Source organism: Canis aureus, chromosome 1 (assembly GCF_053574225.1).
Source record: "Canis aureus isolate CA01 chromosome 1, VMU_Caureus_v.1.0, whole genome shotgun sequence".
Lineage (NCBI taxonomy): Eukaryota > Metazoa > Chordata > Mammalia > Carnivora > Canidae > Canis > Canis aureus.
Window position 1 is genome coordinate 96,206,594 of NC_135611.1, and position 288,358 is coordinate 96,494,951.

The window sequence follows — 288,358 nt, forward strand, 5'->3', positions numbered from 1 at the left end:
TGGAGCTTTGACCTTGGACTTCTGGCCTCTAGAATGACGAAAAAGTAATTTTCTGTCTTTTAAGTAATAAGCCTGTGATATTTTGTGATGGCAGCTCAAGAAAACGAATACAATCTTTTTTTTTTTTTTTTGTATTTGGAATATAGGATAAATTTTTCTGTTCCTTGAAGGTTTGATAGAACTCATCTATAAAAGCATTTAAATAATATCTATTTTAGAAGATATTTGACTACCATTTCAAATTCTCTTTTGATTCATGATCTTTTTAGTTATACTATGCCTTTTAGAGCCAAGTTTGGCAAACTTGAGCATTTTAGAAAATTGTCAGTTTTCTTTAAGTTTTTTAATGTACTGGTATAAAGCTGTACATTTTGTTATCCTTAAATTTAAATCTCCTCTGTATCTATAATATATAATTACACCCCTTTTCCTATCCTGTTGTTCTTTCCTGTGCCTTATTTCTTCTTCTTCTTCTTCTTTCTTCTCCTTCTCCTTCTCCTTCTCTTCTCCTTCTCCTTCTCTTCTCCTTCTCCTTCTCCTTCTTCTTCCTTTTCTTGATCAGACTTGTCCAGGTTATGTCTATTTTATTACTTTTTTCAAACAATTACTGTACTGGTTTGAATGGTGACACCAAAAGATATGTTTATATTCTTATCCCCAGAATCTGTGAATGTTGTTTTTTGCAGATGCAATGAAGCATATTGGGGTGAGAAGCTCATCCTGGATTATCTGCATGGACCAAAATTCCAATCAGAAGCATCCTAAGAGAAAGGCAGATCGTGGTTTAAGACAGAAGAGGGGAAGACTCAGACACAGAAGAGAAGGCAAAATGAATGAAGCTGGCAAAGATAGATAGAGGTAGATGTTGCAGGGGTGTGATGACAAGCCCTGGAAGCGGAGGACTGCCTACAGTCCCCAGGAGCTGGAATAGGCAGGATGGATCCTCCCTTGGCGCCTCCAGAGGGAGCATAGTCCTGCCCACACCTTAATTTCAGATTTCTGGCCTCCAAAATTGAGGGAGGATAAATTTCTGTTGTCTAAACCACTATGTCCATGGTGATTTGCTATGAGAGTTCTAGGAAACCAACACAATTATCTTTCAATGTTCAATTATCAATTCAAGTTTTCCTCTGGTTTTATTACTTTCTGTGTTTTGTTTCATAATCTTTTGGATTTTTACCTATATTTCATTTTTAGTTTAAAAAGCTTAAAAGGTCATACCCAACCTCATTTTCCCAATGGTATGATTTTGTTTTTCTATATATTAATTGGAAAATGTAAAGCTGTGAAACTGACACAGTAATTGAATGCCTTTATCACTCGAAATACAACAAAGTCTAATAAGTTCTCCATCAGTATCACTAACTGAACGAATCTTCCACAAATCAATGACCAGGAGTAAGTTTTCACCCAAGATACACAAGAAACCACAAACATAGCATAGATTACAGGCTTGGAGGGCACAGAATGTAGACATTCCCAGGCTTCGGGAAAATGATGAAATCAGTTTACTCATTGCTCTTAAAGTTACACAGGAGGAACGGAATCGTAATGTAACATTTCATTTCCATTCTAAATCTTTCTATATTGCCCATATGCTTAGGATGGATGAGGTATTTTTGCAGTTTTCAGGATATAAGTAAAATAGTACTTTTGGATTTATGATGCTTTTCAGAGGGTGCCCAATGTACTCATACCATATGCCACGCATAATGAGCCAGATGCTCATTTTTTTTTACTTCTCTATTTCATAACTACAGAGTTGAGCAGTGTTTGCTAGGCTCTGGCACATGCACAGCACAGAAGCATGGAGTGATTCCTCCAGGGAAAGCCCCTGAACAATAAGGAGTAAGATTTGGTAGATAGACATTCCCATCTCCTGTCCTTTGGGTGAATAATTCTGGGTTCAGGAGGTGTCCACTAAGAATCAAGGTTCCTTGGGGCACCTGGGTGGCTCAGTCAGTTAAGAGTCTGCCTTCTGCTCAGGTCATGATGCTAGAGTCCTGGGATCGAGCCCCTCATCAGGCTTCCTGCTCAGTGGGGAGTCTGCTTCTCTCTCTTTCTCTCTCTCTCTCTCTCCCCGCTCCTCCCCACTGCTCATTTTCTCTCTCTCAAATAAATAAAATCTTAAAAAAAAAAAAAAAAAGAATCAAGCTTCCTTGTCCTTGCTTTGGCAGCACATATACTAAACAATCAAGCTTCCTTGCTTAAAAGTGGCAACCCCAATAAAGCACGTTGTATTGACTTTACCTTCTTTCCCACACAACTCACCCCAGCCCCTCATTCCCACTCTGGGGATTGCTTCTCAAACTATCAGCATGTAAGCGCATGCTTCAGACTTCACTGAGGGTGCCCTGGTTCAGTATTCTCTTTCTAAAATGTTTAGTGAACAAGGGAACATATAAAATCCCAATCTCTCTACTTTCTGCATCACCCTCACCAACGTCTTTCCATCCACACAAAAGCCTATATAAGAATGTTCATATCAGCTTGTCTATAGTAACCCAAACCAGGAAACATCTACATATTCATCAACAGGTGAATGGTTTAACACACAGTAGTATATCCATGCAGCGGGCTTCTACTCAGCAATAAAAAGGAATGAACAATTGATATGCACAACAGCATGGATAGATCTCAACTGTAATTATACTCATGAAGGAAGTTAGAAGGAAAGTCGACTGAGGCTCCCTGGTGTCCCTTCTTAGGGAACTTTTTAAAAGTCAAATTTGATGATCATTTCTGGAGTAATTCAATTATGGCTCAATCTATTAGAAAATGTATATTCTTATACGTAATCAAGATTGTGGTTATACGGTAGTATTTCTTCAGAGACAAAGACCCATATTTTGGTAAACAAACAAAAAAGTAAATGCTTTTGGGATTAAAAGCCTTTCTAAAAGATTATTTCCACGGAATAGAAATATTTTCTCTATTCCAACTGTCTTGTTTGTTTGTACTGAGGGAATATAAATTATGAGTTATTTTAGCTGTTTTATTCTTTAATTGTACTCCTCAAGGCTCATTCACTTGAAATCTCTTTTCCACATCACTAGCTAATGTTGAATTCCACATAATAAACAAAACAAGAAATGAGATATAATAAGCTAAAAGCATAAATCCCAAGTCAATATAGATTGTCCTCATGTTGTGACTACTTGTAATGTTTTAATTCTATCGTTTCTCTTAGTTAGAGAATATCTACCAATAAAAAATGTTCCTTATTCCTATGTTTTAATTTCAGAGAAAATTTTAAATCAATACATGTAGTAAATTATTGCTTTAGTGTAATGCTAGAAATATCTCTGCTCTAAAACACAGTTTCAGATTATCAAAAAGATCTATTAGTGTAACCACTTGAGGAAACTGCCAAGTTTCAAGGATTTAAGAATAATTTTTGAAATACCTAGGGAAAAAATGAGTTTTATATCTTTCAAAAATAACTTTAACATCTTGAAGTTTCCTTTTTAAATTATTTTTATTGATAATTCATTAAAAATAACAAGGTGGGGAGGTTATGCTATAAAACCTGATGAATGTTTGTATTCTGCTTTTCTTTATGGTGCTATTATGGGCAGAATTGTGGTCCTCCTCAAATTCATATGTCAGTGTCCTAACCCCCAGTACCTCAGAATGTGACCATATTTGGAGATAGCATCTTTACAGAGCTAATTAAGTTATAATGAGGTCATTAAGGTGGGCCCTATTCCAATATGATTGATGTCCTTATAAGAAGAAAGAATTTGGACACAGACATGTGCAGAGGAAGGATGATGTGAAGACACAGGGAGAAAGAAGATGGCCATCTGCAAGCCAAGGCGAGAGGCCTGAAACATATCTTTCCTCAAGCCTCAGAAGAAATCAAACCTTCCAACACCTTAATCTCAGATGTCTAGCCTCTAGAACTGCAGGAAAATAAATTTCTGTTGTGTAAGCCACCCAGTCTACAATGCTTTGTTAAGGCAGCCTTAGCAAACTAATACAGATGTCAATTCCAGTTCTTGTTCTTAGAGATAACTATACCTTGATTTTGTCAAGGGCAGTAAAGAGTCTAGGATTTTATTCTACTTGCAAGCTAACAAGTTAGCCTGTTGGCATTTTTGGATGCTAACAGAAGACATGAGATTCCTGGGTCAGAGACAAAAGACTTTGGTTATCGATGGAAAAAGCAGCAGATGTGCATGGGTTTCCTATGTTCCCCACCCTCAATCCCACAGGGCCAACACAAAACTTCCATAATGTATGCCTGTGTGTGTAATGAATTGTGTTACAAAACAGGAATACACAGAGCTTAGGAGAGTCATCACTATTACAGTAAGTGGAAAGAGACCTGCTCTTCATCTGGGAGGAGATACGACATCATATCTCGGGGTTACTCATCGCAAGTGGCTCAGATGAAGAGTGGTCAAGGCCTTGTATTCTCAGCATAACCAATAAGAACATGCAAAGATATTCATGGCCAACTGTGCCTTGGCTCTTCCAACAGAGCTATTACGTTCCAGGTACAATGCTAAAGGCTCCAGTGGTGTAGATCAACAAGCCAAAGAAAGAGTAATCCTGTTATGAGGTATTAAGTGCTATGATAAATGTCAAAGCACATGTAGAGGTGGAATTTAAAAAAAAAACAAAACAACAAAAAATGAGCACCTCATTTTGTATCAGGAAGTCATAGTTTGCTTCCTGGAGGATTTGATAGCTTAACTGACATGTAAATGGTCAACAAAAATTCTCTATATGAAGAGGTTGAGGTGCAGAGTGAGAGGCAGTTCTAGGTAGCATTAAAAAATTAAAGCAAAGGTCAGAAGGTTAGAGAAGGATTAATGCAATTGGAAACATGAAACATTCAATATATCTGAAATTAGAGTTAAAAAGGCAAATGGTAAGATGACAAAATTAGAGTCAAAGCCAAGTCACTTTGGGCTTTGAAATGACACTAAAGAATTTGAATTTTTTCTTGAGTACAATGGAGGCCTAGGAAAAATGGTTTTAGGGTTGTGAGATCGAGCCGAGTGGGGTACCATATTCAGCAGGGAAGTTTGCTTGAAATTCTCTCCCTCTGACTCTCTCTCTCTCTCTCTCTCTCTCTCTAAGAAACAAATCTTAAGAAAAGAAGAAGAAGAAGAAGAAGAAAGACCACTTTGGCTGTTGTGTGGAGAACAGATTTAACCAGAGTAAGGCAGAGGTCAGTTAAATGCCATTACAGTAGAACAGGAAAAAGTTTGTTGGCAAGGATAGATTCAAGAGATCTTTGGTATTGACAGAACTGAAGGGATAAATAGACAGTTCTACAATAATATTTGGAGACTTCCAAATATCTAGTTTTGGTAATGGATAGAATATTAAACAAAAGATCAATAACAATACAGAGACTGGAAGAACACAATAGGCCAGCTAAACTCAACCTCTATAAACTAACTAGTACACAGAACACTCCACCTAACAACAAAAATATACGTGTTCTTCTCAAATGCACATGAATACTCTCCAGGATAGGCTATATGACACTAATAGGGGCCAATAAATTTTAAAATGTTGAAATCATATAAAGTATCTTTAACAACAATGAAATGAAGCTAGAAATCAATGAGAAGGAAAATTGGAAAATTCACAAATATGGGGAAATTAAACAACACACTCTGATTACAACCAATGGGTCAAAGAAGAAATCACAAAGGAAATTGGATAGTTAGATGCAAACGAAATGAAAATACAACATACCCAAACCTATGGGTATTTGCATTATATACAGAGCTCAGGGGGAAATTCATAGCTGTCAAAAAGTTTAAGAATAAAAAAGATTTGGGCACCTGGCTGGCTCACTAAATAGGGCATGCAACTCTTGATCTCAGGGTTGTGAGTTCAAGTCCCACATTGGGTATGGAGATTACTTAAAAATAATTCTTTAAAAAAATTAGAAAGATCTCAAGACAATAGCCTAACTTATACCTTGAGGAAATGGGGGTGGGGTGGGGTAGAAAAGAGTGAATTAAACTCAAAGGTAACAGAAGGAAGGAAATACTAACATTATAGCAGAGACAAATAGAATAGAAAATACAATAATAGAGAAAAATCAATGAACCCCAAAATTGGTTCTCTGAAAAGACTAACAAAATTGGGGATCCCTGGGTGGCTCAGTGGTTTGGCGCCTGCCTTTGGCCCAGGGCACAATCCTGGAGTCCTGGGATCGAGTCCTGTGTTGGGCTCCCGGCATGGAGCCTGCTTCTCCCTCCTCCTGTGTCTCTGCCTCTCTCTCTCTCTCTGTCTCTCTCTCTCTCTCTCGTTATGTCTATCATAAATAAATCTTAAAAAGAAAAAAAGAAGACCAACAAAATTGACAAATTTTAGCTAGATTGACAAAGGGAAGGAGAGAGAAGATGCAAATAACTAAAATCAGAAATGCAAGTAGGGACATCACTACTGACCATAGAAAAAGAAAATGGATCATAAAAGAATTCTATGAGCAATTGTATAACAACAAATTGGATATTAGAGATAAAATGGACAAATACCCAGAAACACAAATTACTTAAACTGACTTAAAAGGAAATAGGAAATTTAGAGTCAACTGGGTGGCTCAGTTGGTTAAGCATCTGACTCTTGATTTCAGCTCGGGTCATGATCTTAGGGTCTTGGGATCGAGCCCCACATTGGGCTCTGCACTTAGCATGGAGTCTGCTTCTCCCTCTCTCTCTGCACCGTCCTCTGCTTTCCCTCCCTCTCTCTCTTTCTCTCTCTCTCTTTCTCTCTCTTTATTTCTCAAATAAATACATAACTAAAATCTTAAAAAAAAAAAAGGGAAATAGAAAAGCTCAACAGACCTACAATAACTAGAGACTGAATCAAAGAAAAGCCCCAAACAAGATGGTGTCACTGGTGAATTCCACTAATATTTAAAGAAGAATTAATACCAATTCTTCTGAAACTTTTCTTCTTTTTTAAAACAGATTTTATTTATTTATTTATTTATTTATTTATTTATTTATTTATTTAAGAGAGAGAGAGGGAGCACGAGTGGGGACAGGGACAGAGGGAGAAGGAGAAGCAGACTCCCCTGAACTAAGAGCCCAATGTGGGGGTTGATCCGAGGACTCTGAGATCATGACCTAAGCCAAAGGTGGATGCTTAGTTGACTGAGCCACTCAGGTGCCCCTTCTCAAACTTTTCAAATAAAAATGAGAGAAGACTTCTTAATTCATTCTATGAGGCCAGCATTATCCTGATTCCAAAGCCAGATAAAGACAGACCAATATCCTTTATGAATAGAAAAGCAAAATTCTTAGCAAAACATTAGCAAATGGAATCGAACAGCACACTGAAAGTATTATATTCTGTGACCAGTGGAATTTATGCCAGGAATGCAAGGGCAGTACACATAAGAAAATCAATAAATGTAATATATCATATTAATGCAATGAAAGAAAAAATCATATGATCATCTCAATTGATTCAGAAAAGGCATATGACAATATCCAATATACTTTCAAGGTTAAAAAAAACTCTCAGAAAGCTAGGAATAGAATAGAATTTCCTTGATATGATAATGAGCATTTATGAAAAACCCACAGCTAACATCATACTTAATGGTGAAAGACTTAAAACTGCTCCCTAAGATCAGGAATGAAGCAAGGATGTCCACTTTCACCACTGTTGAACTTAACATCATACTACCCAGAATAATTAGACAAGAAAAAGAAATAAAAGATATCCAAATTGGAAAACTAATATGAAATACCTCTATTTACAGATGGCATTATTCTACATACAGAAAATCCCAAAGAATATGCACACACACACACACACACACACAAGCTACTGGAGGTAATAAATGAATTCAATAAAGTTGCAGGAAGCAAGATCAACACATAAAAATTGGTTGTATTTTTATACGCCCACAATAAATAATCAGAAAAGGAAACTGAAAAAGAAAAGAAGGAACAATAGCATCTGAAAAATAAAATACCTGAAAATAAATATAACCTAGGATGTGAGATACTTGAACACTGAAAATTAAAGAACATTGCTGAAAGAAATTAAATCTATGTAAATGGAAAGTCATCCCATGCTCATAGATAGAAAGATTTAATAGTGTAAAAATGTTAATACCAACCAAGATCTACAGATTCAATGCAATTTCTATCAAAATTCCAATGGCCTCTTTTTGCCAAAATAAAAAAACCCAATATTCAGATTCATATGGAATTATAAGGGACCTCAAATAGGCAAGGAAATTTTGAAAATAGAAGATCAAAGTTATAGCACTCATATTTCCTGATTTTAAAACTTAATACAAAAGCTATAGTAATCAAAATAATGTGATACTGATGAGAATAGATGGAAGATCAGTAGGATAGAATTGACAGTTCAGAAATAAACTCACGCAACCCTGGCCAATTGGTTTCTGCAAGGGAAACAAGTGCATTTGATGGGGAAAAACACAGTTTTTAAACAGATGGTGCAAAAAAAAAATGGAATTAGATCACCTAATTCATACCATATACAAAATTAAACAAAAATTAACTCAAAATGGATCAATATTCTAAATATAAGAGCAAAAATTATAAAATTTTTAGAGAAAGCTTAGGGGTAAATCTTCAAGACCTTGGATTTGGCGATGAATTCCCAAATGTAACAAGAAGCACAAGTAACAATGATGAAAAAACTGACAAATTGTCCTTCACCATATTTTAAAATTTCTGTTCATCAAAGGATGCTATCAATAGAGTGAAAAAGCAACACACATATTAGAGAAAATTATTTGAAAACCATATATCTGATAAGGGTCCAATGTTCACAAAACATAAAGAACTCCTACAACTAAACAACAAAAAGACAACTCAATTTTTTAAATAGCAAAAGGACTTGAATGAAATATTTCTTCAAAGAATATATACACATGCATCTATACATGAAAAGATGCTCAATATCACTAATCATCAGGGAAACGCTAATCAAAACCACGATGCGATACCATTTCACATCTAATACGATGGCTATAACAAAAAGTGGAAAATAGGGGTGTTGGTGTGGCTCAGTTTGTTCTAAGCATCTGTTTTTGGCTCAGGTCATGATCTCAGGGTCCTGGGATCAAGCTCCCCATTGAGCAGGGAATGTGCTTCTCCCTTTCCTTCTGCTTCCCCCCTATAATCCCTACCCCCCCACACTCTCTCTCTCTCTCACAAATAAAATCTTTAAAAAATGGAAAATAACAAGTATTGGTAAGGATGTTGGAGAAATTGGAACCTTTGCACATTGCTGGTGAGAATATAAAATGATGGTTATGAGTTAAAAATATACCTGCCCTACGACCCAGCAATTGCACTGTTGGGGATTTACCCCAAAGATACAAATGCAATGAAACGCCGGGACACCTGCACCCCGATGTTTCTAGCAGCAATGGCCACGATAGCCAAACTGTGGAAGGAGCCTCGGTGTCCAACGAAAGATGAATGGATAAAGAAGATGTGGTTTATGTATACAATGGAATATTACTCAGCTATTAGAAATGACAAATACCCACCATTTGCTTCAACGTGGATGGAACTGGAGGGTATTATGCTGAGTGAAGTAAGTCAGTCGGAGAAGGACAAACATTATATGTTCTCATTCATTTGGGGAATATAAATAATAGTGAAAGGGAATATAAGGGAAGGGGGAAGAAATGTGTGGGAAATATCAGAAAGGGAGACAGAACGTAAAGACTGCTAACTCTGGGAAACGAACTAGGGGTGGTAGAAGGGGAGGAGGGCGGGGGGTGGGAGTGAATGGGTGACGGACACTGGGTGTTATTCTGTATGTTAGTAAATTGAACACAAATAAAAAAAAAAAAGAAAAAAATAAAAAGAAAAAAATAAAAAATAAAATGATGGTTATGATTACAGAGATTCTGTTCGGGATGATGGAAAGAGTTTTGGAAATAGTGGTGATCGTTGCACAACATTCTGAAAGTAATTCATGCTACTGAATTGTACACTTAAAACAGCAAATTTTATGTTATGTATTTTATCCCAATTTACAAACATTCATAATATAATATACCAATGACCATTGAATTATATACTTTAAATGGGTAAATTTTACCACGTGAATTCTATTTCAATAAAGCCGTTAAAGAGAGAGATTTCGGAGGTTGAGTTAGTAGGAATTTACTATAGATACTCTAATATGGGTAGAATGAGTAATTGAGTATATATGGGGGACATAGTGAGTGTTTGTCATTCTTTATGGCCACACTGCAGCTGAAGCTCTTCCCAGGTCTGGGAACAGAGTCTGCCTCCTAACACAGTAGTTAAAAAATCATGTATTCATTTGCTAGCCTCCTAGTAGCCAGGACCCTGCCAATCAAAACTACCTACCCTCTTTATGGCTCCTCATCTCCAGTGTTTAATCAGAAGATGGTGACATGAAGCAGTGAAGTCATGCAGATTCCTTCTGGGGGCGGGGGGGGGGGCAGTACATGTGAAAGCGGCTACATCCCCTCTGCAAGGGCACTGATTCTGGTGGCAACACTGAAAGAGCCAGCCATGTAAGCTGTCCAATGGTATAGACGGCGGTGCATTCATAACACCATCCCTGCAGTCTAATTTGGGAGATGACTACCAGTTCTGTGGTATCCAACCTTGATTTGCCACCCTTCCACAGATTCTTTGAAATGCCTGGTAATTTTGAAATAATAATTGTTCTGACTACATTAGCCAGAATTGGTCTCTGTTGCTTGCAGCAAAGTACCCTAAATAATATGAAACTTGGTCCCAGATCTTCAGGAAGTTGAGTGAAATATGGACTGGATTTTTCTGGACATGTTATTGAAGGAAGTCAAACTCCAGGTAGTATTAAGCACAGGAGTTCTGATGGCCCAAGGCCTGTGTAAGTGAGATGTGACCTGGATTATCAACCGTGGACACGTGGAGTAAAGTCCTCACTGAAGATTCACCAGGGGTCTAACTGGTCAGTGTCAGGAAATAGGATAATAAGCATGAAGACATGGCAAAGTCCTAGTCCTCACCCCACCAAGGCAGACCTAGTTACTGACACCGCTGAGACTCCAGTTCACCAGTGACCAAACAGACTGGTGCCAAACAGAGTGGCCATCCATCACTTTAGCACAGATGGTCGAGACGGGGTCAGTCCCCATAGAATTGGCACCCAGTGCCACCCCAATCCCCTTTGAGTAGCCCTTCCTGTGACACAGAGACCGAACTCCACATTTGCAAGTCTCTTGCAACTAGGGTTTCAGATGCAAATTGAGAGAAGATGTGATGGTGCAAGAGGGGTGAGGCACATCTTCCTGCTGATTTAGCAATCGCTACAGGCAAGAAGGTCACAGAGATGTTGGGTTTTTTCTGCAGCAGCATTTTCAGGAGCCTGACACTTGGACTACCAGCTGTGTCAAAGTCTTTCTCTCGATCCTCACAACTCTGTGCCTTGATCACTCAGACTTAATACCCAAGAGGAAGAAGAGGCTCCCACCAGCTGCTATAGCAAAGATGCCTTTAAACTAGAAGTTTAAGACTGCCAGCTGGCCATGTTAGGCTTCTTATGACCTTCAGGGAGCAGGTAATACAGGACGGGCTGTGCCATCAGATGGAGGGGCTAAATTAATTGCCTAAAGGATATAAGGACAGTTACAGGTGGGAGACTGGTAGACAATGTGCATGAACCTGAGGTGGGGCGGAGGTTCCCCAGGGACACTCTGATGCTCCTGACTCCCCTTTTCCAAGGATTAGTATTACTGGAAGTCTATAAAGGCAGGGCCACCTATGGCTCAGATCTTTCAGGGGTGACTATTTATATCAGCTCATAGTATAAAGGATTAACTGAGGGATGATAGGAGACAAGGAGACCAAGGCTTTAAGGAACTGCTTGCTAGATGTGCTTAGTAGAGGCACGGGGTGGTTACAAAACTATGGCCACAGAAGTTCCCTGTGTTTTCTTCCTCGCTGCTTCAAGTGTAAGGGAAATGGTTTGAAATCATCTGTCTTTCTTCTTCCACACCATTAAGAAGAATTTTTTTCTCTGAGTTTTATTGAGATATAACTGACACATAATCCTTCCACAACAAAACATGGAGATGGGATCATTTTAGAAATAAGGTAGAAATGGTCACTATCTAAGATCCTGGATTTGAAGCTGCATGCAGAAAAAAGATAAGGTTCCGGACAGATAACAAATGGGCTTTCTTTTATGAGGGCGAGTTGCATTATGTTGGGCAGGAGCATTTTTTTTTTTAAAGAAGTTTAAGTGTGTGAGGGGCACCTGGGTGGCTCAGTAGGTCAAGCTCTGCCTTTGGCTCAGGTCATGATCTCAGGGTCCTGGGATCAAGCTCAGCAGGAAATCTCTCCTTCTCTCTCTGGCCCTCTCCCTGTGCGTTCTCTCTCTCTCTCTCTTAAATAAATAAATAAAAATATTTTTTAAAAATGAAGTATAAGTGTGTGAAGAGTGTTTGTTGAGCAGTCAATAGGTGGACAGTAGACACTATCCATTCTTTGCAGCCACCTGGCATCAGAACCTCATTCCCGTGCTTGAGGATGCATTCCTACCATCGTGTGATGCAGAACCACTACTCCCACTCCCAAAGCAAAAAATGCGAGATACTCACTTCCCAACATTGCTTGCAGTGAAGCCACTGGCATGAAGCTGCTATACTTTGTCAGTCAAATTGCAGTGGCTTCCCTACCCCCAACCCCATCCTGCTTTCTTGGTTGTAAACCAATCATAAAAATAAGCCGGTACTACACAGACTCCATTCTGGTGAAGTTGGTAATGGTGGCATCTGTGTTAATTCTAGCAGTAGCGACTGAGGTCCAGGATCAGAATTGTTAGTGACACAAACAGTGGAGTCAGTGCCTAGGGGCAATGTCGGTTCTGTCGGTTGAGCAGGCATCATTGATTTTGGCTCCACTCAGATGAACTGTTGCTCAGCAGTCTTGCTGTAGCATCTGTGAGCTACTGAACATCCTTCCAGTTGCTTCCAGCTGGTTTTCTTGGCTTGCAGTTAAGAATCCTCATTGACATAGAAAGTGTGGTGAGGGAAGACTCAAGGATGACCGGTAGCTACCCATGGCTTGTCCAACTGGGTAGATACTGACCCCACTGTCTGAGATGGATACCCAGGAATTGCTGCGGGGTAAAGCAGGAGTAATGATGAGATTGATATTCAATGAGCTGAGCATGAGTTGCCTTGGGGGCATCCAGATGGGTTTGTCCAGGAGGAATTTGGATTGGAACAGAGATTAGAACTGGACAGAGACTTGTACTTACCAGCATAGATAGGACAAGTGGAGCCAGACAAGTGGATGAGCTCCCCGGGGTGAGTGTGTAAAGAGGGCCTAGGGATTTCATGATTAGGGGGATGGAGCCTGCAAGAAACCTGCAAAGGTTGACAGGAACTAAGACAGTATGAGGGCACAGAAGCCAAGGCTCACTTGTGTTGAGCATCACCAACTGAACATCCAAGGGGAATGATGATGGGATATGTACCTGGATATGAACCATTGACCCTGCCAAAAACCATCTCAAGGAAATGGTGGGTCTGGTAACAGTGTGTGGTGGAACGGAGGGAAAGGGGTCCTGCCCACGGCCCCGCAGAATGGGGAGCCCCCTGCAGCAGGGACAACAGGCAGATGCCCCAAGCTGCTCCTGCAGTCACGTGGTTCTGTTTCTTTTCTCCCTGGGAAGTGACTGGGAAGTAAACAACACCGCCCCTCACCCCAGATTACAAACATCTGCTTTAAGAATCTTGGGTGTGAAGGAGAGGAGAGATTTAGGGAAAGATGAAGATGAAGAAAGAGTAGGGTTGAAGGAGGATTAGTTCAGAATCTAGGAGAAAAATCGGGTGACAAATTCATTCTGGTTTTTGTGCTGAAAGTTTTCTGAGTCCAGGGAACCCCCTCATACACTGGAGGGAGGTGGTCACTGTAAGTTCAGATACTAATGAGAGCTGGTCAATACTAAATGCTGGAGAGAGGGGGGCCCAGCTAGGACCCTAGGGGAGGGAACTGAACCCGAGCTTCATAAAAGGACAATATCAGGCTCAGACAGGAGGGGGCACCTCCTTCATGGTGATGGAGTTGTGTGCACTGGGGTCACCTTGTCATGATGACAGGCCATGCGGGGAGGTTGTCTTTTCTCTGTGAAACTCTAGTGCATGGGGTCATTTCCTGAGTCTGAGCAGGGAGGTGATGAAGTAGGAGGTCTGAGCAAAGCAGGAAAAGGTTGCAGTCCTTTTCCGAAGGGAGAAGATTGAGCTTTCTAGGGACCCTCTTGAAGTTGGACGTGTTGGACTCCTCATTCTCCTTGAGGAGTCTCTTCTCCTTGCTCAAAAGCCAGGGGAACTGCAAGAAAGGGCCGGGCTTCCAAGGGTATCAATGCAGCGGGACGCAGGGGATGGGACAGGAGCCACCCACTCGGAGATGAGCGATTTCTGCAGACTGAGCGTGGAGAGGAGGCGGCCTTGCAGAGCGGAGGCGGCTGCTGCACAAGTGCCCGCGGGTGACAGATCCATGCAAGGGGCTCACTTGCCGGGTGCAGCTGCCAGGAGGCTCAGGCCAATAACAGGAAGGCGGGGCTAAGAGAGGAGCTCCTGAAAGTCTGGGTACAAGGTCACTTTTATTCCTCTGCCCATGTGGCCACCATGGCACTGTCTCCACCCCATCGCTGGGACCCCTGAGAGATTCTCCCCCGGGGAAGTGAGAAGGAAGACTTTCATAGCTCCTATTTGCTGGAGCTGGTGTGGCTTCCCCTGTGTCAACCCCCCGGAGTGTGGGAGGGACAATTCCACAGAGGGACCTGGGGGCATTGCTATCCCAAGCAATAGACATAGGAGTAGGTGCTGGGTGGACACACACCTGTCTCTCACAGGAGATGGTACTGAAGCCAGACCTAATGACAGAGCAGGAGGCCATACAAAACATTGGGTAGAATGTTCCAGGCACAGGAAACAGCACAGGCAAAGGCCATGAGAGGAGGGAAACAGTAACATAAGCAAAAAAAAACAAAAACAAAAAACAAAAAACAAAAACTGGAGGAAGATTAGTGCATCTGGGAACGAGAAGAGAGGTGTGAGGTGAAGGGAGGGCAGGGAGCAGGGTTCGCAGACCCTCACGGATGACAGTGGGAGGGGGGCTTATCCCCCGAGGGTGGCGGGAAGCCTCTGAGGTGCAGAAGCTGCGCGGAGCAGCTGGGCTGCCACTCGCTGTGCAGAGGGGAAGACGGCCGGGCCGAGGGCACGACTGTGAACGTGCAAAGGCGTGGCTGGCTACACGCGGGCCGGGCCTTGGGGGCCTCCCTGCTCCACCTTGGTCCCTCTGCCATCCGCTTGCTCCCCCCAACAGCGAGGAGGGAGAGATTTTCAAAAGAGGCTGGGTCGAAAACAAAGCTTCGCGTCTGACATTTCAAAGGAAATTTTTAAGCAATGTAACATCTCTGATTGTATTCAGGAAGTTACAGCAATAGGCCCGTTACGACAGCCTGCACAGGCAAGCGGCGAGCCACGATAAGGTGACTCAGTGTAAGCAATAAATAAATAAATAAATATAAAAATAATACGCAGATTGGGCAGGCAAGAGGCAGATAATAGTAACTGCAGGTGCCAATCAGGAGCCAAATCCTGCACACAGCCCCCCTCAGGGCTGCCTGGAAGATGCTGGTCTTGCAGACCAGGCAACCTGGGCAGGAAAGTTAATCACCATAAGCCAAAGCAGCAGCTCCTCTCAAGGAAGGTGCAAGTGCAACTCTAAAATGCCAAAGTGTTCTTTGCTTCTGGTTTTGGAATTTGGAAGTAACGGCCTCAGGAAATAATGCAATTCCTTCCATCTAGACTCCGGACCAATGAAGTGGGCGCCCTAATTTCTGTATCTATCGAGGGAGCTCCAAGCAACTTTTGATTTTAATAAAGGGGAGGGTTCAGTCACCCTCGATGCCGTGCTTATATGTTAAATGGCTAATTTGGGGTTTAATTCTTTATGGATCTTCTTTGTTAAAAAAGAAAATACAGGTCTTTTTGTGATGTGGAAACTTGAAGAAGCACACATAGTCAAAAGTGGAAGCTCTGCCCATGTTGAGCGCTACTCCTGTAGCCCAGGGTGAGCAACATCGGGTGTGCATCCCTCTGGATCCACCGCATGTATGATATACATTTTTGTCTTTAGAAACAAGTGGAGGGATCCCTGGGTGGCGCAGCAGTTTGGCGCCTGCCTTTGGCCCAGGGCACGATCCTGGAGACCCGGGATCGAATCCCACGTCAGGCTCCCGGTACACGGAGCCTGCTTCTCCCTCGGACTGTGTCTCTGCCTCTCTCTCTCTCTGTGTGACTATCATAAATAAATAAAAATTAAAAAAAAAAGAAAGAAAGAAACAAGTGGAATCAGGGCACCTGGGTGGCCCAGTGGGTTAAGCATCCATCCGACTCTTGATTGGCTCAGGTCATGATCCCTGAGTCCTGGGATCAAGCCCTGCATCGGGCTCCCTGCTCATCAAGGCGTCTGCTTCTCCCTCTGCCTCTGCCTCTCCCTCTGCCCATGCTCTCTCTGTCTCTCTTGTTTTGTCTCTCAAATAAATAAATAAAATGCTTTTCTTTTTAAAAAGAGACAAGTGGAATGATATGACCTGTGTACATCTACTTTCAACTCACTACATTATTGCCTTCTTCCAGCCAATAGAAATAGAGCTACTTTTTAACTGCTGTTTAGTATTCCATTGTATGGATGTATCATCATTTATTTAACTAACGGCCCCTTGACGGCCCCCATCGTTTCCAGTTTTCCCTCCTACAAACAACTCTATAGTCAAAATCCTTGTAGCGTGAGTCTTTGCTTACTTATGTGATTATTTCTGTGGGACAGATTCTGAGAAGTGTATTGCTAGTTCTGTGAGACAGATTCTAGGAAGCGTATTGCAGGTTAAAAGGCGGGGACATTTTAACATCTGACGCATATCGCCAGACTCACTTTCTTAAAGTTTGCATCCATTAGGCACTCGATTTCCATACCACTCCTGCCAACAATGGATATTATCACACACCCATGTTTGCCAGGTGGATAAGCAATGAATTCTCATTGTAATTTCATGTATTCATTATTAATGGAGTTACTCGTGTTTCCATATGCTTCAAAGTCATCTGCATCTGAGTTTCTCAAAAATCAGTTATTCCTGTCCATTGCCTATTTTACTGGCTTTCGATCTCATTTATGGGCTGTCGATCTTCTGTGGATTTGTAAGAACTCTTACATATTAAAAATATTAACCCTATATCTAGAATAAAAATTATAGATACTTCCCTTAACGTTTTGTCTCTGGTGCTTTGTTTGTTTTAAAGAGGTATTTATTTTATTTTAAGAGAGAGATCATGAGCAGGAGAAGCAGAGGCAGAGGGAGAGAGACTCTCAAGCAGACTCCATGCTGAGCGCAGAGCCCGATGTTGGGCTCAATCTCACAACCTTGAGATCACGACCTGAGCCGAGACCAAGACTCAGACAGACGCTTAACCAACTGCACCACCCAGGCGCCCCTAACTTTTTGTCTTTGAACTTGGTTTGGGGTATCCGTTATCAAACCCAAACTGCTTGATTTTTACTCAGTTAAAATCAAGGCTACACCCTACCCCACGATTATAGATCTGTTCTCCCATCTGTTTTTGAGTAATCTTATGCATAATTTCAACACTTAAATCTTGAATCCCATGAGAATATTTTTATGTTTGGAATGAAGTGAGGCTCTGACCAATGATCCCAATACAGTACTCTTTTCTGTTACCAGTAGGTACTTTGGATCAATTCTTTCAACCTCCATTTTATCTGGCTTCTACTTGGCAAAATCAGAAAGCCAGAGGAAACATTTTCTAGACTCCCTTGAAACTGAGGTTCTGTGAGGAAATTATCTTCCATCATTTAGATGCACTTGTGAGAGATTTTTTGAAGGCGGGGGTGAGCCATCTCTTCATGTCTCTTCGATGTTGCCACTGGGAAGGAAACTCAAAAACCGTGAAGCTTGCTTATATGGCACTCCTGTGTCCATCCTCCAGCTTCCTAGGAATCAAGAAGCTGTGGTGATGGGGACAACTTCTTCGTGTGACTTCCTGTTCCCAGACCACAGCTTTGGACACCATGGTCTGGTTTCCTGCATGTGAGAGGCAGTTGCTTCTTGTTTCTGGCATGGCTTCAGCGACAGTGTCTAAGGCTCCCCATTGGATCAGCTCTATTTATGCTGAGTCATTTCAGGAGATCCAGCCTAGAATATTCCCCTGTAGGACTTCCAGTGGTGTTGTAAATATCTAATTCCCTATATAAAATCTCTCTGTAATACCCAGAGCAACTTCTGTTTCCTGCACTCATCCCTGACTAATGCACTCTTCGGTTTAAACAGTCATATTTATTATAGATGGTTTTACGTTTATATGTGAATCTATTTCTAGAATCTCAATTCCATTCTATTGATCAATTTGTCTTTCCATGATGCCACATAGGTTTAATTAATATGGCTCTAACGTCCTATCGAACAAATTGAATAAATTTACCACATTTATTTATTTTCAAAGCCAATTCAGTTATTTTGGAATATGTATCCTTCCAGATGAAAATGAGAATCAACTTTTCAAGTTCCTCAAATTACTCATTGGAATTTTGACTAAGTGGGATCATCTTTATTGGTTAATTTGGTGATAACTGTCATTGTTATAATATTGACTCTTTTCAACCAGAAATGTGTTTAATCTCTTCACATATGTTCCTCCTTTTATGTCATTATTCCATGGTTAGTAGTTTTCTTTACACAGATCAGCTTGCACTTCTTTGCCAGATATATAGTAAGAATTATTTACCAGTTTTTTAATTACAAATCAGACATTTTTCCTAATTGTATTTTAAATATATTTAAATATAATATTTTAAAATATAATAACAAGAGCTGACATTTATCAAGCATTCCTTAGGCATGAGAAATGCTCTTCAGGTTATGCTTTACGTATTCTTCAGACACAGATGAGAATCTATAGGTCACAAAATCCTCACCCACAAGAGTTTATGCAAATCCAGGTCTGTTTTTCACACATTCAAAAGGCTCAGAGACATCATAAGAGGTTGCTGACATTGGTCCTTTCCCCCCTTGTCAGACAGGTGCCACTACTCCAGCATTACATCCATCTTTAAGCAGGACGAAAGGACAAATAGGAAATATCTGTGACTTTGTCCAGCTCTCTGGCCAGAATTGTGCCAAATCATCACGTGAGCTCCGAGGATGTCTGTGAAAGTGTGTGATGCTTGCAAACATCCCAAAGAACAGGGAGGCTACAAGAATAATCTTGGAATTAGGTGGTGAGTGAGTCAAGCTATAGTGACTCCCTGGAACCTCTGAGGGCAGTGGGGTCAGCACCCCAAGCTCACACTCGAGGAAGCAGGAGCACAGAGAGTTTGGGCAACATGCAATGGTCTCACAGCAGCGGGTGGCGAGCACAAAGCTTGCAACCACTCTGTTATACCTGCCTCCCATATGCAGAAAAGCCAATGTTTTTAAATATTGACATTTTGTCCAGCGACCTTGCTGAATTCTCGTGTTTTCCTGACTACGTTAGGCAGATAGATGAACATATTGGGTCACTTCTTCCCTGTCATAATGACAATTCTTTTTTTTTTTTTTTAAGATTTTATTCATGAGAGACACAGAGAGTGGCAGAGAAGCAGAGACACAGGCTGAGGGAGAAGCAGGCTCCATGCAAGGAGCCCGATGCGGGACTCGATCCCGGGACTCCAGGATCACGCCCTGGGCCAAAGGCAGGCGCTAAACCTCTAAGCCACCCAAGGATCCCTGACAATTTTTTTTCTCTCCCTCATTTCTCAGTTCTGATGTCAAAAATAATGGACGTTCCTGTTTATGTTCCTATTTAAATAGGAAGGCTTTACTGTTTTGCTGTTAAGCAAATGATTCAATTTGTCCTGGAAAAGAATGCTCTTCAGGCAGTTAGTGGTAAAAACAGATACTTTTCAGTAACAAGAAAGTCTTTCTTTCTAGTTGACACTTCAAAATGTTTCCCTTTATCACAAATGTCCATACATCTAACTCCTCTCCAGTCAAGTTGACAAATGCATATCATACCTCCCACCAAAAAAAAAAAAAAAGCGCTGGAGAGGGCTTCCCAGATGCTTTCCCAACAAACTTCTGTTTCACTTAGAAACTGAACAATGTTGCTGGAATGCATAAAAGGTGGCTCTCCTGGCTCAGGAGTGGTTTGCATGGTTTTGCTGGAGACGAAAATAGGCACCAGTTTCTCTAGAAGGCTCAAACACTCGTTTTCATCCCTTTGCTAATTTTAGTGAGGTATATAGTACCGGGAACCTATTTTGGGGGAATATTGCAGCATTTGATATCTTCTACAGATTCTAGAAGAAAGAAAAAAAAAAAAAAACCTAGCTATCTGGGATTCCTAGAAATTGGGGCCCGAGTCAAAGCTCATAGGCTGAGGCTTTTTTGGGAGGGACAGCTAAAGAACTGCATGATGAAAGGAACGGAAAGGCAGGCCGAGAGGTCAGGAACGTCTAGGAGGTGGTGTGTTGGTTACCAGGCTGACCACAGCTTCCCGAGCAATAGGCCCCTGCTCGGTGACAGGGAGCACAGCGCAGCTAGCACGGTGGTCTGCCCAGCTCCCACCTCAACCTGCTCAGAGTCCACCTTGGGCTGCACCAACTCCCTCCCCTGCACCCGGAGCCCCTGCTACCTACCCCATGGGCAGCCTCGGGGAAGGGCACTCCCCCACCCGCCCCTGCCGCCTTCTGGGTTTCTCAGTGATGGAGGCATTGGGGTGTCTGTAGGACCTGCTGGGTCTGACCTGGTGCAGGGAAGAAGCAGTGATGATGCCACCCACACAGGAAAGTGCCTGAGATGGCTGCTGGGGTGGGAGAGGGGAGGGTGCCCTGGACGGGGTCTCCCCCAGATCTCCCACCCCCCCAGGCAAGCAGTGGGGAGCCCACGGTAGCTGACCCCAAGGCAATTTGGGAGGAGGCCACACAGACACTCAGGGCAGCAGTCGCTTTCATCAAGGAAGAGGTTACCTTCTTGTACATCAGGGGAAAGGTCCCCTGTGGCACGGGTTTGGGGACAGCCCGAGTCCTGCATTGGGAACAACCACACAGATGGCTGTGAGCAAAAGGGTCAATGCCAGGAGGCCGCAGCCATGTGGGCCTCTGCTGGGGTCATACCCTTCAAGCTCTGTCCCCATGTGGGGTGACCGGCACTGCAGGGCACCATCCGGGAGGCACTAAGCTCAGCTTCCAGTGTGGGCAGCTGGGGTCTGACTCCTGTCCCAACACCCTTCACCTCTTAACAGGATGGCATGAGGGTGCAATGCCTCAAAACTACATGGGCACGTCAGATGCTCTGGAAGTACCTGTGACCACAGCCCTGAGTGGCGCAGAAGCCTGTGGATGGCACACAGAAAGCCTCCTGCTGGATCCTTGGCACTTACAGGTTCCCTCCTGCCCTAGGTGTTGGGACCTCTTTCAAGAATTTTCAGCCCTGGGAAAGTAAACCAATCTTGTACAGTTAAGATTTCCCCCTCGCATCTCTCGATGAGCTCAGGAAGCTCTGGGGAGGTGTAAGTCTCAGGTGCCCCCTCCCTGGGGAGCATGTGGCACCAGTACTCAGCATATAGGAGGCACTCAGCTTCCTCCCCTGGAGCAAATAAGGAACGTCTTGGGGATCTGGGCAGGGGCAGGGGGTGAGGTGGGGGGGCTCAAAATTCCAGAACCTGTGACGTCTATCACCACCTTGTCATTGGAGGTGACCACGCTCCCCTGGCCACACTGTGTGCCTCTGCCCCCTTCCTGCCCACTGGCAATAGCCTGGGGAGGCCTGCCTCCTGGGGGACCACCGTGTCATCCTCCGTGGCCCCACCTCTTCATGCTTCACTACCTTAGCCCTTCACACCTGTATGAAAATCCAGTCTCCTGTTTCCCTCCTTCCGGGCTGGTCCCAGAAGAAGTGGGTCACCACTCCCAGCTTGCTCCTTCTGGTGCCCAGCTCTGAGCAGACTGTCTGTTGTCCGTTTCCTCCAGGAGCACAGCCAGAGTGAGGAGGGGCTCCCGGGGACAGAGGCCACCAGACAGCAGTGAGGCGTGGGGGCCTCTACTGCTCCGCAGTCTGAAAGCCAGCACATGAGCGGGAACCCCGTGGCAGGCCCCTGTCTTGTCACGTCTCTGTGTCTGAAGTATGCCTTCTGTCCTAACTAGTGCCAGGAGCTCGTAGGCCAGGGGCTCGGGTGACTTCACTAGGGTCATCCAGAATGGGGCAGGACCTGGGGCCCCATCAAGCTGTGGAGTCTGGGCCTTCAATCCCTTTGCCACACGGATGCTTCCTGTGTGACGTTTTGGGTAGAAACATGTTTGAAACAGTATGTCGCTTTTGTAGACCTGTCGCCATCCCCAGCTACGATCCCCCCTGCCTGAAAGTGTGAAAGCCGTGCAGCGTCCTGTGGCCTGGCCAGCCTTCCCACCTGTTCTCTGGCTGCAGAACCTTGCATACATACCCCTGGCTTGGAAGCTCCTCGGGCCACCCCTGCTCACCAGCCTCCTACCTTTGTGTCTTTGGTGGCAGATCCTTCCATTGGGTGTCCTCTTCCATTGGGTCTTGTCTATGGAATGCCCACCCATGTTAAAATTCTGGTAAACTCCACCACTTTCAGGAAGTTATTCCCATCGCCCGCCCGTGGAAGCCGCGTCTTGTGGCACACGGGTGGGCTGGCATTCTGCATGATGGTTCCACACCGCGATCCGCATGTGGCATGGCATACTCCCGGGCCCCTGGTCAGTAAATGTGCGTCAGTGTAAGGAGTGAAGGAGTGAACCCATAATCTACGGCAGGAGCAGGGCTTGGACCAACCTTCCCAGGAATGTTCTAGTACGTGATGCTCAAAACCTGGAAGAATCAGCAAAACTTTTTCCACCCCCACCACCTCTAGAGTGCTCTCTGGTGGGAGCAAGCACTCCTTGGCTCAATTGCATTGAAGGGGAGACTGACACGGTCATGCAATTCCCTGTCTACATCACTTAATAGAGATACACACTCGTGCACACAAACAGCAACACACGAACACACCCACTTTTCTGGTGAATGATACCGTTTCCCTGGTGCAGGTTGATGTTGTATTGGGTTAAGCACAAGACCTACCATGCATCACTATCTCAGGTCAGGTATTTTCCTAAGCAGTTAGTTAGTTAGATCCCCGCTCATTTCCCACATAGAGAGAAGTTCGGGACGCTAACTTGTCCAGTCCATACCGCTTGTGGGAGGCGAGGCTGGGATGTGGACACCCCACCGTCTGCCCCTCCCTGCCAGCCTCTCTCCTGCCCACTTGCCTGGGACCGCCACCTGCGGGGTCCGCTGCCACATCCTCCTCCCCCACCATGGACACGCTTTACAGACATATGTGCCCTGCCTGGGAAGATCATAACCCACAGAAGCTCAAAGAAATCTTAAGCACTTTTGCGCGGTTTCTAAGAAGCCCAGAGATGTGGTCAAGCACCCAATTTCCGGGCCTCTTGGTGGCATTTACCAAACTGGTGGCATTCATTGGAATCTCTTGCTGAAACAAACCACACCTCCAGAAGACACTCTTGGTCTCTATGTCCCCCAGTGTGCATTTCACGGTGTAATTTCCTCTTGTGCGTGTTGTAATTGGGCAGAGTGAGGGTGGCGGGTGAGCCTGCATTAACCAGGATCTGCTTCTCCGTAAACGCTCCGTGTGCAGCTCTCCCTTTGGCCCGGGTGCGAGTGGCTCGTCCTGAAGATCTCACCCCACTGCATCCCCAGGAGGGATGCCACCAGGTCTCTGAGGAAGAACCGAGGTTCAGGGGAGATGAAATGATTCCCTTGGGGTGTCTGTGGTAGAAAATTCTGGAGAACCCCGCCTCCTGAGTCGTAGTCGTGGCTCTTGCCAGCGGATACCCTGCGCATGACTTCACAGAAGTGTTTAGATAAGGTTTGTCTTAGTGACTGGAGCTGCATTGCAGGGAGGATGTGTCACCTCTTATTCTTAGTAAGATGTTTTTTTTGTTAGAACACATTTCACAATTTTATATTTCACACTCTTGTGACTGTGCTGTGTCCCTGTCGCCGGCTAACTGCTGCCACAGCGCTTGCCTCACCATGCAGCGTTTTGCAATGAATGCAACTCGCTGCTTCCCAAGTCTTGACCATTTTTCACCAGTATTCCCCCTGCTTGTCACCTGCCTTTTCTGTGACTTTCCTTTTTTTTTTTTTTTTACACCTTAACTCACCTGGGCCATTTAATCCGAAGGAACACAGATGCTAAATGGAAACCTGTGTCATCTGCAGGGCCGAGTTTAGAGACCGGTTCAGTTTTTGTAATGCTGCACTTGTAACGTCTTCTTTTCTTTTTGCAAAACCACCCCTTTCTGGTCTTTTCCTGGGTCTTTTGGAAATGCTTTGAAATGTATTCAGGCCATCAGCTGCTTTTGTCTGGGGAAATCATGTAGTCGGTGTAGAGATCTAATTTCTGTCTTAGCTTGAGCAAGAGCCATTTAATATGAAACATTTCAACTTCTCACACTCTAAAGCCTGTGCTTCTTTGGGGAGTCTATTTGACCATCTTCTATTACCCAATTTCCCACAAAAACTGGTTTTTGAATAATAAGGCCGAGCATGCTAATGGAACTCCTGCAGATGGAACCCTGTGGCAGAAGCTGGGGAAGGCAGGGTGAAAATTTTAAACCCTCACAATGTCCAGGCAGTGGCTGGGATAGGCAGGGGGCAAGAATGGAAGGTGGAAGCTTGGTAGAGGAGAGAATCCAGAGGGAGGTGAGGATTTGATGGTTGGGGAGAGGCCAAAGGAAAAACTAGGAATGCATCAAATAATGGGTACCTGGGTATCTCAGTTGGTTAAGCATCCAGCTCTTGATCAATTCAGGTCATGATCTCAGGGTTGTGGGATCGAGCCCTGTGATGGGCTCTGAGCTGAGCATGGAGCCTGCTCTCTCTCCTCTCTCCCTCTCTTTCTCCCTCTCTGCTCCCACTTCCCTGCCACCCCCTCCACTCCTGCGTGCACGCTGAAAAAAAAAAGAGAATACATTGAATAAGTCAGGAGAAGAAAACATAAAAGAATAATAAAGGTCCACATAAGTAGAAGGTAGAAAGAAATTTTCTACCCATTCCAGGAAGTTTCTGCCTAAACATTCAATGACTCATTAGGTCAAAGCAAAATACCAGCATAAATTGCAAACTGACGGGTGCGGGCAGGCCTCCTGTGGGTGACAAGCCATGGCAATCGCTGCCACACTAGCTCACTGTTTAAAGCCTAACCTGAAAAACAAAACAAAACTATAACCTTGAATTCCTAGAAATTGTTTTACCTCGTGTTCATGAAGTTTACAGAACGGACACCAATAGGCACAGCACAGTAGGAAGATGGTGGTCCTGGCCTTGGGAGCCCCAAGGCTAGCTCTGGGGCCCCAGTGGTGGCCAAAAAGATTTTTAACGATGTAAGGTTTCCTACAAAGAAATACAGATTCCAATATCTAGAACAGATAAGGTGGAGCTGTCCAAGCTGGGTGACCATGCAGGATCCTACCCTTCACCCTCCGATGGCCTTTCTCCATGGGCATCTCTAGAGCTTCTTGGTCAGGGGGCACAGCCTGCCCAGTCTCCAGCTGGCCAAGCCACTGTGTCTTTTCTTTTTTTAACCAATTGCTTGCCAACACTGAAAACTCAGGATAGCTTACAAAAAAAAAAAAAAAAATTTTTTTTTTTTTTTTGTTGTTTACTCTTTTTTGAAAAACTGGAGCCTCAGCCCCTGGAATTCTGTCTCTTGCTACAACAACCCATGAGAGCCCAAGCATGGTGTGTGGCTCTCTCGCTGCCACAGCCCAACGCCACTAACCTATTCTCACCATGCATCCAAAATTGCAGCTACCTCTGCCTGACGGGGCCCCAGGGAAAGCCTTCTGGGGACAGGTGGCCTCTGGAGAATCTTCTAGCTTGAAATGTCCTACAGTGGTAAGGCACTCCCCAATCAGGAAAGAGAGGCTACATTTGTAGTCATTCTGCTCTCCTTATATTTGCTTAACCAAAAAGGATATTGGGAGTGTAATCAGATGTAGCTGAATGTGGGGTTGACTCTCTCCCGCCTGTAGTTCCGATCAGAGTCCTCACCTCCTCCTCCTCCTCCCTGGCATCCTCCACCCCACACACTGACAGGGACTGAGAGTCAGGAAGTTTGGACTTCATATTTCAACCAGAGCCCCCTTTCTCCTCCTCCTCCTCCTCCTCTTCCTCCTGGGGACCTGGTCACAGCCCTGCTGTACTGCCAGGCACACGCTGATGTCTTCCTAGAAGCCTCCCCACCCTGACTAATTTGTTTCCAATGTCTCAAGCTTCATGCTCCATTGACTTGTGTTAATCTGCAAGTGCTTGCCTATTCTGTGAATGTTCTAGCATATCCTACCGGACACAACACCTCTTGGGTAATGGGGACAGATCGTTCACTGTATTGCTCAGTGGTTTCCCAATCACCAGGAGGAGCTAAAGAGTTACTTTCTAAGTTGGTATCACAGACATCTCTTACCCTTCAACCGATTTCCAAGTAGGATGGCAAAAAAAAAAAAAAAAAAAAAAAAAATGCAGAAATATGATACAGGCACAATCTAGGACCCCCCCCCCACCACCACCAAAGTAAGAAAAAGAGCATCAGGTTTCAAAATTCGGCATAAAGAATTTTGAAAACCTCAGTTTCCGAGTTCAGAGAATCCCACTCCCCACTCCCTGCCCCAACCACTACCATCATTGTCTGGGGTGCCTCCAACCATGTTATCTACTTGTTTTTTCAACTTTAAGTTGTCTTTCTAGAAAGTCATTCACTACTCATTCTACAATAGCTTTGGAATTCTATAAAATCATTCGAAAAGCACAAAATTCTGGAGAACTCATTGTAGGTGTGGGGTAGGGGAGCTCTGTAGAGTGGCTTTGGATTTCTGGGGAACTCGCTGCATTTCTAACCCTGAAAAGGTAACCGACTCATGGATATCGTTTTAATTTCACCTAAAGGAGGTTTTCAAACTACAGTGGGCATTCTAAGGGCTTGAAAAAAAAAAAAAAAACACAATCCTAAAAACCGAGAGAGAAGTGGAAATCACAAGCCAAAATCAGACGCGTTTTCATCAACAGAGTCAACTCCTCGAATAAACGTCTTAATAGCAGGGACAGACTCAATAGCCATAGACAGAAGACAACTTCTTGAGTTGGTGAGCGCCTGAGACGTTAATTTGGGGGGAAGAAATTAAAAGCCGTATGGCATGTCTCAATGGTCAGGGCCTTGTTGGTAAATCCACCCTCTACCGGATGAACTGTGAACAAGTGCGTGTTCTGAACCACAGCACTGTCCTTGAAGAACAGCTTGGAGGGTGAGGCTTCCCAACAACCAAGTGACAAGGGATAAGCATCCTGAAACATCACCCTTTGGGCGCTTATTACTGCGTCACATGAGAACGGGGATGAGAGAAATGAGACAGACGGAGCAAGCAGATTTTTCTGTTGATGGTGGGCACCGGGGATGGTAGGTGGGGGGTCACTTTGGGGTTGGGTTCAAATTTTTCTTCCCCCCCCCCAAAAAAATAGAATTGTCTTAGGGGAAAGGCTGGAAAGGCACAGAAGGCAGGGGTCGCGGTCCCTGGTCACCGTCAGGACCGTGCCCCCCCCCGCCCGCTTTCATTCCCCAGGCTGCGCCGTGTGTGCGCCACGTGCCTCCCGGCCCGGCGCGCGACGCCCGAGGATGCCCGAGGATCGCGCCGCGAGCGGCCGTGGCTCCCACCTCTTTGCGCGTCTCACGCAGCCCGGGGGTGCAGGGGCAGCCGGCCGCGTCCGACGCCGGGCAGAGGGCCGCGGGCTCCGGGCGGGGGGACACCCGCGGGCCGGGCCGGGCCGGGCGCCAGGAGCGCGCGCAGGAGCCTCGGGCCGGGCGCACCGCGGCGGCCACCTCTCGGCCCCGGCCGGCTTACGCAACCACCTCGCCTCCGTCATCCGCGCCCTAATTGTGCAGGGGGCGGTGTCTGTGTGCGGCGCGTTCTCTGCCCGCCGCGGGCCGCCGCGCTCCCCGGGGAGACGCGCGAGGGCCTGGTCACCGCCGCCTACGCAGCCCCGCGGGGCTCGGCCGCAGCCGCTCCCCCCCCCCCGCGGGCGGCTCGCCAGCGCCCCCCTCGCGCCTGCCCGCGCCCGCCCCGAGGAGGAGGGGCCCCCGCCGGGGTCCGCGCCACGCCCGGGTCCTCGGTGGGCAACAGGTAGCCGCGCCGCTGCGTGCTCGGGGACACACAAAGCGCCTCCGGGAGTGCGCGCGGCGGCCGCGGGGGGGGCGGCGCTGGGAGAGCCGGCCGGGGGCTCGGGCCCCTCCGCCGCCCCCCGCCCGCCCGCGGGCCCGGCCGCTGCGCACCCCCGGAGCCGGGCGCGGGGCGCGGGGCGCGGGGCGCGGGGCGCGGGGCGGCGGCCGCGGAGGGAGGCGGGCGGGCGGGCGGGCGGCGGCGCGGCGCGGAGGGGGGCGGAGCGGGCGTGGGGAGGGGCGGGGAGGGGCGGGGAGGGGAGGGGAGCGGAGGGGAGCGGAGGGGGCGGGGAGGGGAGCGCAGGGGGCGGAGGAGGGGCGGGCCGGGGGCGGGGCCGCGGAGAGCCCGCCCCCGCCGGCCGCGGCCATTGGCGGCGGGCCGGGGGCGGGTGCGGGCGCGGCGATTGGGGCCCGGGCCGCCCGTCACGGCGAGGCTGGCGGGCGGCGACGTAGCGCGGCGCTCGGAACTGACCTACTAACACACATCTCCCGGCGCGGCCACGGCGCCCGCGGACCCGGCGCGCCGCCCGCCGCCCGCCGCCCGCCGCCCGCCGCCCGCCTCCCGCGCCGCGCCCTCGCCGCCGCCCTCGCCGCCGCCGCCGCCGCCGCCCCGGAGGCCCAGCCCGAGCCCCGCGCGCTCGGGGCCCCGGTGCCCGGCCGCCCGCGCGCCCTCCCGCCCTCCCGCCCTCCCGCCGCCCGGCTCGCCGTCCCGAGAGCAGGAACACGGTAAGCGCTCCGCCCACCGCCGGCCCGGCCCGGCCCGGCTCCCCGCGCCCCGCGCCCCGCGCCCCGCTCCCCGCCCGCTGCCGGGGGCGCGCGGCCGGCGGGGCGCGGGGTGCGGGGCGCGGGGCGCGGGGCGCGGGGCGGGCTGCGCGCGGGGCGGGCGGCGGCGGCGAGTGTGCGCGGGGCATTCATTACATAAACTTTTGCTGCCTTGTCAGGAGGGGACTCGCCACCTTAAGGTGGCTGCTTTGATTGCAGCGCCCTGGCGCCGGCACGTAGTCCGGGCTGGCTCGCGCTCCCCCGCCGCCCGCCCTCCCCCCGCCGCTGTTGCATAATGTCTCCTGATTTCAGGAAAATTGATGTTTTGGTGGAGGAGCGCGCCGGGGGAGGCCGAGCCACCTCGAGCGGGAAGGGCAGCGCTGCCTCCTTCCTCGTCCGCTCCGCGGGGCTGGCGGCGGGGGCGGAGGCTCGCGGGAGCGGAGGGGGCCGAGTCCGTGGGCCAGTCTGGGTCTCCGCGTCGGGAGCGCGAGCCGTGACGGCACTCGGGGAATGCGCGCGCGGCGTGTTGGTGTCGGGGGCTGCGTCCGTGCACGGGCGTCTTCCACCGCGCCTGTCGTCAGCGCGCGTTGCCAGCGCCCGGGAAGGTTGTGGGGATTTGTCCTTGCGCCGATTGCATAATCCGTCCACCGCGAAGGGGCGGCGAGGGTTCCGGGCAGATGTGGGGATGTGCGCGGACGTGTGCCACGGCTTGGAAATGTTCGCGCAGCGTCGGCGATCGCATCGTCATCTGCATCTCTGCTAGGTCCCCAATAAAATAAAATAAAATACATTTTTAAAAAAATGCATCTTTTTCTAAAACGCTCCTACGGAACGTGAAGGATTCCTGGGCTTGGATTCTGATCCTGGGGACTCCCGGGGCTCGCCCCTGAGGTGTCCCGAGCTCTTGTTTTTAAACCTGGGACGAACCATTGTGGTTGACCTCCCTATCTATACCTTCTCGATTTCCAAGCGCTCCATTCCCCCAGCCCCTTCCCTCACCTTATTGTCACTGCTTTTTCAGACACGACAAGACAGATCACATAATAGTTTCCTGGAAATGTTGCATTATGTAACTGCCGAATGTGCTGGCAGTCAGCATAGGAAGCGGGAGCTAATTACGTGATTTTATAATCTTGCTACAAAGAAAGTAGGACAATCTCAGCCTTTAAAATGTCACTGTAACAGTTTCTTTTTCTTTCTTTCTTTCTTTTTTTTTTTTTAAAGGGATATTTTAAACAGGAAAGTAGACAACTGGGTAAAGCATTGAGTTAGCTCACGCTGCCGAATGTGTGTCTTCTTGCCCTAAATGAAATGTGCGTTCTTCTAAATTTAGCCCTATCACATTTTAACAATTGTGGCCTCGCAGCGCTATTTCTGGTGTTTTCTCCAGGGCTCTGTGCAAATACAAGTTCAAGGCCATTTGCTGTAGTTTTAACTCCACGCCTTCGGAGACCTTTGATAAGATTGTATTTTTAGGAAGGCATTTCGCAGAGCCCGGTGATTTGCTGGATGCTGACTCCCATTTATCTCTATAAAGGACACTTTAGGAAAAGTGCTGTGTTCCCTGAGAACAGCAGGGGATGGCCAAGTGTCATCTTCTGGTCTCGGCTTTTGTAAATAACAACAGGGAATGAGGTCACAAGTATTTATTTCACATCGTGGGTATTTTTCCTCCCCCCATCCAGACCAGATATGATTTATGGGAAACAGATATAGGTTAGTGGATTGCGTTTTTGTCTAGATACCCTAGTTTTTTTATCCCTGTGAGGATGTATGAATATTTAATGTGCCGAGTTTTTAAATTCCTTCCGGCATTCTTAGGTAATGTAATTATGTGTGAATATATGTATATGACGGTGTGTATATGTCAGATTTTTTTTTTCCTGATGTAACATTTAAATAAAGAGGAGGGCTTGGGGTTTTTTTTTTGGGGGGGTGGGGGAGGGAGGTCATTTTATAGACATTCATCCCTGGAGCAAATTATATTCCCCCAAATAATTGCAGTTGCTTTCCAACAAGCTAATATTGCTCCCTCCACCCCCCACCCCCCTACCCCCGTGTCAGACCTCGTCCTACTTTGGAGATTGGGCAGGGAGCCCCGGGCCTGCTGGGGAACACGTAGCGCCACCTTCCGATCGCGATCTCCAGGGGCGCGCCCCTCCCGCCCGCGGGCCCCCGGGGGGCGGCGGCAGGGGCCCGGGGGGGGGGGGGCGGCGCAGGGGGGGCCTCGGGTCGGGGCCCCGGGAGCGCCCCGGGCTGCGCTCGGGCCGGAGCCGCTCGGCGGCCTGCGCGCGTCCTCGCCCCCTCCCCACATTCCTTTGTTCTGGCGAGGGGGTCCTGGCAGCGCCGAGGCCCCGCTGCGCCGCCCACCCGGCGGGGGCGGGTCCCGGCGAGGCGCCGCGCGGGGGGCGCAGAGGGACTGGGCCGGGCGGAGCGGCTGCGCGCGGGGTTCGCGGGGCCGGGGAGGAGCGCGGGGCGCCCGGGGCGAGGCGCGCGGGGGGCAGCGGGGCTGGGGCAGCTCCAGCGGCCTGCCTCCCGCCGTGGGCCCGGTGAGCTGCGGCGCGCCGCGGACACCTTTGTTCCTGGAGGCTCCGTTCTGTTTCGGAGCCAGGCGCTTCTGGGTTCGTGAAGTGAGAAGGACCGAGAAAGCCTCCAAATGTCAACAGACCGCAGACGTTGGGGGTGGGGGCGCTCCGGCATTGATGGTGATGGTGATGGTGAGGGAGAGGAGCGCCCCGGCTGGGCTCCAGCTCCACGGTGTGCTGGTCCACTGGATGTATTTTTTTGTTGTTTGTTTTTTGGTTTTTCTTTTGGATTTTCTTTTTCTTTTTTTCTTTTTTTTGGACCTTTACTTCATGCGGTCAAAGGCTAGGGTAGGAAGAACTTGAATCCCCCGAGTTCAAAATAAAACAAAAATCAAAACGCCCACGGAGACGCCGCCGTCCTACTGTAAGGCTACAGCACTTTCATCCTGGCATAAAGACTTCTGAGAGTGTGCTCAGCAACTGGTTCGCAGCATTCAGGGCGACATCACAGGTGTTCTCCGGCAGTCGGCTTTGTTGAAGAGCTGGTTTCTGTGGGGTCACATCCCACCTCCGTGCCCCTAAATCGGTTTCTCTCTTCAGCTCCAGGCCACTGTCAGTAGTTAGGGACCAGCTTTGGCCCAGTGCCAGGAGTGCAGGCTCAGAAGGGCTGGGTCCTTTCCCAGGAGCTGTTGTGATCCCCACTGGTGTCCAGGGTAAACTGAGAGAATTTGACCCGTCTGGCTGGGTAGTTGTGAGGAGTTCAGTAAACCGTTTGCATGTCATTCACCAGGAGCCAGATTTTTTTTTTTTTTTAATGTATTCACCTTCATTTTTCTCTGCCTACATGTCTGTCCAGTAATAGTAAGGACTGAAGTTTGAGTTAAGCCTATAATGAAAGATCCTTCTCAGGATACATTTTTGTTCTGATAATGATTCCTTCCTCCCACCCCCAAAACTGTGTGCCATGGCGTTCAGTGGTGATTTAAGTTTGAAGTGAATTCTTGACGGTATTGCAGAACCTCCCAAATCACTGAGTTAATGTTTTGGGGAAGTGTTAGAAGGAACACAGAGAGGTGAGACGGTGGTGGCTAGAATGATGTAACAAGTGCCACACAGCCTGGCTTTTTCCAGTTCCTTTGACCTCTCTGTGCCAGTTTTCCTTGGCCTGATCCATCCACATTGATACATCCATGGCCCGAGACCTGCCAAGGCTCCTTAGACCCCACAGATGAGCCACGGAGAGAGGAGCCTGTACGGGCTGCCTGGTTGAAAAGTAAGGCTATGTCCGTGAATCTGCTGATGGTCAGTTCTTTTGATTACACGAGGCTTCAGCTGGGTGACCCTTCCACCTTCGGCACAGGGCCGTACTTCTCTAAGAATCGTGAGAGGCTCAAAAGCCCTGGAACTCATCATCCTCCTTGCCTTGATGCTGCTCATTCTTCAGAAATGAAATTAAGAGCTAGTGCTTCTTAGCCCCTTCCTTACCCTGCTTGTGCCTGGCACTGTGTTCTATCACCGTCCTTATTTTATAGGTGAGGGAGTGCAGGTATGGAGAGATGGATTAGCAGCCCAGACCACCTGCCTGAAAAGGAGAAGTGGGGGGTGAACACTGTGCTAGTAACACCCACCCCACCCCCATCCGTCTCCTTCCCCAGAGTGTGAGTGCTAGCTCACTGTAGTCTTTGAAACAATTTCCTTTTCTGTGTTAAAGGCTTATCTTTGCGAAGTGCAATTATAACATCAGTGTGATGCAACCACCTGAAAATTAAAAACCCTTTGTTAGAGCGCTTTCCCGTGTTGAGCAACTGCCTGACTCACCCGTAGAGTGGATATTTCTAGTTGACCTTGCCTTGGTCCGGAGTCAGCTCCACGACGTGAATGTGATTGCGGCATGGAATGGAAAAGGTGCCAGTCATCTTGCCTCGGCTTTATTTTTACCCGAGCTAAAATCACACATACTTCATTTTTCCATTGTAATCCAGATGGCACTGATGCTGTGAGGAGTTGTTTATTTTTAATTTGTATTGAGGGAATGAGAGCACACTTGGGATTCGATTCAAAATATGACAGAAACAATGCAATTGAAGCTCCTTTAATATGCATTTCTGGGTTTTGTGAGGTGTGCCAATGTTTCACAGCATTAACACATTGTTTGATATCCTGTTATTTTCCTAAATTGTATTTGAGTTGATTTTTATCCAGATCGGACTCATTGAGAATGTCGAAAGACATTGACCTTTGATCACAGACATTACATAACAGTTTTTTGGTTTCAAAATGAATTTGTATTACTGCTACCCCCAATTACGTCTCAAATTTCTTTGCAAATAACTTTCCTGTAGTTAAAAAAAAAAAAACTTAAAAAAACCACCATTTCTCATACGGTTTTAATTAGAGAACTTAAGCTTGTTTTTATGATAAGAAAGTTTAGTGGGGATTTTCTAAATGCCATTGGTAATAATCTGGGCTTGAGGCTCATTTTCGTTGGAATCAGAATGATCTTTGTATTATAAGCCTTTTAGTTATCAGAACATGGTGTCTTTTTATCAATTAACTCTCCAAGGATCTTAAGGGGACAATTCAATAGCCTTCAAGTAGAGATGAAAACAAAACAGAAAAAAAAAGCCAAAACCCATCATATTCATAAGGCCCATAGTAAAGTAAATGACATTTGTAATCAACTGCTCGCTGGGCAAGAAAGTGAAATTAAAAATTAGAAATACAAAAAGTCAAGCTGAGGAGGACTGGAGGGGTTCTTCAGTGTACTTGCAAATATTCAAGAACTTTCTGTGCCCTGCCCTCCCCGTCCCCTTCACCCCCAGCCCTGCACCTACACTGTTCCTGCCACCATTCCTCAGGGTGCGCTCTGCTGGTGCAAACCCTTGGCAGAATTTCCTGTAACAGAGTTACTTGGTGACTTGTTGGTGTCTCTTAGGATTTCAGATTAGTTGTCACTCTGATCCACTGTCTTCCGAGGTTTCAAGGAAAACAGCGGTCCCCATTTTGTAGTGACTGCAGCTTTTTAAAAATGCTGGCATTTTAAAAATACTGGCAGCCCTGGTGGCTCAGTGGTTTAGCACTGCTCTCAGCCCAGGGCGTGATCCTGGAGTCCTGGGATTGAGTCCCACGTTGGACTCCCTGCATGGAGCCTGCTTCTCCCTCTGCCAGTGTCTCTGCCTCTCTCTCTCTGTCTCTGTCTCTCATGAATGAATAAATAAATGAAGATCTTTAAAAAAAAATGCTTTACTGTTATTCCACACCCACCCCATCCCTGTCCCCCTTCAGCGAGGGTGTGTTTTGTCTTTGATTCTGCAGTCATGCAGTCTTTGTGTGAGTTAGCATCTATGCGCTTCCCGCATGGTCTTCGGAGTATTTCCATTGTGTGCTGTAGGTTGCAGACACTGGCCTCTTGTATAAAAGAGTGTCAAGCTGTACTGCTCTGTACTTCAATTCCTTAAGTTATGTCAGTGCCATCATAAAATGCAGCGTTATCCTATTTGTTAAGGTTCAGTCTTATTTTTAAGTGGCCCTTCGTGGAGGATGAGAGAGCAAGAAACTCGAAATATTTTCACATAGCATAAACTCTCATCGGGTTTTAACACATTTATTTACAAACGTGCCCAAATAGGAAAAGTAGGTTAATTCATTTCTATGATAGGACAGATTTTGGCAAAGCGTGAGCGTCACTTTGTGTTCGTATCTAGATCGCATACACATTTCTCTCTAGCACTAGGGTTCATATTATTGAACGGGAGGCACTTCAATGCCAATTAGAGAGGCCTAACAATGTTAAAATTTAACATTAATTTAAAAAGCCATTGGAATGCCTGGCTGGCTCAGCCCATAGAGCATGCGACTCTTGATCTTGGGGTCATGAGTTCAAGCCCCACGTTGGGTGTAGAGATGACTTTAAAAAATAAAAGCCTTTTATTTTTCAGCCTGATTAGAAATCTCCCTTGCAACTTCAATACTCCAAGTTTTTTTCACTCCCCACTCCCCCCTAGACTGCACATGTGTATCCTTTCCCTGTTTTATCTCTGCTTTTAAGTATTGTATTTTATTCCTATCCATGAAAAGAAGTAAAAGCATTCTGTTGAAACAGTTATGTCATCGACTGTTAATCTACCACAAGAAGCGTAGGTTAACATTTTGCTAGTTTTAATAGCTTAAGGAGCTGTGAATTGATGAACTTTATTTATTAACTTTTCACCGAAGTCACACGTTATCTCGAAAACAAGTAGCTGTCTGCTTCGTGGAGAGATAGCTTACAATTTCACGTAAAAAAATTTTTTTTTCTTTAATGGTATCTATACTATGCCTCTGAGGGAATAAATGGCACATCCAGCAAGTGGAGGACAATGAGATAGTTCTATTTATAAAAAGGCGCTTCTAAAAATAGCGTATATCAGATAGTATTTCATTTTGTATAGACAGAATTTTTAAATCAAAATATGTGATACATCTATTTGCAGTAAGACTTCCCCTTTCAAGAGAGCATTAATAACAAACTTTTCTCGTAGTAGAATAATGTCTAAACTATGGGAAGGATTTTAGAGGCTTGAAACAAAAGCCTTCTCGTTTCATAAAAGTTTGAATTGCCATCCATGGTTCTTGCGAAAGAGGCTCTGGGGCAGGTGAAGGGCCGTCTGTGTAAGCGTCAGCAATGACGTCGCTCCTCGAGGGAAAATTTGGTGGACACTTCATGTTGTGAACTTTTACTCTTTTGGAGAATTTTTTTGAACCAAATTTTGATCTTAATTAAAGACGGTGCTTAGGTCATCTGATGGCAACAGACATTACATACAGCTCGGAGTTTGCAAAACACAACTCCCGCCTGTGGAAATAGCATGATAGGCTAGGAAGCAGCGTTCATTAGAGACGGCAGGCCCGCAGGACGGATGGGAGGCCACCGGCTGGAAGGCCCTGCCTCCTGCTCTTCGGTTTCTCTTTTTATTCGTGTCCTCGTGAAGCAAGCCCTATTATCTAATGGGTGTGCTGATGAGGCTGGACGTGCCGAACCGGCCAGCGTCACAGAACTGGCAGTTAAGTAACAGTTACTCGAAAAAGGAAATCGAAGGGGTGCCTGCAGCACAGTGCTGGTGGTGACCCGCCTGCATGACACAGAGGTAACATGGGCATCAATCCCAAGGGAGAACACTGGAGTTTGAAATAAAGTCACTAGTTGAGCATAAACGTCGATGCGTTAGATGGCTCATAAACCACCTTAGCACTCCCTGTAAGTTCCTGTTGAGAGGCAGATAGATTCGAAGGCCCACCTCTGCCCTCCAGTGCTGTGTGATCTTGGGAAAGTCACTCAGTCTCTCTGTGTCTCAACTACCCTCCTCCCCTCCATGTTGAAAATGGGCACATTTTGGTTTTGTACAAGAAAATCAGAGGTGACAATGCCCCTGGCTACAGTTTTTCTTTTCTCCTATTTTAGCATATACAATTGCCAGGAGATTAAAATTTTAGCAGAGATGAACCTTCGGAAAGTTTTCTCAGCTCATTAGATACTCTCAGGAGTATCGACCAAACAACTCCAGAGAGGCTGGAGAGAAGCTCCAGGTGGCACCTTTGTCGTCTTAAGGAAGTTCTGGCAGCATCTACTCGTGTCCCAAAGTACGTTAGTAAGCTGGTGCGTATTACTCAGAAATGTGGGTGATCCAGAAACGGAACTGGACGCGCACCAGAACAACCCCGTGCAGGTGTCAGACTGGGTCCTGGTAGGGGAATGAGACTAGGATGTGGGTTGAGGTCTGAGCTCTGCTGCTTGACCAGCTGTGCGGCACTGGGCCGGGCACTGAACTTCTCTGAGCCTTTTCTGTTTTGAAAACCAGTACGGTGAGGGGAACAAGCCCATGAGAGGCTGGGCTCCCGGTGTCTCCTGTGTAGTAAGTGTTCAGTTAATGGCACCTGTTAGGATTGCTTGTGTTGTTGTCACCACCCCCACAAACAAGCAGTGGGGCTGGGGAGGATGTGCCGTGTGCACGAGGTCCCCATGTAGAGGGCGCCCCCCGTTGTGCGTGCCTCCCTTGGCCCTGGTTCTTCACTCTGCCTCCTGCAGAAGACTAGGAGCTCCTTGACTCTTGGGTTTGGTTTCCCCCCCGCCCCCACATCTGGCTCTGTGCCTGGTCCACAGTAGGCGCTCCGTATGTGTTGAACAAATCAATTCATGAATGAGAGCAGCTCTCTGTTAACAAGCATTTCAAATGTCTTGCTTAGAATTTGCATGATAATATTCGGCTTAAAAAATACTATCAGAAAGTGTTTCATTTACAAAACTCTCTTAGCTGAGGCAAAGGAGGGACTGTCAATCCAATATTGGACACCTCTCTGTTCAGTTTGTTGCTCAGACACAAGAGACAATACTTTGCACCCTGAAAACAACTGCAGACTAGTTGGTCATAGGAAACAAACCTGTAGAAAGATACGGTGTAAAAAATCGGCACCTCTCTCTGCATGATCTCAAGCGCATGATAAACTTTTTTCCAACGCTGCAAGATTATTTGATAAAAAATATTACAGAAGATCCTCTGAGATAGTAGGTGTAGTGATTTGCCGATGAGTCAGAGAGACAATTAATATTTGCAGATGAAGGAAGAGTCCCAGATTCTAATACATGTAGTAAAATTCACACAGCAAGATGATTAAAAGGAACGAACAATTCTTGTAGGTTTTGGACGTACTGACGAAGTTCTAGAGATGACAGAGTGGACACAGAGTGCTTAGACGGCAAGAAGAGAGGGGTCAAAGAGGTGCTAAGCCAAGGGGGATACTTTTAGTAAGTGGACATGGGGTGGTGTCCTTAATGCGGTGTGGTGAGGGTTGCCTGCCCCGCTCTCCCCGGCTCCTGGCACATGCAGCCTTTGGACAGGAGGCTGCAAAGGCCCAACCCCCTTGGTAGATTTGAAATGATGAAAATGGGTAAGAAATATGAAATGAGCAAAAGTTTAGGAAGAGTAACGAAGGCAGAATGGCGGGGCATTTCAAAAGCATTAACTGGGAAGACTCACTGGGGAAGCAGATGTAGAAGGAATGTGAATTTTTTTTAAAAAAAGGAGGGTTTTTTTTTTTTAAGATTTTTTTATTTCTTTACTCATGAGAGACACAGAGAGAAAGGCAAAGACATAGGCAGAGGGGGAAGCAGACTTCCTGCGGGGAGCCGAATGTGGGACGCAATCCCAGGACCCCGGAATCACACCCTGAGCTGAAGGCAGACGCTCAACCACGGAGCCACCCAGGTGTCCCAAGAAGGGATACATTTTAAAATGCAGGGGAGAGAGTGAGTCTCCAGTGGAAAATATATCCAGAATGATAGTGTTCAAGGAACTATATGATGTTTAAAAAAAGAACAGTAGTGCCCGAGGATCCAGTGGAGGTTTGAAGAATAGGTGCAAAAAAAGATCAAAAAAGATCAAAAGATCTCCAGAAAAGATCAGTGCAGTTGTCCCATCTGCTGCTGGAAGTTTGGCTTTGCCTCAGCACTCAGTTAACTTTAGTGGTGGGGACTTGACCGAGCTGGGGAACAGAAATCTTCAGTAATAGGGAAGAGCCTGATGAACATGTAGAGGAAGAATGGGTTTTCACGTCAGAAGACGGAACCTGAGTAGAACTATAGAAAGCAGTGTTGTTGCGCTAAGTCATCACTAGGAAGATCTTTTGACACCATCATCGCTGCCTGCCATGCAGACTCCTTGCCTCAGCGCTGTGTTATCAAAAACAAGCAGAGTCTTGGTTATTATTAATCGTGGGGTTCGCTACATTGCAACTGACTGTTTCCCTGTTGGCCCAGCTTGATGGACAAAAATGTGGCATTAAACCTTATTCTTTATGATCCTGAAATTATTACATCATTTCTTCTGTTCTTTCTGGAAAAGGCGCAAGAAGCTGGCAGGCTTTTCCAGATGATAAAATTAAACTTCATTTCATTAGTCATTACAAAACTATGCACAAGAAAGGGAGTGACGTAAAACAAAAACATTAAATCTTTTTAATGTGGCAGGAGAGAGTACCATATGCAAATAGCAGTGAAGGAACGGGGTCTCCTGTAGGAAAGTATTACCTACTGGGAAATCAGGCAGAGAAACCCTGTCTAGAAATACAGTTGGATCCCAAAACCACCACACAAAGATTGTCATTGGAATCTAATATGGGTTTATTACCTCCTGTCAAGCCAAATTCAGATTATAAATATCTCATCGGTGAAAAAGGAAGCTAGCTGTTGGTTCTATTTTAGAGGATTTTTTAAAAATATTTTGTTTGAGACTAATTAGTAAAATGGAAAGAAATTCTTTCCATAATTACATTCTCTCGGTTTAAAATAATTTTGTTTCAAGAATGCACTGTACCTAAAAAAAAAAATTTTTTTAAAGTCCCTTTGAATAGTAACTGTTTATTTTATGTAATTATTATTAGTAGTAGTAGTAGTAGTAACTATTTTAGTCCCAAACTGCTGTATAAATGAAATCTATTGAGGCAGACTTTTCAGGACAAAAAAAAAAAAAAAAAAGAAAGAAGAAAGAAAGAGAGAAAGAAAGAAAGAAAGAAAGAAAGAAAGAAAGAAAGAAAAGAAAAGAAAAGGAAAAAGAAAGAAAGAAAAGCATGTTAGGTGCTTCAATCTTAAGTAGATGTTGGAGAAATCAATTTGAAGGAACCAGAAAAAAGAATGATGCGTCAGAAGAGACAGCTTTATTGAGGGGAGTCTCATTCGTCCAGGTGTGCTGGGCCACCTGCCAGAATGTGGTTGGGGGTGTGATGGACAGGTTCGTGGCCACGCAAGGGTCAATCCAGACAACTACAACTCAAGTCATTGGTGTGGCTTTTATTTTCATTTTTGGTGAAAATAACAGATTTAGCACCAGTGATACTCTATTCCAAGTACTTGAGAATTTGTGCTCGGGTGTGAGCGTTTACCTGGGGAAGTTCCTTGGAAGGGGTGAGCTTGTTTGCTTCGTAGTGATGTAAATTCATCTAAGATTATTCAGAAGCACCGCAATATGCAAGTGCCGTTTAAAAACTTAACCAACCAGGGACTCCTGGGTGGCTCAGTGGGTGAGCCTTTGGCTCAGGGCGTGATCCCAGAGTCCTGGGATCGAGTCCATATGGGGCTCTCCGCAGGGAGCCTGCTTCTCCCTCTGCCTGTGTCTCTGCCTCTCTCTGTGTCTCTCATGAATAAATAAAATCTTTTAAAAAGAAATAAAAACTTAACCACCCAGAGGCAATCCATCATTTCCTTCCTGGGATGTCCCGTCTCCTCATGCCCTCCTCCCCCATTTCTGCTCCTGGAACAGCCTTCCTCTTGTTTCTCCCTGGGCACCTGCGTTTTTGCTGCCACTGCCATGGGCCACGCAGCACTCTGCTGAGGGTCTCGCTGGAGAGCTGTCCTCTCCGCCTGACAGCATAGGCATGTGGGCCCCATCTCCTTTTCCAGATGGCAGCCTCTTTGAAGGAAAGGCCTGCATCTTGTGCAGACCTGTGTGCCCTGTGTGCTTCGCGTCACTCCTGGTGCATAGTTGGCAATAGGTATTTGGCCGGTGGATAACGTTCTTTTCCTGTATTGCAGGGAACCTAGGAGGACGACCCCTACTCCCTTCAGTGAGAGGAGCGGAGAGCTTTGTTCCGGACCGCAGGACGGGAGGACGCGTGTTGATGGCTTGCACGCTGCAGCTTGTAAAGCATTTGTGAATACTGGGGGAGTCATCCGTCCTGATTCTGATGCAGCTGAGGAAAATGCAGACCATCAAGAAGGAGCAGGCATCCCTGGATGCTGGCAGCGGTGTGGACAAGATGATGGTGCTCAACCCCACACTCACCGAGGTCTCGGAAGACCTGACGGCGGGCGAAGAGCTGCTGTTGAACGAAGGCAGCGTGGGGAAAAGCAAGTCTTCCGCGTGTCGGAGGAAACGGGAGTTCATTCCCGACGAGAAGAAGGATGCCATGTATTGGGAAAAGAGGCGGAAAAATAACGAAGCTGCCAAGAGGTCCCGGGAGAAGCGTCGGCTGAATGACCTGGTTTTGGAGAACAAGCTGATCGCCTTGGGAGAAGAAAATGCTACTCTGAAAGCCGAGCTGCTGTCCCTAAAATTAAAGTTTGGTTTAATTAGCTCTACGGCCTACACCCAAGAGATTCAGAAACTCAGTCACTCCACGGCCGTGTACTTCCAAGACTACCAGGCGTCCAAAGCCAGCGCCAGCCCCTTCGTGGATGAGCATGAGCCCTCGATGGTGACAAGCGGCTGCATTTCGGTCATCAAGCACTCCCCGCAGGCCTCCCTGTCTGACGTCTCCGAAGTGTCCTCGCTGGAACATTCTCAGGACGGGGCAGCGCGGGGTGGCTGCGGGAGCCCCGAGGGCAAGTTCCAGGCCATCAAGCAGGAGCCGGTGGAACTGGAGAGCTACGCGAGGGAGCCTGGCGACGAGCGGGGCACCTACCGGGCCTCCGTGTACCAGAACCTCATGGGGACCGCCTTCCCCGGCTACTCGCACTCTCCCCCTCTGCTGCAGGTGGCCCGCTCCTCCAGCAACTCCCCCCGGACCTCGGAGACGGACGACGGTGCCGTGGGCAAGTCCTCGGACGGCGAGGATGAGCAGCAGGTGCCCAAGGGCCCCATCCACTCGCCCGTGGAGCTTCAGCGCGTCCACGCCACCGTGGTTAAGGTTCCAGAAGCGAACTCCTCGGCCTTGCCGCACAAGCTTCGCATAAAAGCCAAAGCCATGCAGATCAAGGTGGAGGCCTTCGACCACGAGTTCGACGCCACGCAGAAACCGTCCTCGCCTGTCGACGGGGCGCCTAAGAGACATTTCGAACTCGAGAAGCACCCGGGCCCCGGGATGGTACATTCTTCCCTCACCCCTTTCTCAGTGCAGGTGACCAACATTCAAGATTGGTCTCTCAAATCAGAACACTGGCACCAAAAAGAACTTCATGGCAAAACCCAGAACAGCTTCAAAACGGGAGTTGTGGAAATGCAAGACAGTGGCTACAAAGTGTCTGACCCGGAGAATTTGTTTCTGAAGCAGGGCATAGCAAACTTATCCACAGAGGTGGTCTCACTGAAGAGACTCATAGCCACACACCAAATCTCTGCTTCGGACTCCGGGTGAATTAACTACTGAGAAGCTCTGGGCGTTGAGAGAGCTGTCATTTGCGATAGACGAGTTCGTTTTTTGTATTAGGCTGAATTTTCACTGGACCGTGATGTCATTCCACTGTAATGTCCACATGTCTGCTGGGTGTCTTTTTGTGCACAAATGATTATGGAAGTTAGATCGTGTTATCACTCTGCCTTGTGTATAGTCAGATAGTCCATGCAAAGGCTGTATATATTGAACATTATTTTTGTTGTTCTATTATAAAGCGTGTCGGTTACCAGTTTCAATAAAGGATTGGTGACAAACACAGAACTTCTGCTTCCTTGCACTTGATTTCATAGAAGAGAGAGAGAGAGAGGGGAAAAAAAAAAAACAATTTAAGTTCCCGAAGTGGACATTAAAATATTCCATATTTTACTCACTTGGGGGACTTTTCTTCCCTGAATTACGGCAAAACCGAAATGGAAGTTCAGCACATAATTTGTTTTTCTTCTGGTTTGGCCCTGGGCAATAATAAGTTTGGAAACTTTCCAGAAGAGGGAGGGCAAGGAAATAACAATGACTTCTCTTACATTTGAGACTAATTTACTAAATTACTTCCCATTATCTATTTTTCATTAGGCTTAAGTTTTCCGTGTTTTTTGTTGTTGTTGTTTTGAGTAGAAAAATCCAAGTTGTCTGGCATCAGCCCCTCATGGGTCTTTTTTTTTTTTTTTTTTTGAGTATGACACACTCATGTGGATAGTTGAGTCACTGACCCACTTTATTAATTAGAAGTTCTTTTAAGAGTGTCTAAAGACTAAGGATGAAGTCACTTTTATGTTATTCTAAATCTTAACAGTTCTCGACTGCAATAGTCTAGGGAATTAAGCTAGTGAAATTCCATTTTTACTTCGTTTCCAAAATTTCACAGAACACATCGGCTATCCCAGTCCAACACGTAGAGTCTGAGGATACATAATGACTTGTTTTATTTTTTCCAGTTTGCCAGTGATGACTATAAATAGTAGCTCCGTAGTAGAAACTATAACGTAGATGCCCGGGAGAAAACGTCATTCTGAGTCGATTGATGGTGAGACGGTTACTGATGATTTGAATAGGATCTGCAGTCGCCTGTCGAAGGCAGTGGGGTCAGCAGTTTGGGTCTTCTGGGTGCGGTGGGAGGGGTGGGCACAAGCTGGTCAAGGCCAGGCTTCTCCAGGGCTGTGGTCCTCATGGAAGCTGTCTCCAGGTCCAACTCTTCCCACATTGACCTCCTTGCTGTTCTGCGGGGAATGCAGGGACTCGGGGCTCCCAGGGGGTGTACAGAGTGACTCAGCCCTCACCTGGTTTGCTGACCGTGTGTCATGGTGCCACCCCAGACATGCCATTTATGGGGCTGCAGTCTCTTTGGCAGACTAGTTTCTGAGTAAAAGCTCACTCCTCTATATTTTTAAAAGTGGCTCTTGGAACTAAAGGTGCTAATAGTGCGTGTGCACGGTATCCACTCTGTCCTTTTGGCCACAGTGACTTGTTTTCTCTCTGAAATCTCCTGGCTCTTAGAGAAATGTGGTTCTTCTCAGCCCTTGGCCTTTTCTCTTCATATTTTATCAGTGACTGGGTGAGGCCTCTGAGGCAAACTCATCTCATTTCAAATGTTATACAAAGCGTGGGGTGGGTGGGTGGGGGACTCAAATATTGCAAGGAGGCCAGGATCCCAAAGCATTTGACAGCCTAGAATGGATGCAATGAACCCAACATGGGTATAGTAGGGATACCTTGTAAGGTCAGATTCCTGTGTTAAACAAAATAAAAAAATAAAAAATAAAAGCTGTGCAAGTTCACAATTGGGAGAAACATAATACAATAAGTACATATTGTAGGGGTGGGAGTGGGGGCTTTAGAGTCCTCCAGCTTACTCTGAGTCAGCTCCCAGGAGATGTCAGTTGTGTTCATACAGTGTCCAAACACGAGGACAACTGTCTTGTTGCACTGGGTAATTGTGAGCTCTTCAGTGCAGAGTAAACACTCCAAAGGAACCTAGATGTGACACCTCTCACAGCTGTGAAATAGGAGGTACTAAGAAACCTTGACACATTGTCCCCAAAAGAGGTGAACCATCTATATACAGTGTGGTATTGGGAGGGAGATTAAGAACAAGTAGATGGGGTTGCCTGGGTGGCTCCATGGTTGAGGGTCTGCCTTCATCCCGGATCATGATCCTGGGATCCTGGGATCGAGTCCCACATCGGGCTCCCTGCAGGGAGCCTGCTTCTCCCTCTGCCCATGTCTCTGCCTCTCTCTGAATAAATAATGAATAATATGAATAATTGAATAAATAAATAAAATCTTAAAAAAAAAAAAAGAACAAGTAGATGATAGCAAGAAAGGTAAATCAAGGGCATCTGGTTCAGAACAGCATGCAACTCTTGGTCTCTGGATCGTGAGTTCCAGCCCTGTGATGGAGGTAGAGTGCATTTTTAAATAAACTTACAAGAGACTTATTTTAAAAAGAAAGATAAATCTGAGTTATTTTACGGAAGAAGTAGACCTCTGTCAGAACAGTGAGGAAACCTGAGGCCATGGCACCTTCCACGTTAATTGCTAATATGAGCTGTCAGGGTCAATACTTGGATTTAAACACAATTGGATGTCTTTTCCCTCCATCATTTTGCCTTACAATTTCAAGGATCTCGGAATGGTGTGTAGAATGTTACTCCTTAAAAATAAAAGAATGGCAGGAACAAGCAAGTCCACACTCACTAAGAACGAGAGCAATGTAGCGTAAAGACACCATGACACTTCCGTCATTGTGTGGGGGGAAATGCGACTGCCTCTCCCAACAGCGTTCCACAAAATCCTATAAAGTGCCCGTGTGCCAAATAAATCTGTTACTGTACTCAAAAACGTTAGGAGTCAAGGCACAGAACACCAAATTCCTGAGAATTCCCAGAAAGACAGCTGTCCGGTAGGGCTTGATGGAGAGAAAGCTGCAAAAACCCAGAGGTCCCACCGCAGCCCTGGGGTCAGGAGCAGGAGGGGAGCCTGCTGGCAGGCCTGGGGTTCATGGGGACACGGCCGTAGGAGCAGCCCCCTTCCCCTCCACCCACCCAGGAGGAGGATCCACGGGCAGGGTGTGGCCTGGACAACGAGGCAGGTATATGTGTCCCCGACGTGGCCCAGCCAGCAGCACATCCCCTTCCCCTGCCGAGTGCGACACTATCTTATTACTTCCTATGCCCATTGTAGGAAGGAGAATACTGCAGAGGTGGCTGGGCGACCCCGTCTTCAGTTCCTGCCCCAGTGGGGCTAGGGGGGTTGACCTGGAGCATCTCTGACCATGGGAGCAAAGCGGGGAATCTGAGATCTTAGAAGTGACTTCGTCTGTGGCTTAGGAAGGCTGCTGTGGAAGCATCTACTTTTCTGCCGTGTGATAGTTGAGTGGTAACTATTTTGCTCACCTTCCAGGGGCAAATATTCCCACATAAAAGCAGCTAATATCTGACTTGCTCTTCCACCTTCATGTTGGTGTTCCGCACATGACCTCTTCTGAAGTCCAGTCACCTTGTGACACAGTTGTTATTCATTAAAAACTTATTTTAGGGGCACCTGGGTGGCTCAGTCAGGTAGGCATCTGCCTTCAGCTCAGGTCATGATCTCAGGGTCTTGGGATCAACTCCCACATTGGGCTCCCTGCTCAGTGAGGAGCCTGCTTCTCCCTCTTCCTCTGCCCCTCCCCCTGCCTGTGCTTCCTCTCCCTCCCTCTCTCTCTCTCTCTCAAATAAATGAAATCTTAAAAAACATTTTCGTTTAAAAATCATGTTAGATATTTTTTTTAATCTGGTAGCTATTAAACCTCTTTTTGAAAACTAGAAATTATCCCTCAGAAATGAGAATCATTGGCAGCACCCTCTTGGTTTTTGTTTTTGTGTGATTTTCAGGGCAGGGGTCAGGGGTTGTTTAGGTTTGAATAGGGCCCTCCAGGCTATTCGCACCAGAAAAATGTAAAGAGGAAAAATCTTGCCAAGGTTGTGATGTTTGGGTACTCGTTGGGCCCGGGAGGGCAGAGAAATAAGAGCAAATACACAGTCATTACTGTTGTCTCATTAGACGAATGTGAATGGGCTTGTCTTACAGGCAGGTACGGTAAGATACGACTGGTTTATTTTTTATTTTATTTTTTAAAAGGATTTTATTTATTTATTCATGAGAGACAGAGAGAGAGGCAGAGACACAGGCAGAGGGAGAAGCAGGCTCCCTGAGGGAGAAGCACTGATCATTGAGCCCAATGGGGGACTCAATCCCAGGACCCCGGATCACGACCTGAGCCAAAGGCAGATGCTCAATCACTGAGCCAGCCAGGCATCTCTTGATCTGAATTTCTTGATCTACATAATTGGGAAGTGATGTGAAGCCCGATGCAGGACTCGATCCCAGGGCCCAGGGATCATGACGTGAGCCAGAGGCAGATGCTCAACCACTAGCCACCCAGGGGCCCCAAGATACTACTGGTTTAAAGGTGTTGGCAGTATTTTCCATGGATCTAGCTCCTACTGGCCCGCACAGACACGCGGAAAGGGTATGTGGAGAGCTAGTGGAGCTAAGTGGTGGAAGTCTGGGCAAGGGAGAGCAGATGACGTTAGCTGACGGAGAACACTGCTTAAGTAGTCAGGAGAGCACGCCCTGACCGCCTCTGCGTCGTCATGCTAGCAGCCACCAAGGAGTGATGGTGATGTTGACTTAATAAATTAAGCTCAGTAACCCACTGCCATGTGTGCCGTCTCCCATTTGCTGAATCTTAACCCCCTCGGGAAGGAAAAGGGTACTGTGGGGAAAGTGCTCGAATAAAGCCCAAGGTTCTGGGGAGTCCAGAGCCAGCCTCCTTTGGAAATGCACCTGGACGAAACCCTGAGGATGGGACAGGGGACAGCAAGGTGCTGTGGTCAGGGTGCCCAATAAGAGGGATGAGGAAGGACAAGCCCCAAAAGGGACCACCCCTGACAAAAGCATATAGTTCAATGCAACAAGGTTACAAACAAAACAAAAGAAAAATGTTTTCCCTAACAGCAATGCCCGATTTCCCAGGAGAGAGGGAGAGAACTTTCTCTATGAGAAAATAACTTCTGGTTTGCTGCTGGGGTCACAGGAGTGCCCTAAAAACAGTGATATTTCAGGTCCAGGACAGTGAGAAAAAGAGGCAGGTAGGTGCTTTGCAGAGAAAGTGCAAGGAGATGGGGGTGGGATCCTGGGGGTTGCTTTTGACAGGAAGTGGGGTAGGAAATAAAGAGAAAGGAAGGAAGGGATGGAGGCCCAATTGGCCACTGATCAACATGAGGCATGACCTCCTGTGATTGTCACAAAGCCCTACAGGTTCTCCCATGCTTTGTGCGAGTTGATTGTTTGTTTGCTGGACTTTATGTCTGGGTCAGCGTTCTGCACAGCCAGGCAGCTCACCTGGGGGCAGGCACCAAAGGGGATGGTGAAGGCCGACGCCCTGAGGATCCTGCAGAATCTGGAAGGAGTCGTGGACCTTGACCACCCAGGCAGCTGAGGCTCAGAGGCCACCTTACCTGGGCTTGGGGGTTAGGGAGGCCCCACTAATCATCAGTAAACACGAATTGCCACTGGGTACCCAGTTTTGTGCTGCAAGCCGTGAGGAAAACATAACATAAAGGTACGGTAACTCCTTTTGAGTTTTGAATTTTCTCAACAAGGAAAGACTAAAACTCTGAATGTGGAAACAGCCCATAGACACTGCGGAGAGGTAGACTGCACAGAAAGAGCTGGCTAAGAAAGAAGCTCAGAGGACACATGGCAGTCAGTCACCATGCAGACCTGGGGGGTGTCTCAGCAAGAGGAGAAGCTGGCTGGGGCAGGGACAGAGCTCGGGCCAACAGCAAGAGTGGAGAGCAGCGGTCTTCCCACCGTGGGAGAAGCACAAAGGGGTGCTGCATCCCTGGCGAAGTGAATTCATTTAGAGGATTGAGGAGACAAAATTCAAAAGTAAACATGGAACTGGTGGCCCAAAGACTTCAAATCCCAGGCTGCAGAAGTTGCCCGGAATCGCTTGGGGAACAGCTGTAGGAAATGTCATCTCGTGACCCCCCTGTCCAAACATGGGGAAGGGTGGGGTAATTCTGGGAGGGGTGCATGGCTGGTGTGTGACCGTGGGAAGGATGCTGTGCATAGACACACAAGCAGCAGTTACCTGCGGGGACAGCAGATCCCGAAGCTGCACTAAAGAGTTTTCTGCCTGGACTGAGGGGAGTTGTTTTGCCTTGGGAGTGCAGCGGGACATGGTCAGACTCTCCAGTGAGCACTCGTGCACGAGGCTGTGTGGTGCTCTGGACTTCTGCACGATGCCATCAACAATAGCTATCCTTTTGGGAGCTCCTCCGGTGTCCTCTGTGGACTTGCAAAGTTACTGTGCCATATTAGTCAGGGTTCTCCAGAGAAACAGAAGCAATGGGACATGAGGATATCTGTAGATATAGAGAGAGACTGAGGTCAGTGATGAGTAAGTGCCTTATGCAACTGTGGGAGCTGACAAGTCCTGCAATCTGTTGTCTGGAAGCTGCAGGCCCAGGAGAGTCAAGCCTGCTGTATGACTCAGCCCACATCCCAAGGCCTGAGAACTAGGGGAGCCAATGGCATGCATCCCAGTTGAGGGCAGGAGATGGCGAGATGAAGTGTCCCAGCTCAGGCAGTCAGAAAGGGAGGGCTTTCCCCCTTTCTTCCACCTTTTTGTTCTATTTGTGCCCTCACCAGATTCGATGAGGCCCACCACATTGGGGAGGGTGTCTGCTTCCCTTAGTCCACTGATTCAAATGCTAACTGTGTCCAGAAAGGGTCTGTGAGGACAAACACTCCCAGAATCATGCTTAATCTGGGCACCCTGTATTTTTATTTACAATAAATAAATAAATAAATACATGAGATACTAGTAAAGGTTAATGTATCACATTTTTGGACAAATAAATGTCAAAAGAATTTCTAGTACTGTCCTCACAGCTTGTAAACATCCTGGGCGTTGTGACTCCACTTAACAACCACAGCTCTGTGGCAGGGGGCTCAGAGGCAGAGGGCTAACAGCTCTTTGTACACTTGATAAACTAGGGATCTCTTTTAAACATTTTTTTCAAAGGTGTATTTGAGGACCTCTGCTCAAAGCTCTCAGACATTTCTGAAGTTTAGAGATATGTATATATATATATATATACATATATACACATTCCTATTTATTCTTCCCCTATTTCTTTTCACCAGCCTGGGTTTTAGTAGGTAATATAGCATTGCTGGTATTTTGCAGTTTCGAACTGTGTTTGACACCTCTGCTGTCTCGGCAGTGAGGCTGGGCTTCATAAGGTGTCTGAAGACCCGCCTGTTACCAAAGCGGGCAGGACAGTCATGGGTCTGCCCGGGTGTCTTCCCGTGGCCAGGGAAAGGCTGCCCTGCATGCCAGCGAGCGAAGTCTAATGACAACAGGAAACTATCGAAGTTGGGCTTCGATCCATCAAGAATACTGTGTGAGCCGGGTGTCAGACCACCCCCTTATGGAATAAAAGGCCAATGAATATAAGAGCCTCTTAAAAAGTAGCAAGTCCTTTAAGGGCTAGTGTTCAAATAGGCCTCGGGGAAACAATCACCTATTAAAGTTTTTGTAGGGAGTATGTCTGGATTGATTTTTTTTTTTAAGATTTTTTTTTTATTCATGAGAGACACAGAGAGAGAGAGGCAGAGACTCAGGCAGAGGGAGAAGCAGACTCCACACAGGGAGCCCAATGTGGGATTCAATCCCAGGACCTCGGGATCACACCCTGGGCCAAAGGCAGATACTCAACTACTGAGTCACCCGGGTGCCCCTCTGGATTAATCTTTTAAGGAATACCCTCGAAACTGAACTTAGAGGTTCTTTAAAATTATTACTGACCCCAAAGTCATTCTATTTTGTTATTTTTCTCCCTTGGGTTCCGGTAACCTGTCCTGTATTTGTAAGATATTTGTAAGATTCGCCATCTGTTATTGCCCACTATGTCCTGGGCTTCTGATGTACCAAAAATATTATTTTAAAAAGAACATTTTAAAGCTTCTCATCCCCTCTTTTATGAATGTTTCCTGATGAATCCTTGTGAAGCCATTAAGGTAAGTATGATAATTTATTATTATGTATTTGTTTTTCTATAAAATGAGAACAGCTTGTCTGTAATGGTAACAGAAGCTTCCAGAACATCTGCTTTGAAGTTAACTTCCAAAGGCCTGGCCTGGAACAGTCTGTTCTCAATGTACAGGATTCAATCATTGTTCAAGTCCCTGAGAAGCGATGGCACCAAATCAACTACTGCTGGTTTGATTTACACTATTTTTAAGTCATTTTATTTTTGGCAGTAGATAGTCTGTTCTTGACACATAGTACTTACAAGAATTCCACCAATATTCTGTCTCTATTACTACAGCTAAAGATTAAGTCAGGAAGAGATACACACGGTCAATTCAAGAAATGCGTTTATTGTGGATCTTTGAGGTGTTCTTGCCATTTGAGGGGTTCCTGCAATGACTCGGAGGATCAGAGTGCTAGCCTGAAGTAATCTTGCATAACCCACAAGATACATATCTGCAGAGCTTTTGTCGTGTGATCAACTATAAGAGCATTTCACTTACAACCAATTTTACACATGGCTTCCTGGTTAACTTTTTATTTATTAATTTAGATTGAATTTGCCAACATATAGTATAACACCCAGTGCTCATCCCATCAAATGCCCTCTTCAGCGCCCATCATCACCCAGTGACCCCATCCCCACACCCACCTCCCCTCCAGCAACCCTTTGTTTCCCAGAGTCAGGAATCTCTCATGGTTTGTCTTCCTCTCTGATTTTTCCTCAGTTTCCCTCCTTCTCTTATGGTCCCTTTCACTATTTCTTGTATTCCACATGAGTGAGACCATATGATGATTATCTTTCTCCAATTGACTTTTTTCACTCAGCTTAATACCTCCAGTTCCATCCATGTCGATGTAAATGGTAGGTATTCATCCTTTTTGATGACTGAGAAATATTCCATTGTATATACAGGCCACATCTTCCATCTTCTTTATCCATTCATCTGTCGGAGGACATCATGGCTTCTTTCACAGTTTGGCTATTGTGGACACTGCTGCTGTGAACATTGGGGTGCAGGTGTCCCGGCGTTTCACTACATCTGTATCCTTGGGGTAAATACTCAGTAGTGCAATTGCTGGGTCATAGGGTAGCTCTATTTTTAACTTCTTGAGGAACCTCCTTACTGTTCTCCAGAGAGGCTGCACCAGTTTGCATTCCCACCCACAGTGCAAGAGGGTTCCCCTTCTCCACATCCTCACTGATATTTGTTGTTTCCTGTGTTGGTAATTTTAGCCACTCTGACAGGTGTGAGGTGGTATCTCATTGTGGTTTTGATTTATATCTCCCTGATGTCAAGGGACGTGGAACATTTTTTCATGTACCTGGTTAACTATTTAAACTACAAATATGATCAAAGCCAGTCTCCTGGTTTCTTCTGGTGGAGACTCAGTTTTGCTCATGAAGGTGTAGTCTGAGCTCCAGCAGTGAGAACCTGACACAAGCTTCTAGAAACATAGAATCTTGGGCCCCACCGGGAATCAGAATGGCATTCCAACAGGATTCATATTTCCTTATTGAAGTTTGAGAAGTGTGATCTATAGGAGTGGTTCCCCAAATTCTGCCTTGGTGAAATTAGTGGAGAACAGTGAGTATAGTGAGGTTTTCATAAAGCTAAACAAATGTATTCAACTGTTTGGGTTTTTTTTTTTCCTGGAAAGTTAGGCCCCTCCCACATTCTCACTGGTGCTCCTTGTACAAAATGATGTTGAATTACAGATGATGGTAGTTTGGTTTTTCACTTGGTAAAATAAAAATTCAGCAATTTGATATCAGCTTTCTATTAATTTTTACTTACCTGAGAAGAGACACACAAAGGCCTGGGAAGGTCTAGAATATGGAACAAAGGCCCAGTTCCCTCGTGTGTATGGAAGGCTCTCTGGAACTGTCTCCCACCCGGCCTGCCATCATCCGCCAGTCTGTTCTCCCACCACTATGCTCTGGTCTCTGACTGGACTTCATACCTGAAGCTCCTTCTGCTGCAAATCCCAGTCTCTGACAAGCTCCTTCACTGCCAACCCCAGCTCAATTTCCACCACACCTGTGAAGTCCCTCCGAGTGGTGTTGCCACATTACTTTTCACATTGCATGAAATATTGCATGTGGGATCCCTGGGTGGCGCAGCAGTTTGGCGCCTGCCTTTGGCCCAGGGCGCGATCCTGGAGACCTGGGATCGAATCCCACATCGGGCTCCCGGTGCATGGAGCCTGCTTCTCCCTCTGCCTGTGTCTCTGCCTCTCTCTCTCTCTCTCTCTGTGACTATCATAAAAAATTTAAAAAAATCTTTAAAAAAAAAAAAAGAAATATTGCATGTTCACATTGCATGAAATATTGCATGTTTACCACCACACCTGGACTGCATGCTCCTTTGAAGTAGATGTCACACACACAAAAAAAAAGCAGATGTCACGTCTCCATTGCTGTCTCCTCAACTCCTTAAAGGCTTACACACACACGCACACACACACACACACCCTCAGGAAGTAGTAGCTGGATGCACTGTATATATTTGTAAAGAAGCACCATCCAAGGCAGCTGTCATGAAATGCTCCATTTGATAGGATGAAGTTGGCCAACAGAAAATCTCCTGATCCAGGAGAGCAAATCTGCTCCTGGTTTGCCTCTCATTTGCCATGTGACTTTGGGCATGTCCCTGAATCCCTTGGTGCCTCGGTTTCCATATCCCTTAGGCAGGAATACCTGATTTACCTCACTTCACCTTCCTGCCTGTGAAGAGGAAAGAATTATGGAAGAATTTTTAAAAGTTAAAGCTGAAGCATTAAGCAAATTCTTTGGTGTAAAGATGAGTGCCATTAGTGTGAACACATAACCAAGCTGAATGCACAGGAATGGACAGCAGAATGGCAGCAGCCAGGGGCTGCGGAAATGGGGAAAGTCTGGTAAAGAGATGCATACACTTCCAGCTGAAAGATGAATGAGGTCTGAGGATCTGATATAAAACACAGCGACTACAGTCGATGACACTGTATTGTGAAATTGAAATCTGCTGAGAGAGGGGACGCCTGGGTGGCTCAGTGTTTGAGGATCTGCCTTTGGCTCAGGGCATGATTCCAGGGGCCAGAGATTGAGTCCCACATCGGCCTCCCCACAGGGAGTCTGCTTCTCCCTCTGCCTGTGTCTCTGTGTCTCTCTCGGTGTCTCTCATGAATAAATAAATAAAATCTTTAAAAAATGTGTTGAGGGATCCCTGGGTGGCTCAGCGGTTTCGCGCCTGCCTTTGGCCCAGGGCGCGATCCTGGAGACCCCGGATCGAATCCCACGTCGGGCTCCCGGTGCATGGAGCCTGCTTCTCCCTCTGCCTGTGTCTCTGCCTCTCTCTCTCTCTCTCTGTGTGACTATCATAAATAAATTTTTTAAAAAATTAAAAAAAAGAAATAGATATACTTAAAAAAAATTTGTTGAGAGAGGAGAACTTAAATATTCTTACCAAAAAAAAAAAAAAAGTATGCAATGTGAAGGATGTAATAAGTAACTCGTTGGGGGAATCCTCTCACAATATATATGTACATCACATCATCATATCATGAACTTTATTTTTTTTAAAGATTTATTTATTTATTTATGATAGACATAGAGAGAGAGAGGCAGAGACACAGGCAGAGGGAGAAGCAGGCTCCACGCCGGAAGCCCGATACGGGACTGGATCCCGGGACCACAGGACCGCGCCCTGGGCCAAAGGCAGGTGCTAAACCACTGAGCCACCCAAGGATCCCCCATATCATGCACTTTATGTTACAGTTTTGCCAGTTATACCTCCATAAAAGTAGAGGAGGAAAAGAATGAAGGTATACAATATATGAGTAGTAGGTAACTGTTAGCATGCTAAGGCTGTCACAACAAAGCACCGTGGCCTGTGTGGCTTAGATGACAGGTATTTATTTCTCTGGGTTCTGGATATTGGAGGTTCTAGGTCAAGGCTGGTTTCTCTTGAGGCCACTCTTCCTGGCTTGTGGATGGCCACCTTCTCCCTGAGGCCCACATGGTCCTCCCTCTGTGTGTGTCTGTGTCCTAATCTCCTTTTCATATGAGGGCACCAGTTCTATTGGATTAGTGCCCACCCTAATGAACTCATTTTAACTCTATTACCTCTGCAAAGACCCTGCCTTCACTCTGAGGTCTGGGTGGGAGGGGGTTGAGGGCTTCAACATATGCATTTGGAGAGGACACAATTCAGTCCATAAGTGATCTATTTAATTTAGCATAGTATTTGGTGGAGTTTTTTATAAAGCTAGGATGCCTCCTACATGGGTTATCCACTCTACAAGTGCAGCCAGTTGTTATGGTTTCCTTTTTTTAAATATTTTATTTATTTATTCATGAGAAACACACAGAGAGGCAGAGACATGGGCAGAGGGAGAAGCAGGCTCCTTGCAGGGAGCCTGATGTGGGACTCCATCCCAGGACCCTGGGATCACGCCCTGAGCCAAAGGCAGACATTCAACTCCTGAGCCACCCAGGTGTCCCAGCTGTTATGATTTCCAACACTTTCCAACAATAGGTCACCTCAGAAATGCAGACACCTTTAAATTAGCAATGGTGAACCAGAGCAGTTCACCCTCCTAAGTAGGATTTGACTCCAATGTGACTCAAATAGATAAAGTCATGTCTATAGTATTCTTCAAGTTATAAAGATATTAAAGAAACATAATATGAAAGTATATGAAGAAAATTTTAAGGCTTCCACTTCTCTGATCTGATCCTTGTCAAATGACCAGTGTTAAGCAAACCAGTAGTGTATACTTTCCCATATTAAATATGCCTGTATATGAAAACAGACACAGACACACACACATATGGGGCTCCATATGGAGGTATTTTCACACCCATTTCACTTTTATCAGTAATCCATCCCAATATCTCAGTTTCATGATGTAATTTCAGTGGAAGTGTATTTAGTAGCTCAACATTACATATCATCAACACATCTCAGTGTGGTGAGGGTCATGTAACACACCTTCCACTTGCTGATCACAGCAGGAAGTCCTGGTGGATTTCTTTCTAGCACAGACACCTCTGGTTAGCCACTTGACCACTATGTTCCGTGCTCTGTCCTCTGATAGAGAGGCAGGAATAAAAGAAATGTCCACTCTCCTAGACTCCCTTGCAGTGAGGGGTGGAGTTGCAACCTGCTTTGTCAATGGAATGGAAAGGACGTCAGCTCTGGCTTCTGAGAAAGATCTGTCTCTCCTGATAGAAGGGAAGGTGTCTACAGTGCTCTTCTCTAGACCATGTTGAAATCAGGGACTTTTATTCATCAAAATACACCATTAGGTGGATGAATTGTCAGTCCATAGACTGGAAGATTCTCCACCAATGCCTATCACCAACAAGAGAGTCATAATCTGCTAAAAACTGCTACCAGTCCATAAGAAAAGGGGTACGCTTCCCTAGAGAGGATATCCAACTGGCTAATTACCATATGAAAGAGTGCCCAACTTTCTTAGTTATCAGAGAAATGCAAATGAAAACCACGATGAGATCTACCACTCACTCACTAGAATGCCTAAAATCAAAAGGCTTAAAATACCAAGTGTTGACAATGAGAAGGAGCAAGCAAAATTTTCATACCTTGTTGGCAGGAATGTAAATAGGTATAATAAATTCAAAATGATTTGTCAGTATCTACTAAGGATGGGCATATATGCAAATCCTGTAACCCAGCAATTTTGCAGACATACATCCACACAAAAACCTGTATGAGTGTTGAGAGCAACATTATTCATAGCTAAAACCTGGAAATAACCCAAGTATCCATCAATGGTGAAAGAGATCAATTAATCCTGGTATTCTCACATAGGGAAGTAATGTACAACAAAACATGAGCAGTCAGAAGAGGCATGAACAACCTCAATAAATCTTACAAACACAACATTGCCAAAAAAAAAAAAAAGCCATACTTAAAAGAATACATGCTATCTATTTATAGATATTTATATAATTTTTAAAGATTTTATTTATTTATTAATGAGAGACACAGAGAGAGAGGCACAGACATAGGCAGAGGGAGAAGCAGGCTCCTCTAAGGGAGCCTGATGTGGGACTCGATCCCTGGACCAGGGATCACGTCCTGAGCCAAAGGCAGATGCTCAACTGCTGAGCCGCCCAGGCGTCCCTATATAATTTTTTTTTTAAAGGGTAAAACTCCTATATGGTGTTAGAAGTCAGGAAAGTGGTGGTTTTGGGGAAAAAAGGAGATGTAGCGATGGGGAGAGGGGATGAGGACGCTCCTGGGTAACAGCAGTGCTCTGTATCGTGACCTGGCAGGGTTCACTGTGTAAAGACCAATCCAACTGTGCAATTATTATTCCATATTTTCTGTGCCTGTTTTATACTACAACCAACACTGTTTCTGGCTAAAGAAATTGTGCTTAACAATGGAGGAGGGGAAGTCTGTGTCTCAGGCGAAGCATTTGAACTTTCTCCATAAGAAATGGGGATCTGGGGGTGCCTGGGTGGCTCAGTTGGTTGAGTGTCTCCCAGGGTCCTGGGATCAAGCCCTGCATCGGGCAGGGAGTCTGTTTCTCCCTCTCCCTCTGCCCCACTTGTGCTCTCTCTCTCTCTCTCTCAAATAAATAAAATCTTAAAAAAGAAAAAAGGGGGAGCTGGTGAAGATTTTTTTGTGTGTGTGAAGATTTTTAAGCAGGAGAGTGGTGTGGTGGGCTGTACTGGTGCACAGGATTCACTGGGCAGTCGTGAGGGGAAGAGGTCGGTAGGAAGAGCAGTCAGGGGGCAGCGGCAATAGTACAAAAAGAGAAGAGGACTGTGTCCAGGGCCACTGCAGCATCCTGTCCAGGGTAGGAGCATCACCAGGAGGATGAAGTGAGAGTCTGCAGGATCTCAGTGATCAGCTGGATGTGGAATGAAGAGCAGGCAAGAGCTGAGAATGGAACTGGGGTTTCTGGCAGCAAACCTAGCCTCTGGGTCAGAGCCCCCAGCCCAGAGCCTCAGTCTCAAGGCCCAGCCACACCTGCTGTGTCTCTGTCCCTGTGGGACATCCCCAGTTTTGTTGTCTTGGCATCCTGGTGTTTGTAACAACCATCAAAGGAGATCCAATCTAGCAGCGATGAGACACAAGCAAATACAAAGCCTGCATAATCCAGTGATCAAACAGCAGCACCCAGAGTGGAGCAGATGGAGATGATGCTTCAAAAACGCACCCCCCAGACCGCAGTCCTGATGGGAGTCAGTGCTCCTGTCCAAAAATGCAGCCTCAGCCTGACTATAAGGAAATAACCAGGGAAACCTGGAGTCCAAATATTCTACGGGACCACTAGCCCGGGGGACTCTTCAAAAAAGTGAATCTTTTTGGATGAAAAAAAAAAGAAAGTAGGGACTGTTCTAGATCAAAACCAACCTAACCAAATGCAATGTGTGAATTTTAAATAGAAAAAAAGGCTACAGAAGGTCTACCAGGAAATTCTAAGTATAGGTGATTTTGTGGAATCCTTATCAGGTGTTTGGTGTGATAATATCACACAGGGCAATTTCCTCATTCTTAAGAAATACGTATTTAAACACGTGGGGGGTGAAATGTCACGATGTCTGCAACTTCCTTAGAAAAACAAATGTTAACAACTGATGAGTGTACCTTTTACCAGTTAACAAATTGGTAGAAGATATATAGGTGTCTGTTGTACTCTTCTTTCAAGTTTTCTATAGATTTAAAATTTCTCAAAAAGAATTTTAGGAAGAAGAACCTCTAAGCACTGCATAATGAAAAACAAAACATAGTTTTAAAAATAAATTTTATTTTGGAGCGATAGGGACCAAAACACGCTGTTCCACAAATATGTCACGTGGTGAAACCTACGGTGTCATTCTACCCTCTAACCTCTGAACGCTAGGTTCAGGGAAACCCCGAGAAATGGGATAGAAAGCTGCAAAATGCAAAGAAACAAAGACATGGGCAAGTAGGTTTGATAAAGGGCCAGGGAGAGAGTGAGAGCAAATCCCAGACATGTGGACAGAGAAGCGGAGACTCTCCCACGAAGAGAGAACACAGGGGGCCACAGAACAGCGTCCTCTTGGAAAATGGCACTAAGGAGGTTCACAGGTTGGAAGCAGGTCAGCACTCGAGCACCAGCCTGCCCCCCTCTAGCTGCAGGACGTTGGGCAAGTTTTTCCTTGTAACTGTCCACATTTCCGCTTCTTTATCACCGATGATGATTAAAATACACAGTCACCCCTGCTGCAGAGAGGCACCTGGCCCCTGTTACAATGATCCAGACGTACTTTACAAGTCTTCTTGTGGGGTGCCCAGAAGTCAAAATAATGATTCTGCTGCAGGACCGGTTGCCTTTTTTTTTTTTAATTATTAAAATCTGAGTGGATACACATAGAACATTCTGCACTAGGTCATACTGTATTAAAAAGAGGTGCGCCGAACTGAATAAGAATTTTTACCTTCATATGCAAATTGCAAAGATGTTCTCTTTGGCGGGGAGGAGAATGGGACACAGATAAGATAGAGGACGTCTGCCTCAAATGCATTTTATTTAAAACAAAAACTGGCCAACTCTTGATTAGATTTTAGGTGCTAAAAATACTGAGAAAATAGGAAAATACATCAAGCCTGTTACTGCAGCCCTTTGGCATGCATCTGGATCACTCTTCTTTAGGTTTTGTGTTTTTGTTTCTTTTTTACCCCAGCCTTTTTCTCTTCAATTTCACTATATTTCAGAGAAGGTGGGGTAGCCCAGAACCATGTAGAGTTGTGCGGCTATGGCTGCTCCTGCTAGGATTACGTTCTGTTTCGTGCTCAATACCATCTTTTTCCCCAAGAAGGAGCTTAGGAAGTCTGTGGCGGGGCATCCAGATAGAATGAAGTAGAAGCTGCAGGTGCGCGGGGAGCCTGCTCCAGACGCCGGGAGAGACTGGGGAGCCACAGCCACCCTCATGCTTTCTTCTGCCGTGACTTCTGGACACTTGTCCCCCTCTGGGACACCAGTTACGGAGGAAGGAGGACAAGATCGTCCAAGAGGCCTAGAAGTACTGTTCAGGCTAAGTTTAACAGGAAGTATATCTTATTTGTTCGTGTTTTTCCTAACAGCAGAAAGAAGCTTGAGAGAAACACGGGAGTAGTTATCAGAATTTAAAGGAGCTATTCTTGGCAAGAGCTGAGTTGTAGAGTGAGCTAAGTGTTGCAATGCGATGTTTTTTTCAGCATGCTGAGGGGGGAGGGCCCCCCCACATTAGCTGAGTGGCCAGGTACACTGAGTGTCCTGCTTAACTCCTAGTGTCAAGTGGACTGGATCACAGGATTCCCTGGGCATTTGGCTAAACATGATTTCTGAGCGTGTCTGTAAGGGTGTTTCTGCATCGATTAACATCTGAATAATTGGCCTAAAAAAGCAGATTGCCCTCCCCAATGTGGGTAGGCCTTCGCCAGTCCACTGAAGGCCTGGGACATGGTCTCCTCTCCTTGGGCTGGAAGTTATACCATCAGCTCCCCTGACTCTCAGGCCTGTGGACTTAGACTGGAATGTACAACTACACACTCTGAGGTCTCCAGCCTGCATACAGCAGACGTTGGGGCTTCCCAGTCTCCATAATTGCACAAGCCAATCCTCATAATAATAAATCTCTCTCCTATACTAGAGATACATGTATGTCATGCATATAGACTCACGTACGTATCTCTAAGTACGTAAACATCCTACAGGTTCTGCTTCTGTTTCTCTGCAGAACCCTAATACAGTGATGTTTATGACTCATACGTGTAGATTGCAGTTGAAACCATGGATGTGGGTGGTATGATCCCAAGAGGGCACGTCATGGGCAGAGAGAACAGCACCTAGGACAGCACCCATCCACACTCAGGAGCCGGAAGGGTCTGTAAACAATACTCGGAAGGAGAAGCCAAAGGGGGAGGAGCAAAACCCTGGTGGCCCTGGTGTCACAGAACCCAGAGCAGGGACCACAGGAGAAAAGTGGAAGGAGAGTCATTTTTAACTAGGATTTGGACATTCCCCTTGCTAACTTCGGACATTCAAACTGCCAATTTTCTACGCTGACTTAGTTCATTTTCGTAGCTTCTCTATATTTATCTGAAATGTCACTGCCTGGGAGAGTTGCACATGGAAATGGATATTGCTTCTTAAAATATTTTTCTTTGAGGCTTAGTGGGGGGGCTCACATGGTGCCAAAATATTGCCCCACAGACCACTTGTTGCTGGCAGGGGCAGGGTGGGGGGTGGAATGCAGCCCACAATGGGAGGACTGGGCGTGATCCGTGTGTTAGCAGTACTGAGAGTGGGGAATCAGATCACGGCTCCTCCTTCCTGGAACAATGTGAACTTTATGCCAGCGCTTAGGAAGTGTCCTTGTGCAAAAGGGTTAGCCTGGCTTGAATGAAGCCTTTCTAGCTGCCTCCTGGGTTATAGATAAAACCAGGATAAAGGAGCAAGGGAAGTAGCCACACATTGAAACAAACAGATAAAATCAGGAGGTGGGACATTCACACTACAATTGTACTCAGTGTACAGTATAACTGTCCCTTCAGAAAGTCAGGGTCCTATAACAGGGGCTTGGGGGAGCCCAGGAAGGGACGACGTTTTATCATGACAGATTATACTAGACATAGTAATGCAGGTTATAGTCCTTACCTGGAGCCTGGTGTGTACACAGAAGAGCAAGTTCTGAAATAATTGGGAAACTTAGCTATGACTTGATATTGGAGACACTGGGGCATTATTAATTTGGGTAGGTATGATAATGATCATGTGATTATAAAGTAAAAGTTTCTTCTTTTAAAAAAAGAAATGCATACCGAAGTATATCAAAGTGAATTGTCATAACATGTATGACTCACATTGCCCATATTGCAGAAAAATGCAGGGAAGGGATGTCTTTATTTTATTTTATTTTATTTTATTTTATTTTATTTTATTTTATTTTATTATTTTATTTGGTGGGGGATGTCTTTATTTTAAAGAGATACACAACACAATGTTTATGTCATGTGTTTACATTAAAATATTTACATTAAAATATTAAGAGTTTACATTAAAATATTTCACACACACAAATTAAGCAAATAGAGCAGAACTAGACATTACTGATGTTTACTGACATCTGGTTCTCCCTACTTTCTGTTGGCCTGGGGAATTCCACCCCTCCCCACCAACCCCACCAACCCCATGCTCCCCCCCCCCCCCCCCCGCCCCAGCACATTTCCGAAGTTAACACCCTAGTGGCCAGGTCATCAGATCTGCCAATGTGCCAATGGAACGTGAGCAGCAGTAATGAGGTACGTCAAGGGCAAGCATCTCATCATCTGCATTGACTCCCCAGGGTGCTCTGGGCCTGATACTAGCAAGCCCATTTGGCTACAGAAGGAAAAACCACATTTGCTAATAGCCCTGACCATGTCCAGAGTAAGAGAGGAAACCCCTTGATAACACAAACATGTACCTGACTCTCCCACCCTCGACACTTTCCTTGGCAGATTGGGGTGGGGGTTGTGTAGGGTAATGTAAATTTTTTTTTTTTTGTCTTGTGTGTTAATTTCCAATGCTGGTGTCAAAGATGAAAAAACAAGAAAGGGGAAAGACGTAAGTTGGGTGCACGTCAGTGGTGGACTGAAAACCATCGGCAGCGTCCCTAGATAGGTTCAGTAGATAGAAGTGCACATGCAAGAGCATGTGTGTGTTTAACACGGTCAGAGAGGGAACGGAAAGATGAAGAGGGGCCTGCAATCTGTGACTCTAAACATTCATAAGGTTCTCCTTCAACCACCCTTTGTGGCCTTCTGTGTCCTCAGGCTGAGAAACGCAAATATGACCCCATGCTGGTGTGCGGGCTAGCTGGCAGTAGTGATGGGGACACAGAGGCCTGACTGGGGTGCCTGCTCTGACCTGGCCTCCTTGCCGAAATGTCAATCTGGTCCTTGTAACAACAGGGCTGGGATGCTTCATTGGCAGAGACAGACAGACAGACAGACACACAGGTGACATTATTTCAGTATAACCAGGATTTAGGTAATGAATCCCACTGCCCTGCCTTGAGTCCACTAATGAGCCCTATTTCTTTCCCTTTGCTCTTCACCATGTGTTTTACCTGATTTAACAATCGCAGTGCTTACAGCAGCTTCATTTGGCCAATGAGACCTTCTGTGCTGGGGCGTCTGGGATCACTTGACTGCTGGTGTCTCACTGGCAATGAATATGGGATGGATCCCATCTAGGTGCACAGAAGAACCAGATCACACTGCAGAAATGCTCTGTGAAATTAAAGCCATATTTAGGAAGAAAACCTTCAGCCTAGGAGACTCTGAAAACCTGACTAGTCTATGCATTAAAAAGACTTTAAAGCAACAGGTTAGGGAATAAATCCAGGTCAAAACTCAGCAGAGGCCTGATTAAATCTATTGAGAACAAAACCCCCAGAAAACCTCTATTGAGAACAGAAAACCCCCAGAAAACCTCAATTGAGAACAAAACCCCCAGAAAGCCAAAGACGATGTACTCGGGGTTGGTGGACTGTGAGGAGCGAGGGCAAGCCAGGGTGGGGCAGACGTCCAGCCGGAGAGTGCCCACCTCTCTGCGAGCTGACCCTGGAGGGCTCTGGACACCCCAGCTCCCCAGTCTGCCTAGCGGCAGAGAGAAGACCACTATGGTCAGTGATGCAGAGCGTGATCCACAAACCCAGAAACACTGCCCGGGGCCCAGTCACCTTGTCATAACAACAAGGAACTTACACCAGGTCAGACTTAAAGGGGTAAAGAATCTGATCACATCTTACGAAACATAATGAGTTAACAGTGAGAGGGAAAAAGACTCTGCCCTGAGCCACTCTGCCACTGTGGCTTTGTCTTTCCGAGAACATCTTACAAATGGAATTGTCCCAAGCTGGACTTCTTTCTCTCTGCATCATGTCCCCGAGATGGACTCCAGGGGCCTTGTGTGTCACTCATGTGTCCTTTCTTGTTGCGGAGCAGAATCCAGGGGCGCGGTTATCCCACCATCTGCTCATCCTCTCACCTGCCAAAGGACATCTGGGCTGTGTCCAGCTTTTGACGATTACAGGTAAAGCTTGTGCAAGTTTCTACGTGAAAAGAACACTTACTTCTCGAGGGTAAGATCCCAGGAGTGGGACTGCCAGGCCATCTAGTAAGTGTATGTTGAACTCGGTGGGACACTCTCAAGCCCTCCCCGGGGCGTGTGCCCCATCCGGCAACCCTGAGTGATGTGCACTGTCTAATTGGTCTGTATCCTTGTCAGCACTTGGTATTGTCAGGGTTTTCCATTTTAATCATCCTAATAAGTGTGTTGTGTTTCCTTATTATTATTTTTTTTTTTGCTCTTTCTTGGGAAACTTTGGAGATTCATTGATTCTAAAAATGAGCAAACAAAACCCAAAGCTCTGTCACTTACTATATACCTGGAGGAAAAAATATGGAAAGAGGTTGAGGAGGAGAAATCTGAACAGCCGAAGGGCAACAGAAGTTTCAGACATCATCAGAACAGTTTTAGGAACAGATGTTACATAGGAAATATAATGGCATTCAGGGCACCTGGATGGCTCTGTAGTTGAGCATCTGCCTTTGGCTCAAGTTGTGATCCCGGGGTCCTGGGATCAAGTCTCGCATCGGGCTCCCTGCCTGGAGCCTGCTTCTCCCTCTGCCTGTGTCTCTGCCTCTCTCTCTATGTCTCTCATGAATAAATAAAATCTTAAAGAAAAAATAACGGTGCTCTCTCTTTGACAGGAAGACTATATAAAACCAATGGTGCATTCAGGTGTTGGGGATATGTATTCTCACCTCCGGCAACCCCTCTGTGAGGTGCGGAAAGACCCAGGAACCTAGAACGAGGACTCTCACAACAGCAAATCATCCCGTGAGTGAGCTATGCAAGCCCTTCACTCTCACAATCCATCCCTTTAGCTAGAAGTCAGTTTTGGATAACCCACTTTCTTTTCTCTGTTCCATGTCGGCAAGTGGGCTTTTGGGGCTAAAAGTCTGTCCCAGTCTGAATCTGCACAGACACTAATTTCACATACTCACACTCAGACACACACACATGTGTGTGTTCTGACAGTATGCCGGGTCTTATAACAAACTGAGACACTAACTGGAAAACAGTGAGAAACACTGATAACCACTAGTACAGTGGGCTACATGGACCCCTGTCTAGACTTGATGGGACCAGACTCTCAACTCCTATTCAGTGAAGAGCACAGCATGGCCTGACCCAGAACCCGTGGTGCGCCATTCCTGTGTGAGGCTACAACCTCCCTGCCAGTGGGCTTGCTGGTGTTGACAAACTTGGATGGAGAAGCCCTGGGCCTTGGTCCCTCCCTCACCTGGTGCTGAGTCGATACCTGTGTTGCCTGGAAGTCCTTATCGTTTACCTGCCACTGCAAGACCACAGTCGACCAAAGGTTGGGGAGATTTACTAAGTTGGCTCAATGACAAGCTACAGTTGAACACATAATCACAGCATATTTTGCAATGTATTTTACAACACCAAGTGGTATGATATGTGGTCTGCATATTGATGGACTATACTGAGATGTTGTTGGCAATAGGGTAGAGCATTACAACTAAAGTCACAACGTTTCCAGGAACACCTTCAGGGAAACATCCTGGGGCTGTAACACAGGAGGCTATGGGTGAAGTAGCTCAGTAAGGAAACAAATACACCAGTTGGACAAGACGCATTATCTCACAGAAGATAGCAAATGATGCTCCTGAAACCTTAGAACACTGAGGAAGAAATCCTTTGATAATGAGGGCTCAACAGACACATTCCCTGACCAAGCAAGCCCTATTAGCAGCTGCCCAAGGGAGCGAGCCTTCTATCCATCAGCAGAGAAAGAGAATCTCGACATAAATGGAACCAGAGATAATGTGCGGGTTGCAGGCAGCTATCCCACAGAGGGAAGGAACACCGTCTTGCTGCCAGTGGTACAAACTCATGGTTAGCAGCTGCTCTCCAGACACCCCCTGCAGTGACAGCACCCACTGGGCTCCTGCACATGGGAGAGAGAGGCTCCCGCTTCTCCTTCTCTCCAGGCTGCAAGTATGCAAAGTTCCTTTGACTCGGTTGGCCTATAGAGAATTAAGAAGCACCCATTAAAAATAGGTGGAAATGTAAACCAGTGCAAAAACTGGAAAACACAGTGGAGGTTCCTTAGAAAATTAAAAATAGAATTACCATATGATTCAGTAATTCCACTGGCAGGGCATTTACTAGAAGAGAATGAAAACATTAATTCAAAAGATGTATGACATCCTTATGCTTATTGTGACATTATTTACAATAGGCAAGATACGGAAGCAACCAGATGTCCGTCAATAGATGAATGGATGAAGAAGAGGTGGTGTGTGTGTCCACGCACGCACGCACAATATAGTATTACTCAGCCATAGAAAACAAAGATATCTTGACATTTGTGAAACATGGATGGACCTAGAGGCTATTACACTAAATGAAATAAGCCAGGCAGAGAAAGACAAATACCATATGATTTCACTTATACACGGAATCTAAAAATCAAAATAAACAAAGGAGAAAGAGACCCATAAATATAGGGAAGAAACTGGTGGTTGCCAGAGGCGTACGGGGTAAGGGTATAGGGCAAAATAAAGGGAATAAGAATGAATTTCCAGTTATAAAATAAATAAGTCATAGAGATGAAAATACAGTATAAGGAATATAGTCCATAATATTTGTAACAACCTTGTATGGTGACAGATGTATGGTTACTACACTTAACCTTGGTGAACACTCAGTAATATACAGAATTGTCAAATCTCCATGTTGTATACCTGAAGCTAATATAACATATGTCAACTATACTTCAAGTATAAATAAAATTTTTAAAGAGCTTAAAAATACATTAAAAAGCAGGTCAGAGCTCAAAAACAAAAAATAGGGTGCACAACAAAATAAACTTCTGAATTCTTAGGCATGCCGATGTTTCAAGACAAATCCTTCTCTCACAAAAGTGGCCAAAAGGAAATCTGCAACAATAACTAAGCTTCTTACTTGGATTGACCAAAATGCAGAAAAAATACCTTAAAAAATCAATATACTATTAGACATAAGTTAAGCTCAAAAATTTTGTTGATAAGTACAGAGTTGTATATATTGTATTAAAAATGGCAGGAGTAATATTGCTATTTAACATGAATCCTTAGACAAATTGTATTATTTTGGCAATTCTGAATTAAAAAGTAGCTGTATATCTTCTCTCTAACCTCGTTATTTTAAACCTTCTCAATTTCTTTTGTTGATTTTATGGGTCAGATAAATTATTCTTTACACAAAATATTTTAGGGCATGAAAATATAAACACATGTCCTTAACTAAAGAATAACTGCCATTTAATATATGATTGGTTTTTATAAACTCCAAAAACTGGTGCAAATCCCTTTAACTCGGTTATTTCACCTCTCCTCTCTGCATGCGATTTTTAAATGTCATCCCTTTGTTTTTAAAACTGATGATTTTATTACACTTTAAATATAATTTCTGAGATCTTTTGATTTTAACACCTGGGACCAATATTAAATCAAGTTAGTGAGTAACATTGTCACCTGAAATCTTTGGGGATTAAAGTGCATAAAGACAGAGTATAAAAATAATCCATCACTCTATTAATACATACCTGCTTTTTTGTGAATTTCCAATTAAGATGATGAATGTATGCGGGATATATATTGCCTATGACACTACATTGATACGGTTAACTTGTTTTAAAAGGCTGAAATTAAGACTTTAAGTTTTTATCCAAATACGTGCGTGCCATTTGTGCATGTGTGCTCTTTTTTTTTTTTTTTAAAGATTCTACTCCTTCATTCATGAGAGACACAGAGAGTCAGAGACACAGGCAGAGGGAGAAGTAGGCTCCCTGCGGGAACCCCATTGTGGGACCTGATCCCAGGACCCAGGGATCATGACCTGAGCCGAAGGCAGATGCTCAACCACTGAGCCACCCAGGTGTCCCACATTTGTGTGTATTTAAAAAATAAACATGCATGTAAAAATGTATTTAACTGAAAACGCTTATGAATGATAAAGAGGAGAAGGAATAGTTCAGGTAAATATTATTTTGGTCTTTGAGTATACAGTGTTTTCTAAAAAAAAAAAAAAACCAAACAAACCAGGAAACAACAGAAAAGTTCTTTGTCTACTGTGGAGGACAGAACCACACACTTAACTCTTATCTCCTGAAGGGTAGAACTTTCGGGAGGCTGTTCCCTGTTTGTACATTTGTACTGATTTCTGGAATAATTTTATTTATTTAATTGATTTTTAAAGATTTTATTTATTTCAGAGAGAGAGCAAGAGAGCAAGCATGAGTCATGGGGAGGGGCAGAGGGAGAAGCAGCCTTCCCACTGAGCAGGGAGCCCCACGTGGGGCTTGATCCCAGGACGGATCCCAGGGCCATGAGATCATGACCTGAGCCAAAGGCAGACGCTCAACAGACTGGGCCACCCAGGCGCCCCTCTTAAATCATTTTAAACAAAAGTTCCTCATGTCTAAAACACTGTATCTATTTACCACTATGCTTAATTTAAACCTTGCTTTTCTGGCTTTAATAGTTTCTTGTCTTTAGAAAACTAGGACATATGTTCATATCTTGATGTGATTAAATGTTTGATGACTCTTGATGTTTCCTTTTCCTGATCTAGGTCCACACTGAAAACAAAACTGGCAGACCCAAAAAAGAGAAAGTGATTAATTATGTGGTGAGAAAATGTCATCAGTAATTGCTTTTCAGGTTGAGCAGAACATAGGTGGGTTCGTGCAAACGATTAAGGCAAAACTGTTCAAGAACTGATGTTTATTCTTAGAAACGAATGGATAGTAATTTGCTGGCAACTCAGATACATACTTGACCAAAGAAACCAAAGCTCTGGACACTTGTCAATATCTTCCTCCCCTCTGGATTATCATTGACTAAATATACCCAAAAAGGGGATTCCACTCTCCTCTGTTATGATTAAATACCATGGACTAGTCAGACCTGTTCAGTCTTATCACTTACAGGAAGTTTCATAAATGACACATCAGAAACAGGGGTTTCTAGAAGCGGGAAGAAAAAGGACATCAATACAAAATGGTACCAGATACTAAAGAGACCTCCCAAAGGACAAAATTAGGATTTCCAGTACTCCATTTAGGAAGAGATGACTCCATAGACATGTGTATTATTATTATTATTATTATTATTATTATTATTATTAGGTAAGCTTCCTAAGTAATTCTATTGGTCAGCTAGGGGCTGAGAACCAGTGACATAACGTGTCATCACGTTATGCAACTCACCCAATACTTGAGAGTGGAAAACCATTCCTAATATTGATGGTATAAGTGGTGTTCTGAGCTGTTGGAGCTCCCAAATGTGGAGCCCATCTGCACCAGAGCACAAGAGCCCTGTGCTCGGCCTGCACACACAATGTCAAGATGATTAGGCTTTGCATTTTCTAGTAACAGAGTTCTAGCAGAACTTTCTGGGCAACTCAATCTTATCATGAAGATTCGCAGTATTAAATCAACACTACATTGCATGCAGAAGAATATTTGATCGAGAATTTAAGTTTGTCAGACATTACTACAACAATCTGTGATATTTAAAGTAAAAATTTAAAATAACCTCTTCACTAAAGAAATAGCTTAAAATGCGTAGATATCTTAACATCTAAAAATATCTTTAAATATTGTCATTTAATTCATGAACCCCATTGAATAATGAAATGTGTAAAAATGTTATAACTACAGAAATGACAATTTAATTATTTATTCCATGAGAATTAGTACAACAGTACCAGATTAGCACTGCTTACTTTACAATTCTAGTTTAAAAGCCACATGTTGGGTCTTGAGGTACATCTAAAATTAAGAAGTAACTTTGGGGGGTTTTTGTCCCAGTTCTGACTTCATGGAAAGCCACAGACCTTATTTTCATTTATTCAACAAAAAGAACATTTTTTTCCTTTTTCTTTTCTTTTGTAAATATTTTATTTATTTATTTGAGAGAGAGACAGAGAGAGCACCAGCAGCAGGGAGTGGCAGAGGGATAAGCAGACTCTGTGCTGAGTGTGGAACCTGATATGGAGCTCAATCCCAGGGACTCCATCCCAGGGCCCTGAGATCATGACCTGAGCCAAAGTCAGATGCTTAACCGACTGAGCCACCCAGGTGCCCCAAGAACAAATATTTTCAAGTATCTAATTTGCTTCAGGCATTGCAGGGGTCCCTGGGGTCTATGGCTAGTATGATGTACAATGAGCTGTTCTTCAGGATCTTACAATCTAGCAGGAATTAGGTGTGGATCCTGAGAGTATACAAAAGAGCCACAGACATTTATCAACATAATTTAGAAATCAGTCCTGGCCTACAGACTTGAAAAAGAGGAGTAGTCAACCCCAAACAGCAAAACTTGACATGTGGCTCTGGGTTACATATTCCCAAATTGACCTATGCACCAGTAACATTACAGGGATGTGCCTGTGAAAAAACATATTCTTACTCTCATATTTAATGGGAAACAAAGTTGGCTTTCTCTTTGGAGCTGAAAATGACTTTTGGCTCTAAAAGCCAGAAGAGGGATCCCTGGGTGGCGCAGCGGTTTGGCGCCTGCCTTTGGCCCAGGGTGCGATCCCGGAGACCCGGGATCGAATCCCACATCGGGCTCCCGGTGCATGGAGCCTGCTTCTCCCTCTGCCTGTGTCTCTGCCTCTCTCTCTCTCTCTCTGTGACTATCATAAATAAATAAAAATAAAAAAAAATAAAGTTTCTTAAAAGCCAGAAGATTCCAGGGCATTTGCTGGGTTATGATTAACTGTCCTGTAGCTGATATCAATCACAAGGGCTTCCAGACTGTTCTGTCCCTCCCTTGGGCTCTATATCCCAACACCTCTCATACTTGAAGGAGACATCTCACTTGTTTAAAAAATAATCTGGTAAATTTATTATTCTTGGTCTTTCTCCTTCTCTTTCTATGTGATTATTCTCTCCAGCAAAACTTTAACATTGTCTCTTTTCTCCTGAACTACTACTACCACTACTCCTTTTTAGAAAAAAGGCAGAGGCTCCACCATGGCATGTACTCTGCGTCAACTTCCTGAGTGGTAGCCACTTGCAAACGTAACACAGGACAAACGTGTGGCGAAACACAGAGGGTCGGCATCATTGCTGACTGGTAGGAAATTAAAAGTCAAGAGTTCTTCCTTCTATGTCTCCCAAGCCCCAATTTTCTAATTTGGAGATGTGTAACTATCAAGTGATTTTAGATGAGATGACATACATAGTTTTGCAATAGCACATATCTATAGGAATGCTGCTGATTAAAACAAGGTCTGTCTCATTTCCTGAATTATTTATAAATTCAGTTGCTTAATATAAACTAAGTATCCAAGGCAACCCACTGCTCTTGATCTGGGGGTTTGACAAAGGAATTTTCATTGACTGCTTGGGGTTGTAGATAATGTAGAATCCTGGTTTTTTGGACCAGAGTCCACAGTGGGAATATTCCCATCCCCCAGGACAGGTTGGCAAGCTTAAAATAATTAATTAATGATTTAAAAATATTTTGTGGTCTGCATAAAAGAAGCTTCATTTTGAGAATGAAAATGCTTCTGGGAGAATATAAATATGCTTCTGGGTTTTGATCGAATCTCTGAGCCAATAGTCTCCAATTTAAAAAAAAAAATCACACGCACTATCAAGAATAGGGTAAAAATGGTAAGCATATAATTTCATGTGTGTGCATATAAACATGCACAAATAACAGTTATGGAAAGGGATAAAACATAAGCATAAGTCTTAATGTATATTGTCTTGGAGATCATTGCTCAATGCTAAAATTACTGTTTCTTAAAAGTAATAGTAATAACAGTAATATGATAAAATAATAGTAATATAATATGTTACATGTAGTAAATTATACTATAATAAAAATAATAGTTATAGCATTTATAGTGTGTTTATTATATCTGTACCGTACTACGTGCTTTACATATATCATCTCACTTGATCCTCAAACAACTGTAGAGAGCAAATAATACTATTTTCTCCATCTTATGGATGAAAGTCCAGTGCTCAAGCTCATGCTACTAAAAGAGGCATCCCTTTCACTGAAATTTATGTAGTTTGAATCCCATGGCCATGATTTTGCCATGCTGTTACCTGAAAAAGCGATGAGTTTCTGCAATATATTTTTAACTTCTCTTCCTTTTTTCTTCCGTTACATGTTTAAAATTTTCAAGTAACATATGAATATGGTGTTAAAAATGTAAATGGTAAAAAAAAAATGTACAAGAGGAATGGCAAAAGTCTCCCTTCTCTTCTGACTGTACTTTCTAAGTAACTTGCTGAACGATCCTCGGTATTGTGATATCAAACATAGTAAACATTTTTTTCCTCAGAAGTACAACTAAGTTATTTTTGCCTTTGGAGTTCTGTTCTTGTAATGGCACAGTAACTCATATTGGACAAAATTTAAAAGCAACTAGCTGAGAGAAAAGCAGGAAGAAACAGGAGGGGAGTTGGCACTTGGAAAGAAAGTACAGAACTGGTGAGTCTCCTGCTTTTACAACTTTTTGCCTGAGGACAAGCCTCAGTTAGTACTATTCGTGGTGGCTAAGATTAAAAAATCTGCAGATATACTGGTTGAGATATCAGAGGAGAAACTTTTGGGCAACCACAAAAGCTGGAAAATAAAGGGGAGAAATCTCAGGAAAGATGGAGCTACAGAGCAAGTGCTCCAAATGATGTGTGTAAATGCTGCCCAAATCTCTGACTCGCCCCTGAATGATGCACAAGCATGGCAAATTCCAAGCAACACAGCTAATTAAGGCTAACAAGAGATCTCTGCTACTGCCTACTGTAAGAGAGGCAGAGTTTGTGTTCAGATAAGTTAACTATCTGCTAACACAAAATAATCAATACTATTCAGATGAACAATGGAATCCAGGCTATAATCTATTATATGATGTCTGAATATAATCCAAAATTATTAGATACATGAATAAACAGAAAAATATGACCCATATTAAAAGCAATATCTCTCAAACTTTTTGAACTGAGGAACCTTTTACACTCAACAATTACTGAGGTTCCTTACCAGAATTTTTTTATGCATATTATATCTATTACCTTATTAGAAATCAAAACTGACAAAATCTAAAAATATTGAGTAATTAAAAGAATAAACTTGGGATCCCTGGGTGGCGCAGCGGTTTGGCGCCTGCCTTTGGCCCAGGGCGCGATCCTGGAGACCCAGGATCGAATCCCACATCGGGCTCCCGGTGCATGGAGCCTGCTTCTCCCTCTGCCTGTGTCTCTGCCTCTCTCTCTCTCTCTGTGACTATCATAAATAAATAAATAAATAAATAAATAAATAAAAATAAAAAAAAAAGGAATAAACTTCATACATCTTAACATCAATAACCCAGGTTCATGAGAAATAACTATATTTTCCAAAACAGAACAATTAATGAAAAGAGTGGCATTTTTTATATTTTTAAAAATCTCTTTGATGTCTAGTTTTATGGAAAGTTAGCAAGATTCTCATATTTGCTTCTGCATTCCATCTATTGCAATATTTTGGTTTGGTTTGGGTTGTGAAGATAATGCAGTCTCCCATAGTTCAAAAGATAGGAATATTTTAATAGCCTTTCCAGATAACTATGGATATTCTTCTTTCTCAGTATACTAAAATTTAACAAGTGCTAGTTCCTCAAAGCTTTGTTGCAATGTGGAATTTGAAACTATATTATAGTCTGTTGTGTTTCACATTCTATTATATTAAAATCCATCATTTTATATTGCACTTTGAATGGATCTTTTATTCATGCACGACGTACAACATTAGCTTTGGTCATTTACAAAATACTGACTCACTGAGTTACGTAGACCTTTCAAATGTTGGCACGCTTCATTGTTCAATATTTTTTTTTAAAAAAATCAGTCATTAATATCATTACTGATCTCACCAGGTAAATCTTTAAACATCAGGAAACTTACAATCATGATGGTGGATACAGGTTTTTCAAAATTTCAATTTTCACTTGAAATTTCAAATATCATTGTGGGCCAAAAATATTGGCACTTTCTTTGAAGTTACACAGTCACATGATCTTTTTTTTTTAAAGAAAATATCTATCAAATACTAAATTCTGAGGAACCACTGTGACCACCTATTGTTCTTTCAATTAGAAATGGTGTTTCATGAAAGAATCTGCTAGTTCTGCTGAATCAACCAGATAAGTACTTTTTCTATGTGCTTCATTATGTAGCAAAAGTGACTTGTGCATGAGTCACATCTTGTTGCATGGAATATTAAAAAGAGTACACTCAAAGATTGAGATTTAAAGAAACTAATAGTTTATCTGGGTTTATCAAAGAAATTCTTAAGTAGCCAGCCAGCAGTACAGTGGTACAGTAAAGATACTGTCTCGATTCATGTTAACATGTCAGCAGTTTAATTGACAACTGCTTTTGCACATCACTGCAAATGTCAACATATTGAAATAGGCAAACAACATCTTAGTATTATTATGAAAATAGTTTTGACCTTGCAGTCTCCCAGAAAGCATGTTGGGGAACCCCAGGAGTCTGCACACCATACTTTCAGAGCTTCTGCACAAGAGAAAATGTAAACTATGGAGAGAGACCTCAAGATGACCCAGATGTTTGAATTAGCAGACAAGCAGCTATTGTAAATATGTTCAAAACTTTAAATGGAAATGTGCTCAGAATAAATGATCAAATAAGAAACCTCAGCCATCTCCAGCTCAGAAATTTAAAAAAATTCACTAGATGGGATTAATAGCAGAATGGAGAGTTCACACCTCCTCTCCATTGGTGTGCAGCCTCCCATGCTTAAATAGTAGTTATGCTCCTCCTCTTTGAGGGCAGAAAGTCTACATAAGTCATTTGGAATTCTTCTGCTTGGGAGACTTGTCGCTTCTCTCCCATTTATTTATCCAATTATTTACTTTATATCAGTGGGATATGTGGATACTTATTTTCTGCTAATATACTCCCATGATTGTGGGTTTCTCCATTGTGGGTTTTTTTTTCTTTTTGTTTTTAACACTTTCTTACTTTCTGACTCTACAACATCCTTCTAGCTCATCTCCTATATTTTCTATAGTATTGCAAAAGTCCTAAAATCAGCTATTTCTCCAAGGAGCACTTTTCTGGAAGAATGGTATTAGAAATCAAGATCTGGGCACTAAGTGTGCTCATTGCTACTAGGATACCATTGCTTCTGGGGCATCTCAGCTGAAAGCAAGGACACATATTGTACATACTAACCAATGAATATTCGTTTATCTAGATACTTCTATACAGAATCATCTGCATCCATACTAAACTAAACATGAGTTTATATGGATGTCTCCAATGCTATTCCCTCATCACACGTGATCATAGGACCTCCCTTGGCTGGCTTATCTGTATTCTCCCACTCCAACAGGGAGAAACTGGCCTCCTCCCTCTGCCAGACGTTCACTTAATTGTTCACTGACTTAAAAATAATCTAAATGTTAGTATTCATTACTGGCATCATTCCTATTGATGCTCCTCCACTTGTCTCAGATTTGGCCAGAGAGATCTCTTTCAATCTGTGTCTTTCTCACCTCTGTTAGTCTTTGAGCACCTCATTGTGTTCTGGTACAAAATATTCTGGACTTGCCTTGCATTTTTTCTGTCTCAGATATAGAATCAGTCATATCTCCTTGAAGCGCTAATCAACCTTCTCTTTTTATTGAAATATAGTTCTACACATCATACAATTCATCGGTTTAAAATGTACAATTCAATGGCTTTTAGTATATTCTCAGAGGTATACAAATATCACTAGTCGATTTGAGGATGTCTCCATCACCCCACATGAAGCCACATATTCTCTACCTATCATCCCTCAATGTCCTTAGACGTCCCTCCCTCCTATCCTAGACAGTGGTGGCATGTATCTTCAGAGACTAGTGTATGTGTGCATGTATGTTTGCGTGTATGAGTGCATACTTATTGGCAACTATGGGGCTGGCAGGATGAAGAGAAGATTGGCAGTATCTGGGAAATCATGACCACATAGGATCTAAAACAGAGGGTGAAGTTTCCAAATGAGAGGATAACAGAGAAGAGTGGTTAAGTTCCCCATAGCTGGGAATGGGGCTGGCAATGGGTACAGCAGAGCCCTGATGTCCACTTGAGAAAAGGAGACAATACAAAGAAATAATAACTCAGATTCTAAAGTCAAGTGTTTGAATCTTTGCTCTGTAATGTATAGCTATGTAACTCTAATTTAAAGCCTCGGTTTCCCTATATGTGCAACACTTATCTTTTACCTTGTAGGTAAAGGGAGTTCACAGGCATATGTGTTCATGGTCGGTACTTATAAATGGAACCTACAAAATGTTGGCAGGGGGTGGATTGCAGTGTCCACTCAGGCCTCTTTAGAGGGTGTCCTCTGTCACACTTTTTCTGTGGGGATAATGTCTTTGGTTGAGGCTTACTGGAAACTTCCAAGACTCTTGACATGGGGTTTTCCAGGTTTGCTATTCAATCTGTCCCTCTTGGAGGTGAGTATTCAGGAAAGGGAGAGATTCTGGAGAGGAAGTCCACTCCGGAGACTTAGAGAACACTTGAAAGAGAAGACTATTTAAAAACACCAAAAAGAGACCCAAAGAATTTCAAAGGTGTTGGTGTTTTTGATTTTTATTTTGGGACTAAAGCATGAATAAAGCTTTGCACTCCTCTTGGAATGTACTGTGGACCATTTTTTGTACTTTAAAGTAATAAATATGCGAAGTGCCTATGTAATATTTAAAAAGTTTTAAAGTCACACAAATATCTCACCCTGAACACAGTTATATATATACTTTCTAACATTTTCTTATCATTATCTGTACCACACATCATTTTGAAATAGTTTCTCATAGTTTTATATTGTAAAACATGTAGATGACAGGCATCTCTGTGTGTCACGGTACTGGTAGATCCTTGCAGGTTTAACATGATTGTGATTGTGTGCACAATTTCTTATACTTATCTTTTATCCTTATAGTTATCCTTTATCTTATACTTGAGTTAATCTTCAATTCTGAAGATATAATAGCAGTTATTTCCAGGAAGCTCATGTTGAAAGATGTCTTCAATTTCCAGTGTCAGCGGTTTCCTGTGAAACCTATCACATTTTTTTTGGGGGGGGGGGGGCTGTGAATCTTTATCTCAGGATTCACAAAAATTTTGATTCAAAAGTAAAAACATCAAGAGTCTGTGGCAGATCGTGTTCCTGACAATCAGTAACCCTCTTTGTATGTAGTAATAGAATCATAGCTGGGTATGCAGTTGCCAAGCACAATGATACATTTTAAGGCTGACTTTGCTGCCTGGTGTAACCTGAAGGAACAGTAGGTCTCAATCTATATATAAACAGATGGTAGTAATAGCAATAGAATACCCCCAAACACTAGCCATACCTTCCTCTCCCAAACTGATATTCATTGTTTCCAGCTCACACTCTGCTCCTAGCATATGTCTTCTGCTGAAAAGTAGAAAAGAAAAGGGAATCAAATTTTAGGGGACCTCTTACCATTTATGGAGAGGCTGTGCACAACAGTGATTAAGAACATGCAGATTGGAGTCAGATATACACAGTTCAAATTCCAGCTTCATGACGGACTAGCTGCAGAGTTTGATTAAGTAACATAGTATCAGTGCTCTCATCTGCAAAATGGGATAATAATACCAACTTCAAAGTTGTCTGGACAGGGGATCCCTGGGTGGCGGCACAGTGGTTTGGCGCCTGCCTTTGGCCCAGGGCGCGATCCTGGAGACCCAGGATCGAATCCCACGTCGGGCTCCCGGTGCATGGAGCCTGCTTCTCCCTCTGCCTGTGTCTCTGCCTCTCTCTCTCTCTCTGTGACTATCATAAATAAATAAAACTTAAAAAAAAAAGTTGTCTGGACAGGATGTAAAGCAACTTATTCAAATTTCTGGAATGGACTGAGAAGGAAGTTGGTAAATTGTGGCTAGTATCATCTATTCCGTTCTCATTTCCTGGCGCCAAGTGTGTTATATGCTTATTTCATCAACCCTATACCATGGGCACAATCCCTGCCATTTTGTAGAAGAAGAAATTGAGGTTAAAGAACTCGTGAAGTGAAATAGATATCGTACTAGCTCTCTTGCCAATGGAGAAATGGAAACAGGGAGTATTTACATAGCTCATGGATCAAAGTAAAGCAATTATCAAGCTGGGCTCCAAGGCCAAGTCTGTCTGATCTGACATGTTGTAACGGTCATGGTCATATTTGCTATCTGCATTAACTTTTAAGAATCAATTTCACAGACTGGGATACCCTCATGGCTGCTTTTAATAAGGATCGGAGTTAAAATTACTAAGGAAGGAGCAAGTGTCTCTATGTTGTATTTTCCAGTCAGGCTCCATCCCATCAAAACCATGCGCTGTCCGTCTTAATCAGATTTCTAACAATCTAGGATTTTTTTTTCTGCAGTTTTCCTAATCAATCGCAAGTATTTTCTGAGGCTGTATTACTTTTCGTTTACCTTTTTCATTTTGTTAAAATGTGAAACTTTGTCACTTTACAGGTCATTTGTATTTTTCTGACATTTTTTGTTTTTTGATGGTTCCTGAACATATTTCTGAACATCTCTTTTCTGACCCTATTAAAAACTTAGTATATGTGTACTATAGGCAATTTAGAAATTTTCATAAACAGTTGAATGTATTTTCAAATTGAAATTGTGTCCATTTAAAAAAATAAATTGTGTCCATTTTATTTTTTATATAAAAATTTTTTTGAGTATAGATGACACACAATGTTACATTAGTTTCAGGTGTGCAACATCATGAGTTACCTCCTCTATACCTTATGCCCTGCCCACCACAAGTGTAGCTATTATACATCGTCATACAAACCTATTGCAGTAGCATTGGCTATATTCCTTATGCTATGTGGTTGTGGCCATTTCAGTGTATAACATTCCTGGCTCTACAATAAAGATCTTTTAGATTATCACTATAATTGGATTCAATTATTGTGGTAAAAGATAGGTTACATAGCTTTTTAAAGCAACCAAATAGCATTTCTTATCCACTTGCTTCTTTCTTTAATAATATCTTAAGAGTCACAGCACTCAAAAACATTTTTTATCTGTCTTTTAAAAATGTTATATTCATTTCAGGTGTAAAACGTAGTTATTCAGCAATTACATGAATCACAAAAGCTCACCACAATAAGTGTAGTTACCATCTGTAGCTATACAATGTCACTACAATATTGTTGACTATCCTTCTCATGCTGTACTTTTCGCGATTTATTGATTTTACAACTGAAAGTTTGTATGAGGTTTTATTACTTTAAATAGCACTGTGTCAGGTGTTCTGGAACTCCTGTGTTTGAATTTATAACCCGTTGATGAGCCAATGTAAACAGAGCAAAATAATTAGCAATTAATAAAGTGAACAATAATTAGTTGCAATAATTGTAACAGGTGAGCTATAAACAGAATTCTTGACTTTCCTAGCATCAAAGTGAACATGAGTGTCAGAAAAAGGGAAACGATACAAAAGGAAGCCAAGTTTTTCCATCTCCTAAACTTCAAGAGAAATTGCACAAGTGGCTCTCTACAGAAGGTAGAATAAAAGTGCCCTCAGAAACATTCCCACAGCAGACGCGCTCACGAGACCCATCTGGCTTTTTCTTTCCACTTTGGACAGAGGTGCGGGTGTAATATTGAGGAAAGTTTTGCTTAGGATCCAAAAATGTGGATGTACAGCAGAAATTTGCATGGCAGTGGGAGTATGCTCACAGCAGGATACTTTTCCAACAGAATTCCTAAGCACACCTTTGGTCGGGCTGAGATGTGATAAAAACCAGATGGGAGAAAATTTCAAACTGCTTTGATGAAACCCTATGCACTAAATTGATCCTCTGCGTTTGCGGCGGAGGTGAGAGCCACACGCTGTCAGTGCCGCCTCAGCATATGGTTTTGCAGAGCCCATTTTTGCCAAGACCAGAGGGTGGCTTAGCAGGACTCTATTGCACCTGCTTGAGTGGTGGGCTGAGGTCGCCGGCTGCGTTGGCTGTTCTCACCCGCGTCCTGAACTCCGCACAGCAAGCAGTGCGCATGTTCACAGGCACGTTACCTGCTAACCTGTGGCTCTTGCATGCATGGATAAAGCAGAGGCCCACGCAGAGCTGCTACCCAGCCAGCCAAGCCTGAGACGGAGCATCTCAGCTCACCTTTGCAGCTAACTTAGGACCCCAGAGCGTATCCCTGGGAGAGAGGGGAGTTCTATAGGACATGCTTCCCTAAACCATTCCACAGCCTGGGAAAGCGCCTTCACCCTGCCTCTGCGGGACAAGCCTGCAACTCGCGCGCCGGGGAGGGGAGACCCGGGTTAGCGGCCCCTGGAGCCAGGCGTCCCCGGGCCTGGGCGGGGCGTGGCCGCGAGGGGCGTGGCCTGGCGCCCCCGAGAGGCTCCGGGGGGCGGGGCGAGGCGGTGGGCGGGGCCCGGCGCCAGAGAGACGCCTGGGGGCGGGGCGAGGCCGCGAGGGGCGTGGCCTGGCGCCCCCGAGAGGCTCCGGGGGGCGGGGCGAGGCGGGGGGCGGGGCCCGGCGCCAGAGAGACGCCCTGGGGGCGGGGCGAGGCCGCGAGGGGCGTGGCCCTGCGCCATGGGGAGGCCCCGGGGGGCGGGGCGGGGCGTGCCCGGCGGCGGGTGCGCGGCGGCGTGCGCGCGGCGGGGGCGGGGCCGCAGCCGCAGGCCCACGCCGTAAACAGACAAGATGGCGGCAGCGGCGGCGGCGGTGCCTGGGGCCTTGGGCACCTTGCAGGCCGGCCGCGCTCGCTTGGTGGCCGCTTGCTGTGCGCGGCTTGGCCCCGGGTGGAGGCTGCCTGGCTCCGTGACTGGCCCGCGCGTCGCTCCGGCGGTCTGGGCCCGGGGCTGGACGCCCGCGGCCGGAGGAGGCTCGGCCCCGCGGAGGGGCTACAGCTCCGAGGTGAAGACGGAGGACGAGTTGCGGGTGCGGTACCTGGAGGAGGAGAACCGAGGTGAGGGGCGCGGCGCCGGCAGCCGCGGGTCCTGGGAAGGGGTCGCAAGGTCAAGTGTCCCGGCTGACGTCAGCGTCCGCTGAGCGGCCCGGGTCGAGACCCCTCTCCTCCCCCACCCCAGCCTTGCACCCTTGAGGTGCTGTGAGTGCCTAAAGGTGTACTCCGGAGCGGCCTACCTGTAAAAGCGGCCCCACTCAGCGCCGAAGACAGACATGCAGCTTACGCCCTCATCTCTAGACGAGCCAAGGTCAATAAACCGGGTGTGTGATATTTGCTTGCAGGTTTTGTGCTTGCTGTGTAATTGCTTTCTGTGCACTCAGATATCGGGGTCCCCCGGGGGTGGAGTTTCAGAAGCTGCAGTGAGAATGCACCTCGTTCTGAACAATCTCCCACGTAAAGCCGTGCAGCCGCAACAATTTCTCTCCCTCCCCCCCCCGGCCCCCTTCCTTGTTTATTGTAGAAAGTTAAAGTTAGTTTGGGTGACTGAATTCCAGTTTGTTGAGACCCTTTTTGAGCACGTTTTTGTCTTCCGGGTGCCGCGCTGAAGCTCCGGGGACCCAGCGGTCGGTGATAGGGATCTTGCCCTTGAGCTACCTGCGCTGGAGGAGACCGATGCATTAGCAATATAATGCCGCGGGGCGGGGGAGGGCTGTGGAGGAGGGAGGGACCTGCCTCTCGGAGGGGTGAGGGGTGGAGCCCAGTTCCTTTCTCGAGCCCCCTGGGGTCGGGGGAACGTGCTAGAGCAGTTTGCCAGAGGACCTGTCGTTTAATTTGGACAGACAGGTTGTTACTGAGCACCTGTCATCTGTGAAGCAGGAGTGCAAATGAGTTAAGGCATGATTGCTGTCTTTAATAAAGCATCTTCTGACAGAGTGAGGAAGATACTGGCAAAAAAAGGCTCTGCTACCTTGAAAGGCTTGGTGAGGGTGAAGAGCTGTACTACCCCCCAAAAGGGCTATGATCAGTTGTATTTGGGAGGTTGGAGGACTTGACAGGGGGATTCTGAGGGTCTATTTAGGGTTTGGCCAGATGAACTAGGTTCCCAGGCAATCCTGACTAGGCAGGAGAATTTGGGAGTGGTGAGGTTTTTTAGGCAAACTGTCTCTGTGCCTCAACTTTGGTGTGTGTGTAATGGGAAAAATAACACCAACATTGTATGGCTGCCGTGAAAATTAGATGAGAATGTCAATACAAATTGTCCCCTGAGTATCTAGCTCCTAGTGGAGTATGAGGAGTTATTTAATCTGTCATTTGTTTATTATCCCAGACAGAGACCCGAGCATGGTCAGAGGCATGGAATCCAAACGTGTTATGTTTTTGGGAAGTACAGCAGGGCATGTGTGCCTGTAGTGTGGCATGACAGGTGGAGTATTGAGAAATTCAGTGGGAAAGTAGATTTGGGGCTGGAGTGATTAGAGCCTTTTTGGTTAAGCTTGGCCTTACCGGGATTTCGGTTACATTAGATGTCCAAACAGTACCTTAGACATGGAGATTGCAGGTGCAGCGAGTAATGTGCACCATATTTTGTTTGTTTGTTTGTTTGTTTTGTCCTTTTGACTTAAATGAATGCAAATAGTGAGTAGAATTTCACAAAATGTCTGGAAAGCCCTTAAGTTAGGATCCAGATGGATCAAAGAGAAGAAATCAAAGCATACAAGACAAGTGCATAAGTTCAGATGTTTGCAGTTACCTGAAACATAAAAATCTGCTGTTGGGAAGTTATAGTTTCTTAAGAAAGTTGACCCAGCTTCCTTTGAATGACAGCTCAGGCTTGGCTAACATTATACATGCTTTGCTTTACTAGCAAACCAGCAGTAAGCAGTGCAAAGAAAAACATGAGTGAGGTCAAGGAATCTGCAGGTAAAGGAGTGTCCCAATGCCTTTGCTTCTCATAGAGACCAGTACAAAATTTGAGGGACTCAGCAGCCTGCAAGGAATAAGAGAATGAGAGTTCTCCCAGAGGTGAGGTCTGAGGAGCCCCAAACTGCTCTTCACCCTCTAGGCCTCTGTAGGCTGATGAAGGTGCTTCAGTGCAGAATGCACCAGCACTCATCTGTTGTCTGGGTTCCATATCTGCAATTTGTTGAGGACGGGCAGTTGTATGACCAGGTTTCCCTAGCAGTTATTTTTTGCTTTGTTGTCTGACCTACTCGGGGTTTCAGAGCAGCAGTCCTTGCCCTGGTTCCTCAAGGTCTGTCCTTTATACGTTGGCTGCTCACTAGTCATTCTCCTTCCCAGTTTATTGCTCATACTTATCCTGGGGTTACCTCTTTTCAGGGTCAAGAATGACTGCTCCGTTAGAAACTTCTAGTGGCTCCCAGATGCCTGCAGGCAGAGTCCCCAATCTCCCCTGCTCCTGGAGCCTAAGCTTTGCCTTTGCTCCCTTTTATTTGTGCTTTTGCATGAGGTTCCCAGACTGCATACAAAAGAATGACTTCTCTCTTCCCCTTATCAAACTTCTCCCAGTCTGCCAAGCTTCTACTCATAATTGTGACCCATTTCAAAGCTTATCTTTGAGAACCATGTTGGAAATATTGGTGGCAGAAATAGAGCAAATAATCAAGTGCATCATGCAAGTCTTTCTTGACATCTGCTGCTTGCTTACTGTTCACATCCAGGTTATCAAGACTTCCTGAGTGTCTCTGACGTCTTTCCAGTTTCTCTGCATTCTTCTTTACCAACACCGCTCTTGTCCAAGCCAGCATCGTCTCCCAAGGGCACTTTCCCTGGGTCTGCCAGCTGGTCTTCCTACATCTACTTGCTTTTCGTTTTCAGCAGATTGATTTCTTTGATATATTTTGCTTATGTTTTAATTTTCATTTATTTATTAGTTTATTTTTAAAAGTGTATTTTCATAATTTTATGGCATGGGAATTATATTTATACAAATATATTAAGATGTGTGTATATATATATATGTTTAATATTTTATTTACTTATATGGAACAGAGAGAGGGAGAGAGCGTGTACTAGAGAGTACGGGCAGGGGAGAGGGGAAGGGAGCCGGACAAGCAGAGTCCCATTGGAGGACCCTGGGATCATAACCTGAGCTGAAGTCAGACTCTTAAGCAGCTGAGCCACCCAGGTGCTGCAAGATGTATATATTTTTTAATCTTTATATATTTATTTATTTATTTATTTATTTATTTATTAAATCTTTATTGATGTAGAATTCACATACCATAAAATTCAAAATGTATAATTGATTTTAGTATATATAGAGAGTTGTGCCACCAACTCCAACTTTGGAATGTCTTTCATCCAAAAAGAAACCGTTTTCTTTAGCTGTGACTCCCTATTCTCATGCAGTCCTCCCCCTAAAATAGGACCCATTTATCTGTTTTTTCTGTCTCAATAGCTTTGTCTATGTTGGACACTTCATCTGAGAAGTAGTATATATAGTCTTCTGTGGCTTTTTTCACTCAGCATTATGTTTACACGATTCATCGGTGCTGTAGTGAGTGTCAGTACTTCATTTTTTATGGTTGGATAACATTTCCATTGTTTGAATAGATCAGGCCACATTTCGTTTATTCATCATTCATACACATTTAAGGTTGTTTCTATTTTTTGAATATTGTGAATATTGTTATTTAGAGCATTCATGTAAATTTTTGTGGACATTTCTTTTCACCTCCATTTAGTGGAATTGCTGGGTCACATGATAATTCTATGAGTATTAACATTTTGAGGAACTACCAAACTTTTCCAAAGTGGCTGCAGCATTTTACATTCCCACCAGCGAGGTTTGAAAGCTCCAATTTTTGTACATCCTGACCAATACTTGTTATCATTTGTGTTTTTGATTATAGTCATCTTGGTGCATGTGAAGTGGTATCTCCTGGCTTTGTTTTGGAGTTCCCTAGTGGTTAATGATGTAGCATATCTCTTCATGTTTATTGGCCATCTGTGTATCTTCTTTACTGAAATGTCTTCTCAAAGCCTTTGCCCATTTTTTAACTGAGTTGTCTTTTTATTGTTGAATTGTAAGAGTTTTTGTATATTCTGGATACAAGCCCCTTATCAAATACATGATTTGCAAAAAAATTTACTACTATTTTGTGAGTTATGCATTCAGTTTTTTAATGATGTATGTTGAAGAACCTAGGTCTGTATGTGGTTCATTGGAGGTACTCTTTCTGTTCTTGCTTTTCAGTACTTTGCATATCACATGTCAGTTTTTAGTAATAATAATTATTGAAGTTTACGGAATTTCTAAAGTAAAAATATTATATATGCACATGGTAAAATTAAACAAAAAAAGCACTGTGGAAGGGTGCCACCTGTTCATTTTTAGGCCCTGCCATCAAAAGTCAAGACTTTAAACATCTCTTGAGTTCTTGCTGTGAATGGTAATTTTATTCACTGTTCTTGTTTTTTATTCCCCTGTATGGATTACCACATTTTGTTTCTACCTTTTGGATCTTATGAATCATGCTCCTGAACACTGTGTACAGTTTTTTATTTGAATATATCTGTTCATTTCTCTTGGGTAGATACTTAGGAGTAGAATCTGTGGGTCATATGGTGACTTTATGTTTGGTTTTTGGAGGAATCACCAAACTAGTTTCCACAGCAGCTGCACCATTTTAATATCTTCACCAACAGTACACAAGGGTTTCTGTTTCCCCACAGGCTCGCCAACGCTTGTTTCCGTTTGTTGTTCATTCTAGCCCTCCTACTGGCTGTGAGGTGATGCCTCATACTGGTGTTGGTTGTATTTCCCTAATAACAAATGATGTTGAGCATCATTTCATGTGCTTGTTGGCCATTTATATATCTCCTTTGAAGATATATATCTGTTTAAACTTCTGCTCATTTTTCAGTCTGATCGTTTGTCTTTTTGTTATGGGTAGTAAAAATTCTTTTATAATCCGGTTATTAACCCTGTGTCAGATGTATGATTTGCAAATATTTTCTATTCTGTGGGTTATTTTTTTCACTTTTTCTTGATAGTTTTGGTGAGTTATGTTTTTTCTTTTGTTGCCATATTTAAGACACTGTTGCCTAATCCAGGGTCATGAAGATTTATACTTGTTTCCTTCTGAGAGAGCTGTAATTTTAGCTCTCACAGTGTTCTCAGATCCATTTTGAGATAATTCTTTTTTAAAGATTTTATTTATTTATTTGAGAGAGAGAGGAAGAGAGAGAGAGCGCGAGCACATGAGCTGGGGGAGCAGCAGGTCATTGGAGAAGCAGACTCCCCGCTGAGCAGGGAGGTGGACATGGGGCCAGATCCCTGGACCTCGGGATTGTGACCTGAGCCGAAGGCAGATGCTTAATGGACTGAGCCACCTAGGGTCCCCATTTTGAGATAACATGTGAGGAGAAGGTCGAATTTCATTCTTTGGTGGGTTAATATCTAGTTGTCCACCACTGTTAGTTGGAAAGACTGTTCTTTTTAACACCAAATGGTCACAATATCTTTTTCAAAAACCAAGACCGTGAGTGTAGGTGTTTATTTCTGGACTCTTATTTCAATTCCGTTGATCTGTATGTCTATCTTTATACCAGTACTGCACCATTTGTTTTCAATGTAGCTTTGTAGTAAGTTTTGAAATTAGGAAGTGTCCTGATTAAGTCCTTCAACTAAGGCTTTCAACTTACTTTTTCTTTTTAAAAATTGTTTATTTATTTAATTCTTTAATTCCTTTTTCTTTTTTAAGATTGTTTTGACTACTTGAGGTTCCTTACAGTTGCATTTGATTAGCTTTGTATATTTTTTCAGAATTATTGATAAATAAAAATTCAAGAATATAGAGAAGGAAGTGTACTTCATATATATATTTGAAAAGAAAATATAGTAGTTCTCAAGTTTTTAAAATTCTGAATGTTTTAATATTTACATCTGTCTCTAATTCTATGTGTATAATTTTGTATTCTTTTACTTACAAGGACTCCCTAAATTTTATAAGCTTTAGGGCCTGCAAAGCCTAGATTCTACCTGGTGATAGTTTCAAGATGTTTCTTGAAGTTATCCAAATATCTTCTAAGATGTTTTTCATCCCATTGAGGTCTGCTCTTGTGAACAAATAGTGTTTTGGCTGGGCAGTTAATGAGATAATATTTTTTTAGACATATTTGTTAAAATTAAGAATGCACATTCTCAGGCCACTTGGGTGGCATCCAACTCTTGGTTTTGGCTCACGTCATGGTCTCAGGGTGGTGTGATCAAGCCCTGTGCTGGACTCCGCACTCTGCATGGAGTCTGCTTGAGACTTTCTCTCCCTGTCCTTTTTTTTAAAGATTGTATTTATTCATGAAATACACAGAGAGAGAGACGCAGACAGACATAAGCAGAGGGAGAAGCAGGCTCAGACTGCTTCTCAGACTGGAGGATCACATCCTGAGCTGAAGGCAGATGCTCAACCAGAGTCACCCAGGCGTCTCTAAATAAATAAATCTTTTTTTTTTTTTTTTTTTTTTTAAATAATGCACATTCTGTTAGACCTAGAAATTCTACTTCTTGATACCTCCTGTCAGAAGTACACATCTGTAGAAAAGAAACCTTCAGGAATGTTCATTGCAGCATTGAAGTATTTAGAAAAATTTAAAACAGTTTATTTCTGGGATGCCTGGGTGGCTCAGCGGTTGTGCGTTTGCCTTTGTCTCAGAGTGTGATGCCAGGGTCCCCGGATTGAGTCCCGCATTGAGCTCCCTGCATGGAGCCTGCTTCTCCCTCTGCCTGTGTCTCTGCTTCTCTCTCTCTTTCTCTCTCTCCCTCTCCCCCTTTCCCTTGCTCTCTGTGTCTCTCATGAGTAAATAGATAAAATCTTTTTAAAAAAGTTTATTTCTTATTTTTTTCAGTTTTCTTTTTTTAAGGAAAATTTAGGTACAATTTAAATACTCATCAAAAGAAAAATAAATAATGGAAATTCACAGACTATTACTCATTAAGAAGAATGTCTTGATAAATATCTTTAAGGCTGAATTAAGTAGATAAAGGAAATATGTATGACCTATTTATGTAGACCAGCACCAACAGAAAATACAATCCCGTTTGTGGCAAATATCAACAACAACCAAAGCTGTAGTACACTATTCTTTATTTCTGTATGTAATGGCATTTTCTGGAAAGTACATACCAACAGATAATGATAATACTTTATTTATTGCATCAGAGTGTGTTAGAAGGAACAGTAACAGTTGAATGCTTATGTTGTAAACTTTATGTATATTTTATCATTGATTCTCACAACAGTCCCATGGAGTTGGAAAATATTAGTATTGGAATAGAGTAAGAAACTGAAGACCATAGAGGTTAAGTAACTTGCCCAAAGTCACACAGCTAGTAAGTGTTGGACTGGGATTTTGACTCCAGTAATTAGATGTCAGAACCTGCATTCTAAGCCTCTTAGTACCCTTAGAGTTGATATTGATGTGGGGCACCTCAAAGGCACTTTAGGTTCACTTTCATTCAAAACCAAATTCATAAACTCTAGCCCCTTCCATCCTCACCTTGGTTCTATTTTTTTTTTTTTTTTTTATGGTCTGTCTCTTGAAGATCATCTGTCATCCAGTTGGTGTGAAACCCTGGTAGCCACTCCTAATACCTTTCAGTGCAGTTAGTTCTCAGTCCAGTCAATCCAGATTTTACTTCTTGAGTGACTCCTAATTGCCTTCACTGTGTTCCTCACTCTGTTGAGCTCTGCCAAACCTGCTGGACTGCAATCTCCCAGTCTTATCAGTTTCTGCTTACAGGTTATTGGAGCACCATTTTGAATGATTATTTTATTACCGTTTGTTGTTTCTTCCCAGACTCTAGTACCTTGAGGGCTGAGCACTATGATGTGTCCTCAGGACAGTTGAGTCTGACACATCTGGTCTTACCCAGTTGGTTTTGTTCACGAGGTTGCAGAGGCTTGAACAGTGCAGCAACGTCATTGGTTCAAGTGTGGAGTTTGTCGCCACTTCTAGCTTCTCCGCTTCCAGTTGCTTCCATCTTTTCAATAGGATAAAAATACTGTCTCCCTCTTAGGTTACTGTGGGGGTCACATGGCTTCATGAGCATAGAGCCCTGGGAACGATGTCCAGAATGCACTACAGTACTCAAGTAGTGACAGCCGTCGTCCTGAGTCAGGGGACCTACCCAGCTCAATGGGAGGTTTCATGCAGAGCCATGAAACCAGTTCTAGATACCAGTTCTTCATGATTTTCTCCATGCTGAGATTGTTTGGGATTCTTGAAAATTTATTCTGTGAGCTGAAGTTTATCTTTGTACTTTCTTATTCAAATAGGTTTGTGGTTTCTTGCATAGGGAAGGCATGTGTACATTTGTCTTCAGTTTAACTCCGTTACAAAGAAGGATCCTATTCACTCCACCCCCAAGGAGGTGGAAGGCATTTCCCTATACAAGGAAAATTTGTGCTTACTCAGAGGTCAATCAAGGTCAAGTACAGGTTGTATAGGGCTTTGAATATCAGATAAGGTCTTTGAATGCAGATGTTTTGGAGACAAAGAATTTTAAGGAGGAGGTAGATTCTGTGCATAATGGTTTTTGGAAAATTTATTGGACTGAAGCACTTGGAATGGGATGGTGGGTTTCTGATAGACAAGTTAGGAGGTTGCGCTGGGCTTCGTGGGAGAAAGAATGAACTTTGCTTTTATAGATTGAGGTTGAATTACTTGGTGGACTGTATCTAAATGGAAGCATCTTCAGGTGAAGTACGTGGAACAGAGTCAGGAGAGAAACTTGGGGTGGAAATACTGAGAACCATGTAATATGACAAAAAGAGTAAATGGAATGATACAAAGTCCTGATACGCTAGCAAAAACCTGATCCCACAAGGCATGCTGTGACAAGGATTGCTTAGCTGTTACTTCTGTATGTACTTGAAGGTGATGACACCACATTTTAAATAGTACTCTGTAATTGAGAATTTTCACTAATAAGTACGTTTAGTAAAATGTGCCATATTACCTTGGTGGTGCTTAAGAGAGAAATTGAAAGGGACATGATGTTAATAAAGTTCTTATGTAATAGGCAGAAGAAAAGAGGTGCATATTAAGTACTATATTGAACTTAATAGATATATTACATATACCACATTCTTTAAAAATAGGCTTATCTTGTAAAGGAGAGTAGACTCAAATAAGGACAAAGCTGTTGGTGTGAACCTGAAGGAAAGGGCAGATTTCCTAAGTCCCAAGTTAATTAGCTGTGTGTGTGGGAGTCTGTACCACGAATACTCACTAACTCAGATGCTTGTGCTGTTTTTTCTTGACTAGGAATTGTGGTGCTTGGAATAAACAGAGCTTATGCCAAAAATACATTCAGTAAAAGTCTGGTAAAAATGGTGAGTGTAAAGATTAAGCTGTTTGCTTCTAGTATTAAGATACATGTTGACATCATTCTGAAAGTGATTTTTCCTTTTTTTCTCCTTACCCTCCCTGTATCTGTTTAGCTCTCAAAAGCTGTGGATGCTTTAAAATCTGATAAGAAAGTGCGGACCATAATAGTCCGGAGTGAAGTCCCAGGAATATTCTGTGCTGGTATGTAAATAAATTTATTATGACATTGAACCATAGTCTAACTTTTCCTCAGCGATAACCCATTTTTCCATTATAAAGTGTTTGTGAGTAGAATTCTATTATGGACATTTTCTTTGTCTGTTTTTTACTGTTTTACAAGACAAAAAATGCTTTGTATTAGTTAAGAAACTTTTGCAACGTGTTGTTTTGGAAGTTGTTAAGATAATTCGAGCCATTAAAATATTTGTAATGCATGTGTAATATATATGAAAGATCAACTGGGAAGGAAGAGTTGAGTCTCCTACCTATAACAGTGTGCTCTGTGTTTATTGTTGCTTAAAAAATACTTTCTTTAAGTAGCAGTAGCTATCCCAGTAAAAGGTGTTAAGTATAGATAGACATTTGCTTTGGACATTGTTTATAGTGGCACCTACTTAAGTTTGTGTCCATGGATTGTACTTTTTTTTTTTAAAGATTTTATTTATTTATTTATGAGAGACCGAGGGAGGGGGGTGGGTGGCTGCCGAGACACAGGCAGAGGGAGAAACAGGCTCCATGCAGGGAGTCCGACCCAGGACGCCATCCCGGGTCTCCAGGATCACGCCCTGAGCGGAAGGCAGTTGCTCAACCACTGAGCCACCTGGGCTGCCCCATGGATTGTATTTTTAAATTGGCATCCATGGCAGCAAAAATTAAGATTTTTTCCAGCCAATTGTACTGTATTACCTAAAGCTAAAGATTAGGTTGTCTTATTCTTTCCGTATTTGTTATTTCTATGCCATGAAATTGAATAAATCCATGTCAACTAGTAAAATAGTAAAACTAGTAAATGTAGATGATGAAGGTAAATGCTGATAATGTGCAATATCATTGTCATTTACAAGTGAAAGAAGAAGTTGGCTGAGGCCTAAAAAATTTTTTTTGGTAAAAAATATGAGATAATCTGTTTTGGGCAATTAATCATTTGAAGGAATGACATAGAGCATTTTATTTATTAAACAAGCATCTATTAAACATTGAGAGTGTACCCAGAGCAATGCTGGGAACTCTGGAAAGTTTGCAGAGGTCTTTGTTGTGGCTGATAGGCCTCAGTTTCGTTCTTAAGAGTCCTCAGGCAGGGTTCATTCAACCTCTGTGGCTTCCACCCTAAAATACTGCAGAATTTTGTGGTATTTTAGGAAACATTCAGCGTAAATGAATTCTATTTTGGCTTTTAATGCATCGTGGCATACCTAAAAAGATTAGTTTTAACTCCAGTTGGGTGATGGGAGAGAGCATATCCTTAGCTGCCGGCGTGAGGGCCTTTTGCAGTATAGCTTTTGCTTTTTTACACATTGCAGGCAGGTAAGGCCATCGCCCCTTCTGGTTGTTGGGCACCTTGAGTGCTGGTGGAGTACGGCGCAGTGAGCCAATAAATGGTGGCCATTAATAATTTCTGTCAGGCTTTACAGTATGGAGAATTTACCGTGAGAGAACGGATTCTTGGATGTGTTTGGACTGGGTGACTGAGTCCAACATGTAGATCCCCCGAGGGCTGCTTGGAGGCTTCTTGGGAAGAAAGGCCAGGAGCAGTTTGGAGGCCTTTAAGGAAGGCCCAGAGACATGAATCTTTTGAGGAGTGACAGTGATGTCTTCAGGGCAGAGCAGCGGTTCAACATTCAGTGTTACTTACTGAGGCTATAGGCATCTCTGTCTTTCTGTTGGCCACAGGCTTGGTGACCATAACACTGTAATTACTGGAAGAGTTTGGCTGTCCATTTGTTTTGCATCTTCACGTTATTAGTACTCTGAAAAAGCCTTTAATGCTTTAGAACAATTTACAGCTCTTTTTTTATGGGTTGCCTTCTTGGGAAAATATTAAGTAAATGCTTTTTTACCAGATTAACACGTTGGCCTTGACTACTGTTTTCCTGAGGGTTAATCACATTTATTTTCTTTGCTGTATGTGCTTTCTAATTTCTGCATGATCAGGATAATCTTCTGCTATATTTAACTCATGAGATTTGTTACCGTATTTTGTTAAAAAAAATCATTGTTTGAATTATAGAAAAATTGGGGCAAGTCATTTATTTTAGTAACTTGGTGTATATAATGGAACCATTCTTTAAACTTTTTCTGAAAGGTTTTTTTTTTCCTTACATATATTTGAAGGAGGCAGTCATTATTAGTATGTACACATTAACTATAAGCCAGTTAATAAAATCTCTTTGCAGAGTTATATGAACACATAAGTTTTTCATAGTTTATACCAGTATAAAAATCTGAATTTAGTTAGGCCTCATTTATTATTGTTGCAGAATACAGACTTTTACATAATTAGAGCTTTAATTTCTATTCTGAAGTAGCAGTATTCAAACACAAAATGCTCAGAAACAGTGTCTTCATTTACTGGTTTTTCTCTTACTTCCCTAACCCTGCAAGTTACTCGTTTCCCTCTTCCCTTCCTACCCCACAAAGATTCCTTTTCTCCATCCATCTGGATTCCTGGGGCACCTTGGTTGTTTCCTGAAACTTAAAGCTTATACAGTGGTCTGGCCTCACATGTCTTGAGGATGGGAATTTCTTTTTTCCTTCTTTGCAAGTCATCTTTTGTATTCTGGGAACACAGCCTCAGTGGAGACTCAGCATGTAGTCGCTGAAATTAATCAGCCTTTCAATGGCTGTGATTCGGGGATTGTTGGGATGTGTCCACAGCTTCCCTCAGTTGTCTCAGATCACCCTCCTATTCACTGATAGTGTCTCTGGTTCCTGACTTTGGTTCATTCTTTTTACGTCCTTTTTCTGATATGCCAGAAAACAGATGATGAAGCACTATTAAAGTGATCCCTAAAAAAAAAAAAAAAAAAAAAGTGATCCCTAGTGTGTAAAGTGATTTCCGACTTCTCCTTTAACTATACTATTTAAAATTCATAACCATATTCCAGTTACATTTAAATATTTAAAATCAAATTTTATTTAAAAAAAATAGGTGGTAGGTCAAAATGTATGAAATGTATACAAAGAGAGAAGTCCTGCTCTTACCTCTGCTAAGTCTTCTAATAAAAATAGACATTTTGACTAGATTCTTTTTTATCCTTCCAGTATTTAATGGTAGAGATGTATACAAATATGCACACTGATGCACAGAGGCACCCAGTCCAGCGTTCAGGGACTACTTGGGGACAAGAGGGAGAGCACAGCGCGTGCTGGTGCCCTGGTGTGGGAAGCTGGTGCTGTGGGACAGGGCTGTGTGTATAGTGTGGGGCCCCGGACTAGGGCTGTGCGCTCCCCAGGAATACCAGGGATTCCCAGCATTACTCTCTTGTCCCCTCTGTGAAATAATTATCTTACAGTAATGAATTACAGTAACCAATTATATACAAAATAAATTTGAAAAAAAATCCCAGGCACCTAAAATTGTGACAATTGACCGAGTTTCTGAATTGTTACAACATCTGAGAGGAAAATCTTTAGAATCAGAAGATCTTGTTCAGATACTTTCATTTTACAGAAGCCCTGTGAGGTTAAGGGCCTTGTTGAAGAAGATGACTTAGTTGGAACTACTTCTCCTGACTTCCTAGAGCAGGGTTGTTTTGTTTTGTTTCTTAACTGTACCATGATGTCTAATGTTTAGGAATATGAGGTCTCCTTTTTAAATTCTGAAAATTTCATGTACTTACACATCATACTTGATTGAGAGGATATGTAATGTCAGAATGCCATTCTGTGTATAGTGTATTTAAGTGAATTTTCTGTTACTAACAATGATATTTAGATACAGAAAAGAAAACCATAATTATCACGAATGTACACAGTGTTTCCTGTACACTGTTTTCAGATATTGTCAGATACCATGCCATACCCTAGGCATAACTCCAGGTTGTGAATTCCCTTGTACTCTTTCTTGTAGGTTAGACATTACTTTGGGTTCATGGCCTGCCTGTATTTCTCTTAGAATATTGAGACATGTCATTTTCATAGTCAAAGCTCATCATGAAACACTGACTACATAGATCATATCAGAGATTGGCCAAAATCTATGTTGTCTTCCCTGCATGATCTAGGTATTATATATACATTTAAAACTTTTATCTTGTTTCTTACACACATACAGACACACTCATATCCACACACAAAGGAAACCTGAAATAATTCTACTTCACAATTTTAAGGTATTGTCTGTAATGAAATTATGAAAAAGTCTTTTGGCTGGGCTACAGAAGTAGATGTAAATGTGTAACTCTAATCATTTAGTTTTGTTCCCTGGTGTTCCAACACTAAGTAGCAAAGGCCATATATATTGTTTTTACCATAAATTTTTGAAATGAAATTTTATGAGAAATTACTGAGAATAAAGATTTTTTTCCTTTGAAATTACTAAAATAGATTATAAACAATTCTTGGTAATTGATTCTTGTATGTTGAACTCTAAATTGAGTATTTCACCGAATTATACATAATAGTGCGGGGTTTTTTTGAAAGTAAATGTAGTTTTGCTTCTGCTTTTGAATTCTAGTAAATTATGATTTCACTAAAAACTTCTCACTAAAATTGTCAACATGCTGTATTGAATGTTGTGTGTAGTGTTCAAATGGAGACAGATGTCATGACGCAGACATGTGGGGGCTGCTGACTGATGAAGTTATCTGATTCAATTTTGTTTCAGAATCTCAGGTTAAGTTGTAGTTATGTATTTAAATGCTAGTCCCTTAGGAAGTTTGATAAATAAAGTGAAAGGATAGATATCCACAAATTCGTAATAGTTGAGCATAGGGTTCTTTTATTGTATATCATTTTTTATTTAAAATAATCTATTTTATTGAGGTATGAATTACTTGTAATAAAATGTACCAATTCTTGGGGCACCCGACTGGGTCAGGGTGAGGAGCATGTGACTCCTGATCTCAGGACTGTGAGTTTGGGTCCCATGTTGGATGAGGAGATTTCTTAAGTAAAATAAAAACTTAAAGAAAAAGTACCAATTCTAAGTATATAATTGCTGAGTGTTGACATTTAGACCATGATCACAATATTGATCTCTAGACCATGTTCATCACTTAAAAAGCTTTCTTGTGCCCATTTGTAGTTAATCTCTTCCCTTACTATGACCCCTTAAACAGCTCATTCTCTTGCTCTTACTATAGTTTTTCCTCTTCTGAAATGTTTTTTGGGGCAACTGCCTGGCTCAGTCAGAAGAGCATGTGACTCTTGAGCTCGAGGTTGTGAGTTTGAGCCCCAAGTGTTGGGTGTGGAGATTACTTAAATAAAACTTAAAAAAAAAAAAAAAAAGTCTTCTAAATGGAATCCTACTATAGGTGATCCGTTGTATTTGGCTTCTTTCATTTAGCATAATGCTTTCAGGTTCACTATGTTACATGGTTCAGTAGTGTTGTTTGCTGAGTACTCATTTTACATGCTGAGTGGGTTTACATTTGTCTGATGGCTAGTGGTTTTGAGCATCTTTCCTGGTGCTTTTACTGTCACTTTATTGTGTGTGTTTATTCAGGTCTTTTCCCCATGTTTTTATCAGATGTCTTCTTACTGAATTGTAGACTTCTTTACACATTCCTTGTGCAAAGCCTTTATCTGATAAATGTTTTGTAAGTATTTTCTCCCATTCTATGACTAGCCTTTTTCTAACAGTTTGTTTTGAAGAATGTAAGTTTTTATTTGAAGTTGCATTTATCCATTTGTATTCTTTTATGGGGTTTGTACTTACTTTGTGAATTCAGAACTATTATCTTACTCTGGAGCACAGAGACTCTCTCAAACTATGTTGTCTTCTAGAAGGTTTTTAGTTATGTTTTACACATAGACCTTTAATGCATTCTAACTTAATTTTTGTATATGTTACAAGATGTGGACTTGGGTGTTGTGGTATGATAAAATATGTGTGTGGTCTTTGCCCCAGATTCTTGGCACAGAACTCCTAAAACTCAGGGAATTTCCTGAATAAGAGTGCCCTTTGTATACTAAAGAGTTGGCTCAAGGCTGGGGGTCCAGGGGTCCCTAGATAGCTTTAGGGTGGGGCCTGGTTGCCAGAAGAATCTATCAAGGGATTAAAGGGTTAGAACTTTCAGTGCCACTCTCCCAGCCTCAGGAGGGGAGAGGAGCGGGGGGGGTTGAGTTCAGTCACCAAAGGATTTGGTGCCTGTGTAATGAAAACTCTGTAAGAACCCATAAACAATGGGGAGTTTCTCGATTGGTGAACACATCATTGTTTTCGGAAGGTGCTGTGCCCAGAGAGGTCATGTAAGCTCCATGTGCCCCCTCCCTCTTACCTTGCTCTATATATCTCTTCAATTTGGCTGATTCTGCCTGAGTCATACCCTTTTTTTTTTTTTAAATTTATTTTTTATTTATTTTTTAGTCATACCCTTTTAATAAACTGGTAAATAGGGGGCGCCTGGGTTGCTCAGTCCATTGAGCATCTGCCTTTGGCTCAGGTCATGATCCCAGGGCCCTGGGATCGAGCCCTGTGTCGGGCTCCCTGCTCAGTGGAGAGTCTGCTTCTCTTTCTGACCCTCCCCTGCTCTTGTTCTCTCTCTCTTTCTCTCTCTCTCTCTCTCTAATAAATAAAATAAACCTGGTAAATATAAGTAAAGTGTTTTCCTAAGTTCTGTGAGTCATTCTAATGAATTACCGAACCTGATGAGGACTTTGTGGAAACCCTTGAATTTACAGCTGGTCAGTTAGAACTTTGGGTACCTACTGAGACTAGTGATCAGCATCTGAAGTGAAAGCAGGCTCATGGGCCTGGGCTCTTAACCTGTAGGGTCTGTGCTAACTTTAGGAGTTAGCATCAGGATTGAATTAAATTATTGGGCACCATTTTGGTGTGGATAATTGGAGAACTGGTGTGGAACCCCTTGGAACCCTATCCCGCCCCCGCCCTGCCCCAATCTGGTATCAGGAGTAGGATTTGTTAGATTGACTCACAGACTCAGGAAGGTGCTTTACTTCCTGTTACTGGTTTATTACAAAAGATAGAATCCAGGAGCAGCCAAATGGTAGAATGCATAGGGCAAGAGTGGAGTGGAGGGTGCTACTGAGCTTCCATGCCCTTTTGGCATACCACTCCTAATGAATGTGTCCAACAACCTGAAAACTACCTTTTTTTTTTTTTTAAAAGATTTATTTATTTATTTATTCATGAGAGATACAGAGAGAGAGGCAGAAACACAGGCAGAGAGAGGCAGAGAGCGAGAAGCAGGATCCATGCAGGGAGTCTGACATGGGACTCGATCCTGGGTCTTTAGGATCACGCCCTGAGCCGAAGGCATGCGCCAAACTGCTGAACCACCCAGGCATCCCTGAAAACTCCCTTGAACCCTATTGTTTATGGGTTTTTATGGAGGTTCCATGACATAGTCATGATTGATTGATTAAAACATTGGCCTTTGGTGGTTGAAGTCCATCTCTGTCCCCATCCTGTCCCAGAGGTTGAGGGGTGTGGCTGAAAAGTCCAACCCTCTAATCATGACTTGGTCTTTCTGGTGAGCAGCCTCCATCCTGAAGCTATTCAGAGGCCCTCCAACAATCATCTCATTAGCATAAACTCAGGTATGATTGAGGGGCTCGTTATGAATGAAAATAGAAAACACTTCTATTGCTCTGAATATTTCAAGGATTATTAGAGCTCTGTGCCAGGATCCTGGGAAAAGGACCAAATGTATTTTGTATTGTATCACAGGTTTTAAAAAATATTTTTTTGCATATGCATATCCACTTTTTCTAGTTCCAATGATTGAAAAGATTAACTTTCCCTCCATCAAATTATCTTAGGACTTTCTAAAAAATCAGTTACTGTATATATGTGTTATACCCAGGCTATCTATGCTGTTTAGTCTCAATTTGTACAAATCTTGGAAATATTTGGTGAAATTTATTCCTAATTATTTCATAGTTTTTTGATCCTAAGTGACATTTCCTAATTTAGGCTTTTGATTTTTTTATTGCTAGCATGTGGAAATACAATTGATTTTCATATACTGACCATATATCCTGCAACCTTATTAAAAACTCACTTTTTAGTTCTGAGAATCTTTTTTTTTTTTTTTTGTAGATTCCTTGGGATTTTTCTACATAAGTAGTCATTTCTAGACAGTTTTACTTCTTCCTTTTTGGTATGTTGGCCTTTTATTGTTTCTTATTATATCAGTTGGGACCTTCATTACATGTTGAATAAAGCTAGTGAGAATGTCCATCCCAGCCTTCTCTCAGCCGGAAAGAGAAGACGTTTAGTCTTTTCACCAATTAGTATACTGTTCGCTCTGGTTTTCTCAGAAATGTGCTTTTATTAGGTTGAAAAGGTTCTGTCCTAGTTTGCTGAGGATTTTTTTTTTATTACAAATAGGTGTTGAATTTTGTCAAATCTTTCTTTTGTGTCTATTAAGATCTTCTTTTTTTTTCAATCTCTTTAAAAATGGTAATTATCAATTGATTTTCAGCTGTTGAACAACCTTGTATTCTTGTAAGGAAAGCTTCTTGGTCATTGATTTGTTACTTTTTACCTATTGCTAGATTTGATATGTTAACATTTGGTGGAGGAATTTTGCAACTGTTCATGAGGGAAATTGAGGTATAGTTGTCTTACAATGTTGGTTGTCTGGTTTTGGTGTCAGGGCATTGCTGCCTCATGAAATGAATCGGAAAGTGTTCCAGTTTTGTTTCTTCTATTCTGCTGAAGAGGTTGTATAGAATTGGTATTATTTCTTATGTAGTTGCTCAGTAAAATTCACCAACAAAGCCATCTGGTCCAGTTTTCTCTGTGGGAAGATTTTTAACTATGAATTTAATCTCTTTAGTAGATACAGGGCTATTCAAATTATCCATTTCTTAAGTTTTTGTAATTGGTATCTTTTAAGGAGATTATCTGTTTTATCTAAGTCTTCAAATTTATTGGGATAAAGTTAATAATATTCACTTATCTAAGACTGACTGACTTTATAGAGATAGCTTTCATTTTTGATGTTGATAATTTGTATCTTTTTCATAAATTCAGGTAAAACATTTATTACTTTTCCTGATCTTTTCAAAGAAGTGGCTTTTCGTTTCATTGGTTCATTTCTTTCCTCTGTTTTGGTATTAATTTATTCCTTATTTTCTGGCTTCTTAAGGTGGAAGCTAAGATCATTGATGTTAAACCTTTTTTCTTTCCTAATATGAATTTTTAATATTATAATTAATTTTAATTTTTTAAAAAATATTTTATTTAATTCATGAGAGACACACACACAGAGAGAGAGAGAGAGAGAGGCAGAGACATGAGCAGAGGGAGAAGCAGGCTCCATGCAGGGAGCCCAACGTGGGACTTGATACGGGGTCTCCAGAATCACACCCTGGGCTGAAGGTGGCGCTAAACCGCTGAGCCATTCTGGCTGCCCATTTTAATTTTTTCATTTGAATGTGCCAGAGATACCATTAAAAAGAACCCAGAGTGCTCATGGCCTTTCTGAGGAAGTAATAATTATTGGTTGTTGCTAATTCATTTCTAACCCTATTTCCATTAAATAAATTTCTTATGTAAGGGGCACCTGGGTGCCTCAGTTGGTTGAACATCTGCTCTTGATTTTGGCTTATGTGGTGCTCTGAGGGTCCTGGGATTGAGCCCCACATTGGGCTCTACAGTCAGCAGGGAGTCTGCTGGAGATTCTCTCTCCCTCTGCCCCTCCCCTTGCTCTCTGCCTCTCTCTCTCTCTAAAATAAATACATCTTGGGCAGCTCTGGTGGCTCAGTGGTTTAGCGCCGCCTTCAGCCCAGGGCGTGATCCTGGAGTCCCAGGATCGAGTCCCACGTCAGGCTTCCTGCATGGAGCCTGCTTCTCCCTCTGCCTGTGTCTCTGCCTCTCTCTCTCTCTGTATCTCTCATGAATAAATAAATAAAATCTTAATAAAATAAAATAAAATAAAATAAATACATCTTTAAAAAAATATTTCCTAAGTAATATTTCATGCTCTATAAGTATTGTTTTCTTTTTAAGAAATAGGAAGTACATATTAGTAGTAAACTGCTGACTTACCCTTTGCCTTGCCCCTCTGTAGCATGTGTCTTGCAGAGTAGCTCAGTTGATTAACCTGAAGGATCACCTCACTCCCCTTCTTCAGCCACTCCTCAGAAATCAATTGCATGGTGGATGAATAATGCCCCCCCCCCCCAAAGTTGTCCATGTCCTAATCTCCAGAACCTATAACTGTGACCTTACATGCCACAAGGGACGTCAGACATCTGAATAAGTTAGAGATCTGAGATTATCCTGGATCATTTCGTGGACCCAGCATAAAGACAAGGGTGTGTGTGTATAAGGGGGAAGAAGGAGGGCTGAAATCTAGGAGGCAGAGGGTGATGGGAAGGTCATAGTGGTGTGGGGAATGGCTGTGAGCCACGGCGTGTGGACATGAGCCACAGTGTGTGGACAGCCTCAGGGAGTTGGGAAAGGCACGGCACCTCACCCTCTTGGAGCCTCCAGTTTACACTTCTGACCTAGACCTGGAGGAAGACCCCACGTGGCCAGCAGGTACCAAGTGCATAAAGTCTCCCACCCCATCTCCCACCTTCCTCCCTCTCGTCGGCTCCACCTTCATCTCCTCAAGGCAAGCTCATTCTCCTCTCACACTGGGTTTCCTTAGCTTGGAGGGACCTCTGCACAAATGTCATCTCCTTGGAGAGCTGCTGCCTTGTCATTTTAGCCTTGCTCCCCCCACCCCCGCCACAGTTTGCTATTTTAGCTTCTTCTCGGCACTTTTCAGTTCCCAAATTTATTTTTTACTTGTGATTTTGTGATCAGTCTGCTTCTCCTGCAGATGTGCTGATTCCCGGGAATTAGGGCAGGGGCCCCTCATCAGAACAGTGCCTGGGATCACTGGGTGGCTCAGTGGTTGAACACCTCCCTTCCGCCCAGGGCGTGATCCTGGAGTCCTGGGATTGAGTCCCACATCAGGCTCCCTGCATGGAGCCTCCTTCTCCCACTGCCTATGTATCTGCCTCTCTCTCTGTGTCTCTCCTGAATAAATAAATAAAATCTTAAAAATGAAAACAAAACAGTGCCTGAAACTTTGAAGGTACTGAACCAGTAATCGTGGGACAAGGAATGGAAAGGTTTTGGCTGTTGAGGAAGTAACATGTGTTGAGCGTCTTGGTTAAGTGAAATAAGCTTGTACTTTGCCACAGTGCACGTGTGGTGGCTTGTGGGTAGAGGAGAGTGACTCGTTCAGGTTCTGTCCTCTCACTCTCTCTTGTTAAACGGACCCTTCTAAGCTGCAGACATGTCCAGAGGAGCAGAGCTGCCTCTTTTGGGGAGGGGAGAGAATGGGCCCCTCCAGAGGTGGGCAGCTCAGCCAGAGGTGGCTGGCCTGGGCTCTTGTCTCTCAGGGCCCCTCACCAGGCCTGCTTAGTGAGGTCATGCTGCCTTCAGCGGGATGGAGGGCGCTAGAGGCCAGAAAAGTTCCTCCATGTGGAAAGCCCCGTTACATGGCTACAGGAGGCCAGGGGTTGTAATTCAGCCTGTGACCTGGGTCAGGGTCCTTGGAGCTCCAGCACTTAGGAGCAAATCAAATGTTTGTCACTCTGCTCCTGGCAGTTGATATTTAGCAGCACAGCTTGCTTTTTGAAAGATTCCCTTGGGAACCAGAGTTAGTCTAGACTAAAGTTCAGCAGACTTTTTCAGTAAAAGGGCCAGATATTTTAGGCTTTCTGGACCTCTTACAGTCTCTATCATGTCTGTCTGTCTGTCTGTCTGTCTATCTATCTATCTATCTAGTTTTGTAAAAAGCTTTAGAAATAATGATCAATTTTAGCTTGGGGACCACTGGGCGCAGACTGGCCTGCAGGCTTACTCCTGGTCCAGACTTGATTTCTTTTTCCTTTTTGCTGGTCCAGGTCTGTTCCCTGGGACCTGGCCTTTCAACCTGCAGCTAGAGAAGCCAGGCTGAGTTCCGTTGAGCTCCACAGGAAGATGCTAGATGCCTGGCCCATGGAGACTATGTCTCTAAACATACAGTGAAAGTGCCCTTTTTTCGTATGCAGTTGATGAGTGATCCTGCAGAAAGCTCTACAACTTGCGGTTGTACAAATGCTATGTGTAGTGAGAGTGGCATTTGGGGCCACTGTCAGTTAGGATCATCTTCTGTTCCTGGAAGCCCCCTAATTAGAATTTCCATTTGAATAACTTAGGACTTTCAGGGCAAAATAAGATTTGAGAGATGGAGGTAGTCAGTATTTTCATATTCTCTAAAATAAAAGTAAAGGCCACATGATTAATAAATATCAATATAATGTATTCACTAAAACACTTATAAAAATATCATGTACTTTCAGTTGTTTTGTCTTTCTCACTATAAACTTTTGGTGATTTTCTTCTCTTTAATTGTATGAAATTATCTGTGGTTGGTTATATTTGTAACAGATATGACCACCCCTACGTGGTGTTTTTCTTAAAGTGTTGTTTGTTCTAGCAGGTGATCATGCTCCTGGAGGATCCGCCTGACCCTTTTGAAGCTTATTTTTAAAGCTTCTGATATCTTTACTGAGTGCCCAGAGTGTTCTGTACATTTTCTCAGTTCCTGCTGGTCATAAGGTGAACACCAGTAGTTGTTCACACCGCAGCTCCCTGTTGATGTTCTTTTGTTGATAACTGCCTATGAATGGGCAGTTCAGTTTAAAGCTTAAGGGAGCCCAGTACAGATAGGGGAGCTCTTTCTCTGAGTGATTCCTCCCCGGTTTCCTTTTCTACAGATTCCATCCACCCACCGTCCTTGAACTCTCATCCCCATCTATCAGCCAGACCACTCTACTGGCTCTGTTTAGGCCCCCCTGCCTTGCACCCCATCCTGTAAAGCACCCTTAGAAAGCTGGGCCAGTCAGTGGGCTCCCATTCAGTCTGTCACTACTGTTGATCAGCATCTGAAAGAAGTTTCAAATATTAGAAGGAAGAAGGGCTAATGCAGAGTCACTCCATTATAGTCAGAGCTCAAAGTTTTCATTTCCCTTTCGTGGGAAATGGTGTTTAAGAACCAGGATCTGGGTGCTAACCGTGCTCAGTATCCCTTGGTGTTTTTGTCTCTAGGTCCTTTTACCAGATAGAGCTAAGAGCTGCTTAGATAAATGAATTATATTCCATTACATATGTGTATATACTCCCATCAGTGTTTGTATTTATATAATGATATGTATTCTACCATTACAGCATCATGCAGAATAGTTTTACAGCCCTGAAAATCCTCTGTGCCCTACCTATCAGTGCTTCCCCCAACCCCCTGGCAACCACTGATCTTTTTTACTGTGTCCATAGTTTTACCTTTTTCAGAATGTTATACACTGTATAGCCTTTTCAGATTGGCTTCTTTCATTTAATAATATGCATTGAGGATTCCTTCATGTCTTTTCATAGCATGATAGCTTATTTCTTTTTATTGCTGAATAATATTCTACTTTATAGATGTACCACAGTTTATTCATTTACCTACTAAGACATCTTGGTAGCTTCCTAGTGTTGGCAGTTACGGATAAAGCTGCTGTAAATATAAATGGCTGTATACAGATTTTTAAGCAGACACAAGTTTTCAGCTCTTTTGGATAAATAAATACCAAGGATATCCGGCTTGTGTGTTAAGAGTATGTTTAGTTTTATAAGAACATGCTAAACTGTCTTCTAGAGAGGGTATCTCATTTTGCATTCCCACCAGCAATGAATAAGAGATTTTGTTGTTCTGTGTTTTTGTCAGCATTTGATGGTGTCAGTGTTTCAGATTTTGGCCATTCTAATAGGTATATGGTGGTGTTTCCTTGTTTTAATTTGCATTTCCACGATGACATGTGATGTAGAGCATCTTTCATATGTTCTTTTCCAGTCTGTATATCTTTGGTCAAGTGTCTGTTAAGGTCTTTGGTCCAGTTTTTGTTTTGTTTTTAAGTAAGCTCCACGCCCAGCATGGAGCCCAACATGGGGCTTAAACTCAAGACCCTGAGATCAAGACCTGAGCTGAGATCAGGAGTCAGATGCCTAACCAACTGAGCCACCCAGAGGTCCCATTTGGCCCAGTTTTTAATTGAATTGCCTTTTTATACTTGCTGAGTTTTAAGAGTTCTTTGTATATTTTAGTTAATAGTTCTTTATCAGATATGTCTTTTGCCAGTATTTTTTCCCGTTCTGTGGCTTGTCTTTTCATTGTCTTGACATTATTTACAGAACACAAGTTTTAATTAAGTACAGCTTATTCATCATGTCTTTCATGGATCATGACTTTGATGTTAGATATGTACTTGGATCTAGACTCAGTTGGGAAGAACTGACATCTTGACAATATGGAGTCTTCCTATTCATGCATATGGACTATCTCTCCAACTGTGTAGTTCTTTGATTTTGTTCATCAGTTTTGTAATGTTCTTTTATAGATATTTTATGAATTTTGTTAGATTTATACCTAAGTATTTCAGTTTTGGGGGTGCTAATATGATACTATGTTTTTCTTTTCTTTTTTTTTTTAAGATTTTATTTATTTATTCATGAGACAGAGAGAGAGAGAGGCAGAGACATAGAGAGAGAAGCAGGCCCTCTGCAGGAGCCCGATGTGGGACTCCAGGATCATGCCCAGAGCCAAAGGCAGATACATGCCCAACTGCTGAGCCACCCAGGCATCCTGTGTTTTTATTTTCAAATATTGAAAAGTGATTGACTTTTATATGTGAACTTGCATCTTCCAATCGCTTATTCCAGGAATTTTTTTTGTTGGCTCTTGGATTTTCTACATAGTAGACAATCATGTCATCTGTTAATAAAACTGCCACTTTTTTATTTTTTTATTTTCCTTCCCAGTCTATATTACTTTTTACTTTCTTTTCTTGCCTTATTGTATTAATAAAGATTTCTAGTATGGGGCCAAAAAGGTGTGGTGAGAGGGATATCATAATGGGAAAACTTGCCTTTTGCTTGATCATAATGGGAAAAGTTTTGAGTTTCTCACCGTTAGTTATATTAACTGTAGACATTTTATGGATATTCTTCATCAAGATGAGAAAATACCCATCTATTTCTAGCTTATCAAGAATGTATATCATGAATGGGTTTTGAATTTGGTTGTATGCTTTTTCCTGCATCTATTAATAGGGCCATGTGATATTTTTGCTTTTTGTAGCTGCTGATGTGGTAGATTACATTGATTGATGTTTGAATGCTGAACAGCCTTGCATACCTAGGATAAATCCCACTTAGTTGTGGTGTATAATTTACTTTGAAAAAGAAGATTAAAACTCATGTTCTCTTGCGATTACTGTGAGGGTTCATTGAACCTTTTTTCTGAATCTAAGAATCATTGTGGGTTCTTGTTTCATATTACTACCAATATTAATAATTTCATCATCTAGAAATGGTTTTATTATTACTTACCACTGATTCCCAGCTATACTGAGAATGACTATAGTAAGAAAATGGAAGAATGATGGAACTGCACAGAAAAATGATGGAGTAGTCTGATCATTGCTTTTTGATTGCATTGCCTCAAGAATTGCATCATCTTTTAAAAATATAAATGAAATCTGGAGGCACCATCTTTCTAGTCTTTCTTAAAGCTTTTATTGAACACATTTAAGTGTTTAGAATTTTTAATTTTCTACCTGTAATGGGCAGGAGTAGAAAGTTGACAGAGGAAGATATTTCTTTTATTTATTTATTTTTGAGGAAGATATTTCATAGTTATAAGATGAATAAAATAATCATCAAAAGAGACCGTCACTTCTAAACATGAAGGTGCAGTTGAACATATACGTGAAATTGTAGACTATGAGTTATCAGATGACAATGTCCTAGATGAAATTTCTCAAAATCAAGAACCAATGACTGAACAGTTTATTTCTGTGATTTATATAAAGGAAATGTAGAATTTGCATTCAGTTTGTCACTTGGTAGGACAGACTTCCTTATGCAATAGTTTGTGACAAGTACTTGGATATCCTATTTTGCTAAAAGAATGGGTGTCAGTATTCTTGTATTTCACGTAATGTTTGTGCATGATCTTTTACTTGATACAGCTTGTAAGGGGAAAGTGTTGAAGACTAGTGTGTGTACAGAGGTGATAGGAAGGGAATAGATGGTGTGGAAATGAAAACAAATCATTGACTTTGTCATTTTAAGATTTATACATCTAAAAGTGAAAGTATTTTACAATCAAGTACAAAGAATATGGCTGTCGTAACAAAATTGTGAGCTGTCAAAATTTTCAAAAGCCCTGCATTTCTACAATGCAAGTTCAAAAAGAACTCCAAATAATGATCATCTACTAGAGATATATTTGAAATCTGGTGTCAGTTTTTATAAAACTATGTATATGTTCCAGGTCCATAAGTGTCAGTTGAATGACAGTTTTGTTAAGTGATGTACCCCTTCTCATGTGTGTGTATTTGAGTGTATATCCATACATATGTATGTATTTGTAGCGTGTGTGTGTATCCACATATATGCAGATGTAAGAAAATGTAAAAATATGGGTTTGGTATATTTATGTTTGGACTAAAATGTCAAATTTTCTTTTTCATTTTTCTTCTATTTTTCTGAAAATTATTTATAAAATGACCTAAATATTAAATAAAATACAAAGGGTTTATTGGCCCTAGCTGATAAAGGGTGTTGGTAATTTCTCTTGTTCTGCTGAGGGTTAAGGTAATGTACCTGAGTGGATCATTGCCCTCAGCAGTCGACATTTATGCGTTCCTTTCAAGAAACACATGGAATATTCATGAAAATTAACCATCTGCTTGGTTGTAAAACCTCTACAGATTTTAAGGGCTGTGTTCTGTGACTGCAAGCAGTTAAGATAGAAGTCATTTACAAAAAGGTAATTAGGAGAAGTCTCCATACATTGGGAAATTTAAAATAACTTCTAAATAACTTAGAGCTCATCCAAGAAATCTTAATGTAAATTAGAGCATGTTCAGAATTACATTCTAACAAAATACTTTAAATATTGTGTAATATCTTAAGGAAAGAGTAAAGGCTTGATATGAATAAACTGAGAATCCAGCTTAAGAAATGACACAGATAGCTACAGGCTAAATTTAAATAGGCCAGAAGGAAGGAAACGAAGGTGAGCATATGCTTATGATGCAGAAAACACATAGTAAGTAGGGAGGATAATAAAGCCCAAAGCTGGTTCTCTGAAAATTCAAATGGTCACACTTCTGGTAAAATTAAATCAAGGGTGGAAAAACAGACTAACAATGCTCAGATTGAAAAAAGAGGCCATAGATATCAATTCCACAGACATTAAACTGGTTAGATAATGTTTGTCAATAATACCAATAAATTTGAAATTTTTAGGTGAAATAGCTAAATTGTTGCAAAATAAAAGTTAACAAAAACTGACCTAAGACATAGAAAATTGACTAATCCCAGAACAGTGAAAACACCTGGCCAGATGATGGCAGAAAGATGTTCTACACAGATGAATGGAACAGATCATTCCAATCTCATATACGTTCTTTGAGAAAATGACAAAAGAAGGACCTTTGGCCACACACCTGTTGTGAGGCTAGGCTAACCTCAGTACCAGTACCACACTGGAGCAGTACAGGAAAGGAAAAGTAGACTGGTCTCCTGGTCTAGATGGACACCTGCCCGGGACACTGGGAGCATCTGCTCCATCTGGCACCGCAGACTGAGCTGCCTGGAAATCCTTAGTTATCTTGAGCTGCTGTTTGGGTTGAGTGGGGGTGATAAAAACCCTTCTGAGGGTAGGAGCAAGAAAGACCCAGGTGGTTTGGATTGACAGCAGATGTACGGACACTGGCACAATTCGGAAGTGTTGACACAATCATATGAGCTCTACAGATCCTGAGGCATTTCTTCTTTTACTGTGGAGCAAAAGGCAATTTAAAGCTACCATTTCTTATTCATTAGATGGGCAGAACTTAGCGGTGCCAGTCCCACGGGATGAAGTGGAGCAGTGCACTGCTGCTGGCAAGGTGTGGAGTAGAAGTACTTTGGAAAACAGTTTGGTAGTCACTTGTAAAGACTGCTGTCTCCATGCATATGATCCGGCCACTACAGTCCAAGGAAGATGACTTAACACAGTGATTCGCCAGACTGCGGTAGGGATATTTCTAGGCATTCAGGAGGAACAGCTAGTTTTTGAAGCATCTTGTTGATACACGGTTTACATACGTAGATGTTCTTTCATGAGACTTCTCAGGCCGGTCTGTGGGTTATAGTTACTCTTTGCCATCTTCCCTGTCATAGCTGTCCTTGCATTTCACATATCAGTCCAGATCTTACGTGCTTCCTTGCACCAGGGAGGAAAACAAAAGCTTCTGAATTGCCAACAAGAGGATTTTTGAAAATAACGAATGTTGAGAATTATAACTGGGATCCTGTTCTTATTCTGGCAGTTTCCAATTCTTTGCTTAATAAAGCTCATATGGAATTATTAAATGCTTCTTGGTTGTTGTATGATTTTTGAAGAGTTGGCTCCAAAGGTACTGAAAAAATTGGGTGATGTTGCTGAAGTAGAACTCCTTTATGAGAGAAAATTTTCTCCATGTTACTAAACTTGATAATGAACCCTGCCTCATTCTAGCAAAAATGCTTTGCATACGTAGATGTATGGAAGGAGGGGAGATAGTTCCAGGGATCTCATTGAGATACATTTCCAATACAAGTTTGCTTTTAATATCTGATAGTTATCAGATGTGCATTCCATTTATGCTTTAATCAGTTGTGCGATAGTTAATACTTGTAATGAAGTCAGTCCAGAGGAGAAGTTTTAAAGTTAGTGTTTTACCATAGTTACAGGAAATTTAATAAAAATTAATTCAATCCATATACATATTTCATTGCAAAGGCTTGTGATAGAGGAATCAAAAGGTTTTTTTATGCATAAATAGTGATTACATCAGAAAAAATAGTTCTAGGAAAGTGGTGTAGAAATAGTTCGTACAGAAAAGGAATGCTGTAATGTTTTTTACTTTTTTTTTAAAATTTTTATTTATTTATGATAGTCACACAGAGAGAGAGAGAGAGGGGGGGGGGCAGAGACATAGGCAGAGGGAGAAGCAGGCTCCATGCACCGGGAGACGTGGGATTCGATCCTGCGTCTCCAGGATTGCGCCCTGGGCCAAAGGCAGGCGCTAAACCGCTGCGCCACCCAGGGATCCCGTTTTTTACTGTTAAGCAAGGATTTGTTTGTATGTTTTAGAGGCGGATGATTTTGTGAACCAGATCACCGTGGGATGTTAGGTTGAACTGGATATACTGACAGTGATTATGAATGCACTGCAGTCTTTGTCGCTGCTTAAACCTAAGTAATGAACATTTTTAGATGTCATATGAAAATTTTCAAGACAGCCTACTTTTCAGAATTCTTTTTAGCAGCATGGGGAACAAAAGCAATTGGAGATCATTGAGAAAGCAGTGGCTCTCAAGGGGGATGACCACACTCATTGGGTAGCAGCATATTGGAATTGGGCAGGAGTTCTTTGGTTGGCACAGCAATTGAAGGGCTTTACTGATTTGATTATTAGGGGCCAGGGAAGCTAGGCATCCTGCAATATGTGACAAAGAATATTGCTGTTTCTCATAACTTATCTAAAGTCCTGCTGGACTAGTCCACTGCAAATATCAATGAATGAGTAGAGTTTTAACACATAGTAATCTTAAAGCATATTTAAAAGAAGGAACTTATATAAAACAATAAGCCCAAGAATTTTAGGAGAGGACCACTTTAGTGGGCAGTATTTAAGTGAAATAGATAGTTCACTTAATATAATATAATAACTCCATGCATCATCTATTTGGTATATTACACATCTAACTATGTATTTAGATGGAAAGAGTTTGCAGTAGAGAAGGACTGCAAAGGCAAATGTAAGTGATGAAAAATATGTAACTTAGAACCAAATAATAAATTTTCAGTAACATGAAAAGCAGATCTTACTGAATTTCATTCTACTTTCTCAGTGACCTCAGTATGATTGCACTATTCAGTACTGTAATGTGGTCCACACCCTTACCAACCCCCCTGCACTTTAGGTCGACACTTGCCTGTTCTTTTTTTCACCCAAAACACCACTTCCGTTGTTGGTTATTACATTAATTTTTTTTAAATTGTCTTTTTGTCTCCCTTGCTTAAAAGACACAATTTAAGAGGAGAGGGTGAGAGACAGAAAGAGCAGCCCTTCGGAGGAGTTTGACTTTCACAAAGGGGAGAGAAATTTGTGATAGCTGGAGGGGGTAGAGCAGTATGGAGTCAGGAAGTTTCTTTTTTTTCTTTTTTTCTTTTTTTCCTTTTTTTTGGAGTCAGGAAGTTTCTTAAAACATTTTTAATTAAATTATACGTGTCAAAAATTGTACAGTTCTTAAGTGTGTAATACATTTCTATGAAAAGAACTAACTTGTGCCATTACCACCCAATTTAAGAAATGAACAATGCCATTACCAACACATGCCTCTTTCTATCATTAACCTCCCTTCACCCAAAGCTATTGGAGATTGTTCTGATTTTTATCACCAATTATTAATTTTGCTTGTTTTCAAACTTTATGTAACTGGTATTATCTAGCATGTGCTCTTTTAAGGTTAACTTCTACTTAACCATGTCTGTGGGATTTGGCTTATCCTGTTCCTCTAGGAGTAGTATAATCATGTGTTGTGGGACTGTTTTACAATTTATCCATTCTACTGTCCGGGGATGTTCGGGGTCTTGCCAGGTTTTAGCTGTTGTGGATGATACTTTGGTGAATATGCTTTTATTCTACGTATCATTTATTTCAGATATGGACATATACACTTGGGGTGGAATTACTTCCAAAAGTGATTCTAACTCCCAATAGCATTAAATCAAAGTACCCATTTCTCTGTACTGTCACCAACACTTTAGCTGTGTATTGTTTATAAAGCTGTGTTTTTAATTTGTGTTTGCTTGATAATTAATCATGTTGTGTTCCTTTTCATCTGTTAGTCAGCTGGGTGTCCTCTTTCTGGAAGTTTCTGATCTTTAGCCTGCTTTTTGTATGTGGGTTATTTAGCTTTTACTTTCTGCCATTAAAGTGCTTTATACGTGCAGGACTTCCATTTCAGGCATTCTTCTCCCACTCTTTCATGTGCATATTCGTTCTCTTAGTGATGTCTTTTGATGAAAAGAAGTTTTTAATTTTAACAAAGTCCAGTGTTTTCCTAAGTCTTTGGAGAAGTCTTTAAAAAATATTGTGTATATCAAAGTCTTGAAGATATTTTTGGTTTTCATTTAGAAGTTTGATTGTTTTACTTTTCACATTTAGGTTATAATTTATCACGAGTTGATATTGTGTGTGTGTGTGTGTGTGTGTGTGTATGGTGTGAAGAGCTAAGAATTGTTTTTCTTCTCACGTGTGCATTCAGTGGTTCCAGCCCCATTTATCATAATGTACATCTGGTCTTAGCTCCCGCAGTGCCATCATTGTCATAAATCAAGTGGGTCTTTTTTGGAGTTGCTATTTTGTTCCATTTGGTGTTTTTCTCTATCTTTGAGGCTTTGTTACATTTTCTTAAGTATATTAGCTTTATAATAACGTCTTCCTATTTTAGTATAAATTCTCCAATTCTTTCTTCTGCAAGAGTATCTTCTGCAAGAGGTATTGAAATGCCCTTCTTTTTCAGCTTATCATTTTCCAAAAGCATTGGGATTTTGATTGGAACCACATTGTTAATTTGGAGAGAATTTACACCTTTCAGTATGATGTCTTCTAACACATGAGCATGATGTAGTCTCCTCCATTTATTTAGTTCTTTAATTTATCTAAGATTTTTGTAGGTTTTTGTGTCAAGATCTTACTCATCTTTTGTTAGAGTTATTCCTTGGCTCCTTGATTTTTGAATGTTATTGGAAATGGTGTCTTTTTAAAATTTCACAAATTTCTTTTGCTAGTATATATAAAAATACTTGATTTTTGTTTATTAAACTTGTATTCAGCAACCTTACTTAAATTCACTTGTTTTCATGATTTCTAAATTCTTTTGGGTGTTCCTCATGTATAATTTAGTCATTTGCTAATAATGACAGTTTTATTTTTCCCTTCTGATCCATGTAATTTAATTTTTTTTTTCTTATTACACTGACTAGTATATCTTTTACTGTCTTTAAAAATGATAAAGGACACCCTTATCTCATTCTTGATCTCTGGAAGGAAGCTTACAGTAATTGACCTGTAAAGATGATGTTAAAGATATTTATGATTTCTCTTAATCAGACTTAAAAAGATTCTGTTTTCCTAGTTTGGTATGAACTTTTAATTAAGAATGACTGTTGATTAGATATGGCACCAAAAGCACATGTGATTCACAGATTGATAAATTGAACTTCACTGAAATTAAAATTTCAAAAAGACATGAAGAAAATGAAAAGATGAGCCACAGATGGGGAGAAAATATTTACAAATCATATTTCTGAGAAAAGACTTGTATCCAAGATATTACTCTTAAAATCAATAAGAAGACATATTGTCCAGTAAAAAAAAAAAAAAATTGAGCAAAAGATTTGAAATGACATTTCACCGAAGACCTGTATGAATGGCTAATCAGCACATGAAAAGATACTTAACCTCATTAGTCATTAGGGAAATGAACATATAAAACCATAATAGATACCATCTCACACCCACTAAAATGGTATTTAAAAAATGGCAGACTAGTGTTGGTGGTGCAAGGGTGACAGGGACCTGTAGGCATTGCTGATAGGATGGTGGCAAAACAGCAAGGGTAGGGTTTTTTTTTGTCGTTAAATAGAAATTTACGATATGACCCAGCAATTCTGCTCCTGTATGTTTACCCAGGACAAATAAAAACATTGTCTACACAAAAACCTGTGTGTGTATGTTCATAGTAATACTTTTCATAATAGCCAGAAAGTGGAAACAATCCAGATATATCCATCAGTGGATGAATGGATAAACAAAATGTGTCTCTGTCCCTCTGGTGGGATACTATTTGGTAATAAAAACAAAAAAGTACTGATTCATTCTTATAACACGTGTAAACCTGAAAAACACTATACTTGCTATGTGGAAGAAGGACACAGAAGATGGTCGGTTGCATGTGTTTATTTGTATGAAATGTCCAGAGAAGGCATCATTTTAGGGAAATGGAGGGTTGGAGGCGGGAACATGGAGTGCCTCCAGGTGAGTGTGAGGGATCTTTTTATGAAAGTGGAAGTGTTCTAAAATTGTATGGTGATGATGGTTGTGCAACTCTGCAAATTTACTTAAAGTTACTGAATTGTATACTTGAAATGACTGAATTTTACATTATGTAAATTCTACCTCAAGATGTTAAAGTATGAGATGAATTTTAACTACTTTTGCTATGCCTACTGAAAATTTTATGATTTTCACCTTTATGCTATTAATTTTATAAATTAAAACACTTAATATTAAACTAGTCTTTTTTTTTTTTAAGATTTTATTTATTTATTCATGAGAGAGAGAGAGAGAGAGAGAGGCAGAGACACAGGCAGAGGGAGAAGCAGGCTCTATGCAGGGAGCCTGATGTAGGACTCGATCCCAGGACTCCAGGATCATCCCTGAGCCAAAGGCAGGTGCTAAACCGCTGAGCCACCCAGGGATCCCCAATATTAAACTAGTCTTGAATCTTAGACCAAATGTAATTTTGTCTTCGTATATTGTATTTTATTTATGTTACCATTAGGTATGAATTACTAATACTTTGTTGAGGTTATTTGGAGACAGTGTTTATGAGAAACATTAGACTGTCATGTTTTTTCTTAAAGTGTTCTTAATCAGTTTTTCGTTTTGCAGTTCTCCATGTAAGATTCATGTTGTTTTTTTAAGATTTTATTTTATTTTTTAAGTAATCTCTTTACCCAACGTGGAGCTTGAACTAACAGCCCCAAGATCAAGAGTTGCCTGCCCTATGCCTGAGCCAGGCAGGGACCCCCAATTTTTTTCATTATATGTTTGGAAGAATTTGCTGTTGAAGCCATATCGGCATCAGTTTCCTGTGTAGACAAGTTTTAAATTAATTTATTCAATTTCTTTCATGTGTATTTGTGTTTTCAGATTTTCCCTTTGTCAGTTTTAAGAAGTTATGTTTTTCTCGAAATGTGTCCATTTCATGTCCTTTTCAAATGTATAGGGCCAAGGTTATTAGTAATATTTTCTTCTTGTTTTAATGTATTTAAAATCCGTAGTAGTATCCTCCTTTCAATGTTGCTATTGGGATTTGTGCCACCTTTGATTTTTTTTCCATGATTAGTCTTGCTAAAAGGCCTATCATTTGTTTTAGTATTTTTTCAAAAGAGCAGCTTCTTTGATGTTTTTCTTCTGTGTATTTGTTTTCTTTTTTTAAAAAAAGTTTTGCTCCAGTTTTTATTATTTCTTCCACTTTGGGGGTTAATCTTTATCTATTGTCCATTTCTTGGTATGAATATTTATTAAAGATATTTACTTGCTTGCTTTGTTGGTTACTGTGGGAGATTTGTTTAAATCCACTGTGGTTGTAGATTTGTCAGTTTTTATTTTGGTTCATTAGTTTTTGTTTTATATATTTTGGGGCTGTCTTATTTTATATATTCCAGTTTAAGAAATCTGAAGACTTTTAGTGGATCATCATACTTATTGTAAAATGACCCTCTAGTTTGAGAGATTATCATTTGCTTGAGATCTCCTTTGTCAGCTGTGGGGATGACTTCACAAGTTTCTTTTTGGTTAGTGTTTGCATGGTTTTTACCTTTTTACTGTTTAGTCTGTGCCCTTATCTTTTCAGGTATATCTCTCATGAGCAGTATAAAATAAGATTTTTAACTCTACTCTTAAAATCTCCTCTTGAAGAATTCTGTGTGGTGTCTCTTTTGGTGGTGTGGGCCTTTTGGTGATGAACCATGCGTGTGTATATGTGTAAAATGTCTTCATTTCCCCATCATTTTTGAAGGATTCTAGATGGGTAGTTACTGTCTTTCCCCACTTTGGAGATGTCACTCACTTTCTGTTGAGAAGTCAGCTGCTAGTCTTATTCTTTTTGGCAGCTTCTTTATTTTTTTGTTGGAGGCGGGGGTCCTTTCTTTTTAGCAGTTGGTCTTGGTATGGTTTTCTTTGTGTTTACCCTATTTTATATTTAATCTTCAAGGTCCTGAACGAAAGCCTGTGGCATTCCTCTTTGGCAAGCTCTGAGCTCCAATTTTTTCCCCATTTCTGTGAGATTGTTCAGAAGCTAATGTTTGCCTTGAAGTTCTCATACATTCTCATTGTCTTTGTTGTTCTCCATTGCCCTCAAAATAGCTGTTCTGTTTTTTATCTAGAGTTTCATGAAAGAATTGGTTTGATAATAAGCTATTCTATTAAAGCTGGCAGACAAAAGGACCAACATCATTTTCTTTTTTTAAAGATGAGCAGTATTACAGTGTTCCTGTAGCTGATGAGAATGGTTCTCAAAAGAGGGATACTGTTGATGATGCCAACCAGAAAAGGATAATTGCTAGAGTGATGGCACTAAAGAAAGAAGGGGTGGGATTTAGTGCACAAGTTGAGCTAGTTCATCTGTAGTAGCAGAAGGGAGGGCAGAGTGTAAGAGTTCCATCCTGCTAGATAGGTAGGTTTGGTGGTGGGTGTTGGTGAAATTTTTCTTCTGAATGCATCTGTTTTCTTAGTAAGTTAGTGTCAGGTTTGAGTAGGAGGCTTGAGGTCTGAGGAGAGGGAGGAGTTAGGAAATGGTCTGTAGATGAGTACCAGGGTGAACGCGATAGGATTGCCCGGCAGCACAGAGGCTTGCTCACCTGAGGTGAATCATCATGGACTTGGGTTTAAAAAGTAAAACACGCCAGACTGCAAATAAAACTGTGATATTATCAAATAAGGAATTTATAATCTGGAGGGATAGAAGCAACTCTGTACTTTTGGGTTCTGAATGTTGGAGAATTGCAGGGTATGTTTCTAAAGGAAAAACAAAAAGGGTATTAACATTTTTAAAAAGCAGTCTTAAGGTCACAAATGTTTAACATCCCGTGGAAAAAGGTAATTTTTTCTAAACTAATCCATGAATCCCATGGAAGTCTCTCATGGTTGTGTGGGTTAGGGCTGCACTTAGACCCAGCCACCTCTTCTGGCACTGGTGTGTGAATGGGCTGTGCTTGTTCAGAGCAAACCCCCATTATTAGCTCCCCCGCATGGCTTCCAACAGCTAGTCTCTTTAACCTGGGTGTGGATGTCAGTGAAAGCTCCTTTTGGAGCACTAGTTACTAGTTGACATGTTACAGGGCACCCTCGTGCTGTAATCCACACTAGGTTGGAGGATGTGATGCAGGTTCCTGGGTCTCCTTCAGGACCACCACACACACCTGTGTGTCCCTTATGCTTGCTTTGGCTCTTCTTTTCATCTATCCACCCTCCCCCCCATATGGCACTGCATGTAGCTACTTTTATTAGCCAATATGTATTAGCCAACATGCACTAAGCAACACTTTATATTTTCAAATGATATTCTCAGGGTTAAGTCGACAGTGAGTTGGACAGTTTTTTTTTTTTAAACAAATGGCTTAGAATTTTTTTGGTCCTACAAATATTTTTCATGGAAAAAATTAATTATGAAGACATATGTTTAAAGACTGATATATTGATTACCCATCACCTAACCCAAGCAATACAGTGTTACAAATAAGATTGAAGTTCTTTGTGACCATTGCCAATCACATCTGAATCCCATTCCACAGAGGTCACTACTAATTGAATTTGATATTTATCATTTCCATGTGTATTTTATACCTCTAAAAAGCTTTTTTTTTTTAAAAAAAGTATTTATTTAGTATCCTGTACACCCAGTGTGGGGCTTGAACTCACAATCCTGAACTCAAAAGTCATGTGCTCTGCTGACTGAGCCAGCCAGCTGCCCCCCAAATAGCATTCTTTTTTAAAAAAGTTATGTAAAGGGTTATTATCCTGTGTATGTTTCTGTAAATATAATAATATGTTGTTATTAAATTTATAAATATGTATTAATATGTTATATATTAATATATAATAAATGTACATAATTATATGTTCTTCAACACTTAAATTTATCTATCTTTATGTTTTAGTTCCTTCATTTTCATGCTGAACATGTACTCTTCTGTTGTATAAATATATCTTAGTGCTATTAAAAATGCTTCTTATAGATATTTAGGTTATTTCTAATCTTTTTGCTATTTTATATATGCTGTATTGAATGCTACTGTACATATTTCCTTGGGCATATGTTTGAGATTGTCTAAGGTATATTTAGCTAAGAACTGATGGATTGTAGGGTATGTGCTCTGTCAGTTGTAGTTCTCATTCCTGTAGGAAGTATATAGGCTCAGAATGTTCCAGCCTTGGCTGGCACTTGATATTATGTCTAGTCTTGATTACTTTATAATGGACTAAGAAGAGAGCAAGGAGCTGAGTGTGTACCTTCTTTGCTGTAATTTTGCTTTGTTTGTATTTGTTCATTTAAATGGGAGCCTTCCTTTTCTCATATAATTTTATTAAAAAGAATGCCTTTGTTGAGCCACAGAGTGATTCCTTAAGAATTTCTTATTTTTCTCTGTTCCAAGTTTGATTCTGTGATAAACTCATAATAATGAAACTGTCTGTTTGTTCATATGTGAAAGCCAGTGATTTTTGAAACATGATCTGCAGCCACCATGGCGCAGGCATCCATGGAATCAAACTGATGTTTGGTGATTTGCCCTTTTTACTGGGTTGACGTTTGCACTGATAGTGTGAAAGCAGTGGTGGGTAAAACTGCCAGCATCCCTGTAAGAGCCAAGAAAGTGGCATCAATCTGTAGTCATTTATGTTAATATGAATGGGTTTATTTGTATTACTAAATTAATAAATATTTTAAAAATTTGATAGTTTTAGTTTTTAATAGAGCACCTATTGCTAGATAGAATCTAAAATAAGTCTCTTCTAAGAGTGTAAGGGGGCCCTGAGGCAACAAAGTTTGAGAACCACTGCTTTAGGCACATGGTAGGTGTATGAACAGACATTTTATTTTTCCTTCTGCTGGTCTTTGAGAAGAAAAACCTAAGTAGTATAATTCCTCTAATGGATATATTTAGTTGATATTCAAGTTACATATGAATCTTAAGTAAATTTTCAATTCATTGCCTTAAGATCTTGTTTATAACTAGATTATATTTGTAAATAAAATACTTTGCAGGTGCTGACCTTAAGGAGAGAGTCAAAATGAATCCCAGTGAAGTTGGTCCTTTTGTCTCCAAAATAAGAGCAGTGATTGATGAAATTGGTAAGCTCAATTACACTCCTTCTAGCATGCTGAAGATGACCTTGAATGTCAGATTTGGAAAGTTGCACACTGTCCTTATATATAAGCTTTGGCTAAAATAGTTATGTAATTAGATAATCATGATCTGTAAATGGTTGCTGTGGAGATGCATGTAATACATTTAATTTGAAAAGTTGTGAAAAATATTTTATAATTAAAGATACCTCCTATATATGATGACATGGTATATGAAGGTAGTTATTAGCAAACAAAGAGAAATGTCGCCCAGATAATTGCATACACACGTATTTATAGATTCAGAGTTGTTTTGTTTGTATAAATAGGATCATACTATTTCCTTAGAATTATAGACTTCTGGGTAATCTTTATGTCTTAGTATATATCAACTTATTTTATTATTGATACTTTTTAGTATATTGCGGTATAGTAACCCATAGCATGGTCTTCTCCAAAATTTTAAATTACTTCATTAATGTTTATGGACTTTTTCCCATTTTTGTTCTTTATAATAAAGCAGTGAGTATCTTTGTATCAGGTCTTTCAGAGCATTAATATGTGTACTTTTAGGATAGATTCCTGAACATGGAACTGCAGTTCTCAGCATCATGTATTCATTTTACATTTTAATAATTTTTACCAGATTATATTCCAAGAAGCTTGTAATAATTTACATTCCCATCAGTTATGCACCAGTACTGGTTTCCTCATATTTTTGCCAACACTTAGTGTTGCTTTTCAAATTTGCCAAGGTTAACAAAGAAGACCTCTTAGCATTTTATCTTATTTTAATTAATTAATTTATTTTTTGACATCTTTGCATTTTAATGTGCTTTTCCCCAGATGCTTGTGTGATATTTTACCTTTTCACATTAGACTTGCGTTTCCTCTTCTGCAGATTGCATTTTCACATCCTTCCTCCTCTTTTCGGTAACAACTGCTTATTTATGTAAGGGCCACTTAGTAGTGGTCCTTTGTTGTTAAATGTACTACAGATACTGTCTCCTAATGTGCCCCCTTCATTCAATTCCAATATTTAAATTGAAAATGTTGAGTATCTGGAGGGTATGAAGTTCTCTTATTTTTTTTTGTTTCTCCTTGAAGATTTTCTTTGGTAATTCCCACATATCAGTTCTTCCAAATTAACTTGGAATTACTGGTTTTTAAAGCAAGGAGGAAATGTATTATCACAGGACTGTGATTGGAATTCCTCTAAATCTTATTTAGAAAGAATTGACATTTTTGTGATACTGAACCTTTCCATCTATGATGTGTATGGGTTTCATCCGGGGGAGGTGGGGTGGGGTCATCCAATATTTTAATATCCTTCAAGAAAGTTTTCTTCATATTTGCCTTGCTTGGTCTTCCATCTTTTTTCTGGCTCAGATTTATTCTTGCTATTTTGTAGCATTTATTCCTTCGAATGGGATCTTTTTCTTCTGTTTCTGTTGAAGTCTGGTTATTATAGTTCTGTAGGAAAGTTATTATGTTTTAAGTGCTTGTTTTGTATCACATCGACTTGATAATTACTTTTATTACCTGTTGTTATTTCTCAGTTAATTTTCTTGTGTTTTCCAGATAAAAGTTCATTATATATAAATGATGCTATTTTTATTTTTGCTTTTCCCAGTGTTTTAATCTTACCTATTTTTCATGCAGTTTTACATTGGCTAAGCCTCTTGGTACGCTATTCAGTTTTTGGAGAGTGTTCATCCCTGTCTTCCTTATCTTTATTTGACTTGGATGAATGCTTTTAATATTTTGCCAGTAATTAGCAAGTTCAGGGAGTTTTCTTCTATTTCACCTTGTTAGGAATTTGTTACTGTTTTTTAATCAGGGATGCATGTTAAAGTTTGTCAAATTCTTTTTTGATGTATGTCAGTATTTATACAATTGACCCTTCAACAGTATGGGGGTTAGGACTGCTGATCCCTACACACTTGAAAATCTGTGTATTACTTTTGATTCTCCCCAAAACTTAATAACTGCAGTAGCCCACTGTTGACCAGAAGCCTTACTGATAACAGAAGCGGTTGATTAACACATATCTTGTATGTGATATGTGTTATATAGTATATTTTTACAATAAAGTAGTAATACTTCTAATATTAATAAAATAATATCCTTAGAATAAAGTAAGCTAGAGAAAATAAAATGTTATTAAGGATATCATAAGGAAGAGAAAATACATTTCAAGTACTGCCCTGCATTTACTAAGAAAATTTGCATATCCATGGACCTGCACAATTCAAACCTGTGTTGTTCAAGCATCAACTGTAATTGGTATATATTAGAATTTGTCTCATTTATCTCATTTAGCCTTTAGTATAATAAATTGTATTAATAGAGTTATTAATGTTGTACTGGCTTTGTGTTACTAGAATAAACCCTACCTGGTCATTGTGGTTACTGGTTATTGTGGTTTTTAATATAAACTACTGGATTCGATTTTTGTATGTTTTGCTATAATCATAAATGAGATTATTCTTCTAGTTCTTTTTTTGTGTTTACTGTTTTCTATGGTCTTAGTTTTTTTTTTTTTTTTTAAAGATTTTATTTATTCCTGAGAGATACACAGAGAGGTAGAGATATAGGCAGAGGGAGAAGCAGGCTCCCTGTGGGGAGACTGATGTGGGACTTGGTCCCAGGACCCCAGGATCATGCCCTGAGCCTAAGGCAGACAGACACTCAACTGAGCTACCCAGGCACCCCCGTTTTCTGTTTTGGCATCAGGATTGTAAGCTTCATAGAATGAGGTGAAAAGCTTTCTATCTTTTTCTCTGTTATACAGGGAAATCATCTGTTATTTCAAAGTTTAGTAGAATTTGACCATGTGGAATCTTTGGAGCCTCGTGTGGTTTTGTTATTGTTTTTTTGTTTGTTTGTTTTTTAGAGCTAAGTTTTAGAATATATTTGTTTTGATTCCGGGAATGGTCATTGTCACCTTTCTATCTTTTTAAAATCCTGTGCTGCTGTTCTCAGTGGCTCTCCTTTGCTTCTGTCTTCAGCTTCGGCCTCATGGTCAGATCAGATGTCTCCTGAGGCAGAGCATGGATTTGGTTTCCATATTGGTCAGAGAGCACAATCTTGGAAGTAGATGTTGATGTTGTCTTTGACTTTTTTTTTTTTTTTAAGATTTTATTTATTTATTCATGAGAGACACAGGGAGAGAGAGGCAGAGACACAGGCAAGGGAGAAGCAGGCTCCATGCAGGGAGCCTGATGTGGGACTCGATCGGGGGTCTCCAGGATCATGCCTTGGGCTGAAGGCGGCACTAAACCGCTGAGCCACTGGGGCTGCCCTATCTTTAACTTTATATGAATGGGAGGAGGAGTGGCTGAGACTGGTCTAGTTGTAAACATCACCTTGGTGTTTCTTCCAAGCCTCTTTTCATTTTATTGATTTTGAAAGTAGAATTTTTCTGAGACTTAAAAAAAACAACAACAACCTGTTTCTATTTTTGCAGTGACATTTTCTTTTCAGTGATTCTAGCTGTAGCATTTCTGTTCTGGATTTTAATCCAGTCTACTCTTTTCTATACATGAGTTCCCCAATATTTGTTAATGATACCTTTTATTACATTACAGTGAACATAAAATTTTGAAGTTGTCTTTTGTGGTGACTTACAGAGATTTTGAAAGGCAGATAGAAATTAAGTATCTTGATCTGATCTACTCATTTAATATATTAAACCAGGGCAGGCAAACTTTTTCTTAAAGGGACAGATAATATCTTACGCTTCGTATGATCTCTTTTGTAGCTACTCAACTTTTTATTATTTTTAAGACTAATTTTCTAGAGCACTTAAAGGTTCACATCAAAACTGAGGGGAAAGTACAGAGATTTATACTCCCTGTCACCACATAAGCATGGTCTCTCCTGTTATCAACATCCCTCACTAGAATGGGACATTTATTACAGCTGATGAGCCTCCATTGACAAATCACAACCATCCAAAGTTCATAGTTTACAATGGGGTTCACTCTTGGTGATGTACATTCTGGGGATTTTGATAAATATATAATGACATGCATCCATCATTACAGTAATATACAGACTCTTTTCAGTGCCCTAAATATTTTTTTTTTCAGTGCCCTAAATATTATCTGTGCTCAGTGTGTTCTCCTTTCTCTCCTCTCTGACAGTCTGTTTTTACTGTCTCCCTAGTTTTCCATTTCTGGAATGTCATATAATTGGAATCACACAGTATGTATCCTTTTCAGATTGGTTTCTTTCACTTAGTAGGACACATTAAAGTTTTTTCCCTTTATATATGCCTTAATATCTTATATGTTTCTAGTGCTATTATGTGTTTCTGATGCTGAATAGTACTCCATTGTTTGGATGTACCGCAGTTTTTTTTTATCTATTTACCTACTGAAGGACATGTTGGTTACTTCCAAGTTTTAGCAATTATGAATAAAGCTGCTAGAAGTATATATATGTAGGTTTTGGGGTGGAAACAGGTTTTCAGCTCTTTTGGGAAAATACCAAGGAGCATAATTGCTGGATCATATGGCAAGAGTAAAAAAACCTGCCTTACTCTGGCTGTGCCATTTTGCTTTCTCAGCAGTGAATGAGAATTTCTGTAGCTCCACATCCTTGTCAGCATTTGATGTCAGTGTTTCAGATTTTAGCCATTCTAAAAGGTTTGTAGTGGTATCTTGTTTTAGTTTGTATTTCTGTGATGATATGATATGGAGCATCTTTTTACGTGCTTATTTCCTATCTGTATACCCATGGTGAATTGTCTGTTGAGATTTTGGCCCAGTTTTTAATTGAGTTGTTTGTGTTTCTTGTTGTTAAGTTTAGAAGTTCTTCAAATATGTTAGATGATAATTCTTTATCAAATATCAGAATATTCTGTAAATACTTTCTCCCAGCTGTAGCTTGTCTTCTCATTCTCTTGACATTATCTTTTGTAATATGTTTTCCATTTTAATAAAGTCTAGTTTATTATTTCTTTCATGGATTGTGCTTTTCGTGTTATATCTAAAAAGTTATTGGTCATCTAGGTTTTCTCATGTTATCTTCCAGGAGTTTTATGGTTTTGTGCTTTACAGTTAGATCTGTGATCCATTTTGAGTTAATTTTTGTGAAGGTTGTAAGGCCTGTTCATGTCTAGATTCCTGATTTTGCTTGAGAATGTTACTGTTTCAGCACCATTTGTTGAAAAGACTATTTTTGCTCCATTGTATTGCCTTTTTCCCTTTGTCAAAGATTGGTTGATTTATGGGAGTCTGTTTTTGGGCTTTCTGTTCTATTCCTTGGTCTGTTTTTCTGTTCTTTTGCCAATAACCACACTGCTTTGATTACCATAGCTTTACGGTAAGTCTAGATATTGGGTAGTGTTAGTACCACAGCTTTGTTCTTGTCCTTTAATATTGTATTGACTATTCTGGGTCTTTTGCCTCTACATATAAACTTGAGAATTAGTTTATTGATAGCCACAAAATAATTTGCAGGGATTTTGATTGGGATTGCATTGAATCTGTACATCAAATTAAGAAAAACTGACATCTTGACAATACTGAGTCTTCCTATCCATGAACATGGACGATTTATTTAGTTCTTTGATTTCATACATAAGTTTTATAGCTTTTCTCATAGAGCTTGTATGTATTTTGTCAGGTTTATACCTAAGTATTTTGTTTTGAGAGATGATAGTGTGTTATTGTTTTAATTTCAAATTCCACTCAGTCATTCTTGGTATGTGGAAAAGTGATTGACTTTTGTATATTTACTTGGTGTCTTGCACCCTTGGTATAATTGTGTATTTGTTCCAGGAGGTTTTTGTTAATTCCTTCATATCTTCTGCATTGTAGACAGTCATGTCATTTGCAGATAAAGACAGTTGGATGTCTTCTTTCTCAATCTGTATTACTTTTTATTTCTTTTTTTTTGTTCAATAACATTTGCAAAGATTTTTAGTATGATATTGAAAAGAACTAGTGAGAGGAGACATCCTTGCTTTGTACTAGGTCCTCAATTTTGACGTATTATGCTGAGGCAGCCACAGACAAAATGTAAGCAAATGTGTGTTTCTCTGTTCCGATAAAACTGTATGCACATGAAATTTAAGTTTTAAAGTTTTAAGTAGTTTCCATGTGTTACGAAACAGTATATTTAATGTTTCCTTTTTTTTTTTTTTTTTTTCAGCTGTTTAGGAAACCACATTAGCTTACAGGTTTTACTAGAACAAGCACTGCATCTGATTTCCTGCCTTCTCTTCCTCCTTCCCACCCTTCTTTCCATCTGTCCATCACATTCATCCACCTCAGATGTCTTCTTTATTTTCTTGTTTTTTGAAATTAATTAGAGTCTTCTGTTCTTTTTACTTATATTTTAAGAAATCTGCTGACTTTTGGTTCTGATTTGGACAGCTTGCTCCATATCTGAGTTAGGCCTTTTCAGTTTTTACATTTTGGAGACTTAACGGTTTTAACGTCTTTGTATCCTTTGCTGGGAGTTTAAATTATTATTCAAAGAACAGGAATGGAGCTAAGTCTTACAAATGAGTTGGAGGGTGGGAAAGGAGAGCAGAATAAGAAAAACAAAATAAAAACCAAAAGAAAGTCAAATCCTAACAAAATTGTAAGAGGACAAGAGAGTGCCAACCTTAGGATAAATTAAATAATGAGATGATGAAATAAGTCTAGTAATTACTATTAATGTTAGTTAACTAAACTTGTTAAAGACATGGGTATTCAGATTTGATTAAGAAACTTAAATCAACTATGTATTGTTAATAGTAGCCACCTCTGTTGTAGCTTTCTTCATACTAGGAAATTATTGAATCATACTCTGTAAGACAAAAACCATTATTAGTAGGAGAAGAACACTGCATGTATCAAAATGTTAAATTTTTCATAAGACTAAACATGTTCTGGAAAACAGAGATCTGAAAGTATACAGATAAAGTTATATTGGGTATATACATGGTAAATTGGCAAATCCTTCATCATTGTGATGATTTCAGTTCATCTCTCCCAATTTATCATGAGAGTGAAAGGCAAAAGTTTAAACTATAGATTTGAACAACATGGGTATCAGAATTGACTAATGAGACTCTTAACCCCAAATTGGAGAACATGTACACTTGTCATGAGCATATGAAACATTTACAAAAATAAGTCATGTGGTGGGCCCTAAATTCTATTAAGTTCTGGAAGATTCACACATAGAGACCATGTTCCTTATGAATAATGCAACTGTGTTAGAAATAAAAATACAGTTAATATACAGATTTAAAAACCATATATTTGTAAATTAAAAAAAAACTGTTAAGAAACTCATTGGTCAAAGGAGGAACTATTATGGGAAAAAGTACTAGGACTGAATGAATATAAAGTTATTACATATCCAAACTTGATTTGATGAAAGTGATAGTTTGAGGAGAAGTGATAACCTTAAATGCCTATGTTAACAAGGGAAAACCACTGGCAATAAGTAGCTAAGCAGTGCCTTAAAAATTTATGAATCCAAAGAAAGTTGAAGGAAGGCAATAATACAAAGATCAGAAATTAATGAGATAGAAGCTGGAGTTGCAGTGGGAGAATCTACACGAGACCAAGCCTCTGGACAAAGGACTAAAGGGTAAACAGGAGATGTTACAGATGAGGGATATGATTGTAGATAGGGCAGAGATTATAAAGCTTGTAAGAAATACTGTGAAAATCTTTATGCCAATAAATATGAAATTTGTGTCTCAAGAAGAAATTGTATTCTGGAATAATCCTATTATCCCTGGAGGGATTGAGTAGTAGTTGAAAGTTTCTTCACAGAGAAAGCGTTGGGCTCGTTTTTACATGTTAAATGATTTACCTTCTGGTGTTTCACTGGCCTATAAGGAACAGATCCTTGCAATCTTACATAAACTCCTCCACACACACACACACACACACACACACACACACACACAACTCCTCCATAGAACAATACAGTGAGCATTTAATCCTAAATTCAGTATTGCTGATTAGTATGACTTTCACATGTACATGTGACAAAAACAATAGAGCAAAAAGTAAGAGGAGCCAGTCTTGCTTTAAGAGCATGGATGAAATCCCGCAGGTTTTTAAAAAAGACCCAAGTTGGATTTTCCCAAGAATACAAGGGGGAGGAGGAGCTTCCCATTTGAAAATCTTAAAAATTTGTGACATTAGTCCTTTAAAATAAAATCATGTTCTTCCTTAATAGATTGATGACAAGAATTTGAGAGATGTCAAATCTATTCATAGAAAAAGGTCAAGGCAGACTAGAAATAGAAGGAAACTTCCTTAGCCTGATGCAAAGTATCTGTTTCTTAGTAGTAAAACCTAAGAGTAGTCTCCTAAAATCAGGAAAACACAAAAGGCCCAGTCTCACCACCTTAAATTAAACTTAAGAACATTTGTTCATTAAAAGGTGCTATAAAGAAAGAAAGAAAAGCCACAAACTGGGAAGAAATACTTGAAACACAGAGCTGCCAAATCATTCATACACACACACACACACACACACACGCACGCACGCATGAATCAACACATACATGCATGCATGCAGCCTGGGAGTCTGTAAGACAATATAGCAGAGAGTCATGTTTCACACATCTGTCAGATTAGCCACATATTCTTATGCCTGAAGTTACTGAGAGTTAGTGAGGAAGTGGATCACCAGGCAGATTGACTCACTTCTAATGAGCGTACAAATTGATGTAACTGCTTAGGAAAACAGTTTGGTGTTATCTTACAAAGTTGAACATTTAATTTCCATAAGACTCGGAAGTTTACTTTTTTAGGAGGCATTTATCTAGAGGCTAAGCCCTTTAGTACTGTTTTTACTGGACCCATGGCGAATCATATCCATAGTGTATCCCAATAAACACAGAGGGTGGGCATCAGAGGTTCATGAAGATAATAACCTTTCTTTATGCACTGCGTGTGAATACTATGCTATTTTATTTTTTAAAATACCTGATTTTGACCCAGTGGGTATGTTGCTACTTGGGAGTTTGAAAATACACTATTCTATAGGCATTTTGTGCATGTGTCCTAGGGAAGCTTATATCATGGTATAAGAAAAAGATTTTATAGTAGCATTATTATTTATTAATAATAAAAAGCTGAAGACAAGCAAATTTTAGTGACAGGAGAATGGATGAATGGTTTTGTGTATTTGTACCGTAGATAACATTGTGCATACATGAATAACTACATGTGTAACAACATGGATAAAACTTTGAAACATTTAATTAAAACAATATGTTTCTTCTAAACGCATACAAAACAACATATAATTTAGAAATGTGTGTATACTGAAATCACATATACTCACATACACACACACACATGAAAAATAGAGTGATGAACAGAATTCAAACCTTTGGGTTTGGGGAGGCAAGTAGAAGAGTAGGTGAGGAGCACATGGGTAGACAGGGTGTGGGTTCTGACATAGTTGGTACTTCGATTATCTTAAGGAAGTTTGTTATTATTCTGCTTCCTTACGTGTGTGTAAGCTACATACATTCTGTATATTTGCCTAATTAGATCAGTTTTAAAAATATTCATCTATCTTGAATTCTGCAAACATTTCTAATGTTAAATCTTGAATAATTTTCTTCATTTTCTGCCTTGGTTCTTATTTTCAAGAGAAGCCAAAATTCTAGACTTTTTAGAAATTATCTCCTGGTTTTAAGGTTTTTCAAAGGAAAGGAAAAAACCCTTTGAATGTCAGATGAAATTGGTTTATGGACCAGATTCCACACATAAGCCTCCAGGTTTCTTATTGGTCCTTATGCACTGGGTCTTCTGACATAGTCCATTCATTTTCTGTAGAGCAGGGCTTCCAGGGTGGATTGTGTCCAAAGGAGATTGCTCTTGCTCTCTCTCTCTTTTTTAACCTTTATTTATTAGAGTGAGCGAGAGAGAGAGAGAGAGAGAAGGAGCAGGGGGAGGGGCAAAAGCAGACTCCACGATGAGCAGGGATAGTGACACTGGACTCAATCCCAGGACCCTGGGGTCATGACCTGAGCCAAAGGCAGATGTTTCACCCACTGAGCCGCCTGGGTGTCTTATCTGGAGGATGTGAGTGGATGCGTTAGGTGAGGACCCTGCATTGCACTCATGGAGCTGTTTCATACACAGATGTGCTGATGCCTGTTCATAGAGGCTCAAGATAATTGTTAAGTTTTCAGGAATTTTGTGAGCTGGTTATTAGAACCATTGTGGCACTATCAGTAATGGTATGAATCAGAGTATAATATCCTGCCTGTCTAACACCAAGTTTTCCTCATGCCCCCTGTTAATTTGCATTTTTCACATCTAGAGGATCTTTCTCTGGGGTCTCAAGGGCCATGGACCTTTTCTTGGCCATGGTGACTACCATGTTCTTCTTATCTTTATTGAAAGAGTCTATAAGGAACTTAGAGGTACTGCACTCATTTGAAAGCTATTCTGTGTTATTAAAATAGAGATTAGAAAGTTCTGTATTTTATCCGAGTCACTAAATTCCATACTTTACTATTCTAGCTTCCTAGAAAGGCTCTTCTTAAAAAGTAACTCCAGGGATGCCTGGTGGCTCAGTGGTTGAGTGTCTGCCTTTGTTCTGGGCTGTAATCCTGGAGTCCCGGGATCGAGTCCCACTTGGGCTTCCTGCATGGAGCCTGCTCCTCCCTCTGCCTATGTCTCTGCCTCTCTCTGTCTTTCATAAATAAATAAATAAAATATTAAAAAAAAAGTAACTCCAAAGTTCCAGAACAAAATTTAGTTCTTTTGCTCTTTTCAAAGAAAAAAGTCTATTTTTGAGATGTTCTGTTCTAAAGAAATAGTGAATTCCTGGATACCCAGAAGGTTAATCATTGTTTCAAGTTCTCTCCCCCTTTCAGGTCTCGGATGCCTAGGTTGAAAGCAGTAATGGGTTATTTTGAAATCTTAGGCCTGAGCAAGGCATCACAGATGCACAGATATGAAATTATCTGGATCTGCTAAAGCTGCTGATTTTTAACTTACCCGCCCCCCTCCAGGTGCATGCTATACACTGTCCTTCCTGTTTTCACTGGTGACGATAGCATGCCACTCTTGGGATCCTCACTGTGCAGAGTTATGATATGGAAAATGGGAGCAGAAGTGTTACTTCCCTCCTGATGGCCAGTCTTGCCTCATCAGGTGGTATTTCATGAAGAGCTAGGAAAACCTTTTAGAATTCTCTCTTTGTGGGCTCAAGTCGACTTCCGTCTCAAAGAATTGTCATCTAATGATAAAAAAATAGTTAAAGTAGGTTTTCACCAGAATTTTCAGTTGTGGAATCTAGTTTGATGTGGATGATTTTTTTGAAAATGATAATCCGTAGTAATCCTTTAAAATACCAGGCATTTCCAGCTGAAGCATTTTTTTTTTTTTTCAAAGATTTTATTCACGAGAGACACAGAGAGAAAGAGAGGCAGAGACACAGGTAAAGGGAGAAGCAGGCTCCATGCAGGGAGCCTGACGTGGGACTCGATCCCAGGACTCCAGGATCACACCCCGGGCTGAAGGCAGGTGCTAAACCGCTGAGCCACCTAGGCTGCCCTCCAGATGAAGCATTTTATTGTTGCAAGACTGGAATGAAAAAAGAACCAGAAAGGAGACTCAGAAAGATGTGCCAGGGTAGAGACACAGAAAGGAAACAGTACTCTGAGAGCCAAGTGAAGAAAGTCTTTTGTGTGGGAGGCCTCGGTCACACGCTGCTGCCATGTCCAGGAGGGTGCATGGAAAGAATGGATGGCTAAATTTGGTAGTACACTTGTCACTGGTGCCTTTGACAGGTACCCTCCTGGAGATGGGCTTTGGGGCTGTGGGCACCTGCGCCCGGGGCTGGCCATGATGGAAAAGCTCCATTCTTTGGAAGATTTTGGAAGGCCCCTTAGTCTGACTGTGGGGCATTCTGGTGTAGGTCGATATAGAAACAACTAATTATCTGTAACTTACCCTGTTTGTGTATAAAAACAACCCATGATTTGGTTTCTTATAAATAACTATAGGTGAGAGTATTTAGAAAGTTTTTTGTCAAAAATTTGTAGCTATCTTCCTTTGAAGCATGAAGTCTGATTTACCATAGCTTAATAATAATCTCTGAAGTAAGATATAGAGCTTTTAAATATAAATAAGGTATGATGACATTTTACTAAAAGTTAAAAAGTGTTGTATTTGTCACTTCGTATATTTAATCATGTTCTTTTTAATTACCTAACACACTATAGTAAGGCCTATGCTTTGTGAAGGTATGAGTCCACATAAAACTCTCTAGCATCCCATTTTAATATTTAGAGGTTCTTGAGTGATGAGTGTAAAAGGGTTTGCATAAATGCCAGATATATCCCTTTTAAGCTTTCCATTTGATTTAGAGACATCTGATACTTATTCACAAAAAATCAGACATCGGCTCAGCTTCTCATTTTTCCCAAAGAAGTTGCCAAAAGATGTTTATTTTACTGCAGAAAACTTAAATTTATCAGTTACCAAAATGTGGTGAGCTGCTATGAATTGTGGTTTATTTTATTTTTTTTAGAGTTTGGTAGTTTATCATTGTTATTACTATTCAGAGATTTTTCAGATACTTCATTTGTGTTTTACTTTATCTGAAATAAAGCTTATTGTAAAAATACTTAATTAGTGCCAGTGACTGCTGTCACATTACAATTTGAAAGGTTGTGTACTTGTTACATTCTCTTTGCTATCCTCTGATTTTAGATGTATTAAGAATTGTTTAGTAAAGAACATTTTTGAAGTTGGTAGAATTGTTTGTCAGTCTGCCAGATTGACCCAAAATGTTTATGTTCACTGCGTTTTTTTGTTTGTTTGAAGGTCAAGGAGATTTTTTTAAATAAATAGTTAATTTTGTTGAATTGGATGCATTCCAGCATGTATTATTACATTTTTCCCTTTAATTTGATGTAATAACTAGAAATTGGAAGTGCTCAATTACAGTATATGAAAGATTGACTGATTAAAAACTCTCACTAACTGTAGTTACTAGTTTTCTGTGTGTAACTTCCAGATCCCGATTTCTGTTTTCTTTGTCCTTTTGTCAGGAATGACAGAAAGCTGACACAAATATCTAGTAGTCAGTCATTTTCCCTTAGAAGTGTTAACATCCCCCACCTACTGAACCATAGTTTCTAATAGACCTACACTTCGCTTTGCAACTTAGGATCTCTCTCCTTCCCTTTTTGGAATTTTATTGCCTTTGCTGACTTCCACTGGGTATTAATCACATTATGATTTTGGATGGTTGTGTGGAAATTACACTGTTTTGCTAAATATAGCCAAAGAAATGGGCTTATCAACCAAGCTCTTATCACTTACTTTAAGATATTACCCTGGAATAGTTTAGAATTTGACAAGATCAAAAGGGGAAATCACTTCTGTTCTTTGTTGGCTTTTGATGTTTGTTAGCTTTTAATTCCATAAGGAACATCTGAATGTGTGTTTAATGTAAAAAATTAGAACTTTTAGCAACTTTTCCCCACTTCCTTTCTGTCCACTAAGTAATTATTGCTGGTGCCCTGATTTAATATTTTAATATTCAATGATTTTAATATTTTTAGGCCTTTTCTTGGCTTTTACATGAATATGTATTTATATCCATACATTGATTTATATTATGTACAAATATAGAGATGAAAATAACCACATAAACAAGCTGTCTTTTTAAATTTTATTTCTGGAAATTAATACTTTTCTAGGAATTTATCCAATTTCATACAGATTTTCAAATGGATTAGTGTGAAGTCATTGATAACATTGTCTTAGTGTCTCTGACAAGGCAACGGGTTGTCCCCTTGCTCCTGATACAGCCTATTGCCGTCGTCCTCTTTTCCTCTACCATCTGCCTTTCCATAGCTTCACCACTTCTAGTTTACGTTTCAGGAATCTGGTTTGGGTTTTGGTAATTCCCTCTCTTGAGTCTGTTCTATTAACTTCCATCCTGATTTTCATTAATTTTTTTTTTCTTCAAGTTACATTTGCTGCTTTCTCTTAAACCCAGGACGAGGGATACTTGTTTCACCTATTTTCTGCCACTTTGGCTCATATCCAACCAACCATACTGTGTGTCTGTGTCTCCTCTTCATCGTTTCCATGTTTGTCCCTTCTTATCTCTCTCTGAATAGTTTATAGCTTCACTGATTTTCTCATAAGCTGCCCCTAATTTGTTACAAACATTGAGTTTTTTATTTCATTTTAAAATACTTTTTGGTTCTTTTAAAAATCAGTTGTGTCACTTTTTATTGTTCACAGTTTCATGCTTGGCTTCATGTCTTTATTTGAAAGTCAGCACATGAAGGTTATGGATCTCAGTTTTGTATGGATGTTTTCTTAATGTTTCTTCCTACTGGTTCTTAATATATCTTGTTTTCTTGGTTATCCTTTGGCTGTGTGATAGACATTGTATTTGAAAAATTATTTCTGGGAATAGTCTGGAGTCTAGTTTTCTCCAGAGTGGGATTTTTTACCACTGCATTTTAGAAAAAAAAAATTGTTTTGTTGTATTATTTGTTATACACATACCATAATATATGTAATTCTTCCTTCATTGATGGACATTTAGGTAGTTTTTAGTTTTTTACTATGACAGACAACAGTGCAAAAAACATACATATCATATAGTATCTGAGGGAGCCTTAATAAATAGAAATCCTCCTTCGGTCTAAGGTTTGGAATAAATTAAAAAATAAAGTGTAGAGACGGGCAAAATATTCTCTTAGTTCCTGATATTAGCTACGTTGAAGGTTGATGAGGAGATTTGCTCATTTGGCTCTCCCACGTCAGGCCAGCTTCCGTGTCACAGCTACACTGGGGTGGCACCGGCTGCATCCTGTGGCAGATGGCCCGGTGCCAACATTACGTAACCCACAGGGCACTTTTCTTGTAGGCGTGGAGGAGAACCTGTGTTTGAGAAAGAAGGAGGGCATAACTGAGCTAAGGAGAAGCTCGTTTATTATTTTTTATATTACCCATTTAAGTAGATAGTTTGTTGGGGTAGAGGAAATTTAGGGTCGGTAGTTCTAGGAACGTGGGACCCATTCTGTCATGCTGTATGTATTGAGCATTTCAGAGAGGAAGAGAACATCTGTACAGCCATGGACACTTCCCAGTCGGGGAAGTGGCCTTGTTGGAAACTGCCTCTGGAGGCAGGTGGCTGGAGCCTGCACTTCCCCTGAGTTGATCCTCACATATGGAACCCCCTCTTTCTGCTACTCAAATAGGGAAGAAACTGTGCCTTCAGGCCATCCCTATTTGTCTGTCCCCAATTAGCTAGTGTTTTGTTGTAATTTTCTAAGTTTAATTATTGTATAATGGCCAGAGAGTGGCTGTCACATTTGTGCTGTGTTCAATTTGTTGTTTATTGGGTATTTGCCTTGTGGATGCTGCTGCAGTGTTATTCTGTATGAATTTTATTCTTTCTAGATCTTCATTCTGCACTTTTCCTTTGTTAAGCCTAACCAAGTGCTTCTCCTTTGCCCATTTAATGCTTTTACTCAAATGTTGCTCATTACATATTAAGATTATGAGATATTTCCTTTGTATTTGACTCTGAGATACACCATACTTCGAATTTTTAGAACTTTATTTTCTCTCTTTTTGTAGATGTTTCTCTAATGTTCTACTTGTAATTGGGTTTTGCCATATGATCCACTTGGAGTCTTTCTGTTACTAGATGAGTACAGCTTCTTTAAATGTATTGATATGTTTGGTTGTTAACGCCTGTTGTGATTTCCTGTGCCTTCTGATTTTGGTTATTTGACATTTAAAAAATATTAAATATGCTATGTGGTGGTGGTTGTTTTTGGTTGTGTTTGTGGGTTTCTTTTTTAAGATTTATTTATTTTAGAGAGAGGAAGAGAGTGATAGTGTGTGCTGCAGGGGGAGGGGTAGAGTGGGGGGTGCAGAAAATCTCAAGTAGACTCCCTGCTGAGCTCAGACCGCCCCACCCCCCACCCCCCAACTCGGGTCTCTGTTTCCTGACTCTGAGATCATGACCTGAGCCATAATCTAGAGTTGAGTGCTTAACCCACTGAGCCACCCAGGTGCCCCTCAGCTGCTGTTTTTATTACAACTTTATATAGTATACTTGATCCTTTCCTTTGGAAAGTTCTGTTGACTTCTTACTATGAGAAGTGACAGAATTGGTATATTTCCAGTTTTAAATTCTTCCCTCCCTGTTGCTTTGAGCAACATATTTATGGACATGTCTCCTCAGGCAAGGGAAACAAGCAAAATTAAACTGTTGATACTACAACAAAACAAAAAAGTTTTGCACAGCAAAGGAAACCATTGACAAAACAAAAAGGTAACCTGGTGAATGGGAAAAGATGTTTGCAAATGATATATCTGATACGGAGTTAATACCCAAAATGTATAAAGAACTACAACTCAACACCAAAAAACCAATCTGATTAGAAAATGGGCAAAAGACCTAAATAGACATTTTTCCAAAGAAGACATGCAGATGGCCAACAGATAAGTGAAAAGATGCTCCATATCACTTATCACCTGGGAAATGCAAATCAAAACCACAATGAGATAACAATTTTTATCTATCAGAATGGCTAGTATCAAAGACAAGAAGTAGTAAGTTTTGATGAAGATGTGGTAAAAAAGAAACCCTTGTGTACAATTGGTGAGGATAGAAATTAGTGCAGCCATTATGGGAAATAGTATGGAGATTCCTCAAAAAATTGAAAATAGAACTACCATACGATCCAGTAAATACTGGGTATTTACCCAAAGAAAACGAAAACACTAAAAGACACTTGAAAAGATGTCTGTAACCCTGTTTATTGCAATGTTATTTATAATAGTCAAGATTTGGAAACAACCTAACTGTCCATTGATGGATGGATGGATGAAGAAGATGTGGTATACATGTACACACACACACACACACACACACACACTCTCACAGTGGAATACTCAGCTATAGAAAAGAATGAGATCTTCCCATTTGCAACAACATGTATAGAGTTAGAAGGTATCATGCTAAGTGAAATAAATCAGAGAAAGACAAATACCATATAATTTCTCTTACGTGTACAATCTAAAAAACAAATAAACAGAAAACCAGATGCTTAAATACGGAGAGCAAACTAGGATTGTCAGAAGGTGGGGCAGATGGGTAAAATAGATACAGGAGATTAAGAGGTACAAACTTCTGGTTATAAAATATGTAAGTCATGGAGATGAAAGGTATAGCACCAGAAATAATAAAAGATATTGTAATAATGTTGGTTGGGGACAGATGGTGACTAGACTTACCTTGGTGAGCACTTGAGTAATGGGTAGAATTGTCAAATCACTATTTTATACACCTGAAGCTAATATATATGTCAGTTATATTTCAGTTAAAAGAACCAGATTCTTCCCTTTTACTTTTCTCATCAGTTTTTCTTAATATTTTCTTTATGATTTTAAATGATTCGTACCTGTTACTTGATTTTAACTTATATCCATATAAAAATAAATTATGTATCTAATTAACCTCTGTTTATAAAAGATCAGGAAACTAGTATGCTTTATCCTGTTGGATTTATCATTTTCTTATTATTCAAGTCATAGAAGTTTTAGTCATACGTGCATCATGTGTTGACTTTGACTTGTGGAAACATCACTATAGTCGAGACAGTGAACATGTCCGTCACCCCCAAAGTTTCTTTGTGACCCTCACTGACCCTTTCCTCTGCCCCTTCCCATTCTCTGCCTGTCTCCAGATAATTGCTGAGCTACTTCCATCACTGGAGACTCATTTTCTTTGTAAGAATTTTGAATAAACGGCACAAAGTATGTGTTAATTTGCATGTCATCTTTCAGCATATTTTTTTGTGATTCACTGATGTTTGCATCAGTCAGTAGTTGGTTCCTCGTTACTGCTGAGCAGTGCTCCATTGTCTGGATGGAACACATAAAGCTGGTACGAACGTTTGGGTCTTCCCCAAAGAGTGAGGGCTCTTACTACTTTGTCTGACTGCAGTGGTCAGTATGTTATCCTGCAGGATGCTGAGTTGATCAGGCCCCCTGTGGATTAGCTGGGTATCTGGAGCTTCACCTGTAGGTTTTGTTAAAAACTCCTCTCCTGGCTGGGTAGTTCTGGGGTGGGACCCCGGGGGGGTCATATATTTCATCAGGCTTCCCAGGGATACCAGTACTGCTGGTCCACAGACTGAGGGCCAGCAAAACCCCTTGAGGGTTTGTGAAGCAAGGCAGGAATGGGGTATTTTTTTCCTACCAGGTAAAAGTAAAAGTGTTATGTTTTCGTCAGAAATGGAAATAACTACATGTGTCATGTCAAGCAGCATTTGATATGCCAAGAGCTCACTCTTCCTTTCCCTCCCTCCTTCCCTCCCTCTCTGCCCTTCCCTCCCCTTCTCCCCTCCTTCCTTTTTCTCTCCCTCTCTCCCCCTCCCCCTCCCCCACCACATCCCACTGTCGTGAACACCTGGAGCAGCCTGGAGCAGCCGTTGACTGTGGAGGTTATCAATCAGTTCTGTTTATTATGTATGATCCTCCAGACAAGGCTGTGGAGGTGTGTGGGGGCTTAACCTTGCTTACTTTCTCTCTGTTTCCCCAGGGAGGCTTTATTTGTTTTGGAATTGTGGTAGGAAAGGGATGCTCTGGTGTTGGCCCTTGTCTAGTAACCTGTGATCCTATACTGGGGACAGTCTGGGTTGGAGGTTTGTAGGAAAATCTCAAGTCAGAATTCTGTTCCAGGCAACCGACAGTTCCCCTGCTTTCCCTCTGTTGGATTGCGTGAACTTCGTGGTGTTCTAAAGGCTCCAGGAGTTACCAGAGCTCAGAGCCACTGTGCTTGTCAGGCTTCCCCAGGGGTCTCACCATTTCCCTTTCTTCAGGCTCATGGTCACAGGCCCTTGAGGAAGGATGGGATGTTGCCTTGCAGTGCTGAGTCCTTGCTCATGTCCATGGACTCTTGAGTCCAGGCTGTGGGAACTGGTGAGGGGCACAAATGATGATGAGCAAATCCCTGAAGTCAGGCCATCTGTACTTGAATTGTGGCTGTACCAGGCAAGTGATGGCAGCTCCTCTGCCCTGTGCTCCCATTAGTGGTGAAGGTCATAGCAGTTCTGATGTTATGAGGCCGGTAGGAGGTTTATGTAATATTCATAAGGTGCTAAGGACAGTGACCCCACATAGTAAGCACTTTATCATATGTACTAGATTGATACGTAACTATATGGAAAGTTAAAAAGATAGGCAGATAAGAGATCAGTTTAGAAAAATCAAGTATCTTTTCTCAGATTGCAGAGTGGTCACCCCCTGACTCCTGGGAAGGTGGCTCCCATTTACAAGCCTCCAGCCCTACTGTGTGATGAGGTGTGAGTGTTTATTGGCATCCAGGCTGGCTCCTTGCTCAGAACCACAGCTGGGCCTGCAGAGGCACAGCCACCTGTAGGCTTTGGGCAGGAGCAGTTTTATTTTGTTTCTGTAGTTCCTTTGAAATTTGATGAGGGGAATAGGAGAGGATACATGAAGATGAAAGTTTGAGTTGGAATTAGTTATAATTAGGAATTTATTATAATTTTCAGTTAACTCTTATTTTATTTCTATCCTTTTTGAATGACTTCAATAAAGTCAAACTTCTAGTATGCTCTATGAGCATTTCTTTGAAATATTTCTCTGTTTTGTATAAGAATATGATTCTTCAGTCAAAGCCATGTTTAAAAATCACACTGACACTAGCATTTTTCCTTAATAATTCAATTTATATTTTTTGGAAACATTTGAAAACCTGTTACATGTGGTATCTCTCTCAGAGCTAAAAGTAGGCCTGTGCCCCTTTCCCCTCATTCATGGTCTCCTGACTCCAGTGCCCCTCCGTCACAGGGTGTTCCCCTGCAGACTACTGAGGCAGACCAGAGCCTTCCCAGGCAGCTCCTTTATTTTTCTCTTGAAATAGCAAAACCTTAATTGTTTGCTTTAATTATATTTTTAGGAGCATTTCAAAGGATTATTATCTTCTTTGTCATACCTGGCCCATTTCCTGGTACTAAACTCAAAATAGTATCTGATCCTGTTGGTTGTGTAACATGCCGAGTCATAATTTCTTCCTTTTGCTGTTGGGAATAACCTCTGCTCCTGGCAGCTCCCATGTAATCCAGCCACAATCTTACACAACTGCCGTTTTGATATTTCTCAGTTCTTTGCGATGGATAATCTGCCCTTCTGAAGTGTGTTATATTGAGTCCACTAAGATTATTAAGTGCTACCAAGCAGAAAAAGTACTGGAAGTGAAAACAAGCTTATGAGGTAACTGTGAAACTAGCTTATACTTTGGGATGACTCATCTTTTCCCGAAGAAAATTTGCTAAGAGAGAGAACGTCTTTCAGGGAAAGCTTGAGATTACGTAAAATTTAAGATAAAAAAAAATTTAATTAAAAAAGTTTTGTTTTTTTTTTAAAGATTTTATTTATTTATTCATGAGAAACAGAGAGAGAGGCAGAGACACAGGCAGAGGGAGAAGCAGGCTCCATGCAGGGAGCCCGACGTGGTACTCTGTCCCAGGTCTCCAGGATCATGCCCTGAGCCAAAGGTGGCGCTAAACCACTGAGCCACCCAGCCTGCCCTTAAAAATGTTTTTTAATCAAAGTATACAGTTGACATACTAGAACTTCAGAATATACAATATTGTAAAATGGCTGAAATTTAATTACTCATTGAATGCTAATTAAGCTGTTCTGCTTACATAATTTTTTAGTAGGAAAAATTTTATAGACTGCTTTATGGATGCTAATTTATGTTAATCCGCCTTTGAAAGGAGCAAGTAATTTACCTGCATAATGATTTGAGAGTGTTGATACCTTATTTTCTTTGTTGTTATTTTATATAAGGACCCTACATTCCATGTCATTTTATTTTATATTTTTTGAATAAGACGTAATGTTAAAAAACCTAGCACCTTGAGAAAGTTTCTTAAGTTTTTAACTATCAAATTTAAAAATAATTCTCATTATTTCCAGAGAATATAAGCATATAGGGGGCAAGTGTTGATTCTTCACCTTCAGGATTAAGAAAATTTGAGCATGGGACAGCTTTCACCTCCACCCCCATCTCCCAGATCAGCTTGTTTGGATTTGTTTCTTTCTCCTTAGGTCCTGCCTTGTTCTCCAGGTCAGGTGGAATTGAAACCTGCTTGTTGCGCATGCCCTGTCCCCAATCATTTTATTTTATCAACATAATCTCTGTTTATAGTGCCTCTTGCGGTGAAAGGGAGGGTATATTTACTAATCAATTTTGTGTTTTTTATCTGCATTAACTCTTTTTTTTCTTTTAATGACATTTTATAAATCTGTTCTTATTTTAGAGGGAAAAATCTAAAGAATTTGAGACAACCTGTATTAGGTAGGAGTTGAAATTTTCAGAAACTGGACCTCAGTAGTGTCAGTGTTTCAGACCTGGGTTTGATTTTAGAGATCCTTAAACTCACCTTTGTGGTTTTTCTCTCTGAAGAGCTGGCTTCCCGCAGGTAGCTGGTGAGTGCTTTCTGCATTTTCCCATGGCAAGGAGAGAACTCCATCCTCTTCCTGTTCTCTCCTGCTCAGAAACCCTTAATACTTTATCTTTTCTGTAGCTCCATTGGGCTACATACATTGATGTTATTTCTTTAAAGTATTAAGTGAAAGAAGTTCATAATAAAAAGAAAAGCAGGGAGGATATGAGGTTTAATGTAATAGGGACAGAAGAAGCAGCCCCAGGGTAGTAAGAAGGATGTTACTGACCAGCACTGATGTGGTATTAATCTCTGTTTCAGAATGTGTGGCAAATGTTCTGATAGAAAAGCATGTACAGAGTGCCATGGAAGTGCAAAGGAAGGGACTTGGAGCAGTGCCTTGAAAGATAATTAGGTGCTAGCTAGGCATGCCAGGCAGAGGGCAGTTCATCCACAGGCATGGATGGAAGAGTAACTGGAGGTGCTTTAAGTGGTTGGGGGCTAGGACATAGAGTACGTGCCTGAGATTGGAGAAGAAGTCAGGTGAGTGGACAGAACCTAGTTTTGGGGGGTCTCCTGTGCCATGTTGATTGTTTTCTCCATTTTTATCCTGGGTGTGGAATAAATCCTTGTACACTTGTAAATGAGGGCAGTGGCAGGATTCCATTTGCATATTAGAAAGATTATCCTATAGGAAATATGGAAGATGCATTGGAAGGGGCCAGTCGAGGGTGAAGGTCTGGTAGAGACTTCCTGCTGATGAGGAAAGACCCCAGGACTGGCTGTTGGAAAGGGAGGGGGGCTTGCAGATTTGTGACCTGTGGAAAGGAGGACATCTGGGATGACTCTGGGTCATCTGTCTTGGGTAACTTGGTGGAGGAGATACTACTGAGTGTGAAATAGAATATAGAAGGACTGACAGGAAGTTGATTTGAACATCAACTCATCAAAGCATTTAAGTAGAGATGTCCAAATAAGCAGGTAGTCAAAGAGATGCAGTGGAGAGTGAAGTTTCTGTTTGAGGCAGAGATTTGGACATCCTTGGTATTATATATGGTGAAAGTTCTGGGTGGGAATGAGAGAATTCCTGGCAGAGCTTCTGTTAGAAGGGGAGGAATGCTGAAAAATAAACTGAAAGTGGAAAGAAAGACAGGAAAGTTGACAGAGGGATTCCCCAGACACATGAAGAGGAATTCATGGATGAGTGTCCGGCACTAATGTCTGATCATCAGAGGCAGCAAGTTTAACAGGGACCGGGTAGTGGCCATTGGTTACAGGATAGCCTCCCAGTGTCACTGAAAGCAGAGCCAGAGCAGCCTGGGAGAGATGGGTGGAGCTGGAGCTCTGTGGTCAGGGTAAGTGGCAGTGGTGGCTCTCCTTTCTTCTCCTTCAGAAAGCTTGTCCTGGGACAAGGATGGGAGCCGAGGCTGGAAGGAAGCCTAGGGAGAGGTTCTGATGGGAGAGACATGAGACTGGGGAGGCAGGAGACCAGAGGAGTCTAGAAATACCATCATTTCATTGCTAGGTTCTTAGAAAGAAAGGATTGAGAGTGGGTAGCAGAGTAACTCCATTTGACTTGTCGTGGTTTGAGATGATCTTGGAAGCCTCTCAGATGAACTTGCCATTATATTCCTTTATTATCTTTGTTTTTTGTTTTGTTTTGTTTTTTTTTGTCAGATAAAGTTAACCAGATACCATTTTTTCATTAAATTTATTTCCTGACAGTAGACCCTAATGTGGCGATCTGTTTATTTTTTCACCAAGTGTGCTGTCAGGTGCACTCCCGGAGCACCTTTGAGTCAGGCCTGGCCTCTCAAGCCCTCACCTTCCCCAGAATGTTTGGGCAGGTACAGACAGTCCCATAGCCCCGTCACCCCTGCTTTTCTGGGAATGCTTTTGTCTTCTGCGGCAGTATGTGTACGTGTTCCCTCCCAGCCTTTTCAGACTTTGTACCTAAGATAAGTCTGATAAATTCCTTCATGTGTGAATAAAACTCCGTGCACTTCAACAAATTTGTGTATTTTAAAAGGAGTCAAAGGGTGAACCTCTCTGACTGGAATTTCCTATTTTAGAATACCTGTTGAAGAAAGAGATTTTTAGGGATGACTCTATTTACTAATTTATATTTTATTTTTAAAAATTGAGATGTAATTGCCATATATCATTGTGTAAGTTTAAGGTATATAACGTATTGATTTGCTATATTTATATGTTACAGTATGATTACCCTCATAGCATTAGCCAGTACCTCATGCCACGTGATTATTATTTATTTTTTATCAGAACAATTAAGAGATGGTGCCAGTTCTGTTTATACTGTAGTAAGTTTGGCCAGCCTTGCTTCACATTCCCATTGTCAAAAATAAAGCTAATAAGGAGGAGTCTGCTTCACAGAATAATTAACCAGTCAGTTTTTGAACCACTTTTAAAAATGAAATCTATGTCTTCTAATTTACAGAATCTCATTAAAGTAATATTCTGGGCTTAAGAAAGTCTGGTTGGAGCTCTGTGGCTGGCTGATGCCTTTCCAGGCATGCTTTTGGACTGGTTCTCAGGACCTTCTCAAAGCCTCTTCCATCTGAAGTGTGCTCTTTGATAAAGTTGGATTATTTTCTAGCTGTGGCCTGGCCTGTTGTCCTCGTTCTCAGTGATAGAACTAGTGGGCGGTACCCCAGCAGCCCCTTGGTCAGCTTTTGTGTTGTTTGAGAAGATGTATTACTTTGTTGAATGAGATTGTCATTCTGAGTACCACAGTGACCCATAAAGGATCATGAGTTTTGCAGTTTATACCTAAGTCATTTCATGTAGAAATTTGTATGAACCACACATTTCATAAAAGACTTTAGGTCCTAGGATGACAAAATCAGAACTGTGATTGTGCTAATTTAACAAAAAATATTTATGCAAGTATTTCAGCAATATCGGAAGATTTAAAGACATTATTGCATATTTATTTGGTGGAACTCTACACAATCATTGCATGTTTTTGAAGAGTAATAACAAAGGAAATGGCTGTTTTGTTAAAGGCAAAAGGGCTACAAAAGTCTGTATATAGTATCCCATTTAAAAATAAATTCACGGGACACCTGGGTGGCTCAGTGGTTGAGCATCTGCCTTTGGCTCAGGGCGTGATCCCGGATCCTGGGATAGAGTCTCGTATTGGGCTCCCCACGGGGAGCCTGCTTCTCCCTCTTCCCGTGTCTCTGCCACTCTCTGTCTTTCATGAATAAATAAAATCTTACGAAAAAAAAATAAATTCACACAAAAAGGTCTAAAATAAATCACATAGTAAGGTAACGATCTTGAAGAAACATAAACTCTTTCCTTCTATTTCAGCTAATCTTCCAGTGCCAACAATTGCAGCAATAGATGGACTTGCTTTGGGTGGTGGCCTTGAACTGGCACTAGCATGTGATATACGTGTAGCAGGTGAGAAGTAATCCTTTGAGAAATGAAGTTTGTGCTTACTCTTCAGATAATTCCAAATATTTTATTCTTTTCCTGTTGTTGAATAGAATGTTTAGTAGAAGTCACCCTTTGGTTGGGCTTAATGAAATATTGAAGATTCTCAGTTAAGAAAACAATTTGATAGTCTCGTGTTAGCCTTCGCAGGCTGGGAGGAGAAGAGGAATTGGGTCAGACAGAAGTGAATTTGACTCGTTGGCTCTGTCCTCTTCAGATCCATTTCCTCCTCTGAGATGAGGGAAACAACAGGAGCTAATCTGTGGCCTGTGCCCAGTCCAAGTACTTAATTCTTGTCAGCTACAGTAATGATAACTTAATCTCTCTGAGGCTCACTTACTTCTTGCTTGGTTTCCTGTGAGTTGGATGAGGCGATTATGAAAATAATAATGAGAACAATAATGAGAACAGTGCTGGCTGGCCATGTGCTGAGTGCTGACCTGGTGCCCAGCCCTGCTCTAAGCCCCTGACATGTATTACATCACACAGTTGGCCTCAGAGCCCTCTGTGCGAGGCACTCTGTGGGGTGCTTGAGGGAGCTGGGGCACACAGAGGAGGCCTGATGGCCCAGAATCAGGGGCTGGGCTGGGATTTGAACCCAGGCATGCTGGCACCTTGGCCTCCACTCCTATTACCCTGGCAGAGCCCTGTCCGCTGCCACCATATGGTCACATTGGGGTGACCTAAGGGGCCCTGGGACCAAGGACTGGGTAAAGCAGGCAACATACTTGTTGCCATTCTTCCCCTGGCTCACACCATTACTCCTGAAGCAGCTGCCTGTTAAAAATAGAGCCAATATAATTGTGTTTTCGATAGTTTTTGACTGTTTCCTGGGATTTGTAGCTGCTAATCCTTGTGGACTCTCCCCGCTTTCCACTTTATTTCAGATTTCTACTTACTTGTCTGAAATCATGAGTTTTAAATGGAAAAGCTAAGGTACATGTAGTCCATTTCTGAAAGAGTGCAGATTCTGGGAATTAGGATATGGGAGGTGGTCCAAGCACATTTTGATATGCAAGTAAAGAAATAATTAAGATATTTTAAAGTAGCCATAAAAACACAACGTGGAAAGAGGATCCCTGTCCAGCTGTCAGAACAGTAAAACCATTTGTCAAAAGTAACTAGAGATTTGGTCCTGAAAAGCTGCCATATCTGATATGTTATATTAAGCTGTTTGATTTGGAGGACTCTTCAGACAGCTAAAGATTCCTGCTTGTCAGACACAGTCTCTCTCCCCGTCCTGAATAATTAATGGGGGCTAAGCCTTCAAACATGAGTTGGCACTATCAGGTCAAATTATGTAGTTGTAACCTTAGTTTTTCTGCATCGAAAATTCATTCACTGCTGAGCAGTTTTTAATGGGAAATGTTATGTGAATGTCTTAATATACATCATTTAGACAGTGTTTACTTATTTCCGTAACTGAATTCCTTCTGAAGTGACTTTTAAAAAGATTTGTGACACAGGTTTAATTAGTAAACAATATTTCAAGCTGATTTTACTAACTTTTTCAAGTCTTAATGTTGGAATCTGATGTGCATTTTACTTAATTTCTTTCTTTCCTTTTTAGCTTCCTCTGCAAAAATGGGCTTGGTTGAAACAAAGTTGGCAATTATTCCTGGTGGAGGTATGAACTCTTCTCACTCATCTTGATTTATTCTCAACTACAGGGCATAAGGCAAAAGGGTGTTAATTGAAAAGGCAGCATTTTGGATAAAGAGACTAGTACTGTGTTGTTTGCTTTGGTAGCAAAGTCTGTATTCAAAATGCGCTTTTTTAGCTTAGGTAGTTGAGAAGATGCTGGGTTTGCCGCCTGTTGCTCTCTTGTTCTGGTGTTTTCTCGCTTTTCTGTATCAATTCTTAATTTTTACGTTATTCTATCAGTCATATTTTTTCTTGAAGAATTGCACTGATACTTTAAAACTTTTATGTGGTTGTATAAATGTGCACGCACACCCACAAAGAGCATGCGCATGTGGTCAGACCCCATGGGAGGAGTGGGCAGGGCTTCCCAGGCTTCATGTTAGCTGGGTATGTGTCTGGGCAGCAGGACAAAGGTTGGGGTTAGTGGGTGGCCTGAATATAGAGCGGAGATGTTTTATCTGTCACTACAAAAAAGGTACGTGAGCTGCTTTTTTGGAAAGACTCTCTTAAGAAAGCCTTTCCCTAACATTGATAATGAAAGCTTGCCTCAACCAATCAGTCTGAAACTTTGGTTCTTTTGTATGATGAGAGAATTTAGAAGTATTCCTAATTCATGAGGTCTTTGTTTCAGAAAGTAGGGTTCATTTCAGATGTGCATGTTGATTACTTACTAGCTTTATGAATTAAATAACAGGGACAATGTAAAAGTGAAAAGCAGTGTGTGAACACTTCAGGCATGTTTGTGCCTGGACAGGTTAAAATTGTATGTTTAACCTTATCTTTATAAGAATGTTTATCCTGATGAGGATGGATAAGGAGAAATCAAAATACAATTCAGTGAAACTGGTGACTACCTGGGTCAATGTGTAAGACTCAGGAAAAAGCTTCTACTTTGGTAGTCCACAAAAATACTCTACTTGCAGGCAAAAGCACTTGATACCTGCCTGTTTTACCATGCCAGTCTTGTTCACAGTGACTAATGAAAGCACTCAAAGAAGGATTTCTGTGGAAATGGATCCAGTTGAAAAGAATTGTCTGATAAATAATATTGGAAATAAAGCAAGGTTCAGAAAAAGGATGGTGTGGTGTGTTTCTGAAATTCTTTAAAGAAGCAAGCACTTATTGGTAATTAGGATATAACTAACCCTAGAAAGACCGTGACTGGTGGAATGACCTTCTCCCTACCTCCAGACCCCTGCAGATAGGTAAGCCTGAAACCTGTGAGTGTGACTTTATTTGGATAAAGGGTCTTTGCAGATAAAGTGATAAGGATCTTGAGATGGCCTCATTCTGGATTATCTGAATGAATCTTAAAACAAGTGTCTTTATAAGAAGAGGAGAAGCAGGAGAAGGTCCTGTGAAGACAGAGATTGGAGAGAGGCCTTCACGAGTCCAGGAAGGCCAGGGATCTCTGGCAGCCACCAGAAGCCAGAAGCCTCCAGAAGGAACCCTCCCAGTCCCACCCCTGCCAGCATCTTGATTTTGTACTTCTGTCCTCCAGAACTGTGAGATGGGAAGATTTTTGTGCTCCTAAAGCCAGCAAGTTTATGATAATTTGTTGTAGCAGCCCTTAGAGATTAATACAGTGGTTTTTAATGTGTCAGTAATTTTTTTGGATGGGGAGTTAGTGGATGGCAGCGATAGGGGGTAGGAGAAAGATGAACTTGATAATTTGGGTATTTATCAGATCTTGAAGATAAAATGGTTTTGCATTAAAACCACAAGAAAGTAGAACAGTTGCATGAGAGCACTGTTGGCATTGGCTAGATGAAAGAAGCCTAGTTGACTGTCCTGAAGAAACAGGAGTGGTCACATTAGCTCTTTCCCTGTTCACTCATGAGCTGTCCCTGCCTTTTGAGGTCTAGGAATTAGCATTTTCTTTCCAGAGTACTGAAGTTCTTTAGGGTCTTCCTCAATCAGGGACCCGCTAATTAGAAACTACTTGTAAATTTAATTCATTTTGGACCATGTATTCTCATGATTGTAATTATTTCTAAAGTTTTTATTAAATTATTTATCATAAAATTCAGAATGCTTCGACATTTTCCCGTCTACTTATAAAGGATAGTTTTCTGTCTTTGTCTTTCTTCCTAAGTGAGTCTGAGGAAATGTATTTCAGTTGTTTTCAGGTTCATTGCTCATATATGTATAGCTCTGTCATGTCTCACTTTCTATGGAGTTGAATTCTCCGTGAGGCCACGTTCACACTTTGAAGAAGAAAGACACAGACATTTTGGTTCACTTTCACGTCTGTGCAATGGTTACTGATGCACCCTCAGTTGGGCCTAGTTTTTTTGTTTGTTTTTTTTTAATACAACAGTGCAATTTCTTTAAGGTTTGTTTAATGTATTATCTGAAGGAGTGGTTTCTGAAATTTCTGTGGAGCAAAATCCTCTTCTGGATATTTTGATCCAGATATTTTCACCATATCACTTCTCTTCCCTTTCTTATAGTAGATGATCCTCATGAAAATACCACTTTTTTTCCCGCCTTAAAATTGGTTTTAAATTGATGGATTTACCATGGCTAATGTGATCCCTGGGACGTCCTCTTTTTGGCTGTGAACTACTGTAAGAGCTTCTTAGAATCCACGCAGTAGACCATTCTTAGTTTCTGTCTCCCTTATTGGTAGACCTCTTTCAGCTAAAAGATGCTGAGTTTGCTTCCTATTGTAGATGCTCCTTGAGCAGTGTGGCCCACAACCCTTGTCACTGTCAGCAGCCCCGCCTCTCATCCGCTTCACACAGGAGCAGCTGGGACAGCCACATGGGGGTAGAAAATGGAGGTGGGGGGAGAATGTTGTGGAAACAATAAATGCGGTGCTTTCCTAGTACTATGAAGATTGTAGTAAATTCCTCAGGGTAGAATGTCTGAGCTACATGCAGACTAGAAGCTGTAGTGCAGGAGGTCTGGCAAGTCCTGCCCCTCCGAGCTCTTATAGGCCTGAGCGAGGTTTAGCGCTGGGTGGTCCAGAGGAGGCTGTACCTCCCCACCTCCCCATTTGGATGCCCCTGGCTGTCCTAGTCAGCGTCACTTCTGTCCTTTTGTGATGATACTTTACAGAGAAAATTGATCAAAACCCAGCGTTTAGCTTTCTTTGGGTTTTTTCTTTTTTTACTTGAACTTTTTATAAAGTTTCTTAAAACACGTTAAATTAAAAATGATTGTTTTGGAGAAAGTAATATTCCTAGTGAACATGAGTATTAGTAGACCATTACTATAATGTGATTCTTAGATGGGTATTCTAAATTTTCGTGTTTTCGAGAAAAGAGATTGTTCAGTGATGACTATTAAAAGTATATAGTTAATGAAGAGGATTATAGAAACATACTGGATCCGAATTCTTTAAATAGTATTCTTTAAATAGTATTATATCAGATGTAATTAGAAAAATTTAATGTAACCGACTGTCCTATACTTAAACCAGTACTTTTACTTGTAATATATATATATATAGATATAGATATAGATATAGATATTTGATTTTGGATACTATAAAATATAAAATACAATGTTGATGATTGAAAGCACTAGCCAATTTAAAAACAATTAAGATTATTACCATAGGACCTTCCTGCAATGTCCGAAATTGGGAATCTTTGTACACTACAGAGCTCTACTTTATTCTCTAGCCTTTTCACCTTAAATAAAGCTCCACCTCCTATGTTTGTCTCATTGGGAGAATGTTCCAATAGTTTGAAATAAAATTCCCTCTTAGAAGTAGCTCCTCAAATGATACCATCCTTTAATACATTTGTAAGAACCAAGTAAAACAAGTTCCGAGGATTAGGATTCTTTTGACAGTTTAGGGAATTTCTTTTAAGTGTGCGCAGAAAATGGTGACTGATTGCCTCATTCCTGGCCTTTGTTTCTTGCCTCTTCTAGATGATCTGGGGTTTGTGTCAAGAAACCTTATTGTAATTAAAATAACTGTTAGGGCTTCTTGCTTGGGCATACATCACTATGGACAGGATGTGTAGTACTTCCACTGCTCCATGGTTCTCTTTTATTTCATCTAGCTTTTTATTTTGGGAATAATCAAACCAGAAAATTTGAAAGGCAGAAAAAATGAACCTCTTTATGCACCTCACCAAGATCTGCCCATCCCCGTACACCTCTCCTCTCACTTCCCTCCTCTATTCGTTCTTGCTGAGCCATTTCAAAATGACCAGGTGAACCTTCGCTGGACTAGCGTACCTTTCCTAGGAGGAAGAACAAACTCTTACATAACCACAAAACTAGTACTATACCTAACAATATTAGCATTAATTTCAGATTCCCCACATGTTTCAGAATGTTGTTTGTGGTGACTCTTGGCTTTGCTTTTTCAATTCAGGATCTAGTTAAATGTCATATATTGCATTTGGTTAGATCTATGGGTTTTTTTGTTTTGTTTTGTTTTTTAAATCTAGACAAGTCTTCCATCTCTTTGTTTTTTATAGCACTATTCAGGCAAATTATCCTACTGAGGTTTACACATTCTGGATATGACTGAGTCATTTCCTCAAATTTAGATGTAGGTTAGAATATTTAGCCAAAAATACTCAATGGGCCATACTCTGTTTTTCATTTTCATTTTATGCAGTGGCACTTGATATTAGGTTGTCTCACTTTTGGTGATGGTAATTCTGATCACTTGCTTCATTTGGTGACTAACTACTAGTACACTTTTAACATTCTTTTTTTAGAAACTTTTCAGGAAAATAATCTTTAATAACTTTTATTTGGATTGACCATTCCCCAAATTAAAAATGAGAGGAAGGAAATGAGAGCACTCAGGTGTAATGGGAACAGGGTGGGAAGTGTCCCTGTTCATCTGAATCTAGGCTGTGCTTCTCAGTAAGGCAGTTTCTTGGCAAAGTGACCAGGAACTCTATTTAAGGTGTGTCTGTGAAGTAATACGGATTTTTAGATCCTGCGTGCATGTTGTCCTGAACACTGTAGTCATTTTGGAAAGTTTTGTTTATAACCTTTGCTGAAATCATCTTAGAGTTTGCATCAGAATGTGAGCTTCATTCTTTTGAATATCCTTAATAGTGACTCATCTTTATCCTATGAGAGTGAATTTGATTTTCATAAATAGCAAAAGACCTTTTGGTGCCAAATCTGATTAATAAGGTCAGACTATTTCAGGAGGAAGAAAAGTGTAATAACAAAAATAAGACTGCTTTTCTCAAGAGGCTAGTATAGTGTCAGACATTTACCTGTGTCGTGAGCAATGGACAGCACCACCAGGCTTAGTGGACTGCTTTCTGCTGACCTCTGCAGAGACCTGCACTCCTTCTGCTCTCTGAAGTTAGGTTTGTTTATGAACATGCTTCTCTCACTGCAGACTCTCATTTCTTTGTACTTTGAAGTGTAATTCGGTGACCACTTCTACTTACAGTGTTGGGGAGGTTATTTGTTGACTTTATACCGTTGACCTGTTAGCTGCTGTGGAGGAAACACGTATGTATGAATCAGTAGCATTCCCTTTGAATTGCTCATGTAAAATCTGGTAGGAGAGAGAAAATCTGCAAGTATCATAACTGCCCTATTAGAAAATTGTTGGAATTGAACAAGAATAAGGCAATTTACACCTGGGCATTGTGAATTTGAGAAAATAGCGTGGATTCTCTCAGCTCTCCCATCTCAGTTTACGAGGCCTACAAGGTGGGTTGTCGGCGCTTCCTTAACCTCCTGTCCTCCTGCTGTGTGCTTTGCCCACACACTGTGTTCTAGGGATATTTATTCTCCTCACACAGTAAATATTTGTTGAGCCGTGCACTGGTTAGACACTGGGCGTGCAGCTGTGAACAAATACAGAGAGATCACTGGCGCCATCCAGCTGATACTGCAGCAGAGGGGCGGCTGGCATGGCAAGTAATACATTGTGAATTATGGTGGAAGTCTAGAGTGCTCTAGAAAAAGCAGTAGGGGAAGGGGCCTGAGCAGGGGGAGGGGGTTGCACTCAGGATAGGGCATCAGAAGAAACCTCATTGAGAAGGTGACATTGGAGTGAAGACTGATTGGAATTGAGGAGATTAATCATGCAGATAGTAGAAGACATTTATGCCTGCGACATTCCCCGTCACTGCCCCCATTCCAGTCAGGAGGGGAGTGATGGGATGTCTTGTGTGAGAAGCAGTAGGGGCGTCCCAGTAGGGTTGTTACCACTTTTACTCTGAATGAGAAGGGCTCACTACAGTTTCTCAGCAGAGGGCCATGCGATCTTGGGCTTTTAAAGATCTGTCTGATCTCTATGTTGAGAGTCCGTATCAGGAGGGCCAAGTGAGAGGCAGGAGCCCCTCCCTGCCAGGAGCCTATGGCTATAGTCCAGATGGAGGGTGACGGGCCCTGGAGAATCTCCTGACAGATCAGAGGAGTATAGAGAAGGACTCCAGGTATTCTGGCTGGAGAGATTGAGAAGTTCCCTTCAGCAGAGATGTGGAAAGCTGTGGACAGAGTGCATTCAGAAGAGACAGGAATAGTGGTTGGTTAAAAATAATTGTTAAACATCCAAGTGCCGTGTTAATTAAGCAGTTTAGGAGAGTGGTCTGGGCTGAAAATAAAAATATGAATTCAGTTTTTTTCTTGGCATCCACTGGCCTGGTCTAAAAAAAAAAATCCCAGAAGAGGACATTGGCACAGCCAGAGAGAACTTCAGGAGTCTCTCTCATATTCAGGTTTGGGAAATGAGAGATGAACCTCCTGTAGTGAGCAGCTAGGACCCAAAACATCAGGAATCTTGGGGAAGAGAACCTTCCTCAGTCATTAAGGGGGTGGGGGGCAAGTTCTGCTTTTCTTTTCTCTGTCCATCTGCATTTGCCCATGGACATATCTGTAGTTGTTGGAAGTGAAAGATGGAACAACCCCAGTGTTCTGAATGGAGGTCCAAAATGGGAAGCCCCAGGGTACTGGAAAGTACCAAGAGACAGTAAAGAGGAGGGGACAAAGCAAGGTGATCCCATAAGGTCGTTTGTAAGCTCCTGACTCACTCTGGGGATGAGCATGTGTGGCTCTGATACTAAACAGCATATCAGACACTGAGAATTTGAACCAAGAGATGGACCACTGCCCAGATCCGAAACTGGCCAGAGTCTTCACAAACATAGCAACACTGAAACCACAATCCACAGAAGGCTGGTTGGAATGTGTATCCTGAATACATTTAGCATTGACTGCTGAAACAAAAATGTCCAGGACAGAATTACTCAGCATATAAAGAACCCGACAATCTCAGCTTGCATGGGAGAAGACATTCAACAGATGCCATCTAAGATAATAGATGTTAGAATTATCTGAGACAGATTTTAAAGCTGCTGCTGTAAAAGTGCTCCCAAGAATTAAGGGTGAACCATTTCATTTTCCTGCTCTTCATGTGGTTAATGCAGGAGGGAATCCTGTTCTAGGTTTCTTGGGATGACTAGACACTTGACACCTGACCACAGATAGATGTGGTTGGTAGCAGTTTCTTAGTCATATGTCCTCCTATTCCAAAGTAGGAGGACACTGCAGACATCCACAGGGACCACATAGAGGGTGTGATCTGGAGCAGAGTGATCCAGCATGACCGTGAGTGAGAGGCAAGCTTTAGAGTGACAGGAGGGTGGGCTGCCCCCTGGGTCCCACAGGAGAATGTAATGGACTTGTTTGTTTTTGTTTTTTTTGTTGTTGTTTTCTCTTTAATTTTTTTTTTTTTTTTTTTTTTTTTATCTCAGGAGCCTGAGATATCAAAAGTTGCATGCTCTACCAACTGAGCCAACCAGGTGCCCTGATGGGCTTATTTCAATAATTCTACATTCTGACCCTGGAGAACCCACTCCTCAGAGATATGTAGGAGCCCTGCCTGGTCTCTTCAGTGAGGAGGGTTGTTTGTCTAGGGGACTTATCCCTGCCAACAGAGAGGGGAGGGGAGCTTGTGGTCAGGCCATTTGTGGTTCACCTGGTTTCCCTAGATGTTAGAAAGCATGTGATATTGGGCCTTAATTTCAGGCCTTCACTGTGTGAACAAATGGAAACATAGCACTTTAAGTGTATCCCACTTTAGGACTGGAAAATATATTAGCCAAAATAAGAAGCAGGATGGATGGACTAAAGACAGAATAAAGATGACAGAAGAAAGAGAGAGTGAACTTGAGAATGGATCACTAGCAACTATTTTGTCTGAATAACAGAGAAACCAGCCTGAGTGAATGAACTGAACCTCAGGGACCTATGGGACGAGACTGAAGTGTTTAGCATTTGTGTCAGAAGGATATCAAAAGGAAAAGAGAAAGTGTGGTTCGGAAAAAAGAAGTATTTGGAGGAATAATGGATGAAGACTTTGTAAATATGGTGAGAGACGTAAACAGAAGGATTTCAGAAGCTGAGGAAGCCCACACAAGATAATCCCAAAAAGATCCATGACCAGGCACATCAGACACTGCTTGAAACCACAAACCCAAGACCACCCAACCAACAAAAAAATCCCTTGAAAGTCAGAGGAAAATAACACATTGTTTATAGGGAGACAATGACTTGAATGAATTAATTTCTCATCAGAAGCAAGGAAATCCAGAAATAAGTGGAACAACATTACTAAAGGATGAAAAGAAAGACTTGTCAACTGAGAAACTTCTGTATTTGGAGAAAATGTCCTTTAAGAATGAAAGAAATGAGGACATGCTTGGATTAAGGAAAACCAAGAGAATTTGTTTCCTGCAGATCCAGTGTGGTATTGGTGAAAGGATAAACCTGTTGATCAGTGAACATAACAGAACCTGGAAGTAGACCCATCCAGTGTGGCCAGAAGGTATTTGACATAGGAGCACAGATAATTCGGGGCAGAAAGTGTGATACTAGAAAAGTTGCATATCCATATGCAAGAAGTAAAGTAAAAAAAAAAGAAAAAAAAAAAAAAGAACTTTGACCTAAATCTCACTGTACAGAAATCAACTCAAAATCATGTCTTAAATATAAAATGTAAAAGCATACAAATCTTACTCCTGGAGTTTGACCCCTCAGGTTGCTAGGCACTCAGTGAACATTACTAAATGTGTGAGCTACAGTTCTGGGGAGGAGGTAGACTGAAATTAACATCCAAGAGTGGTTACACATAGTGAGTTGGAGAATTACTATTACAGGAATATTTCATTTCCTTCAACTCCATGTATTACTTTAATAAAATTGTTTTTTTTTGTCTTATATGTCCGAATTATATAAGTAAAGATATAGAATTAATCAGCGATTTTGATTCTAAGTAATTTCCTGCTTCTGACCTCAGAGTGATGTTAGTGCCTATTGTTCTCATCTTTGTTTTATTTTTTCTTGTATTTTTAAATAAGTAGTAACTTGGTATTTTAGGAAACCAGATTACTCATTTTGTAAGCAGCATGTTACTTTCCTGTTGTCTAACTATAATAAAGCTTCCTTTGCATCTGAATATTCTGTTATGTTTATGTATCAAGTTAAGTAAGTAGCTTTTAAGGATCACATTTAAACTGTAGAGAGCAGATGTCCAAGAGCAATTAAATACAATATGTAAGATGTTCATAAAGGATGAGAAGTTAATTCTGCCTGTGTAAATTAGGAAGAGTGGCAGTCCATTTCTCCCATCTTTTAAAAGTAAAACAATTTTCTTTTCACAAAATACCCATTTTGGTAACTGGTTTTTGAATCTCTAAAGCCTGTAGTGTGCAATCGAAGGTGTAAGCCATTTGGACGCACCCTTGGTGCGAGTCCCGGAGCATTTTCTCTTTCAGCAGACATGTCTGCTGTCTTAACAATAAGAACACTTACTGGGAACCGTGGAGTCAAGATGTCATTCTTTTTACTTATGTGCTCAGAGCACATTTATTCACTCATTGATGGCATTCTTTTTTTTTTTTTTTAATGATTTTATTTATTTGAGAGACCATGTGAGAGTGAGAGAGAAAACGAACAAGCAGGAGGAGGGGCAGAGGGAGAGGGAGAAACAGATTGCCCGCCAAGCAGGGAGGTCGATGCTGGACTGGATCCCAGGACCTTGAGATCGTGACCTGACCTGAAGGCAGACAACTGACTGAGCCCCCCAGGTACCCCTATCAATCAGTGACATTCTTGGTTGAATGGTGAGCAGCCGTCCCTACCAGTAGGCAGAGTCATGGATCAAGGGAGAAGCCCTGGGCTGAGCCTCCCTCACTACATTGTATTTCATTAGGCAAGTTTCCTTCTGAACTTTGTATCTCAGTTTCTTCTGTTGTGAAATGAAAATAATGACAACTGTACCACATGACTGTTGTGAGATAGTCGGTGAGGAAGGTCTGTGTGGACATGACATGACACTGTCCAGCACGTTGGTGGTACTGACGCGCACTCTGTTGTGATTTGTGTTGTTCCTGAGACGTGGTTTATTGTAATGTGTCTTCTTTTTAAGGTACCTTTAACAGCTGCTCTATGTTATAATTGATGTACAATAAAATGCGTGTTTTTTTAGGAAAAAAAATTTGGTGAGCTTTGACATGTCTATACCTGTGAAACCTTAAACAGCCTGTATAATGGATATATCTTCACCCCCAAAAGCTTTTTCATGCAACCACTGAACCACACTGTCACTCTAGATTAGTTTTCATTTTCTAGAACTGTGCATAAATGTTCTGTGTAATTTTTCCTTTGCCTGGCTTCTGTATTCAGTATAATTATTTTGATATTTATTTATTTTGTAGTGAATTTCAGTACTTCCTTTTTATGGCTGAATACTATTACATTGTATGGGTATGCCAGAATTTGATAATCTGTTGGTATTTGGATAGATACTTGGCTTATTTCTGGTTTTGGGGGACTTAGGAGTGAAGCTGCTGTACATATTTGCATAGAAGCCTTGGCGTGGACATATGCTTTCAGTTACCTTGGGTAAATGGTTAGGACTGGAATGGCTTCATATGATAAGTATCTATGTACATTTTTTGTTAAACGGCCAAACTGATGTCCCATTGGCTGGACCAGCATATATGAGTTCCCACCAGAAGTAATGAGAATTCCTTTTTCTTTTGCATCTTCACCAAAGGCTTGGCACAATCTTGTGGATGTGATTTGCAGTTCCTTAATGTCTAATGATCTCATGTGCTCACTTGACATCTCTGTTTCTTCTTTTGTGATGTATCTCTTCAGATCCTTTACACATTTTTAAAAAAGATTTTTATTTATTTGAGAAAGAGAGAGAGCAAGCATGGGGAGGGGTAGGGACAGGCACACTCTGCACTAAGTGTGGAGCCTGATATAGGGCTGGATTTCAGGACCCTGATATTATGATCGGAGCTGAAATCAAAAGTTGGACACTTAAACTACTGAGCCACCCAGGCACCCCTCTTTTACCCATTTTTAATTGGGTTGTTTTATTACTGAGTTTTGAATTTTTATTATTGTGTTTTCTTACTATTATTATAGATACAAGACCTTTTTCTGATGTATGCTTTGCAAATATTTTCTTTCCATCTGTGAATTGACTTCTTATTCTCAGCAGTTCTTTGAAAGAACAAAATTTTAATATTGATGAAGTTTAGTTTATCAGCTTGTTCTTTCATGGATTGTGACTTTGGTGTGTGTACAGAATCTTCCCCTAAACCAGAGTCACACATGATTTTCTTCTAAGTTTTGTTCCAGAACTTCCATAGTTTTGGTTTACTCTTAGGTCAGTGATCCATTTTGTGTGTAACGTGATGTATGGACTCATAAACGTTTGTACATAGATATCTGATTGTCCAGGCACCATTTGTTGAAAAGAATGTCCTTCCCTCTTATTTACCTTTGCACCTTTGTCAGAAATGAAATGTTCATGTATGTGTAGGCTTATATCTGGAGTGTTTTCTGTTCCATTAATCTGTTTGTCTATCTTGAGACCAATGCCATACTGTCTTGAGTATTGTCACATTAAAGTAAATAGGTATTGTTAGTCATCACATTTGTTTGTCAAAGTTGTTTTGTCTCATCTAGATACTTTGCATTTCTATATGAATCAACATGTTAATTTCTACAAAAATCCTGCTGGGATTTTGATTGAGATTTTATTCAGTTTGTAGATCCATTTGTAGAGATTTGATCTTGGCATTATTGACTCTTTAGACCCATGAACACCATGTAGCTCTGTATTTTGTTAGGTCGTCATTTTTTCTTTATCAAATTTTGTGTTCTGTTTAGTGGAAAATTCTTTAAATGTAAGTTAAGGATAATTGTGAATTTTTCTATTTTTCTTTTCAGTTCTGTTAGCATTTGTTTCAAGTATTTTGAGGCCCTGTTGTGAAGTGCAGAAATATTTAATTTTGTCATGTCTCATGATGGACTGCTCTCTATTATCTTAAAATAGTCTTTTTTTTTTTTTTTTTTTTTTTATCCCTGGTAATATTCTTTGCTATGAATTCTGTTATGCCTGCTATTTATATAACTACTCCAGTTTACTTTGGATTGGTGTTAGCATAATCTATTCTTTCCTGTCTTTTTATTCTTAAGCTATTTATGTTTGTTTATTTAAAACGTTTTTCTAGTAAGGCAGCATATTGTTGGGTCTTGCTTTTTCATCTTAATGGCTGCCTTCAATTGGAATATTCAGACTGTTTACCTTTAATATGATTATTGATATTTAAAAATCTCTTGTTTTCTTATTCTCTATTTCTCTATTCTCATTTGTTTCACTTTTTTTTGCCATTGTTTGACATAATTGAATATTGTTTATGATTCTATTTTATTTCTTTGACTATTCACTTTTATGATTTATTTTATTGATTGCTTTAGGGTGGGAACTGTGTAACTTTCCTTATCTAACTACTGTCACATGAATAAAACATTTCATATACAAGAATGTTATATTAAGTACTTTTATTATTTTTCTCTAGTCTTTGTGCTATTGTTATGCACTTTTAACTTTTGTGTATGCTTTAAAACCCATGCTTCATGATTAATTTTGTTTAAAAAAATCTATTGTTCTTTTTTTAAGTAGGCTCCACACCCAATGTGGAGCCCAGCTCAGGGCTTGAACTCATGACCTTAAGAACAAGATCTGAGCTGAAATCAAGAAACAGATGCTTTGAACTACCTGGGCGCCCCCCAAAATATATTATTCTTAAAAGAGATTTAAGTAATTAGAAAAATGGCATAAATTTATTTCTGTACCTGTTTCCACTTCATTTATTCCTTTTTGTAGACACATACTTGGATTTGTTACCAATATCTATCATCCTTTAACATTTCTGTAATGCATGTCCTCTGTTGATAAGCTTCTTTGGCTGGTGATACAACTCTGTATTTGAAAATATTTTTGCTCGGTATAGAATCCCAGGTTGGCATTATTTATCTTTCACTACATTAAAGATGTTGCAACACTGTCGTCTTGGCTGAATTTTTTTTTTCTTGCGAGGGATCTACTGTCATTATCTTTGTTTTACCGCAGCATGTTGTTTTTCTAGAGCTGCTTTATGATTTTCTCCTTATCACTGGTTGTGTGCAGCTTTGAATTATGGTGTTCCTTGGTATAGTTTTCTTCATTGGCATTTTGCTTGGTGTTTATTGAATGCCTTGACTCTTTCCTCCTTTTAAAAGGTGGTTCTCTTGGCCTTGGGGAGTTTCATCACATGTGTAGAGTGCTTAGTACTCTGATGGATACTCAGGAGGGACTCTTCAAATTTCTGCAGTATTACCTATGTCTTGCACACTATTACCTGTGTCCCTCTGGGCTCCCAGCTTCTCTTTTACTGAGGGTGCAGTGGGCTTGGCTTTGCTCCACCTCTCGGCACCTCCTTCTGGATAAGCTTGTGCAGAGGTAGGGCTCACCTTGCTTGTTTTTCCTGTCATCACTGTCCCATATTGCCTTGTGTCCAGTGTCATGAAAAGTCAGTTTTGGCTATATCAGGAAGACAGTAAATCCAGTCTTTGCTACCTTATCGTGGCTAGAAAAGGAAGAGCTATGATTTCTTAAATGAATGCATCTTCAGGCATCCATTAATTGCACTGTTTATTATTTATTTATTTTTACTGAGATGCAGTTGAGTTGTAACATATTAGTTTCAGGTGTATGATATAATAATTCCATATAAGCATGTTAGGGTTATAACTTACAACTTATAACTTAGGTTATAAGTTATAACCCTAACCCTAACCCTGACCCTATATACTTATATGGAATATAAGTTGCACAGTGGTCACCACAGTAAATCTGGTTAGCTTCCATTACCACACACAGTTACAAAATGTTTCTTCTGATGGGAACTTTGTGATTCACTTATAGCAACTTTTAAATATGCAGTACAGTGTTATTAACTGTAGTCACCATGATGTTCATTACATCTTCAGGGTTTATTTATTTTATAATTGGAAGTTGGACCTTTTGACCATCTTTACCATTTTGCCCAGCCCCCACCTCTGGAAGCCCCCAATTGGTTTTCTATATTTGTGATTTTTTGGGGGGTGTTTTTTTATTGGTTTTCTATATTTGTGATTTTTGGGGGGTGTTTTTTTTTTCTTTTTTTTAAGGTTCTGCATATAAGTGAGATCATCAACTCTTGTCTTTCTTTGACATATTTTACTTAGCCTAATGCCCTTAAGGTCCATCGATGTTGGGCAAATGGCAAGATTTCCTTCTTTTTATGGTTAAATAATATTCCATTGTAGTATATACACCACAGCTGCGTTTATCCATTCATCTGTTACTGGACACCTAGGTTGCTGTCATGTTTTGGCTATTCTTTTTTGTTGTTGTTAAATATTTTATTTTTTTATTCATGAGAGACACAGAAAGTCAGAGACACAGGCAGAGGGAGAAGCAGGCTCCCTGCGGGGGGAGCCTGATGGAGAACTCAAGCCCAGGACCCCATGATCACGACCTGAGCCGAAGGCAAATGCTTTACCACTGAACCACCCAGCTTCCCCTGTTTTGGCTACCCTAATTAATGCTGCAGTGGACATGGGAGTATGTATTTCTTTTCAAGTTGGTGTTTTTATTTCCTTCAGATAACTACCCAGAGTGAAGTTGCTTGGTCATAGGGTAGCTCTATTTTTACCTTTTTGAGGAACCTCCATAGTATTTTCCATAGAGGCTGCACCAATTTACCTTCTCACCAGCAGCGCACAGGGATTCCCTTTTCTTGATTATCCTCAACAAACACTTGTTATCTATTGTCTTTTTATAATAGCCATCCCAACAGGGATGATGTGATACCTCATTTCCTTTTTTCCTTTGCATTCCCCTCATGATTAGTGATGTTGAGCACCTCCTAGTGACCCAGGATGCATCCCTTGGAAAAATGTCTATTTAGATCCTTTGCCCATTTTGTAACCTGTTTGTTTTGTTGGTGTTGAATCGTATGAATTCTACTTTTTGGATATCGTATGAATTCTAATTTTTGGATATCGTTCCCTTATCAGATATATGATTTTCAAGTATTTTCTTCTATTTTGTAGGTGGCCTTTCCATTTTGTTGATGATTTCATTTGCTGTGCAGAAGATTTAGTTTGATGTTGTTCCACTGTTTAGTTTTGCTTTTGTTGCCTTTGCTTTTAGTGTTAAATCCAAAAAGTCATCACTGAGACTAGTGTGAAAGACCTTACAGCCTGTGTTTTTCCTTTAGAAGATTTATGTTTATAGGTATTATATTCAAGTCTTTAATCCATTTTGACTTGGTTTTGTGTATGGTACAAGAAACTGGAATAGTTTCATTCTGTTGCATATGATTGTGGAGTTTTCCCAACACCATTTCCTGAAAAGGCTGCCCTTTCCCCCATTGTTATATTCTTGGCTCCTTTGTCACCTTAATTGACCATATATGCATGGGTTTATTTCTGGGCTTTCTGTTCTGTTCTCTGGTATGTATGTCTCTTTTCATGCCCAAACCATATTGTTTTGAATACTGAAGCTTTGTAAAAAATGTGAAATTCAAGAAGCATGATGCCTCCATCTTTGTATTGTTGGGTTATTGGGTGGTTCTTTAGTGGCTTCACAGTACTTCTGTGAAAGACTATACATGACATAGACTACTTCTGTGTAAAATGCCACTGGAAATTTGATAGGAAAAAAAGAAAGGAAATTTGATAGGGATTGCATTAAATCATTAGATTGCTATCCTGCAGCTTTGTTGAATTCATTGATTACTTCTAACATTTCTGTGGTGGATTATATAGGATATTTTATATGCAATATATCATATGCAAATAATGACAGTTTCACTCCATTTTTTTTCTTGTAGATTTGGATTTTATTTTCCTTGCTTAGTTGCTCTGGTTAGGACTTCCAGTACTGTATAGCAAGAATGAAGGTCCATGTCTGATTTCTGAACATGGGGGAATAATTTTCAGTGTTTGACTGAAAGATAGGTATTACTTCTTTAACATGTTTTGTATAATTCATCTGTGAAGCCATCTGGCTGTGGATTTTGTTTGTTGGTAGTTTTTTTTTGTTGCTTCGATTTCATTCTGTTTCATTACTAGTACTTGTTCTCTTCAGATTTTCTATTTCTTTCTGAATAGGTCTTAGAAAATTGTGTGTTTCTAGGTATTTACCAATTTTTTTCTAAGTTCATCAATTTGTTGACATACAGGTTTCCATAGTAGTCTCTTATAATTCTTTGTATTCTCTGGGGGTTGGTTTTAATTTTTATTTCTCTTTGATTTTATTTGAATCCTTTCTTTTTTCTCTTGATTAGTCCAGCTAATGGTTTATCAACTTTGTTTACGTTTTCAAAAACTTAGCTGTTGGTCATTCATCTTTTATATTTTTTATTTCTTAGTTAATATTTTTCCACTCATATTCTTATTATTTTTCTTCCTTCTGTTAACATTGGGCTTTGTTTGTTCTTCGTTTTCCATTTCCTTTAGGTGTAATGTTAGATTGTTTATTTGAAATTTTCTTTCTTGTTTTATGAGGTAGGCCCATATTGCTATAAATATTCCCTCTTAGAACCGCTTTGCTCTGTTTCAAAGATTTTGAACTGTCATGCTTCCATTTTCATTTTTCCTCAGATATTTCTTAATTTCCTCTCTGACTTCTCTGGTTACCAGGAGGTTCATATATGGCATCTTATATGCATATATCAATTTATATTAATTTGATGTTTACTTATATTTGAACACCTTCCAGAAGCACTACATTTTTATTCCCACCTTTACATTTTATGTATATGAAGTCATATTTTAAATATTTTTATCTGTCTTTAGGAAAAATTATTTATATATTTATTTGAGAGACAAAGTGTGCTCACACAGAGGGAGAGGGAGAAGCAGACTCCTCACGGAGCAGGGAGCCCAGATGCAGGGCTCAATCCCAGGACCCTGGGATCATGACCTGGCCAAAGGCAGATGCTTAGTGACCGAGCTACCCAGACACCCCCTTTTCTCTCTTTTATTCATTAGTTTTTGTAGCTATAGTTGATTTTACTATTTTTATCATTTAACATTCATACTATCCATAGAAGGGATTGATTTACTACCTTTACTATATGTTCACTTTTATCAGTGACATTTTTCCTATTGTAATTTTCTTCTTCTTTTTTTTTTAAATGTCTTTAGTTGTGAACGATCTGTTCTGCTAATCTTCAGAATGTTTTAAAGCACATTGCTTTACATATAGTTATTATCTTGGTGTGTCCATGTCAGGAGGTGACCTCAGCATCCTGCTCCACTAGCTTACCCCACTCTCTGGTGTCTCAAGATCTTTTTAATTCTTTTGAGGCTTCTCTGATCCATTGGATGTTCAATTTCCAGTTTTCTTCTTTAATTGACTGCTGATTTCATAGTATTGTGGTCTGAAAGATGCTTGATCTGATTTCAGTTTTTGATTTAATGACCATTTTTGTGGCCTAACATATGATTTATCTTGGAGAATCTCCCATATGTACTTGAGAAGAAAGTTCTTGCTTAAGGGTGGAATGTTCTGTAAATGACTTGAGTCCATCTGGTCTAATGTGTCATTTAAGGTAGTGTTTCATTGTTGATTTTTTGTCTTTGTTGTCTACCCATTGATGTAGTTGGGTGTTAAAGTCCTCACTATTGTACTGGTGTTTGCTTTTCCCTTTAAGTTTTGTTAATGTTTGGTTTATATTTTTAGGTGTTCCTATCTATACATATTTATAAATGTGCTATTCTCTCTCTCTCTTTTTAAATATTTTATTTATTTATGAGAGACACAGAGAGAGAGAGAGGCAGAGACATAGGCCGAGGGAGAAGCAGGCTCCATGCAGGGTGCCCCACGCTGGACTCAATCCTGGGACTCCAGGATCATGCCCTGGGCCAAAGGCAGATGTTAAACTGCTGAGCCACCCAGGGATCCCATAAATGTGCTATTCTCTTGTTGGATTGACTATTATCATTATCTAACAACCTTCTGTGTCTTTTTTTTTTTTTTTTTAATTTTATTTATTTGAGAGAGAGGGAGAGAGACAGAGACCGAGAGAGGAGAGCAGCAGAGGCAGAGGGAGAAGCAAACTCCCTGCTGAGCAGGGAGCCTGATGCAGGGCTTGATTCCAGGACCCTGAGATCAGGACCTGAGCCAAAGGCAAATGCTTCACCAACTGAGACAAGCAGGCGCCCCTCTCTTTGTCTTTTATTACAATGTTTGTCTTAAAGTTTTATTTCATCTGGTAAAAGTGTAGCTATCCTTCTTTTGGTTTCCATTTGAGTGGACTACCCTTTCCCACCTCTTCACTTTGAGTCTGCATGTGTCCTTTGATCTGAAATGTGTCTTTCATAGTAGCATTTGTTTTGTTTTTTAATCCATTCAGCCCTCTGTGCCTTTTGAAGGGATCTCATTGTTTTACATTTAGAGTAGTTACTGGTAAGTATGTATTTACTGCCATTTTGCTAATTGTTTTTTTTGCTATTTTGTAATTCCTTTTTCCCGTGTTTTGTTCTTTTCCTTTGTGGTTTGATGGCTTTCTTTAGTGGTGAGCTTAGTTCCCTTGCTCTTTATCTTCTGTGTATCAACTGTAGATTTGTGCATGTGGTTATCATGAAGCTTATATCACAGATATCACAGAGCCTCCACTTGTAAACGTCAAGTGAAGTTCCGACACATTCTACATTTTTATTCTGTCCTCCACATTGAGTGTTTTTGATGCCACATTTTATTTACATTTTTTGTGATGTATTAAATTGTAGTAACAGTCACTTCCACTACTTTTTTCTTACAGCCGTCATGTTAGCTATGTAAGTGATTAACCCACTGCCTTCACAACATTAAGTTAATCTGGATTTTAGTATATATTGACTTTGACCAGGACATTTATACTTTCATATGTTTTCCTGTTACCAATTAGCAGCCTTTCATTTTGGCTTAAAGCCATTTCTTTAATATTTTTCTGGAAGGCCAATCTGGTGGTGATTTTAGGAAACTCTCGCCTTCGGTGAAGGACGATTTTGCCTGGTATTCTCGGCTAGAAGCCTCTCTCTTTGAGCACTTTGACCACACTGTGCCCCTCCATCCTGGCCTAGAGTGTCTGCTGAAAAATCTGCTCATAGTCTTGTGGAAGGTTCCGTGTTTCTAACAAGTTGTATTTGTCTTGCTGCTTTTGAGAGTCTGTCCTTAGCCTTTAACTTTTGACACTCTAATTGTATGTCTTGATGTGGGTTTCTATGGGTTTTTCTTGTGGAAACCCTCTGGACTTCCTGGAACCTCATGTCCTTAATTCCCTAGGTTAGGGACATTTTTAGCCACTATTTCCTCAAAAACTGTTATACTCCTTTTTCTTTTCTCTTCCTGGGGCCTCTGTAATGCAGGTGTTGGCTTTCTTCATGATATCTGATGAGTCTCTTAAGATTTCTTCATTATTTGTTGTCTTCCCATATCCTTTTTTGTTTTGTTTTGTTTTTGTTTCGGCTTTGCTTACAGGAGTTCCACTGGTCTTTGAGCTCATTGTTTTTTTCTTCTGCTTCATCCACTCTTTTTGTTTTTTTGTTTTTTAAGATTTTATTCATTTATTCATGAGAGACACACACACACAGAGAGACAGAGACACAGGCAGAGGGAGAAGCAGGCTCCATGAAGAGAGCCCGATGCGGGACTTGATCCTGGGTCTCCAGGATCAGGCCCTGGGCTGAAGGCAGCGCTAAACTGCTGAGCCACCTGGGCTGCCCTCATCCACTCTGTCTTGTACCCCCTTTTGTATGTTACAGTTCAGCTGTCCTGTTTTTCAAGGCTGTGACTTCATATTTTCTCTTTGTTGAAATTTCTGCTTTGTTCATGGATTCTTCTCTTGTCTTCAATGAACATATTTATGGTCCTCATTTTGACCCATTTCATTAAGGTCTTTTTCTGAGGTGTTGTCTTGGTCTTTTTGTTTGGAATGTATCTTGTGGTTCTTCATTTTCCTTGAGCCTGTGTTGGTTTCTTATGCATTAGATGGAACAGCCACCTCGCCCAGTCTTGGAAGTGAACCTTGTCATTCACTTGTCCCAGCCATTGGATGTCTCTCAAAACTTTGTTTTTGTCCTAGCAGCTTGTTTCACACTTGGGGACTCACAGTATTTGAGGGTGTGGGCAGACCTGTCAGTGCCAGAGGGGAGGATCTCTGTCAGCATCTGGGTTCAGGCAGACTGGAAGCCACACAGTGAAGCAGTAGCTTTTAAAGTCTGCAGACAGACCTGTGGGGGGATGACTGGGACATGGGCGTTTCTGTCTATTTCCTGTATTCTGATCCCTGACACAAGAGCCAGTTAAGAACTGTGTCTTCGTTTGTTGCTGTCCTCTTGTACCTGTTAACATGGCCCAGCTGGCCACCAGATCCAGGCTGTCTGGATGGCGGCCACAAAAGCTGGGGTGCCAGATATGCCCAAGGTCCTTTTTCACTGACCTGAGCCAGGGCAGGTGGAGAGCTCACAGGTGGTGCCTGCTGATGTCTCTGTCTCTAGTGAGGATTGTAGTGAGCTCCCTAAAGTGTGGCCCCATGGGCCACAGCTGTGAAGATAAGTGGATAGGTGCTATCACCAGAACCTGGGCCTCTCTGGTGGCTGCCTCTGCACGGTCAGAGTTGTGTGGAACCCATATAAATATAAGACTTGCCACCAGAGCCAGGTGATCAAGGAGTGTCAGCCACAGCAATCGGGATGCCACAACTGTGCACAGGCTCATTTCTGGGAGACACTGGTGACCTGGAGTGAGGCGGGGGGAGAGTGCATAGATGGTGCCCACCAGCCTCTGTAGGCTTTGAAGAGTATTTCAGTACGGCCCTAGGTGTATATTGAATGAGATACCTCCCCTATAGTATGGAGCTTCAAAATAGACAAATCAGCCTCTCACAGGAAGACTGAGTGCTTTTCAGTTGTCTGCTTCTGTGCTGAGCCCTGGAGAGCAGCCAGGTGAAGTCTTGTTCTCAGTCACTAGCCTTGTGGTTCTTCTGGCATGAATCCTGAGGACTTTCAAAATGAGACATTTTACGTTTTCATCTTTCAGGTACAGGGCATAAAATTTGGGTGAAGTTCACATCCTTTGTTCCTCAGGGAGAGTCTTGGAGTTGTGAGTTCACTCCTGGTCATGGGCTGCCGTGCTGGGGTGGGGTTTATGGTGAGCTTGTCTCTTAGCCTCTCCTGCTATTCGATGTAGGTTTTTTCTCATTCACCCAATGTGTAGGGATTGCTCAGCTAGCTTTTGAATGTCTTTCATAGGAAATTGTTGTATATTTAGCCATAGATTTGATGTGTCCATGGGAGGAGGTCAGTTCAGGGTCTTGTATTTCACTATTTTGACCTGGAGCCATGTTGCATTATTTTTATTAAATGATTGATAGTTTAATCAGAAAAGTTCTCTTAATGTATACATCCAGACTTACTGAGATTTTTCCATTCACTGAGATCTCACCAAACGCCTTCCAGGATCTGTTTCCTACAAAGTTGAAATCTTAAGAGCACCAATCTTAAAATGTACTTGGCAGGAGTGTTTCAAAGGACTACCTTTTCTTTGAAACAGGTTCACCATTGTTATGGCTGTTTTTGATTTAACAGTACATTTTAGATATCTCAGCTTGTCTTATTTATACCTCTGGAGAAGAACTTTGGTGTTTCACCATAAAGCATTCTCCTACTCTTTATTTTGAGATTATATGTCCATAATCTTATGGAGGAAATATGACACACGAATAGTGTTGAATTTTTTTGGTGCTTGAAATATTTAGGTAGATTTTCTATTGGTGAGAGGTTCTAGCTTTATTGGAATGAACTGCTCTGTTATTCTTTCATACTTAATGATAGTTCTGGATTCTAGAGGGAGAGAGAGAATCCCAAGTAGATTCTCCACTGAGCACAAAGCCTGATGCAGGGGCTCCATTTCAGGATCCTGAGATCATAACTGGGCCAAAACCAAGAATCCAGTGCTTAGTCTAGTGGACCACCCAGAGCCCTTCATTGCACCTTTTTAACTTAACAATTCAGAAATTGAATTAATTCATTACATCAGAGTTTGACTATATTTTTAAGCTAATATGAGCTGTTTACCATTATTTTCAGATAGCACTTTTATTATTTTCCAGATTTGCATTTATATTCTTAATTAAGTTTAACTGAAGAATTGCTTAGAGAAATGTTTTCGGGTTTTTTTGTTTATTTGTATTTTAGTTTCCAAGTCATTTCTAGTGTTTTCTATTAATAATTTCTAGTCTCATTGTAACATGTTCAGATATAGTTTTTTGTAGCATTACCTTTGAGAAGTGATTGTGGTTTGATCTTGTGTAATAACTGACCACTTTGTTAAGATATTTCATGGCATTTGAAAAGAAAGTATTTCTTTTTGTTTGTGAAGTATAGACATAGTTATAGAATGTTTTATTAATTATATGTATATATATTTTAGTTTTCCTGTATTTGATCCGTCAAATTGGAAAGATGTATGTTAAAGTATCTAATATTATTATATTTCTGTCAATGTCTCACTTTTCTAGCAGGTTTTCCTTTTTTTTTTTTTTTTTTAAGATTCTTATTAATGTATTTGAGAAGGGGAGAGTCAGACTCCCCGCTGAGCAAGGAGCCCAATGTGGGGCTTGATCCCAGGACCCCAAGATCATGACCTGAGCCAAAGGCAAATGCTTAACCAACTGAGCCACCCAGGCGTCTCTCTCACATATTTTCTTTTCTCAGTTTATTGTGTATACATACACTTCACAAGTGTTTTGTTTTTGTTTTTCTATTTTAAAAGCCTGTCACATATTTTATTGAATATATTTCAGTTTCATGTGTTTTGAGGACCTAAAGAGATCATATATGTCTTCATTGTGGTTATACCACTCTGTCAGTATGACGTGCCCCTGTTTTCCCATGAAGTTTCTTTACCTTGAATTCTCTCTTACCCAACTGTGATGAATATGAACCCTTAATAATTTTAGCATCACTTACCTGCACTCACCTGAGGTGTCTTACCCAACCTTATGTTTCCTACCTTGAGTTGCTTTGTTGCAAGTATGTGTCTTATAGACATTATATAGTTTGTAGATGTTATAAAGTGAATTCTTAGAGGTAATTTTATCCTAAGTTCACATGCTTTAATTTCAGGAAGAAGACCTCATAGTAAATGTGTTTCATAGTCCTGGGGTCTTCAGACTGGCTTCCTGCCCTTCCTGTTTCTTCTAAAAGTAGTTGTTCCTGGCTCCTGCCAGTTTATGTTGAGTGCCAAGCTTTGTTTCTGTTGTGCTGTATGCAGGTTCAGTAGTTCTCTATAAGATTAAGATTTTATTTATTCATGAGAGACACACAGAGAGAGAGAGAGAGGGAGAGAGAGAGAGAGAGGCAGAGACACAGGTAGAGGGAGAAGCAGGCTCCACGCAGGGAGCCCAATGCGGGACTCGATCCCAGCACTCCAGGATCATGCCCCAGGCCCAAGGCAGGCGCCAAACCTCTGAGCCACTGGGGCTGCCCTATTTTTATGTACATGTCATATACTTTTTAAAAAAGGTTTATTACTTGTATTTTTCTTTGAAGTTGTCATAGTTAGCTAATTACCTTTGGAGTTTCTCAAAAATAATCTTGGTACGCTAGTGTGGCAATTGTTAGATGTTGGAAATACTTTCTTATTTAATTCTGCTCATCCTTCATTTTTTCCAAAATTTGAAAATAGAGATAACATCATGAGAGCTGGCATTAACTCATGGGGTTACATGAAGGAAATTTGTATTTGATACTGACTCTAAGTATTATTTTTGCTCTTGCCTGGAAAAATTATTTAAAACTTTTTGGAAGCATGAAGCTAGGCTGTAGGAAGCTATTTTGGTCCTTGTCTCAAAGGACAGATTGCTGTTCTTTCCCACCCTAATGAAACTAGGTCACTAGCTTTTGGCACGTCTCCATGATGCGAGATTTATTTGATGTTCAAGTGTGCTGTCTAGAAATAGTGATGCAATGTCAGCAAGGCCACTTCTCATTTCATGAACGTAATTTCCAATGCCCTGGAATTAATTTATTCCTTGACCTGTTAATAATTACACTTGGTTATGAGCATTTCAGAGGCAGAAGAAGCATCTAGAAATGGTCATCGTCACCCTGTTGGTTGCTACATGGTAGGGTTTCTGTTCAGCTTGGAGGTTTGGCCTGTCAGAATAGTTGATGTCTTAGGAAAACCAAGAAGCTGTTTAGTAAGCAAACTTTCCTGATGCCACGATAGGATCCATTGGCTCAGGTGGATGAGAATATGTGTCTAATATATATACTTTTGAGCTGCATCCTACTGTAGACAACTTTAAACATGATCAGGGAAGTTCCCTATTCATTCACAGCCAGAAGCAGGTACTTGAAAAAATAGGGAATAACTCTCACAGTCCTCTAAAGTTAATGATCTGTAGATAACTAAAATACCTGACAGTTTAAACCAGCTACTTTGAAATTAGCCATATATTAAATCAGGGTTTCAGAAAGAGATAGAGAAAATATGATTTATTGTAAAGCCACTAACCTCGCCAAGTGTGGCCCTGGAGTGGGTTGAATCCTTGCTCTGTGGCCTTGGGAAAATGATTTGCTTCTCTGTGCCTCTGTCTCCTAATGTATAAAGTGTGATGACAGTCACAACTAGTTGGTGCCTGCATTGTGAGGATGGAAGAGATCATGGTGGCACATTGAAAGGGTTCTGGGGGCACCTGGCTGGCTCAGTTGGTAGAGCATGCAACTCTTAATCTTGGGGTTGTGGATTCAAGCCCCATATTGGGAGTAGAGTTTACTTTTTAAAAAAATCAATGAAATTGAAAACTTTTATAGAAAAAAATAAAACCAAAGGCAGCCTTTGGGAAAAAAAAAAGGGTTCTGATAGATCATAGGCACCAGGATGTATAGTGATACACTTGTTGTTAGCAGTGTCATTGTGTAGTGTGTTTGTCTTTATCAGTGTCGTTTTTTCTCTTCTGTGGCCCTTGCCCCATCCTGGGCTACTCCACCCTCAGTGTCTTCTGTGTGCTGAGGGGTTCCCAGTCGTGCTTAGTTCCCCCAGGATGGCATGTCTTGGGAATCACTGGGAAATCTCATCACTCAGCCAGCTCAGGAAGCACATTCTGCGAGGGTGGACCTCCCGGCCTGAACTTGTGGAACAGTTTTCCCAACCTGGAGAATTGCAGGGTAAAGTTTGGCAACAGTATTTTCCGTGCTTCTGTTGCCAGCGTTTGTTTGTTTACCAGATGTTTTTCTTCTCTGCATTATCTGAAGTCTACTTCCATCTTACTGTTAATTTCTGTAAAGATTTATTTAATATAAATTATGTTCCTTTATTTGTCAGAAACCTAAATGATGTCGAGTTGCCAGTCTAATATTTACTCCTTCTCCCTTAGTTTTCATACATTCCATGTTGCAATTATAAAGTTTTAGTTAAATTTTTCATTCATAAGTTTCACAGCTATTGAGAAAATCATTGGAAAATATGTATTATAAAAATCTGAAATGATTTTTTTAATTTAACCATATTAAGATCATGTCATTAGATATTGAAATAACTTTATAACATCCTACCCTCTTGGTTGTATTTTGTTAAAAGATGAGCTAAGGCATATGTTAAGAGTTTATTTGATCAAAAATCAGTTTGCATCAGGCAGCGCCAAGCAGTGTATGGTTAGGAGCACTCCACCAACCTGAGTGTGGGGAGATGGATGCCTGGGTGGCTCAGCAGTTGAGCGTCTGCCTTCAGCTCAGGGCCTGATCCCAGAATCTGGGATCGAGTCCCAAATCAGGCTCTGTACAGGGAGCTGGCTTCTCCCTCTGCCTGTGTCTCTGCCTCTCTCTCTCATTCTCTCTCTCTCTCTGTCCCTCATAAATAAATAAATAAAAATCTTAAGGAAAAAAAAGGAGTGTGGGGAGAGACTTTGTAGAGAAAAAGCTAGAAACAAAGTTAGGAAATTATTGATTGGCTATGGTTGAAAGCCTAGATGGCTGTTTGGGATTGGCTGTCCTTAGTGTTTTGATTTTATTATCTTGAGGCATTGACAGGGTTAAAGTTTGGTTTGCTTACTTAGGCATTAGTCAGTCTGAAGGCCTCCTTGTTTACTAAATTTAACAAATTGCACCTCTGCTGGTATGATTTTGTCCTCCACGTATCCTCCTCAGTTTGCATGCAGCCAGGGAAGGAACTGGTCCTTTTGGTTGGCTCCTGGCAGCATCTAGTCCAGTGTTGGTTAAATGATAGATGTTTAGTAAGTGTTCCTTGAATGAAGCTAATGGGGGTCTTTTTGTTTATTTTGTTTTTTTTTTCTTCCATATTGTATTTCCTAGGAATTTTAGGAGGCATACCCAGAAATTATGTTTACATGTTCTTTGGGTTAGTTTTAGCACACTTGTATTCTGTTTCTTTTTCTTTCCTTGGTATAGTTTGTTTTTAAGTAGGCATATTTCAGTGCCCTTGGGGACACATTCTTGAAATTCCAGGGAACATGTAAAAACTGTTTCCCTACTCTGCCCATGGTGGACCTGGAGAGGGCTTTGTGTGCACATCATTTGAGTATAAGGAGACTGAAGAAGAAAGGAACAGATGGTCTCTCTTAAACTCAAGCATACCTGGCCAGCCTTTTCATACTTCTGAGAAGAGAGAAAAGAAAGTAGATTTAGATTTGGGAGTTATTTGTATTTTGTGGCTGCACAAAATTAAAGCTGCAAAGAGTATTAGAGAGCTCAGACTCTTTTTAAATGCAAACAACTGAATTTTCATGAGTCAGTGATTGCTCTGTAACTGGAGCACTCACCCCCTCCCAATCCTTGTTATTTGGGTCACTGTGTAATTATTTGTTGCTGATTTGCTACATGAATGTACACATATTCGTCTTATTGCTGATGCCTTGAAAAACATTTCTGTTGTGTTATAAAGACAGGTTTTAAAATATTTCAGTGGTACTTTAACCTTAAATAAATGTAACCTTCCTTCCTTCCTCCCTCTCTCCTTCCTTCTTTCCATCCTTTCTTTTAGAGAGGGAGGGGGTTCTGGTTAGAGGGAGAGGGAGAGAGAAAATATCCAGCAGGCTCTACACTCAGCTGGAGCCGGAAGGCAGAACTCCATCTCAGGACCCTGAGATCATGCCTGAGCTGAAATCAAGAGCCCAACGGATACTCAATGCCTAAGCCACCCAGGCGCCCCTGTGTAACATTTCTCATGCCAATTAATATTGCAGAAAACTAAATTGCTGTTCAAATATGTGAAGTTGAGCATATTATTCTTAAACTGTTCTCACAGTGCTAATAACAGCCACTTCACTAATACATTACTAGTCAAGTATAGTCGAGTCCTTTGTACAGAGAACTTTCTCTTTGCTATTTGTACTAAGGGAAGTGTGTGTTATTTACACCTCTGTCCCCATAAACCTTTTTTGCTGTTTTTTTGTTTGTTTGTTTGTTTGGGTTTTTTTTTTTTTTTTGGCTTTTCCAGCATCTGAGCCCCTCCTTCCAAGGCTGTGGGTCCCTGCTGTATAGGTCCAAGTGGGTGGATGCTAGTTGAGATTTTCTGCTCAGGATTTTGTGTCAAAACTTGACCTCAGAAGTAGGGACAGTGGATGGAGGTCTCCTTCTGATGCTGAGGCCTTTGTCCAAGTCCTGGTCAGCAGGGTCTTGCTAGAGGGGGCCTCTCTGGTGTGGGGGGCCGTCATTCTTAGTTGGGGTGACTTTCGGTTCCTACCTGGTTTTTTCAACATTCAGCATTCCTGGTAATTCTTGGAGTCATCCAGAAACCTTTCAGTAAATTTCTTTTTGTGTGTATAAATCAGCCAAAGTTGAGTTTTCTCACCAACAGCCACAGAGCCTGATACAACTGACCATTTATTCTATCCATCGGCCTCCACATCCATGAAGCATAGTCAGTTCATGTTCAAGTGCAAATATTTTGTACTCAGAATTTTGCTTTCTTTTTCTTTGGAGCATTTTCTATGCCTACAGTGTCTGACCTGATTTTTTCTGTGATGCATTCCCTTTGATTTATAAGCCTGTAAGGTGTGTTTATCTGTTTTTTAGGTATTTTACTGAGAACTTACTGTGTATCAGGACTTGTAGGGGCTTGAAAAATATATTAGTAAATAGGAGACCAAACTGCTGCTTTCATGGAGCATACATTTGAGGAGGCAGACTGACAAACAAATAAAATATGGAGTTATGTTGGATGGTGATAAATGTGATGACAGCATGAATGAAGCACTGGAGTTAGGGGTGAGAGATGACCCTGGAGGATGGCTGAGTCGTCCTGCTGGCCTCATGACTGAGTGGGGACAAGTGCTGGACCCGTGGGACAGTCTGGAGGCCTAGGACAGAGTAAGGCTCCCCAGAGCACTCACAGCTTCCTGATCCTGGGATTCTGGAGATATGCTGGGTGGTCCAGGACAGTGACAGTGTGTATGGGGAGGCAGGAATTTAAAAGAGCAGCCTAAATTCACTTCAGCAAGTAGAGGTGTAAGGAGATTAAAAATACGTGCATTTGTACATTTTACACAAGGATATGAGAGTAACATTTTACTACTTTAAGAATTTAAGCACATGGTCTGTTAAATCTGGACCATCTGCTCTCTATCCTGCAGTCTGCTTCAGTTGTCCTGCTGTACACAAAGCATGTGTAGGGGCACCAGGTTTCAGAGTAGCATAACCTCTGGGGAGCTGCTGCTCAGGGCTCTCCTTATTGAACGTACAAAAGCATTTCACACTGATCCACATATGTTGCCACGATATATGTCAAAAAGTCTAGGAATTGTAACAAATGAGAAGCCTAGTGAAGATTTTGTATTGCGTCATGAGAGGACGAGTAGATGTTATTTGCAGAAAGCTGTGAAGACCTCCAGTGTTGGAATGGTGGTCCAGAGAAAATCCTTCCGGCCATCAGGTCTCCTTCCCTCACCTGCACTTTTCACTCAGTGCCTGCTGATTGAATTTTTATTTTTGTCGGTGTGAAGATTAAAGAAAAGCTAAGCAGAAGCAATCTTAATATCTTGTTGATTACATTCCAGAAAGAAAAGAAATAGCAGAACATTAAGCCTAACTGCCATTTGCTATAATTACTCCATGTGAAATAAAACTGGTAGCTGTCAGGCTTTGATTGAAACGTCGAGAAGGTTAGCGCCAGCTGCGCGCACTCATGTCTCCATGAGCAAATGCACATTCCGAAGCCACTGCTTGGAAGCATGCTCTTTTGTATTTAATTTGTTGTAAAGCACTTTATGATAGGGTTTGGATGGATGCTGCTGTAAGTTCAGATTTACTTTTGGCATCATTTCCAGCAAACAGAAGTCCTTTCAGTTAAATCCTAAGTATCCCCGTATAAGTAAGCAGTGTTTTCAGATTTTGTAATACTGAGTATTTGGAGGTAGGGAACTTAGAAATGTTAATATTTTAAAGAATTTTTTGAAACATCTTTATAATAAAGACATATATATATATAACTATTAATATTTAACTTTTTCTAAATAAATGAATTCTAATTTATACATTAGTATTTTTTTAATAAGGTAGCTTGATCATATTAGAATGTTTACTTTTACTCTCTTTTTCATCCTTTTTAGTTGGAAGGATTGTGTTTTCTATAATAATATTTGATCTTCATAAAATTTAGATCTTTTAAAAAGCTTTGAGATAAACCTGTTCTCTATATCAAAGTGATGATTATCAGTTTGCAGATTTATTTGGATTGTGTACAAGTTTATTTTCCTGGGTGAATAAGTATAATGTTTGATTTGACAGTTAACTACATACGGCACCCAGTAGGCCACACCTGAGTCTGTGACAGATTGATTCTTTGTTCATATGGATCACAGTCTGAATTGAAGAAGCATTCTAGGTAGAGCCGAAACCGAAGGTGTTTATTCCTTTACTGCCCTACAGGAAGGATCTAGCTTGAGTCCTTTGAGAGCTATGGCCACGTGAATATGCTTAAATGCATCCATTTACTCACACTGAGAAATACTTCATTATTGCTAGACTGTTGATCGTCTACAGTAGATATTTGTTGCTTTTTGGCTGCCTAGTGCCCATTTCCTTTGCTGAAAACACCCCAGTTCCTGTGAGGAGAACACTGAGCATGTTTGCACCAGGCAGGGAGCTAGAGCAGACCCCCTCCTCTGGCTCTCCCATAGGAACTTTGGGCTCCCTGGTGGAGATGATAGAGCTCCTACAGCACAACCCTGTCATTGCTGGATGGGTGTGCCTGATGTCTGCCTGTCATCTTCCAGAGCCCCCTTTGATTCTCCGAGAGTCTTCCAGAAATCCCTCTTGTCCTTGTGCTAATCAGAGTCAATTTTATCTGCTTATCGTTTTCGCAAGAACTTCAATTGGCTAACGTGAAATTTTAATTTTAGTAGAAGTGTCCTGGTGGCTCATATGATGCTCTGAATCCTTCCACAAATGCTGTGGACTCTGCCAGGCAGTCACTTTGTTTCTGTTTATAGTTGGCCATTAAAGACATGGTTTGTGCTGGTCTGGATAGCAGACCATAGAGGGACTTGGCAGTGTTTTTCTGTTTGCTGTATTGTACGCAAAATTTTAGGAATGCTTCCCAGTGCCCTAGTATTTAAAGCTAGTTAGTTATTGGATGGTGTGTGCTGTAACAGGGTAGCCAAAATAAAATATTGTTTCCACTGAATTTCTATAAAAGGTAGTTTTCAAAAAATAAGCACAGGAAGTACTTCACTTTCCCTCTTGGAATTTAATTTATTAATTTATATTTAATTTTATTATTTATTCATGAGAGACACACACAAAGAGAGAGAAGCAGAGATACAGGCAGAGGGAGAAGCAGGCTCCATGCATGGAGCCCAACGTGGGACTCGATCCTAGGTCTCCGGGATCAGGCCCTGGGCTGAAGGCGGCACTAAACCGCTGAGCCACCCGGGCTGCCCCCCTCTTTGAATTTTGAAGTGAGTTTTAGGGTTAGACGTATTAAGTGACTACATTTGAAGTGTTATATTTTAAAATTCACTTACACAGAATAAAATATACTTTTGTCATGAGAGGCATTTATGCCTTACTAAAATTAAAATATTGCTGGAAGAATTATGTATTGAAAAGAAATGGAATAACTTTTTTTCAATCATTATGAACTAGTGAAATGGAAGCTTTGAGTATTTATATTTAGATCTGTCAACTACCTGGGTTAGCATTAAATCGCTGTCTGACTCTATAATATCTTTCTGGATGCGGCCTTCTGGGCAGATACATATTTCTGTAGCTAATCCATCTCTCATGAGGGAGTTCAGAAGAACAGTTTCTCAAACATTTAGGGAGAGTTGATTGTCTGAATCGTGTCACCTCTAAGATAAACCTGGTGGAAGAGTAACCAAAAGAGCATCTTGTTCACATTTCCATTAAATATACGCTTCTGTTTTATTTTCTGTGCTTCTATGTTGTATTATGCACAGTATTTCTGGATATAGGTAGACTCCTCGTGATGAAGTGTATATGGATTTTTTTTCAGAAGACCGAGATTGAGCAGAGGATGTGCTGGAGAGGCACCCCACCTTTCCACAGAAGACTGTGCAACAGTGGTACCTGGTGTATTAGCACAAAAATAGAAGCTTGGGATTTTAATGAAGTGTCTCATTTTTCTCAGTGTAAATGTGTATGTGTATATATGCGCTTTGCACATTTTTAAGGTTTGTAGACACTACATTTTGTGTACTTTCCAAAACAGGGGTGAATTATGTTGGAAGGAATTTAACCCAGAGGATGTTCTCATTATAGAAATGTTACATAGGATGAAGAGGCCTGTGGGATAGTACTAAAGCCAAACTGATTCAAACTTTGGATGAAGTACTTTCTGCTTTCAAGTATAACAGAAAAGTGTTGTATGAGTAAACTTTCAATGGTAATGTTATTGTGAGGAGGGTTTGACTCCATTGACATTTAGTCCAGTCTTCATTTTACCTTCCTGGATGGCATCCTCAGAGTCACCTGGAGTTGATGTCTGATGACCAGGACTGTGTAGCTGAAGCTGGGGGACGTGTGAGTCCAGGAATAGGGATTCTGGGCAGGAGTGTGATATTTGGGTGGGGCCGGAACCAGCCAACCACACTGTTGTCCTTATTTTCCATTGTATGGGAAAGGTGGTAGTAGCCTTAGGAGGAAGAGGACAGCATTCACAGAGTAGGGAAAGGGGAGATGATGTACAGTAACAAGGCAACTGAATGTCTCCAATGTGAGAGACAGACAATAGCAAGAACCGGACCTGGCATTTGAACGTGCAACTAGTTGCAGCCATGCAACTAAAGGGAAAGAGAGGAGAGAAAATTATAAAAAAAAAAAGCAAAGGGGGCAGCCCCAGTGATTCAGCGGTTTAGCACTGCCTTCAGCCCAGGGCCTGATCCTGGAGACCCGGGATCGAGTCCCAAGTCAGGCTCCCTGCATGGAGCCTGCTTCTCCCTCTGCCTGTGTCTCTGTCTCTGTCTCTCTCTCTCTTTCTCTCTCTGTCTCTCATGAATAAATAAATAAAATTAAAACAAAACAAACAAACAAAAAAGCAAAGAAAGATAATTTCTACAGGAAAGAGTTGTGTTTTTTATATTAAAAGGACCCAATTGAGACCCAGCACAATTAGTAAAAGCAAGTCACCCATAGGTATGTATTTGTAAAATTTCAGTACCTTAAAGGTGAAGGTCAGATTGCAAAAATTTTCAGAGAGGAGGAAAAACAAGTTCCGCATGTGTGAAGAAATGTCCAACTGGCATCAAAGTTTTCATCAGTAATGCTAGATACTATATGTATTGCCAACAAAATCCAAAGGTAAACATACTTTTTTTAAATTCAGAATTCAGTATCTGGCAAAATACTTTCAGTTACAACAGCAGAAAAAAGACATTGAGATGTCTGAGGACTAGAAAAGTTAGCTTTCCCAAGTTCCCTTATTAAGAAAAGAGTTGAACGTGTACAGCAGCAAAACAGGAGAGTAAACAAGAAGAGACAATTGACCCCGGGAAGCAGAGTAGTCAACCTGATTGGGCAGCCAAAGCAACTGCAGGAAGAATGAATATTGGCTGTAAAGCAGGTTCAAACGACAGCCATTCCAAACTGAGGAAGAACACAAGGATCAACACCTTGGCAATGGCCTCTGTTCTCCTTCAACTCTACCTTTCCTGAAAGAAGCAATTAGAAACCCTAGGAAAAATTCCTGACATAGCCAAAGGTAGGAGGAAAGAAAGGCCTTGGTTTTAAGTACTCCATGGGAAAAGTGGGTCCCTTCAATCCTAAAACTAGGATTCTTCTGTCCTTGGAGTGGTCAGGAGATCCTAACATTGGATTTGTAAAGGATTGAATGTAATTTTAGCAAGCCTCTTGGCTTGGCATTAAATCATATTTACATATCGTAATGTAGATGCTAGCTCTTGGTTTCCAACATTTAGAACAAGACTATAATAAAGAAGGTTTGGTTGCTGTTAACTTCAAGGTGCGAATGGTTACAGTCTTGACATCATCAGAAGAAAGTGTGTTATGACTCCAGTGTCAGTGAGGAACTGAGACACAATGCCACCTTAGTGTAATAGGAAATTTAATTATACTCTATATACTTAATAATCACAATTAGTAGAAGGGCTAAAAATTGAGACAGATAGTTGAAGACTGATGAGTTAAATTCTGATTTTTAAATTTAGGAAAACCTTTAGACCTTGTGTAAGGCTGTTAAATCTGGAAACCTAACTATGCTTATGATTTTGATGTGTAGAGGGAACTATGAGAGGAACAAAAAAACAGTCAAATTTTTTTTTTTTTTTCTGGAGAATGGGACTTAAGGTGGGCAGGAAAGGTGGACACACATAAATTCTTCTGTATTATATTTGTTCTATATGTGCATATTGTGACAAAAAAAAATTCAGTATTTCCTAATCAAGTGTTTCACTAATCCAGACCTATAATGAAGTTTTAACTAAGAGAGTTAACAGTTTAAGTAATTGCCTGAATTGATGTGATAATGGCCTTAGGGATAAAAAGTAATATGAAAATTTTCTCTTTGCTCTTGGCTTTTTGTACCTACCCATCACATTGAACAACAATAACAACAACAAATTAAATGAGTAACTCTTTTATCCATTATTAAATCTAAAAATTATTCCCCCTAAAAACATTTGTGTTTTTGTACTGTCAATTATGTGGAAAGAGTATACGTGAATTTAGTTCTGTTTTATTTTCATAGATTGCAGTTTCAGGCCTGAATCTGGTAGACAGAGTACATTGATGACACAAATAATATCCTGTATAGTAAACCATGATACTGGAGTGAGGATGGGCCGCAAGATCCTTTCCAACAGTGTCTTCCATTTGGTCATTTCAAGTTGACTCGAAAAGGAAGATCTGTTGCAGTCCTGTGATATTCATTTTCTATTCTGAAGATAAACCTTATATAGAATTAGCTAGAAAGAAAATGTATATATTACTTCAAAACACAGACATATTGCCCAGCAATATCAGCACAACCGAATGGCCTCCAGAAAGACACCTATTGCCATGGCTCTTTATTTTTATGATCCTTGTAAGTGAGATTAATGATTCCCATTTATTCCTCTCTAAGCAAATTTCTCATTGGGGGCTTTTTACTTTGTCGCTGTTTCCAAAAGTTGTATTCCCTCATCCTGGCAGAAACAACTTCTTACTTACAAAATAGGCAGCTGGCCCACAGGCCATAGTTTGCCAGTCTCTGATACATGGACTCTGGACTCTAGAACTAGACTGACTACCTAGATTTGATTCTTGGCTTGCCTACTATTTATGTTACTCAGTTTTTTCATCATTAACTGAAGATAGTGGAAGTACCAATGCCACATAGTTTTGTGAGAATTAAATGAGGTAACATCTGTTAGGTAGTTGCCAATAGTGCCTGGGCCATGCAACTGCTCTTTCAGTTTAGCTCGAATTTGAAATAGGGTAGGAGTGGCCATTAAGTTTACTTTCGTGTGCTGACTTACCATGGCAAGAGTTCTAGAGGCCACGTTTATGTTCACTGGAAATACTGCTGTCTAATTAACTGTGTTTGAGGGGAGGAGAGGGACCATGGCAACTGGCCCTGGTCTTTGCTACCTCTTATAAAGGATCCTCCTATCCTCAAGTAATCTCTCTCTGGTTAGTAATATAATCTACATTAAAGTGTTGCTGTTGGAAAATAGATTGAATCCAAATTGCACTAAATTTTATGGGAATACAATTAATGTGAATTTAAGGTTTGCAGGCAGTAAAGAATACAAGTCACCCTTTAAAGATGTTTTTGATAACTCGAATGTATTTGGACAACATTTTGCAAAATATATATTTAGAGAACTAAATAGTTTAGTGAAAACTGTGAATTAAGTGAAATATAAACGTGATACGCTTTTATTTTTCTTACCTACTGCCTTCAACTAAACTTTAAAAAATCTTTTCCATCTGTTAATGAGGTTTTGATTGAGTCAGTAAAATTCTGGTCACTTTTTGTTACTTAAGAGAGAAACACTCCCGTTTAGTCCAGTTCAAAGCTTCTATCTTATGTCCAATTCAGAGGTATATATCCTTGTTCTGTTTCCAGCCATGCTGAAGTAACAGAGACCAGACTTACCTTCTACCTTAAATAACTAGAAAACTGGGCAAATATATGAAACAACTGTATATAGATAGTACATATCCATGGTCCTGAGACAAAACAGTCAATCAAGGAAAACTCCCAAATCACCATGGTTTTCCTCCTAGAGGCATTTTCTAGACTACAGGACAAGAAAGTAGAATCCAAGCCATCTGAGATGGTCCCATGGGAAGCTGAAGTGGATTAAATGTGTAGGAAACAGTACAGAAGAGAAGGAGTTACAACAAAGAATAGTTCCAGAAACTTGCACAGGGGTGACCTTGAGTTTGTTGCTGAACACTACAATGTGCTTCCATTGTCCAGAGAATGACCGGGTAACTGTAAGAAGAACAACTCCCAGACTTTACAAAGAGAGACTGGAAAAGTTCCACATTCCGAGTAGAGAGGCTTTATAGGACACACTGTGAATTAAGTACATACCCAGAAGGATTATGCTCTCTCTAGGAGGGCTGTTGTACCAGCCTTAACTTAACCAGTTCTCTAAACCTGCCCTAACAAAGCTTAAAAACTTACCTCAGAAGGACCACCTGCTCTTCAAAGAATTTAATTGCCTGTGGTTCAAAGCCCAATATGCTTTAAAAGAAAACAAGAAATGTAGCACAGGACATAGTCAAGTAATGTCTCGTAACCAATCAAAAATTAGTAGACAGGATGAAACAGAAAAATGTGACCCTGAAGAGTAAGCCGTGAACAGAAAGAAATAGATACAAGAGAGATGATACAATTTGCAGAAAAGGACTCAAAGTAGATGTTTATATTTATGTATATTTATGTAAAAGGAAAATGAGCATAATCGAGAGAATTATAAGGTTTATTATAAAATGGAACAATACAGAATTGAAAGGACTAAGAATTACAGTCTCTGAAATGAAAAAAGGGCAAAATTAACAGACTAGATATTGCAGAAGAAGAGTTTAGTGAATATGAAGACCCAGAGGTAGAAAATCAAAACCGAAGCACACGAAGGAAAAAAAAAACTTTAGGGACACCATCTGGCTCAATCTGTAAGAACCTGTGACTCTTGATCTTGGGGTTGAGTTTGAGCCCCACATTGGGTGTAGAAATTACTAAAATAAATAAAACTTTTAAAAAAATGAATAGAGTCTCAGTGACCTGTGAGGCTCAGGCTCAGTGACCAAGGGGTGTAACATGTTATACTTGGGGTCTGTATGCTAGGAGTGGAGATTGAGAAAGAAGAAATACTTGAAAACGTAATGACCAAAGTGTTTTCAAATTTGATGCCAGTGAAAGCTCTTTATTGTACCTTCTGTCCTGTGCACCTAGGAGCTACGTACTGTCACTGGGAGATTTACAAATAGTCATACCATTTCCTGTTAGCTTCATTCTCACAAAACTGTTTGAGAAGGGCTACTTTACTGTAGATCAACCACTAAAAAGTTTTTAAGACTAATAATAAGCCAATAGTGAAGATAAAATGGAACACTTAAAAATGATCAATCCCAAAGACAAGAAAAGAAGTAATAAAAGTCAGATGAGAAAAATGGAAAACAAAAATCAAGATGGTAAATTTAAAACCATATTGATAATTATATTTAATGTAAATTTTTCTGAAAGGTGCAATTAAAAAGCAGAGACTGTAAGACCGATTGGAAAAGTAAGACTCAATTATATGTTGTTTGTAGGAGACACTCTTTAACTGTAAAGATACAGATAGTTTAAAACTAAAGGGTGGAAGAAGATATGACATGCTAACAATAGATAAGAGAGCTTAATAACTATATTAATACCAGGAAACTAGGTTTTAGGACAGGAATCTGACTAGTCATAGAGACATTTCATAATAACACAAGAGTGCATTCACCAACATGGTTTTAGAATCCCAAGAATGCATGCAAGTATAATAACAGAAGTTCAAAATACACAAAGCAAAATTTTCCCCAAAATAAAAGGAAAAATAAAGAAATCTGTTTTGCCAGAGATTACATAACTGATGGAGCAAATGGAAAGCACTTGGGGATATAGAAAACTTGAATGTCACTGTGAAATAACTTTGACCTAATTGATTTTTTCAGAGAACTCTACCCAACAACAATAGAACACACATTCTTTTGAAGTTGTACATGGAATATTCATCAAAACAGAAAGATGGGTGTTAAATACATAAAGTAAATCTCAATAAATGTTAATAAATTTAAAAGATTGAAATAATGCAGACTATATTCTCTGACCCCCAACAGAGTTGAATTAAAAATGAGTAACTGAAAAATATATAAAAGTTTCCAGATCCTTAGAAATAAAAGAATACACTTCAAAGTATATCCATGGGTCAGTGAAGAAATCACAAGAGAAATAGGAAATATTTGAACTTAGTGAAAATGAAAACAAGGTTAAATTTTGTGGGATGTAGTTAAAGCAGTGCTTAGAGAGACATTACAGTTTTAAAAAAGGCTACGTTAGAAAAAATGAAAGATCTGGGATCAGTGAACTTAAACCTCTGCTTTTAAGAGCAGGGAATTAGTGAAAAAGGACTCTGCATGAACAATATGGCTAGGCCACCACAACAAATTATATAGATATTACACGATTCTAAGAGACTATTATGTATAATTTTATGCTAGGAAATTGACCAACTGGAATGACCTATGAGAACCAAAACTGATACTAGAAGAAATAGAAAATCTGAATACTAATGTATTTTGTTTAAGAGATTGACTTTGTAATTAAAAAATTTTTTTTTTCTCAAACTAAACCATGGACCCAGGTGGCTTCACTGGTGGAATCTATCAACCTTTCAAGGAAGAAATATTAGCAATCTACCTAAATCCTTTCAGAAAACACAAGAGGAGAGAATAGGTCCTGACTTCTTCTTCTGATCACTTCTACTTAACACCGTACCGTAGGCTGTACCCAGTGGGATAAGGCAAGTAGAAGAAATAAAAGGCATGCTGATTGGAAAGAAGAATTAAAATTGTGTTTTCACAGGTGCTATGATCATGTTCAGAGGAATCTCACCAAAAACTGTTTCAATTAGTCAGTGAATCCAGCAGAGTCTCTGGATGCAAGATCATACATAAAAATCAATTATACTTCTGTATATTGCAAAATGAAATTTTATTTTTTTTAAAGAGTTTTATTTATTTATTCATGAGAGGTGCAGAAAGAGAGAGGCAGAGACATAGGCAAAGGGAGAAGGAGGCTCCATGCAGGGAGCCTGATGTGAGACTTGATCCCAGAGCTCCAGGATCACGCCCTGAGCCGAAGGCAGATGCACTTAACCGCTGATCCACTCAGATGTCCCGCAAAATGAAATTTTAACTATTACTCATATAATAGTGCTAAAAATATGGAATATTTGGTCAATATGTGCAAAATCTCTGCATTGAAAACTATCAAATATGGCAGAGAGAAATGATAGAAGACTGAAATAAATAGAGACACATAACATGCTCATGTGTCAGAAGATGAGCTACTATGAAGTCCATTCTTTCCAAATTGGTCAAAAGATTCAGTGCAATCTTAGTTTAAACCCTAACAGCCTTTTTTGTATGAAATGGGAAAATGATTCTAAAATTTAAATGGAGATTCAAGGAACAAGGTTGGCTGAATTACACTGCCTGATTTTAAGACACAGTGTAAAGGTAAAGATGCCAAGACACTGCGATGCTGGTGTGAGAACAGACCCAGGGAAATGGTCTTGAGCATGTAGGGTCAGGGAGCAGGGGTCAGGGAGAGGGCAGCAAAGGAAGCCCTCCTTGTATCCTTGCAAGAAGTGTCAGAATTTCACAATAATCTAGGTCATAGTTTTATTAGCAGATGTTATTTTAGGGTAAGTTATATGAAGTGTTATTTTATGCCACTAAGTAAAGCATAAACTTAATTGGCGCAATCTGGGTAGATGTGTATTTGTTTTACAGTTTAGCCTCACTAACTGATTTTAATAGACTAGCCAAAACCAACTTCAAATACTTCCATATATTATGTATGATCAGTCTCTGGTGTTTCTAAAATAAGATGAAGCTGAAATAAAATGTTTTTACGACATTATTTAAATTTAATTGTATTTAATTCCTGTAAATAGAGGATAACATGCCAGAACTTAGAACTTGTTCTTTATCTATGTCTAAAATGGAGCCACATAATTTATAGTGCCTCACTTTGCGAGCAATTAGTGCATTTTTGAAAATTAAGACATTTTCTAAATTAATTCACATTATGCTTTTTACTTTAAATAATACAGGTCATTTGTAAACAGTTACTATGTACCAAGTTAGTATTTGAGAGTTTAAAAAAATATGCAGTTTTATGATGCTGTGAAGTTGTAAGGGGCATTATAAATAGCTTTTCTATAAAACCATACATGCATAGGCACATTTAATTATTAAAAATTGCTTGTCAGGACAGTCATGGAAATGTCCTCTGTGACAGTTTTTCTTAGATCTATTTCAGACTTATGCATGTGTTACTATATTTATCTTTATCTAATCAGCCTTTGCTGCGAGGTTTGGTTATTTTATTACAAGCAGCTGTGCAAAGCTTTTTCTTTTAAAAATTACATTCTTTTGTAGCGCTGCCATCACTCACATCTTACACATTTGGGCAGCAAATTAAAAGCAAGTAAACTGTAGAACTAGATAAAATATATGATGTCACTGTATTTCATGATACCTTCATGGAAAAACTGCTCTTTTGAGACCATTTAAAATGGAAATATTAAAATTTTTTCAACTATGATGAAAGATATAATCAGTAATGTGGATTATCATTCTTAGGCTTTTGAATATGAAACTTCTTATGCTGAGTTTAGCTATGACTATATTTACTACCCTGAGGGTAAATAGCATGCCAGCATTTAATTAGTTTGCCCTAATGCTGAGAAATGCCTATATGTTGGTGTTGTATACGTTTAGTGAGTTTATAAGACTGTCAGAAGTCTACATTTCCAAACTCATGACCCAAATGGGAACTTACAGAATATATAACCTTATATACATCCATACTTAAATCTCACTGCCCCTTTTCTGTGACAGGCTGAAACATTTTCAGTTGACTTTGAGTTTGTTGTGTGTGTGAGGTACCGTGTGATGGGCATTACCTCGTTGTCTCATGTTTCTCCTTGAGGTTTAAGAGGTAGGTTACTCCCATATCCCAGATGTGGGAACCAAGTCTTTGGGACCTGGCCTCCTCCAGGGTCCCATAGCTAACTGAGGATATTTGATCCTACTAGATGTTTTGCTTAACCCACTCTGCCATTTGGGATTGTTGTTAGTTAATAGAAGTGCTCTGGCATTAGGAAAGTAATCTTCACTTGTAAACACACTGCACTGACGGCACGTACGTGGTTGCTCACATGGACAGCTGTTTACTTTTTGTATTAACTGAGGAGATGCTTGGGCAATTGGTGTTTGACATTAATCATTTCTTACGTTAGAATTCGTCTTTGTTTCTTCAGCCACTCTGTTAATCCAGGCTTCCATTACCTGCCGCCTGAGCTCATCTAGCGTCTTATAATTAGGCTCTAGGGTCATGCTCTCTCCTTGGTACATTTATGTCCATACGATGATTGCCAAATTAATTTTACTCCAGAACCTTCCATAACTTACATTGCTCCCCGGAGAAAGCATCAGCTCGTCCTGGGATTGAAGGCTTGAGTTTTGCTTACCAGTGTTGCCCTTTGCATCTCAATATCTGTGCCCCATCTCAGCCTTTGGAGACCTTTCCTGTTACTCTTGGGCCCTGAGCTGAGCTGCGGGTGGAGGGCTGCTGCCTTCCCTCCCCACCTCCATGCTGCCCTTGCCCTTCCTTCCTCCTGGAAGACTTTACCAGAGCCCAGCGTGGCGCTTTGTTACACCACTTAAGTACCTTGCAGCGGTAGCCCCAAATCCAAAGTCTAAGAAATCGAGGTACGCACACCTTCCAGAAATTACCCTCTCTTGACACCTTGGCAGTTTTCCTTCTGCCTGGTCTCTGACGTTAGCCTGTACATTCAAGACAGTCCACGTTGATTTGTCACATTCGTTCTGTTATTTAGTTTGGATATGGATCTTTAAGTTTGCCCAAATGGACAGTAGTTTTCTTGCCATTTTAGTTACTTTGAAATATAATTCTTTCCACTCTTCTCTTACTTGACTTTGTTATGCTAATTTGTCACATACTTTTAGTTTGTTTCCTTGAATCGCGCTCTCTTTAGGACCATTGAAATATGGTTTATATGCAGGAGAATTACTTGTCTTAACGCCTTTAAGAAATACAGAGATTATCTACGGCCAAGAGACATGGTTAGATAACCTTGACCGACCAGTCAGGACAAAGGTTCTGTAGTGTTGGTCCTCAAGGAGCCACATGGGGTTGAGGAAACCACTTCAGGGAGGCAGCAACAGAGCTGCAGCTGCCTACAGTCCTTGCGGCTCCACAGACCCTGAGGTTTAGAATCACAGAAAAGCCACAAAGCCACGGGCGCCAGGGCCTCAGCGCACAGGACAGGCCTCTCCTTCAGTGGAAGCAGGGAAATGGCTGTTCTGGGTGGCGAGGCAGGCAGGGCCACCTCTGTTCTGTTAGCAGTCTCGCACGTGTTTCTCGAGTCTTAGATCATAGGCCATAGTTTAGTTTCTGCCTTCACAGAGGGTCTGTGAAATGTATTTATGAACTTAGTGTAATACGAAGGAAGATACAGGAGGCTTCGTTTTCAGGATATGTCATAATTTATTGATAGCTTTGGAAATCTGAAATCGGGGTATCTGCTAAGGCCAAGGGTTGTGTTTCATTCACTTCACATTACGTCATATAGATAGAGGGCCCCTAGCCTGTGCATTCTATTAAACATGAGAATGGTGGCCACAAAACTAATTTTTCGAAATTTCTCTTGGATAAGAAAGAAATCCTTTACATGTAGTCCAAGGTTGTAATGTTCATTCGATACAGCTTTGCTTTAAATGCATTTCAAGCAGTGAGAATTCCTTATTTAAGAAATTGTATGATGGATTATTTTCTAAAGAGTAATAGACCCTAGTTGACTTTTAAAAAGTATAACTCAGGGGATCCCTGGGTGGCTTGGTGGTTTGGCACCTGCCTTTGGCCTGGGGTATGATCCTGGGGTCCTGGGATCGAGTTCCGTGTTGGGCTCCTGGCATAGAGCCTGCTTCTCCCTCTGCCTGTGTCTCTGCTTCTCTCTCTCTCTCCCTCTGTGTCTATCATGAATAAATAAATAAATAAATCTTTAAAAAAAAAAGTATAACTCATAAATTGGATTTAAAGGAAATGGTAAATTAAAACAATACAAGTAATAACTGGTATAGAAACAAAGTTTTCCTACTCATTAAATATTCATCTACTCTATAAGATTATAGTCCAATAGTAATAATGTGAAAATTAGAAGATATTTGTGGTACTTCCATATTAAAAGGTCAATTTCAGTGATACTGTTTCTTTGCCGTGAGGGTTTCGTGGTAACTTTGTTCCAGGGTAGTCCAAACATGTGTTACATCCACATCCAGTGGTATCTTACCCTAATAGGTTGACTTCAAATTCTTTTGCTCTTTCTTTCTAATACCTGACCCCCTTGCTAACCTAAGTGTCCCCGACCAGTTGTGCTCATGCAGCCCATGGGGAGTCTGGGTTTCTGTGAGGTCAACCTCACAGTCTTGCAAAGTAGTGACGCCCACATATGAAGACCCAGCACTGTTCATGCTTCCCTCTGGGGCCTAGAGTGGGAGTTAGGGCACCGCCCCTCAAAGCGGGTGTGAGAATGAGGTGAGCTTATAAAGCACTGAGAGCAGGGCCTGGCATGAATGGAGCGCTAGATAAACATCCCTTGCTCACTTTTTGCTGTATGCTTTTTTACAAGCACCTCTCTTGTCATGTAGCTCTTCCTTGATCATATGTTAAAGTTTTCAGAAATGGCCTCTGCTTCTCTCCTGCATCCCCACCCCTCAAAAACAGAGAGAGAAAGAAAGAAAAGACAAGACATGGATGGATTTCCTTAACAGCTCTGGTGGCTCAGCTGGACACAGAAAACTATTTAAGGGCAGAGGGGACAAACGTGCAGGAGCTGAGATGGTGATAGTATTGACGTAAGCCGGGCTGCCCCCTCTCCCCCCTGCCCCACCCAGTACAGTTGGAGGATCACAACACTGAGGGGTGATGTGCAGTGGTGTGTGCTTGATCAGAGAAGGTTTATCACAGTGTTTGCTGGACAGAGTGCTTGCAGGCTGGAGGCTTCTCAGTGAAGGAGTGTGGAGCAGGAGCAGGAATGCAGGGGATGCCCCCTCCATCCTGACCTGTGGCAACACTCGGCTCCCTTTCCCTTTTTCTTTTACAGGCTCATTGGGAGCTTATCTCAGTGGCAACCACAGCTTCTGGCTTTTGTAGTGAGCACACGATCAGCCAGTGACTGACTTGTATTTTCCACTGCCCAGTGACTCCTCTCAGAAACTCAGCTATTTTGTAAGTAGTACAGACCCAACAGGTTGGATGTATGAGTACTCCCACTGCTGACCAGGCACACCTGCACTGTTGAAGCCCCGTGAGAGGAGACAGTTCTGTGGTGGAGTTGGAGGGTGGGGAGGGATCCCAGCATGCAGACAGATGTATTTTGGTGTATCCCAAACTTTGGGGGCCCTTCACTGCCATGCAGAGGAACTGGCCAGAGGCTCCATGCTTGATCTTGCTGAGGGGTTCCAGTGGCATGGTCATCATCTTTCTCTCCTATAAAGTGATAAGACTGACTCCCAAAGATCCTCCCTACGGGGACCCTGCAGCCCCAGCTCCCCAGACTCCCAGGGCATCACCCTTTCTCTTAGGCCACAGCAGAGATGTCCACAGGCTCACGGCTTCTCTGCGCACTGAGGGAAGTTGCCAGTTTGTCACATGTAATCCCTTCTCTTCCTTGGGCCCTTGTTTGCCTCCAGTGCTCCCAAAAGGGTGTCCATCTGGGTGACATAGGAGTCCTCCAGAAGGGAAACATGGGCACCTTTCTGAGTGGGAGGACACAGAGCCCCTGATAGCGAGTCAACAGTCCACAGTCCGATAGGAGACTGGATGGGGAGGCGACTGCAAGAGAATGCCCATGATTCATTAGATCCTGCAGACTTGAAATTCTCTTATATTTAATGAGATTAAAATGATGGGTACTATTTTCCAGTGAGAAGAAAACATAATGAATATGCCTTCAACATTTTTTTAAGGTTTCTAATTACTGATTGAGAATCTAATACTCACTAAGCATGTGACTTCAGCTAGTGGGTTTCGTGTCTTGCAGCTCCCTGGGGTGCAGAAGACTCAGCTGTATACTGGGGCGGGGGCGGGGGGAGTTCTTGTTACTCCCAAGCTTTACACCAGACCTGGCAGAGAATGAGAACTTTGGAAACAGTAAATATTTGCTAAGTGATACAGTGACCTTTATGGCCCTTTGCAGAATGGTTTGATAAGACTATGGTATGAAAATAACTTTCCAGAGGGGTGAGCGAGATGTACACACCAGGACAAGCCGGGGTGAGCGAGTCTTGAGGTATGTAGGGTGGAGGGGCCAGCAGGGTGCTTGACTTTCATAGGACACCCTGGGTCATCTGTGGCACAGCAGCCACACGCTGCCCATCTTTTCAGGTACAGGCTCGTCCCTTTAGAACTTCTCTGCTCTTTTTTTATTTCTCCAGTTTTCTGTTTCCAAAACAAGATGTTAGTGACTACAGTTTGCAAAGGACCTCTGAGGTTTTTTAATTTTAAAAATTTTAATTTAGAATTAAGAAAAAGAGTGGTTGATAAACATTTTGGACATGGTCTTTATACTTTTTATCTGTCACATTCATGATTATGAGCAAAGGCAGATGCATTTGATCATTAAGTGTATATTAGTGTATCTGTTACATTGTTGATTTTATATTACTGCTACAAAAAAATCTGAAGAGACAACTTTTGTGTAATCAGCTAAAAGAACAGCTGCAGGGGTGAGGTAACAGGAAAGTGGGGTTGACACAGTGGTTTGTGAGATACTGTTTCCTTCGTGTGTCACAGAGCCACCAGAGCGTTTATAGAACTCTAGGCCAGTGTTTAGAAATACTGTTTTCATTACTTATTTCTTTTTTTCCTCTCTTTTGTCACTTACAGTGGAGCTCCATCTTGTAGACATAGACATCTGTTATACTATTGACCATGGGCAGAAAATGCTGTTAGGCCAGCCTGCTCATTATAACAGTGCTCTAATTTGTGCTTGTGTGTGTGTGTGTGTGTGTGTGTGTGTGTGTAACTACATCTTAGTGAGAAACAGTAAGGGCAAACATTAGTATCCTGTAAGTGAGAGCTGGTCAGAGTGAAGGCTCATCTGCTAACTCTTGCAATTTCTGTGCCCTAGCCTGTAGCCCTGACAGCATCCTGGGCTGTGTGCCCACTGCCACTGGAGCCACTCCCCCTCCCTTGGGCTTTCTTATAGCATTTAGGCCAGGGCATCTTTTGTCAAAAATCCAACATTGTTAAGAATCCGTGCCTTTAGTATTTCTTTGTTATATCCTTAATACTTTTAGGTGTATTTTTAAGGAATTTTTTTACTTTTTTTTTTTATTTGAGAGAGAAAGACCAGGGGAAGAACAGAGGTAGAAGGACAAGTAGCCTTTACGCTAAGTGTGGTGCCCAGCACAGACTCAGTCTCATGACCCCTGACATCATGACCTGAGCCAAAATCAAGAGTTAGTCACTTAACCAACTGAGCCAACCCAGGTGCCCCTACTTTTAGATATTTTTAGGAAAAAGGAATATACTTTATTTTGAAGACGTGTCAGTAGGCCTCTTAAAGACAAAAACAATACAGATGTAAACATTTAAAATAAAAAGGCAGAATATTGGGAAAAGACAATTGGTTATCTACAGAAACTAACTTTGATCTGTATTTCCCACCACATGTAGAAATGAGCTCAAAATGGATCATAGATGTAATCTTGACACCTAAAAGTATAAAACTTCTTTTTTTTTTTTTTTTTTTTTTTTAAAGTATAAAACTTCTACACAGAATTTAGAAAAACACTCTTTGTGCTCTTGGGGTAGAAAGTTAAGATCTCCTAGATGTTAAAAGCACAATCTATGTGAGAAGGAACTGTAAATATTGGGCTTGATCAAAATGAAAGCTATTTCTTATCCCTGTTGGGAGAATATACAGAGAGTCCAAGATGGGGCAAAATCTGTGCAGATCACAGATCTGACGAAGGACCTGCATCCTTTATGTGTGTGTCAGGAACTGTCATCATCAGTAGTAAGAGGGAAAAAAATGCCTTAAAAACTAATCAAGAGATTGGAGAAGACATTTCACCAGAGATGTGTGACTAAAAAGTAAGTTCATGAAAAGATGTCCAGCATCAAAAGGGAAGGTCCTGCTCAGCCCAGGCTGGCACTCCCCTGAACACCCAGGGGAGTGGCTAAGGTTAAGAAGACTGTTCCAAATGCCGACAGGAATGTGGCATCTGGAACTCACACATACCACATGCAATAATGTAGAGTGGTAGAACCAATGTTAGCAAACATTGTGTCATTTTTTAAGAAGTTAACCATACACCTTCCATCCAAGCCATATGGCAGGCATATGGGGATACTCGACGGCAGTGCGTGGAGCTTGAGCACTCATACCTGGACAACTGTGAGGATGTCTTCTTGATTTCTCTTTTTCTGTTATGCAGATGTGCTGTCATCCCCTCAGCCTGTCCCCTGCTGATAGACCCTTGTTTTTGTTCTTTTGTAAGACAAAGTCACAAGGAAAACATTTTTGCGTGTTTCATATTATTTTCATTTTGCGGATGTTTTCACTAGTCCATCTTGGAGTCGAGACCCTTGGAGTGAGATGGCTGAGGCTCAGGGTACTCTTCCCAGGTACTGCTAGGCTTCCTGCCAGGGATTGTAACCCTGTGTGCCCCACACACCCCACTAACACAGTTGCTGGTCGTTGGCACGCTTACTAATGTGACGGTGAGGAAGGGCATTTTGAGTTGGTAGAACTTTCATTTCTCAGTTCGTAGTTTCTGTGTTTCCAAAGGCCTGTAGGGGAGGTTGAACACTTTTCCTCTGCCCTCCAGGCCTCTGCCTGGGGCCCTGGCAGTCACGCTGACGAGACAGATAAGCGAGAAGAACAGTGTGTTGGCACGTACAGTGTGCACCTGCGTGTGAGAAGACTCAGTGATGAGTCAGTGCAGGAGGTAGCTAGGACTTGAGGGCTCATGCGCCATCTTAGTGGGTTGGGGTTTCTCTTGGGAGGTGGGTCATGGAAAAGTGTGGGGAATGGGTTGTTCAGTATGGTTTGTGATGCAGACTTAAGTTAGCACATCCTCCACTGATGGGAACTGTGAGACGTCGACCTCCTCTCCCTGGGACTGGAGACGGAGACACCCGTACAGATGGAGATTTCCTTGATGGACGCACCTTTGACAACAGGAAAACTCCTGGATCGATTTCTGGAACTTTTCTTTTGCTTTTTCTTAGTCATCTTCAGCTCAAATAGTCCTCAAGCCAATGTGGCTGTTTTGGAGTAACATCGCCTGGTCTCCTGCAGACTGTTGGAATGAATTCTCCATGGTCTGTGTGTAGCTTTTGCTCTCTCTGTTATTATGAAATTGCTTTATCAGTCTCAAATTAGTGGTTTGTTATGTATTAAGAATTAGTTCTTTGTGTCTTTTTTTTCCCCAGTTGCCCATTTTTTCCCCCTCTACCAATTTCCCTCTTTACTAATTTGTCTTTAAAGTTTGCTTAGCCTCTCTGTGTAAAAGTCTTCTTAAAATGCATTCATCTTTTTTTTTTTACCTGTGCATCTTGAGATATAGGCCCAGGTGATTAAGAATTCATCTCTTTTTTGTATATTTATGTGTTTGTTTTTAAATGACTTTATTTTTTTACTTTTAGACCTCAGGCTGTTTGGAATTTAACCTGGTATGTGCTGTGAGAAATGGAGTTTTATTCTTTCTTATTTTTACCTTCATTCTTGAAGAATAGGTTCATTGGATGTAGAGTCTGTTGAAAAGAAAACACAACTGAGCAAATTTAGAGATCTAATTGGCTTGATTTAATGACTCATGAATCGGGCAGCATCCCATTTTAGCAAATAGAACAGAACTCCAAGGAGCTGTACAAAATGGAAGGTTTTACAGGCAGAAGGGGACTGAAAAAGGAAGTTTCTGGCAAAGAGCGGGTTGTTTTAGGCAAGGTCATGTTCCTTTGGGGGAAGAAGGGAGGTCTGTCAGGCAGATTGCTTCACTAGTGCTGACCAGGCAATTCCAAATTGGTTAAAGGTGACGTATTTGGGAGAGGTCAAAGCTGCACTCAGCCTAGGTATTAAGTCTTGGTTGGTTCATGTGGGGCTTGGCACAAGCGACCCCCATGTGGGGCCAATTTAAACAATTCCTCCCTTTTGATTAGACTCTCAGTGTAAGTGAAAGATGTGATAAAAACTTAAGGCACTAGCACCACTCTTGGCTACTACTGCTCTGTACTTGCAGCTTTTAGGGATCCTTCCTGTGACATTCATGGGTCATGGTGGGTTTTTGTTTTTTGCTTTGGCTGACTCTCTGTGGTATTCCTAGGTCACAACTTCAGGTTCACAATTTCTTAGGTGGTTATTTTTCTCATTTCTCTCCTAGTGTCCTAGTCTTAGGGAGATCATTTGCTTGGTGTTTGGTGGCTGCAAACGTGCACTTCCAGCTTTTCAGGGAATACAGGGTGCCAGGGAGAGTGCTGTGATTATTATAAGCAGGATAATTCTCAGTATCTGGAATATACTTAGGAGCACTGGTGCCCAAGGTTCTAGGTATGTTTGCTGTAGACACCTTTGCTGCAAGCATTTGTGCCACGGACATTTTTGCCACGTTAACTAATTGCTTGTAAGGCACATTTGCCATAAAACATAGAAAAAATTACTAGTTGACAGTTAAGTTTGATTTCTCCATCAACTCGGTACTATCATTTTTATGTCTTATAAGTCTTAGACCTTGTAGTGGTCCATACAGTGATGGTTGATATGGGGGTCCCAGGATGGTGGGTGACAACAGCCATGTCCATCCACTTGAACATAGGCCGGTAAGCCTTGCTGGGAGCTCAGCCCAACTGCACACTGCCTTATGGAGTGTTAGTGTATTAGTCTGCAGACCCTGGGTAAGCAGTCGTTGAAGCGGCTGGTAAGTCAGAGCAGTCTTAGCATGGATTATGGACTTTTTACCTAATTTAGATACAATTGCTTGTTTTCCAATGCTGTCTTTACCGGTTTACCCAGCAATATTCATAGTTGGAGCAAAAGAAGAATGCAATCCCTTTTAACTCCTAGAAGGAAACATTTGCGTGATTCCTGATGAATTTTTTGAAAATGTTGAAAATGTTTTACTGTTTGATAATGGAGAATATGATATAGACAGAATTAAGGTATATACAGAGAATGTGGCTTAGATGGAGTGTACATACCAGTGTAGTCCAGAGGTATACTGCCAGTTATATATGTTACACATCATGGGAAGTAGTAGCAGCCTTTCTAATCTGTTCATTTTATCTCCAGGGAAATCTGAAGAGGCTTACAGAGATTTTTTAAAATATCGTAAAGCACTTACATCCAACATTAGATCCTGGATCCCTAATAAATGACTTTGAGGATAGAAGTATTGTTTCTTTTCTTTTTTTTTTTTATAAAGATTATTTATTTATTCATTCATGAGAGAGAGAGAGAGAGAGAGAGAGAGAGGCAGAGACACAGGCAGAGGGAGAAACAGGTTCCATGCTGGGAGCCTGACGGGGGACTCGATCCCGGATCTCCAGAATCATGCCCTGGGCCAAAGGCAGGCGCTAAACTGCTGAGCCACCCAGCGATCCCCACAAGTATTGTTTTTTTTCTTAACTTACACCTGGATAAAACTATAACCTACTGTTTGTTTCAGGTGGCAGAAAACACCTATCACAAAATAACTGGTATCAGACAGAAGTTGTACCATTAAACAGATGCTACATTTAACAGAAGAATTAAATACATTATGTTGTTAACATTTCTTCCAGTTAGCAACATTATGGATGACTTTATTGAGCTAACAGATGATGATGATTTACCACAAGCATTGGTTTCTTATGTTTAAACACTGCACCGGAGGAGAAAAACTGAGGAACTCGAAGGCACAGAATTGAACCCAGGTTTCCCAGAGAACTTTGGAACGTCTGTCAGTGGACATGTGACAGGATGCCAAGAACAAACAACAGTGTGGTGGAAGGCTTTCATAATGCAACACAAAGCTCAGTTACAAATATGCATGCTAGAATTTGGAACAGAGGAGTTTAAAGACAAGTGCTTAGGTATAGTCCACAAAATAAAATGCTATATGTGCAGTATTGCCATAAATCTTACACACATTTTAAATGTAATAAATATTTTGTATTTCATGATAAAATCTTTTTAATTTTATTTTTCATGCTTCATTATTTTCTTTTTTTAAAGGATGTTCTTCTTTTTTTTTTTTTAAGATTTTATTTATTTATTCATGAGCGAGACAGAGAGGCAGAGACATAGACAGAGGGAGAGGCAGGCTTCTCGCATGGAGCCCGAAGTGGGACTCGATCCCGGGACCAGGATCACACCCTGAGCCAGAGGCAGACGCTCAACCGCTAGCCACCCAGGTGTCCTGAATGTCCCTCTTTTAGGTTACTTTCTCTTTTATGGCAAATTGCTTTATAGCCAATTAGTTATGTGGCAAAAATGTTTGTGGCACAGATGTTTGTGGCAAGTATGTCTATGGCAAAGAAACTTCTGCCAAAAATAACCAGACACAAGTCCCTAACACCCAAACCACTAAAATTCAAGTAAGTCAAAGAAAGACCCCTTTGAAGGAGTCATTTTCTTTAGCCAAATGGAGCTCTTAGTGATCTTGTATAGTTGAGTTTCAACTTCCCCAAAAGTGTTAATCCAGGTACAGCAAGTAGTATCGGCCACAACATGGACACCTCCTTGCTGAGCTGAAAGAAAATCCGGGACCCTTCTGTTTTCAAGAACAACCTTGGCCAGAGAGTCTCAGGGTTTTTGTTGGGCAGCTGTCTTAGCTTTGGATTCTGTAGCATTTCCAGGGGTTAAGGAGAGGTTCCCAATCACAGCCTTGTTTACATGTACTCCTCACCAGGGAAGTAGAGGCCTGCCAGAGGATTATGAAAGGGGTTGGGAGATCCTTTTTAACTCGATGATGTAAATCCTGGAGAGTTGACCTGTCAGATGTCTCAGTTTGTTTGTGGTCAGGGGTGCAGTTAGATAAGAGGCATTGCCCAGTTATGTGCCAGCCTTCTAGGCATTCACAGGTCCAAGGAGAATGATGACTGCCACAGACAAAGATAAATCATGTCAGGTCATACACCCTGCCCACTGAAGTGGCACTGTTAATGGAATAGAGCGTTGTGAACAGATCAGAGGGTTTTGATTCCAAATCCAGCAAATTGAAAGGTTAATTCATTTCTAGCAGTGGCTTGGGAGATATGACTGATGGCATGATCCTTATAGGCCAGTGCCACAGTAAGGAAAGGAGAAGAAAGCTTTTCTTGTTTAAAGTATGATGTCTTGATCTGATATCTTGGGAGAAAGCAGTTTCCCTCAATGTCAACTACTTACTTCCTAGTCAGTTTTGTTTGGGGGAGGGGGCGTCTCTGGCATCCACATAGGACCAAATGTCAGATGGTCTTTCTTCAGCTAGTAGATGTGTACCCAAGGTTCAGGTCTACGTTTGGCTGCCATCTGAGTGGTAAGGAGGGCACCTGGCAAGATCTTCCAAGGGGATTCAAGGGCAGTCTTTGTTCTTCTAAGTCATTCCAAAGAACATGGGAAATAGTAGTTTGAAAAGTCACACTCAGATATTTGAGGAAATCAGAAGAATTCAGGATCCAGGCCAGTTTACAGGTATATAACAAAACCATAAAGACATTTAACAGGACTAAAATCTGATATTTACAAAGGTACAAAAGTAATTTTTTTCCTATGGTCACCCCCACTTTTTACTAAAGATAACCGATCACAGTGAAACTTAATTTATTTACATTCGACTTGGCCGGATTCTTTGCTTAATTAAGTGCAAGCATAGAATTTGACCATATAGCTCATATTTGGGACTACTTTGCTGAAAACGTTTGTGAGGAATCTCAGATGGAACCTTTCAAAGTCCCTGAGGCCAGGAAGCCATGCCAAGGACTCACCATCAAGTTTTCCTTGCAGATATCATTCCAGTCAAAGCCGTGGTAATACAGCCAGTGTTCCCAATTTTGTCGAGTTATAAGGGGAACAGATTACTGTTGAACTGAGGGAAATAACTAAATATGTTGCCATGAAAAGAATACTCAAGAGTTTTTGAAATCTGGGTGGGCCAGAGAGGGAGAAAAGTAAATGTTTTATCTTTGTTTACAAAGATATACTTTATTAAATTGCTGCATTAAAAAAATTTATCATCCTCCTAATAAGTTCATTCAGTCCTATGTAATTAATCTTTGTTTTCTTGAGTGCAGTGTTTCTGTTAGTTCTGGAAATTCTTAGCCAGAACTTAGTTTTGTCATCTTAAAATTATCAGAAACCTATTGTTGTCATCTCCTTGAAGATGAAGCACGTTTGCAGGAACACTTTTATAAAAGCAGAATACTCCGGGGAACCCTGGGTGGCGCAGCGGGTTTGGCACCTGCCTTTGGCCCAGAGCGCGATCCTGGAGACCCGGGATCAAATTCCACGTCAGGCTCCCGGTGCATGGAGCCTGCTTCTCCCTCTGCCTATGTCTCTGCGTCTCTCTCTTTCTCTCTCTCTCTGTGTGACTATCATAAATAAAAAAATAAAATAAAAAGCAGAATACTCCATAAATGACAAAAACTTAAAATGCCCATTGCTAAAGATCCAACGAGAGCTCATCTGATAAGGAAATGTAGTTATTGGGATGCCTGGGTGGTTCAGTGGTTGAGTGTCTGCCTTCAGCTCAAGTCATGATCCCAAGGTCCTGGGATCGAGTCCTACGTCAGGCTCCCTACAGGAAGCCTGCTCCTCCCTCTGCCTGTGTCTCTGCCTCTCTCTGTGTGTCTCTCATGAATAAACAAATAAAATCTTTAAAAAAAATTTTTTTTAAGGAAATGTAGTTATTTCTGTAATGTACAGTATTTTAAGATACATACAACATAAAGAGGGCTTTGTATTACTATTATTTTTTATTTTTAAAGATTTTATTTATTTATTCATAGAGAGGAGCGGGGGCGCAGAGACACAGGCAGAGGGAGAAGCAGACTCCATGCAGGGAGCCCAACGCAGGACTCGATCCTGGGTCTCCAGGATCACACCCCGGGCTGCAGGCGGCGCTAAACCACTGCGCCACCGGGGCTGAGGGGGCTTTGTATTAATTCTTATTTGACAGTGCTTCCCATGTCATTTAACATAGTAAATTAACCTGATTAGTTTAACATCTCTGTTTTTTTATAAGGAGAAGAACAAGTCTCTTGAGATGTTTGGCCCTTTGGAAAATCCCAAAGCTAGTTTGAGGTCAAAAAAACCTTCATAATTTGATCTGGGGAAGTTTGTCAGAAATACCTAAAGGCTTTAAAATATGTGGTCAGATAGGATCACAGGTTGCTATGAAACAGTAGTTATGTATTTAACCGTAGCGACAGTTAAAAACTTAGGCAAATACAGAAAGTTAAATTGTAAAAAATAAATCTTGGCTCTTTTAATTAAGAAGATTCAGTTATTTAAAGAAATCAAAGAAATAAAAAAAAAGAAGTGATTGTGACAACATGAAGTAGAGAAAATTATTTCAATGAAAACAGACTTTGCTTTCTAGGAAGATTACTTTAAAAGATAAAACCCTTCACAGTCTCTTATCAGGAGCAAACCATTAATCTAAGAAAACTTTGTCCTTTTGACAGAAAGAAAACCAATTATGATTTTGTACCGGTGTAGTTTTGATAATAAAATTCTTTTTTTTAAACTTAATTAGATCCATTTCAAACTTAGCCAGCTTGATCACAGATAAAATTTCTTTCTCAAGATTCCTTTTCTATGAATCTGCCACTTTTTCTTTGAATTTATGTTTTGTGCTGTGTTTTTCCCTTTTTCCATTCTGAAATAAGTAGCTTCTCTTCACAGCAAAATGACTTTCTTTTCCCTCAATAAAAAATGTATCTCCTTTCTTCATACCTTCTCTCATGGAAACACATATCCTACTTTCCTTATATACAGAGATGTTTCCTTTATTATTTCTAGTAGCTTTAAATAATTAAGAACAACCTGTTAATAGCAAATTATGAATACATTTTGTAATTCTTAAACATATATTTTCCTTGTACCAAATTTTCCAGCGTGACACGAAACATGTTTAGTGTTAGACCAGAAGGTCTTTAGTTCATCTGTAAGGAAAGCCAAAAGTGGATAAACCTAGTTTTGGTATGTTTAAGTATTTTATTTTGTTTTATTTTATTTTATTTTATTTTATTTATTTTATTTTATTTTTATTTTTATTTTTTATTTTTTTTATTTTTATTTTTATTTTTATTTTTATTTTTATTTTTATTTTTATTTATTTTTATTTATTTGGAGATGACCTAGGTTGTCCACGAATTTACTTTAATTCATCATTTAACTTATCAAACCTTTAAGGTTTCAAGTAACCAGAAGATTTTGGAAACTACTTGCTGAGAAGTTCACCTTGAAACTATTTTCCCATTTAAATCTTTTTTTTTTTTTTTTGAGATTTTATATATTTATTCATGAGAGACAGAGAGAGAGAGGCAGAGACATAGGCAGAGAGAGAAGCAGGCTCCCGCAGGGAGCCCTATGTGGAACTTGATCCTGGGACCGCGGGATCATGACCTGAGCCAAAGGCAGATGCTCAACTGCTGAGCCATCCAGGCGTCCTCTATTTAAATCTATTTAAATAATTTGTTATTCTTTTTTTAAGTTTTTATTCAAATTCCAGTTAGTTAACATACAGTGTAATAATAGTTTCGAATCTACAGTATAGTGATTCAACACTTCGGTATAGCACTCGGTGCTCATCACAGCATTGCATTCCTTAATCCCCATCATGTAGTTCATCCATTCTCCCTACCCACCTCCCCACTGGCGACCATCAATGTGTTCTCTGTAGTTAAGTCTGTTTCCTGTTTTTTTTTCCTCTCTTTTTTTCCCCTTTGCTTATTTGTTTCGTTTCTTAAATTCCACATATGAGTGAAATTATATATTTATCTTTCTCTGGCCTGAAACCATAAAAGTCCTGGTAGAGAACACAGTATCCTCTTTGACATTGACTGTAGCAGCTTCTTTCTAGATATGTTTCCTGAGGTAAGGGAAACAAAAGCAAAAATAAACTATTGAGACTTCATCAAAATAAAAAGCTTCTGCACAGTAAAGGAAACAGTCTACAAAACTAAAAGGCAGTCTGTGGCATGGGAGAAGATATTTGCAAATGACATATCTGATAAAGGTTTAGTATCCAAAATATATAAAGAACTTATAAAACTCAACATCAGAAAAAGAATAATCCGATCAAAAAATGGGCAGAAGACATGAATAGACATTTTTCCAAAGAAGACATCCAGATCGCCAACAGACACATGAAAAGATGCTCAACATCATTCATCAGAAAAATGCAAACTGACACCACAATGAAATATAACCTTACTCCTGTCAGAAAGGCTAAAATCAACAGCACAAGAAACAACAGGTGTTAGCAAGGATGCCGAGAAAGGGGAATTCTGTGTTCTGTTGGTGAGAATGCAAACTGGTGCAGCCACTCTGGAAAACAATATGGAGGTACCTCAAAAACTAGGTCATTTGTTCATAACGGTTTTGTTTAGATTACCTACAATAAGTTCGTTAGACATTAGACAAAGTCAATCATCATCTGAAGTTATTTTTCTGCCTGATAAGTTCTGTAATGGAGGTAACATGAACTTTTTTGATTACTGCACCCAGATAGAATAAAAGTTGCGTGTCTGTATTGTATCTAATATTGATAATTCTGAAGACATAACTCTTTCAATTAAACCAAACTTAAACAAGCTTTAATAGCAAATATTTCCTCAGATCATATGAACCTAACAAGCATTTGGGTTACTTTCTGTTATATTTCTGAGAATTTTACTGATACTTAATTCATACAAATCTCTTAATTTTCTTTAAGCCAGTTAAACAGAGCTCTTTTATGAGTTGGCTTCGGTTGGCAGTACTATCCAGAGGTAAAAAATGCTACATATCTACAGTACATATATGTAGATACATAAACATACAGGCTGATGTATTCAAAGACTTAAAGCTTTTGTTCTAAAATTTTAGTCATGAGATGGCTATTAGAATGCAAAGCTCACTGGTTTATACAAGAATAGTTGGAATAAGTTAACTTTACCTGTTCAGATGGCTAAAGGTTTTTCTATTTGAATTTCTATTTTCTATAACATTTATGGAAAAGAGACTTAAGATTTTTTTTTCATTCGCCTAAGTTTCTTTTCTTTTTTTTTTTTTAAAGATTTTATTTATTCATGAGAGACACAGAGAGAAGCAGAGACACAGGCAGAGGGAGAAGCAGGCTCCATGCAGGGAGCCCAATGTGGGACTTGATCCCGGGACTCCAGGATCATGCCCTGGGCCAAAGGCAGATGCTCAACCGCTGAGCCACCCAGGCATCCCTTGTTCGCCTAAGTTTCAAAATAAACTTTCCCCCTTTTGTTTTCCTTCTGATAATGAGTTACTTCCTTGACATTTGTACTTGAAAGAGTCACCCTAGATGAGATGTCCTGGAGAAGCCCTGCTAGAACAGTCACACCACAAAGGCACAGGGAAAGAACCCAACTTTTGTTCCCTAAAGCCAGGATTTTTATAATACTTAAAAAGTTTTTTTGATTGGTAGAAAGAAGAGGTGGACTTTGAGTTGTTTCTAGAGCCACGTTTCTGGTCTCACAAAGATATATTGGATAAGGGTAGTTGCTTCTAATTGGGCTGTGGTTTGTATAGTATCACAGGACTGGCATGCCCATTCACCTGTGCTGGAGTGTTTTTCTTTCTCTCTGCTACATTTAGCTCAAAGGACAAGGCTGATAAAAAACTTCCTACGAGGCTCTGAGTATTAGCTTCCAGTGTGGCCAAATTTCTGATCATATTGTTAAATGCTTTTGAATGTCTTACGATTTTTCGCCAGGACGAACTGTAAATATTTCTGCCAGTAGTAAACCCCCCAAGGATCAATAGCCAGTGGCCTAGATTTGGGAAGGAAAGGACAGTAGGGCATTTTACATCTGTTGGGTACCCAGAGAGATGGGGATGCTGACCCTGGGAGGAATTCTCAAGTTAAGCCAGCCTCTTTGTTTTTCCAGGATCTCATCTGCGGGCTCCAGGTGAGGTTTGAGGTACATACAGAGTGTAGCTCCAATATCTACCAGAGTCTGGCCAGTTTTTTCACTGATTTTAATTTTAGTTTCCCTTTTACTGTTTGAAGGGAAGTAGCAGTTTATCTGAGAAGCCCATGGAGTCTGTCAACTCCAGGAAGGACCGATAGGGGGGCCCTTCTGTGAAGGTAGAGAGGAGGGCATTCCAGTTGGTGTGGAGAAGTTTGCGCAGGCCCTTTAAGGACCTGACTCAGTTGATTACAACAAGGATACTGACCCCGGGCCAGTGTTTCAATGATGGAGCCCAAGGGAGGGATGAGGCAGAGGCCCAGGTATGATTGAGGTTCCTGGCCTTGTCACTGTAAGGCTTACAGTTTGGTGGACTTTTGTTTATGATCTAGATTTTTTAAATTTTTATTACCCTTGCGCAGTGACTTTTTTAATGAAGCTATTTTGGAATTTTGAAGCCTTTTTAAAGTTCCAGTATACCGATAAAAATAGGTATTCCATTTGTTTTGGGAACCCCTTGGTTTCAAGGGTACTTTTTATTTATTTATTTTATTTTTTATTTTAAGATTTTATTTATTTATTCAAGAGAGACAGAGAGAGGGAGGCAGAGACGCAGGCAGAGGGAGAAGCAGGCTCCATGGAAGGAGCCTGAGATGGGACTGGATCCCGGGTCTCCAGGATCACGCCCTGGGCTGAAGGTGGCACTAAACCGCTGAGCCACCAGGGCTCCTCCTGAAGGGCATCTTTTAAGTGATCTCGTCTAACTAGAATGGTTCCCATAATGGCTGTTGTAATTCTAGGTTGTTTTCAGTGCTGGAAACTGACTTGCTCAACTCTTTGGATTTAAGGATCCATTCTTATTAATTAGTTTAGTTCAGTTATTTTTAGCTAAGCCACACCAGTACCTGAAAGGGTTGTACTGCTGGGTGGAGAAGTATGTGATGTTTTTACCGTTTACCTGGTTACGTAAGTCTTCTTGAGGTTGACTGGTAACTTGTCAGTCTAACCTCTTCCATGAACAACTTACCCCAACGTGAGTTTTTAACTTGCGTGATGAGTTCTATAATAACTATTAAATGTTCAACCTGGGCCCACTAGTGTTCGTGGCTTTTTACTTCTGAGATTCTCATTAGCAATGGCCCTTACTACACAACAGAATACAGATACACATGTGTCCTGTAGCATACCAGCAGTTACTAAGAGAGGTTATTGTGGCCAGGCCAAGGGAAGGCCCTGTGTATACCACTACCAATTCCTACAGAACCTTGGATGGGGAAAGGACAGAACAGCAGACCCCCAGAAATGGGGATTGTGGACTGATTCCAGGCAAGTAGGGAATGGCAGCTGCTGGCTGTTCCCAAAGTGGAATCAAGGGAAGGATTCCAAACAAATGGGTCCTGCAGACCAAACTGCCAGCAGTTCCCACTGTGGGATCCAGGGACAGAACCAGGGCTTGGGGTTTTCCAGTCACATGGGGGATTGTGGTCTAAAGCAGTCACTCATGACTTGGATTCCTGGTGGACCTGCCTGGTGTCTCCAGCTGACCTATGAACTATAGAGCCCATTAAGATTGAGAACTTGATGCAAAGAGATCAGAGGTCAGATGGAGAGGAACGTTCCTAGGCCCTCAGAAAAGACAAGAAAGAGATTGGAAAGGGTTCCTGGGTGCCATGCCTGCATTTCTCCTTGTCTTCAAAGCTGATGGAAATTTCCTTTGATCCCACCACTGCCTCCGACTCTGTTAAACAAAATTCAGTGGAGTTAATTTGAAGATATAATCGGCTTTGTTGAGCAACTCATGACAAGCATCCCATCCTGGCTGACAGAAAGTAGCTCTGTGTAGGTGCTGTCCAAAATGGAAGTCTCTTGTCTATAAAAGGATCAATCCCTGCACGGTCACCTTCCTTTAAGGGAAGGTGGGGGTCTGTCAGTGAGCTCACTAGTGCCAGCCAGGCAATTGCAAATGGACCAGGTAAAGGTCACATTCCTGGGAGAGGCTGAAAGTGCAGTTGTGTTAGGGGTTAGGTCTTGGTCTGCCCAGTTTGGGTTTAGCACAACTGACTCCATTTGGAGCCTGTCTTTTCTTGAGTTCACATCCTAGGGTTGGTTTGTATTTCCTTTCAGCCTTGTAAGGAGATCTCCGTCTCTCTCTCCTGGCTTCTATATGCCAGAGGAGTTGGCTGTAGTGTAGCTTTTGTTTCTTTGAAGATAATCTGTTGAGGCTCATCTTCTCTTTTCTTTCTTTTTTTTCTTTTCTTTCTTTCTTTTTATTTTGTTTTGTTTTATTTGCCTGCTTCATCTTCTCTTTTCTTTCTTTTTTTTCTTTTCTTTCTTTCTTTTTATTTTGTTTTATTTGCCTGCTTCCTTTAAAAAATTTTCTTCCTCTCTGACTGGATTACCATTTTATTTATTAAGATACGCATTTCATCTTATTTATCTTGCTAATTCACTGGCACTCTTCATAGGCTAATTGGTGCCCTTCATTGTTTTGGAAATATCCAGCCAGCACCTCTTTAAATACTGTTTCTATCTGTTCCTTCTTTCCTTTCTTCTCAGACTCTGATCATATTTAACAAGACCTGATCACTGAATTTCCTTCTCTGTGTGCTGGATTTGGGATACTTCTAGTTTACTTACACTGTATTTAACCTGCTGCTGAATATATCTGTGAAGTGTTTAATTTTAGTTACTGTGTTTTCCGTTTCTAGAAATTCTGTTTAGTTCATTTTAAAATCTCTGTATCACTTCTTCTAGTTTTATGTTTCCTGCAAATATATTTATCACTCATTTACATATGGTAAATTTATTTTTGCTTTTGCTCTGTGTCAGTCTTTTTACCCCCTTCATTGTTTCTGTTGGTTCATATAGATAAATTTTAGGATTGAGATATTTACCATATTAGGTACTTTCTCATAAGTCACTTACAGAAATTTCATCTGGTTTTTAACTGTCTCATTTATCATATTCACCTGTCATTTAACTGATTTGTATGTTTTTAATGTGGAAGCATACTTAGCTTTGGAGACTGTGTTTGATATGTGATCTTCATTACGTTGTAGACAAACTAGTATACCGATTATCTAGTATAAATTACTTTGTCATTGGTTTCTCTCTGACCTAGGATACAATGAGTTTTCATGCATGTTACCTATATATTTGACAGGAAGATGGGGTGTAGAGTTCTTTAGATCATACTTGTTATTTGTATCAATATCAGTGGTGGGGAAACTTTCTATAAAAGACCAGGTGGGGGATCCCTGTGTGGCGCAGCGGTTTGGCGCCTGCCTTTGGCCCAGGGCCGATCCTGGAGACCCGGGATCGAATCCCACGTCGGGCTCCCGGTGCATGGAGCCTGCTTCTCCCTCTGCCTATGTCTCTGCCTCTCTCTCTCTCTGTGTGACTATCATAAATAAATAAAAATTAAAAAAAAAAAAAAAAGACCAGGTGGTAAATCTGTCAGTCCATGGGGGCCATTAGTGGTGGGGGCCAACTCCTTATCTCGACTGCCATTGTGTGGGTCTGCCATAGACCACACACCAAGGTGGGTGTGATAGCATCCTGGTAGGACTTCATTTTCAAAACAGGCAACAGATGGATAGGCCTCTGTGCTTGTCCTTACAGTGTCCATCTGTTTCATGTACTGGATTCTCATAGAGCAGATCAAAACTTCCCTTGTTTGTTGTGTATTTACTGTCTGTATTCTCAGAACATGTTTCAGAAAAAATCAGTACAGTTGTGTCTATTTCTAGTCCTTGTTCCCTGTAAGGGATTTTGTCTATGTTCCAGCTGTCTGTTGCCACAATATTACTGTTTAACAATCCACTCCTAGAGTTACTGGCTGAAAACAATAAGCATCTATTTAGCCCTTGTGCTTATGCAGGAGTGATTTAGTCTGGATCCATCAAGCAGGCCTAGTCCTGCTCGGTAGCTGGCCCACGCAGCTGGTCCATGATGGACCCCTTGGGACAGCTAGTATGACTCCGCCTTTTCCCATCCTTCCTCCTCCTGCATGCTGGGTGGTTCTGGCGTGCTCTGAGTGTAGGTGAAAGAGACCTGTAGGTGTTGGTGGAGCCCCTGCCCTTTGCACCATTGGCTGATAAACTTTACATGGCTGCCCTTGCCTGGGGATTGGGAGGAACAGCGTAGTACTTGCACTCAGCCATTGAGGACAGCAAAATATCATCTGTTCTTTTTCTTGGACACCTGTTATCAAAAAAATTTTTTATACCACTCTTGGTTTTAGTCCCAAATTGATGTATTACTTTGTTTTGAGAGAAACTTTTCAGAATTATTTGAGAAATGTAAGTTTAAAATTAAAAACAAACACATTTTATAGCAAATTTTTTCCTTTCCCTAAATTGAATGTTTTTTCAGCCTGAAGTATCTCATGTGTTTTTTTTCCCTCATGTGTTTTATTATAATGACAAACCATTTACTAAAATAAAAATAATAAAACGTACAAACTTAGTTTTTCTGAAATCAGCTTACTTAGGTGAAAATGTGTAAGATTCTCAGCCAAGATGGCATACGAGGATCTTGAATTCACCTCCTCCCATGGACACACCGAGACTGCAACAACATGTAGAACATCTCTCTTTGAGAAGGACCTGAAGACTAGGAGAACAGGTTTTCCATGGCTAAAGGTATAAAGAAAAAGGCACATTGATAATGATAGGAGAGGCAGAGATGCGATCTGATTGAGACCCACTTCCAGGCACTGCAGTCCACAAGAAGGAAGAATATCACAGACGTGGAGTAAAAATGTAGTGTATTTGTTCTAACTGAAGCCCCCTCAACTTAAAACAGATGCTATATACATAGGTGTTATATGAACCTCATGTAACCACAAACTAGAAACTGATCATCGATACACAAAGAAGAATCTAAACATAACACTGAATAATGTCATCAAATTTTAAGGGAAGAAAGCAAGAGAACAAGAAACGAATGGAGTACTATAAAACAACCAGAAAGCAATGAGCAAAATGGCAGTAAGTGTATCCAATCAATAATTACTTTAAAGAAATTAACTGCTACAATCAAAAGATACAGGGCAGAAAACAAAAAGAACTAGGGTGACTGAATGGATAAAAAAAGAAGACCCATCAGATGTTGCCTACAGGTTACTCACTTCAGACCTAAAGACAGGCAGAAAGTGAGGGGTTAGAAAAAGGTCCTCCATGCAAATGGAAATGAAAAGAAAGGCTTGGGTAGCAATATGTGTGTCAGAACATATTTTACAACAAAAACTGTAATAAGAGACAAAAAGAACATTACAAAGCTGAAGGGATCAAGTAGATATAACAATTGTAAATATCTATGTATTCAATACACCATCTAAATATACAAAGCAGCTGTTACAGACATAGAGGAAGAAAATGGCAGCAATACAGAAACAGTAAGAGGGTTTCATAGCCCACTTACATCAGTCTTCCAGACAGAAGATGAGAGAAGAGTGGCTTTGAACAACACTTTTACCTCATTGACTTCATAGGTATATGTAAAACATCCCATCCAGAATCAGAATACATAAAATTTTAGTGCACATGGAACATTCTTTAGGATAAATTGCATGTTAGGCCACAAAACAAGTCTCCATAAATTCAGGATTGGAATCCTATCAAGGGCAGGTCCTTTTCAGAGCACAGCAGTATGAAACTAGAAATCAGTTACAAGAGAATGTAGAAGGAATACAAGCACATGGAGGTGAAACAACATCAAATCGACAAATCAAAGAGGACTTAAAAAGTATCTTGAGACAAATGAAAATGAAAACACAGTGTTCCAAGATGAATTCAGTAATGTTGTACATACAAAACTAATATACAGAAATATGTTGCAAATATATACAAACCAGTATAAAGAAAAATCAAGAAAACAATTCCGTTTACAAGTGCATCAAAAAGAATAAAATAACCTGGGAATAAATTTACCCAAGGAGGTAAAAGACCTGTACTCTGAAAACTCTAAGGCATTGATGAAAGAAATTGAAAATGATACAAATAAATGGAAAAACATACCCTGTTTATGGGTTGGAAGAATTAATACTGTTAAAATGTTCATGCTACCCAATGCAATCTACAGATTTAATGCAATCCCTATTAAAATACCAACAGCTTTTTTCACAGAACTAGAATAGTCTTAAAATTTGTGTGAAACCAGAAAAGACCCCTAATTGTGAAAGCAATTTTGAGAAAGAACAAAGCTGGAGACATCATACTCCCTGATTTCAAGATACATTACAAAGTTACAGTTATCAAAACAGTGTGGTACAGGTAAGAAAACCAGACACATAGTGGAACTTCATAAAGACCTCAGAACAAACCCACACCTATATAGTCAATTAACCTAGGACAATATACAACAGAGAAGACAGTCTCTTAAAAAATGGTGTTAAGAAAACTGGACAGCTATATGCAAGAGAATGAAAGTGGACCATTTTTCCTTTTTTTTTTTTTTTAAAGAGATTATTTATTCATGAGAGACACAGAGAGAGAGAGAGGCAGAGACATAGCCAGAGGGAGAAGAAGGCTTCTCACAGGGAGCCCGATGTGGGACTTGATCCCACTACCTCTAGATCACACCCTGAGCCAAAGACAGATGTTCAATCACTGAGCCACCCAGGCATCCCTGAAACTGGACCATTTTCTTCCACCATACAAAGAATAAGCTCAAGGCATAATAACCTAAGTGTAAGACCTGAAACTCTAAAACTCCTAAAAGGAAACACAGGCTCTAAGCTCTTGGGTATCAGTCTCAGTAATATGTTTTTGGATCTTTCTCCTCAGGCATAGGCACCAAAAAAGCAAAAATAAGCAATTGGGACTATGTCTATTTTGCATAAGCTTTTGCATAGTTAAGGAAACCAACAAAACAAAAAGGCAACCAACCTACCAAATGGAAGAAGATATTTGCAGATAATGTATTCTAAGGGGTCAATATCCAAAATATAAAGAACTCATAGAACTCAAGAACAAAACAACAAACAATTCAATTTAAAAATGTACAGCAGGACAGACCAGGTGGCTCAGTGGTTTGGCGCCGCCTTTGGCCTAGGGTGTGGTCCTGGAGACCTGGGATCGAGTCCCACATTGGGTTCCCTGCATGGAGCAGGGATCGAGTCCCTCTGCCTGTGTCTCTGCTTCTCTCTCTCTCTCTCTCCCCCTCTCCCTCTCTCTCTGTCTCTATGTCTCTCATGAATAAAGTCTTAAAAAAAAATCTCCTAAATACAACCTTTATTTTTTTGTAAATTTATTTTTTATTGGTGTTCAATTTGCCAACATATAGAATAACACCCAGTGCTCATCCCATCAAGTGCCCTCCTCAGTGCCCATCACCCAGTCACCCCCACCCCCCACCCACCTCCCCTTCCCCCACCCCTAGTTCGTTTCCCAGTTAGGAGTCTCTCATGTTCTGGCTACCTTTCTGATATTTCCCACTCATTTTTTCTCCTTTCCCCTTTATTCCCTGTCACTATTTTTTATATTCCCCGAATGAATGAGACCATATAATGTTTGTTCTTCTATGATTGACTTATTTCACTCAGCATAATACCCCCCAGTCCCATCCATGTCGAAGCAAATGGTGGGTATTTGTTGTTTCTAATGGCTGAGTAATATTCCATTGTATACATAGACCACAGCTTCTTTATCCATTCATCTTTTGATGGACACCGAGGCTCCTTCCACAGTTTAGCTACCGTGGACATTGCTGCTATAAACATCGGGGTGCAGGTGTCCCGGTGTTTCATTGCATCTGTATCTTTGGGGTAAATCCCCAGCAGTCCAATTGCTGGGTCATAGGGCAGTTCTATTTTTAACTCTTTGAGGAACCTCCACACAGTTTTCCAGAGTGGCTGTACCAGTTCACATTCTAACCAACAGTGCAGGAGGGTTCCCATTTCTCCACATCCTCTCCAACATTTGTGGTTTCCTGCCTTGTTAATTTTCCCCATTCTCACTGGTGTGAGGTGGTATCTCATTGTGGTTTTGATTTGTAAATACACCTTTAAAAAAAAAAAATGGGCAACAGACCTGAGTAGACATTTTTCTTTTTTTCATGGAATGAATGAATGAATGAATGAATGAATGAATGAATTATTTATTTATTTATGTATGTATGTATGTATGTATGTATTTGGAAGGGGGAGTGTGTAAGCAGGGCAGGGGCAGAGGGAGAAGGAGAGAAACTGAAACAGATTCTGCTCCATGTGGAGCTGTTGTGGGGCTCAATCTCCTGACCCTGCAATCATGAGCGAAAATCAAGAGTTGGCCACTCAGTTGACTGTGCCACCCAGGCACCCCTGAGTAGATGTTTTTTCAAAGTAGACATACATACAGATAACCTCAACATCACTCTCATCATCAGGGAAGTGTAGATCAGAACCACAATGAGCTCTACCACCTCCCTGTCACAATGGTAAGTATCAAAAAGACAGGATGATAAAGCAAGTGTTGGCAAAGATGCAGAGAGAAGGGAACCCTCATACACTGTTGGTGGGAATGGAAGTTGATATAGCCAGTTTAGAAAATGGTATGGAAGTTCCTCAAAAAATTAAAAAGTACCTTATGATATAGCAATCCCACTCCTGGCTATTCAAAGAAAATGAAAACAGTAATTTGAAAAGACTTCTGTACCCCCATGTTTATCGTAGCATTATTTACAATAGCCAGGATATGGAAGCAGCTCAAGTGTCTTTCAGTAGAAGAGTGAATAAAGATGTGATACACATGCACACTGGAATATTACTCACCCATAAAAAGAAATGAGCTCTTGTCATGTGTGGCAGCGTACATGAACCTAGAGAGTATCGTTATACTAAGCAATAAAAGTCAGAGAAGGATGCATGCCTTTTACTTAGATGTGGAATCTAAGACACAAAACAAATTAGCAAAACAAAACAGAAACAGACTCCTGAAGACAGAGAACAATTAGTGATTCCTGGAGGGGAGCAGGGAGGAAGGCTAAAATAGGCGAAGGGGATTCGGATGTGTAAACTCCCAATTATAAATAGTCATGGGATTTGAAGTTCAGCACAGAGAAGACAGCCGCTAATATTGTAATAATTATGTATGGTACCGAGTAGTTGCTAGACCTATTGTGGGGATTGTTTCATAATATATATATATGTTGAGTCATGATGTGGTACACCTGAAAGTGGTATAATATTGCCTATCAAGGACTTTAATGAAGAAAAATAGTAAAGCCGAGTTGCAGGGGCGGGGGAGAGTGGAAGGAAAGTAGAAAATATGTGATACTGTGGCTATAGACAAGCAAAGCTTATTTCTGAAGTGCTGCCTCTGTGCCACTGTCTTTTAAGCGTCTGCCAGGTACTCTGTAACTGAAGGCCAATGTGTTAGTGAAGCTTTACCCGTGGGAATGAAGGGAGCATGCTTACAACCACAGTTGGGTAAAGTAGACCCAGGTTTGAGTACAGAAAGGATGAAAACAATATGGTGCCGAAGGTCTTGGATCCTGGCAGAAATCAGGGGGATTCCTTTTGAACTGGAGAAGGTATGGTGGATGCAGAAGGGCGCAGGCAGCAGACAGCACCTGTGGAGATGCAGAAGTTGGGAATCAAGGTGTTGCATGCGTATGTGTGGCCAAGGTGGATATCCACAGGGCAGAGGGGATGCGAGAGACCCTGCAGAGCCTGTGTGACTGGGGAGAAGAGAGATGCCTTTGGAGACAGGGTACAGGAGCGGTGTCACATGGGCTCACTGTGGGGGTTGCTGGAGAGTTCAGTGCTCACCAGGGCTTCCTTTGACCTGGGTTGTGCCCCGGCATTGGGTGCTGAACTCTGGGTGGCATCATTCCATAGATCTCAGGACTTCCTGCAGCCATGCAGTGCTGTCCCGATGCAGAATCAGAGAGCAGGGGAAAGGGCAGCTTTGTGCATGGTTGCTGGTTGCCGGTTGCATGCAATGAACACTGAAGGGAAAGGCAAGATCAAAGAGATTTAAGGTTCCTGGTCCTGGCCCGAGCATGGTGGAAGACTTGCAACAGTAGGAAGACTAGAGTGCAGGTGGGGGATGTGGAAGACAGGGGGCTGAGGATTGGGGAGGTTGGACAGGAGGAGCCGGGGGTGCTGATCTGGGCCAGTTTGGGCAGAACGGGCCCTGGGTGTGTCTGCTGAGGATTCTGGGAGCCAGTTGCTGGTGTGGACAGGGAGGGACCCAGACTCCTCCCAGCCTTACACTTTGCCATCCTCATCATGAGGCTTTTCGTTCACAGCCTATGGGCTTAGGCTCCACAAGGAGCAGCAGGTTCCATTGTTAAACAGTCGTCCTGTGTGTGTTTGCTTAGCTTCTAACCTACTAGTGTGCACGGAGTGCCTTCTTTTGCAAGTATTTTGCCATAAGCATGGTGTCTTTTGCCTCATCTCTTTGATGAGATGCTATTTCAACTTCATTTATTAGTTCTGTAGCAGTATTATTTGGGCCCTTAGTGGTTTTCTTAGCTCTGCAGTCTTCTTCACGTCTCAGTTTTGATTTATCATTGCCCTTGCCTCTCGCATATCGATTTCATGTCCCTCTGCATCACGGAAGCTTTGCATTAGTCCTTGCATGGCGCTCCCTCAGTGAAGATCAGTGTCCCTGGCATGCGTGTGCTGTCGCTGTGCCCTGTGGGTGGCTTGTGTGGTCTGCCCAGAGGAGTGAGGAGGCCAGCGTAATTTGGGGGAGCCACCGTGCTGGTGTGCTTTCATCACCCACATGCTTCTTTATCGTGAGCCTCTGTCGGGACTGCTGTTCTGCTACACGGTGCGTGAACTTTGGGTTGAGGGCTACGTACTGCCTGTGTTCCTGTCATCTGAGGGGATGGGAGGAGGGAACAGGAAGAGCAGGACTCATCCCTTGGGCACTGGAAGCAGCCTTGTGGTGCAGCTGTGCAGAAGCCTTGCCCCAGGCTCCTTCTGCCTCATCAGGGCCATACCTGTTTCCCATGAGATACACCCTTGTACACCCTGTTCCCCAGCTAGGGACAGGGGCTGGGACTCTGAGGACAGCAGGGCTCTGCGCCTGCCCCAGTCTCCCACCTCCAACCCCTGTAACACTGCTGGCAGCTTGAGATAGGAAGGCTTAGCGAAATCCAGGTGTGTGCCTGTTTGGTGGCGGGGGGGGGGGGGGGGGGGGGTGCATCCCAGGGAGCGGGGGCGTCCCAGGAGGAATGAGAGGGCAGCAGGAGGAGTGGCCTGGTTTGCGTGTTGGCCCCATGCCTGACTGACCTTGACATGGGGCCTCTGTTTCCCTGTCTATGTGAAGGGCACCGGTGGTCCTGCATCATAAGGGGGTTGGGAGGAGCAGAGGGGCTAATGCCTGTGAGTCGAGTGGGGCCAGTTCGCTGCTCCCAGCAGGTGTCTGCTCCCCCCAGTAGGTATTTGTAAACCACCTGCTTGGGCACTTCTCCCCCTCCGTTACCCTTGATCCCTGTGATCTTGCTTCCATAAGATCATTTTTGCCTTCCTCGTCACTCAATTCTTGCTGATCGTTGGCAGTCATTAGATAATCATGATCCTTTCTGCCTTCCTTGTCCAGATTTCCTCTCATCAGATAAAAGCCAAAATGGCATCTGACCATTCTGTGTGGGACAGCACGTGAGGAGAAAGGCCTGTCTCTCGAAAAGTGCTTCGTTTTTTAAATTTGTCATGGGAATGCCTTCACACTCTTTGTCCTCACATAAGAGATGGGTTGTGGTAGCCCCGACACAGGTCTTGCCCACACACCAGCTTTGCCCCATGTGGCCTGACCTTGAAATCTGTCATGTGTGTTTCCTGGCCTGATTTTCTACAATTATGCCATAGGATTGTGGCACTTCTCTTTCCTTGCTGTTCCCCACCTTTTATTTCCTCTCCCACATTGAGTTTTCAACTAATTTTTGTTAATTGTTAAAGAAAAAGGCTAGGAATTAGCAGTGAGCTAGCCAAGGATCTGTCCTACAAAAATCTGCGGTATACATGTTAAATCTGTAATTGATGCATATTATGTTTCCAGTGTCTAAAGAATTTTCCATTTCAAATACTGAGAGTATGGCTTAATTTTAATATTTGCATCTCAAACTTAATTTTTCAAAGGAACATCTTTGTCAATCCATTGTTAACATCAGCCACCACATTTTGCACAATGAGGGTAAAAGAACTTTTATTGTTCTTACTAGGATGGCAGTAATTAATAGTTGTCGCCTCTGAAAGTTCCATTCAGATGTCCTCCTAGAACAGGGGGAAGACAGGGATTACCTCTCCGGAGCCTCCTATGTGTGCTGCGTGATCAGCAGGACTCTGGGAGTGGGTGAAGGGGAACAAGGGAGAGGCTAGTCTGTCCCTTCCGGGCCTTTGCCCTTATCCTCAGCAGCATATACAAGAGGTGAGCTGTGAGATTTGGGGAGAAAAGGAAAGAGCATTAGCATTTACTCAAGGTAATTTCACATATATTTTGTATCCATCTGTGCCTTAAGGTAGTTTGAAATACGAAATCCTAATATAAATATATGAAAACATCTTTATTAAACCTGCATCTGAAGTTTCTGTGCATTTATGAGCAAGCTGAGTAAGTAGGAGCAAAATGAGTAACTGGGAAGTCTACAGGTACAGTGTTTGGGGTTTTACCCCACCATTTTATTGTGAGAGTTTTGTCATTTTAAATGATTTCTGTTAATACTATACAATGAACATTTGAAAAATACATATCAGATAATTGTTATAAATTAGCCAGCTGAGCTTGAAAAGGCAAAAGCTGTGGGAGAACTCGTGTGTGTTGTGTGTTGTGGGAGCTGCTGGTTCAGGATGAGGTTGGAATTGATGGAGAGTATGTGTTTGTTTTATTTCATTTTGGATGTGGGGAGAAGGTTACTTGTTTTTGACAGGTTTTCTTCTTGCAGCATGAGTTAAGAGTTATGAAAAACTGACTGGGTGTTGGATGTATCTTACAGAAATAATTTGTTTCCAGTAAGTTAAGAGTTGCTTCATCTTGCTTGGATATGCTCTGAAGAGTGGCTCATTCTCTCCACTAATATGAAACAGTTGTTGACTATTCCCCTAAATAACAGAGCCTCATACTGTCATTTCACCGGCTAGTTGGCACTTGTCCCAATCAGGAGCAATGCTGATTAGTTCATCTTTGTAGTTTCAGCCACTGTGAAATGCCATGCTCATTTTATTTTGCTCATTTTGCTCTTTGTTTTCTGTTCACAGTTGAAACAAAAAAAGTGAGCTGGCCACCCTGTCCCGCACCCTCCTGGGGGCGGTGGGGGGGAGGGGTGTGGGGGTTGCGCCTGGTCTCCGGCTCCACCTCTTCTGCGCCTCTGGCCTTTTCCTGCATTAGGAGCCCTAAGAACCATAGGATGAGGTAGAGGCAGGCCTGCATCAGCCACAGAGAGTGAGGGGGAGGAAGGTCTGCCCCCAGAATGGGAGGTGGACACAAGTGTGCGGGTCTTCTGTTTTGTGGACATTGCATTGAAATACATTTTTCTGCAACAACATGTTGCCCGTAGGAATTGACCACTGTGTGCTCTTGTGAAGCTTTCTGCCATTGTGCACTGCCCTGATACTGATAATCCATCTATCCTTTGTTCCAGTTTTGTTCCTACGCTAACTCCCACTAAGACTTCGTTCTAACAACAGAAGGGTAACTGTTTGGGAAGCCATGCCTCTTCTGTCTTCTAGAGGGAGGTGGCTTGCTGTTAGGAGAAGCAGGTGGGCTGCAGAATCAGACTCCCCTCCTTCACCCCCTGGTTTACCTGATGGGCACGGGTGACCTCTCTGAGCCTTTGATCCTCTGATGTGTGAAATGAGGACTAATGATAGTAGCAGCCCCAAAGCATTCGTGCAAAAAGTATAAGAAATAGGGTGTTAAATGACATAGTACATAATGGTTGCTGTTTATCTATTAATAATGGCTCTGCTGTGCCAGAATCTTCAAATTTTTTATCATGTGACCTGCTTTTGATAAGGAAAAAGAGTATTCAGATCTTCATGTCCACTCCACTGTTTAGTCATTTTGTCACATGTTTGTGTGTATTGTTTCATTTATCAATAATACCTTACAGTGACTGTGCTTATCCAGATGTCTGTGATATCCAGGGAGAAAATATGTGCGTATCGATAAGTCTTCACATGTGTTTTTAGTCCTTTTCTAGACCCCTCATTTAACGGAAGAGTTGGGTCCAGTTTTTATGAAGCACCAAAGGGTCCACTCTTTATTGTTATAGTTAAATTAATACATTTTAGAAAGGCTAGAAGCACCACTGATGTGATAGTTGACAAAGACTATGTTTTTCATAGGATGAGCTTTGCAGAAGGAACATCTTCTGTATTATACTCTCCCCATCTTCCCCTGTTACTTTTTAAAGATAATGGTTAACATGTTCTGTTCATCTCTTCCTTAATTTTGAAAGACTGGAGGATGATTTTGAAGTTTTGGAAAATACCGTGTGAATGTGCCCTGGAAAAACTGCTTTCGGTAAAGTACAGGTGAGCAGAAGAAGAGATGGCTTTTAGAGCATGGGCTGTCCACTACCCAGTCTTTGTGCTTGGCAGGCTCTCAATGTCCACACCATGTGGGGCCCCTTCCCTCATGAGGCCTGGGCATACAGACTGCCAAAAGAATGTGGCAGGAGACAGGGGAAATCACTCCCAGGTCTGTATTGGTACATTGCTCACCGTAGGGAGCCACTTGCCAGGTCATGAGGCAGCCCTATGGAGTGGCTCATGGGGCGGAGATGCAGAAGCAAGCAGCCAAGAGGCAACCTAGACACAGCATAGGGCTGTGGCCTCCACGGTAGTGTAAGAACAGGCGAACTGTATGGTTTCTGACGTTCTCCCTTCTCATGTGGGCATGACAAAGGTTATACAGACTGTAGAACATGCATTGCCTCCTTCTCCCTTTGTGCAAAGCACTTTCCTGCTGGATAGATGAGCTAGGGGTAGGTCGTGCACCTTAGCTGCTTATGGATTAAGGTGCTGTACATGTTAAAATGAACTGTAGATCTTATCAGAGTTTCTTTGGTTTTGCAACAGAAACAAACATTGCAGCCAAAAAGGAGCTCACAGGAGGATGAAGGGACAGGAGACTGACCTGCGTGGTCCAGTGCTGTGGCTGCAGACCACATGTCTGTTTAAATTGATTAAGATGAACTAAGGTGAAAACATGAGCCACACTCAGCACGTTTCAAGTGCAGGGCAGCACTCTGTGGCTAATGACTCCTGTATTGGATGGCTCACACATACACCTTTTCCCCCATCACAGAACGTTTTGTGTGGCAGCACGGCATTAGCCAGACTTGTCTAAAATCTGATGCTTGAGTTGGTGAAGCTAACTGCTCCCTTAATTCTGCCCTCTCTCCGTGCATGATTCAGACTGTAGGAGAGTGTCATCTGCCTGTGGCTTGTCTGTGCTGGGGTGGGAGAGAGGTCCCGGTGGAAGCGTCTGGCAGTCCTCGGGCCACTGAGTGCAGAGCCCCTGCAGCTCCGAAGGGTGGCGGAGGGCAGTGCGGGGCAGTATGGTGGAGGACACGGGGCAGCCCGGAATAGGCACACGTCTACCCTGGCAGTCTTTACAGTGGTTTTAAAAACTATGATTTTGTATTTCATCTGGTATATAACAGTCTCTTTTTTCAAAAGTCAAAATAAATATAACAGGGCTTCAAGTATTTGTTGTAGAAATTATACATAAATATTTTAAAGGAAATACATTTTTTTTTTCTTAATGAATAAAACCTTTGCATACTTATTCCTCTGACAGTGAATGGGAGACTGGTCAAGAAAGCTTTCTAGAGTACATTTTAATGAAAACTAAGTCACAAAGGTTTTGATTTTTTTTTTTTTTTCTTTTGGCAGCTTAATTTGCTCTGGAAAAAATATTTTTAATGTCTAACCTTTTTTCCTCTGCCCCAATTCTGAAAATTTTTTAGCTTTTATTTACAAGGCTCCTTTAGAATATACCACACAGAGCTCAAACTGATGTATTTCTCTTAGATTCTGCTGGAGTTTAGCTGTATAGGTTTTTCTTCCCACTCATCCCTGTGTTATTTCTTTCTGTGTGCCCATGTGTGTTTTCTCTCACTACTTTACAACATGCTAAAAATCCTCGGGGAACAGAAAGTATTACAACACTTCAAGCATTGGTCACAAATTGAAGGATAAATATTTTTATGGTTTTTGTATGATTGTGACATGATCTATCATGAGACCAGTAAACACGCCATGTTTGTTCACATTGCGCATTCCTCTTTGACCTTGATGTTTCATTATAAAAGCAAAAGGAAGTTGGTTTTGTAAACATCTAGGCCAGATCTATCAAGAAAGCTCTTGCCTAAAGCCTTGTGACAGAGTTTCACAGTGATCAGTTGCAACAGGCATTATAATCCAAAACTAACATTTTCCTTCCACAATTCAAGGAAAAAGTAACTTTAATTGGCTTTCTATTTATGAGAGGGGATTTAGACATAATTCAAAAGCGATACTCAGTTCTAGAAGTCAGAGATCCTTTCTCATTATGGCAGCAGATGCCGTTAATGTGGTAGCTACATAACTTTTCAACTTGGTGTGTTTGTTAGCAGTGTCCTCTGTATTACTGTGGCTTCTTTTTTCATGAAGTTGTAAAAGAAGGGAAAAGGTAAAGGATAAAAAAAGAAGCTTAAAAAACAGAAATAGAGAATATGGCATTTTCTACCTTGTAAATGTTACTGAAACATAATTTGTGATCCATAAGCTATGGCAGTTATTTATATATTACATTATAACTGATTGTGAATTGTCAAATAAAGCTTGCTTTAAACTGTTTAAATAATGTCAATATAACAAAAGGAAGGTAACATCTGTGTTTGGTTTATTTTAGACTTTCAGTTTAGGACTTTAGTCTGGGAGTCCCAGGTTGGGCCAGCAAGCCCACGAGGCTGTGAGGAATACAGAGCAGTGGGGGACATCGCCAAATAATGTGAAAATCTTGACCTCTTTTCCCTTTGCTGGCAAAAACAAGCTTGCTGTGTTTAAGCTATTGCTCATCTAAAGTTGCTACTTTAAAGTAAGTTTAAGTGGCATAACCTGAGGAGAGATTACATAGAACAATCCTTGATGCCTTCTTAAAATAACAGATGTTAAATTCTGGGAAATTTTGAACAGGAACATAAAATTTCAAATATATTTTCATTCTATCCACATGGTAAGTAAACATGAGAACATTTTGTTACATGATTTATACAGTTTCACCAAGCAGAGTAGCAACTGCTCATTGCTTACTTGTTTCCATTTTCCCTTAGTGATAAGAGCCCAGGTTCATTCCCTATTTATGGCAAAATACCTGAACAAGACAAGACGGTAACCTTTCCTGCCACCTGCAACCACGTGACCAAGTTCTACCCAGTGAGGTGGAAGCAGAGGTGTTGGCTAGGGCTTAACCAGTGCCTCTGAAAGCACAGCACTCTTGCCTTTCCTTCTCCTTAGTTTGCACACATGATGACAAGACTTCAGCCTTTTTGAACCAGGAGATAACCTGGAGGACAGAGTATGCAGGTCAAGGTCAAGGACAGCAAAGGAGGAAGACAAGAGCTTGTGCTCTGACTTCTTTGCCGTTTATGATCTTGATGCAGCCTTGAAAAAACTCTCCTAGATTTTGTGGTTGACTTCAAAGGTTTCAAGGAAGTGGTCGAATCAGAGTAATAAAATTGTAGGTCCTGTGAAAGAGGCTGGATTTAATAGAGTGGTCAGTGAAAAGGTTGGAGATGTGGCAGCATCACACAGCGAAGCCTGACTGCCAAGGACTTGTTCCCCACATGCGTTTTGTTGGCACTCGTCCTCCATGCTCATCATCTTTTAGAAGAACGGAGCCTCGAAACTCAGCCCAGAATCACTGAGAGAATATGACTTTTGGGAAAGGCCCTACATCTTCGATATGCATTCGAAGTCATGGCTCTTGTACAGATGCTGGATTAAATGCCGCCCTGTGGAAAGGAACCAGGGCTCGGGGAAAGTGGCCCATTCAGGGTCTGGGGAGGAGATGTACTAGATGAGCTTGGAACATTTTGTGATCCTAGGGCAATGAGAAGTTATCAGAGACTATTAAGGTCATATCAGAAGGTCGCTAGAGGCAGTCTACGTCTGTTCCCACTGGCCAAAGATGGGCCAGTTGGAACCTCCGTACAGATGAACCTGGTGCATGCTAATGCATCTATCAGATAATGTGAAAATCTGTAAGCCTGTGAAGGTTCTCAGAGACTAGAAACTTGTCACCTTTGACAGATTCTAGGGAGCCACATTGTTAATCCTGAAAATTAGTAAATGAAGGAAAAGAATCAACCATGGAAAAACTGCAGTTACAAACTCATTTTTGTTATTGATAGATTTCAAGCAAAAACGACAGACATCCATTTTAAGTATTTGCATCCTGTTTTTGTTTTTGTTTTGTCCCTGGCTTCTGACAGTGGTTCAGAGAGCTACCTGCTTCCAGAATGTGAGTGCCAAGAGCATGTTAGATTTGGATGTGAATGAGCCCTCTGACAGTTCTAAAATTGTTTATTTTCATCATATGTTTAATGGCATGAGGGAGGAAATATAATTCATACTTGACGGATTTGTTTTCTGCAACCAAACATACTCCCTCAGTGAATTCATTATGTGTTAAATAATTAGGTAATTGGTATTTAGAAATGCTAAATACTATGCAGAAATTGTGGTCAACTGTTGTTACCTGGCAGTTTAAGAGAGTTTTTCCAGCTCTTTTATTAATAGTTGGGGAAATGAGTTGGTGCTTTTGAAAGGACCAAGGAAATATTACTATTTTTCCGATTTAGAGTAGTAGGTTTCCAGTATCCCAATGTTTGCTATTCCACAGGTTTTAAAACAAAGAAAGCCTGTTTCAGGAGTTGTGATAATCGGCATCTTGTGTACATTACTCCCTCCTATCCCCAGAGTGAGTGTCAGTTCCGGGTCCCTGATTGCAGCCACTCATGTCTTATTCTCCTTCCCGTCCCGCACCATCAGGGTCATACCCTTGACTTCCATGCCATCACCACCAGCTGCATTCCTTATTGAGATTTCCTGTGTGTCTACAGCATCCCTGCTGTCCAGGCCTCCTTGGACCTCACCAAATCACTGTATCTGTGGCCCTTTTCATCTCAGCACATCCCTGCTCTGGCACCCAGCCTTGGTCTCATGGTCCTTCGTCAGAATGACTTCCTTACAAGTAACCTTATCTCCCTTCACACCAGCCTCACAGGGAAGTCGGGAAGCCAACATGAGTTAGTTCACAGACAGGAAACGCTCAGGACTGCTCACATAATGTCATTGCCTGGGGTCTGCTTGGTCAGTGTCCCCTCTTGCTCTTCCTTTTCTGCCTCCCTCTCTGTGTACTTGTCCAGCTTATCTCTGCCTTTGCTGTGCCTGCACCCAGATGGCCACCAGTTGCTGGGAAGAAGCAGATGACCATGCTAACTCGTCTTGTGACCACAGATCTTGGATATGTCATCTGCTTTGCCCAGCAGTTCCCCCACACTTCCCTCACATGTTTACTTTCCACTCCTCAAAATATGTGTTCAGCTCACTTTCCTTGGTCCATCTACACTCACAGACATTGTTGGTACTAATAACAGAAAACCCTACTTCAGGAGCTGGAATTCTAAGAAAGTGCCAAGCAATCACAGAAAGTCTCCAAGTAAGGCAGTTTGGGGACTGCTGAGTTTGGCAGCCCAGTGAAGTCTTTGTGCTGTGCCATCTTTATTTGGAAGACTCTGCCCTTGCTGCTTCCATCATGGTCATGAGGTGGCTCTCCTTGCTCCAGGGGTCATGTGTGGATGTGGTCACACCTGGGAAAACACCTCTTTATTCCTGGATGCCTTGATTCTTGTGAGGACAGACTCTCCCAGAAGATCCTTGCAGGCTTCACTAGAAGAAGACTGGAGTGAGCAGTAGGGGGCAGACGCCCGGGAGTGATTGGCTGCGGCTGAGCACCACCTTCCTGCATTTATTCCACCTCACTCACACAACTGGGCACCTCCCAGGGTCTTGTTGAGTCTCTGCTCCTTTCTATTCTAACCAGTGTCCCGAGGTGGTCTCATGCAGGCCCTTGGCTCTGAATGCCATGCGTGTGATGGTTATCATGAATAAGCATTAGACAGCATATCCGGTCACATCCTTGCCTGCTCCACTTCTGTGTGGAGCTTAACATGGCCTGAGCACACCCCACTGCCTCCTGTCTTCCCCGTGTCAGAGAACAGTGCCCCCTACCACTCCTGTGCTCTAGTCAGAAAACCGGTTTATGGATTAATTTCCCATTCTCCTCATATCTTTTTCACTAGTTTTGGACAGTTACACCAAATTCCCCTCCCTGATCCCCCCACCGTGTGCTACCCTACTTCCATTCCAGCCACCGTCATATGGCACTTGGATGACACCAGCAGCCTCCTGCTGGGCACCCCTGTAACGTGTTCTCTGCCAGGCTTACAAAGGATCTCTTAAAACACAAATCTAATTATGTCACCTTATGCTCAGAAACCTCCAGCGTCTTTCCATCACCCAAGATGGAAACTGCACTGCGTTTGTGTGATCTGAACCTGCCTGTCTCACTCCCTTCCTTCTACTCCCCTCACATTCCTTCCCCCTATGTTCCTACAGTAATCTCCTTCCCAAATATGCTGAGCCAGGCTTCACTGTAGGCCTTCACGTAGCTGGTGTCCTCACCCATCTTCATGTGGCTGCCTTGTTAGCATTCAGGCACAGGTTTCACATTTATCCACCAGGGCTTCCCCAGCCACTCCATCTAAATCAGACATAGCGGTTATCTCACAGCCTGTTCCTCTGCCTTAAATTCTCTCCATGGCACTTGTTCTGTCTTGTTCCTGCGCTTGTTAACTGCTCTTCTTCTTTCCTCTCTGCCTCTAAGATGTAATGAGCTTTTTAAGATTGGAGAATCTATCTGGTTTACTACTGTATGTTCAGCACCCGGGACAGCATCTGGCACACAGTAGGTCACTAAACCAATAAATTAAGAGATTGAACAGATGGATTTTATTTGCAAAAAAATACAATAGATACACTCCCATTTGGCTTCATCTATTTTTGAGAAAGACAAAGACAAAACTACTAGTTACATTGTTTGTGTCCTTCATGACGTAGAAAACATCCAATAGAAATTGACTCAGACTATCCTAAAAGAAAAGGAAATTTATTGTAAGGTTTCCAGAATTAATAGATGAGTAGACAACAGGGCTTAGAACACAAAGTGGAACCTAGGAGCCCTGGAATGAGATAGCCCGCACTGGCTGGCAGAGCGTGGCCAGGATCACAGTATAAACACACGGATCATCGGGTCTGCACATCCCCCTGCCCCTGCGTTGTCACAAGGTCACCCATTCAGGATGCCTGGTCCTGAGAAATCACATCCCATGGGCCAGACCTCTTGGTTGCCTACCCAGCTGGGCTAGGGCTGAGAGAAGGAGGGTCTGGCCCCTTGGCCTCCATTGGAAGATCTATTGACTGTCCCAGGCCACCTATCAGTAGGGGGTCTCCAGAAGCAAGACCCAAGATTTTAATGAAGGCAGCCAAAACACGATAGATACTACTGAAAGCAAATTGGGACCTTGTTTTGAAATTTCTTTCCAAATCTGTTGGGACCCTCCTACACATAGTGTGAGCCTACCTACCTTTGTCTTCTTGGCTCATCATGACTATAGCTGGTCTTCAAACCCAAATCTTCACTATAGAATGTTGATCCCACACCACTCCTTTCTGAGGTTGCTGTCAGATGCTCAGTGGCTTCCTGTCACCCTCAGTAAACCCTAGGGCCGTGCAGGGGGCCCACAGTATCTGGCCCTGCTCCTCTTGGGCTGTGTTTGCTGCCACCTGCATATCCCTGCTCTGTGCTCTAGTCACTCCAGTTTCCCTGTGTTCCTCCATGAATCAGACACAGTCTCCACAAGACCTGAGCACTGGGGCACTCCCTGCTTTCTCCTGGTCTCGGCTCCAGTGTCACCTCCTGAGAGCCCCTCCCTGGCCATCCTGTCTATGCTGTGTGCACTCTACACCCTGACACTCTCTACTGTTCTGCTGCCTGACAGTATGTCTTCGTTGGCTCATTGTAGGCTTCTCTATGAGAGCGTAAGATCCAGACGGTGTTTATTACACAACCATATCTATGTGCCTGGAGCAGGAAGCCGCAATAAGTACTTGTTGAATGCGTGAACATTGTGTTACCATGTTGGAAATGACGCTATTACAGTATCATATTACCTATACATTGCAGATTTTTTTGGAAACACAGGAAGGCAGAATAAAAAAAAAAAAAGAGCTATCATCTGACTCCACAGAGACAACTTTTTAGGCAGGTTCGGTATGTGTATGCCTGCTTACATTATTACATACTGATGCATACCATACACACACCTCTTATTTTCTACAAGAAGCCATCAGTTCTTTTCATAAGTTGCTCTTTGTATTTTCTTACCACATAGTAGATAAGAATCAGTCAGAGGTAAGTGTGAATCCTGTTTCTGCAACCTAACTTTCTGACTTTGGGCAAACTGTTAAAACTCTCTGAGCCTCAGAGCAGGGCATGACCAGGAGTCAGGGCTCCAGGTCGGAAGCTCTTGGGACAGACAGTAGCGTAAGTTCTGGGGAGAGGCTGGCAGAACTCTGAGATCTTGACACATTAGGGCTGCTGCCAGAGTGGAACAGGTTGCATTCCGCTGGGGACCACCTCAGGTTTAGTCCCATTGTTTAGTCTTGTCAGTCCTCGAGGCTGTATGGAGAGGTGGCATTTTATCATCCTAAACTCTAGTCCTATGGGAAGTAAGCAGGTTGTGTGATCTAGTGGGTGAGCCTGGTATAAGAGAAGCAGCGGACAAATAGGACATGGTGTCTTTGTTTTTACTTAAGGCTAAACTGATAGTGGAATTGAATATTCAGAAAGAATTAATGAAAGATGAACTGAAGTAAATTCTCTCTAATACTCCTCTTTGCATTTGGAACTGAAATCGGACGCCTTTTCCCTCACATCAGGTCTTGGCGGCGCTTCTTGTCTCTCTGGTTGCAGGATGGGGTCGGTGCTGCACCGAGCCTTGACTCTCCTAACAGGCACTCGTGTTTTGTTTCGTTTTATAATGGAAAATTGCTATTCACAAACAGAAGCACTTCCAAGCTGGAGTAGAATGTTGACATAAAAATATTTTCTGTTGGGACGCTTGGGTGGCTCAGAGGTTGAGCACCTGCCATGGCCTCAGGTCGTGATCCTGGGGTCCTGGGATCGAGTCCCACATCAGGCTCCCTACAGGGAGCCTGCTTCTCCCTCTGCCTGTGTCTCTGCCTCTCTATGTGTCTCTCATGAATAAATAAATGAAAAAAAACCTTTAAGAAAGGTATTTTCTATTTAGGGTAACTATTTGTGAGATACTGGTGGAAATCTTAGATTCCTCATCAATTGTATCTAGTTTTTTGTATTGTGATGCCCTGTGGTTTAGTAACTTCCATTTGTATGGCTCTTGCTCACACTATCAGTGTTAATTGAGGAAGGCAAACTGAACAGGTCACATCATTTTTATAAACTTGGAAATCACAAATTTTATATGACTGAGGGAGTAGGGAGGCAGTTACCTCTAGTTCTGTCGAACTTTGATTTCTGCAGACTGGTTGCAGCACAGAAAAACAGGCCAGATGATTTGTCACCAGACAGGTTTCCTAAAGATAAAATTTCAGTAGGAATGAGCAACTTAAATAACGTATTAGTGTGACTATTCAAGAATGCCCCTTTCAACAAATGGTGTTAGGAAAACTGACTTCCACATGTGAAAGAATGAAGTTGGACCCTTACCTTACACCATAAATAAAAATTAGTTTGAAATGGATCAAAGAGGGGCACCTGGGTGGCTCAGCACTTGAGCCACCTGCCTTCCACTCAGAGGGTGATCCCGGGTCCTGGGATCGAATCCCACATCAGGCTCCCTGTGGGGAGCCTGCTTCTCCCTCTGCTTTTGTCTCTGCCTCTCTCTCTCTGTGTCTCTCATGAATGAATGAATGAATGAATGAATAAATAAATAAATAAATAAATAAATAAATAAATAAATAATTTTTTTAAAAAAGGATCAAAGACCTTAAATGTAAGAATTGAAACTACAAAAATATCTTAGAAGAAAACAGTAGAAGAACTTTGTGACCTTGGATTTGGCAATGATTTCGTGGATATGACACCAAAATCACAGGCAATATAAGAAAAAAAATGGATTTCATCAAAATTAAAAACTTTTTGTGCTTTAAAGGACAGAGGAAAAAGGCAATCCACAGAACGGGAAGAAATATTTGCAGATCATATATCCGATAAGTGATTACTATCCAGAATATATACAGAACCCCTATAATCATCTCCAAAAAGCAACCCAATTAGAATATGGGCAAAGGACTTAAATAGATGTTTTTTTCTGGAAGAAAATACACAAATGGCCAATAAGCAAGTGCAAAGAAATTCATTGTGACTAGTTGTTAGGGAAATCATAAACCACAGTGAGATACCACTTCACACCCATCAAGAAGGTTACCATCAAACCCTCCTCTTCCTCCCCTTCCCACCCCCCCACCCCCCCCAAATAAAATACTACAGAGAAGAATGCTTATCAGTGAGAATGTGGAATTAGAATCCTTGTGCCCTGTTGATAATGTAAAATGAGCAGCTAGTAGCAAAAAGTGCGGCTATTCTTCAGGAAAATTAAATACAGATTTTTCTGTATGATCTAACAACTCTGTCTCTGGATATCTACCCAAAAGGATAGAAAGTAGAGTCTCAGAGATATTTGTTCCCACATGCGTGGCAGCATTATTCTTAATAGCTGAAAGGTAGAAGCAACCCAAGTGACCATTACCGGGTCAGTGAATAGATAAAACTTGGTATTTATACAATGGAATATTATTCAGCCTCATGAAGGGAGGAAATGCTGACTCCCTACAACCGGACGAACCCAGAGGACATTATGCTTAGTGCGGTATATCAGACACAGAAGGATGAGCACTGTATGGGCCCACTTACATGAGGTTCCTAGGGTGGATGGCTTGTGATGTCAACCTACAGGCTGAGTCTTAGATGCAGTGTTAGTTGGTGAGCCAAGGTGAGGATTTTCCTAGATCCTCTGGTGAGGATTGTTTTCAGCAAAACCAGGAAGCTCTCTTGAGCAGAAGGTCATGTCCTCCAGCAGACTGTTCTGGTATGCATCCATTTCACCAAGCAGGGCTTGAGTTATATGCTGTTCAGCTCAGGGAATGGATGTGTTTTGTGGCCTCTGTTTCATCACTGTTCTTTCTTTAACTTCTACAAAATCCTCATTCCTGGAGAATAACTATGAATGAAATGATAGGATGAATGGGTGTAAGCTCTATGGACTTGCAAGACTCCATGGTCCCAGTTGAATAGAAAGTATGACATTAACAGGGATTGTTGAGGGTCACATCGGCTGATTTTGAACAGTCTACATCAGACTTTTCACAGAACACAAAAGAGAATCATCTCCTAATGTGCTTATCATGAATACTGTCTCCATAAGTTCATCCGTCTCGTGAAAATTCTCATCAGCTCCATGAGGAAATAGAGCTGTATGGGTTGTATTTATATCTCTGTTCTAATCAGCTGCCATTGGGAGCGCCATAAATAACTTGTCTTTTCCCTGCAGCTTGTCCCATAAGTTCTTAGACCCATCTTTCCCACACCGAGCAACATCACCGTTTACAGTTAGATTTAAATTTGTCAATGCTTCATTTTGTTCCAACACACGTTTTTCTGCCACATCAAGTAAAACACTTATAAATTCACCATCTCTTACTGCTGAGGCAGTGTAAACACTTAATAAACTGTATTTTATAGAAGCAGTACTCATTTGTGTTCAAACCCAGTCCCTATTGAAAGTATCAATCCTTTCCAACTCACTGAGTTTTGTGTATGTTTGTTTTTCTGAATCCTCCATGTTTCCTAAATGGCTTCTCGTGGTTCTTAATGCATCTGCTTAATACCAATGCAGGCGTGCTAGCTTTATGTGTTCAAAATGTAGGAATATATTTCATCACTGAAGGGAAATACGCTTTCTGGAACCTGTGGTCATTATTTTTCACTTCGCCACTTTTGATTGGGACATTTGTGGACCAAACAAAACCCAGTGAGCTTGTTTGGATGACGGGTCGCCAGTGTGCTTTCCTGGCCACCAGTGCCTTGGGGCAGCCCCTCCGCTGCCCTAAGGATGAGATTTGGGGGGGGTGGAATTAAGGAGACAAACCATGAGAGACTCCTAACTCTGGGAAACAAACAGGGTTGTGGAAGGGGATGTAGGGGTGGGGGGGCTGGGGTAACTACTGAGTGATGGGCACGGAGGAGGGCACTTGATGGGATGAGCCCTGGGTGTTATACTGTATGTTGGCAAATTGAATTTAAATTTTTAAAAAAGTAATAAAAAAAAAAAAGCCTAACACTGTAGCTGCTTCCGTATTCTTATTGGTAATAATGGAGGCCACCAGATAAGAATATTACCTGCTTTTGTCTAGCTTTCTCTTTAACGAAATCCTGGCCTTGTCACTAGAACATAACGGGGAGGAGAGATGGGGGATTGTTGCTTGCGCCAAAAGCATAAGCGCCACCAGGAGGACAGAACCTGTTTTCACCTGTAACTACCTGGCTTCCTTCTTTTATTAGTCTGCAATTCACTTACCATCTGCAATTCTTTAAAGAGCATGTGGTGAGTTGAATTCTTGGATCCTGACAAGTTTTGTCTAAACCAAAAATGAGGTGCCCAGCATCCGGTGAATGGGCTCAGGGACAGTGTGGCTTGCCCACCCTGTGTGCCACATGCTCTTGCTGTGGTAATGACTGTGGATTCAATTTGGGGACACACCAGCTGTGTTGCAAGGAATAAAGAGAGCCAGAATCCCTTAACAATTACAGAAGGTACTCCCATGGTTTTGGGGGGCATTATTAATTTGATAAACTAATTAGATTCTGCTTTGAAGTAGTTTGCCAGTTACTAATCTCGACATATAAACTTCTGGCCCTTGTTTATTTTATAAGTCAAGAAGTGAAACATTGAAATGTTAAGACTAAAGGTATGAACTTATTGCCTGCATTTGCCCCATTCTCTCTGCAGGGGGGACGCAGCGCCTGCCACGCGCTATTGGGATGTCCCTTGCCAAAGAGCTCATCTTCTCTGCACGTGTGCTCGATGGTCAAGAGGCCAAAGCTGTGGGCTTGATCAGCCATGTTCTAGAACAGAACCAGGAGGGGGATGCTGCCTACCGAAAGGCCTTGGACCTAGCAAGAGAGTTTTTACCTCAGGTATTTCTGATGGCATTTCCTTTTTTCCTCTTTTTAAATAACTTTACAGCAAATTGACAAAACAGTCCTCTCACATACCAATGTGAGATGTTTTCCAAATAGAAAAGTATGTGGTAGCCCTAAAACTGGAAGCAGTAATAAATTAGATTAACATGAAGGACCTTCAGAATTAAAATTTAAGATTTGGAGATAATGTGGGGCCCACGTGGTAGCCGTGCTCTGATAACGCGTGGCGTGCATACTGACGTGTGACAGCTTCCTAGCAACTTCCCTCACTAGCCCCCTGACCCTTCTGACCTGAGCTTACACACGGAGAGAGAGCCACAGATGGGCTGTCACGCTGAGTCACCCCCAAGCTGAAGCCCCGTTGAAGCATCCATGCTGGGGAGACCACAGCCAGCATCCCAGCACAGGCCTTGGTTGCCGCAGCTTGGTTTGAAGTGACCTGCCCGCACCACAGCCACCTTGTGTCTCATTGTGTCTGATTTTGGTTTTTTTGTCTTTTATTTGAGAGAGAGAGAGAGAAAGCGCATGAGTTGGGGAGGGGCAGAGAAGGCAGCTGACTTCCCCCACTGAGCGGGGAGGCTGACACAACAAGGGGGCTCCCTCCCAGGAGCCTGGCAGACGCCTCACCGACAGAGCCACCCAGACGCCCCTGCTTGTGTTTCTGTGATGTTGTAGGCACTGTCTTCACCCCTCTGCACACAGTATTCTTCCCCGCCTCAAGACTTTCGAATCTGGAATACATGGTGCATTTGCTCACAAACAACAGTTCTTATGAGTAATGTTAACAGCGGTGCATCATGGGGCCAGGTCTAGGTGTTCTTTGTTCTTTCTTTTTGGTGTATTTTCCGTATATTCCTTTCTTCTAAAATCACAGATAAGAGGACTTTTGCTTTGTGAGCAATTAGCAATTTGTCTTGATCCCTAGTGGAGTTTCAGGTTTTATAACTCCCTCCCCAGTACTGGAATCAGAGTTACTTCCTCTCCACCTCCACCGTTTGATGCCAACAGGACTCATAACCCTTTTGGGGGCTACAGATCCTTCTGGGAGTCTCATGAAACTTCCCTCTAGAGAAATGCTTATGCCCTTCACATTTGTTTAGAGCTTTGCATCGTGTTTCAGAAGGTGTTGTTAGGAGTTCCCAGTCGGCAGACAGGGGCTCAGGTCTGCTGGGCCCCCTTGTCCCCTGATTGCTGACAGGTGGGGCCTCACGGTGGAGTCAGTTTCTAGAACCACGCTGCCGGGTGTTGATACTTCAGTCCTTCTCACTTAGCTAGCTGTGTGCTCTTTTAGGACACGGCGCTTACATCCTTACATGATTCATTCCCCATGTAAGTGACAAGAGCTCTATGCTCTCAATTGATGGAGACAGCAAATAGAAAAGATTTTTGGTGCTTTAAGGAAAAACAAAAAGGCTCTCACTGAAACTTTGGTATTAATATTTCCCCAAAACATTAAGGTAATGTCTGCCTAAAGAGAAGTTAAAGGTACATGTAGCAGGAGAAGCAAAAGTTTAACTAAGTATTGGCTTAATGACTTCCTTTGGCTTAAAACTCTAAGGCCAGTGCACATCTGCATTGAAATGAGGGAGGTGTTTAAGAAAAGTCATGGCATCCTTCCAGTTCTGATCGTTGGAGCCTCTCCTGGTCCTTTGGACTGAAGGCTCAGCTCCCTCCTGCAGTCTGTACCCCTGGGCACCTCTGTACCTCATCGCACTTTCTCCTGTGGCTCTCAGTACCCATGCCTCCCCACCTGCCATCTGACAGCCAGCTGCACTCCACAAGGTGGCAAAACAGGTGTCCTTATGTCCTGTCCCTTTTATCTGGAGGTTGTGCGTCCGAGAACATTAACCACTAAACCTTTACCCCAGGGCAAGGGAGATGCTTGTGGTTCAGAAGATGTGTGGCTGTACATATGCAGAAGTTACAGAACAAAATTTGAGGGTGATACTCTTTATTTCTAGTTTCTGTCACTGAATGATGATTCTTTTAGATACTAGAAAACTTCTATAAAATCAGTGTTTCTGATTTCTGTATTGGATGTTACTTCCATTTTTCTGTTCAAGGAAAAAAAATGTCCCGAAGAAGAGGTTTTGTTGCTTTTATATTTTGAAAGAGGCCCATTGAGTGAACATTGCATCTCCCAGCATTTCTGTTTTCCTGTTTTCCCAGTTTCATAAACTTTGCTGTCCCTGCGGTCCACATGTCCCTCAGGAGTGGCTCCCAGACCTGTTCCATCCATTCATGCACACACAGGAGTTGGACAACCACCTGGTCTGGGTCAGCTGGTGGATGCAGGGGGATAGAGAAGACTTTCACTGACAGGAGCACTCTGTTTAAAACAAAAAACAAAAACAAAAACAAAAACAAAAAAAAAAAAGGAAAGGCTTGATGATCTTAAAAGCATGGTTCTAGTGTGTGTTGCACATATTGCAGATCACATTTTCAAGAATTCTGACAAAGATACTTGTACGAGCCTCACAAACTTGTGGCTTCTGAGGAAGATTTTTAATAAGTGTCTGACTTAGAGAATTTTGTTGGGTTAAAGTTGATGAATGAAACCTCTGCCTGGGAAGAATGGTATTTTTCCTGCCATCAGGGATTTACTCATTATTTATTGGAGTTCTCTGGTGCTTCTGCTATTTAGAGCCTATTTTGCATTCTAATCCAAAAGACACTTGAAAGGATACCATTGAATTCTAACTTCATGACCCATAAACAGTTTTTAGGAATTTAAAATGTGGGCAAACAGCTAAATTCCATCTGGAGCATTTTGCTTTTTAAAGTCGACAAAAGTAATATTTTCACGGCAGATACCCAGTTTTTTCCCGTGACCCTCACGTATCTTGAAGGACTTACTTGGGCTGCAAGTTTTTGTGTGGTGTCGGAGCACTGCTTGGAGGGCACCTCTTTACCCATACATCCTCATCGTGCTTAGTTATGGAAGCCCGAGGAGGACAGGTGCAGAGCCAGAGTGTGAAACAGACCCTGACAGGAGCGTTCACCTCATCGCCAGCCCAGGTTCCTGTCAGGCCATTTGTGGTTGTGGTGTCATGTCATCGTCTTTTGTTTTCCCTCCTTCACTTCCATGTGGCATTGTGTCATCATCTCCTTTTCTTTTCCCTACTTCACTTCCAGGGAGATCTGCTGAAGAATGGTCGACCCTCTCCTGGCACACCCATCTGCTGACCTGCAAGCATGGAGTTAGTAGTCCAGTAGAGTTCTTCCAAGTGTTGTGTAGACTTTGCAAGGCCAGAAAGAAATTTCCCATTAACTGTCTTACAGTTTTTGTTGCTTCTTTGCCATGGTTCCAGCAATGGGAATTTCTGAATTTTACTGAGACATACGACATAATTTGCATAAATAGTAACTAAAATCTATTTCTTTAATTGAATTTTAGGGACCCGTTGCAGTGAGAGTGGCAAAATTAGCAATTAATCAAGGGATGGAGGTGAGTGCCTTAATGCTTGAGTTCATGTTGGAGGAGATAGTGGAGATTTAATTTAATTTATTTTTTAATGCTCTAAAATCCAGCTGTTCCAATGTTACTATTACTACAGGCTACTGAGGCTTAGGTTTTTTTTTAATTTGTTTTGTTTCGTTTTTAGCTACACTATTGATTTCATTCTGCTTAAGCTATTGTTGAATCAGGATCTTAATCACAGAACTTGGGAATTTCACTCATGTCCTGCAGCTTATGACATGCTCGCTGTTTTTGCCATTCAGCTATAGACAGATTTATTGGGTAATAGTTCATAGAAAACCAGAAGAAAAGGTCGTTCTGTATATTCTCAACACCAGTATTGTGTTATTAAAAAAACATTCTGAGGAGAACTTTCAGGCTCAGAGCTGAGCCAGGCCCTCTCTCTACCTTTAATGTCTCAATGTGCTTTATGCAGGGAGCCTGCATTAAATAACGCAAGTCTTTAGGGTGTCCTAGGGTTACCCTGGAGAGCTGGCTTCTGAGGAGTGGAGGCCCTGAGCCAGGAGAGAAGTAGGCAGGGCAAGGAAGCAATGCAGACACCTCTGTATATTGAGCTTTCATTACAGCAGTTACATTGGTTAGATATGGAATTTTGAAGAAAGATACTTCTTCCTTACAGACCAGAGGCCACCATATCTTCATGGGCTTCTTAGCAATAAAAAGAGATTGAATTTGTTAGCAATAAACACAGTTTTAAAAATTTACAAAGTAGTTGAATGGTTTTTAAAAATTCTCACATAATCATAACAATACTAACAGCAAATGCTTTAAATGATCTGTACTACATGCCAGGCCATATATAGATGCTTTATAAAGGCTTTACCTAGTTTACCCCCATTTGTTCTCTCAGGCAAAGATTGTGTAACTAACTTACCCAAAGTTACACAGCTCTCAAGTGGTAGAGGCAGAATTTGAACCTGGCAGCCCGGTTCCAGAATTCTCATGCTGGTCATACTTCCAATTTGCTGTATCAGATCAAGGAATTGTGTGTTTTTGGAGAAGTGTTACTGTGCTTTGGAGAGAAGCATTACTACTTTGAATTTATATTGAGTATTCCATATTTTAAAAAGCATTTCCTGCTGAAATTTAATTATGCTTTTATCCGCAGGTTGATTTAGTAACAGGATTAGCCATAGAAGAAGCTTGTTATGCTCAGGTATGTAATGCAGCTACAAATTTAGTGAGGGTACCTCTTATAAATTATGTTTACCTTTTGTACAAGTCAAATGAATTATATATATCTCTGAGCAAGATTATGCTCATGCCTTTCCTAAAATCATACAAATGGGTTGAAATGAGTTGTTTTTGCTATTTGACTATTACCAGCTCTTATCACTGATTCTCTTCCATATAGGAATGTCTCTTGTCTGAATAATTTAAAGAACTATTAAGTTAGTACCATTCGTGCTGTAGCTATCTCTAGCTCATGTTGTATTTTATGGGTGTCAGTCTGAACCTTCACTCCAGTGTAGACAGGAGGGAGGAGGGCAGTAGGGTGAACGTGGGCCTGCTGTGGGACCATCCGTATTTGAGACTCATTGGTTCTGAGCCTTCCTCCTGCTCACTGAAAGTTCCCTAACAGTGTATACAGTTTTCTGTTTTACAGAAAAATTTGTGTTTTACACGAATTAGTAGGACTTTGTATAGAGGAACAAATCTCCCATTTTTCTTTCCTTCCTTGTTTTCTAAAAAATGTAACTTTGTTTAGGGCATCATCCAAAGTAGCAAGAGAATTTTGTCCTACCTTTTGTGAGAATTGGAAAGTACTTCAGTTCCCACTTAAGTATGGCAGTGTCATGAGTTAGGAGGGACAGCTAGAGTGCTCCCTGCGGCTGGTCTGTATGTATAAATTGCCACCTGTCGTTGATGAGCACATGCCATGAATGAAGTAAATTATGCACTTCTTACCAGTGGGCAGCCGTAGACTTCAAAGAAAAAATTTAGAAGTATATTTGGCCATAAATCACACCATATGAAATGTAAAGGAACAGTGATGATGAGCATCCTGTCAGACCACAGTGGGATTAAACTAGAGATCAAAACAGAAGGATAGCTGGGAAATCACACCTATTAATGGTGGGATTAGTCTTTTTAATTCAGGTTAAGCAACGTATTTGTACATGACACATGTTTTCAAAGAGGATGGCTTAAGAGGAATTCAGTGTTTTTAAGCCAAAATTAAAATACAGCTCTCAAAATTTGTAGAAATTTATTGAAAGCACTGCTTAGAACAGCATTTTAGCACTGAATGCATATATGAGAGAAGAAAGATCTAAAGTCAGTCATAAGTTTCCACTTTAAGAAAGTAGAAAAAGGGGCAGCCTGGGTGGCTCAGCGGTTTAGCGCCACCTTCAGCCCAGGGCGTGACCCTGGAGACCTGGGATTGAGTCCCGCATCAGGCTCCCTGTATGGAGCCTGCTTCTCCCTCTGCCTGTGTCTCTGCCTCTCTCTCTCTCTGTGTCTCTCATGAATAAATAAATAAAATCTTTTTTTTTTTTAATAAAAAAGGTAGAAAAAAGAAAGCAAATAAAATTCAAAGTCAGCAGTAGAAAAGGCAAAATAAGATTTAGAACAGAAACCAATGAAATTGGAAATAGAAAAAAAAAAGAAAAAACCAACAAAACAAAATAATTGACTCATAAAGATCTGTAAAGTTGACAGACTTCACAGGCTAACCAAAGAAAAGACAGGTAAAAATCACCAATATCAGTTATACAAGAAAGCCCATCCCTAATGCTCCCAAGGACATTGAGAGAATGATAAACAGATACCATAAACAACTCTGCCCACAGATTTGATAACCTAGAAGAAATAGACTGATTCTTTGGAAGATACAACATACCAAAGGACACACAAGGACAAATAGATAATCTGGATAACCCTATGTCTGTTAAAGAAATTAAATAGATAATTAATAAACTTCCAAAATAGGAAGCACCAGACCCAGATGGTTTCTCTGGTGAATTCTACCAAACATTTAAGGAAGAAATTATATCAATTTTTAGTGATGTTTTCCAGAAAAGAGAAGCAAAGTGAACCCTTCCTAACTTATTCTGAGGCCACTATTACCCTGATACCAAAACCCAACATTTTAGGAAAGACCACAGACCATTATCTGTCATAAATGTAGATGTAAAAAATTCTCAGCAAAATATTAGCAAATCAAATCCAACAATGTATAAAAACAATTTCAATTGTTTGAAAATGTATAAAATGTAGGTATACAATATTTAAAGAGAACCAAATGGGATTGTTTTATATATTTGCAAGCCAGGTTTAACACTCAGAAATCACTGTAAATCCATCACATCAACAGGTTAAACAGAAAAATCAGGTGATTGTATCAGTAGATCTGGAAAAAGCATTTAACAAAATCCAATGCCCATTCATAATAAGAACTCAGCAAACTATGATTAAATGGACAATTCCTTCCTTGATAAGAACTTCTATAAAAGAGCCCACAGCTAGCATCATACTTAATGACCAAGAACAAGGCAAGGACATCTCCTCTCATTTCTCTTTTTCAGCATCTGCTAGAAATCTTAGCTAATGTAGTAAGACAAGAAAAAAGAAATAAAAGATTGGGAAAAAAGAACTAAAACTTCCTAGAAGACATGACTGTCCATGAAAATCCCAAAGTATCAACAACAAACAACCCATTAAGCAGCAATTAGAGCCAGATTGCATGATATAAGATTAATATGCCAGCAATGAAGAATTGGAATTTAAAATTAAAAGCATAACAGGATTTTCATTAGTACAAAAAAAAATGTAGAATGCTTAAGTATAAATCAAAAAAAATACAAGACTTATAAGAGGAAAACTACAAAACTGGTGAAAGAAATCAAGATGTAAGTAAACGGACAGATATACCATGTTCATGGATAGTGAGGCTCAATATTACTAAAGAGTCACTTCTTCCCAGTTTTACTTAGAGAATCAATACAACCCCAGTAAAAATCTCAGCATGTTACTTGATCTATATGGACAAACCAGTTCTGAAGTTCATATGGGAAGTTCAGAGACTTAGAATTAGCCAATCTAGCATTGAAGAACAAAGTTGGAAGATTGACACTACCCAACTCCAAGACTTATTGTAGAGCTACAGTAATGAAACAGTGTGGAATGGACAGAAGAACAAACAAATGCATCAGTGGAACTGAATAGGGAACCCAGAAGTAGATTCATATAAAATAGTCATATAAGTAGACCCACAGAAAATAAAATGGTCCTTGACATAGAAGCAAAGGCAATTTGGTGGAGAAAAGATAGTCTTGAAAACAAGTAGCACAGAAGCATATGGGCATTCAGCGACAAAAAAGTGAACTTGGACACTGATGTTACACCCTTCATAAAAACTTAACTCTAGCTGGGCCACAGGCCTAATGTAAAAATGAAAAACTATAAAACTTCTTGAAGATCACATAGAAAATGTCAACATCCTTGGGTTTGGTGATGACTTCTTTAAGATATAACACCAAAAGTATAATCTATGAAAGAAAAAAAATGATGTTTCACTTCATTAAAATTAACAACTTCCACTCTGCAAAAGACATTGTGGGGAAGCCACAGGCTGGGAGAGGATCTTTGCAGTATGCATCTGATAAAGGATTTATATCCAAAAAAGACTAGGGACTGGTAAAACAGACACCTCACCAACATCGAAACACAGATGACAAGTAAGCATAGAAAAGATGCTCCACATCATACATCATTAAGAAATGCAAACACAAACAAGATACCAATTTGCTCATTTCCTACAAAGCTAAGCATAATCTTAGCACGTGATCCAGCAGTTGTACTTCTGTGTATTTACCCAAATGTGTTGGAAACTTATGTCTACACAAAAATCTGCACATGGTTTTTTAACAACTCTATTCATATTTGCCAAACTTGGAAGCAACCAAGATGTATAGGTGAATGGATAAAATGAGGCACATACAAAGGAGGCACATTCAGTGATAAAAGGAAATGAGCTCTCCTGCCACAGAAAGACACGAAAGAACCTCCAGAGCATACTGCAAAGTGAAGGGTTTTCATCTAAAAAGTTATGTACTATAGGATTCCAACTATAAAGCTAGTAGTGTATACTGGCAAAAACAGATTCTAGAAAAGGCAGCAGGGGACAGGATGAGTTGATGGAGCATAAAGGATGCTTAGGACAGGGAAGCTATTCCGTATGATTCTGTAGTAGTGGATAGATGACATTATACATTTGTCAAAATCAAATCCGTGATATATACAACATAGTGAGTCCTATGTGAACAGTGGACTTGGGTAATAGTTATTGATAATACTGATTTATCAGTTGTAACAAACATACTGCACTGATGCAAGATGTTAATAAGTGTGTGGGGGGGATCTTGGGAGGTTCGAGGGGATCTATGGGAACTCTGAACTTTCTGCTCAATTTTTTGTAAACCTAAAATTGTCTAAAAAAATAAAGTCTGTTGGTTTTTTAAAATACATTTGAAATAGGGGGAAAAGTGTACTTGGAGTCAGAATGGTGAATTTGGTAAGAGAATTATTCAAATGATGATTAGATTTCAAAATTTTAGATCAGTTCTTCTTGCATAAAGTTTGTTAAAGTTTTGTAGTTGTTTTTACTTTTTGGCATAGGTAACATAATGTTTTGTTTCTCTAGACTATTCCAACAAAAGACAGACTTGAAGGTCTTCTTGCTTTTAAAGAGAAAAGACCCCCTCGCTATAAAGGAGAATAGAAGACACAGAAATCTTTCCAATGCCAGTGTAATAAATATACTTCTGGAAGTATCTTTCAGATCCACGTATGCCTCCGCACCTGGAATCCCAATAACCAAAGTGAAGAGCGAGTTCTCTGTATAGTGAATTGAGCATCTGGAGTGGACCCCTCTGTGTACTTTGTTCAAACGTGCATCACATCATATCCATTCAGATTTATAAAGCTAGTAGTGTATACTGTCAAAAACAGATTCAAACTTACATACACATTTTTAAATATTTCCTGCATACGAGGCTTTCTGTTCTTAATTTTTTAATGTGAATAATTTATATATTGCACACTCTAGGAAATAATATTGATTGTATGTCTACTGTGCTGCGATAACGAAATAAAATTATTTCTATATACCAAAAATGTGAAGTTATACCAAATAAAGTTTCTAAGGGATCATACATACATACATACGTCCATATATACATACATCTCAAACTGAAGAAGGAACTGATAGATTCTCTGAGTGAAAATTACCAAATACAAATAAAATTGGTGAAAAGAAAACTTGGATATTCTTCTCTTACCCCATTCCCTTTGAACTGAATAAATCATTGCATGTTGGATTTGAGGAGATACCCCCTTTGCATTGCCAGTTGTATCAGGTGACCTCCGTGGTCTTAGAATACAGTGTGAATGGTGGGAAATGAGCCCAGTCAGAGCCTGGGGCCCAAGGCCTAACGAGGCCAAGCGCAGGCCTGCTTGGAGGGGGTGTGAGTGTAAGACCAGCAGGTGGCCCGGCCCAGGGGTCTAACGGCTCGGGGTTGTGGATAAAGAGTGGAGTGGAGCCTGGAGTGTCTCCTGCTGCCAGCTTTTGCCCCTGGTTTCAGTAAGGACAGGAGGTGAACACGGCCACCCTGTCTCCCTGTTGTAACCCCTGGCCGGGCAAAGTGACTAGAAAGGAAGGGGCTCGGGGGTATGTCTGAGCTGATAGCCCCGCCTGGGGAGGGGACAAATATGAAGTGTGTGGGACACAGCGGTAGGATCAGTGTACAGTGGGGAGAACTTGATAGCTCTCTATCTGAACCGATCGAGCTAGCTTTATTTTGTATTTTATCAGACCATACCAGCTTCTGAGGCTGTGTCCAGGGCTGAGTTTGGCAGCACTGGGGAAGCCCCACTTTTGTGGGACATGCTCCTCCTTGCTTGTAGACGGTGGGGGTGTCCGCTGCCCTCCCAACAGTACAGCATTGCTTTGTTGCCGTGAAATGACACTTGGCTTGCGGGTGACTGCCTGTTGTGTGCATTCCCACGCTCCGTGCCGGAGCTTCCTTGATCTTGGAAAGCACACAGACTTTGAATTTTTAAAATCGTTGAAACTTTGAGGGTTTTTTTGTTGTTGGTTTGTTGTTTTCTACTTTGGGAAATTGAGCTCTCCATTACATTTGAAACACGTTACAAGAGATGAGCATGGATTTGCTGTCTGCTGATGCCCACTGTGCCCGGCGGCGGGGGGTGGGGGAGGGTGGAGGTGGCGTCACCTTCTCAGCAGACCCTGCAGATTTATGGTCAGTGCGCAGCTGAGTGGCCTCTTGTGGACGCAGTTTATGAGAGTCCACGTCCGGCTCTGCTGATTGTATCTTAGTGAGGTGCATGCTTGGTTACCTGATAAAACTCGTGCCTTTTGTTTCGTGCTGGATAATTTGCAAGTAAAGTGCTGGCCCTTGTTTTCATAGCGCTTTAAAGATTTCAGAGCCATTTCGTTCTGTCTGCGACACATCCAAACGCCACATGATTTTCACCACATGGGAAATAATTATGTTAATGGGGAAAATATTAAGTGTGTGCTGAATGACTTCTCTCTTCTCACGGACGCAGTCTGTTGCTGATTGAGTGCCGGTGAATTTCCTGCAAGTTCTGATTAAGTCACTGGAGCGTGTCCAAAAGCAAAGACATCTTCCCATAGTGACTTGAGAGCATATGGACTTTTCTGTATTAGGACGAGGGGAAAGCATCCGCCCAGTTGTCTATGTAGACGTTGGCCTTTGCCGGGGTCTTTCCTTGGGCACAGCGGCCTTGCTGGGGTGGTCCTGACGCTGGACCTGTTCCTGTGGGTCCTCTGGGAGGGGCTGCACCCGTGGGCAGAGCAGCTGCCCAAGTTGACCTCCTACATGCTGCACATTTGCACGTCTTCACACGGAAGCCACAGGAAGCTGATGCAAGCTGGCAACGCGGTGGCGATCCCCACGTGTCCCGATTACATTGGAGAAGACCTGGAGGGAAGATGCTTAACCAAGCACAGTTCCAGGTAAGGGGAAAAGCATTTCACATCATGTCAGAGCAGGGGACCTGCTGGTCCTGCAATACATAGCACTCGTTAATGTATAACTTCTCTGAAAGAAGGGCTCCAAGCCATAGCCGCTCAGACGAGAAGGGTGATAATTGCCTATAGAGAAAACTCCGATTGTCTTGAGTCATTTGTGTTATTTAGAGGATCATTTCAAGTTCATATTGTGTTCAATAAAAAAAAAAAAAAAAATAGATGGTTTGGGACGCCTGGGTGGCTCAGGGGTGGAGTGTCTGCCTTCAGCTTAGGGCAGGGTCCTGGGATCCTGGGATCGAGTTCCACATCTGGCTCCCCACAGGAAGTTTGCTTCTCCCTCTGCCTGTGTCTCTGCCTCTCTCTGTGTTTCTCTCATGAATAAATAAAATCTTTTTTAAAAAAGATGTTTTTCCTTGGTCCTTTTTTTTATCCCCCTCTCTTCTGTCAAAAACTTGGCTTGTCACTAAGGGTCACTTTCCTGGCCACACTCAGATGAGAACTCTCTAGGTGGACCCGAAACAGTAGGGTATCACTCGCAGGTGTTGTGCTCAACGGCAGACGCTTATGTTTGTCGTGGGCTTGCCCCCGCTGGCCAGGCCGTTGATCTTTTATCTCACTTGACCACAACTCTCTCCCTTCTGGTGGTAGGTCCTGTCATTGGTCTGATCTGGGGTCCAGAAATCCTGACAGAAAGGCACTCTAATATTTAATCATGCTGCTATTTCTTCGTCACCCACCGAGTTAAATATTTAATGTTTGTGTCTGTCAGCATTATTGGGCTTTATCAAAACGGCGATAAAATTGTTTTCTTGTATCAAAGAATAATTGTACATTTGTAGCAAGCGAAAAAATAACAGCCTTTTAAAGTTACCAGGTCAGAGAGCCACTTTTCTGCATAGGTGACACAGGCCACAGATTGTGTTTGGGGTGTTGGGGATTGAACCCTCTGCTCAAAAGACCTGTGGGTCTCAGGCCCTAAAAACCCACCGTCTCCCATACCATCCTTTGGACTTTCAGAGTCCTTCGGGAGCCTTCCGAAATGCAGCTGCCCCTTGGAGGGAGGGCTCCCAGTCCTCGAGCACCTGGCGTGCAGCCTTTATTTTTCAGGTGATGCTCAAGGCCGTGTGAGAGCGGGGCACCTGATGGGGAGAATCGATGCCAAGGACAGCCCAAGACCCGTACCATGGGTGGTGGGGGCCAGCCCTCGTGACACCTGCCCCCGCAGCGCCAGCCTAAGGAGGCAAGGTAGGAGGGCAGCCGTCCTCAGCCAACTGTTCCCTGGAGGGCTGCGCAAGGCAGCGCGTCCATCCCTTTTTTTTTTTTTTTGTCCCTTTTTAAATAGTACAGAAAACACTGTATTCTGCAGTCCATTTTGCTTCAGGGGGACACTGACGAGATCACGGAAGGTGTGTGGATGCGATGAGAGACCTGGGGCTTGTACCGTGTGTGAGGCCCCAAACACCCCGGCTGTTCCCACGCACTGTAGTGTGTGCTCCTCCCAGCGCCGCAAAGGGAGAGGCTCTGGCGCTTGGCGAGCAGTTACTGGTCACTGCAAACAGCCGAGCGACAGCCCCAGGCGGCTGGGGTGTGCGTGCTTGTGCATGCGTGTGTGCGTGTGTGCACGTGTGTCCGCCCCTGCCTGATCGGGCCCATGGTGTCCTCGAGACTGGGGAGATACTGAACCTGTGCCTATCGAACGGTCTGACGGCGCAGGCTGCCCGCCCAGCGCTGCCTCCCCGCAGCCGGGCCGCCTGCCCACGTCCAGCACTCAGAGGCCAGTGAATGGGTCTGTCGGCGGCTGGACCGTGGAGGCGTTGCGTTCCGAGCCCCGGTGTCTCATCCCTGCACCCTGGGGTCCGCAGGGCCACCCTGGCAGCCGCGAGCCATGCATCACCTCCCATAACCAGCTACCAGAGTGTGAGTTTGAGGTCAGTAGTGCCACTCCTTGAAGAAGGAAGCCGATGTGGCTGAGAGCACCCTGTCCTGTGGGGGCCGCTTTGGGAGGCTTGCCTTCAGTCCCAGTTTGGTCGGAGATTCGCTCTGCTGCTCTGGAAAGCACACAGGAGTTCTTCGGCCCGATTTCATCCGAAATCGGTGATGAGACCCACCCCAGGCTCAGCAGCTCACCCCTCTGAGCCTGTTTGAGCCCCTGTCAGGGAATCCGGCTGTTGCTCATGATCAGTTGCAGAGACAGATGGGACACGTCCGTGCAGGCGGGCTCTGTGGGCAGGAGAGCCGTCTCCCACAGGTGTGGTGGTGCCGTGTTCACTTCGCTTGTCGGGGGGAAGGTGGCTCGGGTGTGTTCAGAAACCTGGCTTTGACCCCGGGAAAGGGGAGAGGGGCAGCTGGCGCCGGCTCAAGGCAGATCCGCGTGTGGTGCTGGGGCCTGCCCCTGCCCCGGGGCCCCTGCCACTGGCCGCCTGCGCTGTCCACACACACGCCTGAGGACAGTCAGTAGGGGAAGCCGCTGAGGCTGACGTGGAAGGTGGGCCCTCAGGGCAGGGCCCGGGCGCTGGTGGGCCGGTCCGCGCAGGTACACGTCCCCGTCCCCCCCGCACGGGGAGCCGTGGTTCAGACCTACGCTGGCCCCCAAGCAGCAGTCCCCGGGGATCTCAAGAAAGTTGAGCCTCGTGCCCAAATGCCATGTCCACAGTACCGGCCCCGGGGGCCGGGGAGGGACGTTGCCCTGAGACGAGCAGCCCGTTCCCGGGCCCCAGTGGCTGTCGTGTGGCTGCCACAGAGGAGATGCCGGGGACTCCGGCCGCCCGGAGCGGGGCAGGCTTCCCTGCAGGGACCGAGGCGCAGCCCCGATGCGCGGCCCGGAAGGCGCCCTGTGGCACGTTCCTCAGACACGGTGAGCCCTTTCGCCCCCGAGTGGGACCGACCGCCGCTGACGAGAGCAGCAGTGGGATCGCGGTGGCATCCTGTGGCAGCTCGGGGCGGGACGCCCGTCGCCGTGACGTCTACAGGCAGAGGATTCACAGGAATCTGAAGATGGGCAAGTGGACTCTCCTGACCTTTTCAAAAATAGTCAGATCACTTTCACTTCCAGCCCTGGAGCCGAGTTGAATGAGACCTTTGTGCCGTTTACAGAAAGTGAAGAGCGGGTTGGCAGGCCCGAGAAGTTCAGCCTCCTCACGGCCTCTCTTGGATTGAGTCACCTTTCTCTTGAGTTGTCTATTAACACTTTCCTGAAGCACACACTTTTTATGAAGCTTAGCCCTCGCTCACAAGTGGCTCTAATTGGAGCGTTTTGAAAATACAAGAGTTGGGTGACATACCATAGAAGACCCACATCTGACTTGGTGGCAGGATACCCGGATTACCAGAGAGCTGTAGTTGCCGCAGCGGTGGGTGCCCTCCTGGATGCTGGCACAGCAGGGCAGGTCTGCACCCAACGTGAAAAGGTACTTTCTCCCTCTGGTCTTTGTGGGAGCGTATGCGTGGCCTGTGACCATCAAACCGCTATTTTTTTTTTTTTTTAAGATTTTATCTATTTATTCCTGAGAGACACAGGGAGGGGCAGAGACATGGGCAGGGGGAGAAGCAGGCTTCTTGCAGGGAGCCCGATGCAGGACTCGATCCCAGGACTCCAGGATCACAACCTGAGCCGAAGGCAGACACTCAACCACTGAGCCCCCCCAGGCATCCCTCAAACCACTCTTCTACAATGACTGACAGTTTTACCCTGGCCTGTCCACTGTGCTGTCCTCCTGAGTCTAGGCAGAGCGTGTGACCTCTCACACGTATTTAAACACATTTGCACATGTAGCTAGGAACATTTGTGTTGACTTTCCCATGAAACTCAACAAAACCAACATTTTTTTTTATTGTATCTGGTTTCCCCCAGGGAGAAGCCAGTCTTGGAAAGTGAACATGAGGAAGAGGAGTGTCCTGGTGAAGGGAGCTGGGAGGAGAAGCTACGTCCTGGCCTGGGACAGGTCCTACCTCTCTTGCTCCGTGGCCTCCAGCAGATGCAGAATCAGGGCCACATCCATAAGGAAAAAGACCTCATCTTGTCTATTTGTCTCGCGTGAGAACAGTTCCCCAAAGCTGCTGGCACCTGGAGCACTTATGTTTAGGATGCATTTTGAGGCTGTATTTCATAATGTTTGAATTGATTCTGAGTTTGCAGCCCCACCGTCAGAATTGAAGAAGACTTACCTTTGTGATTTTTGTGGATATTTTTGTTTTATTTATTTTTTAATACATAATTTACATACCATAGAAGTTACCCGTTAAAGTCTACAGTTCAGTGGTCTCAGCATATTCACAGAGCTGTACAACCATGACCATCGTTTAATTCTACAATATTTTCATCAGCCCCAAAAGAAGCCCTGTAGTCATTAGCAGTCTCTCCCAATTGCTCCTTTCTACCAACCGCTGGCAACTACTAATCTACTTTCTATCTCTGGACTTGCCTCTTTTAGACATTTTGTGTAAATAGGTTTATACAATAGGTAACCTTTTATGGCCGGCTTTTTCCACTCACTGTAATGTTTTCAGGGTTCTTCATGGTATAGTATACATCAGCATGTTATCCTTGTTATGGCCGAAAATATTCCATTGCATGTACATACCCCGTTTATTTATCTATTCATCAGTTGGCCATCTTTTGGGTGGTTTCTACTTTGGGGCTCTTATAAATGATGCCGCTATGGACATGCACATGCAGTATTTGTGTGGGTACATATACTATTTCACTCAGATGTTCACCCAGAAGTGGACTTACTGGGTCATGCAACCACTTTATGTATAACTTTTCGAGGAACTGCAAAACTGGTTTCCAAAGGGGATGCACCATTTTACAATCCCATCAGCAGCATACGAAGGTCCTAATTTCTCCACATCCTCACCAACACCTGCATTAACTCTTATTTTGATTATAGCTGTCCAGTAGTTGTGAAGTGGCACCTTACTGTGCTTTCAATTTGCATTTCCCTAATGACTAATGATGTTGAAGATCCTCACATACGCATGTCAGTCATTTGTATATCTTTTTGGTTTTTTTTTTTTTTTGAAAAATACCCATTCAAACTCTTTAAACCCATTTTTAATTGGGTTGCCATTTATTATTATTATTATTATTACTATTATTATTTATCGAGTTGTAACTCTTCCTTATATATTCTGGATACAAGTCATTCTGGTTATGAGTATCTTATTGGATATATGATTTATAAATCTTTTCTCCTGTGAGTTGTCTTTTCAGTTCTTTGATGGTGTCCCTTGAAGCACTAAAGTTTTAGATTTTGGTGAAGTTTATCTTTTTCTTCCATTGTTGATTGTGCTTTTGGTGTCACACCTAAGAAACCATTGTCTAACCCAAAGTGATAAAGATGTGTCTTTGTCCAAGTGTTCTATAGTTTCACTTTTACATTTAGATTTTTTATTCATTTTGGTTTATTTTTGTATACGGTGAAAGGTATAATCAATTTACTTCTTTTTGCATGTTGATACCCAGTTGTCCCAGCACTGTTTTTTGAAAAGACCATTCTTTCTTCTATTGTATTGTCTTGGTAACCTTGTCAAAAAGGTTAATTTCTAAACTCTTAATTCGACTCCACTGTCTACCTTATGCCAGCATCTGTTGATTTGATCATGCAGTGGTTATTTTTTATTCTTTTGATATGTTATTACATTAATTGATTCTCAGATATTAGACCAACCTTGAATTCCTGGGATAAATTGCTTTGGTTGTGGTGTATAATTTTTTTTTGCTGGTTGTGGCTTGCTAAGATCATGTTCCAGATTTACAGGTTTGTATTTAAAAGGAATATTACTGTGTAGTTTCCTTTCTTGTGATATCTTTCTTTGATTTGGTATCAGGGTAATACTGATAATACTGATTTCATAGAATGATGTATGAAGTGTTCCCTTCTTCTTCTTCTTCTTTTTTTTTTTTTTTTAAGAAAACAAGTCTGTGTAGGATTGGTGCAAATTCTATAATCATTTCATAAAATTTATCAGTAAAACCATTTGGACCTGGGCTTTTTTTGTGTTGGAAATACTCTGTTCATTCATTCTCATTTTACCTCTGTACAGATCTTCTATTTCTTCTTGAGTCAGTGTCAATACTTTGCTTCTTTTTAGGAATTTTAAGTTTCATCTTGGTTATGTAATTTCACATACAATTATTCAGTCCTTATTTCTATAAGATCAGCAATACTTTTCCCCTCTTTCATTCCTGATTTTAGTATTTCAGGCTTCTCTCTTTTTTCATTGCCCATCCAGCTAGGTTTGCCTGTCTTGTTGCTTTTCAAAGAGTCAACTTTTCATTTTGTTGGGGTTTTTTGTTCTCTTTTTCTGTCCTCTTTTTTCATTTATTTCTATTCTAGTCTTTATTATTTCCTTCCCTCTACTTACTTTGTCTATAGTTTGCTCTTATTTTTCTAATTTCTTGAGGTAGAATGTTAGGTTATTTGATTTGAGATCCTTTTAATATGGGCATTTACAACTATACATATCTCTATAAGTATGCTTTATTTGCATCCCATGAGTTCTGCTATGTTTGTGGAAAAGAGTTAACACAACAGGTCTGACTATTGTTCTTGTGAAGGACTGGCTGCAACATTGGTCCCTTGCCTTATATTTGGGGAAGTTCCTGGTCCTTGGCCTTCATTTGGAAACTTATATTTGGGGACATTCCCACCATTTCCAGAATTGATTGAATCATGCCTGCACTAGCAAACAATATGGTTTATGCTCTCCTTTTTGGAATATGGAATTTGGTATCTGTCAGCAGAGTGTGCCTGCATGTCTAGCCCCAGCAGAAACCCTGGGCTCTGAGTCTCTGATAAGGTGTTGGCAGCATTTTACACATCCGGTTATACTTTGTCACTGGAGCAATTAAACTTGTGTGTAACTCCACTGGGAGAGGACCTTGGAAGCTTGCAACTGGTCTCCTCCAATATTTGCCTCTACACCTTTTCCTTTGCTGCTTTTGCTTGGTGTCCTTTTGATTATATACTATGTCATAGTCATAAATAGACTATATGCTTAGTACTCTGAGGCTTCCCAGTGAATTACCAAACGTGAAGGAGTTTTGGGGACCCCAACGCATGTGGTTTTGTTTTCATTCATCTCAAAGAATTTTTAAATTTCTCTTGTGTTTTTTTTTTCTTTGTCCTTTTTGTCTTTTAGGATTGTGTTCCTTAATTTACACATATTTGTGACTATCCCAAATTTCCTTATATTATTGATTTTGAATTTAATTCCATTGTGGTTAGAAATGTACCTCAATCCCGTCATTGTATAATTTCAGTCCTTGGCAAATTTTAATGAGAATTTATGACCTGAAATAGAATCTGTCCTGGAGAAATCCCATGTGCATATGAGAAAAATATGTATTCCTCTTTTGCTGGATGCAGGGTTCTATTAGGTCTAGTTCATTTGTAGTCTTGTTTCATTCTTTTATTTCCTCATTGGTCTTCTACTTGTTCTATCCATTATTTAAAGTGAGATAGTGAAGTCTGAGACCACAATTGTTGAATTGTTTATTTCTCCCTTCAGTTCTGTCAGGTTTTGCTTCATGTATTTTGGGACTCTGTTGTTATTCATATGTATTCATTATTATTATGTCTTCTTGATGAATTAATCCTTTTGTCATTATAAAATGTGCTTCTTTGTCCATAGTAGCTGTTTTTATCTTAAAGTCTGTCTTGTCTGATATTAGTGTAGCCACTCCTGTTCTCTTGGTTGCTTTTTCATGATATATTTTGTCTATCCTTTTGTTTTCAACCTATTTACATTTTTGAATCTAAAGTGTATTTTTTGTAGACAGCATAAAGTTGGATCATATTTTTATTTTATTTTATTAAAAAATTTTTTAAGGATTTATTTATTCATGAGAGAGAGAGAGAGAGAGAGAGAGAGGCAGAGACATAGGCAGAGAGAGAAGCAGGTTCCTTGCAGGGAGCCCAATGTGGGACTCGATCCCTGGACCTGGGATCACACCCAAAGGCAGAAGCTCAACTGCTGAGCCACCCAGGAGTCCCAGGATCATATTTTTAAATTAATTCTTCCCATTCTGCCTTTTGATTGGAGTGGTTGACCATTTACATTTAATGTAATTATTGATAAGGTAAGATTTACATCTGCCACTTCACTCTTTGTTTTCTGTGGCATGTCTCTTATTCCCTCTCTTCCAGTTTTACTGGTTTTCTGTGTTTAATAGGTATTTTCTAGTGTACCACTTTAATTTCCTTATCATCTCATTTGCTATATATTTGTTGACTTGCTTTCTTGGGAATCACAACTACCATCTTAACTTATAAAGTCTGTTTTGGATTAATACCAACTAATTCCAGTGGCACACGAAAACTTTGCTCCAGTGTGGTTTTGTACCTTTCCACTTCCTCTGTGCTATTGTCAGATAAATTAAATCCATATGCATTATAAGTCCACGAGAACAGCTTTATAACTATTGTTTTACACAGCTGTCTTTTAATTCTGATTAAAGGAAAATAACTTAAAGAATAAAAAACACGTTTATACTGTTTTGAGTTTTTCCTTCTTTTTTTTTTTTATGTGTGTGTTGTTATCTTTATCAGTACACTTAATTTTTTCTAGTGGATTTGAATTAATCCCTAGTGTCCCTTCATTTCAACCCAAAGGACTCCCTTTATAGAATGTATTGTAGGGAAGTAATGCTAGTGACAAATTTTCTGTTTTTGTTTCTCTTAAAATGTCTCAATTTTTTCTTAATTTTTGAAGGACACTTTTGTTAGATATCTGCTTCTTGGTGGAGTCTTTTTATTTCAGCACTGTGAATGTGTTGTCTCACTGTCTTCTGGCCAGTGTGGTTTCTGATGAGAAATAGGCTGTTAATCTTTTGGGGGCCCTTTGTGAATGACAAATCATTTCTCTCTTGCTGCTTTCAAGATTCTTCAGCTTTGGCTTTTGGCAGTTTATGATGTGTCTTGGTGTGGGTCACTGTCTTCTTTCTGCTTAGATTTCACTGAGATTTTTGGATGTGTAGATCGTATCTTTTTTCAAATTTTGGAAGTCTTTGGCCATTACCTCTTTAGATACTCTTTCTACTCCTTTCTCTCTTCTCCTTTCAGAACTCCCATTATGCATATGTTAGTACACTTGATAGTATCCCACAGGCCTCTGAGGCCTTTGAACATTTTTTCCTCTGCTCTTCAGATTTGATGATTTCTATAGATATGTGTTCAAGTTTATTGATTCCTCTACCACGTCAAATCTGCTCTTGATACTACTAGTGAATTTTTTTTTGTTTTAGTTATTATATTTTTGACTTTAGAATTGGTCTTTGGATCTGTTTTACAAATTTTTTTTTTACTAATATTTCTTGTTTGGTGAGACATTGTTCTCATGCTTTTCTTTAGTTTTTTGAAGATATTTAAAATGATTTAAAACCATTTTTTTTTAACCATTTCTAGTACATTCAATGCCTTGGTTTTTTCAGAAACAGTTTCTGTTGATTGCTTCTTTTCTTTGTATGGGGTCACACTTGCTTGTTTCTTTACATGTCTTACAATATGTTGTTGAAAATGGGTATTTAAAATAATATACTATGTCAAAAAATAAATAATATAATATGGCAACTTTGGAAATTGGGTCCTTATCTCCCCTCCCCCATATTTGTGGTTGCTGTTTGTTATGTTGCAGTTTGTTTGCGTATTGTCTTATCTGACATAATTCTGTTCTTTGTTGTCTGTGGTCCCTGGAGTCTGTACTTAGTTTAGTGATCAGCTAATGATTCGGCTGGGATTCCTATAAATGCCTTGAAGCAGTAAGTCTCCAGGTCTTGCAGAGGGGCACTGTGTACATGTTGGGGCATGCCTTAAATGCTTTGCCAGGTAATTGGGAACCTTGCTTTAGCCTTCACTTCCTTTCTGTGCAGAGCCTCAGGGTTGGCTAGGGATGAGAGTTAGGGCCTTCTCAGGTCTTTCCTGAGGGTGCACACAGCCCTGCACATGCACACTGCCTTCTAGATTCCTAGGAACATGTCAGAGCATTTTACAGCGCTGAATGGATATCTCATTCCCCAGTTTCTCCATTTAAGTTTTCTGGCCAGTTTCTTAGTTGTCCCAGCTGCTGTCACTGCCTTAGGTAACTTTGATGCTAAACAGTTGCCACTGATTGTTCTCCACAAATACCCTATGGAAAAAACTATTTACAGTGAAGGGGCTTCAAGTCAGATCTAATAAAAGCAAGGCCTATGAGTTGGGGTTTTCCTCAGTAATTGATCTTCCAGAGAGCTGGCAGACAGGTCAGAAAATGACAGATTCCTAAGAAAAGAGCTTTGGGTAGGTTACAGCCACAATGGTGGTCAGGTCACAGCTACCCTGACCTTGAGGGCATTAGTTTTCAAGGAGTTAGGAAAAGCAGACTGGATATTTGGCAAGTTAAAATGCCACATAGCTTGATGTTCTTACTGAGATGCAGCCATTTTTCTGGAATAAATGTTCATTAGGTTATTGCAAGCTTTTGGTTAATTTCCAGGTCTTGTAAAAGTTGATCTTGAAAATTACTGCTTATACGGAGAAACAGATTTTTGGAGATTCTCATTGCACCATTCCCACTTACGTAATTCCCATGCAGACTATTCTAATGCAACCACATGGATCATGGATGTTATTAATAAATAAGGTGTTCAGAGTAGCCATCTGACTTCTAGTACACCAAAACTGATGTTTATTGAATAAACTGATATTTATTGAATAATAATATAATTATAATAGTATATTAATCATTAATACTAATATATATTAATTATTCATATTCATATTTATTGTTGCTGTTATTATAGCCTTAAATACTAAATATACTTTATTGCCCAAATGTTAATTTTTTTTTATTTTTTAAAAATTTGATTTATTCATGAGAGACACAGAGAGAGAGGCAGAGGCATAAAGGAAGAAGCAGGGTCCTCTCAGGGAACCCAGTGTGGGACTCGATCCTCGGACCTGGGATCACAACCTGAGCAAAAGGCAGATAGATGCTCAACCCCTGAGCCACCCAGGCATCCCCCAAATGTTGAATCTATTACAGTCAAAGTAGTGTAAGGTTTAGTGTGGTTTGTCTTTTAAACGTGTGCTCTGAGGATAGGCCCAGGAAACAAAAAATTGCTGTTCCAGCTGTGGCTGCCCCTGCCTAGTCATGAGGTTGGCTTGGTCTGTGGAGGATTTGTGTTCACTCAACCACCAGTGGTGAAGCTAATAGCCATAAATCAGAGCCAATCAATACATAAATGGCAGAATTCACGTAGTAAAAAAACCCCAAGAGTTAATTATTGAAATCCTGGCATTTACGTGTTTTGTGTTTTAGGAGGAGTATAAAGTTTCCTTCCATGCTATTAAATTCATGTTCCACTGTTGGACATTAAAGCTATGATGACAAAACAGTTTATTAATTTGAACTTCTCAGCTCTTGGACAGGATTTCAAGTACAGTAAGAGTTCACTAGTGATGGAATCCAAGAAAGAGTCCTTTTCTTTTCTTTTCTTTTTAAAAACTTTTTATTTTTAAAAGAAAGAGTCCTTTTCTAAAATAACAACAAAAAAGAAAAAAATAAAATGAAAATAATCTAGATGCAATTTGATGATTTATTATTTCTAATATATGCCAGAGAACCAGATATATTCTAATAGGCTACTAGAATGTATAATAAACCCTTGGTTAAGTTTCAGAAGAGTTTTCTGGTTAAGGTGTCATTGAAAACGGCAGGTTGGCACGGTGCACTCCCAGAGCTCCTCAGACACAGTGGCCATTGTTGTTGATGTGGCTAATTACCAGTCTGCTCCACTCAAGTCTGTGTGGATATTACAAATGCAGTTTCTGCTACACAAGCTCTTTATTCATGTAATAATTACAGCATATTTGTCTTGAGTATTTCGCAAGTGTTCTCTTTGGATAATACTGGCAAGATTAAGTAATAGTTTCTCGCTAACATTCTTGCTCAAGAACATCAAACACGACGGGCTGAGATTTGATGTATTATGCGTACGTCTTTGGCTCCTAGTGTCTTTGATTTTTTGCTTCTCCTTTCTTACGTATAAAATAATCTTATTGTGGGGCTATGGCTATTGTTTCTAACACAAATGCCAGGAACCACTTAGCAAAATATTTTATTTCAATTTTAATGGGTGGTTCTCATAATGATCAAGAGTAACACATTCAAGTCAGCCACAGCACTGTGCCAGAAGCCAGGGACTTCAAAGAGTGTTCTTTTTAGAACTCTGAAGGAACTGAAATTTCTATTTCTATTTCTCCACATTATCCAACTTAATAATTGGCAATAAGTGACTGTTGGCAGGAAGCATGCATCACGTGGCTCTAGTTCTGCTTCAGAAAAGGTCAGCAAGAGGCAGAAATGCTGGGCTCTGATCCCCTGACATGTGCTTCAGAGCACATTATGCAATGTTGCACTCCCTGATTCATGGCCACTTGCACAAGAAGTTTTTCATTACCCCAAATGCAAGCATCCTGGGAATGATTAACTTTGTGACATAACTCTCGACACACAAATATGAAAGATAAAAACAGAGCTTCAAAACAATGTGTTTCAGAAATAACCAAATGTGTTTTGGCTTCTTTATGTGTATGTGATTAACAACTGTTTTAAAGCCACTGAGTGAAACAGAGAAACCTAGGTGAGAGGTTTTTCGTTTGTTTTTTGGTTTTGGGTTTTGTGTGTGTGTTTTTTTGTTTTGTTTTGTTTTTGTTTTTTAGGAGTAGGAATTTCTGAGATTGGTTCATGCACATACACTCTTCTACCATATTTTAATCTTACCTTTACCTTATTCTAATTTGCTGTGACAAAAATGCAGATCTATTTTACAGTGCTCTGTCTCATGACCTAAATGTTGACGATGCTGTTGGTTGTATTAAACATTTTTGGGGCCATGGAGATAGAACTGTCATATGCCCATGCATGATGGACGGACAGTGTGACAGTTATTACTGATTTCATATGACTAAAAAGGTAAATTAAAATTCTGCATCTTGTTAAATATTTGCAAATCTTACCAGTTGAGTGCAGTCTGAAATGCTGGTGCAGTAGGACTTTTGTCGTGAGTGGCAGGAAATCAAGCTAAGTAGCTTATGTGAAAGGGAGCCTTGTGACTCTCAGCATGGAACACAGATGGGACAGGGGAGCAGCATCCTTGGACACCACTGGACCCAGGGTGTCAGGGCTGCAGGGACACGATCCGCTCCTTGACATGTTCTCTGCCATGCAACTTCATCCATGGGACTGGTCTTACAGACTGGCTCCACCCCGTGGCAGCTCCCAGCCGCTGGGCTCACCATTGGGGAAAAAGGGGGATTCTTCTCACTTGGCTCCATCTCAGAACTTCATTCCCAGAGAGGCCTCTGCTGGGCTGAAGTAGATCACATGTCCTCCCTGTGGCTGTGGGAGTAGGTGCTATGCCTGGAGGGTGACTTTTCTAACAGAAACAGAAGGGAGGCTGCTGTTCTGGCCCCCAAAATCATGGCAGCCATGATGGCCAACCTGGACCCAACCAGTTATCCTTGGCCCCAGATGCCCACTTGCTTGCCCTACAGCACCCATCCCTGCAGTCCACAGATGCAGATGTTTGCTTGGAGACACTGCAGAGTTCTGCCCAGCAGCCACGCGCATCCCTAACCCCATCACTCAAATCAGTCTCATCCACTGATCTTGAGGCCAAGTATCACTCCGCAGTCAGGGAGGGTCTGGCCTCCATGCTGTTCAGCCATCTCAGCACGCTGTGTCAACAAGGGAGGGAACTGTTTATAAACGGAGATGAAGCACAGTGAGCTCTCTGGCTCCCAAATATTCTGTGTCAGAGAAAAGGATGTGACAGGACCTGTGGATGTCAGATATCCATGGTTGACCCATCTGCCTTTGCCAGTCTAGCCACCCAGTCTCCTGCTGAAGGGTTTCCCCTAAAGGATCAGTGGAGAGAACCTGTTTGTGGGCATCTTCATATCTCTCATTGGTTCACTTTTTCTTGGTGCCGTTGTAGAGGGTCCTGGAACTTGTCATGGGCTAAGGATCTCCTTAGAACCCTACTTGGCTTTTCACGGGGCTAGTGTAGGGGAGGCGGTGCATTGTCCAACCAATACCATGATTCAAATCAGTTTTGAACCTGGACTGGGAGAAATCTACAGGCTTCACCTCTTTGCAATCTTTAGACCTCAGCTTAGTGGCATCTGCCTTTGAGCAATGGGACATAGAGGGCTTAGAGAGGTTCCTAACGTACCCCAGCATGTGGCCCTGTCAGCAAAGACCTTACATTAGCCAGAGATGTAGGGAATGCAACACACTTACAGGGAAGGGGGTCATCCGATGGAGCGGTGTGGTCAGGGCAAGACTCCAAGGTGTGTGTTGGATCTTCTTATGTGGCAAGTAACACACACCCAACTTGAAGTACACTAGACCACAAGAGGGAATCACTGAGCAGCCAGCTTCTGGGACACCTAGCCTGGTTGTCCCGTCTTCTCCCACAACCCCCTCTCCCCCACCAGCCAGCTTCTCCATGCAGGAGGGCCCACTTGCCATCTTCCAACCTTGCCACTAGGCAGCAGGGTGATGTGACTTCCACTCCACCTGGAGGTATCTGGGGGAGGACTTGGGCCTGGGGCTGGGGGAGAGGACTCCATGCTTGGAGTGGAGAGACAAGGCAAGACAAGTCCTCTACATTTGGTTTGTAAAGACAACAGACAGCGCTGGGCAGGTATCCATGTCTGTGTCTCTAGGTTATTGGTACATTTTCTCATTCACCTCTGCACTCGCTCTACGGCCAGAACACCCGGGAAACCACTCGGTGATCACGGGATGTTTAAATCTGCGTTGCCACCAACTGAACCTACGTGTGTGGCTTGGATTTTCCCAATTTTGTCAAACTTGTGTTTATTTTTTTAAAGATTTTATTTATTCATTCATGAGAGATACAGAGAGAGAGGCAGAGACACAGGCCTGTGTCTCAGAGAAGCAGGTTCCATGCAGGAAGCCCAACGTGGGACTCGATCCTGGGTCTCCAGGATCACGCCCTGGACTGAAGGCAACGCTAAACCGCTGAGCCACCTGGGCTGCCCTTGACCTTGTGTTTAATAGTGCTGGTCCCCTCGATAGCCTCCTAATCCATGTTAGCTATTTATCATTTTATTTGTTCAGTCAGAGGATAAGAAATGTCCAGTTACTTTCACGCAGGGCCACTTAGGAGCCACTGTGTCTCTCGCATGCAGAGCAGCTCCTCAGTTTTCTCCTGCTGGATGGCCAGGTAACTAACACAAGGGGACCTTTCCTAAATAATGCATCCCATCCCCTAAATGACACTTCTGAAGAAGGAGGCGCTTGGTTTTCTTTTTCTCTGAACGACATAGGTCTATATGTATGTAAGTGAGGCCGGATCAGTTCACCGACAGCGCTACCAGATGGTGCCCTGAACAGCAAAAGGAGAAAGGAGAAGAGGAGGGGTGTGGGACCCCCCCACCACTGACACACCATCTTCTAACACCCTGGGTTCTGGCTCCCGCTGAAGAGGAGACCTTCTAGTGACCTGTTCCCTTGGTACTTTAGATTACTGTGACCGCACCTCCAGGCAGGTGTGATTCAGGCCACTGCCGTACTCTGATGGGACCTCTTCCAGGCTGGCCCCTTCTCGTCTTGGCTTCACTGCTCAGCGTTCGGGATCCTGTCCCCACTCACCTCCCAGATTCTGGCTTCCCCGAAGGCCAGTGCAGTGGGTAAACATTGACTTTGGAGCCGTCCTGGAGTCGGTGCAGAGACCCAGGAAGCAGGCCCCCAGGCTCGCTGATGCTGCTTACGTGCGGGCGGCTCTGGAAAGGGCACTGACCCCTGCGGAGCTCCTTCCTGGGACGGGGCGCTGATGAGAGGGGGCGTGTTGGCACTGGGTTTTAAGTGAACTCCACCGCGAGTCCCCAAGCCCCCGTGTCCCCAAGGACTCTGTACTGGGGAAGGAGAGACAGAGCGTGTGCGTGTCTATGTGAGCAAGCGTGATTTCCTTTTGTTAATTATTTTAGAAAACACTCACAGAGGCTGGAAAGAGTGACCATGGGGTGGGGAGGCTTCCTTGCCATGCCCTGGCTGGGTCACACGGTCTCAATAGATGGACACCACCCCCGGGATAGGCACATGGGCAGTTCAGTCAGTGCCTGGTGCCCCCAGTCCCTGAATCTCCTGCCACGTCCTCCCCCCACGGGGACAGGCTTATTATCTTAGCCGTAGCATCTTGCATGCCTGTCGCTGACCACCTAACCCACAGTTTTCCTTGCAAAGGTTCTTGGGACCCGCAGGAGAAAGGTGGTATTTAGATCTAGGTTATTCGAGAGGGTGGAACGAGCTAAGTTTAGTGGAGGTTAAAAATAGCCGGGCAGCAGGGCGGGTCAGGCCTGTGGGCTCAGGGCTGCCGGCGGCACCCGGGCCTCCCAGGGCCCCCCATGCGAGCACTGATTTCCAGAAGGTGCTGGGCAGCTCGTTACTCATATGTCAGGTCCCCCCTCTCAGAAGGTACGTCATGCACCAACTGCATTTCCATAGAAGAGTGTGAGTCACCAGCCAGCGGGGCTTCTCTGAGCTTCGAGAAGGAGCGGGCTGCAGAGGGAAGGAGTGGCTGCCATAAACCCGAAAGAGAGAGCAGGCCTTTTATAGCTTTCGGCGGTGGCTTTCTGTTTCCATAGGTTAATTTTTATCTTAACGACCAAGATAAGGTTGGATGGCCTTTTTATAAGAAACCTATTTCAATACAATGGATTATTTGAGCTCCTTTTTTTGTTGTTGTTTTTTAGTTTTAGTTTTTTTTTTTTTTTTTAAAGCCAAGGGCATGTGCCGGTGGTGCTCAGGTTATAAATAAAATGTATTCTAACGGTTGTTTGATGGACGCTCGGGGTGCTCCCTGCCTGTGACGCCGCGGGAGCGCCCCGTCACACACGGGGGAGGCGCAGACTGCCCCCTTTGTTCCCGGCCGCGGGGGACAGCGGCGGCTGGGCGCGCCCACCCCGGACCCTGTGAGCCGGAGCTCGCCGCTCGGAACAGATGGTGATTCTCAAACCGAGTGCTATTCTGGTGCACTTACTTAGGAAAAAGATCTAAAAATAGACTTGAATGAGCATAACCTGCAAAAATAAGTTGTCAGCTTCTTTTTACTCCTGCTGGGCTGAAAACAAAGCTGTCAGCAATTTCTGGGAGTTGAGGAATCTGTGTGCTTTCTTATTTTAGAGGAAGCTTTTTCAGTAAGACCGTAACTGAGTCCCCTTAAATCTCTCAGTGTCAACACATTACCATCTGTTGTTCTAGAGGCTCGAAGTGATGAGGCCGCTCCTTGCCTCGGGGTGCTCAAGCCGGAGGGTGGGGCGGCTGCGGGGGGGCTGGGAGGGGCAGGTGCAGCAGCGGCAGGTCTGCCCTGTGAAGACCCTGCTCCTCGGCGGCAGGGGACATGAGGCCCGGCTGGGGGGGCTCCCCTGCTCTGACACCTGTTGTGACGCGGGCTGGGCTTTGGGGAGCACAGGGCCTCCTGGCCAAGGTACCTGGTGCCATCAGATGTCTGTGAGGTGACCTGCATGCTCCCAGTGGGTGGACCCTGGACCTGTCTGAGGAGGCTGGACTCCGTGTCTGGGGGACGGAACCTCTCGGGGCGGTGTCGGGGCGCAGGCCCTGGCCCCTCTGGGACCATCTAGGCCCCAAGCAAGTGAAGGGTCCCTGCCAGGTGTGGACCCCGAGTGGCACAGGCTCCAGCCAGCGCAGCACAAGGGCCCTCCCCGAGCCCCGCCTGCCTGGCGAGCCTGCCCCCCATCGGGCACCCCAAACTCAGGTTTTCACTGGCGGGCCTGGTCCTCAGAAACGGACTCCCCTCGGTTCCTACCGCGCCTAACCTGTGTGCTGTCTTGGAATAATGGAAACTGCTCCAGGGCTCACCCTGTGCAGGCACACCACCCCATGCACACACACACACACACACACACACACACACCCAAACACCCACCATGCACACACAGACACCCAAACACCCACCACGCACACACACACACACACACCAAGCACACACACACATATACCACACACCACACACATACAGACCCCACACGCATACTCCCTCCCACATACACACCCAAACACACACCATCCACGTATAACATACACCCCACACAGACCACACATGCATGCACACCACGCACACATACATCCCCCACACCCCCAAATACTCATGTCGCATATGTCTGTACACACATACACACTCTGTATACCCACCCACACGCGCACACACACAGTGTGCCAAGAAGTGTGCTTTCTCCTGGGACGGGGTGGGTAACACGAAGACACAAAGGGACGAGGGAGAAGCCCAGGGGCGGGAGGGCAGGGGCAGAGCAAGGCCGGGCCTAGTCCAGGCGGCAAAGCGGGGCCAGGCAGTGCGCGCCAGCCGGCCAGGCCCACGTGGCGAGGGTCGGAGGCTCCGTGAATCACGGGCTCTCGTTCGCTGGGGAATGAACTCAGTTTAACCTGTTTGTGCTGAGCGGGTGTTCGGTTCACCACTCGGGCTTTCCCAGAGGCTGAGCTGGGACAGAAGCCCGCCCCCGGGGAGGCTCCCGCCAGACACAGCCGGCCTGAGGCTCCAGGCTCTTGGGGGGGGGATGGTAGTCTGTGCCCCCAGCTTCGGCAGGTGACCCTGGAAAAAGACCACGGTGAGCTTCTGCTTGTGTCCTGACCCCACGTAGCAGTGCTTACGGCCAAAGGCGCATCAAGGGATCAAAGCTCTTAAAATATTTCAAAACAATTTAAAAGGATGCCCTCGACAAGTCGGGCTCCCAAGTGCATCGCCCTGAAAGGAAAGGAAGTCTTGAACGCAAAGGACACAGTAGACAAAACGGAATAGAGCAGGGGCGAGGTCGGGCTCCCCGGGGTGTCCGCACAGCCCCGCAGCCAGCGCCCCCGCCCCCGAGACGGAGTGCCCGGCACCGAGCACAGAGGCCGGGACGTGGTGAGGCCGGCGCGCCCGCCCCGCGCCAGGAGGGTGCAGGGCACCCGACGGAAGAGGTTAAAACCACAGGAGAAGAGGGAGCTTCTGTCCTTCGGAAAAGCACCTTCAGGCGTAGGGATTCACCCTGAGAAGCTACCCCGGGTGTCGATACAGACGGCCGAGGAAGGCGGGGGACACGCGGTCCGCGCTGCAGCAGGCACGGAGCTGGCAGGGAGACGTGCTGTGTGCCTGGAAAAGCGGGGCGCCCTGCTGTCAAGGGGAGTGCCTGGAACACATATGTCGTCTCAAATTTTCCTACAGTTGGGGCAGCCACAGCGCCGTAGCCTGCAGGACACGGGCTTGTCGTCTTACAGCTCGGGCGCTCGGGGGCTGGCCTGGGTCTCCCGGGGCTAAGTCAGGGTGTCAGCAGGGCTGTTTCCTCCTGGAGGTTCCAGAGGAGGGTCCCGTCCCTGCCCTTCCAGCTGCTGGAGGCCTCCTGCATCCAGTGTCCCATGTCCCTGCATCCCCATGTCCCCACATCCCCATGTCCCCATGTTCCTGTGTCCCCACATACCCACATCCTCATTTCCCCATGTCCCCACATCCCCACATCCCCATGTTCCCATGTCCCTACATCCCCATGACCCCATGTCCCCATGTCCCCGTGTCCCACATCCCCACATCCTCATGTCCCTGTGTCCCCACATCCCCACGTCCCCATGGCCCCATGTCCCCACATCCCCATGTCCCCATATCCCCCCATATCCCCATGTCCCCATGTCCCCGTGTCCCCACATCCCCATGTCCCCACATCCCCATGTCCCCACATCCCCATGTTCACCTGCATGTCCACCTGCAGAGCAGCAACCACAGCCCCAGCTCTCTGCCCACCCTGCTCCTCTGCCCTCACCCCCAGCAGGGACCTGTGGCCACACCGCACGCACTCAGGCTCTCCGAAATCCCTCTCTCCATTTTAAGGCCAATTAGCGGTCTTCCCTTCCTCCTAATTACCTTCCTCTGGTACCCCAGCCCCCCCGGGTCAGAAGCCTGGTGTATTGACAGGTTCCAGAGGGTGAGGACTCGGACCTCTTCAAGGGGCCGATATTCTTCTCACAGCGATGTGCTTCTGCACGTAACCAGCCAAGAAGAGTTCTGGGCACTGTGTTGGCTTTTTCCTTCCAGCTTTACTGACTCCCTTTCACTCCCATAACCCATTGTCTGGTTCTTGGCGTTCGTTCTAAATGCACAGTAATTCACTCATTATCTGTCATTTCATACTGTGGTTTTTCCATTTCTATCTTCCCGATTGACCGGGTAGGACGAGGAAGCCCGAGTGCAGTTCTGTTATTGCCGTGTAACAAGCTGTCCCCAAACTGGGTGCTCATGACACCACCACCTGTTCTCCTTGTGGTTCTATGGATCAGGACTTGGATGGTGCTCAGTGGGGCCGTGGGGCCTGTCCCTGGGGGTCCCCGATCTGTCATATGTCCAGCCCGGCCCTCCAGGTGGTGTGGGAGAAGGTAGATGCCCAGAGCCTCATACGGACCAGGCACAAGAGTCTCAGAAGAGCCTGTCCAGTTTGAAGAAGGGAGGAAGTAGGAACTAGGCCCTGTGAGCCAGACCAGGGACTCGCCAAGACCGCACCTGGACGTAGCACATGCTGACAGTCTGGTGACTGTGTCCCCAGCTGGGGCCGCCTCTGGTCCTCGGTGGCCCCCTCGTGTATGCCTGCCTGGGAAGCCTGCACCTGCCATGCTGACAGGTGCAGAGGCAGGGCGTGCACCGTGTGTAAGGCGGGCCAGGCCCCTTGGTCCTTTGAAACCTAGAAACAACGACCCAGGCCACACCCCACAGTCTGAAGAAGGCAGATCCCGCCCCTAAGTTGTTCAGGGCCCTCGACTCCCCTAGAGAGGTTCAGTCTGTATGGACCACTGTCTGGGTCCAGCCTAGGTGGGCTGCTCCCTGCCTCACCCCACCCCCCACAGGTGTGCACAGGTGACCTTGCTCAGGTGTGCAGTCTAGGCTGATGCAGGGCTGCCTTGTCACTGCGTAGCTGCTGGGGGTGACCCTTGTGCCGCGTCCCTGGCCCGCTGGGACCCAAGGTTGCCCCCCCGCCTGAGAACACAAGGGCCTCCGAGCGGCTGGAGTAGGGGTTGATGTCAGAACCTGTACACCTGCTAGTTCTTAAAGGTTCTGAGGCCACGTGGCCTCCAGGGCTCCCCAGCGGGGAGCTAACCTCTTTCTCTTTGCTGTGGCCCCCATGTGCTCCTCATTTTCTGAGCAGGGAGCGTTGTCCTTCCGTTGATTGCCTGAAGACCTGACCCCCCCCACACACCCCAGCACTGCCCTCTGTTTCTGTGGGCGCATCCCAGGGCTCCCCGACATAGAGGCAGCCCTCGACCTGGGCTCTCGGCCGCTGCTGGTGATGCAGGAGCCAAGCACCCTGGAACCGGCGCTGCCAGAGGGCGTCCCAGGGCCCCTGCCCCGGCCCGGACAGTTCACATTTATTTAGCCACGAGACGAACAAGCGTGCATTCCTCCAATCGATTACGTAACGCAGCGTCTGAGGCTGGGACGGCGGGCGGGCAGGTGTTCTGGGTTGAACTTGAGACGCCGGTGGCTGGCCGGGCGGCGAGGCGGAGCAGCTGTCCCCACGCTTGGGCTTACGTTTGTGGCTCTGACACCGTAGTAGCACTTGGACGCTCAGTAAATCTCATGAATTATGCAGAAGGCACTCGCATCCCCATTTTGGTGGCAGCACCAGAAAGTAGGAGCCCAACATCCTGGGAGCCAGAGCCCCAAGGGACGAGGAGAGGCGGCCGGAGAGAGGCCAGACCCTCGGCTCCAGGCGGACAGCGGACGCCGCGAAACCAGGCAGATGTGCCTTTTTCCCAATTTTAATCAGGACGCGGGCCGGGTGTCTTCCTTCTGCATTTGAAACCTGCGTTTGACAGCTCTTGGCCGAGGATTTTGTCAGTGTCCCCGGGGGCGCTGTAATTCCTATGAAACGCGGCCCGATTGCGTAAGGGCGAGGCTCCCGCCGCTCCTCCCTAGGGCCCGCTTACATCACCCCTCGGAGGGCAGGGGTGGGGGGACACCGGGGCGGGAGACATCCCACAGCCCCGGCTTCACTCTTGAGGGAAAGGCGTCGCCTCCTCCAGTTTCTGAAGTAGTCACTTGAAACGTAGAAATACTTCTAAAAAGACAAAAAAGAAAGTCCGAAACGTCCATGCTCGGCCATTTGAAGTGTTGGACGGCGGCCTTGCCCCTCGCGTTTTGGGCTGGGCGTCCGGCCAGGATGGTGGCGCTGTGGGTTTCGGAAGCGGGGCCTCTGGACTCGGATTTGCTGACGCCCACCTGCGGCAGACTCGCACACTCGCATACCCACACGTGTGCACTTGGACACTCACACACACACCTTTTTCCCCAGAAACAATAGTGTCGTGCACTCCGGACGGGCCTGTGGCTGGCTCCCCGGCACCTCAGAATAATCATGCACGTTTTCCCCAGTCGGCGACACGGCCTTCCTCGCGGGCTGCCCTTCCTCGTAGCCGGTGCTCTCCGGGGGGACGTGTTGGTTGTTGCGAGGTTTCGCGGCCGCACGTGGCTGGCCCCGGGTGGAGGATGCACACTGCTGAACCTCCCGGATACTGCCGACGGCTTGCTCTGATTCGTGCCAGGCCGCCTTCCCCCCGGCCGTGGGGCGTCGATTTCTCCAGCTCCCCACGGGGGGTGATGCGCCCCGGCCCTCTGCTAGCCCTGTCATTGGGAAAGGTGCTGTCCTGGTTTTATTTTGCATTTCTGCAATTATTATTTGTGTGACGGCCTCTCCTTTATCTTGTGCAACATGCGAGCACTGTTGTGAGCAATGTCAGCATATTCTTTGGCCTTCGCAGTTTTTTTTTACAGCAGATCCCCCCCCCCTTTTTTTAAACAAACAGGAAAAAAAATCCACCTATGGATGATCTACAACCTACTCAAACCTAAAATTTGCCAGATTAGCACACGTGATGTAAAGAAGAGGTCTGAACTTGGAAGCTTAATATCATTGCCAACAGTGATATTTGTGAAGTGCTCAGTTGACAAATAATCAAGTATGAAGTCATTCATCCACCAAGCGGTCACCGAACACCTATCACAGGAGGGCCGGTGTTTTTCCGCTTTGTGGTTACATCAGAAAACAAATTTTTAACGATCCTGCTGTGTGGAGTTGGTGATCTAGCCTGACTGATGAGGAAGCTGGGATAAGGGTTGTGGGGCCCAAGGTGGCTGCTCTGGGCTGGAGCCAAGGATGGGCCATGGAGGTGGGGCCCTAATGGAGGACACATGGGGCTGGGCCACAGACCGGGCCAAGGACCTGGCCTCCTGATGGCCGTGGGGCAGACCGTGTCTCAAGGCACCCGAGCTCTTCTCCACGCAGGTGGGAAATGTAGCCCGAAGGGGCTGCCCAGCTCCTGATGCACACCTGCCCCGATGCACACCTGCCCCGATGCACACCTGCCCTGCCCCCCGGCCTTGCTGAGGGCGGCTCTGAGGGTGATGTGTGGGGCACCTGGCCTGGCACCCGCTCATCACATGCTTGTTTGAAGGTGTGCACATGCAGCCAGCATCCTTTAGCCTGCTGAGTGTGACCAGGGCGGAGCAGGCCGCCCCGGGGACCTGGGCCTTAGCTGGCAAGTTCGCAAGCCACCCGGGGCTGGCCCTGGGCTCTGGGCTCGCAGCGGAAAGGACTGCAGTAGCTCATCCCTGGCGGAGGCCCATGCCTCTGCCCCCAGCCACTGTGGCCAGGAGAAGGCCCTCGTCCCTGGGCCCTCTGGTCATGGGCAGGGCCATCTCAACCTATGGAGCTGTCGCCGTACAGTGTGGCTGGGGAAGGGACGTGATCATCCTTGGGACGTCCTCCCCTCATCCCCCCAGACATGAAAGAAACGCACAGGTGCCAGCGATACCCAGCACAGCAGTGGCCACTGTGGCCTGTAGGGCCACCAATCCTGGGCATGGCGAGTCCCAGTCCTTCTGTCGCAGAGCCCGTGCTGCTGGGGGTGCTGGGGGAGTGCCTGGGCCTCTGAGGGAGGCGGTGCGCGGTGCTGGTCTTGTGGCCAGAAGCCTGGGGTCAGTCCCTCTGGGCTGAAGTCAAGGTGTCTGCAGGGCGAGTTCCTTCTGGAGGAGGCGAGGCAGGATCCACGTCCTTCCTCCCCCAGACCCCGGAGGCTGCCCTGGTCCTCGGCCAGGGGCTCTGCCGCCCCGGTCATCTACACACAGGCTGTGGGCCCTGCTCCCAGGATCTGCCTTCCTCGCACCCCCTTCTCGCTTTCCACCGTGAGTTCCCCGCTGTAAGGACGCCCCCTCGGATGACCCTCAACCTCATCACATCAGCAAAGCCCCCTTTGCCAGATGAGGTGACCCCGCCAGGCTCGGAGGTTAGGACGTGGATGTCTTCGGGGGCCTATCCGGCCGACCGCAGGACGGAAGCCCCTGCGAGGACACTGGCGATTCCCCGGGCCGGGTGCTGGGTGGGGCGGGTGCTCCAGACGGAGAGCGCAGCACTCACCACCCACGAGTCCAGTCCACGGCCGGCCCGGCCCAGGTCGCCCCGGCTCCTTCCAGAGTGCACTTCACGCCACGCAGAAGCAGCCTGACCCTGGACCCCCAGTCCGTGTCGAGTCCCCAGCGGGCCGTGGGGGCTCAGCCTGCCAGGCTGTCTTCTCTCCCGGCCCTTCCTCCCCGCCCACGCTGCGGCCACCGGCAGGAAATGGTTTCCCTGCCACGCTCCGTGGGGACCGCGGCTGGACACACCCTTGTCTCTGTCCACCTGCGGCGTCCCCACCGCCACAGGCTTGCCCCACCTGCTCGGTGCAGGCAGGCAGCAGCCTGGGGGGCAGCGTGAGGGACGGGGCTGCCCCTGCCACGGGGCACAGCACAGGGCTTCTCAGATGGTGCCAGGAGGCTGGAGACGCCCCAACCCGGACATGGGAGTGACCATGGATCGTCCACTCGGCGGCTCACTGGATCTGCGTAGCTTTACATCCACAGTGCAGATTTCACAGCGATGTGCCCTGATGTCCCTCCGTCGCAAACAGGCCGGCCCTGTGGACAGCTCTGCCGTCCACACACTCTGGGCAGCGGCAGGGACTGGTTGCTTCTCCTGAAACGCCACCGTGGCGTGTCCCCATGCCCCCCTGAGGCCCCGGCAGGTCCCAGAGGCCCATCGCATGATGGAGGGCTAAAGGGCAGGTCTCAGGCGGGGCACCTTGCAGGTGTGGGTCCCCCGGACACAGGCCAGTGTCCCTGCTCCCCAGTCCTGTCCACTTTCACCCTGAACGGCCTGGTTCTCCCTTCCTTGGGGGCCGTTTAGCCCAGGGTGGAAGGGAGCAGGGGCCACTGAGGCCAGAGCCATGCAGCCGGGGCCTCGGCCAGGGGGCCGCCTAGCGGGCTCCAGGGTCGTCCCAGGCCGGGCCCCAGTGGCTGCCCGTGCTCTGCTGGCCTGCGTGAGCCCAGGTCGGCCCTTGGCGTCCTTCCTCATTCCGCCCGAGTTTGGTTCCCTGCTTCCCCAATCTGCCCAGCTTGGAAATTTCCCTGCAAACCACAGAAATCCTACTGGGCTCATTTCCTGGCAGACACACCTGCAGCCAGCCTTGCCGAGCCCTGAACTGTTCGTTTATCAGGAGATCAAACATCACGCTGAAGTCCGCCAGGTATGGGGTCACCCTGGGAAATGGAAGGGACAGAGGGTCGCCGGGGCTCAGGGCAGCGGGCACAGGTGGCAGTCTGTTACCTTTGTAAAACAAGACCGCGAAGCAGGCGGAAAACAGAGGCGCTTGCCCGTGGCTCTGTGACCCCGCGCTCCCCACGGAGATGGTGTGGAGAAGAAAGAGCCACGTCAGATCCAGTTGTCCCCACAACCACATTTAAGTGGCGCTTGAGGCCAACTGGGAACAACAAACTAGCTCCAGGTGCTCTTGTAAGATTTGAGTTGAGCCAGGGCCTCCCTGCTCCCGCCTCCTGCCAAGGACCCCGCCACTGCCCCGACCCCCCCCAGGCCAGGTGCTGTGGGAGCTCCCCCACTCTCCCTCGTCACCCGTGGAACCCTTGGGATGCTCTGTCATCGCTCCAGGGATGAGGTGGCGGCGGGTCACCTGCCCATACCCCCACACCTGGCATGACGTCCCGAGACCCCAGGCCCTCGGCGTCCTAGGAGAGCACGGGGTGTGGGCACACGCAGGGATGCATCCACTCACGTCTGTTCTAGATACCCCCCGTGTCATCGGTAGTCCGTTACCTACTCTTCCCCCAGAACCCGTCCCACAGCAGAGCATCGCACTCGGTCCGTGCAGAGGGACCCATTTGGACTAGAATCTGGGTAAAACATCCTAAACCTGAATTACTAAAGCTGTGCCCGCACCGGGCGGTTGCAGTGGCATCAGGTGGCCGCCGGGCTTCCCAACCTCATCTCCACTAGGACACGCAGGACACGCAGGGGGCAACCCGGACCTCCAACCCTGGACCCCGCCGTGACGGTGTGGGCAGCTCCCCGCTGCGTGGACGGACCTGGTCAGGTTCTCATGAGCCGCCGGTGCTGTCACACTACCGGCCACACAGTCCTCTCTCAGAGCCCGGGTCCCAGATTCCCGATAAGAAACGTGGTCACTATTGGTTTTTGGCAACCGTCGTGTCCCTGTCTCTGGCTGCAGGCTCCTAAGGGGGTGACCCCGGGGAGGTTCAGCACAGCGACTCCCAGGCAGCCCGGGGGCCCCGACAACGTTCACGCAGTGGAAGTCTCTGGCACAGCAGAGCACTGTGTGCCACGTAACACCCTGCTTCTGAATAACCGGTGGAGAAGGTTCTTGTGTGTCACTATCGTGGATCTCCGGAGCAGAAAGGTCACTTAGCTACACAGTGGAAACCACACTGAGAGCGTCTGTCAAAATAGAACTTGCAATGCTTTCTTCACAGAGTTCTCTTCCACGCATAAAAAAAAACACTCTGCGCCGCAGGCCAGTTACGGGGAGCGCAGGCCCATTCCCCTCCTGAACTCCTCCATGCCGTCCTACAGTTTCCTTCCCGACACGCAGCTTTCCTGGGGTCCTACTTACTATATTTGGATTTCTGCAAAGCCAATAATGTGGTTTTCTGTGTTTCTTCACTCAGAATTAGCTTTGTTTTTCATGTTTTTTTTTTCTCTTAAAAAGATGATTTGTTACCAAACATGGCAAGCTCTGAAGAGGCATCATGGAATGAAGTTTAATGTTCTGATGTCAGGAGTTGAAGTTCATGCTCATTGGCTGAAGTTTGTTGTTTTTCTTGCCATGGGGCCAGCAGACTCTGAGACTTTCATGAATGCTACCCCGTTGACTTTACTGCTTTAAAAACAACCCTTTTCTTGGGGGGGGGGGGAGTAATGTTTTATAATATTTTGGTGTTGATGTTATGCTTGTCTCAGAAACACATTGAGATGTGTTCCTCTGTCTCTGTTTCCTGAAAGGATTTGCCTATATTATTGGTCTTATTATTTCTTTGAATATTTGACGGGTTCACCAGTGAAACTGAGTAGGCCTGGAGTTTCCCTGGTGGGAGGGTTTATGATGACGAAGCCAGGGTCTTTAGTGAATACAGGGCTCCCCACATTTTCTCTTCCAGCTTGTCCGAATACTGGTAAATTATCTTTTTCATGGAATCTGTACAGTTCATGAAGTTACCACGCTGGTTGGCATAAAGTTGTTCATGAAACTAGCTTGCTGTCCTTTTACTATCTCTCATACCCACAATGATAACCAGTCTTTCATGCTTGATATCAATGGTTTATGTCCTGTCATGATTTTTTGATCTTGACTCGTCCGGGTATCACTTTACTTACTTTGTTGCTTTGAAAATGCTAGGATTTCGCTTTGGAATTTCTTGGTAATGTTTGTTTTCTGTGCTGTTAACTTCTGCTCATCATTATTTCTTCCCTTCTGCTTCCTTTGTGCCTACTTTTCTTACTTTCTTTTGTAGGATCTTGAGAACGACCCTGAGATCATTGACCTCAGACCATTCCCCTTTTCTATCATAAGCATTGAAGCTATGGTTCTTCCTCTAGCCACTGCCTTAGCTGCACCCCACACATTTGGATATGATGTATTTTCACTCCCACTTAGGTTTGAAATATTTTCTAAATTATTTGCAACTTCCTTTTTTGAAACATATGTTATTTAGAAGTGTGTCTTTTAGTTTCCAAATATTGGAGTTTTTCCTGGATATCATTTGGCTATTGATTCCTTTTTTTTTTTCAGTGTTTTACTTAAATTCAATTTGTCAACATATAGTATAACACCCAGTGCTCATCCCACCTAGTGCCCTCCTTAGTGCCCATCACCCAGTGACCTCATCCTTGGCTATTGACTTCTAATTTAGTTCTGTTGCAGCCAGTGAATCTGCTTCATATATTTTCAAATCTTTTACATTTTTGAGACTTGTATGTGTAATTTTTTCTGTGTACTTGAAAAGAATATGTAATGATGTATTAATAACAGGTTAAAGTTAATGGTGATGTTCAGCTCCTCTATGTCTACTGATTTTTTCTAACTAATTGATAAATTGCTGAGAGAGGAAGGTTAACGTCTCTTACTGTGATTGTGCAATTGGTTTTTTCTTTTAAAAAACTAAGCAAAAAAGTGACTTCTTTCATCTGATAAAGGGCATCTGTGAAAAACCTAGCACAATACTGTATCTACTGTTGAAATATTGAATACTTTCTCTCTAAGATCAGGAACCTGATAAGGAAGCATGCTCACTCTTATCACTTGTTGTCATCTCACAGAGAACCTGTGTCTGTAAAAACAAGAAAAAGATATAAATTGTTAGGGGAGAAGTTAAACTGTCCATATTTAAGCAAGGCATGATTTCACGGAAAATCTCAAGGAATCTACTACTATAAAGCCGCTAGTATAAGTTGTAGGATATAAGGTTAATATACAAAAATTAATTGTACACATATATAGCAGCAGCAAACAATTGAAAGATGAAACTTTTTAAAAAATTTTGTTTATAACGCCAAATGAAATAATGAAAAACACATGTAATAAAGGATGCTCAAGTCCTGTTCATGGAAAACTATAGAACATTTTTGACAGAGACATTTAAAAGGACCTGAGTATGTGGCGAGATGTACCATGTTACTGGACTGAGAGACCCAATGTCATGGAGACACCAGCTTTCCTCAAATTCATCTCTGGGTTCTAGATTCAGTGCAATCCCAATCAAAATTCCAGCAGGGTTTTGTGTAGAAATTGAGAGGCTAGTTCTAAAATGTACTTTGAAAATACAGTTGAGCCTTGAACAGACAGGTTTGAATTGCATGGGCCTGCTTAGATGCATATTACTTTCCAAGAAATACAGGACAGTCCTATAAATATATTTTCTCTTCCTTATATTTTCCTTGATAACATTTTCTTTTCTTTAGCTTACTTGATGGTAAGAATACAGTGTATTAACACATCTAGCCTACACAATATTGTCTTAATCAACTATTGGTGTTATTAGTAAGACTTCTGATCAGTAGTTGGATATTAGTAATTAAGTTTTGGAGGAGTCAAAAGTTCTATGTAGATTTCTGAAAAGGGGGTGGCATCCCCAACTCCTACATTGTTTGAAGGTCAACAGTATAAAGGATCTAGAATAGTCAAAGCAACTTTTAAAAAGTTGGAGGAAAGACACTTCTTGAGTTCCAGAATTCCTGAAAGCTACAGTAATCAAGAAGTGTGGATATACAGATCAAGGGGACATAACCGAGAACCACACATAAGGAATCAATCGATTTTTAACAAAGACAGCCACTCAGTTCAATAGGGAAATGAGAGTTTTTTAAACAATTGAATATATATAGGGGGGAGAAAAACAACCCTTCCCCTGCTGTATACACAAAATTAACTTGAAATGATCATAGACATAAAACTCCTTGAAGAAAGTCTTTGCAATTTGTCTGTTTTTGCCTAAGGCACCATTTTTAGTTTGTGGTACAGAAATCCAAGAGGGTCCCATGGCCTGGATCCCCCCTGACATCACTCCCAGGGCTACGTCACTTTGCACAGCAAAGGGATTTACATCAGTTGACCTGAAAAATAGGGAGATTTTCTGGGTGAGCCTAAACTCATCTCAATCTTTTAAGATCCCTGGCAGGTCACAGAAGGGGATGTTAGAGATGTGATGTGAGGGGGGTATCTGTTGTTGGCTTTGGGACAAGGACCTGAGAGTGGCTTCTAGTTCCCTAGAGCAGTTCCCCTTTCTCCTCCCAACAGCTGGCAAGAAAACAGGGAGTCCAGTCTAGAGCTGCAAGGCAGGGATGAGCCTGGAAATGGTTCTTCCCAGTGTCTCCCGACCAGAACCTGGACTTTGCCTTATGAGGCACCTAGCAGAGCAGCTGGCCCGCCCGCCTGGACGTGTGGGCTGCAGAGCTGAGAGCTAGTGAACAAGTGTCTGAAGTCACTGTGTCTGCGACTGTCATGAGTGGGAGAACACTAAGGGATGTGGCAGTCCTGTGACTGTGGCACTAAACCATTTAATTTGCTCCTGTTTCATTGCTGTTTCCTGAAACAATGAGTATTATTCTTTTCTCTGTGTTTTTTTTTTCTCTCCTTTTTTGGTATGGAAAACCTCTAGTTTCCAAGCTTTTGCTGATGTTTGGGAAAATGATGGCTCATCTTCTTAGAGATGTCCTATCAATCCCAGCAGCTCTGGGTATGGCCCCTGGGCCAATGGCAGCATCGATGCACTTAGAAGTGTGTTAGGGACTCAGAGTCCTGGGCAGCCTCTCAGGCCCCCCAACATGAAAGCATGTTTCAGGTAGACCCCCCTGCCAGGCACTGAAGGTTCTGAAGTGTACCCCACCTTGCCCTGAAGTGTGGCTCCTATGGGTTCTAAACCTAACGTATCACCAGGTGGCCAGGTCGGCCATCTAGACCTTCCCCCATTGTGGTGGCCCTGCTCCTGCCTCGGGGTCTGCGTCTCTGGTTTCAGATGTAGGAACTTCCACTCCAGTTGGCTCTCCTCTTGGCCTACAAGCCACCTCTGGGACTCGTGCCTCTGACATGGCACCGAACAGCACCTGTGCCTTGAGGCGCCCACTTGTCATCCTTGGAGTGAGACCTGCGTGCTCCAGCTACTCTCACTGCTCCTTCTCAGGGGAGTCCAGTGTTGCCCGCTTGCAGCCATGAGCTTCGAAGGAGCTCCTTGGAAGAGAGTGGCATGTCCACTAGTCGCCAGCTGCTGGTGTAGACACCCGTTGTCTCTGTCAGTCCGAGATAGCAGAGCTGCTGTGACTTCTCTGAGACCATGGAGGGTGCTTCTGCTTCCCCCCTAGAGGCCCTGGACGATAGCTGGGTACACCTTCACCTCCGCACTGCAGTCAGCCCAATGGGGATTCTGGAGCATCTCTGGTAGAAGCTTATCTCTGCCAATATCTTCACCATCTTCCCTCTGTCCTCCCACAGACTGCTCATCCCCAGGGAAATGGAACTCTCTCTCACTGCCTCTCAGGCCCCTGTCCCCCACCCTTGTAGAGAGAGACACCAGGTGGAACGCAGAGCAAGATGGGCAAAAGAGAAGGTCAGGGATCAAATCACAGGGTGGTTTCTGCTTATGCAGCAGGAAGGCGGGAGGGGAGGACGGTCTGAAGAGCCCAGGGCTCTAGGAATCCTGCAGGAGGGAGCATTCAGGGGTGGGGCAGCCTGCTTGCACTTGGGCTGGTTTCTCTTTCTGAGAAATCACTGCCCCCCATCTCACCCCTGGAGATACTACTTCTTCCAGGAAGCCTTATCTGGAATTTCCCGTCAGGACTCCCAGTGAAGCGTCCCTGAGATTCATGTCCTTAGTACTTTGGTCATCCATTGCAACGCAAAATCACTCAGAATGCAGTGGCTTAGAGCAACCATTTAGTTTTGCTCCCAATTCCACAGGTCAGGAATTTGGGAAGGGCTTGTGAGGTGCTTTCCCTTACGGTCTGCCCTGCAGGTGCGGTCATCTGAAGGCTCGACTGAGCCAGCCATCCAAGGTGGCTCCCGGCTGGTGGTGCTGGCAGCTGGCTGGAAGCTCCGGTGGGGCTGCGGCTGGAATACCTGCACCTGGCCTCTCTCCATGCCTGGAGCCTTGAGAGCAAGAGTTCTAGGAGACACAAGCAGGAGCCTCAAAGCTTGTTGTCACCCAGTGCAGAGCTCCCAGAAGCCACTGATCTTGTGTTTCCATGGGTCACACAGGCCGTGCCAGCCAGCCCAAATACAAGGGAGCAGTTTGGATTCACCTCTTAGTGGCAGGAACCACAGAGAACGTGAGGCGGTGTTTCCTCCCTGACACATGGCCCCGTGTCCTCCCCACCATGGTTCTCCATCAGACACAGAGGGAATGAGTCAAAATACAATTCGGCAAAAGTGGGGGAGAGGCAAGATTGGAGACAAAATAGCCTCGTCCATGTGATGTGTGAATGTTGTGCGTGCATGGAAGGCGTGAGGTGCACGCAGAGTCATTCAGTGTGGGGTCAGCAGGCCACGGCAGTTCTTGACTTAAAGAGCTGTGAGCCCCATTCATGGAACTGTATGGAGTGGCAGCCTATTAGGAAAAGACGTCAGTGAGCCAGTGGGGCCACGGCACACAGGCATGAGCAGGAGTTGGGGTGGCTTGCTGGTCTACCTGGGGAGAAGCTTCTCTAAGCTCCATAGGCTCTGGCCCTGGCTCCTGACAACACGGTTTATCACAGAGGCACCCGAGCCCTCATCCAGAAGGACGTCTTTGAAACAAAGGTCATACTGATCTTGTTTTAGGAAACCATCTCTCTTGTCAACATGCAGGCAAGAGAAGTTTCTGCAATCCTCAGCTCAAAATTTTATTTACAGCAAAATGTTGATTTACCCACAAACATCCTGCTTTGCTAAATATACCACCCAGCTCCTCGAACAGGGCTGTGGTTTTAGAGCATGGCTTCTACCCTCCGTTCTCAGTGCTGGCATGTTGTGCCACGTACCCTCTCCTGTGGTCACTGCGCACTAGGGGAGGCGAGTGGGCTCGCTCTCAGCGCCGGCCTGCACGACATGGAGCTGCAGGACGGGCCGAGGTCCGATGAGTCTGATAGAGGACTTGGCCAGGGGCGGAGGACCCACAGGACGTCAGGTGCCCACTGCTGGGCACAGCCCGCTTGCTGAGCATCTTCCCCCTCTTGCAGAGGGTCACCCGGGGTGTACTCTGCTGCCAGGTCTCTGTGGCCAGAGAGGGGACTTGGAGCTGACCCAGGCAGAAGGGAAAAGCCTGCCCTCCCATGACACGGCTCCAGAGGCCTGGGCCCCGGGGAGGGAGGGTGCTGTTGTGGTGGGTGGGCTGGGGGTAAGCCTGAGTTCCAGGAAGTGGCCAGCGAGGCCCCTGTCCCTGTCACCCTTGTAGACAGAGACACCAGGTGGGCCGCAGAGCAAGATGGGCAAAGGTGAAGGTCAGGGATCAAATCACAGGGTGGTTTCTGCTTACGCAACAGGAAGGCAGGAGGGGAGGACGCTCTGAAGAGCCCAGGGCTCTAGGAATCCTGCAGGAGGGAGCATTTGGGTGCAGGCAGACGAGGTAGAGGAGTTCTGACCCCCCCAGCACAGGTTCCCCATCCAGTTCGTCCCTGGAGGAACCACTGTGTGACACCCGCCACACCTGCACTTGGGACATCTCCTTTGCCTCAATAACCCATGGTTGCAGGCAGCGGAGGTGGGGGAGGCCTGTGCCTGTGCCCTCCCCTCCCCCTGGTCCCGCCCAGCACCCTGAGGCCCACCGCTTAGCTGCGCACAGGGAAGGAGGACGCCCGCAGGCAGGAACACGGTGACACATTTACATAGTGGGGGTCACCACGGCCGCCCGGCAGGGCAGGGGCACGGGGGGGATGGGGCGCAGGTGCAGTGCTGGCTACCCGCGGGGACAGCGGGGCCCTCCGAGCCCCGGGCACATGGTGGCTTTTCTGCGGCTTCAGCCCTGTGCTGCAGGAGAGCGGGGGGAGGCGGCCCGACCGCATCGCCGTCCCCCCTCTGGGTGACATCACACGGCTGCTGCTACTTCCATGGAGCCACCAGCCAGGAGGACAGTTTTCCTCCCCTCCTCTGAGTTAGATGTCGGATGATGAGAAGCCGAGTTCCCCTGAAGGGGCCCGGCGCCCGTGTGGGCAGCAGCACCCCGGGGAGCCACGTCCACGGAGGCCAACGAGCCACCAGCTGCTGGGATCTGCGTGGGGGTTGGAGGAGCGCGGGTGCACTCGCCCTCCCCGCCCCCCCCAACTGAAGCCCATTAGCTGGAGGCAAGGAGCGCAGGAGGCGCCGGGGAGGGGGTGGAGTTTTGGTCTCCAAGCCCATCTTCGCCCTTGGCCTTGGCCAGCAAGAGTTGTGCAGGTGCTGCCTCTGTTGCGGTCCCCCGAGGGCCAGGATGAAAGTCCCCCCCGTCACCCTAGGGCCTGGCCCCTGGGTGGTTCTTCTCCGTCCTGGCCTGGTCTCCCGTGGGAGTCCTCCATCAGTCTCTTCCATGGGCCCTCCTCACAGGACCTGCTCCTCGCTGCTCGCCTGCCAGCCGGGACACCCTCCTCCTGCCTTTGGGCGGGAACATGCACCACCAAGCCTCCGGTTCTGAGAACCACACCACCGGCTTCCGTGGCTCTCCAGTTTGCAGAGGACGAGGAGACCCGGCCTCCGCTTCCTGGGCTTTGTGTCAAAGCAGCAGATTCTGAGCAAGCACTGGAAAGAAGATGACCTGATAGTGATGCACAGATAGCGATTCACAGACCTGATGAGTGAATGTGGAGCTGGATGTTCCCTCAGATGGGCCCTTAAACATTCGTATCACTTGAGGGTGGGTGTGCAGTTTGCCGAATCTTCTGCACAGAATTGTGCCAAAGCTATGCAGTCATCTTGTCCGTAGTAGGTAGGGCTCTCCGGGCCCTTGCCGCAGAACGTGGTCCCTGAACCAGCAGCAGCAGCAGCGCCTGGGAGCCTATTGGAAATGCAGAGTCTCAGGCCTCACGCTAAACTCTGCCCTTCGTGACCCCAACCACTGGCCACGTGTGGCTGTTGGGCACTGGAAATGTGACTGGTGCCCCGCACTGAAATGATAATATTTTGAGTATTTCAGTTCAAATAAAATATCCTATTCATACAAATGTCCCTTGTTTCTTTTGACTTCTAAAAAAAAAATGTTACTACCAGGACATTTTTAAGTGCATTTAAAAAAAAAAAAATGGACAGACTTGCACTCATGCTTGCTTGCTCAGGATCTTCATTTTTGCCGCCTCCGTGGATCACCCGTGGCGGTTGAAGTCTGAGTCACATCAGGCCAAGTACCGGCAGACAGGAGCCGCTGTGATGTGTGAATAAAGTTTTACTGGGACACAGCCACACCCTCTTGTTACACATTGTCTATGCTTTGGTGGTGGAGAATGTGGCGGTGGAGAGCTTCAGGCCTGAAGGCCTGAAATACTTATCACCAGGCCCTTTTCGGTAGAGTTTCTGATGCCTGATCTGGGCCGTTGATCTTTCTGGAACTCTGTGGCACAGTCTCTCACGTGGATGCCCAGGGTGCAAAGTACTGCTGGAGGCCTGCCTCTTTCCTGCAAGTCACAGAGGCAGCTGAAGACCATTTGGTTATGTGATAAAGAAAGCCAAAAGCTGAGTTGAGATCAAAAGTCCCAATCACATAGGAAAGGCCTTTGAGGTCACCTGGCTGCTCCCTTGTTTGGTGACTGGGACAGAAGCCCCACGACGGGCAAGGACTGCAGGCCACCTGACTGCTGGGTGCCAGCATGAGCAAGAGCCTTGGTGTCGCTTCTGACCAGGCTGTTTTCCCAGATCCTGGGTGTGGGTATGGGTGTGGGTGACTTGCCTGTGACCGGCCACAGAGGTCCATGTGAAAGCACAACAGGGCTTCGTCCTTGTGCAACTGACACTTGGTCTCAGAATCATTTTAAATTTCCTGCTACAGTTTTCAAGTATCATTGAGGGAGGACGTGTGATTTTTTTTACGTGACGCACTGGGGAGCTAGAGTCAAAAATAAATAAAGACTGGGACACACGGCTCTGCCTCCTGCATGCATGGACCAGGAGCCAGCTAGAAACGTGGATGCTTGGCGCCCCATTCCCCACGCCGTCCCCGCCCCTGGCCCCGCCAACGCCCTAGATCTGAACCTGCAGTTAACCGGACCCCCAGGAAGGCACCAGCACCAGCGTCTGGAAGCCGTCACTGGTCAGGTGTTCTTCACCTTTATGCATCTTGAAATCATCTGGGCAGTTTTTAAAATTCCGCAGCCCAGGCCCCACCCCAGAACATCTGGTTTCTTGGTCTAGGAGGGTTTGGAGGGTCCCCGTGTGTCACGAGTGTGCAGGGGAGGACGAGGACCTCAGGCTCTACTGGCCTACCTGTGCTCTGAATTTCACAGCCAAGAAGCCACTAAAGGCCCAGGTGGAGCTGGCCAGGAGTCTGCTCTCAACCCCGGGCCCGCTGTCTGTCCCCCGCCCGTGAGGGTGGGTGGCTCGGTCCTCTCTGGGTTCCCATGAGGGGAGGGAGGGCACGGACCAGCTCACTCCCCTTCTCCCTTCCCTCCAGCTCAGATGGGGAGAACTCGTGCCCGAAGGAGTCCCTTGACCCCTCAGTCCTTGGGTGGCCTGGCCTGATGATGGGCCTCATTGGGTGGCAGCGATGGGCCAGTGCCTGAGCCTGGGGGCCGCTTGCCCCCCCAGACTTGGCCTGGCCTCATTGGGTGTGTGGGCGGCGGGGCTGGGGCCGTCCGCACTTCACAGTGTCATTCAGGACCTGTCTGGCTGTGGCCAGTCCGTTCCCTCGCAGCTCCCAGCAGGCGACACTCTAACCCCCACCCTCAGGGAGGCCCGAGGCCCTCCTGGTGACCAGGCTCCCGTCCTGGCCTGGGTTCCTGCCATTCCTCAGGTGGCTACAGCATCCCCGCAGCAGGTGGGGCGGGGAGGCCAACTAGCACATGCCCTGACCTGGGGTGTAACGGGCGTGGGGTGGGGGGGTCAGTGGGCAGAGAGCCAAGGTTTGTTAGTAGGAACACAGCCCCGTGGGGCACCTGCCAAATACCTCTGTGATAGCCACCGAGGGCAGAACAGTCCTCCAGAAGCCACAGTGCATCCCAGAGGGGGTCCCAGGCGTGCGTGCACCCACAGTGGCCACCCGAGGCCAGGGCTGCTGGGTGGGAGGCTCCTCCCCAGCTCTCCTGGGCGGGAGCACCTGCAGCCCCGGGGGGGCAGGGACCAGCAGCGCTAAGACGGCCTGACACCAACTGCATTTGAGGAAATGGGAGCCTCTGGCTTCAGACTGGGCCACTCGCCGTGCCACGCAGGGCGGCCCTAGGCGTCACTGCTGCTCCGTGCCAGGGCTTTCTTGCGCGAATGGATTCTTTCCTGAGCGTGCGGTATTCAGGAAAATCAGAAAGCTTTCTAAAATAGTAAAATCCCATGTTCCCTGTCCTGTGGCCCCAGTTGCCTCCTGCCCCCACTTCCCCTGGGCCTTTGCAAGGATGAGAACTGGCACACACCGGGGAGCTCGGGGCTGCCTGGGGACAACAGCCGGCACCTCGGGAGCGCGAAGGGCCCAGGCCTTCCAGTGCTGGTGTGGCCGCCACCCTGAGAACAAACGCTGCAACTTTACGCTCGGTGTAGGACGGAAACTTCTAGCACAGGGAACACCTGGGGGAGCAGGTGACCGCGGACAGGCAACACTTCGGTGGACAGGTGTGCAGAGAAAGGGGGGGACTGGTGCCTTCTTTTTCCTTCAGGGGACTAACTCACTCCTCGGAGCCAGCGTCGTGAGGACCAGAAGCACGGGGGCCTGCGGAGCCAGGGTGACGTCCTGGGACCCTCGGGACGATGGGAAACAGAAGGTGCCGCGGCGCCTTCCTGCAGCCCGACCAAGGGGTGGGGAGACGGCCAGCAGAGGAGCTGACCAGGCCGTGCTCCAGGGACAGTGCTCCCCCAGTCCCCATGGCCCAGCGCCTGCTTGTCCACCTGATGCTGTCCCGGCCTCTCCCAACCTAAGCCCTCTCACGCTTGCTGTCTCCGAAGCCACCTCCTGGCCCAGCTCAGTGTCTCTAGCCACAAAGGGTTTTCTGGTCCCCGGAGCAGGTGTGATTGGCTTGGCCCCCCATTCCTGCCCCCAAGCCCAGGTCAATCGTATTTAAAAGCCTCTCACTCTGGGCACACCTGCAGATGCCCTGGCCAAGCACGCTGGAGAACGTGGGTCCAGCCTTGGGGTGCACGAGTCTTGGGGGCCCCCTGCCCAACCCGCCGTCTGGGGAGGGGACCTGCTCTCCGGGCGGGCATCCCCTGCCACGGCGCTGCCCTTTGTCTCCTGTGAGGAGCAGCTGCCACCCCGAGAGCGAGAGGGCCCCGAGCCTTCTGTCCAGATGCAGTGGAGCACCAGTGACCCACAGACCTTGGCTCAAGTGCAGGACAGAATGACAAGGAGCCGTGGGGGCCACAGCAGGGTTCACAGTGCTCCCTGTCCCTTTGAAGCCCCAGATACTCTCAATGACAGGCTCATTTCTTTAAAAAGACATTCTGGAATTCGGTGCCTCTGAAAGAACCCACTAGTGGATATTCGGGGGCAGGGGGCTCCCGTCCCGGGGGACCCTCCAGGCACTCAGTGCCGTCAGAATGATAATATTCATTTAAAGGCAGAAACCCACAAACTCAAATGTGGTCAAACTGTTGCTGAGGGTAGGGGTGACGTACACGGCGGAGGAAACAGAAGTGTGTGGTCGCAGAGCTGGTTTCACGATGACTTGGGCTGTTTCTCCAGAACAGCTCTGCCTGCGGGGACATCCTGCCACTGGGCAGCGGCGGGAGCGGCTTCAGCCTCGGCTGCGTATCTCATCTTCCCTGGTACCCTGTCGGCCTGCTCCGTCTTCCCAGCTGCAGCCTGTTCTGGCGATGAGGGGGGGAGGAGGAGGAGGAGGAGGGGGAGGAGGGGAGAGGGGAGGAGGGGGAGGGGAGGGGGAGGGGAGGGGGAGGAGGGAGAGGGGAGGAGGGGGAGGGGGGAGGGGGAGGGGGTATCTGGTGTTGGGTAATAGATGACCAGCACTGCCTGACAGCCATCATTCCTCACCCCTGCTCTGTGGGTCACCTGGGGTCCGGGGCCACTTCTGCCCGTGTCCCTCAGGACCTCCGCCCTGGCAGGAAATGGCCGTGCCTGGCCCCGAGGCCGCTACGTGGAACAGCTGGGCCTCCCCGCTGTGGCCTCGGGGCCTCTCCATGCGGAGATGGACTCCTTGGATCAGACTTTGGAAAACTTTTCTGCAAAGTGCCAGTCACCAATATTTTTCACCTTGTGGCCGCACGGGCACTCTCTGCTCTACTGTCCTGGACAGGAGCAGCTGCAGACAATCCACAAATGAACAGGCACAGCCTTGTTACAATAAAAGTTTATTTACAAAAACAGGCACGGGGGCCAGATTGGTTGGAGGGCCGTGATTCCCCATCCTGCGCGGTCACCCAGGACTCCTAAAAGCACAAAAGCACCCTCTTACTTGGGTGACGCCGGGGTGACCACAGAGGGCAGCTGGGGGCAGGGCTCTGGGCGTCTCTGGAGATGCCGTCCTCCTGCGGGGAGGGAGAAGGAAGGTTCCACGTTGGTGACAGATTTCGAGGAGACGTCAGGGTGCAACAGCATCATATTGGAAGCAAGGCCGTGGCCCTAGGCCTCCGCCTACACAACCTGGGGGGTGACCGGGTGAAATCTCGAGGCCTCGATTCGTGCCTGGTGACAGTGCCACCACCAAGAGGAGCAAAAGGACCTTTGATGGCAGGAGTCATGGTGAGGACGCCGTCTCCCCTGCAGCTTCCTCTCCCGGGTTTTCGTGGGACTGGGATGCGGGAAAGAGAAACACGATGAGACAGTTACTGTCAGAAGTGGCAGCCACTGGGCCACGGTGACATCATGGTCGCTGGGGCCCAGGTGGGCTGCCTGGTCACGTGCCTTCTCCGCAGTCCCTGTTCCTCGGGGGCCCGGCTGTCCGAGTGACGGGGGACGGGAGCTCCGAGAGGGCGGAGGGTCTCTGGGCACAGGGCGCACTCCAGCCCCTACCCCTTGCTCGCAGAATTGCCGAAGCCTCCCGTGTGCCGCCTCCAGCTGCCGCCGCTCCAGAGCGTCTCACTGTGTGTGATTTATAGCAGATCGGTTACCTGGCTCCCTGTGGGTGACCTCCCGACGCCTCCCCTGCACCCCGTGACCTCCCGACGGCTCCCCCTACCTGCAGACTGTGGCTTCCCCCCCCCCCCCCCCCCCGGCTTGTGTGCCAGTGCCTGTGTCCTGGCTCTGCCACCTTCCCACCCTCCCATGCACCCTGCCGTGACCCAGGACCCTTCTGGGTTTCCAAAGGAGCCACCCTAAATCCTCCTGCCTTCCTACATTTCCTCTGGGCCTGAGACACTCCCCACACTGAAGGTGATTCTTCAAATCCCAACCTAAATACCCCTTCCTGCAAGAAGATCTTCCTCATTCCCCCTGGTTGCATCAAATGCTCCTTCCTGAAAGGACCCAAACACCAAAGGGGGCGGGAGGCAGATCCTTGGGATTTTGCTGAAACACGTCCCAGATGGCCCGAGTACATTCACATGTAAACCCTTCTGACACTCTTACCTCCACAGAAGGCAAAGTAGTTTAACTGAAAATCCTCAGTGATCATTTCTAGTCCTCAATGATTCATCTCTTGCCCAGTGAGCAATTCTTCGCCTGAGACAAGGGTGTCTGAACTGGTTCCCAGGCTGCTTGCGGGGGCTCGTTAACGACCAGGCCAGCATCTATGCTGCGCTCCATTTCCCGGAAGCATTCTCGTGGAGCAATGTTGAGCTTGAAAGGAAAACAAAAACAAAAACAAAAAGGTACAAAGGCAGCTGGATCTTCTTTGCAGGAGGGCAGGGCAGCCTCTGGGAGCTACGCACAGTGTGGGATGGAGCCCCTTTCGCTTGGGGTTAAGGAGCGGGCAGGCTCCCATTTTGGTTTTGTTTTGTTTCAAGATTTTATTTGTCTGACAGAGAGAAAGAGAAAGCACAAGCAGGGAGAGCAGGAGAGAGAAGCAGGTGCCCTACTGAGCAGGGAGCCCGATACAGGACCCGATCCCAGGACCCTGAGATCATGACCTGAGCCAAAGGCAGACACTTAACTCACTGAACCCCCCAGGTGCCCCTTGTTTTTTTTTTTTTTTATATCAGGAGGTTTGGGCAAACTGCTGCCCCTCCTGCTCTGAGCCGGGCTGAGGCAAGAGAAGGGAGTCAGGCTCGGGCCGGTGAGCAGGTGCCTGGTCCCTGCTATGTGGACAGGCTCACACAGTGACTGGGGACGGGGTTGGGGCCACTTGGGGAGCACTGCTGACTGTGAAATAGTACAACCTGGCGATGTCAGCTGGAATCACAGCAGCCAGGGGGCCGCAGATCTACCCTTTCTCTGGGCACCTGTCCCCCGCCCCTCCCTGCACACCAGACCCAGCCAGAGACCTGACATGCCTGTTTCTGTGGATTTGCCCGCATGGGGCACACGCTCACAGACCTTCGGGGGCAGAGGCAGCCTTCCCTGGTGGTCTGGAGACATAGCACTGTGCTGTCTTTCACGATGTGGATTGGGATCCTTTAATGACCCATGAAAGTAATTTATGAGCTATGACTTTCATTTTCAAAAAAAGAGGAGGGGGGGTGGGAGCAAAAGATGAGTAGACATTTTTCCAAAGAAGATTATATATGAATGGCCAACGGGAACATGAAAAGACGCTCAATGTTACTAGTCATTTGGGAAACGCAGATCAAAACCACAGTGAGCTCTCACTTCGTGCCTGTTCGAACAGTGTCACCAGGACAGCAGTTCCTGGCAGGGGGTGGGGGAGCAGGGCCCTCGGGCGCGGTTGGTGGGAATGCAAACTGGTGCGGCCCGTGGAGGAGGGCGTGGAGGCCCCTCCAAAAGTTCAGAATGGAGCTCCCCTACAATCTGGCAATCCCAGTTCTGGGAATGCAGAAAAAAAAAAAGAAAAAGAAAGAAAAGAAAGAAAGAAAGAAAGAAAGAAAGAAAGAAAGAAAGAAAGAAAGAAAGAAAGAAAGAAAGAGAGAGAGAGAGAGAGAGAGAGAGAAAGAAAGAAAGAAAGAAAGAAAGAAAGAAAGAAAGAAAGAAAGAAAACAGCATTTTGAAGAGGTAGCTACACCCCGTGTTTGCAGCAGCATTATTTCCCGCAGCCAAGACAGGGACACGAACATGTCTGCTAACGGGTGGCTGGATAAAGAAGTTGTAATGTATGTACGTGTTGGGGGTTATCCAGCCATGGAAAAACGGGGAATTTCTGGCATTTGGGACACCGTGGATGGAGCTTGAGGGCGTGATGCTAAGTGAATAAGTCAGAGGAAGACGGATACCACGTGATCTCTTGTTGGGGGGCCTCAAACAACAAACAACAAACAACAAACAAACGAAGCCCCTACAACAAAACCAACCAAATTCATAGAAAAAAGATCAGATGTGTGGTTCCCAGGAGCAGGGGCGGTGGGGAGGGGACACCGGGGGACGGTGGTCAGGAGGTACAGACCTACGGGTATAAGGTGAGCGAGAGCTAGGGATGCGATAGGTGGCACCGAGGCGACAGGCACCCCGGCTGTGACTCCCCGGGAAAGCTGTCACAGGACAGTAGATCCTAAGTGTTGTCATCACGGGGGAACTTTTTTTTCTTTTTCTTTTCGCTGTGTCTATGAGTTGATGGTTGTTCACCACACTTACGGGGGCCGCCCCACAGTGTATGTAAGTGAAGCCATTGCTCTGTGCACCTGGAACCCCTACAGCGATGCATGTCCATGTTATCTCAATTTGGAAGAAAAAAGATAAAGCAGAATTTAAAAAACAAACAAACAAACGAATAAACCAGACTGCCTAATGGTAAGCTTTTTTGTCTTAAAATGTTACCACTTTCTGTCATCGGACCTGTCATATGGCATCAAAAAGCCTACCTCAGGAGGACGTCGTCTTAAAGCTTTGCCTACCTGACACGCTCTTCTCTCGCTTTCTCTGATGCCTCACCCTCTCTCAAATGTCTCCTTCCCAGTTTCAAAAATGAGCATGTTTGGAGTTCCTAGTCCTCCTGTCCAGGCTTCCTGGCTGCCTTCTGGAGCCGCCTTCCCCTTCCAGGCTCCTCTGATCCTGGCCCGCAGCTGAGTCCTGGAGCCCCCAGCCCCAGCCCCTCTGTGCACGGCCTCCCACATGCCCCACGGATGCCCTGGGGGCTGCACCTGAGCCCACCTCCCCCTGGTCCTCCTGCTTGCCCCCTGCACTTTCAGGTTCAGAGAGAAGCCCATGCCGTCCAGCAGGTTGCCCACACTCAAACCCAGACTCCTCCATTTCCATGAAACCCTCACCAGATCCTGTCATTTCTGCCTCTGTACTGTCCCTCCTCATTCTGTCCCTGCCCCGCTCTGGCTTGGACCAGTGTCCCACATCAGATGGAAGGCCCTGGGGCTTCCACCCATGTCACCATCCTGTCACACTGCAGAACACTCGTCCTCCTCGATGCAAACTTGACCATCAGTGTCAGGCCATTCGTAAAAATGATGTAGATTGGTGGTCACCCAGTGCCCAGAATCACATCCACCACTGTTGTAACTTGTGAGGGCATGCCCTGCTCTGCGGCAAGGGTCTTGAGGCCCCACCTTGTCCAGGTGATCAAGTTAGTGCCACTGAGAGCAGCATCAGTATCATGTACCCCTGGGAAGAAGAGATACAAAGCCTGTCTGTGAAGTGGTCTCAACAAAAATATTTAACCTCAATTTCATGGAGACTCCAGATTACTTTTCAGTTTATAGGAAATTCAGGGAATAAAGAAACAAACCAAATGATGCCAAGGAAAACAGACAAATCCAGCCTGTGGGACAGACCATGTGGATTCTTCAGACAGTTTTTATCTGGTATGTCAACAAAGTAGGATATCAAGACCTTATTTATATTGGCAAGCAGGGAAGACAACACTGGAGCTGAAGGACATGTTTGTGCATAGATAGGGGGACAGAAGGATGACGGATAGATGGATTGATACAGAATGGATGATATCTATCATGGATGGATGATGATAGATAAATAAAAGGATGGATGGATGGATAGATGAATGGATGGATGGGTGGCTGGCTGGCTGGCCCGCTGGATAGATGGATGGATGGGTATGAGTGTGAGGATGGATGGATGGATGGACGAGAGGATGGGTGAATGCATGGATAGATGGATGCATGATAGATGGATGGGTGTGAGTATATGGATGAGTGAGTGGAAGGATGGATGAGTGCATGGGTAGATGGATGGATGAGTGAATAGAGGATGAGGGAGTACATAGGTGGATAATGATAGATGGATAGAAGGATGGATGATGATGGATGGATAGATGGATGGAAGGAAAGATGGGTGCAAGGATAGAGGGATGGGCGGGTAAATGGATGAGTGAGGGCAGGGATGGCTACAAAGATGGAGGAGGGGGTATATGTACGTATGGATACAGATCCGTGTGTATTAATGCTGGTTATGTTGGTTTCTATGCAATGATAGGATACCTTACCTACTGACTTGGTCTCAGCCCTCTAAATGTCGGGTGTCCAAAAATCACCTGGCTTTCTAAAGATAATTATTTTGCTCAGATGCCATTTCATAATGGCTTAAGCTCAGGCATGTCTCCAGAGTTCCCGTTTTGGGGTTTTTTGTGGCTCAAGAATGAAGTCATTGCATTGGAGATTATTGTTGCTTTAGCTTCAGAATCTTTGCTTCTGAAGTATCAGAGGTTTGGCTTGTGGGAATGACCAGGTTTGTCCTAGCTCACCACCTGAGGGTCATGCTTGTGCAGCAACGAATATCTGATGGTAAGTGTCTAGCTGTAGGCACAGGAACCTGAAGGTGAGGCTGATTCCACAGTTTCCCTCATGGTGGGGACAAAGCCAGGTCACAGAGGCTGAGGACTGGACAGTTGAACTGGCTGGCACTGCCGTGGCCCATCCAAGGGTACTTGGCAGGAGTAGGGATGGAGAGGAGGCTTGGGGGGCGGGAGGGGGGGCAGCGGCGAAGTGTTTCCAAGGATGGGGAGGGGCGTTGATCACGTGTGGACAGCAAGGATGGGAAGAGGAGGCTTCATAAGGGAAGGCTGGAACATCCGAGGGGCTGGGGCTTAGAGAGCAAGCAGGAGAAGTGGTTTAGAGGCTGTGATGGGTAGTTTCCTGCATCCCCCGGGCTCGAGGTAGTACCAGCTATTCAGTCAAATACCCACCAAGGTGCTGCCTTTTTGTTCCCTTGCAAAAGAAACCCTGTATCCTTTCTACCAGCAGGTACTTCCCATCCCTCTCATCACTAACACTAATCTAGTTCCTGTCTCTATAGATTTGCCTGTTCCAGACACATCGTATAAATGGAATCATGCACTAGATAGTCCCTTGTGATTGGCTGCTTCCACTTAGCATCATGTCCTCAGAATTTATCCATGTTTTTTTATGCACCTGTACCTCATTCCTTTTTATTGTCAAATAAATGTAGATTATATATATATAATATATCCTCCTGAATGGGTATATCATATCTTATTTATCCATTCATCAGGTGATGGAGATTTGGATTATATCTCCTTCCTAGCTATTATGAATCATTGCTGTATGAGCAGTTTTTTTTGTGGATGTTTTCATTTCTCTTGAGTAGATATGTAGGAGTGGAATTGCTGGGTCATATGACCACCCTATATTTAACATTCTGAGGAACTGCCAAGTCATTTTAAAAAGTGACTACACCACTTCACATTCTTTAAAGCACATTCAATATATGCAGGTTCCAACTTCTCCATGTCCCTTACCAATGCTTTGCTATTGCCCACACTAGGGGTGTGGGTTTGATATATGCATTTTCCCAATGATTGACAATGTTGAGCACTTTTTCATGGGCTTACTGGCTGATTGTGTATTGTTTTTGGAGGGGGGGGGAGTGTATAATTAAAATCTTTGCTCATTTTTCAATTAGATTACTTGTCTTTTTATTGTTGAGTTGTAAGAGTTCTTTATATATTCTGGATAAAAGTCATAAATGTATATGATCATGCCCCATTCTGTGGGTCATCTTTTTATTTTCTTGATAGTCTTACTTGCAGCACAGAAATGTTCAGTTGGATGAAGTCCAAATTTGTAATATTCTCTTTTGTTACTTCTGCTTTTAGTATTGTATTTAACAAACTATTGCATAACCCTAGGTCACAAAGATTTCACGCCTTTTTTTCTCTGGAGAGTTTTATGGGTTTCGTTGTTACACTTGTATCCATGATCCATTTTGTGTTAATTTTTGTGTATG

The 288,358-nt window shown here is 42.9% G+C and overlaps 2 protein-coding genes and 2 long non-coding RNA genes across 8 annotated transcripts; 3 read left to right on the forward strand and 1 right to left on the reverse strand.

Moving 5' to 3' along the window:
- Nucleotides 1-28,195: 28,195 nt before the first annotated feature.
- On the forward strand, nt 28,196-42,993 carry NFIL3 (nuclear factor, interleukin 3 regulated). Of its 2 annotated transcripts, none has more exons than XM_077910084.1 (2): nt 28,196-28,268; nt 41,153-42,993. In XM_077910084.1, exon 2 carries the CDS (start codon nt 41,305-41,307, stop codon nt 42,691-42,693), a length of 1,389 nt encoding a protein of 462 aa, XP_077766210.1. In that variant the 5' UTR covers nt 28,196-28,268; nt 41,153-41,304; the 3' UTR covers nt 42,694-42,993. The 2 variants fall into 2 exon arrangements, with proteins under 2 accessions (XP_077766210.1, XP_077766201.1); XM_077910075.1 differs by lacking the exon at nt 28,196-28,268 and adding an exon at nt 28,916-29,029.
- Nucleotides 42,994-80,586: 37,593 nt separating this feature from the next.
- Nucleotides 80,587-240,356, forward strand: AUH (AU RNA binding methylglutaconyl-CoA hydratase). 4 transcript variants are annotated; one of them, XR_013386562.1, is made up of 11 exons: nt 80,587-80,876; nt 90,105-90,172; nt 90,281-90,368; nt 118,477-118,563; nt 143,351-143,443; nt 145,047-145,103; nt 217,719-217,794; nt 230,421-230,608; nt 234,012-234,062; nt 235,204-235,251; nt 239,740-239,831. XR_013386562.1 is itself a non-coding variant. In XM_077910095.1 (10 exons), exons 1-10 carry the CDS (start codon nt 80,612-80,614, stop codon nt 239,815-239,817), a joined length of 1,023 nt encoding a protein of 340 aa, XP_077766221.1. In that variant the 5' UTR covers nt 80,593-80,611; the 3' UTR covers nt 239,818-240,356. The 4 variants fall into 4 exon arrangements, 3 of the variants coding, with proteins under 3 accessions (XP_077766243.1, XP_077766232.1, XP_077766221.1); XM_077910095.1 differs by lacking the exon at nt 217,719-217,794 and having other exon boundaries at nt 80,593-80,876; nt 239,740-240,356; XM_077910106.1 differs by lacking the exons at nt 118,477-118,563; nt 217,719-217,794 and having other exon boundaries at nt 80,590-80,876; nt 239,740-240,356.
- Nucleotides 240,357-244,949: 4,593 nt separating this feature from the next.
- On the forward strand, nt 244,950-246,294 carry LOC144320948 (uncharacterized). Its single transcript, XR_013386571.1, has 2 exons — nt 244,950-245,519; nt 245,963-246,294. It is a non-coding gene; the product is annotated as an uncharacterized LOC144320948 (long non-coding RNA).
- A 35,140-nt stretch (nt 246,295-281,434) lies between these two features.
- Nucleotides 281,435-283,085, reverse strand: LOC144290135 (uncharacterized). Its single transcript, XR_013357966.1, has 2 exons — nt 282,668-283,085; nt 281,435-282,181 (listed from the first exon to the last, which is right to left on the reverse strand). It is a non-coding gene; the product is annotated as an uncharacterized LOC144290135 (long non-coding RNA).
- Between the last annotated feature and the right edge of the window lie 5,273 nt (nt 283,086-288,358).

Excerpts from the sequence above, each read along its gene's own strand:
- NFIL3 (XM_077910084.1), top strand. The coding sequence starts at position 41,305 with ATGCAGCTGAGGAAAATGCAGACCATCAAGAAGGAGCAGGCATCCCTG.
- AUH (XM_077910095.1), top strand. The coding sequence starts at position 80,612 with ATGGCGGCAGCGGCGGCGGCGGTGCCTGGGGCCTTGGGCACCTTGCAG. Across the intron at positions 90,173-90,280 it reads GTAAAAGTCTGGTAAAAATG|CTCTCAAAAGCTGTGGATGC; the intron begins GTGAGTGTAAAG and ends GTATCTGTTTAG. Across the intron at positions 118,564-143,350 it reads AGCAGTGATTGATGAAATTG|CTAATCTTCCAGTGCCAACA; the intron begins GTAAGCTCAATT and ends CTTCTATTTCAG.